Below are 270745 nucleotides of genomic sequence, written 5' to 3' on the forward strand. Positions count from 1 at the left end.
TCAGAATCTCCCCAGCATGAACTTGTACCCCTTAGACCTTGTCTTTTCCATGGGACTCCCTGTAAAAAGGAAGTCTCCATATTCCTGTGAGCCACCCTTCATGTCCTGGTACATGGTAAAAAGGTCTCTCCTAAGCTTTCTCTTCTCAAGGCTGAACTCTTCTCAAGACTCAGCTCTCTCAGCTATTCTTCATATGGCAGGGATGCCAGTTCTCTGATCATCCTTGTGGCCCTTCTCTGGACAAGAAGAGACTGTGTCAGCCACCTGTGTCATTATATCTATGTCATTATTTACATCAACCACCAACTCTTCCTGTGGCTGCACTCTCCAGGGAGATTTTCTGTGAGTTGTGCTTACAGGAAGTAGCTGAAATACATCTGCTCAGGTGGCATCCTGAGACCCTTCAAAGAGAGGATCTCGCTCTTCCCAGAGTAGTCACTTCTCTTCTTGCTCTTTACACCACCACTAATCTTTGAGCTGGATATGAACTCTCCCAGAGTTGGGCTTTTTTACCATTTTCTGGTTTGCTGATCCTGAATGGTTTAGCAGAAAACAAGAGGAGACCCCAGAAAGACAAGAGCCTTTGATCCTCCTCTACCCCAACTTTGCACTGCTTGCCGTGATCTGACAGGGAGTCAGATTTTGGGCCCTGTTCCTTGTTGACACCAGGACATGCACATCTCTAACATCACAATGTCAGGCAGTGCCCTTGGAGAAGCTCCAAACCTCTGCATAGAGCTGTTTATCCTATCAAAGGGGGAAGGGGGGGGGTGTCTAATCCCATCCCAGAGGGAAAGCAAAAGCTAAGTGATGTGACCTCTCTTCTGAGAAGCCATACAAACCACATTAGTCAGATTTGCAGCATGTCATCCTTAGCTGCCAGAGCTACCTGTGTATCTTCTCCCGGATTACTAATGTTAGGACAGGAGGAAATGGCCTCAAGTTGCATCAGGGGAGGTTTAAGTTGGCTATTGGGAGGAAGTTCTTTCCTGAGCAGGTGGTCAGGCACTGGAGCAGGCTGCCCAGGGAGGTGGTGGAGTCACCATCCCTGGAGGTGTTTTAAAGGAGAGTGGATGTGGTGCTTGAGGCTATGGTCTGGCAATGAAGGCTGCTGGGATGAAGGTTGGACTGGATGCTCCTGGTGGTCCTTTCCAACCATAGCGACTCACAGTGATTAGATGTTGTGCTGAGGGGTTTGGGTTAGTCAGGGACTTGTCAGTGTGAAACTCATGATTGGACTTGAGGAGCTTGAAGATGTTTTCCAATCTACAAAATTCTGTGACTCTTTTAACCAGGATGGCTTCTCCCTAGTAAAACACATTGGGGGAGCTGGGGGATGGGAGCTTTTTAGACCATTTCTGCATCTGTATCTGCAAGAGCATCCATAGAATTGAGTGATGTCCATGTGGCATCGACATCTCCAGCCTCAAGCTCAGGTTCCCAGCCATTGCTTTATACCTTGGAAAAGCAGCTGCTTCAGAGCCCTAAATATACCTCTGGGTGGTTGGCATTGCATTCTGTTTGCACAACGTAAATGTCAACAGGACCTGATCAGGGGTACCTAGGCAACAGCTAATTTTGAGGTCAGTGATTAACTCTTCTTTGTCAGAACGTGATTTAGCATCAAATTATCTCTAGCTGAATATAGCACTTTCTGGATTAAAAGAAAAGGAGGGGAAGAAAAAGCCTTCTTGCTATTTTTAGCCTCTGAAAGCCATTATCTCTGGTGGCAAGTGATGCTTCCTGCATTTTCTCCTGGTTGAAATGCTGATGCCCACGGGGGGAGCAGTCTCTTAGGCAGACTGCCCCCCGACTCCAGGATTCCCAAGGTCAGGAACTGAAGGCTCAGCTCAGCTGCCCTGCATCGTGCTGCTGTGTTTGTGGCCACAGCAGGAAGCAATTGATTTTCATTTTTTTATGGCACATATACACACTTCCTTGATTAGATAAAAAGTGGATGCTACCAATTAGCACATACATCAACACCTTGGCAAAGTATTGACACTCCACTTGCCTTTTATGCTTGCCTTCCCTCCCCAGACCACTTTGCTGCCTCTTCAAACTCCCTCACTTTTTCTCATCAGCTTCTGGCTAGTGACTCATCCCTTCAGCCTGAGTGTAATGCTCTCTGTATTCCAGCACTGGGTTTCAAGCCCATTCTGCTGTCTCACAGGGCTCTTTGGAACTAATAGTGAGAGCCTGACCGTGTGTATTAAAAGGCCACTCTGATACTCACCTCAGGAAACAGGCAGGGATGCAGAGATGAAGCAGTTGTCCATCTGCCTGGAAAACTACTCCTCTGTGATGTGATACACATCAGGATGAGCTTTTGTTTCCCAGGGAGCCCAGATGGATATATCCCAGGTGGATATTACACCTCTGGGCCATGTCCCTGCACTTGCTGCTGCTGAGCTGAGTGTGTGCTTCCCTGCAGGGTCAGGAAGAGGGATTATTTTTTCCCCCTCAGCTTTTCATGTTCTTTTGGGAGATGTAACAATCCCAGCCCCTACACTCTGCCCCATGATGCTAACACCTTCAACCTTGCCACCTTTGCCTTGGTGTGTTTTTGTATTAAAGCTGACACCAATATTCAACATAAAAAAATAAAATAAGTGAAAAGAAGCAGAGGAAAAACTTTTCTGAGCATTTACATTTCTGGTTTACTGCCACAGCTAAATAATCATCAATTTGCTTCTTGCTGGCAGGGACCCAGGCTGCTGAGCAATAACAGGCTTGTTTTGAAGACGCTTTAATTTGTTCTCTCAGAAGAAATGTCTTTGCTAAGTGTTGCCAAGCTGTCACACAAAGAAATACAAAACTATATTTGTATCTGCGAGGCTCAGATACAATGTGCAAGGTACTAACACAGAGGGCTGTGTCTGGACAGACATTCTCTCCTATATTTTAGGAAAATGAATGACTAAGCCTTGCTCAGTTCTCTAAAACCAAGGACATGGCTACCAGGTGTGGGGAAAGAGTTCCAGTGCAGATCCATCTTGGTCAGAGGTGCAGCTCTTCTTCCTCAGTGCGTGCCTCTGGCCAGGCCCACAGAGGTCAAGGCTGAGCTTATTCCCTTGGGATCCTATTCTGAGCTCTATCTGCTCAAGGTAAGACAAAGGTGGTTATTCTGTCCCTGTGCTCAGCACTGCTCAGGCCACACCTTGAGTGCTGTGTCCAGTTCTGGGCTCCTCAATTCAAGAGAGATGTTGAGGTACTAGAATGTGTCCAGAGGAGGGCAACAAAGCCGGGGAGGGTCCAGGAGCACAGCCCTGTGAGGAGAGGCTGAGGGAGCTGGGGGTGTGCAGCCTGCAGAAGAGGAGGCTCAGGGCAGAGCTCATTGCTGTCTACAGCTACCTGAAGGGAGGCTGTAGCCAGGTGGGGTTGGGCTCTTCTGCCAGGCAAGCAGCAACAGAAGAAGGGGACACAGCCTCAAGTTGTGCCAGGGGAGGTCTAGGCTGGATGTTAGGAGGAAGTTGTTGGCAGAGAGAGTGATTGGCATTGGAATGGGCTGCCCAGGGAGGTGGAGGAGTTGTCATTCCTGGAGGTGTTAAGGCAAAGCCTGGATGGGGCACTTAGTGCCATGGTCTGGTTGATTGGACAGGGCTGGGTGCTAGTTTGGACATGATGATCTGGCAGTTTTCTTTTAACCTGCTTGATTCTATATGATTCCATATATGATTCTCTATAAGATTCTAAGGGCTCCTCAGCATTGGCAGTCTTGGCTTAGAAATAGATTGGTTTGTTGCTTTATGGCAGGAGTGTACCTCATTGTGGCACTGCAAGTCCTTCACAGGGACTGGCCTGCAGAGCTAGTGCTGTGCTGTGGGCAGTGAAATTGCTTCTGGGTGATGATGGGGCTGTCTTCTTGCAATTTCTGAGTGAGCACTTTCAGTGAGGAAGATGGGCACAGTGCTTTTTCCACAGTGAAATTTATTTTTAGCTTGCATTCTAGTATCTGGGGGGAAAAGATTGTTCTCACAATTGCTATTAACTTCAGTGAAAAAAAAATAACATGTCCAGCCTCCTGTGTAGTAACTACTCAGCAACTCACAGGTCATGTGAAGCAGCAAAAACGTTGTTGTGAAAGAAATCTGAAGCTCTGCTAACAAAGTTGCAAAATAACCCCCCCTCCCCATGTTGGTTAGATGAAGTCAGGGCTTCCTCACGTAGCTGTGCAGACAAAAAGCCCTTGAACACTGTAAAGGCTTGTTTGCAGCCATTTAGAGGCTTGAGCAAAAAAGGGGCTTGGGCAAGTTTAAAAGAATGAAAACAATGAAAGAACTTGTACCTGATGACACATCTAACAGAGCACGACCTCTGCTGCTGCCTGTTGCTTTCCATCAACAGAACAAGCGCGGCAAGGAAGGCAGAGTGACAAAAAGGCATCTATTTAGCTTCACTGCAGTCATTGCTAATCTCTAGAAAGTAGACCAGAGGCTGTCTTTTTAAATAAAGGTATGAACTGAGTGTGCAAAATGCCCTAGCAAACTCTATCCAAGTCCACGTGCAGCTCTCTTAGCTTCCAAGCACTGCTGGCAAGCACTGTTCCTGCAGAAGCTGAGCCAGACCTTCTGGTGTAGCTGGGCTGGCTGCTGGCAGAGAGCTGACAGATGTGCAGACTGCTAAGCAGAGGGGAAAGTTCTTTACTGTGAGGGTGCTGAGACACTGGAACAGGTTGCCCACAGAAGTTGTGTATGCCTCATCCCTGGAAGGGCAGCAAAGCTGGTGAGAGGCCTGGAGCACAGCCCTGTGAGGAGAGGCTGAGGCAGCTGGGGGTGTGCAGCCTGCAGAAGAGGAGGCTCAGGGAGACCTCATTGCTCTCTACAACTACCTGAAGGGAGGCTGTAGCCAGGTGGGGTTGGTCTCTTCTGCCAGGCACCCAGCAACAGAACAAGGAGATGCAGTCTCAAGTTGCGTCAGGAGAGGTCTAGGCTGGATGTTAGGAGGAAGTTGTTGGCAGAGAGAGTGATTGGCATTGGAATGGGCTGCCCAGGGAGGTGGTGGAGTTGTCATTCCTGGAGGTGTTCAGGCAAAGCCTGGATGGGGCACTTAGTGCCATGGTCTGGTTGATTGGACAGGGCTGGGTGCTAGGTTGGACTGGATGAGCTTGGGGGTCTCTTCCAACCTGGTTGATTCTATGCTCAAGACGAAGCTGGATGAGGCTCTCAGCAACCTGGTCTAGCAGGAGGTGTTCCTGCCCAGGGCAGGGAGGTTGAGACTCGATCTTTAAGGTCCCTTCCAGCTCAATCTATTCTGTAATTTTCTGACCATTATGTCTAGATCTCTCTCATAGTCACTGAGTCCCTGCCAAAATATTTTCTGAAAGCTCAAACACCTGAAAAAACAAAAGACATTTCTGAGTGGTGAGCACTCAGCAGAGACATCTCCCATGGTAGTGTCCCTGCCTGACTAAGCTTAAGAGGTCAAAGATGCATCAAAAACTCACCCAATCTGAAGTAGGAGGAGAAGGACTCATAACCCTAAATGGATCACTAAGTGTTTAAAGCATCTCTTGATGCCAGCTGCATAGAAACCTCTGAAATGTCAGTGCTGGTTGTCTCACCATCTGTGTTAGCCCTCTCTCTCTTCCCCTCCTCCTGCCTTTCTTTAGGCTGCCAGAAGAAAAATGACTCTTCAATATTTTCAGCCTGTTACTGGAAAGATATATTTTGAAGTGCTTTTTCCTTTCTGTTCCAACTCATGGTATGTAAAGCACATTTAATAATGCTTCACATCTACTTAGCCTACTCATTGATCATTAAAGAGCACCCACCATCAAAATAATCCATACTTAACCAAAATTAACTAATCACATATTGAAATTACAACATGGTATTGCTCAGCTCTCGGAACAGATGGAGGAGCCAAGCAGAGAGCTTTTAGATCATTTATTTCAGCAACTTTTTAATTGTTTTTGTTGCTGCTAAAGTTTTGGAAGGGTGCTGAGCTAATTACTGAGTTGTCTCAGCATGCTTTGCTTAGGTATGCACTGCTGAAGCACAGCTTTTTGTTCTCCTGCGTGGCTTGTGGAACCAGGCACAGCTGGGGAGCCAAGGTGGAAACATCTCGATGGCAGTGCAGGAGGTCCAGATAGACTTCTCTCTCTGCTGCTCCTTCTGGTGTGGTGGTACATGAGTGGGGCTGCCAGATACCAGCTTTATCTGCTCTTTGAATTCTCTTTTCCCTACAACCAGTTAAAATGAAGAGAAATCTAGAGGGCTCTCCTTGTGTTGCAATGCCTGGTGCCAGGAGGTGTGCTGAGAAGATAAAAGGCTCTGGGAATACAAACAGTTCCCAAGGAGGTGTAGGCACTTCAGTAAAGGTGGAGTTGGTCACTGCCCCTGCCTTTTGACACTCAACAACAATGTGAGGGAGATGAGGGTGACACACAACACTGCTGCCAATTGGAATGGGCTGCCTGGGGGAGTGGTGGAGTAACTATCCCTGGAGATGTTTAAGAGGAGGCTGCATGAGGCACTTAGTGCCATGGGTTTCTTAATTAGAAGGGTTAGGTGATAGGTTGGACTTAATGATCATAGAATCAGTCAGAGTTGGAAGAGACCACAAGGATCATCTAGTTCCAAGCCCTCTGCCATGCCCAGGGACACCCTACCCTAGATCAGGCTGGCGACATCCTCATCCAGCCTGGCCTTAAACACCTCCAAAGATGAGGCCTAAACCACCTCCCTGGGCAACCCATTCCAGGCTCTCACCACTCTCATGCTCAACAACTTCCTCCTCACATCCAGTCTGACTCTCCCCACCTCCAGCTTTGCTCCATTTCCCCCAGTCCTGTCACTCCCTGAGAGCCTAAAAAGTCCCTCCCCAGTTTTTTTGTAGCCCACTTCAGATACTGGAAAGCCACAATAAGATCACTTGGGAGCCTCCTCTTCTGCAGACTGCACAGCCCCAACTCTTTCAGTCTGTCCTCACAGCAGAGCTGCTCCTAGATCCTAGAGGTCTTTTCTAACCTGGTTAACTCTGTGATTCTGTGACTGAGCTCAGTAAGAACCTGACATGGACTTTGAGAGAACCTACACGGGTGCCTCCAAACTGAACTATTCTGGCATTTGTGTTTCAGAAATCCTGGGAAGCAATGACTTCAGAGATACAAAGTGTCCTCTCCTTGTCCTGAGAGTAGGGTTTAACCTGCAGGAAGACAGGGATGGAGATGGATGTAATGAATAGGGATGGACACAATGAACGGGGATGGATGCAGTGGATGCTGACAGCTCTAATTCTGATGTGCCCACCTTTCCCCGTGGCACATCCTGCACGACCTCTTCATCTGGACTGTCCAAGGCGTTAAACACATTTTTCTCCCAATGAGATTTTCACCACAGTGCCTAAATGTGTTGCATGCTGTTCCCATCACCATCAGGACTTTCTTTTCCCACATTATCCTGATCAGCAGCAACAGAACAAACATGCTGTCTTAGGATGGGGGTGGGGGACTTGTCCCCTTAGTCCTAGGAAAGCCACGTTGCTGCAGATGGAAGCTACCTGCTGGCCCACGTTTATCTGGCAGTAGGTTTGGCAGGGACTGGTATGAAGCAGGCAGACATCATTTGCTTCATTGGGTCCTGTGCTTCAGAGGGGAAATCTGCTGCGGGTTCATTGCGAGGCGCCGAGGGTGAGACCAGGAGAGAGCTGGCAGTTTTTCTGCTCCTGCATTTGGGTCTTCTCTGGTTTGACTATCGTTTTGGGGGAACTCAGGACATGCATGGTGCGATGCTCTGAGGGGCAAACAGCTTGTTCAGCCAGCGCAAGTACTGCCTGGAGGGAGCGCGCACGGAGCAGGCTCTTCTCAGTGAGCGGTAGCGCCGCTCGGACGCGTTTACCTCGGGCGGTGCACAGAGCTGCCCGGCGGCTCTGAGCCGGCACCGCGAGTGCTGCACCGACACCAATCTTGCCCTTCCCTCCCCACGAACCCCTCGGAATGGGAAAACCTGCTCAGAGCGGCGGGAGAGGAGAGCGGGACGGAGCAGAGCTGCTCCAGCCACCGGCTGCTAGGAGCCTTCGCTCCCTCCTCTGATTCCGCCCCTGAGCATGCCTCCGGCCCCGGCGCCGTGCTGCGCCCCGGGCTGTCCTCGCCGCCGGGCAGGAGCCGGGCGGGGAGTGACGCCGGTAATGCCCCTGCTGCCTCGAAAGCCCTCGCTCGGGCCGCCACTGCCTGGCCTACACCCCGCACCGCAGCGGCCGCCATCCACCCCTCCTCTCCAGCCTCCCCGGTGTCCGCCGCTGACGCCAGCGCCGCGCAGCCCGGCCCGCCCCCGGGGGCGGCCCCGCCTGCTCCCGCCAAACGGCGCCGGCGGGGGGAGGCCGGGGCGGGGCGGAGCGGGGCGGGGCGCGGGGGGCGGCCTGGCCGGCGGGAAACTTCTCCGTGTTCAGCACCACAGACAGAGCGGGCGCGGCGCCGCCGCCCGGCATGCGCGCCCCCGCCGCCTCCGCTCGCCCAGCGCCTGTGCCCCCGCACCGCCGCGATGCAGGCAGCGACCGGCCTCAATCAGAGCGCGGCGGCCGCCCCCCGGCTACCGGACGCTGCTGCTGGCGGCGGCGGCAACGCCTCGCTGGAGCTGTCGTCTCGGCCCCCCGCGCCCGCTGCCCTCAACCCCTGGGATGTGATGCTCTGCGTCTCCGGCACAGCCATCGCCTGCGAGAACGCCCTGGTGGTGGCCATCATCTGCTACTCGCCCGCCCTGCGCACCCCCATGTTCGTGCTGGTGGGCAGCCTGGCCACGGCTGACCTCCTGGCCGGACTCGGCCTCATCCTCAACTTCGTTTTCCAGTACGTGATCCGCTCCGAGACGGTCAGCCTGCTGACGGTGGGCTTCCTCGTCGCCTCCTTCGCCGCCTCCGTGAGTAGCTTGCTAGCCATCACGGTGGATCGCTACCTCTCCCTCTACAACGCCCTCACCTACTACTCGGAGAGGACAGTGCTCTGCATCCACACCATGCTGGCGGGTGCCTGGGGGGTGTCCCTCTGCCTGGGGCTGCTGCCCGTCCTGGGCTGGAACTGCCTCCATGACCACGCCGCCTGTAGCGTCGTCAGACCCTTGACCAAGAGCAACGTGACGCTGCTGTCCGCCTCTTTTTTCCTCATTTTCCTCATCATGCTCCATCTCTACATTGAGATCTGCAAGATCGTTTGCAGGCATGCCCACCAGATAGCTCTCCAGCAGCACTTTCTGACTGCTTCACACTATGTGGCCACCAAAAAAGGAGTCTCTACCCTCGCTATAATCCTCGGGACTTTTGGAGCCAGCTGGCTGCCTTTTGCCATCTACTGTGTCGTGGGGGATCCTGACTACCCTTCCGTCTACACCTACGCCACGCTGCTCCCCGCCACCTACAACTCCATGATCAACCCCATCATTTACGCCTACAGAAACCAGGAGATCCAGAGGTCCATGTGGGTGCTCTTCTGCGGCTGCTTTCAGGCTAAAGTGTCCTTCCGCTCCCGGTCCCCCAGCGATGTCTGAGTGACTTTTCTCTCTGTTGTACCACACCGAGTGACAATCTTACCCAGTGTGAACTATTAACAGTGCCTGTCTTAAACTCCAAACCGCATCGTGAGGTCGTTGGAAACATGCTTAAGTATTAGCACTTTATACATGTTTGTATCTCTGAGTGGTCCGGGGCGCGGAGCTCTTGGGTGCCGTGACAAAGCCCGAGGTGTTTGTAGATACATTTGCACACATCACGTTTGCCAAGTGAAGACATTCCGACACCGCTTTGTTCTAGCACCTTATTTCTAGCTGCTGACCTGCCAAAACAGTGTTGCCTTCCTGAGGGGCAGAGAGAAAGGAAGCTGTGTTTGTCGTGGTCCTAGGCGTGTGCGTGTGTGTCGGGGGTCTGTGTGTGCGTGTGTGTGTGTGTCTAGACTTTGCTGCACAACGTTGATAAGTTATGACATTTTGTATACAAATAAAAAGAAGTCAACATCTCCTATCCCTTGGTGTCTTTTGAAGCTTGCAGAAATAAGAGGAGCTGGCAGGGTTTGCCAGTTGGGCAAAGTCCCTTTGTTTACTCCTGAAAGCTCTCCGTGTAACTCTGCCTAAAGAGCTCTTCATTCGCTATGGAGATGAAACACTGCACCAAGAAAGGCACCTTCCTGCTTGCTTGTTTGTTTCTTCTCTTCTTTATTATGGTAAAGTGAGAGCAACAAAGAGCACAAACTTTTTTCTCCTTCAGCAACCAAAGAAACAAAAAACCCAGTCAAATAGGCTGCTCACTGGAATTGTTCTCCAGGTTTCCAGTAGCTTTCCTTTCTGAGTTGTAAGTTAGCCCTCAATGATAAAAAAGTTATCATACTGAGGGGGAAAATCCAACTCGAAGCTGGGCTCTTTTATTCCACTGAAAGGGACAAAGGGGGAAAAAAGACAGAAAAAAGTCACATTCTTCTTTCCTAAAAGCCTGTGAAATGCCACAATAAATTGCCTTTCTTTATCATCCAGAGTTCTGAGAGCAACCTGAATTGTTTCTCCTCCTCATTTCCCCCCTCTTCTTTTTCCTTTTGACTGCATGCTGCAGAAAAATCATTCAAGTGCATCTTTGCTGTCTGCCTGTCTTGGAGCATGTGCAGTTTACCGATGGTCCCATGGCTTAGTGGCTTACAAAGAGCCCATCAGAGGTCAGTGTTGACCAGAGCTCAGAAACAATTCTTCACTCAGGTTCTAGCTCACCGGTGACTGATTTATTCAGGGCAATAACACAGGGAGCAGATTTCAGCAGCACTGCTGCTGCTTATTTATTTATAGTTAGGCTACATTTACATCCTGGCTGTGTTATGGCTTATCACTATCTTTTCAATTTGTGTATAAGGGCTGAAGCAGATAACTTCTATGTGCACAGTACCATATATAAAGTTTGAACTAAATGTGTTTTCCAGCTTCTGACAGGGCAGTGCATCAAGTGTTTTCTTGCTGGGGTCACCAGGATCTAGCAGCAAAGCTCAGCAAGGCTGTGAATCAGTGGTGCTGTGTTTAGGTGTGAGTGCAAAGACTCTGAAAAACAGTTATCATTTCATTGCTAATGCAAAAATCATTCATTTAAAACCTTCACTGAATTCCAGACTCCGCTGGCCCTAATGCTTTTATCAATTGAGTCACAAGCATGATGTTGTGATGAATGAACAGCACAGGCAGACAGCTGATAGGCTGCAGTCGGGTTGCAAATATGACTCCCAGGAGCCTGCTCAGGTCCTGCTCAGCACCTCACACCTTGGTGCAGGTTTGATCATAGAATCATAGAATAGACCAGGTTGGAAGAGACCTCCAAGCTCATCCAGTCTAACCTAGCACCCAGCCCTAGACAATCAACCAGACCATGGCACTAAGTGCCTCAGCCAGGCTTGGCTTGAACACCTCCAAGGACGGTGACTCCACCACCTCCCTGGGCAGCCCATTCCAATGCCAATCACTCTCTCTGCCAACAACTTCATCCTAACATCCAGCCTAGACCTCCCCTGGCACAACTTGAGACTGTGTTCCCTTGTTCCATTGCTGCTTGCCTGGCAGAAGAGCCCAACCCCACCTGGCTCCAGCCTCCCTTCAGGTAGTTGCAGACAGCAATGAGAACACCCCTGAGCCTCCTCTTCTCCTCTCCGTTGCATTCTTAAGCTATATGACTGCATTTGCAGTTTGGCACTTTCCCCAGTGATTCCCTCTCTATAAAAATAAAGCTGGATCCCTCCTGCTAAAAATGTGACACTTGGAAGGTATTTCCCTCAGCATTCTCTCCCTCTTCCAGGAAGGAAATTTGGGTTATGGTGATCTTCACCATTCATTTTGTTGGGACAACACAAATGGGGGTGTGTTTCTGCATATTGTGTTCAGAAAGTTTGGTTGACTCATGATTTCTGGGAAATGCTCAGGCAGTAGAGGAGAGAAAGTATTGATGGGCTTTGGTTAGCCCTGAGAGTGAGACTGGTGGCCACTTGCAGGAGAATAATGGCCTTACAATTTCCAAGCCAGTCCTGCTCTGCTGGGATACCTGAGCAGAGTCATCTCTTGTCTCCCCAAACAAAATCTCCCTTCAGAAAAAGAAGAGCTGCAATCCTGATGGAGGAAGTTCAGGAATTGTGTCCAGCCTGATGCCTGCAATTTCCTTGCTGAGGTTTGGGAGGGTTTTTTTATGGCAATAGCAGACATTTATTTGAGAAAATGGTGTTACACTTGTAGGATCTGGACACAAACTCCTCCTGCTCTCAGCACTTTTACCTTGGCTGTTAAATGATTTGTGGAAGGCAAAAATTCCTGGAGCTCCTGGGGTCTGTCCAGCAGATCCAGGGAGGTTCTCCTCCCCCTTTACTCTGCCCTGGGTAGACCCTATCTTGAGTACCATGTTCAGTTTTGGGCTCCCCAGTTTCAGAGGGACAGGGATCTGGAGATGTGGAGGGCTACAAGGATGATTAGGGGGCTGGAGCACTTCGTGATGAGGAGAGGCTGAGGGACCTGGGGCTGCTTAGTCTGGAGAAGAGAAGACTGAGAGGGGATTTAATCAATGTTTATAAACATCTGAGGGCTGGTGGCCAGGAGGGGAGGACAGGCTCTGCTCACTGCTCCCTGGGATAGGACAAGGAGAAATTGATGGAAGCTGCAGCACAGGAGTCCCAGTACAACAGGGAACTTCTTGACTGGAAGTGTCCCAGAGCACTGGCACAGGCTGCCCAGAGAGGCTGTGGAGTCTCCTTCTCTGGAGACTTTCAAGGCCTGTCTGGATGTGTTCCTGTGTGCCCTGAGCTAGATTGTATGGTCCTGCTCTGGTGGTGGTGGTTGGACTGGATGATCTCTTTGGGTCCCTTCCAACCCCTGCCATCCTGTGAGCCTGGAATCCTGTTGCTCGTCTCTGGGCAGTGCATTGCCCTGACCTCATTCCCCACAGCCAGCTGGAGGACAAGCAGGTACTCTGCCTGCTCCTGTGTTTCCAGAAGTCAATAGGCAACTTTGCCTGCACAGACCCCACAGCACTGCAGCAGAAACTGCTGTTAGCACTGCTGAGCATGCGTCTTCCCTGTCCCTTTGGGCACATGTGTTCAGTGCTTTCGATGTTCTTAGGGCAATGGTGTGATCTCTGAGGTGGGGAAGACACACACCGAGTTAGAGACAAGGCTCAGGCTCAGTGTTTGGTGCTGACATATGGTCTGTAGCCTTTACAGAGAGCAGAAAGGAGATTTCCTTCTTTACCACTCTTAAAAGTTCTTTGGCTTGTTCTGAAATAAGCCAAAGATGAAATCCTGTCAGCCTTGATCTGGGAGCTCCCAGCCTGCTCCCACTAAACCCGGGGATGCTCTATTGCACACCAACCAAGATAATGACAGTATCTCATTATAAACAATTACCATTTTCAGGCAGGAAGTCCTTGGCCTCAGCTCCAATTCTGATGAGAAACTAATGGTTTATTCCTAACCTCCAAAATCTTACAGGAGTTGCAGTGCCTGTTGGCAGTTTGGCTCACCTGAAGTGCCTCTTTCTGCGATGAGCTCCCTGATTTTGGTGGCAGCAATCACAAGAAGAGCACAGCTCTGGTGAAGAAGACCTGGGCTGAAAGCCCCCCAGGCACACATCGCTTGCTTGTCTGTGTGGCAGAAAGGCGAAAGCGAGACCGACCCTGCAGGCTGCTTTGCGTGAGTCACTGGGCATTAAGAAGCCAGCTGGATTCAAAATCACAGGTCAGATAAAACCTCTGTATTTAGCTAAGCAAACAAAAGCACAAAACACTTTCAAGCCTGGAAAGGGAGCCTGTAGATATTTTTATCAAGGTAATGATGGGCAGGTTCTAAGTAACACCCAGCCAAGCACTGGAAGTTCTCAGCTCCAGTCTGCTGCTCGCACTTTAAATTATTGTAATGAGGTTCAAATTCATTTTTGGCAGTTCAGCTGCTCCTAAGCTCTCCAGCTGGCTTCATTTACAAAGGGGGAAAATGAAAAAGGAGAATTAAAAAACCCCAACCCTCAGGTTTTCTCCTTCTTGGTGCTTCCTGATGGAGATGTGAGACTTGCAGGTCAAAGACTGAGCGTGCAGAGGTGATTCAGCCCTGCCTGGAGAGTGAGCACATCTGAAGTCCACAGCATCATGGAGAGTAGGGGGTTGGAAGTGACCTCTGGAGATCACTCTATTATGGGTCAGGAACTGGCTGCAGGGCTGGGCCCAGAGAGTGGTGGTGAGTGGTGCCACATCTAGCTAGCAGCTGTCACTAGTGGTGTGCCCCAGGATCAGTGCTGGGCCTGATTGTTCAGTATATTTATTCATGGTCTGGACCAGGAGATTGAGTCCAGCATCAGTAAGTTTGCAGATGACACCAAGCTAGGAGCAGGTGTGGAGCTGTTGGAGGGTAGGAGAGCCCTGCAGAGGGACCCTGACAGGCTGCATGGGTGGGCAGAGGCCAGTGGGATGAGATTGAACAAGGCCAAGTGCAGGGTTCTGCACTTTGGCCACAACAACCCCAAGCAGCACTACAGGCTGGGGACAGAGTGGTTGAGAGCAGCCAGACAGAGAGGGAGCTGGGGGTGCTGGTAGAGAGGAGCTGAAGATGAGCCAGCAGTGTGCTTAGGTGGGCAGCACAGCCAATGGCATCCTGGGCTGGCTCAGGAGCAGAGTGGCCAGCAGGACAAGGGAGGTTATTCTTCCTTTGTGCTCAGCACTGCTCAGGCCACACCTTGAGTGCTGTGTCCAGTTCTGGGCTCCTCAATTCAAGAGAGATGTTGCAGTACTGAACGTGTCCACAGGAGGGCGACAAAGCTGTGAGGGGCCTGGAGCAGAGCCCTGTGAGGAGAGGCTGAGGCAGCTGGGGGTGTGCAGCCTGCAGCAGAGGAGGCTCAGGGCAGAGCTCATTGCTGTCTACAACTACCTGAAGGGAGGTTGTAGCCAGGTGGGGTTGGACTCTTCTGCCAGGCAAGCAGCAACAGAAGAAGGGGACACAGCCTCAAGTTGTGCCAGGGGAGGTCTAGGCTGGATGTTAGAAGGAAGTTGTTGGCAGAGAGTGATTGGCATTGGAATGGGCTGCCCAGGGAGGTGGTGGAGTTGTCATTCCTGGAGGTGTTCAAGCCAAGCCTGGATGAGGCACTTAGTGCCATGGTCTGGTTGATTGGCCAGGGCTGCGTGCTAGGTTGGACTGGGTGATCTTGGAGGTCTCTTCCAACCTGCTTGATTCAATGATTCTATGAATTGAATCTGGGGGAAGGATAGAAATGGAGATCTGGGGAAATACTTTCATTGTTTTTTGTCCCTGTTACTCTCTGTGTAGATCCTGGCTGGTTTAAAAAAGTTGTTTCTCCAAGTGGCCTGCTCATGGTGTGGATGCATCAGTTTGGAGCTTAATTGAAAGACTCAGGTTTGGGTTTTTTTTAATTGTTTGTTTGGGGGTTTGGTTTGGGGATTTTTGGTGAGGGTTTGGAAAGGAGTTTTAACAATTGCCTTGAACCTCCTGACTTCCTTGCAATAAGACATACTTTGCACACATCAGTGTTCCTTTTCTCACTGACAAGCTGATGGTGTGCAGGTTAATAATGACATTTAAAACCAAGGCAGAAGGAAAGGCTCTGAAGACGTTCTTCAAGCCACAGATGGTTTAAATAAAGGTTGAGCCTCCTATAAAATGTAATCAGATCTTCTGACACACTTGGAGTGGCTGAATTATTGTTTTTGTCTAATCAGTGCATCACAGTGAGAGGATGTGATTGCATACCTGCAGGCAGATGCCATTTGTCACTTCCAGTTGTTGATGCTTTTTACAGGAAGAAGTGCACCTAGGTAATATTTGCTGTCCAAAGAGGCCTCTGCCATTGGAAATTGAGTGCATCACCAGTGAATATGGGGGAAGCTGTTGCTTCCCAATATCAGTCTCTGACTTTTGATGCTGTGCTGATTTTCCTTAATCAGCAGGAAGCTGGATTCTTTTTCCTGAAGCATTTATCATTGTTGTAAGCAGTGGTGTGCTCTGCTTGAAATGTCATTGTGCAATGGCAGACAAGAAAAACATGGGAGACAAATAAGTGAAGGGCTCCTCCTTCCTGCACTCTTGCTGTTCTATAAATGGCTCCAGGAAAATCATCAAGTTGATTAAATTATGCTGTCAAAATCAACCTGTCAGAAAGCCTTTCGCAGGGAGAGTTTGGGGATGAAGTGGGACCAGTGCAGCAAGTGTAAACTCAGGAATTAGCAGCTCCCCAGCTTGGCATGGCTGAAGATGGACTCCATTCTCCCAGGGATCTGAGCTGCTCCATGGCAGAGCAATTCATGGTGTGAGCCCTTGCTCCTAACAGACCCCTTGGTGGAGATAGAGGCTCCTTCTCTGCAGCAGTGTATGACATACAAGCCTGGCTGCCTGGCTGTGGGCAGAAGCAACAGGGGAGGGGACAAACTGAGCAAGGCAAGGAGGGCAACGCAGCTCAGGGCAGCTGCAGCAGCCAGCTCCACTACAAGCACCTCCTCAGCTCCTGTCTTGCTGCCTCTCAGAAGGGGTCCAGTTGTGCCCTGTGACTTGTTGGCTTTCTTAATCAGAAGCAGAGACAGAGAAATCCACATTTTATGTCCTTGAATGTATCACCCACGGGCAATAAAAAAGTCTTTCAAACTACTTAAGCCAGTTTTTACATCATCTTGCCTTTGCTCCATTCCCAAAAGCTTTAACATTGTGTTTACAACTTTGTCTGTCCTGGTCTCACCCCTCTTTGCTGCCACAAAGAAAAGAAGTTGCTGTTCCTGCTTCTTAAGATTACTCTCAGGTGACCTCTCTTCAAAATTTATAGCCCTGCATAAATCCATAGCCACAATTTCTCGGCTGTTCCAGCACTCTGGACCATTGATTCACTGCAGTCTGCTCAGGTTAACAGACCTGTTCCCCCACTTCACCCCTGGAAAAGCAGAGAAGAGAGAAGAAAGATTGCTTGGTGCAGTTTCCCAGCAAGCTGTGTGTCTCAAGAGCTGCTTACACACTTTGTATTGTAAACCATAGAATCAAGCAGGTTGGAAGAGACCTCCAAGCTCTTCCAGTCCAACCCAGCACCCAGTCCTATCCAATCAACCAGACCATGGCACTAAGTGTCTCATCCAGGCTTTGCCTGAACACCTCCAGGGACAGCAACTCCACCACCTCCCTGGGCAGCCCATTCCAATGCCAATCACTCTCTCTGACAACAACTTCCTCCTAACATCCAGCCTAGACCTCCCCTGGCACAGCTTGAGGCTGTGTCCCCTCGTTCTGTTGCTGCTTGCCTGGCAGCAGAGCCCAACCCCACCTGGCTGCAGCCTCCCTTCAGGTAGTTGTAGAGAGCACTGAGGTCTGCCCTGAGCCTCCTCTTCTGCAGGCTGCACACCCCCAGCTCCCTCAGCCTCTCCTCACAGGGCTGTGCTCCAGGCCCCTCACCAGCTTTGTCGCCCTCCTGTGGACACCTTCCAGTACCTCAACATCCCTCTTGAATTGAGGAGCCCAGAACTGGACACAGCACTCAAGAGCCACCTTCATTAATGACTTAGGTAAGGGGATGGGTTGATCTGAGCAGAAAAGAACCTAATGAAGTTCAATAGGGGGGCAAGGGCAGAGTCCTGCACCTGAAGAGGAGTGACCCCATGCCACCATCTGTGATGGCTCAAGGGAGCACCTTCATTGTGGGACATCTGCTGTGAAAACAGTGGAAAATGTTCTGCATTCTGGCCAGAATGATGGAAGAAGGAATGATGAGCTTAAATGGCAGCAAGGAAGAGTCAGGCTCACGCTGGAAAACTGCCCAAAGTAAAGGAGAACTAAGCCAGTCTGTGCAGGGAGACTGCGAGGACCTCCGTCCCTGGAAACCTCTCATAGCAAGTTGAAAACACCCACCAGGAACAACCCAGGGAGAACAAGTCTGTCTCCAGACTGAGCAACAGGCTGAACAAACTCGTGAGGTCTGCTCCACCACTATTTTGGTGCTGCTACAGTCACAAGGACCTTTTTAATTTGCTGTCTGCAAGTCCTTGAGGAGCAGGTAGTCAGATAACTTCAGCTGCTGCAGTTCTCTCCTCTCCTTTCTGTCCAGGCCAGCTTTGTGATGGCTTTGCTATGTATTGGCAGCCTCCTGGGGCCAGCAATTCTTCTCCAGTTCTTCTCCAATTCATACAGCATCTGGGCACCAGAGCAGAGTCCATACAGGCAGAGCTGTTTATGGATAAACACTGCAGTATTTCCCCCCCCAAAAAATATTCCCTGTAGAGCACCAGCATCTTCTTAATCAAGCACTGATCTCTGGGCTTGCCCGGGTGTGCATACAGACTTCTTCTTTAAATCAAACTTTCTTCTGCTGGGTTTCCTCGTGTGCAAGCCCACTGCTAGGAGAGAGCACTGCAAATCATCCCTCACCACAGGAGGTGCTCTGGGACATTTCCTGTAATGATTGTACCCAGATGACCTCCAAGTTGTTATAGAAAAGCCACTGAAGCTGTCTGAGGGCAGATATACCTGCAGGTACAAGCTGCTCTCTCCTTGAGATGCTGTGCACAAAGATAGAGTAGCTCATCTTTCCTCTTCAGCTAAAGCTCTGCTTGGAGAGTGGTGATGAACAAATAACAGTGCAGGAAAGATGTCCTAAGGGAAGTGATTTCCATGGAGAAGAGAGGCTCAGGGCAGACCTCATTGCTGTCTACAACTATCTGAAGGTGGGGTTGGTCTCTTCTCCCAGGCAACCAGCAACAGAACAAGGGGACACAGCCTCAAGTTGTGCCAGGGGAGGTCTAGGCTGGATGTTAGGAGAAAGTTGTTGCCAGAGAGAGTGATTGGCATTGGAATGGGCTGCCCAGGGAGGAGGTGGAGTTGCCATCCCTGAAGGTGTTGAAGCAAAGCCTGGATGGGGCACTTAGTGCCATGGTCTGGTTGATTGGCCAGGGCTGGGTGCTAGGTTGGACTGGATGATCTTGCAGGTCTCTTCCAATCTGGTTGATTCTATGATTCACTTTCTCCTTGAGATGCTGTGCACAAAGACAGAGTAACTCATGTTTCCTCTTCAGCTAAAGCTCTGCTTGGAAAGTGGTGACGAACAAATAACAGTCCAGGAAAGATGTCCTAAGGGAAGTGATTTCCATGGAGAAGTTCTTTATCTGCAACTGATGGAAGGGAAGGTTTATTGAATCACTGCAAGCTCCTCGTCTTAGAGGAGCCCTGTTCACCACCACTGATCCGAGCCTTTCCCATCAACGTGGTGTGTGTGAGCAGCTGCCAGGAGGTGCAGAGAGCTTCCTGCAAGCAGGGGCTGGCACTGCCCTGAATAACAGCAAGTGGAGGAAAACCTCCTTGAGATGCTTCGGTCTGTTGTCCATGCTCTGCAACAAATGGCCTGGCAGTAGAGAGACTTCAGATTAAATCACACAGATGTGGATGAAGAAACAGGGTCAGCTGTCACTAGGATGCAGCCATTAATTTTGATTAATGGCAATTATAATGTAGTGGTGTCTGACAGCAGCGTTAAGGTATGTGTGCACAAGCCATCGTCTGCAACCTCAGAGGACAGATCTTGTGGCTTTAACAGAGAGATCAAAGAGTGAGAGAGACCTTGAGGGATGTCCCAGTTCCTGTTCTGCTCAGAGGAGCCAGGGAACCTGTGGAAACTGGCAGACAAAATGCCACCCCTCTGGCCAACTTTGGCCAAGCTTTGCTGAGAAAACTAAAGCAAAGTGTCTTTGTGAGGGTTGGTCCCCAAAACTGCCAAACAGCTCCACCATCTTCTACAGCTGGTAAGTAGTGAGCAAATAAGGGAATCGATAGGCAATAAGGCAGCAGATAAGGAGGTGAGGAGTGAGGAGCTGCGTGTGTTCATGCAGGGTGGCTCACATCCGACCAAATCAATAGCTGCCTTTGTCAGAGCTATAGGCTTGGTGACAGCAGCAAGCATCTGTCTGAAATGCAGGAACTTCTGACAAAGAACCTTGTAGAAAAGCTGGGGGGAGGCAATCTGCTCATGCTGCTGAGCTGGAATTAGTCAACCTGGCTAAAGACAGACAATGATTCAGGTTTCTGGGCTCTCTGAGGGGTGCTGACAGGACATGCTTGGAATAAGGACCAGGGGCCAGATGCTGTCCAGCACTCCTGGAGCTGGATGGTGCACTGACCACCCCTGCAGAAACCCTGTCCATTCTCTACCCTAAATGTTGACTGAAAGCCTTCAGCTCACTCAGATCTGTTACAGGGCAAGTTTCACTATGGCTGGTGTCACTTGGATGTCTTCCCAAGGATGTCTGAGCCTCAGGACCATCCCATGGACACACTGTGCAAAATGACACAAGAACTGACTGAAGGAAGAAAAGACAGAAGGGTCCTTGAGCAGTGGAAATGGAGCAAAGGGGTCACAGAGGAGGCAGGGCAGAGCAGGGATGGCTGTTAGCTGAAGAGGACATTCATGCCTTGGGTGCAGCTGGATGCAAAGTTCACAGCACTAAGTTCACAGGATCACAGGATGTCAGGGGTTGGAAGGGACCCAAAGAGATGATCCAGTCCAACCTCCCTGACAGAACAGGACCATACAATCTAGCTCAGGTCACACAGGAACACATTCAGATGGGCCCTGAAAATCTCCAGACAAGGAGACTCCACAGCCTCTCTGTGCAGCCTGTGCCAGTGCTCTGGGACCCTTCCAGTCAAGAAGTTCCCTCTTGTGTTGAACTGGAACCTCCTGTGCTGCAGCTTTCATCCTTTGCTCCTTGTTCTATCCTAGGGAGTAGTGAGCAGAGCCTGTCTGCCTCTCCTGACCCCCAGCCCTCAGATGTTTATATACATTAAGTCCCCTTTCAGTCTTCTCTTCTCCAGACTCAGCAGCCCCAGGTCTCTCAGCCTCTCCTCATCAGGCAGTGCTCCAGTCCCTAATCATCCTTGTAGCCCTCTGCTGGACCCTCTCCAGCAGATCCCTGTCCCTCTGAAACTGGGGAGCCCAAAACTGAATGCAGTACTCCAGATGAGGTCTCCCCAGGGCAGAGTAGAGGGGGAGGAGAACCTCCTTGATCTGCTGCTTACACTCTTCTTAATGCACCCCAGGATGCCATTGGCTTTCTTGGCCACAAGGGCACATTGCTGTGCCAGGGATAACTTGTTACCCCCCAGCAATCCCAGGTCCCTTTCCACAGGGCTGCTCTCCAGCAGATCACCTCCCAGGTTTGCTGCAGGACTCCAGGTGCTGTGCCCTCTGCAATGAGCAGGCTGACCAGATCCCTTGTGCAAGCTCCATGGCCAGGGTTTGGGCTGGGGTTATGGACTCACCTCCTTGGGCTTCCACTTTTGGCAGCACACATCTGTGGCACAGTCTCTGTCCCGGCTCCACCGCACACCCCCAGTGCCACTGGTAGCCAGCTCCAGCGGGGTGGCAGTAAAGCACGCAGCAGCCCTGTGTGACCAAGTGCCAGCTGAAATCTCTTACCCTGTTGGCAGCTCCCCAGGGCATTTGCTGTGCTGTGAGCAGCGCCCTGGTGAAGATGCCCAGCCCAACCCCGGAACTGCAGTGAGTTTGTGCTGATAGTGTCCTGAGTCCTGTACCCCCCAAATCCCTCTCCCTGTGTGGTGTGAGAGGGGGAGGCCAAGGCACCAAGAGCCCTGTTCCCGCCGGCGCTGCAGGCGTGCGGGGGGCAGCGAGGGGCGCTGCCGGCGCGAGGGGAGCCCGCGCAGTGCCCGCGCAGTGCCCGCGCTGCGATCGGCTGTGCCCTGCGCGCCAGGCGCTGCCAGCTCTGCTCTCTGTCTGGGAAGGGTACCGATATCGGGGTGCTTCCCGCCTTGGGGTGCCCGCCTCAGAGTGCTGCCCCCCGCCTGGATAGAGTCCCCTGGCGCTGCGCAGGACAAGCTGCCGAGGGGCAGGGCCGCCGCTGCTGTGGCTGCCGCCGCTAGCGCCTCTGTGCAGCCGCCATAGGCCTTAAGGAGCCCTGAGGGGACAAGCGTCTGGAGCGCCCTTCCTCTGGCCAGCCTGGCTCACCGGTGAGTCAATCCTGACTGCCGAAACAGCTAAAATTACCTATGGCAGCCTTGTAGATCTCCTCAGTCAACTGGATCTGCTAATTAAACCTCGGTTACTCTCTGTGTGCAGTCCTGGGGCAGGCTTTCGGGGGAATGAAGTGACTCTGGTTCTGTGTACGGCCCTGCCTGGGCCGCGTTAGCTCCTGCCCCCACGACAGAGAGTTTTGCTTGAAGAGAAGGGGAAGGGATACTGAGAGCTACTAAAACCGTTCCAGGTGAGCAGGAGGCTGAGGGGAGCTCCAGCACAGCCCAGTGCTCACAGGCACCCAGCCCCTCGAGCAGGCAGCCCCCCCAGCTCTGCAGCAAGCAGCCCACGCATCACCTGGCGCCTCTCTCGCCCTCTCTGGGGCTGGGGTGACCAGCAATGCTGGGGTGAGACCCTGGAATGATGTTCCAGCTGGCATCCAACAGTTGGCTGCGTTTTCACTGCCTCTTTTAACTGTTTCTATCTCTGAAAAAAAAATAGGAAAAGGGGTAAAGAAAGAAAAGGAAAATAAGGAAGGGAATGAAAAGCAGAAAAAAGGGAAAGGGAAAAAAGAAGAATGAAAAGGAAAATAAGGAAGGGAAAGAAAAGGGAAAAAAAGGAAAAGGGAGGAAAAAAGAAAGAAAAGGAAAATAAGGAAGGGAAAGAAAAGCAGAAAAAAGGAAAAGGGGAAAAGAAGAAAGAAAAGGAAAATGAAGGGAAAGAAAAGCAGAAAAAAGGAAAAGGGAAAAAGAGGAAAGAAAAGGAAAATAAGGAAGGGAAAGAAAAGCAGAAAAAAAGAAAAGGGGAAAAAAGGAAAGAAAAGGGAAATAAGGAAGGGAAAGAAAAGCAGAAAAAAGGAAAGGGGGGAAAAAGGAAAGAAAAGGAAAATAAGGAAGGGAAAGAAAAGGAAAAAAAAAAAAGGAAAAGAAAAGCAAAACAAAAGGAAAAGCAAAAAGAGGAAAATAAAAAAGGCAAAGAAAAGCCAAAGGGGGAAGGAAAAGAAGGGAAGAGGTAAAATTAGAATCCAGTGGTAAGTGGGAAGCAAGAGCTGCCAAACGTGAGCCTTGAAAGCAGAAGCAGCCCAAAGGGCTTCTGGTCTCTTGCACAGAGCACTGCGCAAGGAGGGGAAATGCTGCCACCTCCTGATGTGCACCTCCAGCTCGCCGAAGGGACCCGGCTCTGTGCTTGTGGCAGCTGCTGCCTCCCAGCAAGACTTTGAGGGACTGCCTGAGGCTTTGAGGCTCCCCAGTGCCCAGAGCCAGCACGGCCTGGACTGGTTCTTAGTTAACCCCCAGGGCAGCCAACTCAGTGATAAAGCAAAACCACAGAAGCAGTCTGCAGGCAGCGAGGGCACAGAAATGACATCTCATCTGCATTCTGCTCGTTTGAGGTGGTTGATCAGATGTTACCTGGTGGTGGGCGTGAGGGAAAGAGGAAGGGAAGCCAAGGCAGAGGCAGCCTTGCCGCAGCAAGCAGCCAAATCAAAGCAGGCCTCTTTGATACTTATTTTGTTATGATTGCGTTTTTATTACTGTTCTTGAACTGAAGGAAGGCAGAGAAAGAAGGTGGTAAGTGTGGGGCTGGACAGCTTTCAGTGGTCAGTGTTCTTGTCCTTCTAAAGGCTTAGGACACACAGAGGCAGCAGGGAAAGCTCAGGAGCCCAGAAGGTGGCTGTCCTGCACAGGCAGGTAGAAGTTTCCTGGCAGATCCACCTGCCCTGTGCAGAACAGAAGGACTGAAGCATCCCCGTGGACATTCTGGCAGGGCTGAGACCACTCCTGAAGTTGCTGTCTCAGGGATGGGGCTAATCTTTGAGTGCTGGGGCACTCGGGAACAGCTCAAGGATCTCGTTTTGCACCCAGGGCAGGGATCTGTGCTAGCAAGGGTGATAGTGTGAACTGAAGGAACAGCATCATGCAAACAGCCCCAGTACAACCAAGCAGCAGCACAGGTGAGGGCTGCAGCCTTGGGGATGTGAGCTGGGTGCTGATGTAATCAATGAATTAGGTTCTGTAATTTACCTCCCAAACAAGAAGCTCCTGCACTCACTCCTTTCCTTTAATTTTATTGAGGGGTTTAGCAAGCAAACAGTGGGAGACCAAAGAATTAAAGCCATAAAGTAATCTGCACATAATTAGTAATTACCATGAATCAAACCCTCCTTCAGCTCAGCTGGTTGTTATTTCCTTGATAAGGCAATTCCCCGTGCTGACACAGCTAGGAAATACTCATTTTCACCAGAATGGCAAATCATTCCCTGCTGTGAATGTAATACTGCATCGAGCACTTCAGTGACCACATAAATCCAGCTAATGACGTGTGTGGGGAATACAGGGGCTGGTAAAACCAGAGAACTTGGGAATGATCACTCCTGTGCTGGGAGGGGAGGATATTTTCCCAGCAGAACTCTGTTAAGCACTTCCTTAGCAGTGTCACCGACCATAGCAGCACTGGGAGGTGAAGTGGATGAGGGTAGAATGTTCCAGCAGGACTTCTGTTTAGCTTTTGAGTGTAGGATGATGACTACGTGTGGCTGCAGCCAGGAGAGCCCCTTTGGTCACAGGATCACAGGATGTTAGGGGTTGGAAGGGACCCAAGGAGATCATCAAGTCCAAACCCCCTGCCAGAACAGGACAATACTATCTAACACAGATCACAGAGCAACGCATCCAGACAGGCCTTGAAAGGCTCCATAGAAGGAGACCCCACAATCTCTCTGGGGAGCCTGTGCCAGTGTTCTGTGACCCTTACAGTAAAGGAATTACCCCTTGGTGGTTGTGTTTCAGTGTCCATCTGAATGCTGAGGAGAGCATCCCTGTGCCTCACACACCAAGGGTGACTATCCACTAAAGGTTCTTTTAAAGTGCCTCCTTTCTTAATCCCAGTTGAATGGGAGATAATAGAATCCCTTGATGACATCTGCTATTTAGTGGTTGCTCTTCCCATCACTTAAGAAAAACACCTAAAAAGAACCAGAATTCTGTGATTTTTTGTTCCTTCAATACTTGTTTTCTTCCACTTACCTGTTTGGTTTGAGGCTGTCCACAGAGGCTGCTTCATTCTTTGCTAAAAACTCCAAGGGACCAATTTCTGCACCTCTCCAGTCTTCCACTCCAGTTCTGCCACCAAGTACCTTTCCCTCTCTTTGTGCAGCAGGAGAGTTAGATGATTTTTAATTGTCCCAGGTTTAATGGCATGAATCATAGAATGGTTTAGGTTGGAAGGGGCCTCAAAGCTCATCCAGTTCCAACCCCCCCACCATAGGCAGGGACACTTCCCACTGCAACAGGTTGCTCAAGGCCTCATCCAATCTGGCCTTGAACACCTCAAAGATCACATTGGGTGATTCTGTGCTCCACAACCTCCCTGGGCAACCTGTGCCAGTGTCTCACCACCGTCACTGTAAAGAACTTCTTCCTAATATCCAGTTTAAATCTCCCCTCTGCCAGTTTAAACCCTTTACCCCTCATCATGTCATTACAAGACCTTGTCAACGGTCCCTCCCCAGCCCTCCTCTAGCCCTCTTCAGATACTGGGAAGCTACTATAAGGTCTCCTCGAAGGATTCTCCAGGCTGAAGAGGAGATTCTCTTCACTCAAATTGAACACTACTGACACTTTATTTTCGTGGCAAACCTGGAGCTTTTGCTTTTAACCAGCTGCTGCAAACATACAGAAGTAAACAACAGGCTCCATAAACAGTTCGATACCCAAAACTTGATTTAGCAGCTTCCGAGACACAGCAATCAATAATCTATTAACCACCTAATCACAGGCATGAATAGCCCAGCAGCCCTCTGCACAGCCTTCCACCAAATGAAAAAGGTGGCTGGGGACCACGGTGAAGAGGGACACAAATCACTGGAACTGCAAATGCATGGCTTGGAGTGGATCTATAAAGGCAGATATTCAAATGCAGCCATCACTTCTCGCTGCTGGCGACTCCTGCTATGGCCATCAGGAGAGCAGTTGCTATGGCAGAGAGCCCTAGGAGTGGCAAAAGGCCAAGAATCTTCCCTCTGAAATGTTAACTGAATTTAACTCTTGACTTTTCCCAGACAAGGTTCATTACTTGGTGTGACAGTGCCGTATTAAATGAGTGCTTTGTCTGCCCTGCCTACCCCTTTGGAATGGATATTATTAATCACCAGGACAGCAAAGCAAGTCAATAGCAACCATTTGTCAATAAGGGCTTGTTTTATACCTTCAAATCCAGTATGTGATAGCTGCAATCACCTAAGGGTCTTCTTGCTTTATTTCCTCTCCTCTCTCCTCTTTCCTCTCCTCTCTCCTCTTTCCTCTCCTCTCCCTTCCCTTCCTACTAACTTGGCTCCTTGCTTTAGGTAATTATACCCAGTTCACAGTCCTTGGATGCACTCAGAGCACACCTACAGTGGTGCCAGGAGGAGATCCCCTACTTTGAACAGTTACAGCCTGGGCACAGCCCTGCTGCTGCTCAGTGTCAGTGACGCTGTAGGCTCCTGTCTGCAACACCTACCAGGAAAATAGGTTTAGAGTTCAGTAAGGAGCGGACATAAAGATCAGTTGAAATCTGATTTTGCAGTTGATAGAACTGGTGACATCTGGGCACAAGCTCTCCTTTCAGCTACATGAAGTGCAGGTCTGGCTCCCTGCTTAGAGGGTAGCTGCAGGTGTGTGGATTGCACTTGGGCTTGAAGAGCTCAGTCCTTCACAGCTGTGAGATTTAGTTACTGGGCAAGGCTTAGCAATTTAGGCTCACAGAGATCTAAGGAAACACCTTGACCATCAAATATTCATGCAGTGGTGTTTCTGACTCCTTTTCTTTAGCAGCATGATGAGCTGTGAGGAAGGCCATGCACTCTAAAAGCTAACTGAAGAGGGGCAGACTGAACCAGAGGCTGTTACTATCAAAGAGAATAGTGTAGAGAGAAGAGCTGCACCCACAGTTGTAACAGCGCAGACTCAACAGCCATGACCACAATTCTTCTCCCACAGTCACAACAAAAGCATTGCTCTTGCGGTGGGAAAAGCCTTGAATAATGTAGGCCATGCACAAAACCCCAGTGGAGGCTGAGCTGGTGTCAGTGAAGCTGGAAGGGTTGCTGTATGGGATCCCACCTCCAGGTGTACCTCTGCCCAAGGTTAATAACCACACGCCCTGGTAATTGGTTCTGCAGCCTGTGGAACATTTCATTTCCACCTCCAGAAAGCACATTTATATTTTCAACACTTGTTTCTCTCTGTTATACAATTCCATCTTCCAGGAACAAGCTCACGAGGTAAGAGAGCTCTTGCACTTTCTCACGTGTCCCTTCTCAAGAGGCTTTTGACTGTGTGCTCAGACATGAAGGAATGGCAGAGAAGGGGATCACAAAGGCCCTGTGCAACACACAGTAGTACAAAAGGCTCTGCAGCATCACCTCTGTTCTTTGTCCTCTTTCATTAGCCTCGCTCTAGCTCCTCTGCTCAGGATACACTGACAGGAAGGTCTCTTTGGAAAAACACCCTTCAAACATGCAAGCCACAAGCTCCTGCTTTTGTACTTCAATCTTTTCTTAACTAATGGATCACAGCAAGGTTTCAGCGTCAGGGATCAGTGGATGAGACATTCACTTCTTTTAAACATCAGCCCTTAGATCAAGTGCAGGCTATTGTAACTTTGTAGATCACAAATTAAATCACTGAAATGTCCAAAGATCACTCAGAGGAGGAGGCTGAAGTGAGACCTCATTACTCTCTACAACTGCTTGGAGTGAGGAAGGGGCACCCTCTTCTCGGTGTCAAGTACCAGGACTAGAGGAAATAGTTTCAAGTTGTACCAGGTTGAGGCTGGATATTAGGAAATATTTCTTCAGAGAGGGTTCTTAAACACTAGAATGGTCTGCACAGGGCAGTGGAGGAGTCACCATCCCTGGAGGTGTTCAGAAAGCCTGGATGAGGCACTTAGTGCCATGGTCTAGTTGATTGGACAGGGCTGGGTGCTAGGTTGGACTGGATGATCTTGGAGGTCTCTTCCAACCTGGTTGATTCTATGGTTGGCTTGAGGGTTGGACTGAGTGATCTTGGAGGTCTCTTCCAACCTGGTTGATTCTATGAGTCTATGGTTGGCTTGAGGGTTGGACTGAATCATCTTGGAGGTCTCTTCTACCCAGGTTGACTCTATGATTCTATGTTTGGCTGGAGGATCTTGGAGGTCTCCCAACCAAATGTATCAGGGAAAAAAGCAGGCTTCACTGAAAACAACAACTAGGAACATTTAAAATGAACCATTTATTAAACCAAACTGTTATTTTAACAGTTACATAAGTTACAACAGCATGTTTGAGTCAAAAGATTTCACAAAGGGAAAAAAAAAAATAAATCAACAAACAACCAAAAAAATTAAACTTTTATTATGCAGGCAAAAATAGTAACCACACAATATGTACCTGGGAGGGAAGGAGGGACGAGGAACTCTCTAAACATTCAAATAAGGCCATAATTATTTAAAACCAACAATAAAACAATAATAAACCCCACCCCACCCCCCCAAAAAAAAAAAAAGATCCATTTTCCTTTCAGTGTGTTCAGTGCTGCTATCTATATGTACTTCTAGTGTACAGATGTCATCGAGGCAGTGATATCTTGATCGCTAGGTTTTAGTGTTTTAAAACCCTCTCAGAAGTGAAATAAGGCTCATTAGTACATACAGCTGCCCTGGGAATGTCCATCTCGGTTGCCTTCATTATAACTTAAAAAGGTTCACAAAGTGCACAGTTAAAGATATGCCAAAGAATTGAAACTGCTACTCTACCAACAGCTGCCCATGCTTAATACTTAGTGGTCTAGTGGAACAAAGTATTTGTTCTTCCGTAAGAGATGTGTCAGAAAAGCCACTGTAAAACATTAAAGCTTCCAAGCTGCACTAGGAGTGTTCTGTAAACCCAAAAAGGAGACAAAAAAGGGAAAAGAAAAGGATAGGGGAAAAAAAAAAAGAAAATAAGCCATGGAGTGATTCATTATGGAAAGAAAAGAACCTACAGGAAACCACTAGAGATGACCAGCGAACTTCCAAAGAACAAGCACCACAAGGGACATCAGCACTGGCTGCAGCAGCGCCACAGCTTCGCTCCATCCAATCCACATTGGCTGCAGCAGCACCATGGCTTCACTCCAGCCAATATGCATTGGCTACAGCAGTGCCGTGGCTTCACTCCAGCCAATCTGCATTAGCTACCACAATGCTGCAGCTTCACTCCAGCCAATTCACATTAGCTGCAGCAGTGCCGTGGCTTCACTCCAGCCAATCTGCACTGGCTGCAGCAGCACTACAGCTGGCTGCAGCAGCGCTGCAGCTTCACTCCAGCCAATTCACATTGGCTGCTGCAGTGCTGCAGCTTCACTCCAGCCAATCTGCATTGGCTCCAGCAGCGCCGCAGCTTCACTCCAGCCAATCCACCTCGTCAAACTCGGAGTCGTCCTCCGAGTCGCTGTACTCCACTGCGATGCGCCGCGACAGGATGGTGGCAACATCGTTCTCGATGCGCTCGTGCTTGGCCTCCTGCTCGCGCTGCTCCTCCACCTTGCGCAGCTGGATGCCTGCGGGACACCAAAGCACAGCATGGCACTCTCTCCTTTCACCTTTGGGGTGGAGGGGGCCGTCAAGGTCAACCAGCTCCAACACCCCTGCCATGGACAGGGACACCTCCCACTGACCCAGGTTGGACTCATCCAGCCTGGCCTTTAACACCTTTGGGAAGGGGTTATCCATAACCTCCCTGGGCAACCTGTTGCAGCATCTTGCCACCCTCCCTGTAAAGAATTTCTTCCTGATCTCCAGTCTAAATCTGCCCTCCTCAAGTTTCAATCCATTCCTTCTCAACCTATCACTACAAGCCCTTGTAAAAATCCCTCCCAGTGTTTCTGTAGCCCACTTCAGGTACTGGAAAGCTGCTATCAGGTACCCCAGCACCTTCTCTTCTCCAGACTGAGCAACCCCCAACTCTCTCAGCCTGATTCCATAGGAGAGAAGTGCAATCACCAACTGAAAGAAAGTAACCTGTCAACTTGGCATTGCTTGTGCTGGAGAGAACTGAGAGCAGGAGCAGATTTAAGATGCATTCTGACTCCCTGCATGGGTGAAACACTCCATCTCTCAAAGCTAAGGTGCACTTATAGTGATATGTTTCTGAGGCTCCTTTCTGCCCCTCAAGAGCCAAACCTTACCTTTCCGTATGGCTTCCAGCAGGACACTTCTAGCATCACTGATGACAGGAAGAGTTGAAGGATGGCGTTTGGGCTCAGGAGCAGCAACCACTTGGGATGGCGGAGATGGAGGCATTAAGGGCGCGTGAGTGCCAGGGACAATGGTTGTGGGAGGAGGGTGCAGAACAGGAGGAGGGTGGGAAAGGGCTGCAACTGTGACAGGAGAGGATGGTCGGATGCCAGGAGGTGGCAGGGGAGGAGGTGGAGGTGGTGGAGGAAGTCCCTGTACTTCAGCTTGTGGAGGAACTGGGTGAACTGGTACAGTTTCACAGACCTGGGCAGCTCTAGTGACAGGGGGAGACGGCTGTGCTAGGGGAGGAGCAATTGGAGGTGGAGCTGGATGTAGGACTCCAGGAGCTATCTGGAGAGGAGCTGGTGGAGGTGGCACAGCAGGGGCCTGCAGAGCAGCTGTGGGAGGGGGTGGAGGAGGTGGGACTGGAGGTGGAGGGGTGGAAGTCATTGCAGCTCTCAATGATGAAGTTGACAAAGCAGATGGAAGAGGAGGTGGTGGTGGTGGTGGAGGAGTGGGGCTCACAAACACCGGTGTTCTGCCTGTTGCTGGGGACTGAGGACGGTTTTCTACCAATCCAGTAGTAGAGCTGAAACATCCAATAACAGGACAAAGTTATTAGAGCTGGAGAATGGTGGTGGTAAGTTAAAATAGCAATAGTTTAATTTCTGCAAGGTGAGAATATGGAACAAAACAGCACAAGCAATGAGGATGGCTGCCATCTGAAATACATATTTAAGGTTTGGTGACAAGATGGGTGAGGGTAATGTCAAAAGTCATCAACTCTATGTCCAGAGAGGTTTTTTTATGGGCCAGGTACTCATTATAGTGCACTAACAGGTGAGGTGAAGAACACAAAAGGGACCAGCAAAATCATTTTCCTGAAAGATCACTGGAGGGTTTATTTCAGCTGTTGTGGAAAATTAATCTGAAGAGTTATGCATTTCTATGGATAACCTTCTGGACTGTAGAAAGATGTTCAAGAGACTAACATCTTGCTGGTGCACCAACCATGACTGAATTAACTGTCCTCTATTCCAGGTTGTATGTACTTAACCAAAAGGTTAAGATTTTTGGGTATAAAACAACAGGGGAGTGACAAGCAGAGCCTCACTTCAGTAAATAATTGTGTACCCAGTTCTGGAAAGGCACAAAGAAACACAAAACAAAAACACTTCATAGAATGGTATGGGTTGGAAGGGACCTCCAGAGTCACAGGCTCACAGGATGTTAGGGGTTGGAAGGGACCCAAAGAGATCATGAAGTCCAACCCCCTTTCCAGAGCAGGACCATACAATCTAGCTCAGGTCACACAGGAACACATCCAGACAGGCCTTGAAAGTCTCCAGAGAAGGAGACTCCGCAACATCTCTGGGCAGCCTGTGCCAGTGCTCTGGGACCCTTACGGTCAAAAAGTTTGCCCTTGTGTTGAGGTGGAACTTCCTGTGCTGCAGATTCTATCCATTGCTCCTTGTCCTATCCCAGGGAGCAGTGAGCAGAGCCTGTCCCTGCCTGTCCTGACCCCCAGCCCTCAGATGTTTATAAACAGTGATTGAACCCCCTCTCAGTCTTCTCCAGACTAAGCAGCCCCAGGCCGCTCAGCCTCTCCTCATCAGGCAGTGCTCCAGCTCCCTAATCACATCCTCGTAGCCTTCTGCTGGACCCTCTCCAGCAGATCTCTGTCCCTCTTAATCTAGGGAGCCCAAAACTGAACTCCTTGCCAAAGCAGGATCACTTAGAGCTGGTCACACAGGAATGCATCCAGACTTGAGGGAAGAAAGAAAAAGACTGAGCCACAGTTTAGCAGCTGTGATGAAGACACAGCTGTGACAGTTTCCTACCTAACACAAGGAGGCACAGGTTTCACCTCTCCTGCTCCATGCATGGGAGGTGGCGGTGGCGGCGGTTCGTGCGGTCTGACCAGCACTCGCTCCTCAGCTCTGTTCAGAAGTTCAGACATCTGGCTGTAGGGCAGTGCAGAAAGCGAGTATGACCCATCCATATGGTCCACATACGCTTGGGATCTGTAGGCAAACAGTGAAAAATGAGCCAGTGGAAGCTTCAGCGAAAGCAGCAGCAGCCCTCAGCTGCTGTTCTGAACTGCAGTAAGACTTCTGGAGCACCCTCTCTGCAAGGACGTGTCACATTGGACTGGGTGGCTTTTAATCACTGATGCCATTTCCAGCAGCTCAGGGCACTAACGGTTTTGATAGATAGATCAGGTCACTTCCACAGTGTTTGTCAGTCACACCGAGTTAAGCTAAGCCAGCAGTGCAATCACCAGTACATGGCAACCAGAGGCTGTTAGGAAACACACTCAGAAACTGCTCCTGCTCCTCAATCCCTACAGGTCTGCAACCACAATAGCATTCATAAAACATCCCTCAGCATTAGAACGGTGGCATTTACACCTCAGCAACTGAGCTGAGCTTCTGTCAGAGGATTGATATTCCAAATACACAGGGAACTTACCACGTTAGACCTAACACTTTGCAGCTCTACAACACCTGTTTGCATTATCTTCCTTACATCAAATATTGAGTAGCAGCAGTAAATAAGTGGCACAATTATGCACTGTCATTATTGAGTTTGTTTGAAGGCCTTACAAAGATAAACACAAGCCCTGTGAGGAGAGGCTGAGGGAGATGGGGGTGTGCAGCTTGGAGAAGAGGAGGCTAAGGGCAGATCTCATTGCTGTCTACAACTCCTTGAAGGGAGGCTGTAGCCAGGTGGGGTTGGTCTCTTCTCACAGGCAACCAGCAACAGAACAAAGGGACACAGTCTCAAGCTCTGCCAGAGGGGGTCTAGGCTAGATAGGAAGGAAGGAGGAAGTTGTTGGCAGAGAGAGTGACTAGCAAGGGAATGGGCAGCCCAGGGAGGTGGTGGAGTCGCTGTCCCTGGATGTGTTCAGGCCAAGCCTGGATGGGGCACTTAGTGCCATGGTCTGGTTGATTGGCCAGGGCTGGGTGATAGGTTGGACTGGATGAACTGGGAAGTCTTTTCCAACCTGGTTGATTCTATGATTCTAAACAAATCACTCTCTTAGGGTGCAGTTTTAGCCAGTGAAGGATGAGGGAAAAAAATAATGAAGTATTTTGGCTTGGAGGACAATTAATTAATTAAAAAATCCAACTCCCAGAAAACATTCCCCAAAACCTTCTAATAATATTCCCTGCCAGCTCTCTTCTCTGAGAGGTGTTTCTTGGCTGGTAAAACAGACTTCGTTTTGCACCACCACCAGAAGCATAAACCCAGCAGGTGTTTGCCATGTGAAATGCTACTTTTAGGCAGCAGCAAATGCGTGCTGTGAAACGAGAATCCAGCAGGTTGGATTTTGTAAGAGGCTATAAGCAGAAATGTCAATCACATCTTGGATTTGCTCAAGAGTAAAGAGAAGCTCAGTGTTCTCACTGGAGTTCCAAGTGGATGTTTGTTCACATCACACCCATCATCTAATCTTGGCACTGCCTGCTTGAGGAAAAGCAAGAGACTGGAACAATGGGTATTTGGTAGGTCAGGGCTGGAATGCAGCGACAGGCTTGGGTGTAAGCTTGCAAGTGTGACACTACACCTTCTGCCAGCTGCACACAGCAACACATCCTCCAAGACACAATGAATGCCAAGGATGCATGCTACTTAACCACATGGTAATAGCTGCAGTTCCAAGGGTACATGCTACTGAACTACAAGGTAATAGCTGCACTTCCAAGGGTACATGCTACTGAACTACACCACCCAATCACAGAAACATGCAGGTTGGCAAAGCCCCTCAGGATCACCAACTCAAACCTATAACCCTACTCTACAAGAATCACCTACCTGGGCAGGTCATTCCAGTGCCTGACCACTCTCTCCAGGAAAAACTTTTCTAATGTCCAACCTAACCCTGCTCAGTCTCAACCTGAGGCCATTCCCCCTTGTTCTGTCTCCAACTACCTGTGAGAAGAGACCAGCAGCAGCTGATTTATTAAATCCCCTCTCAGTTTTCTCTTCTCCAGACTAAGCAGCCCCAGGTCTTTCAGCCTCTCCTCATCAGGCAGTGCTCCAGTCCCCTAATCATCTCCAGCAGATCCCTGCCCCTTTTCAACTGGGGAGCCCAAAACTGAACACTACTCAAGATAGGGTCTGACCGAGGCAGAGTAGAGGGGGAGGAGAACCTCCCTTGACCTGCTGGACACATTCTTCTTAATGCACTCTAGGATCCCATTATCCCATTGGCCCATTTGGCCACAAGGCCACATTGCTGTCCCATGGATGTTACCCACCAGCGCTCCCAGATCCCTCTCCACAGGGCTGCTCTCCAGCAGATCACCTCCCTGCCTGTACTGTTCACTGTGTAGCAGAAATATTTGCACTTAATAAAGGATAGGAAAAATAAAATCAAATAAACCTTGATTCAAAATGTGAAGCTGGGCCATTAGCAACTTCAATGTGCTTATGCAAGAGGTTAGCATCATCTTCTGCAAGCTCTGGACCTTGGGCCAGCTTCTGCCACTCTCTCCGTCTGTCATGAGGTGCCCTTGGCACTTTTTCTGGTTCATGAGGGCGATCCAGATTTTTCTGCTGCAGGAGAGTCGTGCAAAGAACATGGACAACTGAGACAGTGGTTTGTGACTATTGGGGTTGGGTTTTGTTTGGTTTGTTTTTAATTAATTGCATTTAAACATCAGCTCCAAAAGAATCAAAACCCAATCCCAGTACAAGCACGAGAAGATTTTCCTTTCAGTCTAAATATGATAAAGAAAGCAAAAAGACTTTTAGAAGGCAGTGACATCAGTCTAGAGGATAATTAGCTGAGTAATAGAGAGAAAAATACCTGTATAAGTAGCTTTTTATTCTGTGACTGACAGGATGGTTCTGACACTTGTATTTACTCTTATTTTTGTATTACCTTTGTTTACTTAAGAAAATGCAATCAAAGTGCCCTGTTCCTACTGTTTTCTTTCTAGTTTAGAGTAAACAGATCTATTAAAACATCACTCAAGCTCTTCTGACCTGTAAGATTGTCAGAACTTTGTATTATAAAGAAGTGTTCCAGTCACATTCTTTACTCTTGCTGTATTCTCCCTTTTTCATTGCTAGAGTTGCTGCCAGAATGCTCTCAAGCCTTGGCAAACCTGCTGCTAGTTACATGAAGCCAGCACCAAAGCTCTAACTCTATCTTGTTGCCAATTATTATTCAGTGTTATTTGTTGAATTGGATGGAGCTGAAGTAATTCCATTTTAGCTGAATTAGGATGACTGTAAGGTCTGGATTATTATTAGCTGTACATAAACTCATTACAGCAGAAAAAAATCCCAACCCACCAGAGGCTAAATGAAGCTACCACACATACCTTCTGCTTCCTCTTCTCTTTCCTTTTGTCCTCAGTGTCTTGCAGCATTTTCTCCTTCCACAGATCAAAAAAGTATGAAGGATTGGTATAAAACTTCAAACCTTCCTTTCCATCATCCCTGAAACACAATGGCACACAGAGGGCATACTGGTTATCTGACAGCACAGGCATCCAAACACCATGGCAAAGGAAAGACACATTAAGGAGTACTTCATGTCTCAGATCCTGAGATATTTCACTGAAGAACATGAAAAAGACAAACATTGACCTCTTGTGCCATCATTCTTTACTATCTTTCCTTGTATTCAAGGTCCTGATGTTAGAATAGCAACTTTAATGCAAGCTGTGGATAATAAAGAGTATTATAAATCACAGAACTCCCATTCCAACGACTCAAATCTTGCTCTTAGAACAGGGAGCAAATTTATGTGTCTGCTCATGTTCAACTACTGGCTCAGATCGATTTAGGACAGCAAACAACATTTGTTTCCATTAAAGACTTTTCTCTCTACATATTTAGCTGCTGCCTTACTTCACTTTCTATCTAGAAGCAGCTTAATAAATACAGACAATAAAAATGGCTCTTTCCTACCATCGTTACACTGGGGTAAAAGTTTAGGAAAGTTCTAATACTACTGTTTCTGCTGCCTGTATTCCCTAGCAGCTTCACAGCTTCCTACTGTGGATCCTTAAATCTTTTAAAGAGGGACTCAACGTGAGCAAGCTGCCAGGATATAGCATCATAGAATGGTTTAGGTTGGAAGGAATCTTGAAACTCATCCAGTTCCAACCCCCTGCCATCGGCAGGGACACCTCCCACTAGAACAGGTCACTCAAGGCCTCATCCAACCTGGCCTTGAACATATCCAGGGAGGGAACAGCCACAGCCTCCCTGGGCAACCTTTGCCAGTGTCTCACCACCCTCACTGCAAAGAACCCTTTCCTAACATCTACTTTGAATCTCCCCTCTGCCAGTTTAAACCCATTACCCCTTGTCCTGTCATTACAAGACCTTGTCAATAGTCCCTCCCCAGCCTTCCTGGGGCCCCCTTCAGATACTGGAAGGCCACTCCAAGGTCTCCTCAAAGCCTTCTCTTCTCCAGGTTGCAGAGCCCCAACTCTCTCAGCCTGTCCTCATAGCAGAGCTGCTGCAGCCCTCTGATCATCTTCGTGGCTCCTCTGGACTGGCTCCAACAGTTCCATGTCCTGCTTGTGTTGGGGGCTCCAGAACTGCACACAGGACTCCAGGTGGGGTCTGAGGAGAGCAGAGCTAAGGGGCAGAATCCCCTCCCTTGCCCTGCTGCCTACACTGCTCTTGCTGCAGCCCAGCACAGGATTGCTGTCTGGGCTGTACTCACATTGCAGGCTCATGTTGAGCTTTTCTTCAGCCCAGACCCCGGGGGCCTTTTCCTCAGGGCTGCTGTCAGCCATTCCCCACCCAGCCTGGAGCTGTGCTTGGGATTGTGCTGACCCAGATGCAGGACCTTACACTTGGCCTTGTTGAATGTCATGAGGTTGGCCTGGGCTCACCTCTGCAGCCTGTCCAGGTCCCTCTGGATGGATCCCTACCCTCTAGCAAGTTGACTGTGCCACACAGCTCAGTGTCAGCTGCACACTTGCTGAGGGTGCACTTGATTCCTCTGTCCACATCACTGACAAAGATGTTACGCAGCACTGGTGCCAGCACTGACCCCTGAGGGATGCCACTTGGCACTGCTCTCTGGACACCAAATAAGCTAGGGATTGGTTTTGATTCATTTTATTTTACTCACCTGTAAGGAGTGAGGATGTTAAGTGGAGGAGGCTGCTCACAAATGTCATAGGTTTCTTGCAGAGGAATGGGCAGAGTTTTACGGTCAAACAGCTGCTGGTCTTGAATGGTGGAGCTCCGGAAGGCTTTCCTCATCGTGATGTCCTGCAAGGACACTGGAAGGGGACATTGCCATCCTTAACAAGTGCCAGAGACACTTCACTTGGATTCACTTGCAGGTGCTCAATTTCTGCAGGCATTTTTGCACTCATAAATACCCATAAATAATTATAGAATGGTTTAGGTTGGAAGTGACCTCAAAAGCTCATCCAGTTCCACCTCCCATTAGAACAGGTTGCTCAAGGATTCATCCAACCTAGCCCTGAACACCTCCAGGGAGGTTGTGGAGCACAGAAGCACCAAATGTGATCAAAGATCACATTTGGTGATTCTGTGCTCCACAAACTCCCTGAGCAACCTGTGCCAGTGTCTCACCACCCTCCCTGTAAAGAACTTCTTCCTAACTGTCTGCCTTTCATGAAACAGAGCTTCTTGTTTGCTGGCAACAGCTCAAAGTTAAAAGAATTGGAGTTTGTCTCATCTGAAAACATACTCTTAAGTTCTTTTTTCCCCTTTGGGTTGTTGGCTTTACAAACCTCACCTCGTTCAGAGTGGTTTGGCAATCCTGCAAGTCTTTTAAATGTCTCTTACTGGAGACCAAGCCAACAAAGGAGGTTGTGGAGAGGTTGATGCTGGTCTCTTCTTACAGGTAGTTAGTGATAGAACAAAAAGTAAGGGCCTCAAGCTGCCACTGGGTAGGTTTAGACTGGACATTAGGGAAAATGTTTTCCCAGCAAGAGTGGTCAGGCATTGGAATGAGTTGTCCAGGGAGGTGGAGGAGTAATCAACCCTGGGTGTGTTTAGAAGTCATCTGGATGTGGTGCTTGGGGATATGGTTTAGGGTGAACCTTGTAGAGTAGGGATCTTGGTTGGACTAGATGATCCTGAGGGGCTTTTCCAACCTGAATGTTTCTGTGATATGAAAAGTGTGCTTCTCTTTGAACCTGTGTACTTTCTGAAGGCAATGAAGGAAATTATTGTGTGTCAATATGTGACAGTTCTTTGTTTTGATATTAGAATGCTCAGGGAGTATATGACACCATATTACTGAGGTATGCATTGGTCTGTAAACTCTTTATGAGCATTCCTTAATCTCCTCAGTGAGCAAACACAGCCTAATTCATAATCTCCATGTTCTTGTTTAAATCTCCACTCCTTTTAAACATGTACAAGGGGATAAGACACCTGAGGATAATCAATCCAATCCCCAGCAAGCAGCCTAGATTACTTTCTGGCTAAGCAAAGGTCTTCAGAGAAAACATCCACTGTGGAATTTCAAAGAGCTAACAGCACTTTCCATCCTGCTATCTGATGACCAGCACTGACTGCAAGGCACTGCTGCAAACCACCCACTGCATTAGGACAATAGGAGTAAGGCAGTGGCACACAAAACACTGAGAATCGTGGCACTGATTCCTTCGCTCTATAGACAGGGATCAGGTAAATCTCACGTTGCAAGCTCAGCATAATCCTGGGCTGTGCACACTTTGGCTAACAAAGCCATCTGCTGAGCTTGCCAGCTGGCTGAAGAGCAGAAGCCCAGTGTGGCTTGCCACCTCAGGGGGGGAGAGAGGAGGTGAAAACCTGGCTGGGCACCCAGCCACTTAAGTTTTGGCTGATGGACAAACTGGCACAGCAAGAGGACAGGTCAGACAAATTGGATGGATGAATTCAGGTGTGAGAAGTGATGGGGCACTGAATGGAATTGGAAATGCTGCAGGCATTTGTTTTGATGTTGATAAATTTCAGCTTCCAGTTGCTCAAATTCCTAAGCACTACCAGAACCTCCCTAAAGTTCCAAGATCTTAAACTTCTTATGCATGCATTTGCCTGAAGGTCCTTCACCTACACCACTTGCACTTGCTACAATTAACACAAAAAAATGGGGTCTTAATCTCCTTTAATGTTCAGAAGTTCCTCTCCTGAGGCGGGGGGGGAACACATAAAAAAGATAAATTCTGTTTAAAAAAAATGGATTACAACACAAAATTAACAATTCTGAGAAAGCAAGAACTGGAAAACAGTGCAATAATGAAAATCAAAGCCCATTCATAGCTGTTCTTAAAAGAGATGGTGCACCAGGAGTCAGGTCCTTCAGGATACAATCTTAACCTTAGTTTCTTGGTTTCATTCTGTCAGAGAGACATTGGAATGATTCAAAATAAGACAACACACAAGCTATTGTGGGCCACTGGGATGCTCAGAGGGCTGGAGCACCTCTGCTATGAGGACAGACCAAAAGAGCTTGGGCTGTGCATTCTGGAGAAGAGGAGGCTCCCAGGTGACCTTCTTGTGACCTTTTAGTGTCTCAAAGGGGCCTATAAAAAAGATGGGGAGGGACTTTTCAGGATATCAGGGAGTGACAGGACTGGGGGGAATGGAGCAAAGCTGTAGGTGGGGAGATTCAGCCTGGATGTGAGGAGGAAGTTGTTCAGCATGAGAGTGGTGAGAGCCTGGAATGGGTTGCCCAGGGAGGTGGTTGAGGCCTCATCCCTGGAAGTGTTTAAGGCCAGGCTGGATGAGGCTCTGGCCAGCCTGCTCTAGGGTAGGGTGCCCCTGCCCATGGCAGGGTTGTTGGAATTGGCTGATCCTTGTGGTCCCTTCCAACCCTGACTGATTCTATGAAAAAAATCCTGAGCTTTCTCTTACTTTGACTCCAACAGAAACATCTTGTCAAGTGTCTGCATCTCATTCAATGCATCTGACTTGGGCTGGTTTTGTTCATGCCACTTAGCTTTAAATGAATCTTAATTTCTTCCTCTTGTGTAATGGCATGGGCCCAGAGGAACACATTAAATCTTGTATTACTGCCTGCTGGCAAAGAACTAGCAAATGAGACTCATTTTACAAGTACAGCCCATTTTGCACATGCTGTTGGCTGAGCAGAAGTACTGAAATTGCCTTCCTTCTTGCACAGAGGGTTAAGAAAGGTAAATCTAAATGTTTACCCCACACCTTCATGCATTAACATCTCTCAGCTAGTTTAGCCCAGATCAGGAATAAATCATAGAATGGTTTATGTTGGAAGGCTCATCCAGTTCCAACTCTCTGCCACAGGCTGGACACACTAGAACTGGTTGCTCAAGGTCTCATCCAACCTGGCCTTGAACATCTCCAGGGAGGTTGTGGAGCACAGAAGCACCCAATGTGATCAGATCGCATTGGGTGCTTCTGTGCTCCACAACCTCCCTGGGCATCCTGTGCCAGTGTCTCACCACCCTCACTGCAAGGAACCCTTTCCTAACATCCAGTTCAAATCTCCCTTCTGCCAGTTTAAACTCATTACCTCTCATCCTGTCATTACAAGACCTTGCAAACAGTCTCTCCCCAGCCTTCCATCAAAGCTACTTGTGATGGGTTTCTAGATTTTAAGCCCCAAATGGGGATACTGAAGGAGAAGCAGTTTTGAGATGCCTATTTTTTTAAGGAAATCCAAGGTTGAATTCCCTCTCATCTCCTTTGTCCTCATCTGGTGATTCATTATGAGGAGCTAGTGAGGGAGGAGCAGCAGGCATGGGCTCGAGGACTGGATATTCTTAAGTTAATAAAATCAGTCATTTAATAGTTCCTGACACTGAGGGCTGCACCTGCTCCTCTGAAGTACCTGCAATCACTGCCACTGTGTGAGAGATAAATCCAGGGTATCAGATTCAAGTCACACTTAGCCACTCAAGACTTGATCGAGTAGACCTCTTCTCAGCCCTGTCTGCTTTAACTGTAGCATCTGTCCCTTGCTTTGGCTGCACAGTTAGCAAATGCTGCAGCACACACAGCAGTGTGGAAAAGTCTTGAACTGGGCCCACATGCTGGTAAAAAAAATACTTCAAGCAATCCTCTACCACCAAACAGTTTGGGAGGTTTAGCACTGAAACCTCCAGCCAAACTTGCTAAAGGCCACTGGCATAGCTTGCCCTGCTGAGGTGACCTTATTGTGGCTTTCCAGTATCTGAAGGGGCCTACAAAAAGGCTGAGGAGGGACTTTTTAGGCTCTCAGGACTAGGGGGAATGGAGCAAAGCTGGAGGTGGGTAGGCTCAGGCTGGATGCGAGGAGGAAGTTGTTCAGCATGAGAGTGGTGAGAGCCTGGAATGGGTTGCCCAGAGAGGTGGTTGAGGCCCCATCCCTGGAGGTGTTTAAGGCCAGGCTGGATGGGGCTCTGGCCAGCCTGCTCTAGGGTAGAGTGCCCCTGCCCATGGCAGAGTTGTTGGAACTGGCTGCTCCTTGTGGTCCCTTCCGACCCTGACTGATTCTACGATTCTATAACTTGCTAGAGAAAGTAAGATGTTTATAAGGTAAAAGGCACAAATGCTTATGACCCATGGGAATTAGAAGAAAGGTTACAAAAATAGAGTGAAGGCTTACTTCCAAGCACTCATATAATATTAATGTTATTAAGACTAATATTTAAGACTACTGAAGTGACACACAGGCCTGTAGCAGCTTTTATGCAGATTCATTGAGCACCTGTGAAGATGCTGAGCTCAGAAAGCTGCTCAAAGCTACGAACAGCAGCAGAAATGGAAACAGACCATTCCCTCTGTGCTCTTATAAATACAAGTGAAACCATTATTACTTCCATTTCATGGATCACTTGTTGGCTGAGTGACAAAGAAGGAACTCTTCAACGCTAGCAGGTTACTTACATTCCTCTTCCTTTGGATCGAGCTGTGTAACACTGACGGACAAGCGATCTACGCGCTCTTGCAAGGAGTTGACTCTGAATGAGAAGCTGTGTGCTTCATTGAAAAGTTCACCAAAGATATCTTCAGCATATTTACCTGAAAGAGAGGGGGGAAAAAAAGCAGATAATTCAAACATATCACACAACAGACAGATGAGCTTGCCTTGAAAAAAAAAAGATTTCCATTTAGCTTAAGAAAGTCAATCTAAGATGCGTGAGTAGAACTTGTACCTGCCTGTGCTCACTGAGCTCATTAAGAGTGCTTCAGAAAAGTAAACAAAAGCTAAATATTTGATTTGTGATTTATTTATCAGAAATTAAATCATTTAATGCATCACAGGACAGACATTCAGCTAGCAAAATTGATTTAGCCATGCTGAAAAGCAAGAAGTAGACTGTTTAGTTTCTTGGATACGTATAAAAGGATTTGACTGTCAGCCCAGGCAGTCCTTGTATGAGCAGTAAGTGATCTTTCCAAGTGAAAGTTGTCTCAACATTTCTCCAAAGGAAGAACAGTTTCCACTCCTACTGCTTGGAAGACCTTTGAAAACCAGAAGGTCAGATGTTTATATCTAAGTTACTGCTAACACAGAATTAACCAGGTTGGAAAAGACCTCTGAGATCATCGAGTCCATCCTATCACCTAACACCTTCTAATTAACTAAACCATGGCACTAAGTGCCTCACCCAGCCTCCCTTTAAACATTTACAGGGATGGTGACCATTCCAATGCCAATCACTCTCTCTGGCACAACTTGAGACTGTCCCACCTTGTTCTGTTGCTGCTTGCCCGGCAGAAGAGACCAACTCCCTTCAGGTAGCTGTAGAGAGCAATCAGCTCTGCCCTGAGCCTCCTCTTCTGCAGGCTGCATACCCCCAGCTCCCTCAGCCTCTCCTCACAGGGCTGTGCTCCAGGCCTCTCACCAGCCTTGCTGCCTTTCTCTCAACACATTCAGTACTTCAACATCTTTCTTAAATTGAAGGGCCCAGAACTGGACACAGCACTCAAAGTGTGGCCTGACCAGCGCTGAGTTCAGGGGCAGAAGGATTCCCCTGGTCCTGCTGGCCACACTGTTCCTGATCCAGGCCAGGATGCCACTGGCCTTCTTGGCCACCTGGGCACACTGCTGGCTCATCTTCAGTCAGCTGTCAACCAGCACCCCCAGGTCCCTCTCTCCCTGGCTGCTCTCCAGTGTAATTGTTCTTCATGAGACACTGCTGACCACTGCTCATCCCCTTGTTATTGTTTGAGTTGGACAAGAAACAGCTTCACATTGCCAACAGTGCCACTGCTGGGAGACGACAGACATGACAAGAAATCAGAGAGAAGTCTTTGAGAGGGAGGAGGATTCTGTGAAGCTGAGTAGGTCTTCAGCTTCCATGTCCACCAGCCCCCTGTCTCTCACGTTCACAAACACCCTTCCTCTAGTGTCCCCTGGCAGTCACAGTACTAATGAAGGAAGGGGGGTGACTAATGAAGACAATTCAGAGAACACTGACCATGTTCATGAGCACAGTGAGAAGGAGGATTCCCAGGGCAGGACCTGCCTCAGGGAAGTTGAAGCTCCAGCTGCAGACCTGCAGAGACCTTCCTCCTTGCAACATGCAGGGGCTTCACCATGTGCTGAGCAACTCCAGACAGGATGAAGAGGTCTGGTTCTAAAGATTAGCTGCAGTCCAGACACCTTGCTGCTATGTATTTCTGGAGAAACATTTCCCATGTTAACACCTCAAGACATGGCAAACAAGGTTTTGCCCAGGTGTGAAAATGTCTCTCACAAGAGAAGCAATGTTTAAAGGCCTCTTTGGGGATGGCATGGCAAGCCAAAAATACAGAAGGAAAGCTAAAAGCATTTGAGAGGGAAAAAAAAAAGAGGGAGAGAATGAATAAGCTTAAAAGACAGGTCTTCACCCCTGAAAACTCAACAAACAAGGGGGGTGAGAAGAAGTAGGAACTAACTTGGACAACATGGTAAAAATAGAAAAGAGTAGAAAGGAAAGACAGAGAGAGGGGAAAGGCTACTGAAGGTTCAATGTTAATTGAAAACTGTTTTCACTAACACAAAAGGCACTGGAGCTTAGCAAACAGAGTTAGGCAGCATTCTCTCTATATATACAGAGGTAGAAGGGGAAAAAAAAGGGAAATGACATCTTGCTGTGACTGAATAACAGTCCTGGTCTGAGTCCCTGCAATATAAATATTCATTAAAGGAACACATCTCACAGGAGAAACATTCTCCTCCCCAGATGGAGGTGTCAGACACTGGGGCCAAGAACAAACCCCATCAGTTCGGTTTCTTGTGTGCTACTGAGATTCTGTGCACAGTGAACAGCTGAGTGAAAGGCAAAACAAGATTGGTCAAGAGCTGTGAACAGAACAAGGAGGCTCCACGCACACAAGAGAACCATTTATCCATCTTCTAACAATAGCACAGCTGCACAGTGCTAGCAGTTGTGTTCCACTTATGCTGGAATGCTGTAGCCTGAAAGACAGCAATAGGAACCCAACTCAGGCAGTCCAGGAGCACTAATTTACCTGCAGTGCTGCTGGGGGAAAACACAGACATATATATATATATATGTAAGTACTTCTCCAAAGCAGAGAGAGTCAGAAGGCAAGAAATACAGGGAAGAATGGCCAGGAAACCAAAACAGCTGCTGCTGCTGTCCAGAGAGTTTCTGTTGCCACAGTGCTAAGAAAAGCTGTCAAAAGGCAGAGCCTTTTGTGATGTTAGGCAAGACTGGGAATAGACAGAAGGTGGAAAAAATTACTTGCAGTATTTTATGTTGCACCAAGACAGACTGATGTGTTTCCATGCTCCAGGGAGAAAGGCAAGGACTATCACTCAAAGCATAGGTAAGCAATTCACCCTTTCATCTCTGCTTCTTTTAAAGGTCAAAACATTTCTCCAATTGAACAATTAAAAGCAACACATGAAATAAAATATGAAAGGACTGAGAAAATGTGTGGAGACACACAGCTATTGCTGCCATACTGATGTAAAGCTCTTTTCATTTTCTAGTAAGACAGAACTTGTGTCATTTAGGAGGTATTGATTCTGCACACATGGGCTTGGAAAACACCTCTGCAGATCATCTAGTTCAGCCCCTCTGCTAAACCCTCTATTTCACAGAATCAGTCAGTGTTGGAAAGGACCACAAGGATCATCTTGTTTCAACCCCCTGCCATGGGCAGGGGCACCCTACCCCAGATCAGGCTGGCCAGAGTCTCATCCAGCCTGGCCCTAAACATCTCCAGGGATGGGGCCCTCAACCACCTCCCTGGGCAACCCATTCCAGGCTCTCACCACTCTTATGCTGAAAGACTTCCTCCTCACGTCCAGCCTGAGCCTACCCACCTCCAGCTTTGCGCCATTTCCCCTAGTCCCCTTGAAGGTCACCTCGCAGCCTCCTCTTCTCCAGACTGAACAGCCCCAACTCTTTCAGTCTGCCCTCATGCAGAGCTGCTGCAGCCCTCTGAGCATCCTTGTGGCCCTTCTCTGGACATGCTCCAGCATCTCCACATACTTCTTGCAATGGGGGCTCCAGAACTGGATGCAGTACTCCAGGTGGGGCCTCACCAGAGAGGAGTAGGGGGAGAAAATCACCTCCCTTGCCCTGCTGGCCACACTTCTCCTGATGCAGCCCAGGCTCTGGTTGGCCTTCCAGGCTGCAAGTTTGAGGGCTTGTAACTGAAAAATCTTAGAGGCAGAAGTGACCAAGTGCTAGCCAGGTCCAACACCATTCATTTAAATTTGCATCATTTTATGGTCAAAAGCCAGAGCAGCTTCAGGATAAAGGGAATGCAACCCTAGCAGAGCTCTCAGTTCCCACTCTGACTAAAGCCTCATTTCATCTACAGCTTAAAAGGCTGTTTCTCAATCAGAGACATTATCCACAGAAAACAAAAAAGGAAGGCCCACGGAGAAGCTGGTTGCCAGGGGACCAGTGTGAAACCCTGCCTGCTGGCTGTGACTCACAGGCAGGCAGCTCCCAAGATTTGTCTGCATGCCAGCAGACCTTGCTGTACTCCGGTAACAGTGGGAGGGCTGGTAACAAGCAAAGAGTGTTCCCTTGGCTTTGAGCACCTGAGAGGCAGGATTCACCAAGGGCAAATCCTGCCTGACAAACCTGGTGGTCTTCTATGAACATGGGTTTTTGAATGTCTCCCGAGAGGGAGACTCCTCAGCCTGCCTTGGACAGCCTGTTCCAGCGTTCTGTCACCCTCACAGTGAAAAAAAATTCTTCCTCATGTTTAAACAAAACTTCCTGTGCCTCAACTCCCACCACTGCCCCTTGTCCTGTCGTTGGGCATCACCAAGAAGAGCCTGGCTCCATCCCCTTGGGACTCATCCATTACATACCACACAGAGAAGCTCAGCCTAAGTAAGGAGGCCCAGCTAGCACCCGTGGGTAATGTTACAGTGACCATCAAGCTTCTGTCCTACCTAACTGGGGGGCCACCAGGCCCCCCAGCCTTTAGATCCCCTTCACCATTCACCCAGTGTACACCAAGGGGACTCACCAGTGATGATGGGAGGAGGGTCCCTCTGCCCAGCTGGGCAAGCTTAGGGCTTGCCTTTCCTAGGGCTGATTATAAAGGGGAGTGGAGAGGGAGGGTAAAGTGGTCACACCTGGGGTGGGAGGGTGTGCTGGATCCAGGTGGTCCTTTCCAACCATAGCGATTCATAGTGATTAGATGTTGTGCTGAGGGATTTGGTTTAGTCAAGGACTTGTCAGTGTGAGACTAATGATTGGACTTGATGATCCTGAGGGTCTTTTCCAATCTAGGAAATTCTGTGATTCCTATGGCAGAACTCCTAAATCTTGTCTGAGTTCGTATTGCTGCTAGCACAAACGGGCAGAGGAGCTGAAGTAATTCACAGGTGCTCCTATCTGTCACAGGATCTCAGTTTCCACACAGCAATCCCTAACGCTGCCCAGAAGTAAGGGTTATTCTGCAAGATATCTTCTGTTGGGAGGGGAAAAAGGGTGAGGAAAAAGCACCAAAACCTACTTCAGTTGGCACAGAGGCTGCCTGTAGAAAACTTATAAGACTGTGGTGCTACTTGGAGGGAAGAACAAGAGACTGAAGTAACAAGTCCTGCTCATCAGCCTTTCATTTACTTGTAAAAATCCTCAGTTACCTATTCTGGGCTTGTCGTGGCAGAGCAAGTGAGTGCATTTCTCCTCTTCTTTTACCTCCCCTGTCACTTCCAACACTGAACACCTTTTTCACCACTAGTGAGTGACAAGTTCATGACAGAAACTTCTCTCAAGTGAAAGCAGATAATTTAGGGCTCATCCCTTTCCTTGCACAAAAAGGACTTTATGTAATTAAGATTGCACTCCTTTGAAAGTACCTCTCTGACTGTGCTACATGTGGCAGAATGAAGGAAGACCATAGATGGTGCTCCTATATTGCACCCAAATCTGATATGTTCTTCATAGAATCAACCAGATTGGAAGAGACCTCCAAGCTCATCCAGTCCAACCTATCTCCCAGCCCTGGACAGTCAAACAGACCATGGCACTAAGTGCCTCATCTAGGCTTGGCTTGAACACCTCCAGGGACAGCAACTCCACCACCTCCCTGGGCAGCCCATTCCAATGCCAATCACTCTCTCTGCCAACAACTTCCTCCTAACATCCAGCCTAGACCTCCCCTGGCACAGCTTGAGACTGTGTCCCCTTGTTCTGTTGCTGGTTGCCTGTGAGAAGAGACCAACCCCACCTGGCTACAACCTCCCTTCAGGTAGTTGTAGACAGGAATGAGGTCACCTCTGAGCCTCTTGGTTCACTGAAAAGAATTTAAAATTTCCCTTGCTGTTGCAGCAGATACCCTTAATCATGTTCATGTACTATAAGCATTCCTGTCTCAACTGCATAGTTCAGTGTCCTCAATTACAGTTTTCTACCTAACAGCAGCCTAACAAAACAAGGTCACCACACAGTGTACCAGCAAACCAGTAGCTACATCAATCTAATTAACAAATTAGGTTATATCACCTATGATACTGACAGAGCTGTAAAGACTTTTCACCTTGTACCTGTGTATACATTTAATGTGTTGGTAGTCCTGCTAATGTCTTAGTAGTTAGAAGGCAACTGTACCATTGGAAATTCCAGATGCTGTCCTGCTGATTCATCTCACAGCTTCTGAAAGTTGCTGCAACTTAAAGCAAAAACCACCCAGCAGCCAGCATTTCAGAACACCACCTTCAGAACTGTCCTCATTTAAAAGGGCAGTGGGGGAAGGCAGAGCTCTAAAATTACTCTCAAAGTAATTAAAGAAAGACCCCACACAGAGGATTGGGTAGAAGTACAGAATATATTGGAAGAGTAAATGGAAGGGGCTATTAATAACTACTAACAAGGACTACAGAAGCATATCAAATACACAAAAATCCATAGTCTGGGTTTAATACAGAACTCCACCAAACCCAAACCTCCCTCCAACCAGACCAAACCCAAAACTCCAGTACTCCTTTTCTTCCCTGACCTGGGGTTTACCATACACCCCAGTGCCCTCTCTTCCCCTGCCATTCTTAGGCTAGTTTAGAGCTTCAGAAGCATCCACCCCTCTCAAATGCACCCAAAGGAAAAAAAATGTTGACAGAAGGAAGAAAAGTATTGAGCTGTTTGAAATACTATGCAGTCTGGGTTATTATTTATAAAGGCAACTACTTTTTTTAATTCTGAATGACCACAGCATGGCCAAAGGTTTGAGTTAGAATGAAGCAGCCACTGATATATTCCTCATTAAATCATATTCCCTAAAGAGCTGCCCTAAGTCAGCAATTACTGACTTCATTAACTACCAGATAGCCTTTTCTGCCATGTTCCACTGGTAAATATATGGCTGAACAGCTTTAAGATGTGCTGCTGGAACAAGCCCTGGCTTTCTCTCACAGAATCCATGCTAGCCACTAGCCACAGAAGGAGCAGATTCAAGGCTCAGCTGCAGTTTCCTGCTGAGGATGTGAAAAGGCGTTCCTGCTCCAGCCACAAAAGCTGTGACTGTGAACCACAGTCGTTCTAAACACAGCTATTAGGACAATGTACTCACTTAGGCTACTCAGTTGTCTGATTATATTTGCCAAGGAGATATTGGTGACACATTCCAGTTCATTCTTGATACCTCGGGGCAGAGCTGTGTGGCACAAGTGCCTGGGGTCGATGTTCCTTTTTACCAGTGGCATCCTGAAATGTCAGAGGCCCAGCAAACCTGTAAAGGAAGAAGACAAAAAAAATACTGTCAGAAATCTAATTATACTTTAAACTGGGATTATGTCTGAAGTGAAACTGATTATGTCTGAAGTGAAATTGACTAATCCTGAGGAGATAAAAATACCTGCCAGTACCGATGGAAATCATTGCTCTATAAGCACTTAAATCTTTTCATCTTTGCCCAGCAAAATACTATTTCATTCTCTCTTTATGCTTTTACCTGACTCAGATGCTGGTGAAATGGCAAAAAACTGTCTCACATTTCAAGCTTTGTTTTTTTTTCTTTTTTTTCCCCTCTAAAAAAGGACAGGAAAATCTTTGCAGGGCAAAATGACTACAGAGAATGACTCGCTGCTTGATGGACTACTTCCTTATTCAGGCTAGGCAAAGTCCAACAGCAAATTCCCTTCATTATGAGGTCAAAGTCAAACTAGTTGCCTATTCCACCTGAAAGGTAGATATGATATGTCATGTTGCTAGCAGGAGTCACACTTCTAGTCTAAATGTCACTTCTAAATCGCACCTAATCAAGGTAAGAGAAGAGGTTTCTCTTCCACCTACACCATTACTGGCAATAAGTTCAGCTAAGAAGACAACTTCCAAATGCAAAAGTCTCCTCAGCAAACTTCTGTTGCAAAGTCCTCCACGACTCAGAAATCCTAACCCTCTGCACCTTTCCAGCTCCACATTACATTACTCAGGAGCCTTTCCTAGTTCTACAGACAAAATAAGAATAATCTCAGGCTATGAATCTCAGGCTTGTAATGTTCTGCACACCCACAGCACCGACTGGAATGAGTTTCCCAGGGGGCAAGTAATGTCTCTCATCTTATTAGTGCTGCTTATTAAGATCTGCCTACTAAAACTCTTCTTCATGAAAAATGGGTTCCCTAATACTCTGTAATTTTCCTAGCATGCCATGTAAAACTCTGACTGACCAATGCCAAACTCCCTTTGACACACACCAAATCGATCCCTTTGGTACTGATATAACTTTGTCTCCTTATCCACTGCAGGAAGGACTACATCTCCTCCAGACAGCAGGGCAGACAAGTTTTACCCAAAACAATCTGCAGGCCTAACCCCTCAATCATAGAATCAAGCAGGTTGGAAGAGACCTCCAACATCATCCAGTCCAACCTAGCACCCAGCCCTAGCCAATCAACCTGACCATGGCACTAAGTGCCTCATCCAGGCTTGGCTTGAACACCTCCGGGGATGGTGACTCCACCACCTCCCTGGGCAGCCCATTCCAATGCCAATCACTCTCTCTGGCAACAACAACTTCCTCCTAATATCCCTCCTCTGGCACAACTTGAGACTGTGTCCCCTTGTTCTGTTGATGGTTGCCTGGGAGAAGAGACTGACCCCCAAAACCAGACAGGCTGCCACAGCTTTGTCTGCACTGTCCTTGGAAGTTCCATGCCCAAATGTTCCCAGGATGCAGCTAAGCCTTCACACTGCCCCACAGCATGCATCTCCCCTGCAGTATATATTCAGTCATTGTTTCCTTCCTTGCTTAAAACAGAGATGTCTTTTGGATAGGCTATGGCGGCAGAGCTGAAATGCAGCTGAGCTGGAATGGCACAGGTGACTAAGAGTGTCAAGATGATTGCAATGGGGCATTTTCCTCCCTCAGGCTGCTTAGATTTCCCCTTGCCATGTTTCCTGGGAGTATAATCTTTCACTGAAGCCAGGGCTCATTGCTGAGGCAGGATCCTGTGGACCACAGGATCTGATGAGACTTCACTCGCTGTGTTTTTAACCCTGTGCCTACTGCCCTTATTTTCTTGGTAATAATCCAAAGTGTATTTCAATTTTGATGGATAAAATTCAACTAAAATTATTCCTCCATTTGCTGGCTTAGGGAAAAAAAGAGATTATACACTTCTTAAAAATGTTGCCATTTAGTTTCTCAATACTAACTCCACAAATTATGGAGCTGTTCATGGGGCAGGGGTAAATCATAAGAACAGACTTTGATTTTCTAGGAACATCCCTAATCTTCCAAGCCAGACAGAAGCAATGACAAAGTGTTTATAATTGAAGCGAGGCTTGATACCTGCTGGTACAAGAAACAGGTGTAACAAGAAGCAAAGAACATCAAACAGGCCCCACCAGCAGAGCTTCTGCTGTCACAGGATTGCACAAACCCTCTCCCCACGGTGACAAGACCCTGAAGAAACCCTTAACTACAGGTTAATTATTGCAGCTCCCCAACAGAAAATAAAGGAACCATTCTGTCACTGTCAAAGAACCACAAGTGATACTTGAGCAATGCCCTACAGAAGCAATTAAATATTCATTCCAGAGTTAAGCCCTTTCTTGATTACTGCTTTAATGATACTATTGTAGAAACAGCACAGCAGGCAAGTCTTTTATAAAGGGGTCCAAACGAGCATGTAAGGATATGTTTTACATCTCATCTCTATTTCTACCTTTCAGATGTAGAGCTGAATTATACATATCAAAAACCCAATCTGCAAATAACAACCCTGAAAACTTGCTATGGCTACACCACTTCTGTTTTATTGCACATCATCAAGTGATGATATTGCTCTCCCTCTCTCATTCAATACCATTCATGGAAAACCAAGTCCAATTTAGAGCATGCAGAGATCATAAAGCTTCAGATGTTCAAGTATAGAATAGAATAGAATCAACCAGGTTGGAAGAGACCTCAAAGATCATCCAGTGACAGATTCTTGAGAAACCTGGAATAGCAAAATGTACAACTTTGAACTTGAATAAAAGCCTGTTTAAGACAATGGGAATTTTATGGCTTTGACCTCTCTAGAATTGGCAGAAAATCTACTCTTTGACTTGGTTTTGCCCCCAGACCCATCATTTTCTAGGATCTGAATACCACAGTTGTGACTGTCTTGCCCAAAGATACAGTGTCACACACAAAGGTAGCAGAGGGCACAGTAAGAATGGTAAAAAGCTATAGTTTTAAAATAAGACTAAACTTGGAAGGCAAACAAATTACAAGATGGAACTGACACCCTCTAATCTATCCATCATGTTTGACAACTCTGCAAAGCCTGCAGATTGCTTCCCCATGCCCCACAGAAACCAGAACAAGCAACGAAGGAAAACATCACTCAAACATGCTTAAGACAAAGAAGAGGCAATTCACACAAAGTTTGATTGTGGAACTCTTTGCCAGAGGATGCTCTATGCCACAACAGTACCTGCTGGTAATTTGTCCACTACAGACCACATTTTCACTGCAGCTTGTTGAAACCACGAGAAGGTCTTGATGGTTCCTCCCCAGTTGGATTTAGGGATCCCAACACGGGCAGCAGCAGGTGTGATCAGCAAACAGAACTTTGCTGTACCAAACAATTTCTTCACTCCTATGAAAGATGTCTTTCCTAATGCACTTATCAAGAAAGCTGAAAAAATAAGTTCTGCACTCACTACATTTACTGTGCAGCTCTGCAGCTGTGAAAGGGACAGGGGGAAGAAGGTATTGTTACAATCTACTACATCCTTTAAGCTAAAAGCCAAACCCCCCCCACAAAACCTCCAGCCCACTGCTCCCAACCTGTACATTACCCAAGGCACTCAGGCATCAAAGGGAAAATTTGTTCCTAGATGATAAGATCCTGGTGCTGTGTTGCTCCCAAGCAAGCCCTGGGAACTGTTCCTAACCCCAAGCGGGTGGAAGAGGGAGGCAGCTCAGCAGCGCATAAGAGGATCCCTAGGCTGAGGGGTTACATGACACCTCCTCAGAGCCTTCCAGTTCTCCTGTCTCACACTCTTAGAGCCCTCCCTGCTCTCAGCCACACTGCTGCCCAGCTCACAACTCAGGGAAGGGAAGGCAAGGCTCAAACACTAAGATTTTCTCTTCCCTACTACTGTCCCATACTCATCTTTGAGGCAATTGTTCGGAAGTGGCTCTAGTTCACACTTGAAGTACTTTATAGCAACCTTAAACCCAAACTCTAGAGCCACAACGAAAACTCTTCTCCCTCACTTCCTAGGCGTCCTTTGAAGTACTCTGAGTCCACTTGAGAAGCCAACTCTAATCTTCTTTACAAACCCCTCTGCTCCTTCAGTTGCAGCAAGGCTGGCACAACCTCATCCCACACACATCAGCTGTGAGTGCGAGCACAGCATACAAATACACTTACAGGAGGGCTGCTGATGCTGTTACCTACCTACCTGACTTTGATACAGGGTTTCTTAGGAACCAGGTGAGATGTTTCAGTTGCCTTTTCATCACCTGACTCCTATCACTTCAAAAACTGCAGGAGAAGAGCACTAATGAAAGTTAATCGCTATCTTTTCAGAAGACCTTTGCCAGCACCTCTTTTTCAACAGGCCACTTGCTCAGTGTGCTGCACAGCTCTCTGCAGCTGTCAGGGACCTTGCAGGTGTTTAACCTAGCCCATACTTCTCAAACACTGCTGGCAGCAGCTGAGAAGCCTGCTTCTGGTGCCAGCACCACAGCAGTCATGCTGCCCCACAGCTTTGACTGGCATGTCTTCAGAGAATCACAGAATATCAGGGGCTGCAAGGGACCTCAAAAGATGGATTCCAACCCCTTTGTCAGGAAGGCAGCCAGGTGAATGTCTCCAGAGGAGACTCTACAACATCTCTGGGCAGATTGTTCCAGTGTTCTGTCACAGTGGAAACGCTTTTCCTCAAGCTCATGTGGAACCCTCCTCTGCTCCAGCTTGCCTCTATTGCCCCTTGTCCCATCACTGGACATCACTGCCCAGAGCCTGGTTTCATCCTCCCCACATTGCCCTTCATGTTTTTATCAACCTGAATGAGGTCACCCCTCAGGCTCCGCTTCTCCAGGCTAAAAAGCTCCTCAGCCTTTCCTCAGCAGGGAGATGTTTCTCTGCCTTCATCATCTTTATGGCTCTGAGCTGAACTCTTTCAAGCAGCTCCCTGAGGTCTTTCTTGAACTGAGGGAACCCTGCTCCTGGTGCCACCAGAAGACCCTGGGGACCTGGTGTAGGAAGCAGCTATCATTTCCCTTTCAGCATGCTCCTGTAGATATAATACAGAGTTGCAAGATATGTGGAGACATTATTATAAGCTTGTGACATATCTGGGATGTCACTTGTCACAGTCATGACTCAGGTTTTCCAGCAAGTGCAGTAAGACAAGTGGGAATGGAAGCTCAACATAAAGGTGGAGAAAAGCAGCTAATTAAACAACCTGCCCAGCAGTTTAACTGGTAATTAAACTATACTTCAATTTTAGATTCAGAAGACTAATGAAATGTCATGATCACACTTTCTTTTCCATGCAAGTTTACTTCTGACCAGGCTGCCTTTCACCCTTACCAAACCTGACATCACTTTCTTAACATTAGTGAAAGACATTAATTTAGAACTTGTATCCAAGACACAAACACTGCAGCAGTGAATGTCCTTGCTTAAATGGAGTTAGATTTCACTCCAACCACAGCATATCTTTATGCCTTAATATTACCCTAGCCCTTGTAATTTTCCTTTAACACCATGCAACAGCCATGCCTTTCATATGCCTCGTTTAATTGATCATGTTCTAGCTGCTGGCAGAACAGACCAGAGTTTGAAAAAGCAACAATCAATTTAACACTTCCCCCATCCACCCTGAGAAACAGAAATAGAGCATACAATAGCTTTATATTTGCTTACATAATCATGGACCAACTGCACCTACACTAGATGGACGTTGGGATAGAATGAAATAAGCTAAGAGAAATCCTGGGACACATTGAAACTAGATGATCTTTAAGGTCCTTTCCAGCCCAAACCATTCTGTGATTCTGTGTTCATGCATCTGGTACAACCAGAATTGTACCAGGTAACAAAACAAGCTCGTTCTCTTGTCAGATTTTCTTCTCATCACACACCATGAGACATCATCATGATGCAGAAAACCCAAAGATGAGGATTTTCTAATCCATGTCTCTCCCACGTAAAGGCAAATGTGCAAAGACTTCACACTGCTCTCTTTGTTACTCTGCAGATCAAAGTGCAGGTAAAAGCTTGAGAAAAACCAGGCACCTGCAGCACCGTGTCCTTCAAGAAAGTAGGGCCACTGCCACCTCCTGCTGAGTCACCATAACTTTAAAACCCCAAAGGCAATTAACATCCCCTTGGAGTCGCCCAGGTGACAACTGACATCTTCAATTGCCAATCCAACACAAAATGTGTTAAAATTACAGCTCTGCAGTCCTGCCTGCTATGAACCATGTCACAAAAGGAAGAATATCCTTGGAATTCTTCCCTCAGTGCTCAAGTTTTCTGCAAGTCACTCTCAATTATTTCTTTTTTCTAGTTGCAACTGACCTTCTTGTAATTAGAAAGCAGTGCTAAAGAGAATAAAAGCAAAATGTGATACTACAAAGTGGTACTGACATCACTGCTGTTTACAAATGAGTGTAAAGCCCTGTGAGGAGAGGCTGAGGGAGCTGGGGGTGTGCAGCCTGCAGAAGAGGAGGCTCAGGGCAGACCTCATTGCTGTCCGCAACTGCCTGAAGGGAGGTTGTAGCCAGGTGGAGTTGGGCTCTTCTGCCAGGCAAGCAGCAACAGAACAAGGGGACACAGTCTCAAGTTGTGCCAGGGGAGGTCTAGGGTGGATGTTAGGAGGAAGTTGTTGGCAGAGAGAATGAGTGGCATTGGAATGGGCTGCCCAGGGAGGTGGTGGAGTCACCATCCCTGAAGGTGTTCAAGCAAAGTCTGGCTGAGGCACTTAGTGCCATGGTCTGGTTGATTGGCCAGGGCTGGGTGCTAGGTTGGTCTGGATGATCTTGGGGGTCTCTTCCAACCTGGTTGATTCCATGATAAAAGGAATTGTTTACATCTTAAGAGCTTCCATGCACCCAGTTAATGGATAGAGCAGTGCCAGCATAGGTCATATAAAGTAAGTTGGTAATTAATTTGTTTATTAAACTACAGAGTCACTAATAAACAAACTCAGTTGTAGTCACAGATGTAAAACAATACTTCTGAAGTAATACCAACACCACTGTCTCAAATGTTCTCTAGATATTCTCTTGCTGAAGATGATGCAGGGATGGATTTCTATGTCAGTGGGTCAGTGAAGCCTCTACCTTAGTAACACTGCACAGGAAGGTCTTTGATTTGCAAGATAATAATAAATGAACAGATTGTAAACCCCAATCTAACTCCCATCACTATAATATGCATTTAAAATGCATTTGTCATTTTCATCCTGCATTTAGTATTGACTGACTGCTGTATTAATTGCCTGTGACAATTATTATTTCCTTTCCATAGAACAATCTGCAACCATCTCAGCACATCTGTCACATCAGATAAGCTGAAAACAGACAACAGAGTCACAAAAATAGGTAGGACTTGAGTTCTAGTCTATCTCTATGGAATAATAATACAGACAGTGCTAAAAGAATTATTTTTCAGCTTCCTCCATCCAGTTGATTTCCCCCCAGATGCGTATCATAAGGTAACAATCTGTCCCCTCTGCATAGAATCACAGAATCAACCAGGTTGGAAGAGACCTCCAAGCTCAACCAGTCCAACCCAGCACCCACCCCTGGCCAATCAACCAGACCATGGCACTAAGTGCCTCAGCCAGGCTTGGCTTCGACACCTCCAGGCACAGTGACTCCACCATCTCCCTGGGCAGCCCATTCCAATGCCAATCACTCTCTCTGACAACAACTTCCTCCTAACATCCAGACTTGAACCTGCCCTGGCACAGCTTGAGACTGTGTCTCCTTGTTCTGTTGCTGCCTGCCTGGCAGAAGAGCCCAATCCCACCTGGCTACAACCTCCCTTCAGGTAGTTGCAGACAGCAATGAGCTCTGCCCTGAGCCTCCTCTTCTGCAGGCTGCACACCCCCAGCTCCCTCAGCCTCTCCTCACAGGGCTGTACTCCAGGCCCCTCACCAGCTTTGCTGCCCTCCTCTGGACATGTTCAGTACCTCAACATCTCTCTTGAATTGAGGAGCCCAGAACTGGACACAGCACTCAAGGTGTGTCCTGACCAGTGCTGAGCACAGGGGCAGAAGACCCTCCCCTGTCCTGCTGGCCGCATTGTTCCTGATCCAGTCCAGGATGCCATTGGCTCTGCTGCCCACCTGGGCACACTGCTGCCTCATCTTCAGCCACTTTCTTCCAGCAACCCCAGCTCCCTTTGTGTCTGGCTGCTCTCTGCCACTCTGTCCCCAGCCTGTAGTGCTGCTTGGGGTCGTTGTGTCCAAAGTAGCATGCACACAGAGGCACACTCATCCTTAACACATGGTAAGCAACCCATGTGAAAGTTATGAGTCTGATTATGGACACAGACTGCCAAAATTTCTGAGTTTCACCTTTATTCAGCTAACCAGATGAAAAAAAGGGGCAGCAACTTCTTACACTGGGGAAAAATATTTGTATTTTCAGCCTTATACTGGTTGTGACTGTCATGAAATTATATAGTAAAAATGAAGATGATTTGGGGAAGTTACGAGTGGGAAGAAATGGAAAGGTTAATTATTCATAGGCTGACTTTTTAAAAGAGCTTTATCTGTGATAAATTAGCTTTTCCAGAGGTCTAAAATAGCTGCTGTCACAGAGAGAACTCCAGAATTCTCAGTATGGGTAATGCTGCAAAATAAGGCCTCTTGGCATCGATGCAGCAAGCAGAACTTCATGAATAGAACCAGCAGCAGCACATCAGGGGAGAAAGCTGACTTACCAGCTCCCAAGTACAGGTCTACCTCAAGTTTTGGAGTTGGCAACAGCCTATTTTCAGTGAGTGAAACACTGCGACCTGGGAAGAGTCAATGAGCCACATGGAACAAAGTACAGCACAGCAGCGCACACTTAGTATTGAGTTCTGTGCTTGGGGCTTCCACACCACTTCCACTTCTCTTGGGGAATAGCTTTTAAAGTTTGACTGCAGCTACAACCCACTGCGTATCTCAAGGTCCTTACACACTTGTCTGAATTTCCTCCCAGCTTCAAACCATTCCCTCTTGTCCTTTTGCTAGACATCCTTATGGAAAGGCCCTCTCCAGTCTTCTTGTAGGTTCCCTTCAGGTACTGGAAGGTGGCTCTAAGGTTGCCCCCAAGAGTCTTCTCTTATCTTCTCTAGGCTATTGTGCTGGTTTGAGGTTGACTGGAATATTTTAATGAGAAAATTAGATTATAGGCTGTGAAAAAAAAACAGTGTTGATGTCTACTTCACTCATAGGCTTGCTGAGATGTATAAAAGCAAAGACACAAAGACAGATAAGATAGTGTGTGCCTCTGTCTCTCAGAGTCTGTGTTTCATCCTGGGCTTCTTCTGGGCAACTAATCCTTCTGCTTCTAACCCCCCTTGCCCATCCTCCAAAGTCACCTTGAATGTAAGGCAAACTCTGGGATAAGGTAGAGGAGTGGAAAGAAAGTGGAAGGGTGGTTGGGAGCCCCTCCTGGGGACTCTGGTTTCTGGAAGGGCTGCTGTGTTTCTGTGTTACTTTTACCTTCTATATTTCTGTATATAGCTGTAGATACTGTAAATATCTGTTTGTATATTGTGCTAAGCTGTAAGTACAAAGCTTCATTCCTTAACTTTCAGCCAGCTGAGTCTAGGCTGGGTGATTTCTTAGGAGCAGGGGGATGGGTAACTCCCAAACTATCACAGCTATCCTCATAGCAGCGGTGCTCCAACCCTTGGTTCATCTTTGTGACTCCACTCTGGACTGGCTACAACAGCTCTGTGTCCTTCTTATGACAGACACACCACAACTTTTGAAGCTACAGTCTTACACTACAGTGAAGACTTACCCAAACCAGCCTTGTGACTACTTCACAGAAAAGGTGAGATTTGCTGCCCCAAATCAAGCACAAGCTCTAATGATATCTTACAGCAGCAACAAAACAATGAATGAAATTCATCCTATGTGTTCATGTAGCAACAGAGAAAGCTTTAAGTCATGTTGGATCACAGGACCACAGCAACAAAACAATGAATGAGATTCATCCTACGTGTCCATGTAGCAATAGAGAAAGCTTTAAGTCATGTTGGATCACAGGACCACAGGATGGAAGGGACCCAAGGAAATCACTGAGTCCTACCCCCCCTGCCAGAGCAAGACAATACTATCTAACACAGATCACAGGTGAACACATCCAGACAGGCCTTGGAAGTCTCCAAAAAAGGAGACTGCACAACCTCTCTGGGGAGCCTGTTCCAGGACCCTTACATAAAGAAGTTCCTCCTTGTGTTGAGGCAGAACCTCCTGTGCTGCAGCTTACCCCCACTGCTCCTTGTCCTATCCCAGGGAGCAGTGAGCAGAGCCTGTCCCCCCACTCCTGGCCAGCCCTCAGATACTTATAAACATTTATTGAATTCCCTCTAAGTCTTCTTTCCTCCAGACTAAAAAGCCCCATTGGCTTTCTTGGCCACAAGGGCACATTGCTGTGCCATGGTTAACTTGTTTTCCACCAGGACCCCCAGGTCCCTCTCCACAGGACTGCTGTCCAGCAGTCACCTCCCAGCCTGTACTGGTGCAGTTCATTATTCCTCCCCAGATGCAGGACTCTGCACTTGTCCTTGTGGAACCCTGCTGCACTTCATTAGGATATTAATCAACTTAAAGGGGCTGCTTGGACTTGATTTTCTATTAAGCTTTCTGAGGAAGTCAATTTAAAACCCATAAAACATATGCACAACGTGTTTGCATCATATACATACACACACACACATCCTGCTGCCTCAAAACAGAAATCATTACAGGTAAAGCTTCAAAAAGAAAGCTGCAGTATTTCTGCTCATCACCACTAAATATTATTCAGATTACCCTGTGCTCATTAGTTTTCTCCTAGCGAGCTTCTGTCAGGTCACTTGATTAAAAACAATTTTGGAAGTATCCTGGGTTCTAATTTAGGTACAGCCAAGAATGCTCAAATTAATTTTTGATTACAAGTTTTCCTCTGTTCCCCAACGGCTAAAAACGTATTAATGCACAACACACTAGTGTGATTTGGAATTGCTTTTTGAGACCTCTGCTTTATCTGATGGCATTTTTTTCTTCTCCCAGCATTAATCTAGTCTGCCTGTGAACAGTTTCTATGTACAGTGTGGAACACAAAAGCCCTGTGATGGATTGCAACAAAAGCTCTCTATTATAGTCTTGACAGAGACAGATAACTAATCCAGTGCTAATTTAAAACCCAAACCCTAGTACCAGAACTAAGAGTGCATCTTCTGATGTTTCAGCTATCTTAACTCACTGCCTTTGGAAGCCTTCTACATTTCTTCTTGTGTATTCTCACCATGAAGGTACCTTTGTTACACAGTCCTTTACCGGTTCCAGATAAGACCTATTAAGTGCACATCAATTTAATAACTGAATTCTCCCAGATTGACCACATGTGTGTGCAGTGATGCCAAGACACTCCTACTGCATGGGTACAGCCTGCCTCTGAATGGACACTATTTCCTGGCAGTGAATGGTAAACACTGTAAGAAAAGGCACTTGGACCTCTCAGCTGCTAAGAAAAGTAACCTGGTAGGTAGTGAGAAGTGGTGATGTTCCAGCCTGGCTAAGGCACTGAACTGCCACATTCCCCATCAGCAGTGGGTAGGTGCCAACTTCCAGGAGCCTCCACGCTGAGGAAGCTCAGGGCTGCGGCACTATCACCTCCCAGCCTGGCCCTGGCACAGAGGCATTAGAATTCAACACACAGTGCCCGGCCTTAACAACAGAGCTGTCCTTACAAAGGCAACACACAAGTGCTCCCCCCCGCTGACCAAAGCCTGCTCTTTTTCTCCCACCACAAGTGGAGAACCCCCTGAAGACAGAGCGATCAAGGAAGAATTACTCCTTTGGTACCAAGCCACAACTGGTAAATACTAAATCCTGATGTGCCAGAAAGGAAAGAAATGAGTGGTGCTGCAGGGGTGAGGAAAGGAAGGAAAGGGAATAGGACAGGCTAAGCCTCTCCTTGGGTTGGCCTTACTCCTGAATTCGAGAAGGACTCTGGATGCTACTGACATTAGAAATACAGGAACCTACAGCAGTAAAGAGACCAAGGCACAGAGGGGCTGTGACTAAGAGACCTCGCACAGTGCAGGAGCTACTTGTGCAGTTCCCATGCATCAATCCACCTGTGACACACACCATACTATCTAGCACTCGGTAAACCAACGGGTGTCAACCACGACAGCTACCAGAAGCTTTCTGTAGCTCTCAAAACATTGCTAGGCACTTGAAGAAGTGGTATCAGCACTGGGAGAGCCAGAGTTAAGCCTAGGCACTTGAAGAAGTGGTATCAGCACTGGGAGAGCCAGAGTTAAGCCACACAGTTTAAAATGAAATTCTCACTGTGCTTTTATGCTGTGATTCCAAATGCCTGAAAGCATTTTATGCCAGGATTTTATGCTAGCATTCTTGGGGGTTGATTTTCTTTTTCACAGTGTTCAAAGAAGAATTAAGATAGACCAACTATCAAGTGGCATGTACAGATGTGTAACAATCACCTTATTGTCACTTAGTTGAGCTTCTGCGTAGAAGAAGCTTTGCCTGTTGTGAACAATAAAATTCCTCAGAAGATTTGTTGCAAAGCACCACTCCCCCCTTCCAAAAACGCGGATCAACAACATTCTGCCCTGCCATTTATGCTACTTACCATGTTTGAACAGATGTGCTGTGGGGAAAAAGGTATTAGCATTCACAGAAAAGTTGTTTGCTTTGGGACAGAGATGTTATTAAACATTCAGCACTCCAGAACCACTGATGATTTATATTGTTGAAGGCTAGAAACTGATCATTTCATTCCTCATTCAGTACATCAAAAACTCCATGCTGAAGTGAATGAAATTTTGCTAAGTAAAGAGTGGAGGAATCATCTGTGCCTGGTTCCTACCCAGCGCTGTGCTGTTTAGGGAGATAATTTTTTCCCAGCCAATTTTCATCATTGTATTTTAGGTAGAGGCTTTACAGTCATTTCCTGGGCAGAATCTTCAACTACATAAGTTCATAGAATGGGTTGGGTTGAAAGGAACTTTAGAGATCATCTAGTTCCAACCCACCTGCCGTGGGCATGGACACATTAGAATCATAGAATCATAGAATCAACCAGGTTGGAAGAGACCTTGAAGATCATCCAGTCCAACCTAGCACCCAGCCCTATCCAGTCAACTAGACCATGGCACTAAGTGCCTCATCCAGTCTTTTCTTGAAGACCTTCCACTAGCCCGTGCTGCTCAAAGCATCATCCAGCCTGGCCTTGAACACCTCCAGGGATGGGGCATCCACGACCTCCCTGGACAACCTGTGCCAGTGTCTCACCACCACCACTGTCAAGAATATCCTTCTAATCTCCAGTTTAAATCTCCTCTCTCCTCAAGCTTCAATCCATTCCTTTTTGTCCTATCACTACAAGCCCCTGTAACCAGTCCCTCCCCAGATTGCTTGTAGCCTCCTTCAGGTACTGGAAGTCTGTTACTAAGTGTCCCCATAGCCTTCTCTTCTCCAGGTTGAACAACCACAACTGCCTCAGCCTCACAGAGGAGGTTACATAGAATCAACCAGGTTGGAAGAGACCTCCAACATCATCCAGTCCAACCTAGCACCCAGCTCTGCCCAATCAACCAGACCATGGCACTAAGTATCCCATCCAGGCTTGGCTTCAACACCTCCAGGGACAGCAACTCCACCACCTCCCTGGGCAGCCCATTCCAATGCCAGTCACTCTCTCTGGCAACAACTCCCTCCTAACATCCAGCCTAGACCTCCCCTGGCACCTACTCTAAATTTGGACCTGCGCAAATTCAATTTTGCAGGTCAGGCTTGGTTTGGAGTTTTTCTTCTGATTAAGTTCCTAGTTTGGATGTCCTTTGAAGGTTGAGGTCTGAGGTCCAGACTCTGAAACTCTTGGTCCTGTAAGCAGGTGTTCTGAAATTAGATTCTTTTCAAGACCACATTAAGAACTAGCAATAGGAATTCTTTTCTATGAGACTAATTTCTAAGAATTCCAAAGGATAAACAAACTTTCACATAGAAGAAACTAACTCATGCCAACATTTTGTAAAGAATCACCCTCCTGTCATTACACTCTGAGGAAAGCTAAATAAAGCTTCATCCTTTGGCTTGTGAAAAGGATCAGTATTCATCTAGCAAACTTATGCAGCAAGTGGGGAATTACTTGCAAGCAAGTTTCAAAACTTATTGTTATTTCAATGAATGAATTCCAGTATTTCACCACTTCTGCTAGCCATAATTGAGGCACCTTAAAATAAAGCTGTAATGAAAAACTTATTCCTCATCATTCCTTGTCATTTCGTAAGCAGCATCTGAAGACCTCATATTTACATATGACACTAAACACTGCAATTAATTCTAGCCAGAATTTACTTTCGCTGTCCATGGCTGAGTTTGAGACATATTCTAGCCAGAGAAGGCATAAGTATTGCAGAGAAAACTAAGTTTGGAGGTTTGGTGGGGTTTTTTTGAGTGAACATTGGAACTAATTAAAGCTCCTCCTCTCAAAGCTTTTGTGCCAGGCTTGACTGTGAGCTTTAACTAAAGTTGCTCCCATATAATTGGGGTATCTGTAGGATGCCTTTCCTCTCTGGTTTCCTGTATCTGTTTACATGGAAACTAACACCTCTCACCTTTCCCTTGCCCATAACATTTGCACAGACATACATTTTCATACGGGCAGCACTGCAAAGCACATTGCAAATACCTGCTCGCTTAGGGAAATGCTTCCAAATCAGACAGCAGCTTAGAAACCACTGGGATGAAACAAGAATCACAGACAAAGAATGGCTCTGTTCACCTTCCTGAGCCTGGGCTTGGAAGCTTGACTTTAATATAGCCTGGGCTCATGCTGTCCTGGAGACCTGTACCCCCCAAATCCCTCTCCCTGTGTGGTGTGAGAGGGGGAGGCCAAGGCACCAAGAGCCCTGTTCCCGCCGGCGCTGCAGGCGTGCGGGGGGCAGCGAGGGGCGCTGCCGGCGCGAGGGGAGCCCGCGCAGTGCCCGCGCAGTGCCCGCGCTGCGATCGGCTGTGCCCTGCGCGCCAGGCGCTGCCAGCTCTGCTCTCTGTCTGGGAAGGGTACCGATATCGGGGTGCTTCCCGCCTTGGGGTGCCCGCCTCAGAGTGCTGCCCCCCGCCTGGATAGAGTCCCCTGGCGCTGCGCAGGACAAGCTGCCGAGGGGCAGGGCCGCCGCTGCTGTGGCTGCCGCCGCTAGCGCCTCTGTGCAGCCGCCATAGGCCTTAAGGAGCCCTGAGGGGACAAGCGTCTGGAGCGCCCTTCCTCTGGCCAGCCTGGCTCACCGGTGAGTCAATCCTGACTGCCGAAACAGCTAAAATTACCTATGGCAGCCTTGTAGATCTCCTCAGTCAACTGGATCTGCTAATTAAACCTCGGTTACTCTCTGTGTGCAGTTCTGGGGCAGGCTTTCGGGGGAATGAAGTGACTCTGGTTCTGTGTACGGCCCTGCCTGGGCCGCGTTAGCTCCTGCCCCCACGACACATGCCGTGCCCCACACAGCGATCATGTAAAGTCACCAGCCTGGGCTAGACTGAGCCTAGCTGGGATATTCTGGAGAGAAGAATTAGATTATACGCTGTGAAAAAGCAAACAGTGGTGATACCTGCTTCACTCACAGGCTTGCTGAGATGGCTAAGAACACAGACGTAGATAATGGAGTTGCTCTCTGGCTTTGGGGCTGCACTTTTTCTCTCTAACCTGCTGTCTGTGTGACTAATCCTTCTGCTTCCTAACCCCCCTGGTCAACCCTCCAAACTCACCTTGAACATAAGGCAAAGTCTGGGGTAAGGTAGAGGGGTGGGAAGAAAGTGGAAGGGTGTCTGAGAGCCCCTCCTGGGGACGCTGGTTTCTAGGGGGGCTGTTGTGTTTCTGTGTTACTTTTTGACTTGTGTATTTCTGTATCTAGCTGCATAGATTGTAAATACCTGCTTGTATATTGTGCTAAACTGTAATTGTAAACCTTCATTCTTCAATTTCCAGTGGCTGAATCTAGTCTGGGTGGTTTTCTTAAGTGTGTGGGGGGGGGGCAGATAACACCCAAACCATCACACAGCTTAAAAAAGTGGAGGCACAAATATGAAGTAAGAACAGGCTGAAATTCACACACTCTTCAAGCTTGTGATATGGGCTAGGAAAAGACAGAATCCACGGCAATGAGAACTCCAGACGCTAAACTGCAGGTGCCAGTTTCAAGGAGTTTCATTTCAGTTCGTTTCAGTTTCAAGAAGAGATAAGCCAGACTTATTTGGAAGCTCTATGGGGGAACTCATCTTCATGGGACCAGAAAGCTCTTTTCAGGACTGTGTTCCTCTTAACATCAGACTTCTTAATAAAAGGGACAGTAAATGTTTATTTACATTATTAAACCTCTATTACCAACAAAACCCTGCATGTGGATATTTATAAGTGAAAAAAAAAGGTCTTCTCAGCCTGCAGGGAAAACACCCATAGCCTTCAGGGCCATGACATGTGGCAACCATAGCATCTTCTGTGACAAGGGAAGCCCTGAGTCATAGAATCATAGAATAGAATTAACCAGGTTGGAAGAGACCTTCAAGATTATCCAGTCCAACCTAGCACCCAGCCCTATCCAGTCAACTAGACCATGGCACTAAGTGCCTCATCCAGGCTTTTTTCTGAATGCCTCCAGGGGTAGTGACTCCACCACCTCCCTGGGCAGCCCATTCCAATGCCAATCACTCTCTCTGTCAAGGACTTCCTCCTGACATCCAGCCTAGACCTCCCCTGGCACAACTTGAGACTGTGTCCCATCGTTCTATTGCTGGTTGTCTGGGAGAAGAGACCTGGCTACAGTCAATGCAGATCTCTGCTGACTCCTTTGAAGGAGTCAAAGGACTACAGACATGACAAATAAAATTAAAGTGAATCTGTTTATTCATTATGATAAAGCGAAAAAATCAGCTCAGTCAGCCAAGAGGAAGGGCAGACCTAGTAAAAGAGTTAATAAACTTGGCTCCTTCTCTCTAAACAGCTATTTAGCAAAGGGCTGATAGCAATTGAATTGGGATGGAGAAATGAGATTATCTTTAGCTGGCTCTGCAGGGCGCTCTGAAAAGATAGCTTAGAATTGTTAGACTTTGAACTAGTCCATACAATTACCGAGTAATAAAGATACTTGTTTGCCTCTGAGGTATGTAACCTAAGAACCAAGGAACTCAGTAATGCCTTCTGCATTTAAGATTTGTCAGCTGTAGATAATCAGAGAACTTAGGGCACACTACTGGAATAAAACTGCAGGAACCTCATTATTAAATACTGGTTTCAAGCACAGAAGAGGGAGGAAGTAGGATGTGGCTGGGAAGACAGCAACAGTCTTTTGAGCAGTCTTTGAGGATGGGCAGTGGCAAATCACCATCCCTGGCTCCACTACAGGTGCCTGTCAAGAGCAACCCACTCGATTTCCTGCTTGTGTTTTTCTGCTAAGGATGCATGGAAACAAAAGGAAATCTTAAAGGCCTCCACGTTATTTCAGATAAAGTCTTTCATAGAATCAACCAGGTTGGAAGAGTCCTCCAAGCTCATCCAGTCCAACCTATCCCCCAGCCCTATCCAATCAACGAAGTAAACCATGGCACTCAGTGCCTCATCCAGTCTTTTCACAGGATCACAGGATGTTAGGGGTTGGAAGGCACCTCCACAGATCCTCGAGTCCAACCCCCCCACCAGAGCAGGACCACACAATCTAGCATAGGTCACACAGAAACACATCCAGACAGGGCTTGAAAGTCTCCGGATAAGGAGACTCCACAGCCTCTCTGGGGAACCTGTTGCAGTGCTCTGTGGTGGGTTCCTTTTCTTGAACACCTCCAGGAACGGTGACTCCACCACCTCCTTGGGCAGCCCCTTCCACTTTCTACCCTATTTGAAGCATAAGGGCCAAAGGAAGGATGGTTCTTGCCTCCAGAACAGCAGCCTGCTGTTTGGAGAACCTGCTTGAGAAATGGAAGGATTGATCAAAGCACTGAAGCCAGATTAAGAGGAATGAATTCATGCCTCCCTTACTGCAGCAGTCAGAATGTTCTCTGGTTGAATCTTTCATGTGAAAGCCCTTGAAACTGAGCAAGCAAATAAGGAAGCCAAACCTTATCCAGAAATTGGGATATTAGCTGCCAGTGGCATAAGTAAGTTTCCAGCTCTAAATCTAAGAAAATTATGCATTAATAATAATAATAAAAGTCTTTAGATAAAATTACCTCTAGAAGTACTGATTAGGAAATTTGATATGCATCCTTCCAGTTTAATGTGCTGATTACTTAAAAAGCATTTCCCCTCTTTTGCCTAGCCCTTTTTCTCCTAGAAATTGGAAGACACAGGTTTACATCACCCAGCTTGAGTGCTGCACTCATATTTCTCAGTGCTGCAATATGGCATAACAAACTGAATGCTCCATCACTCAGGAACAGCAATGACCACTCTGACATGAGATAAAAATCGGTCATAGATCCAATGCTCAGCTCATCTGCTCAAGTTTCTCCTGGGAAGGATAGAGAATGAGGAGGCTGTCCAGATACCTAGATAAATTAAACACCTCTAATCATGTGTGGGTGGCTCAAGTTAGATGCCCCAGCTAGGCAGGGAGGAGTTTAATGTATTTATACACATGGTGTTCAGCAGCCTTGGAAGATGAATGTATTTGTACACGCAGTCTTTAGCAGCGTTGGATAATAAATAGATTTGACTGTATGAGATGTATGCATTTTGAGAAGCTAAATTGCAATTTGGGTAGGATATGTCATCCTTAAACCACAACTCTAATCCTATGCAATGCAGAAGGCAACACTGTAAAACCCTATTCATGAACCAAACTAATCAAGCTCCATCTCAAACCTAGTTAAATCCTTGCCTCAATACTAAATTTAAGCACAATTCACTCCTTAGACAACAGGAGACAACAAAGCCAATCCCACTCTGCGTTTCCAATTAGTATTACCTTTTCTCATTACAAAAAGATGTTCTTCACTGCCCATATTTCTTAGGAAATTCTCTTTCCAACTATGCTTCTTTCACATAATCACAGCAACATGCAGGTTGGCAAAGCCCCTCAGGATCGCAAAGTCCAACCTAGAACCCTACTCTGCAAGATTCACCTTAAACCGTATCACCAAGCACCATATCCAGACGACCCTTAAACACATCCAGGGTGGGTGACTCCACCACCTCCCTGGGCACCTCATTCCTGTCTCTGACGACTCTTGCTGTGAAAAACATCTTCCTAATGTCCAATCTAAACCTCCCCAGCCTCAGCTTGAGGCCATTCTCCCTTGTTCTGTCTCCAGTTACCTGTGAGAAGAGACCAGAAGCAGCCTCTCCACAATGTCCGTTCAGGTAGCTGTAGACAGCAATGAGGTCTTCCCTCAGCCTCCTCTTCCTCAAAAAAAAACATCTCTCTACTCTGCCCTGGTGATAGGACAAGGAGCAATGGATGGAAGCTGCAGCACTGGAGGTTCCACCTCAGCACAATGGGGAACTTTGTTGTAAGGGTCCCAGAGCAATGGCAGGGAAGTTGGAAGGGCTGATATCTTTGGGTCCCTTCAAACCCCTAACATCTTGACCCCTCCCTCAGTCACTCCTCTTAAGATATATTCTCTAGGCCTTTCACCAGCTCCACTATCTTCCCAATTTTACATAACTAAAACATATTAAAGATAAGATCATTGAAGTGATTGCCAATCATTACAGCAGGCTGCCCATGGAAGTACTTGAGTGGCCATTGTTGGAGGTATTTAGAAGATGCACAGATGTGCTGCTTAGTGACATGGATCAGTGGTGGACATGGATTGTGCTGTCCTGTTTAACACATCCATATGCAACATGGCACGGGAGAAGGAGAAAGAAATGGCAGCACAACAGTGGGGTGAGACAATCTATTGGTGGTGTGTGCTTATTAAAGGTAGTAAGGAGCAAAACCACCTTGTAATTCTGAGTGATCAGGTAATAAAATGGCTAGTGAAAGTCAATTTAGATTCAAGTAAAGTGATACACCTATGGAAAACTAATCCTAGCTTCATCTATAATACAGGAGGCTCGGAGCAGATCAGCAACACTCCATAAAAGCAGCAGCTTGGTGCTTGGCCGTAAAAAGGCAAATCAGGAAATTCAAGAAGCATTATGAAAAGAAGAAAATGCTGGGAAAGGAAAAGAGTGCAAACCAGAAAGAAGTCATTCTAGATATTCCTATCAACTTATCACAGGATGTCAGGAGCTGGAAGGGACCCAGAGAGCTCATTGAGTCCAATCCTCCTGCCAGAGCAGGATCACCCAGGGCAGGTGATGGATAATCTAGCTCAGGTAACACAGCAACACATCCAGACAGGCCTTGAAAGTCTTCAGAGAAGACTCCACAACCTCTCTGGGGAGCCTGTGACAGTGCTCTGGGACCCTTACAGTAAAGAAGTTCCCCCTTGTGTGGAGGGAACCTCCTGTGCTGCAGTTTCCATCCATTGCTCCCTTGTCCTATCACAGGGCGCAAGTGAGCAGAGCCTGTCCCCCCACTCCTGACAACCAGCCCTCAGAGACTGATAAACCTATGTTTGTTCCATACTTTAAACATTGCAGAAAGCTTTCTGCCTGTTGCTCTCAATAGAATACATGGAAGTGGAAAGGGTTCTGAGAGGGCAAGAGTAACCTACAGTGTGAACTGCTGCCACACAAGGAGGCTCAAATAGATTGGGACTCTTCTGTTTGCAAAAAATTATAAGTTTGGGAGCTGCTACGACAGAGATCTGCAAAATCTTTGGTGGCAGCACCTTGGAGATTAAGTATTCATGGTTTCTTCCAACAGAGCAAACAAAAAGGTATCATATAAAAGTAGGAAACGTGGTAGGACTTCAAAGAATGACTCCACAATCTCTCTGGAGAGCCTGTTCCACTGCTCCATGACCCTTACCTGTTGCAGTGAGAATACTCAGCAGCACAGTTTGGCGCAGATTTCATTATTTAGCTGTTTGGATGAAACATTTTCTGCAAAGTATCAACAAAACCATGCACTTCACGAAGGCTGTGACAAGGTGGGTGTACAATTCTATCCCATAACCCTACATCAAGTTAAATATTTAAAAGCTAAGCACTCAAACTGCATTCCACTGTCCTTGAACTCACGTTCATGCAGATGTTCCTCTTGTAGCTTAGCTACTAAACCTAAGTAGTTAGGCAAGGTCAGTAAATAGTTTATCTGCAGTCATTTATTTCCAATGTTCTTTCTTCTAGATTTTAGTTTGTTGTTGGTTTTGGTTTTCTTACTTCCTTTTTTTTTGAACAGAATGGACATTTATTCTCCTTGTTTTTTTTTACTCAATAGAACTATAATTTCTAAATATCTTCTGCATGTTACCATAGGATATTCATTTGTCATGTCAGGGCTGTAGTTGTCTCCTCTTTGTTTCTTTCACTGCACTGCACAATTAAGCAGATGGAATTCCTCTTATCTGCTCTGAAAGCCCAGTCCACTGGAGACAGCTGCCTTGAATGTTTGTATTTTCCAAGTTAATATCCAGTGGTCAAAGGAAAAAAGGTTGCTTGGGTTTGGGTTGGTGTATAGGGTTAACACTCCTGGGGGAGTGACCCTGAACCTGACCCTAGGGGTCTCGGCCCCTCCTCAGGGGTGGGCCACACTCCAGGTGATGGTTAGCCCACTCCCCCCACTTCCTGTGGTATAAAAGACAGGAGCTTTCCTGCTTCTGGGTCTTTTTCTCTCTCTCTCTCTCACTTCGCTCCCCTGGTCGGGATTCGAACCTGAGTCTCCTGCATGGCAGGTGAGAATTCTACCACTGAGGCAAAGTTCCTGTCTTTTATACCACAGGAAGTGGGGGGAGTGGGCTAACCATCACCTGGAGTGTGGCCCACCCCTGAGGAGGGGCCGAGACCCCTAGGGTCAGGTTCAGGGTCACTCCCCCAGGAGTGTTAACCCTATACAGTTGGTTTGTTTTTTAAAGCATGACACTGGTACTGCAAACCTTGACATACCGTTCTGCAGAAAAGAACATTTTAACCAGGGCTTGAACTTCCTTCAGGTTATACACAAAGTCAGCTTAGAGTAAACCTCTCAGATGGAAGAATTTATAGAATATGGATGATGTGCATCATTCCTTCTGCTACTGCAGGGCTTTGGAGCCACAGCTGTAAACTAAGGCTCTATAGTGCTGCTCTGTGTTGCTCAAACAGCAGCATACAGCCAGATTTAGGTAAGGAACCCCAATACAACTAATCCTGTCAGATTCAACCAAGTTCCAGTTCATATCTTCAGAAGGGCTATAAAGGAGAAAACTTTAAAGCTATTTCAGAGCACACAACTCTGAATGATGAAACACTCCTCCTAATTTCCAACTTCAATGTAATTCTTGCCTGACCTTCTTTTGCCAGAACCATCCTTAGTACCTCTAGTAACATGTCTTCCTCTAGTATTTCCCTCTGATGGACTTACACAGAAGATGGTGGTTTGTCACAACTCCTTTAAACTCTGTACATAACTAAATAACTCTCTGAATCCTCAGCTGCATGTATTACAATCATTCTGTATCATGGCTGAATACATTTTCCAGTAGATCTTCCCAGCACTATTTCACTTCTAGCTACTTCAGAAATATTTAGAATCATAGAATCAACCAGGTTGGAAGAGACCTCCAAGATCACCCAGTCCAACCTGCACCCAGCCCTAGCCAGACCATGGCACTAAGTGCATCGCCCAGGCTTTGCTTGAACACCTCCAGGGACAGCAACTCCACCACCTCCCTGGGTAGCCCATTCCAATGCCAATCACAACTTGAGACTATCCCCTTGTTCTGTTGCTGCCTGCCTGGCAGAAGAGACCAACCCCACCTGGCTACAGCCTCCCTTCAGGTAGTTGTAGACAGCAATGAGCTCTGCCCTGAGCCTCTTCTGCAGGCTGCACACCCCCAGCTCCCTCAGCCTCTCCTCACAGGGCTGTGCTCCAGGCCCCTCACCAGCTTTGTCACCCTTCTCTGGACATGTTCCAGTACCTCAACATCTCTCTTGAATTGAAGAGCCCAGAGCTGGACACACTTCATCTAATGCAGGCCAATACTGAATGCGCCTTTTACAGAGTTCAGATCCATTTTTGCTTGGCAGTCACCATCTGGGGCAGCCAGCACTTCACAGGTTTTCTCATGCACTCTTCTACCCATGAACATTTGCACTTCCTACTACTCTTCATCCTTGTCTGTTCAGTCTTCAGAGCTGTTCAATCTTTCCTCTATAATATCATGATCTTTCACTATCTAATGAGACTTTTCCCTGCTTCACCAGCATCTCCCCACTTCCTCTGTACTGACTGATCTTGGTATCTCTGAGAGACTTGCAATGGGAGACAAGAAAACAAGCAACAGAAGAACACAGCCAAACACTGGCATTAGTATCGCCCACGCCTGTTTCAGTACGTAGTTGACAACAAATTATAAAGAGGGTTTTGATGGGCTGTAATTAATTATTTTACATATATTAAATAATGAATACCATGAGTATGACAAGCAGGAGCTTTGTACAACTGTGCATGCAAACAGCACCTGCAAAGTTTTCTTTACATGTTCAAGCAAAGCCTGGATGAAGCACTTAGTGCCATGGTCTGGTTGACTGGCATGGGCTGGGTGCTAGGTTGCACTGGATGATCTTGGAGCTCTCTTCCAACCTGCTTGATTCTGTGATTCTGTACTGTGCACTAAAACCCTGTGTTTCTTCTCCATTAAAGATACACTCATCAGCAATCAAAGACAAGGCTGCTTAAAATGAATATTTTATAGACCTGAGAAAAGGAATCTTTTATTCTCTGTGTACAGAACTATCACAAAGTAACAAATGTGCTTTAAGTGGTCTCACTGAATTAACTGTACTAGTTTTAACTGCCCTTCTTAAAGTCTATCTAAGGGTTGTATTCTGCTATAAGTGATTCTGCTCTGGCTGGAGCAGGATCTGCACCATGCCTTAATACTCTTCTAACATATGATGAACATACACACACCTGTGCTAAAACACATCCTGCTCTGGCTGGAGAGAGCCCAGTGGAGAGCAACGAGGATGATTAGGGGACTGGAGGGCATGGCTTATGAGGGGAGGCTGAGAGACTTGGGACTTTTTAGTCTGGAAAAGGGAAGACTTAGAGGGGATTTGATAAATGTTTATAAATATCTGAGGGCTGGCCAGGAGGGGGAGGACAGGCTCTGCTCACTGCTCTCTGGGATAGGACAAGGAGCAATGGGTGTAAATTGCAGCAAAAGAGGTTCTGCCTCAACACAAGGGGGAACTTCTTTACTGTAAGGGTCCCAGAGCACTGGAACAGGCTCCCCAGAGATTGTGGGGTCTCCTTCTCTGGAGCCTGTCAAGGCCTGTCTGGATGTACTCCTCTGTGATCTCTGTTAGATTGTATGGTCCTGCTCTGGCAGGGGGGTTGGGCTCGATGATTTCTTTGGGTCTCTTCCAGCCCCTAACATCCTGTGATCCTGTGGTTGATCTAGATGATCTTTCAAGGTCCCTTCCAGCCCCTGGCATTCTATGATTCTATGCAAAGACTCAGCCCTAGGGGCTAGAGCGTAAGAAAAGAGGTGGCTGGCTGTAGGGATGGAATTCACAGGCTCCATTAAACACTTTCATTGTCTATACACTGTAAGTACAGCCTTAGGTATAGAAAAATAGCATTCACAATACCCACTGTGCGGAAGAAATATCACTACCAAAATGAAATGTGCAAAAGGAAAGGGGTTTCTGTAATTTTACCTCTTCTGTGAGTTGAGATACCTGAGTTACCTTTGAATTAAGTACCTCAAATGATGTTAAACGGTCCCCACATTTAGTTTTCTCAATCATATTATCTGTATCCAGACAACTGAAGTAATTGACATTACTGCCTGTTCCTCACATAACAGCCCAGGCATTAAAGCTCTAAAGGCAAACCCTGATTAACTGAGCACAAACTCCCCATCTCTTCAGACTCATGCTGCTGGCTTTCTGGCAGAATGCCTTCAGCACCAGGACACAGGCATTGGTACCCTCTATGCTTCCAAAATCTGGCAAAGAAAGAGCTATGATTTGGGCTTAACTCCCTGCCAGCTGAGTGCATCAAATGTGCTCAGATCATTCCCCCTGGTTTGCATTCCTGGGAGAGGGCAGTAGGATGAACATTTGTCCACTCCTGGCTTCTCAGCAGCCTTTCCTGGAAGTCAGACACCTAAGCATGCTGAGGGCTGCACCTCCAGGCCTGGGCTCAGCACTGTCTTCAAAGTCTATGAAAACTTTTACCTGAAACTTTCTACACTGGTCATGGTTCATCACATTTGTCAGGTTTTCAGTTATTCAGATCACCCTTTTGTGACCCTGGAAATCTGAATCCCACAGACTGAAAGCTGGGAAGGTATTTTAGAGGAGAAAAGTTCTCTATATGCCTGCCCTGTTCTGGGGCAATGGGTGGAAGCTGAGGCATAGGAAGTTTCAATTAAACATGAGGAGGATTTTTTTCCCTGTGAGGATGACAGAACACTGGAACAGGCTGCTCGGGGGCTTGTGGGGTCTCCTTCTCTGGATATATTCAAAACCCACCTGGGCATGTTCCTGTGTGACCTGGTATAGGTGATCCTGCTTTGGCAGGGGTGGAGGTGGACTGGATGAGCTTTGGAGGTCCCTTCCAGCTCCTGACATTCTGTGATGATTATTTGCCAGTGCCATAGATGGAGTAAGAGATTCGTTTCTCCCATTTTGCCTTTGGCTCTGCACTGCTCTTCAGCAGCACTTCACACATCTGTGTATTTCTGGAAATCCACTCATTAGTTCTGTGAATTTAATGAGCTTGGATATTTTATGGGTATTTTTCCCTAACATTAGTGATTTTTTTTCCTCCCCCCAACATTACTGTTACTCTAAATTAACAACCTCAAATTGATGCTTTGCCTACAAAGATGGTATTCTCTAGTTCAGCAAACATTTTGAGGAGAAAAGACAAACCTATTTATCACCTCAAAAACCTGCTGTCATTTGCCATGATAATGAAGTACACTTGGAATGCAGTGATAGGAAATGTTTGGAATCATTTATTCTCTTCTAACATATGATGACCATACACACACCTCTGCTAAAACATATTCTCTAACATTTTAAAGCGCCACTTATTTTTTATATACTTATTCCTCAGTCCCCCTGCCATAGTGGATTAGCTCCCTGTAAGGCGTATCCCCACAAAACTGTGCTTTCACAGGGCTTCTGAGAACTTCTGTGGCTCCTTCTGTCTTAAGTTAGGGTTGTGGATGCAGTGGATATACAGCTGCATATAAAACGATTGCTTCCATCCTTCTTCCTCCTCATGAAGAGAAATATATAGAGTTTACCACCAACAGGTAAAAGCAAGTTTATATCATAAAGGACATTTTAAAGCTTATGAAATGCAATTCCTGCAGCATAATAAAAGCTGCTCCATTACAACTGTAAGGAATTCTCCAGTTCTCACATTAAAAGCATTATATATATACACATAATACACATTATATATATTATATATACATTATATATATATATTATATATACACATAAAAGCATACAGGTGCAAGTCTACACACACAACACAAGCAAAGACAGCTGAATCATATCAAAATTAGGGTTGGAAAAGACTTCTAAGATCAAATTCAACCTTCCACCCTCCACTTGACTATGCCCCAGAGTGCCACATCTACTTGTTTCTTTTTTTAACACCTCCAGTTTTTTTTCCTTTGAGGTCCCTTCCAACCTAAAGCATTCATCTTTTCTTTTCTTTTGCAGCAGATGAACTCTCCTCAGAAACCCTAAACCTTGCCAGTACAGGGGCACTATAAAAAAAATCTGAGTTTCTCTAGTTGTGCCCATTTAAAAATTGATTAAACCCCATATCTGCATTTGGTTGTGCTGAACTATGTAAGTCCTGCTCTTCCTCTGCTTTTCAGTTCTAACACTGCACATAAACGCAACTGCAGTGCTTTGTGCGACTCGCAACAACAGCTTCCTTGTGCACGCAATTTTGCATGCTTCAGGTCTTCAACTATGCAATTATTTGCTGATTTTCACAGTGTAGTTTGGGTTGGAAGGGACATTAAAGGTCATCTAGTTCCAAATCCTCTGCCATGGGCATCATCCAACCTGGCCTTGAACACCTCCAGGGAAGAGACATCAACAAACCTCCCTGGGCAACCTGTTGCAGTATCTCACTACCACCGTCAAGAATTTCTTAACATACAATCTAAATCTCTCCATTCCCTCTCATCCCATTTAGCTTTATCCCAGGTTCTTTTCCATCAGGCAGCTTTTGGTACAGGTGTGGATATTTTCAAAACAACCCTGATTTTAAGAGGCAGTTTCCTGACTTCTCTGTTACTAAACTTAATGAAGAAAGTGAAGCCACATTTATTACATCATAAACTATGCTTTCAAGCACACCTGTAAGTTTCCTTTCTTTATGGTCTCAGATGATACCAAACCACTATCTGAGTATTTTCTATCATCAAAAGGAGAGAAGGTATTCACAATCCTTTAAACAACAGTTTAGGATGTTTGCTTTAAACAGTTACATAAACTATGGATAGAATGAGAAGCATCAGAGACCTTTCATGAGGACAAACATGAAGAGCAAAAAGGGTGTTATTTGGGGTGGTTTGTTTGAATCCAGCATTGTGTGTTCATTTGTCTTGAGAATGATGAACCTGATTTGAGATCCATTTATTTAGTTTTTCCTCTGAAGCTGATCTGAGATCCATTTATTTACTTTTCCTTTATCCATACTCTTATACTAAATTCATCTTTGAATCTTACCTTCTCATGTATTACCATTAATTTTTTTAGGTAAATAACTGTCTCTCCTTTGCATTCCAATTCTTTTTTGGCAGCTTGGATCTCCAACTGTTCTTTCTTCCAGTCACCAAAAAGCTACACGTTGCTGGGTGAAGAGAATGCATTACCTCACCCAGAGTGCCAGAGGAACAGAGACGAGGCTTAGGTCTGAGATCTGTTGCCAGAGCTTCCGCAGTCAACTTTAGGACCAATACAAAAAGCAGAGAGAAAAAACAGGATCATGTTTTAAAAGACACCTGTTGCTTTCTCACTGGCCACTCTTCTCTGTCTATTCACAAAGATCTCAACTTTCTAGACCATTCAGTATTTTTCCCCATGCCCTGTATCTGTTTAAACTACTCTGATAATCTCAAGACTAACAAAGGTTGTGCACATTGTAAAGTGCCTAAAGTCACATCTACTAAAGTACTTTTCATATTTAAATGCTCATCTTTACTATGCTGAACATTTAAATGTTCATCTTTGCTGTACTTTGCATATTTAAATGCTCATCTTTCCTCAACATATTTTGATACTTTTTCTGTTTCTGGAAATAAAAAGATGAGCAACTGCTGAATTCTTCACAAAGAAATTAAGGGGGGGAGGGATTAAGTTTTGAATTTACATAATTTGATAGAATGCTACTACTGATATTTCAGATGCATTTTAACAATTGTTAGCTGCCACTGCATAAAAGGGTGAAAATGGGCAGACAGAATTGTTGATTGTATCTAGAGAAATACCTACTAACACAGACAAACTTTGCTCTCCAAGTGACCACTGAGAATACATGTCGGGAACTGAAGTGCACTCAGCTATTTGGCTGTAAATGTGAACAAAAACACCTTATACATTTTACTTCCAAATCATATATATACTGCCATGATACACTTATTACAGCATAATAAGTAAATTTAAACCTCTGTGCAAGTCTGCACATACCTACACAAGTAGATGGCCTTAGCAATTCTAGGATACAGGCAATTGCCTGAACACCCAGTCTAAGGATATGTTAAAACTTCTCATTTATGTAGCTAATTCAAGTGCTTATCTAGTGAGATTCCAAAAAGCAGAGCTGTTTTCCTTTTTAGATTGTTTTTATCCCCCTTCCCCTTTTCTCCTGATAGCCTTCCAGATTTAATCAACATGGTTTGGGCTGAGAGCATCAGTACCTGGGAACAGACACCTCCCTCCCCTAAACTCTGTACTTTGGTGTAATAGTAAGTAACAACAAAACCAGACAAGTTGATCTGAAATCCCTTTACTACAGCAGCATCTACCACAGATTTCCATAATTTGCTTTGGCTGCTAAGCAACAAATTAAATACAATTGTGTGTATTGCAATGCATTATTCCTCCTACTGCTTTTCTGACTGAAAAAATACAGTTTATAATAACAATAATAACCATAGAATCAACCAGGTTGGAAGAGACCTCCAAGCTCATCCAGTCCAACCTAGCACCCAGCCCTAGACAATCAACCAGCTCATGGCACTAAGTGCCCCATGCAGGCTTTGCTTGAACACCTCCAGGGATGGTGACTCCACCACCTCCATGGGCAGCCCATTCCAATGCCAATCACTCTCTCTGCCAACAACAACTTCCTCCTAACATCCACCCTAGACCTCCCCTGGCAGAGCTTGAGACTGTGTCCCCTTCTTCTGTTGCTGCTTGCCTGGCAGAAGAGGCCAACCCCACCTGGCTAGAGCCTCCCTTCAGGGAGCTGTAGAGAGCAATCAGCTCTGCCCTGAGCCTCCTCTTCTGCAGGCTGCACACCCCCAGCTCCCTCAGCCTCTCCTCACAGGGCTCTGCTCCAGGCCCCTCACCAGCCTTGCTGCCCTTCTCTGGACACATTCAGCATCGCAACATCTCTCTTGAATTTAACTTGAGCAGCCCAGAGCTGGACACAGCACTCAAGGTGTGGCCTGAGCAGTGCTGAGTAGAGAGGCAGAATAACCTCCCTTGTCCTGCTGCCCACACTGCTCCTGAGCCAGCCCAGGATGCCATTGGCTCTGCTGCCCACCTGGGCACACTGCTGGGTCATGTTCAGCTACGCTCTACCAGCACCCTCAGGTCCCTCTCTGCCTGGCTGCTCTCAGCAACTCTTTCCCCAGCCTGTGGTGCTGCTTGGGGTTGCTGTGGCCAAAGTGTAGAACCCTGCACTTGGCCTTGTTCAGTCTCATCCCACTGGCGTCTGCCCACCCATCCAGCCTGTCCAGGTCCCTCTCCTGGGGGGCTCTCCCACCCTCTAACAGATTGGCACCTCCTCCTAGCTTGGTGTCACCTGCAAACTTACTGATATGGACTTGATCTCCTGATCCAGATCATCAATAAAGATATTGAGCATACCAATAAAGACATTGAACCTCAAGAAGGGAAGGAACACACGGCTTCTTTTCACATCTTTAAAGCACCGGTGTTAAATACGAATTGAAAGCAAGGAATAGCATTTGGTGTGGGGGCAGGAGGCTTGCATTGCTACTACCACTGTTTGCCATGTGTCTAGTGAATATGTAAGCACTTGAGGTCTTCATCTTTCAGTCTTAATTGGTAAACAGTAACAAAACCATCAGAATCACAAGTAAAGTTCTACTTATGTACCTCTGAGAATCTGTTTTCCAGAAAGAAAACATTCCTGAATCTTCATCTCAGGCACATTAACTTTCTGTGCAGTCATTATTCAAATTATTTGCTATTAACTGTGTTATTACTGGGTGAACATTAGCCTGTAGTAGCAGCTCTCTGAGGAATATTTATCCATACCACTACGGATGCTTTTCTTCTCCTTTTTTTCCATATTGCATCTGAAATTAAAACCACCAGATTAGGTTGTGTGAAAAACTTTGAAGTTTGGGGTTTTCCCTATCAACATGTTAATGAAGAGATTAACAAGAATTAATTTCTTCACACACAAATGTATCAGACCTCATTCCTCCATGTCATGCTCAAATTACACCTTCAAAAGAAACCTCTAAATATAAAAATAGGAAGAGGCTTCCTTTGACTTCATTGACGTAGAAAGAATCCCAATGTTAGCTGTATTAACAAAAAAATAATCCCAATATTAACTGTATTAATAAAAATAAGCCAAATATTAACTGTATTAATAAAAAAATAAACCAAATATTAACTGTATTGATCCAAAAGAAGCCAAATATTAACTGTATTAATCCAAAAGAAGGAAAATATTAACTGTCCACCATTGACAATACTTTATTTAGGGTTTTAAATTGAAACTCTGTCTATAATTGTAGGTGAATATGATAGTTTGGGAGTTACCTGCCCCCCCTCCCCCCCCCCCATGAAATCACCCAGACTAGACTCAGCCTGCTGGCAGTTAAGGAATGAAGCTTTATATTCACAGCTCAGCACAATATACAAGCAGATATTGACAATATATACAGAAATATACAAGATAAATGTAATATAGCAACACAAAACCCCTGTCAGAAATCAGAGTCCCCAGGAGGGGGTCTCAACCACCCTTCCACCTTCTTTCCACTCCTCTACCTTACCCCAGAGCATACCTTAAGGTCAAGGTGAGCTGTGAGGATCGGCAAGGGGGGGGTTAGAAAGCAGAATTAGTTGGGCTTGTTACACAGAACAAGCCCAGGGCACCAACTGTGACAAGGACACACACACAGAGACACTGTCTTATCTGTGTTTTGTATTCTTGTTTTTCTGTATCTCAGCAAGCCTATGAGTGAAGCAGACATCACCACTGTTTTCTGTCCACAGCCTATAATCTCATTTCTCTCATTAAAAGATTCCAATCTGCCTCAAAGTAGCACAGTGATTGATGTGAGCAAAACCCAGTCTTTACTGCAGATCCAATGCCACTGTAGCACTGTTGTTGGTTGGTTTTTATTAGCCACACATGTTCATGTTCACTTGCCTCTTGGTTTGGTTTGTTGTTCTTTAGCAGCCATCCAGCTTCTTCCCAAAGACAGCACAGGCTTGGGAAAAGAACTCTGGAATCTCCCCCACCTCCATCCTCATCCCACCTACACTAGAAAGCTAAGTGGTGGTGATTGCAGTAGCAGCTCTTAAAACTCCATTTTCCATCCCCCCCAAATTGTGACAAAACCTCTGTACCTTGGAACTGGAAAGAAAAGGAGGATGACAAGATTTAAAGCCTCACTTTGAGATTTTTCTAACAGCTGCCGGGGGGGGGAAAAACCCAAACCAAAACCACACACAAAAAAACCCGACCCTGGCGAGCAAGAAAGTGTTAAGCTGTGTTTCATTAGGAAACTGCTTTATTCTTTGTAAAACACAGAGGTGTGCTGAAAGGACAAACAAGACTGCATGTGAACGTGGCACCTGACACACACAAGGGTAGAACAAATCATGAGTAAAGAGCTTATTTTGTACACTGTCTTAGTGGATTTTCAAGAGCATGTTTTACTTTGCTAAATCTGGCTCCTTCCAAAAAGCTGCAGTGCTTTAAAAACTGTTTCCCCGAGATGCCCACATAAATTATGTGTTAGGATGGTGATTTGGCAATTTCCAGCAATAAGACTGTTACTGCAGACAAAGAATACTCAAGGTTTCCTTTAATCTGCTGGCAGAATTTTTAAGACTCAGTAGGGAGGCTGAGTAGATCTCTCTTAGAACATAACTGCCACACCTGCTGCTGGAACCGCTCGCTGTTGATGCCTTTTTCACCTGTTAGACCTCATTTCTAGTTATTGGTTTCTTCAAGCTTTGAGGCAATGATAGGATGAAGCCAAATAGTTTTCCTCCTTGGCAACGCTGCTGCCCAGGCTCTGCAGACAGCAAAGAAGCTCTAAAAATACTATTTGGATTTCATTATAAGAACTCTGAATGCTGTGGGCTACTACATGGAGTTTATTCTTAGCATAGCTGTCAGTGGTCACACACAAATCCTTCAGGATTTCACACACACATCACTTATCACCAAAGATTACTGTTTTCTCTCAACTTGGGCATGTTTCTTTTTGTTTTAAATAAAATGTTACAATAAACCCTCAAACCACTCATGATTATAGGCTTATATTGTTCTCAGCACAGTTCTGCCTTGAATTACAATATAGGCACAAGTGAAAACTGTTAGCAGTGACTACAAAGTTCTGTTTAGAAAGGTGTTAGCTGAACTCCCAGCTATACACAGATGCAGTTAAATTCTCTCCTGAGGAAGTTTTAATTATCATAGAATCAGTCAAGGTTGGAAGGGCCTTAAACACCTCCAGGGATGAGGCTTCCACCACATCCCTGGGCAACTCATTCCAGGGTCAGCACCCTCATGCTGAAGAACTTCTTCCTAAGATCTAGTTTGAATCTATCCCTTTCTAGCTCTGTTCCATTCCTCCCTGTCCTATCACTACCTGATATCCTAAGAAGTCCCTCCCCAGCTTTCTTGTAGCCCCCTTAATATACTGAGAGGCCACAATAAGGTCACTGTGGAGTCTTCCCTTCTCCAGACTGAACAGCCCCAACTTCCTCAGTCTCTCCTCACAGCAGAGCAGCTCCAGCCCTCTGAGCATCCTCGTGGCCTGTCCCTGGACACCTTCCAGCACATCCATATCCCTATTCTAACAGTGGCTCCAGAACTGGATGCAGTACTCCAACTGGGGTCTCATAAATGTGGAACAGAGGGGGAAGATGACTTCCCTCACCCTGCTGGCCACACTTCTCCTGCTGCAGCCCAGGCTCTGGTTGGCTTTCTGGGCTGCAAGTGCACACTGCTGGCTCATGCTGAGCTTCTCATCCACCAGCATCCCCAGGTCCCTCTCCTCATTGCTGCTCTCAAGCCAATCATTGCCCAGCCTGTATTTGTGCTTGAGATTGCCTTGACCCAGCTGCAGGACCTTGCACTGGAGATACCAAGCTTTGGCTTGTACTGGCCTGGGACCAGAATCAAACTGGATACCATTCGCTCGTCTGCCCAATTCATACACTGGCTAATTACTTTCAACAGACAAATTCCTCTCCCTAGAGGATCTTCTAATTGCAGCATACACTATTAAAATCACAACAGCTGCATAATAACAGCATTAGAAATCCTTGTGCTCTGTAAACACAGGACAACTGCAATATTTCATTTTTACTAGAAACTTTCACCAACTTTGGCTATCAAGTGAATTTGAAGCACTCCATTGTAATTACATCTCTCTAACAAGCCCCACAGCATCTGTTACAAAAGAAAAATTATTACATGTCAGTAATTAGCATTGTTTTGTCCAATTAAATCTACAAATGAAGCTATGATTTTATAGTTCTTAAATATATCTGCACTGTCACTTATTCAGTCTTATCTCCAAAGCTTTGAATAATTCTAACCTCAAATTAATACAGACTACAGCGAGAACACCAAGTACCAGTTACAAATCTTCATTAAGGAAAAAAAATAACCAAAACAACCACAAAACCAAAGAACCTCAAACCACCAACCTGAACAACAACATGATTATTATCATTATATACTCAAATGTTTCATTGTCTGTTGTAGGCATCCTAAAACGTCTGCGCTTTCCAAGGGCTCTAACTCTGCACTGACCATGCATTTTCTTTAAGGCTCCAGATAATTGAACACTCCAACAGTCTTGCAGAAATAATGCCCTTGACACAACACTTTTTTTCCCCTGAAGTATGCCTTTTGAATCAAAGTATTGTTCTCAAGTACAGATGGATCAGGCTTCTCCAGAATCCTTTCAACAACAACATCCAAAGGGTTACTCATGTTCCGACACAAAATCAAACCCATCTTTCATTTTGTCTGCAACTCAAGCTTAGAGATGGCCAGGTACTGTAAAAATAAGGCTAACAGATGTGGCTTGGGATCTAAATGAACAAAAACACCTTGAAAATTAACACAAACTGCTAACCTGCAAAAAGATAAGTTGCAAGTCAGAACATATGGACGACACAGGAAAACCCTTACACTGCAAGTCAGGCTTTGGAGGAAGGTAGGAAACCAAGGTTAAAAAAAACACCTCTCACAGTGCATGTCTCAAAGTGTTGCAACATGAGCTTGTGAATTCCTGGAAAAAAAAAAAAAACAGAGGCATAAAACAGGTAGAAAGGAATTTGTCCTTCAAAGGCATTCTCGACCTTCTAGAAGCTTACCATCAAGCTGCATCACAGGATGTTAGGGCTTGGAAGGGACTCAGGGAGATCATCCAGTCCAACCTCCCCTGCCAGAGCAGGAACATACAATGTGGTTCAGGTCACAGGAACACATCCAGACAGGCCTTGAAAGGCTCTAGAGAAGGAGACTCCACAACCTCTCTGGGCAGCCTGTGCCACTGCTCTGTGACCTTTACAGTAAAGAAGTCCCCCCTTGTCTTGAGCTGGAACCTCCTGTGCTGCAGCTTCCATCCATTACTCCTTGTGCTATCCCAGGGAGCAGTGAGCAGAGCCTGTCCCCCTGCTTCTGATCCCCAGCCTTCAGATATTTAGAAACATTTATTAAATCTCCTCTCAGTCTTCTCCAATCTAAGCAGCCTCAGGTCCCTCAGCCTCTCCTCATCAGGCAGTGCTACAGTCCCCTCATCATCCTCATAGCCCTCCACTGGACCCTCTCCAGCAGATCCCTGTCCCTGTTAAACTGGGGAGCCCAAAACTGAAGGCAGGACTCAAAATGAGGTCTCACCAGGGTGGAGTAGAGGCAGAGGAGAACCTCCCTTGATCTGCTGGACACACTCTTCTGAATACACCCCAGGATCCCACTGGCCTTGGCCACAAGGGCACATTGCTGTGCCATGGATAACTTGTTATCTATCAGGACTCCAGCATCCCTAGCTCTCTAGTTTACATGCTTCAGAACAAAAATCATCCAAAAACCAGACCAGTAAATCAACATCCACCACATTTTATGACTGCATCACACAGCTTTTATGGTTCTTTTCCATCTGTCTCCATTTATTAAGTCAAGAGATAAGGATGTGATTTTAAAAGTTATTTTTCCCCCCTGAAAAGATCCTTTCTCTTATAATACAGAAGGTTTCAAAGGAAAAAATACCTAACTGTGAGTAAAGAAGCTCACTATAATCAAGAATGGAATAAGGTATCTACTACAAACATATGGTTTGGAACTCTGGAAAACTGAGGCATTTGCTTCTCACCACATCAAAAGGGCTGGATGCTACATTCATGCTCAAAAATCAGCTTTGGTAGCCAGTGCCCCACATGCAGGCACTGAGCTAGGGGAAAGTGCTTACATTTCTGAAAAGACACAGAAGCTGACCCATTTAGACTGTTCCTACACACATATGGCTTTGCTTTTTAATGTATTCCCAGCAACAATGAAAGACTTTCATGTGACAGGGCAAGTGTCTGACAGTACTCAAAGCAACGAGGATTTTCCTCTACCAATAAGTTGCTCTCCGTGCAACCTTCTACCAGTTCTTGCCTTAGGACACACTGATCATTAAGTGGTTGTTTCCCAAGGGAAATCTCTTAATGTCTAGGCAGAGAGCACATGTTCAGTTGCTGTCAGCAGTTCAGAATTAAGAAAAAGCTATGCAGTCATCAAGGTGTCCCATGCCTGGGCCACACACACGAGATCCACCACAAGAAAGTCATTCCCAGTATAATGTGCTCTGCTGCACTAACCAAACCAACAGACACACAAAGGGATGGTCCACAGGTTTCAAGAGAATAATCTTTAGGCAACACTGAACAGATCTCTAATGAATAAGCACACATCAAACCTCGAGTTTAACCAAAAGACAGCCTGTAAATGTATTACTGCTTCAATAATCTATCAAATATGGTAGATGCTAAGAATGGATCCCTTCTACCTCTCCTGCAACAGAGTTTGGCATACAAAGCACCAGGGAAGGACTCAGAAGCCCCAAGAGTTTTTTCTTCTTTGACTTCATATCAGTACTGTAGTGATGTCTCTTCATGAATACTGCCAGTACCTTTAAAGATTGGAGTAATAAAGGTCTGCATGAACTTTCCTGAGGATCAGAGAGATGACTGTATACAAGGACTACAAACCTCTCCAGAGCTTGAACACGTGCACATCAGGTATGGAACAGAGGTCCTGTTCTCCTCCAAACAGAAAAAACCCACAAACAAAAAAACCCCAAATCTTTCTCCTTGTTAATAAAACCTTTTCTCCTTTCCTTGACAACGTAGTAAAATCTTTTTTATAGTTAGAATTAGAATGGGTAAGTCTCACTACATAGCCACAGATAATCCCTGATACCCAACTTCCTCTACTGGAAACATCATAGCTTGCAGGTGTTGTTTTTAGACTGAACTGTACAGAACCTCTCCCTCATGGAGCTTGCTGAAGGTAGATTTGGTTGAAGGTCTTTCCCTTGGGAAACAAAAACTGTTAACTCATTTGCAACTCAAATCTTTTTCATTTTTAACGGGCCACTCATGCTAGCCAGAGCCACAGGAAGCATTCTGTGGTCTTGCCTGGGGATGCAGACAGCCTTGTTTCAAGTGGGCAGCCACATCTGAAGTTTCCAGAGTACACCAGTCTTGAATCTTTATGCAACCACATCAGTTCATCTGGTCTGTGAATGCTATGCATGCGCATTCTGCCGTGTAAAGTCAAGCGTAGACCCCTGCAACCCAGAGTACTTCTTGTATCATTTTGGATGTATCTGCACAAGAGCAAATTCAGATCAGACTGCAAAGCCAGAAACTTTCACTATCACCTCTCCAGCAGTCTAGGTCACCTATCACTTCTCCCAAATCGTTTGTAAGATATTTTTTCCTCCTGCTCTGAAAGACTATATAATCACAGAACATTTGAGGTTGCCTAGAGCAGGTTGCTGAGTATTAAGATGCAATAAATATCACTGTCTTGTATTACCAGCAGAGCCTGACGTTTGCCAGACCAGGCAGGCTGGGAGGAATAAAAGTGAGAGTTTCCTCCTCACAAATTACATCATTTTTGTGAAGCCCTCATTCCTGAGAGCTGCATTTTTGGTTTTGTTCTTACGTGGAATTACAGTTGGAGAAGTTTTGTCAATCACAGCCTTCTCCTTTAATATCAACAGAAAAGGCAGAACCAGCTGAGCGTAAAAGACCTCTCTAAGCATTTCTGCACAGGCTGGTGGCTAGTGGCTGAGCAAGATTTAACAAGTTAAGCATTTCCTTTTTTTGCTGAAAAGCTGACTCTGCATGCCATTTTTACAAGAGCTGGCTCAACCACTTAAGTTCACACATACACAATCAAACTAGAAATGACATTAAATTCCAATTTTTAATTATTTTTTTACTAAATAGTTGAAGGTCTGTGCCAAAAATCACTATGGAGGGTGTCCTTTTGCCTTAGGATAACAAGAATGTTTTGTGGAAAACTGCTGCCAGCCACCACCACCAACAGCTCTTGAGTACTGACCCTGCTTATCTGGTACAGTTGATCTGGCAGACAACCTATCTGAATCCATATCACCACCCTGAACATCCCGAAGGTAAAAGATTCTGAGTCCTCAAACCATGAACAGTATCATATTGTAGAGACACAGTTGTTAACTTTGATTTCAGCCACTCCAAAGGCATTATTTCAGAGATGGCAATTGGGTAGTGCTGGACAAACAGCTGTAATAGAGCATTTAGCCAAAGTGCTACCAATGAAGCACCTCAGTGTCAGTCACTCTTCCCATTTTCCATGATCTGTTATGCAGTGCTGATACTAAAAGGGTTAATCTGAAAGATGACTCCACAACAAGGATGCTTATGCTCCTCTGCCATACACCCTCACTATATATATGTGTGAGGGATTGGCCTAAGACAGCTTCTCTTCAAACAATCTTCATCCACCTTACAAGCCATATCCATACTCAACATACTGATGCAGGAGCTCCTGCCATTCTCCTCCTGCTGTGGATGTTTCATTTTGTGTAAGAGTTCATTACATCAAACAGCCAGAAGATGACTCCAAAGCCCAGAAATTACAACGTTCATTCCAACGACAGAAGACTGAGAACACCTCACTCCAAAGAATATTCATTTATTTGAGCAGTCTCCTCTGGTGAGAAAAAGCAAAGTTCAATCTATTGGTTCAAAGCAAATAGCACACAGAGTTTAAGCTGGCTCTGTGTATTCAAGAGAAAGAGTTTAACACTGACAGACAGACAGTTACATCTATACATATATGGAGAGAAACACAAATATATTGAGTGGAAGCAGGGAAAATGTCTCAGTTCCCCTCTGCCTGGGGAAAAAAAACCCCACAGCTTCAATACACTTCCATGGGTACATCATTCTCTTGAAAAACACAGCCATAGCCTTAATATCAAATCCTCTACAATACTGTGATGGATCTCTTTTTTTAACTGATAGTTAATAAATTCTTGGAACAGAAGGATTGAGGAAGTTGTGGAGATTGACACTTCCTGATGCTTTTTGCCCCAGTTCTGACTGGAGCTGTGAATTGGGTAATGACACTTCAGCAATCTGCAGCGATGCCCAGTTTTTCTTGTTATATTAATGCTGTTAATTTAGAAACTCCTGAGACATATAAATGGTATCTTATTTTCTGCCTCCAAATCACACTGTTTTGCATATACCAACAATGAAGTCTCCTCTCACCCTGCTGTTCTCTCGCACAGCTTGTTTCTCTCATGACCTCTCTGGTATTTCTGTCATTGGCTACACAGTTCTGAATCCTCAGTAAATACTCCCACTTTAGAAATCAAATTCAGCAGATTAATAGAAAATATCAAACAGCTCCTGATGTAAGACAAAACATTAATCCTCCCATAACTTCACATTTATTTCTGTTGTCTCCTCTCAGAGATTTTTGTGAGCCGTAACAGTATTTTGCCTCTCAAATCATGGCTTCTTTATTTAATAGCCTGCTGAGAGGAACCTTCAATTACACCTTCCACAAGTGTATGTAAATTAGAACCTTATTAAAATTTAATCTGCTGTGCTATTACTGCAATCAAACCCCTAGCAGATTAGTGAGGCACAACTGTCTTTGCAGAAGCAGCACTAACTACATGACTAGTACTAGTTAGCACTACTCAAGTCTAGCATCAGGCGTTGTTGTCCTCGTATACTTCTACCTCCAAGCAGTTGCAGCTCTAAGGGTTAAGAATTATGCCTGTAGCTTTTTTCTTTAAGAGTGCCCAACAATGCTCAATTTTGTTTCCTACAAATACTCCTAAACTTTGTGTAGGAAGTGCTCCTTTGGCAACTTAAAATCTACTGACCAATTTCTACCAAATTGGACTCAAGTCCATTGAGGTTCTCCAAAGCTGCAAAACTGTGAGCCAGATAGAGAACAGAGACTCTATTAATGCTCCCAGCAAATGAACGCAGAGGGGGAGAAGAAGGGGGGGGAAAGATAGTACAAATGCCCTAGCTATAAGAAATGCTTCAAGAGATTTTAATGCCTTTTATTAGATGCCAAAAAAAAAGTCCACCTAGCTTTAGAATATATTCATTTTCTAACAAGCTTTAAGTGTCAGACACTTAGGGCATTCACAATGATCTTCTGTCCAGAGTCTGCTGTTGGAAGATTAAATTCTTGTCTCAACCATTGTATCTAACTAGAAAGTCAGTCAACAGCAAGGTATAAATTCATTCCATTGTTTCTGCTCTTCATTAAGTGCTGTTTTGTTAAGATGTAACTGCCTTGGTTGTTCTGTAGCTCTTTGTGTGCATACCTGTAATTTGCTGCACCAACACAGTGGCACAAGTAAGCTAGCATTCAATGTGGCTTCCCATCGGTGATGGTTTGGGTATTACCTGCCCCCCCTACACTTAAGAAAATCATCCAGACTAGACTCAGCTGAGCTAGAAATTGAACAAAGCTTTATATATACAGCTTAGCACAATATACAAGCAGATACTTAAAATATTTACAGCTACATACAGAAATATACAAGTCAAAAAGTAATACAGAAACACAGCAGCCCTCCCAGAAACCAGAATCCCCAGGAGGGGCTCCCAACCACTCTGCCACCTTCTTCCCACCCCTCTACCTTCCCCCAGACTTTGCCTTACGTTCAAGGTGAGTTTGGAGGGTCGACCATGGGAGTTAGGAAGCAGAAGGGTTAGGCAGGCAGCAAATTAGAAAGAGAGAAGTGCAGCCCAAAGCCCAGAGAGAGACCCTGTGTTATCTATGCTTATGTTCTTGATTCTATACATCTCAGCAAGCCTATGAGTGAAGCAGACATCACCATTGCTTCCTTTTCACAGCCTATCATCTAATTCTTCTCACCAAAATATTCTAGCTAGGCTCAAACTAGCACACCAATCCCTCAAAAACATAGCCATGTAAATTAATACATTTCTTTGAATGCCTACAATTCTGATGATATTTCCTGCCCTTTAACTGATTCAAATACAAATCTCACAGGATTAATAATTCCAATATCAAGGGGATGAGAATCATAGACTCAGTCAGGGTTGGAAGGGGCCACAAGGATCATCTAGTTCCAACCCCCCTGCCATGGGCAGGGACACCCTACCCTAGATGAGGCTAATTAATCTTCCTGAAAGTCTATATAATCTTTTGCCATCCTTTTCCAACACATCCTTTGTTCTCTACTTGTGTCAGAAGCTGCAGGTCACAGCACTGCATAAGCACCTGGGTCGTTTGAAAAACTCCACAGAAAGGAGTTGGCTCTGCAGGAAAAAAACTGTTTTGTTTGCAAAGTCGAGTGAAGTATGACAGTAACTTCTTCAAGACTTATCTCTTCTTTTCTTCTGCTTAGAAACCACTTCTTGTAAACATGAAATATATAGCCTGTAATCTGTGTCAGATGACCTCAAGATCCCTCCAAAAAAAAAAAAATGACTTTAAAGAGACTGATTCACAGATGTACTGGAACACAGCACTCCTATTCAATCTGGCGCCTTGGTATCTTTCAGAATCCGGGACACAGTCCAAAAAAGCAAGAACTGGAAAAGAGGTATTATCACCCTTGCAGCAGTCAGAGGCTCCAAGGTAAAAGGAAAAGCAAGGCAAGAGTTATAAAAGGTGCTTTACTCACCGAGCAGTTAAATTAAATAGAGTACAATAAGATGCATCAGACGCACAAGCAGAGGGTTATAAAAAGGTCTAACCCGAATGAAGTAACAGTAACCTGAAAAGACTCCCATCATGATACCTCTTCTTAACCACTAAAAGCATAAGAACCAAGGGGGAAAGAATAGTTTTCTTTCAAATCCTGTATTTCCCACAGGCAATAGAGGCTCATATTTTAGCTCAATCCTCTGGTATGTAGCATTTTTTGCTCCCTCCCCCTTTATTTTTTCCTTTTTTCTTCCAAGCTGCATACTTACAGATCTTGGCGGATGAAAAGCGAGTGGGCTAGTAGCAGTTTAAGTGTTAAAAAAAAATACATATACAAACACACACATATATTAATAAACTAGAACATCTGAGACTACCTGCATCATCTTCTATAGGAAATACAAATCAACAGAAAACAGAGGACATGAGGTAAAGCACATCCATCATGGAAAACAAGAAAAAAAAAGAGAACTAAGAGTGAGTACAGGGAAAAGAAGATGAGAGAAAATACATTAAAAACATGAGGAAATAGATTTCATGGTCTACTACAGGGAAGAAAAGACTGTTATAAGAGAAAAAATGTGAAATGTTGAGTTAAAGCTTGACAGATTTTACCCCAGCTTTTAAAGGATATCAATGTCATGCAGGAAGCATTGGCACAGGGGCTTCCCCCCACTTAGAAACTGGCTGGCTGAATTCAATCAAATTTGACAGAAGGGTAATAGATCTAGAAGTTAATTGCCTAAGAATCAAGATGAAATCAAGATGGTCTGAGTGTCTTCAGCAAGGAAAAGGCTTGCATTAAGACCTTATTAGATGTCAGATGATCCACAAAAGGATGAGGCTATGTTTCAAACAGGAAAAACCAAAACCAAAAAGGTCCAGTACATTAAAGCTGAGAATCGTCCAAATTACAACCATCTCACATTACAAATATGATATTTAACACAAAAAAACCCCAAACAACTAAAAACCCCACCCACCTCAAAAAAAAAAAAATTAAAGGTTAGAACCCAGGCTTCTACTGCTCAAGGAACTACTCCTTTAAAATATTTATTCCTCTTTTACCTGGGAAATTAAAAAAATACGTGGCAATACTTGGTATTGTATTCATCAATACTTGGTATTGTATTCATCATCAGGAGTAGTAACAAGCAGGTGCCAAAAGACCCTTTTTATATGCAAAAGTACCCTACAAAGTGGGACGTTGTTATCTTCCTTTGGAGAAATCAAAGCAAGAGAGGCAAAGCAACTGCAAAGGAAATCAGCAATGGAAGCTGGATGGAAATAAAAACCAAGTAACCCAAATCACCTCCCATCCATTACTCCAGTCTGCCTTCAGAACCAGCAGCATCCAACACACACTACAGCTGCTGGAACCAGACTAAAACAGAAGGTACTTAGAGCACACAGGCATCAATGACAAGACATTTTTAAAAGCTCTATCACTATCTTGGTTTCTATAAGACAAACCAAATCCTTCCTGAATTCTCAAATATGCAGTTTAGTCACTATATATTCACTATAGTGACTATATTATACAGTCACTGCATATTAACATATCTCAACACAAACGAAGAACTATTCCTCATCCTTTCCAATGCAGCCAGATTTCAGATGTATGTTATCCATCTACACTTTTAAAGCAGTCGTCAGTATTTCATATTAAAAAATGGCATCTGCACACTTGCTAAAAATTAACCTTTGCTATGGTTTAAGCACAGAAACTTCAGATGGTGTTCCACTGAAAGCCTTCTTGCTGCTTGCTTAGATACTAAGCTCATAGTACCACAAAGGCAGCTAATTTTAACCTGTGACTTTCACAGGTTCTACAAAGAAAGCATCTAGAATCCCAGAGGATTGGTGGCAAGCCACCTAGGATGCTTGGACACAACATAGCTGAACATAACTTAAGCAAACTACCAAATCTTTGTCAATTGTCTACTCAAAGATAATAGAGCAGAATTAATTTAACTGTTTTAAACACATTTTATTCCCAACAAAATATCAGACAGGTTGCACAAATCGATCTTGAAATATTTTACTTCTTAGGAAGCACCCTTTCAGCTTCAGAAAGCACCCAGCATCTGCATGCCAAGAGCAAAGGGAATGCAGTCATATGGAATCAGTTAACAATTACGGCCAATAAACAAATCGACTGCAGTGGAAGATCCACTTTTGATATTAACCAGCAGTGACTCACAAGAAGCATCATACAGCTTTCTTTACTTACAGATTCATCATCCATGTATTTAAAACTCAGCTCATTACCATATGAAATGCTAGTTAAAGGCAGTACGTTTCAGCTGCCGGGAGACGCAAACAAAAGAAAGATCTGTGCTGAAAACCTAAGACTTTTACCTGATCCTAGCATACAAAGAGATATGTGTTGAATAAAACAGATCCAAACGCAGCCCCGTGTTCCACTGCATGCTACAAACACTTTCTATCTGCCCTTAGGTCTATTCTACCTTTTTTGTTGTCCAAAAAGAATTCAAGTTACCTGCTCAAGCTAAGGTGTTTGTTTGAAGTTGAGACCGCTGCAAAAGATGGAAAAATCAAACTAGAGCATTTAATCTGATTAAATGCCTCTGTGTCACAATTAGATGTCAGTGTATGCTCACTTGAATTCTGAAAGCACATGCAAGCATGAAAGGAAGTCACGGCAATGATCTGCTCCAGGTGCAAGCGCATGCAGCGTGTGTACCTGGCGTTAAAGCGAGCCTCCAGCGCCCTGCACTTTCTATTCATTCTGCCTGCCGGGGAAGCGGGCGCACGGGGAGGCGTTCTGCCGGCTGCAGAAGTTGGACCCTACGTGCTCCTCCTGCTCGCAGCCCGCCGCGACCCCCCAGCCTGCCTAACAATGGTAGCAGTGTTCCAGTGGGCATTATCTGCCGCCAACGGAATCAAATCCTCTCGCCTCCGAAGGGCAATCTCGTCGCCCGCCCGTCCCCACCTCCGCCCTGCCTAGTCCCAGTCACTCTGAGCGGCGGCCGGGGGAGCAGGAGCAGCCCCGCACCTCAGCCCCGACCTGCCGGTAGCTGACGTCACCCCCGCCGCCCCTCGCCCGATGACCCCAGCCCCGCACGGTCCCACCTTCCCCGCCGGCTGATCCCGCCGCCGCCGCCTCGCCAGGTACGGGGCACACGGGACGAGCGGTCTGGGAGGCGAGGAGACAGAAAGGAAAGGGAAGCGCCTGCCGCGCTCCGGCACAAGTGCGGCCCCCTCCTCTCCTCCGCCCTACAACACGCCCCCTCCTGTCCCCGCTAGCGGGGGCGGCGGAGAGACTGGGCAAAGAGGCTCCGCCGCCGCGACGCTCTTCCCTCCTTTCCTTGCTCCCGCCGCCACCGCCCCCTTCTCAGGCACGGACAAAGCGGAGGGGGCCCACACCTGGCGGGGGCTGGTCCCTTTGTGGAGCGGGCAGGCACGTCTCGCAGCGCCGAGGAAGGGGAGTGGGGGTGCGGCGGCGGATCCTGCCCGCCTTACGGTCCGCGAAGAAAGGGTTCAGGGCACTTACTCGCCGGTCCGGTTCCCGGGTGCTTCGTCCCCTCGCCTCACACCTTCACGCCGCTCGCCTCAGCCCCTCCCTCCGCCTTCGCCTCCGCGCTGCCCCCGCCGCCGTTGTGGCGCTGGAACTTCAAACGACGCTAGCCATTCCGTGCGCGTCGCGGCCGGCTGAGTGGCTCCGAGGCGGGGGAGGGAGGCGACGGCGGCCGCGTGTGGCCCCGGTGGCGGCGCGGAGCTCCCGCGAAGGCTTCACAATAGACACAGGACAGCGTGTGTGTGTGTGTGTGTGTGTGTGTGTGCGCGGGAGGAGGGGCCTCTCCCGGCGCGGCGAGGTGGGAGGCAGGCAGCGCTGTTTACCCGGCGGCCAGCTCCGATCCCCCCGCCCGATGGTCGGGCTGGTCCATGCCCTGCCGCCGCCCCCAGCCCAGCGGTGTGAGGCAGACAAGCTCACCCGGCCCCACTCCGCCGGCAGCAGGTGGTACAGTCCGGCCCGCTCGCCCCCTGTCCCTAGTACGGGCGGGGAGGGGCCCCCCCATTGTCACATGACCAAAGCCGGCTCGGTGGGGGCCAATCGGCTGGCGGGGGCGGGGCTCAGCGGGGCACAGCCCACCCCGCCCCCGGGCTGCCCGGGCCCCAGCGCTGGGAGATCGGATCGAGCGGCAGCTCCGCGCTGCTGAGCTCTCCGGTTGCCATCTCTCTGACGAACAGATGGAGAAAACCTTTTGTATTTCGGAGGAGGCGGGAGCGCGGGAGCTGTCGCGCCCCCCCTCTGTTAAATGCTTTCCTTTGCCGATGTGCAAGGTGCAGGCGGCTGCAAGGCGAAACCCTAAGCGCCCGGGGCCGGGTGTGGCTGGCCGCCAGCCAGCGCGGCTTCTTCGGAATCTTCCCCACACACTCGTTTCCCCGGCAAGAGTGCCTGCATATAATTCCCTTGCCGGGGCACGGGACAGCAGCCACCGCCCCATGGCGCCCCCAGCGCCGCGCAGTCCCCGCGCGGATGGGATCCGCCGTGCCCGGACCGGCTGCGGCCGCGCTGCGCGACGGGGATTGTAGTGCAGCGCCGCAGTCCTGGAAGGTTAAACGCCTGCTAGCGCAAAGGGAGACGATCCCCCCTCAAACTCCTGTGTGTCTTATGAAAAACCATCATTTATCCTTTATAGCGTATTTACCATTTTAATGAGCTACGTTTTAAAGTGTAGCCCTAGCCTGCTCGTACTGTGTGGGACGAGACATCGTTAAGTTCCACGGAGCTGCCAGGACCTTCCCATCCCGTCGTCCACCGCGCCAAGATGTCGGCGGCTATCGCCGCGCTCGCCTCCTACGGCGACTCCGACTCGGAGCCCGACTCGGAGCCCGAGGCCGAGAGCGGCTCCCAGAGCGCTGTTGTGCTCGCCAGTCGCGACGCTGTGCTGCACCTCCGGGCACCGCCTGCCGCCCCCCCGACGCTGGCCGTTGACGCGGCCCCGGAAGTAGCCGTGAAGGTAGGAGTCCTTTCGCCGCCCAGGGGCTGGGGCTGGGGCTGGGGCTGGGGTCGGCAGCGCCTGCCCGCCGCTTGTGTCCACACCGTCGGTCTCTAACGCTGGGGTCATCGCTGGGGCAGCGGAACCGGCGCGGAAGGCGGAGGGGTGGCGGGGCAGGTGGATGCGAGCTCGGCGCGGGGACGTTGTTGCTGCTTGGCCTTGCCCTGCCCCGCGGTGTGGGGGCCGGGGTGGGGGGGGGGAGGGCGGCTGCGGGGGGCCCAGGCCGGTGGATCCCGCAGTAGCAGCTAAGCTGGTAAAAGCGTATTATCGGTATCTCAAAGCTGTGCGTCGCTTGGAGTTCTGAGATACTCCTTTCTCCGCTTCCCCCGAGTTTAGGATGTTTTTCTGTGTGACTGGCCTGGTTGGTGGGTTGAAATCGGTGCTTTGTAGGCTGAGTGCCCGACTCCGGTTCTAAGGAGCAACCTGAAAGTCGATCGGTGTTTCTGTCTTCCTTCGAAGTGTTGCTTGGGAAACCTTAAGCTTCCGAGCTCTGTATCATAGTGGTTTACTTTTGGAACTTCAGAGGGGGGAAGGGGAGAGTGTTGGTTGGATTTGGGCATTTTAGTCTAGAGATCTGATTTCAAATCAAAAGCTGGCGTTTCACCACTCTGGTGCTGTGTTGCTTCCAAACCAGACAAAAAAATCCTACTTTGTGACCAAGAGGTGTGCGGAATCTTTCGTTTTGTAGTCCCGTGTTGTTCATGTGCTGTCACATCTGAGCACATGGGCATGTGCATGCCGGTTCATGTGCTGACTAGGTGTGCATTTTCTTCTGCCTCAGAGTCTTAGAAATAACTTTGTGAATTGCATCCTCTGGCAGACTGTCTTATGCAGGCTTTGAAAGCAGTGCTGTTCAATATCTGTAATATCCTTTGAGTGTGAATGATGGTTAAGTGACAAGTAGCATCAGCTATGCTCTTCACCACTCTTCAGGCTGTAGCAGTAGGTTTCCCCTTTGCCAAGTCACACAAAGGTTTATGCAGTTGATTGGTGGCTGGCATAGAGTCATAGAATCAACCAGGTTGGAACTGCTCTGAATTTAGAAACAGTAATAAAATTCTTGGATCCATCTCTTAATCTGGTTTGCAGTTACACTGCAAACCAGAACAAGAGGACACAGCCTCAAGCTACGCCAGGGGAAATTTAGGCTGGAGGTGAGGAGAAAGTTCTTCACTGAGAGAGTCATTGGACACTGGAATGGGCTGCCCGGGGAGGTGGTGGAGTCGCCGTCCCTGGAGCTGTTCAAGGCAGGATTGGACGTGGCACTTGGTGCCATGGTCTGGCCTTGAGCTCTGTGGTAAAGGGTTGGACTTGATGATCTATGAGGTCTCTTCCAACCCTGGTGATGCTGTGATACTGTGAAATGCTATGCCAGCACAGTTAAATGCCCAGAACCAGGGTGAAAGCAGGCAGCTGGGGGAGTTAGGTGTCAGCACCACATTTCTTTCAAAGCTGTTCACTAGGCTGTGCCCTGGAAGAACTTTCCACCAGTACAACTCGGACTGGCTCTGCCACAGGTGTTCTGCTAACCAAGATGAAAGTGATGCTTCTGAGTATCAAAATGTTTCATTGTCTGATATTTTCAGTTGAGAATGTAGATGATCTGCATACAAGTGAAAAGATGATGATTTCAAGCTGAGATTTTTCTAAATACACAGCATGTTGAGGCTGCTTTTAGCATCACAACTTTCTTTGAGGAGTAACAGATCATTTCCTTGTAGAGTGATATCAGTCTGTCTCTTCAGACTAATACAATTCAAGAAAGAAATGCAGATCTCATAGCCAGCATGCTCTGCACACCTTCCATGTCTGAAAATGATAGCATCCCAGATGCTATCAGATCAGCAGAGAAAGGCTGCCAGTCACCCTCAGGAATTCACCCTAGTTCTTCACAATTAAAAGGCCTGCACTGAATAAACACAAAAGGCATACATAGTGTTTGAGTGTAAGCCACAACAATTCTTTAAGCACAAGGTTGGATAACCAGCCAGAAGACTGAGGTAGAAAGCAGAATTTCAGTTAATTAGTATCACTTGTTCAAATGTTCTGACATGTTTAAGGATCAAATACTCTTAAGTTCATGGATATGCATTATTCAAGGAGCCGGGGATGGATATGACAGGATGGTTGTAAGAAGGTAGGCTAGAAAGGTTAGTCATGCAGTAAGTGTAAATGACAGCTGCACACATTTTTGACAGTTGAGAATGTAAATCTTAAGTGGTTGGTGTTCTGCATCCTAGTTCTAATCACTGTCCCTGTTTCTGGCTCAGAATTTTACCTGTTGACTTGCACAGTTGTTAGATTTACATGTACTTCAAAGAGGAGTGGCTTCTTCACCTTCTTGATTAGCAAACCTAATTGGTAGCACACTCATCTACACCATTTGCTCTTTTTGTTATTGCTCAAGTGTGCTTATCAAATGTAGCACCAAGATGTATTTCTTTATTCTACAGAAATCAGCTGAGTTCTTGCCTCAAAACACATCATAGATATATAAAATTATATTTGTGGGAAAATGGGTTTTCCATAATTGAAAAATGTACTGATCTGTAACTATGGTTTACAAGCCTGAGGGCATGGTGTTTGTTACACCTTGCAGTCTGCCTGTTAAAATAAGCCTATCATGATGTTAATTACTCATAATAAATAACATTGAGTTATAATTATTGGTTACTTCAATCCAGTTATGCTACTTTAAGTTTAAATTGGAAAGCTGACTAGATGAAAGTGCATGTTTCTATTACTATTTTTAGCACCACTGAAGTGCTGAAAATGTTACAGTATCTGAGGGAAGATAGCAGAGGAGAAACTGCACTTCTAGATCCTTCATTCAGAAAAGGATATGTTATACTGTGTGATGTTTAGAGAAGGGCAGCAGGGCTGAAGACTCCTACTTCTGTATGAGGAATTAGTGGAGACCAAAACTGAAAAGGAAATCATTAAACAATATGGAAAGGGGTTGAATGCTCCCTGCCTTTTCCAGCACAGCAGCTGTAAGCTAACTTGTAGAAGCTGGGTTCAAAGCAAACAAGCAAAAGGATGCATTTCTTTGTGCAGCATACAGTAGGGCTATTCCCATGCCAAGAAATGTTGTGTATGCAACAAGTTTACACTCCAGACATGTTCTTGAAAGAGATGCACTGAAGGAAGAAGTGTCAGTAAACAGAGAGATTTCTTCAAGCTCACAAAATCTTGCTTGGCTGTTGGGAGAATGCAGAAGTAGCACCTTGTACACTTGTCTTATTGGTAACCTCCTCTAGACACCAGGTTGTTGTAAGGCTGATGTCTTCTTTTGTGAGGAGACCGGTTATGTTAAGATATTTTCTCCCTCCAAATACATCACCAGGTAGCAGGTAAACATGACAGAGCTGTTTCACAATGGGAAAGGAGCTTGACAACAGCCAGGGCTAGGAAATAACTTCCCACCAGCAGTGGTCATCATGAGAAGCAGAACAGGTTAAATAGTTCTGTGGTGTCTTCAGCACCTGCACCATGAGATTGAAGGTTCAGTACCTCTACCTTTCGTTTTTATCATAAGTGGACTTCCCTTCAGAGGAAATTCAGGTCCTGTGACTTCTGCAAGGATTTGTGTCAGTTCTTTGGCTCACTGACATGGACAAGGCCCTTGTCACCTTCCTGCTGGTAGCTGTGTTTTTTGTATGGGAAAAATAAAGTCTGTCTTCATTTTGTCTCTAATATACAGTAAGTTACTCTGTGCATTGCAGAAGCAGCTCTTGAAGCGTGGCTCATCCATCCCTTTGTGACTGTAGTAACTGCACTGGCTAAGCACATAATATCCTGGTGCTTTGGTACTGGTTTTCCATGGATGCTTTTTGCAGTACAGGAGCTGGGGCTGTGTGTTGTCTTTAATGTGGAAAAGGGTTGAGGACTCTTAAGTTTATTTCTCTATTGAATCTATTTACTTCTGACACTATGCAGATGTCCAGAATAATACTGTTTATGGGAAAGAAATAGACTTCAGTCACCTTTCTGTGTTCTTTAAAATCTAATCCCTGCCCAGATACAGAGAGAGGAAAGGTACAAAGTCAGTATGTGACAGTTCTGTAGCAGTGTTGAGCATTTAGTGACTTGGGAGGTGTTCCTGGTTAGAAATGGTTTGGTTTCTTTTAATACAGGGGTTTTCCTGCTCTCTGACACACACTACCTTGTTGAGAATAGATGTTTACAACTTACCATCCTGGAAGATACTGGACTTCTAGCCTAGTTTAACAGAACTACATCATATCAGCATTTAACCTATATCCTTTTCTTGCTGGTTTATTTTTATTCTATTGAATTTAGTGGGATGGGCATTTACTACTAGGAGTGTATGAATGGGTAGAATGACTAACAGCTGATAGCAGCCAAATCTTAATGTTGGGACTTCAATGTAAATGTCATTCATCCCTTGGTAATAAATCTGGAAATCTTCAGAATGAGATAACACTGTGTGTTTGTCAGCCCAGGTGGTTGATGCAGGAGTTGGTGACAAATTGCTTAAGTCTCTATGGCTCATGGGATGGGGTCTTAATTTACCTCATTTTAATTTAATGGATGATTAAAGCCAATTAAATCTTATGCAGAGCAGCTTGCCCTTTTTTACTTTTTGGCTAATTAGTAATAAATTTACTTTGGAAACTTTGTAGGTTTATTATCTAAAATGTCCAGGAAAAAAAATCACAACAAAACAAAAAAATAAACAAAACCCACCCAAACCCATAGAATCACAGAATGTCAGGGGCTGGAAGAGACCTCAAAAGCTCATCCAGTCCAACCCCCCTGCCAAAGCAGGATCACCCAGAGCAGATCACACAGGAATGCATCCAGGTGTGTTTTGAATATCTCCAGAGAGGGAGACTCCACAACCCCCCTGGGCAGCCTGTTCCAGTGCAGTGTCACCCTCACAGTGAAAAAATTCCTCCTCCTGTTTGAATGAAACTTCCTATGCCTCAGCTTCCACCCATTGCCCCTTGTGCTGTCACTGAGCATCACCCAGCAGAGCCTGGCTCCAGCTCCTGGCACTCACCTTTACATATTTATAAACATTAATGAGGTCACCTCTGAGTCTTCTCTTCTCCAAGCAGCACAGCCCCAGCTCCCTCAATATCTCCTCATTACAGAGATGTTCCATTCCCTTAATCATCTTTGTGGCTCTGCACTGGACTCTCTCAAGCAGTTCTATGTCCCTCTTGAACTGGGGGGCCCTGAACTGGACACTCCACTCCAGATATGGCCTCACCAGTGCAGAGTCGTCCCTGGGGCAGTTCAAGGCAAGGTTGGATGTGGCACTTGGTGCCATGGTCTAGCCTTGGGCACTGTGGTAAAGGGTTGGACTTGATGATCTGTGAGGTCTCTTCCAGCCTTGGTGATGCTGCTGTGTGTGTGTGTGAGTAGAGGAATGAGAGATGCTCTCCCAACCTACTATCCACAGCCCTATTAATACACCCCAGAATACCAGTGGCCCTCCTAGCCATGAGATCACATTGCTGGCTCATGGTCAACCTCCCATCAACTAGGACCCCCAGATCCTTTTTACCTTTGCTGCCTTCTGACAGGTCAGTCTCCAAGGTATACTGATCCCTAGGGTTGTTCTTTCCCAGGTGCAAGAAGATGTCACAGCTCTTTACTTTTTGTCATATGAAGCTGGAAAGCTGTGGTCTTTGTTTTGCTTTGACAAACTTTGTGTTCAGAAATCTCAGTGTTTGTAAGTGTCAGATTGTTCTTCTCAATGCATAAATGGTTCTTGTTAAACTTAGAGGTAGCCACTTATTAGCACAGCAGGGACTTCAAAATATGGCTGGTGTTTAACAATATTGTGGATGAAAAGGACTGTGAACTGCCTTAGCACAACCAACATGATATTCTTCCTTAGGAACAGAATTAGCATCCAGCATTGCAGTCCATGCTGCAGCTCATTTCATTTATTTAAGGTTTGGCTTTGATGCCTATTGCAGGGATTTGGCCTGGGTTTAATTTAAGAATGTTTTTGTCTGGCATCCATAGAAAAGAAAACTTCTGACAACCTTTTTTGGGTTTATTCCAGATTTTTTTATGCTTATTGGACTATTTTCCATGCTATAAATTAAGTACTTCTCTTAGGAGGTAATGGTTTTGGTTTATGTTGTTCAAGTAAAATTTTTGTGAAGAAAAAAAGAGGCCTGTGGTACATTTGAGGACTCCATAAGAAAGACAGCTACTCTGATTTACTATATTTATAGTCTAAAATCCCTTCTGTTTCCTGTGTTCTTTCCTATGCTGACTTTTTAACTGGCCAGAGGGCCTTTATGGTAAGACTAAAGAAGCATACCTTAGAGGCAGCTAGACACTCTGTGATCTGTAGAGAGTTATAATGAAGCACCTGCTTGTCTATACTTAGCATCAAAAGCTTCTTTCTGTCTCAAGGTAGATTCCTTAGGAAATGCTAATACTCCAGATGCAGCCCTGAGTGCCATTCCCCAACGAGAGTGTGATGCTGTGTTGTAGGATGAAAGAGGCAAAAGGAGACCATTTAATTATCAAAGAAGTCTTTTTACTTACGTCTGATCTGAACTGTAAACCTGATACTGCAAATAAGTAGACATCACATCCACATCTGTATACAAAACCAACCAGCCAACACACCAAGTTGATGTGATGATAAGGCATTGTCTGCTTCTGTTTTGCCCTGCACGAAGAGAGATACCTGCATATGTCTGGGAAAAGTCATTTAACCTGTCTACCAAACTTCAGTGGATCTATAGACTGAGCAATTTCAGCTCTTAAGTTGTATAATCTTAGTATTTTTTAAGGCTGAATTAAGTCATTCAGTTCTTCCATATAGGTCGTATCTTCTTAGACCTCTGAACATTCTTTATTTTCTCTTTTGGACTCTTTTCAGTAGCATGTTTCATTCCTGATAGGAGGCTCCCAGTGTCATCACTGTATTTCAGCATCTCAATGTCCTTCTGGTAGTGAGAGGACCAAAGCAGAACCCAGTATTCAAGGTACAACCTCACCAGTGCTGAGTACAAGGGCACAATCCCTGCCCTAGTCCTGCTGGCCTCACTACTTCTAATAATGCTATTTCCTAATAATAATAGTGATAATAATGCCATAGAATCATAGAATCAACCAGGTTGGAAGAGACCTCCAAGCTCATCCAGTCCAACCTAGCACCCAGCCCTGTTCAGTCAACCAGACCATGGCACTAAGTGCCTCATCCAGGCTTTTTTGAACACCTCCATGGATGGTGACTCCACCACCTCCCTGGCAGCCTATTCCAATGGCAGATCACTCTCTCTGTGGAGAACCTCCTCCTAATATCCACCATATAAAGGCCATAGTCAAGCAATTTCTAAGTTGCAGCAACTTAGCACAGGCTGCTTCTCTGCCAGTCGTATAGCTGAGCTTTTAGCTTTCTCTGGAGGAGCACAGTTATCTGTTTAAATTCACAACCTCTTGAACCTCTTTTTATGATTCCTGTGCCTTTGTGAGTGGGAACTGACCTAGGGTAATACTTAGCCCATCACAGAATTCACAGATGCCTTCTCCTTTCAACCTAGCTACTGAAAGTCTTCCATCCTGCAGAGCTACTTGTGTCACACTTAGGACGTAAAGCTACATGATGGATTGCTCACCTCAGACTTCCAGATAAATCAAGAACATGTTATTCCTGACCAAAGGAAAAACTGCAGTCCAGCAGAGGGATGTGATCCCTTAGATTACCTTATCTCAGTCACAGCTCTGCCAGACTGCTTCTCTCTGATCCCTTTCCTGTTTGCTGTAGCTATGGCAAATGCATCTACAATGCGCTCAGTTAAGTTCTGTTGGCTGTTGCTTACAACAACCAGCATAAAGGGACAGGGTTGTAAGACCTCTTTGTTTCCTTTTTTATGCTTTCTGGGTCTTAGAAAGATGAGTTCTGCTGAAATGTTCTTTTGACAATGCATGCAGTTGTACTCAGTGATCTCCACCACCTGCAGAGGTTAGGGATGAGTATAAAACAAACAAACAAGCAAAAAACCCAAACCAGAAACCACCTCAAACCAACCAAACAAACAAACTCAAGCAAACCCCCAAACCTAAACGTTTTGCTTGCCAGCTTGTGAAATGATTGATGGCCTGGGTTGATACTTTTAATGTTTCCTCTACCTATCAGAATCTCTTAATGCAATACAAAATGGCATTTATTAGACTCAAGAATAACTTGTCTGCTGCAGTCTGAACTCCTGCTCTATGCAGCCTAACATTTCAGAATACAGTGTGTCAATTCTTTATTTTCCTATCAAGGTTTCAAGTCTTTAATATACTAAAAATGTACAATGGGAAATTGAGTCATGTTCAAATTATTCTATAGATTAAAGCAGAGTGACACAGAGAAAAAGATAACCATTCTGTGCTTCAGCAGCACATTAACAGATCATCCTTTGATGCCCAAATACATGAAAGCATGAATAAGGCTGGAGGTCTTGGGGACTGCAGCTCTGATAAGTGTAACATGTGCTTCAATTTCAAGGCCGGGTGGTTTTCACACAGAAAGACGATGCCTGTGGTGGTCTAGGAGTGAGCATATTGTGTGGCTTCCAGTGACTCAGCACTGTTCCACCAGCAGCGAAGGAGAACCAGAATCGCTATAATCATCTGGCAGAGGATCAGCTTTCATGGCACAATCTGTTTCTTTTCTCAGTTGCTGAGTGGCATGTCATAGGACTTAACAGGGAGGAAAGGGGAGGACAAATAGCAGAACTGAAAAATTCTTGCCATTTTTGCAAACCCAGATATTTTCACTTTTCCAGTGTCTTAATTTCAAGTCAAGTGATAGCTGTCTAAGTATCTCTGGCAGGTGATCAGATAAATGTTACCATGTTAGCAATTCATAGAATCATAGAATGGGTTGGGTTGGAAGAGTCCTTAAAGATCAGCTAGTTCCAACCCCACTGGCATGGGCAGGGACACCTTCTACTAGCCCAGGTTGCTCAAGGCCTCATCCAACCTGGCCTTGAACACCTGGGAGGGGGCACCCACGACTTCCCCTAGGCAACCTGTGCCAGCATCTCACCACCCTTTGTATAAAGAATATCTTTCTAATACATGGTCTAAATCTCCTCTTTTCCAGCTCAAAGGCATCCCCCCTTGTCCTATCCCAACAAGCCCTTGTAAAAGTCCCTCCCCAGCTTTCTTGTAGCCCCCTTCAGGTCATGGAAGACCACTATAATGTCTCCCCACAGCCTTCTTTTCTCCAGTATCAAATATCCAATGATACTAAGGTCTCTCAAATTGTAAGGTGTGGAGTCTGTCTGGCAGAGCAAACTGCATGATGTGACTCAAAAAAGTTGTGGAAAATGTCCTCAGGTTATGGAGCTGTGAGAGAAAATATAAATGTGTAAGTAATGGAGTGTCTGGTTTTGTTGCTGTATGACTGGATCAGGCTTGCTGTGCTGTTCCCAGGCGAGTCTGTAGCGTAGAGAAGTTAGAGCTGTGAATGTACTGGTCGCTGTTGTCATCCCACACCAGCAAATTGGAGAGGTCTTGTGATGAGAGAAATGAGGTCAGGGCAAACATCCTCAGGAAAAACACCAAAGCTTGCCTCCAGTCTTGCTACATGTTTTAAAATGTGTGCATGGAGTCTTAGAAAAAAATATCATAATAGACCTGCAAAATGTCACCTGTATCTTAGACAGATGTCTCAGTGGGGGCTGGACATGGGCTTTGCAATCAGTATGTTTGCAAAAGAAGAGCTTTGGCCAAGCTGCTCTTCTACTTTCATAGTACTGAGAGCGTCAGTTTGACCTACAGCCTTAATCTGGTCTGCAGTGGGCTAATGCCATGCATTTAAAAGTCTGTATGTTCAAAATGGTTTATTAATGTGCCTGTTTTATTTCAGGAAGATGTGGAAACAGGAGTCCACCTTGATCCTGCTATCAAGGAAGTTCAGTACAATCCCACTTATGAAACCATGTTTGCACCTGAGGTAAGAAACATGATCCCTCTTTAGAACAGAAATGCCTTTGGCTTAAAGCTCAGAGATTCTATCCTCATACAAAATTCCTGTGAGATGTGCCTGCTTTGGATGCTTGCTGTGTTTTGGAACCTAGTTTGGGCAAACTGGAAAAAAAACCACTGCAGAGCTGTGTTAGTATTTTTAATGCTTAAATTATTATATTCTTCATACAGCTGTTCTAAGGAGAATTTTAAAGTGTGTACCAGGATTATACCTTTGGAAAATAAAAATCAAGCTAGGAAAAGAGCATTATGAAGACACTGGGTAAAACATGAACTGTATTAGTCTCTTACTAGTCTAACAGTTTTGCTATTTACTCATCAGGCCACTTAGAGCAAAGTGAATGGTTTTCAGGCTCGTGGGTTTATGGCTTTTAAGAGGAGGATCTAACATTAAAATCCAAATACCTTCAGTATAACTATTCACCTCAAATTAAAGTATTTTAGTAACTCAAGCTACACCAAAAGTGTATAGTGAAAAACCATTTTAGGCTGAATTTGGACTGCCTGGTGAACCACTTTCTATTTTATTATAACTGACAGGCTATCTGAAAGATAAAAGAGCTGCTCTAGCATTTAGCTTGTTTTGGTATTTAACTGCTTTGTACAGTTTGTCTTCTGTTAGACCAAGGATTACTATTCTAGGTGGACAAAGGCTCCATCAGTCTGAAACTTCTGCATTAGTTATGCTTTATGTTTAGTTTTTTTTTTTTTGAGGAACCACATAAATTGTCCTTTTCATAGCAAGTCTGCATTTTGCAACATACCAAAGGCATGAACTGTGTGAGTAAAAATACTGATTTAAACCTACTGCAGCATTACCTTGTGTGCTTTGGTTTGTGAAGCCTAATGTTGAGAAAGTCTTCAGCTGTTTGCATAGGGTTTACAATCAAATTTAATTTTACAATCAAATTTAATTTGAAATCAGTCTCAGTATTGCATCTGTTTGTACTGATTCTCCCCTAACCATAGTATGGTCAGGAAGACTGACATTTATTATCTTGCAAGAAGAAAAGGAAGACAGGGTTCCATAAATGGCTTTTCTTGGATAATATAGCAAGTCCCCAGTTGCTTTTCACATGCTCCAGTGTATTGTTGGCAGTGTAATTTCTGCACTAAGGACATGAGTTTAGTAGTACCTGATATCTATTTCTTGATGTCTGCCCCTTACAAGAGACAAAACGGTGTGGTTTTGCCATCTGAGTGCTCATACTGCTAACGTACTGAACGGCAGTGTTTTGTGTCAAGTGGTTGATAATGATTTGTCCTCTATACCAGTAACACAGGCTAGAAAGCTCAGTTGTGAAATGAGCTATTCAGAGCAACTATGTAAGAGATTACTGTGTGAAATAACAGACTAAGAAGCTCATTCAGGAGTCAGAAAGAAATACCTAATGATTGAAATGATTCTGCTTTGTGAGTTTTGAATGGCAAGACTTTTTTTTCCCCTGAAAAAGTACACACACATAGATAAGAAATTACTAATTCTGACACACTTTCTTTTAACACTGTTGATGTAGTTTGGACCAGAAAACCCATTTAGGACTCAACAAATGGCTGCACCTAGGAATATGCTTTCTGGATATGCAGAACCAGCTCACATCAATGACTTCATGTTTGAACAACAAAGAAGAACATTTGCAACTTATGGTAAGTTCTTAACAGTGGAGTTCACCTCCACCTTTCTTATCTACAAATTGGACAAATAAGTTATGTTGTATGGAACAGTTAATAGGACTGCAAGCTATATAAATGGCTTTTTAGTAGACTTACTAAAAGGGAGAAAGGTCTTTGAATGAGAACCCATACAGCTGGAGATCATAGAACTTACTTGGGAAATCTCCCTTTGAAATTGTAATCAAGTGTATGACCTCCTACCAAACCCCTCTCAATTAATCCTTTCATTAGTTGCATCAATGTAGAAAACACAAATCAAAATTTCACACTTTTAACATGACAAATAACTGTAGATCTGTAATGCAAAGAGGTTCTTTCATGTGATTCTAACTAAAGGCAGCTCTCTCCTCACCAAGAGGAAGCCTTACTGAGTTGTCACATTCTTCAACTTGGTTGCCTTGAGATACAAGCTGAATGAACAGGAATTGTAACAAGTGGGAATACATCACTGAAATGCTCTTAGCAAAGACAGAGCCAAAGAACTCTTCTCTTGGTGGTCATTATCGAGGCTGCTTTCTTATCTTGAAGAGCCTTTTCACTTGAAAATAGTTGCATTTGAAAAATGAAACATTGGAGTTTTGGGAAGGCTTGAGTTTCAAATAAGCTTTTTATGGATTGTAAGGTAAATGGATTCTTAATAGGAAAGACATGGGAAAACTACAGATTCTAAACATTCTTTTTGACATGTTTGAAAGAATGAAATTGTTACATGTGATTGCATATAACAGTAATACATATTACATATAACAGTAATGTGTAATTGATATAACAGTGGTTAATGGTAAACTTTCATTTCTGGTTTAAACTTAGCTGCCAATGCTTGTCTTGCAAATACACATCTTTGTGTTCAGTTGAAGTATCACTTTATATGCTTCTAATTCAGTCTATTAGGAACAGGTTGCCCAGGGACATTGTGGATGCCCCCTCCCTGGTGGTCTTCAAGGTTAGATGAGGCCATGAGCAATCTGGTCTAGTGGAAGGTGTCCCTGCCAGTGCCAGGGAGGTGAGAACTAGATGATCTTCAAAGTCCCTTCCAGCCCACAGCATTCTATGAATCTATGAGGCTCTGATTAACTTCCTGTGTAAACTTAGTGTCTCATCACTCAAAGTTTAGCACAACAATCTTGTGTGTTTCTTTCCTCATATTTACTTCCAAAATCCTACTCCCTGCAAGCTGTCATGCCTCAAAGTCACCTCCCTGTGCACCACTCTCTTTTAAATTCATTAGGGCTTTAGTTATGCATCAATTCACTTATTGCCTTCTGTGATGGATGAGATTGGAACTTCAACAGTCTGAGGAGCTGTGTGTTACAGCAAAACCTGAGAGAAAAAATTACCTGGAATTAGAGACTGTAACATCCTCAGTTTCTTTTAGTATTTGAGGTTTATTAGAGGTTTTCTTTTGCATATATACACACATACATATATTTTTTTAATGTAGTTATATATCTCTAAAATACTTATATAGTACATATATATAACATACATATAATATTTTTATGTACATTTTATATATACAGGTGGGGTGTTTTCAGCATAGTTTTTTAGCTAACAGGTACTTTTCTTGGAGTTGTAAAGATGTAGAATCCAAGCAAAACGCCACAGCTAAGAAATGGATGTCTCATTCCATACCATAACTTTAACTTATTTGACTGCTGCAGGGTTTTTGTTAGAACTTGACAGCCAATGTGGGTAGGAGCCTATTCAGGATCTGAATAGATGAGATTTTCTTCTGTGAAATGAAATGTTGCATTGTGTGGGCTGTGTAAAATAGATCTTGGAACAAAGGGTCTGTGGGCATACAGTCTTTGGTCTTGGGTTGTTGCTTGTGATGTTTAGTTTGAGAAGATGTAGAATTAGAAAGTCTACTCAAAGCTTGTTATTGTTCTATGTCATCAGTCTACAGCAGCTGCCTTGAAAGCTGTATTACAAGAGAGTAAAAATATATTTTTAAGACTGATAACATTGACAACTGTGCAGCTATCATATTCAGCTTTCTAGAACTGTTCCATGGATAAAGATCTGGGTACAGTGAAAATGGAACTATGAAAAGGCTGAAATAGGCAATTTAAACTGCAAGAATGAGCACTGAGAAGCTGTAGTTCAAGCTAGAAGTTGCAGTAAATGAGCATGGTATCCTGGCTGTCTAGCAGGTCTGCTAAAAGCAGCACTCCTGTAAGTTGTCAGAAAGTTGTCTGTTAAAAAAAATCAGTATTCTCTTTTCCATTAGGAAGGAGATAATAAATATCTTCTCAGAAAGGACCAAGTGTAAAACCCCGAGTCTAATAGCTTGGCATAAATCTAAGTCATACATGTCCTTAAATTATAAAGTATTTGAAGAAGGGAAAGTAAACCTCTTAATTAAAAGCTGTAGCTCTTGAGACCTCTGGCCTGTGCTGGGCAGTTGAGCACCATCGTGCCAAGGCAGGAGGTCTCAAATCTGCAATGCTTAGCATGTAGACAAACAGTGACTATAAATGAAGCATGAGTGTGGTACAAGTCAGAGATGGTGGTGAATGGGATCCTGGATCTAAACCAGTTCAACTGCTGCAGAGTTCATTCATTCAAATGAAAAAAGAGCTTTGTATATCATCTTGACAGTTAATATGTATGCAGTGAGAAACTTACATCTTAATCACAAACAAAACCCAAGTAGGTTTTAGCAAACTGTCTTTCTCACCTACTTCTGCAGGAAATATTTACCACCCAAAATACTTTCTCCTTGTGGTGCTTGAATAGCTCAGAACATTCTCCTTGTCATTGACTAAGAGTCCTTCCAGTCTTGCTTTGCATCCTCAAGTATTGATACGTACAGCATTATGGTGGTTGTTAAAATGTCTATCCTCAGAATAAAGTCTTAAAATCAAGTTTCCTGCACTGCTCAATTAGCTTTTTTTTTTTTGCCATGTGAATCTCTAAGGCAGCTGCTTCACAGTACAAGTGTAAAATTGCTGCTTTCTTAACATAGTGGTGTGAGAATTGCACACTCTGCTACAAGGAGGTGACTAAAAATCCATCATTGATACTCTTTCTTAGAGAAGATATTTAAATTGGACGTTAGGAGCAGGTTCTTTACCATGAAGGTGGTGAAACACTGGCAGAGAGGTACTACTTGGAGTGGCTGGAGAGCAGCCAAACAGAGAGGGATCTGGGGGTGCTGATTGATACCCGCCTGAACATGAGCCAGCAGTGTGCCCAGGTGGCCAAGAGAGCCAGTGGCATCCTGACCTGCATCAGGAATGGTGTGGCCAGCAGGAGCAGGGAGGTCATTCTGCCCCTGTACTCTGCACTGGTTAGACCTCACCTTGAGTCCTGTGTTCAGTTCTGGGCTCCCCAGTTTAGGAGGGACATTGAGATGCTTGAGCGTGTCCAGAGAAGGGCAACGAGGCTGGGGAGAGGCCTTGAGCACAGCCCTACGAGGAGAGGCTGAGGGAGCTGGGATTGGTTAGCCTGGAGAAGAGGAGGCTCAGGGGTGACCTTATTGCTGTCTACAGCTACCTGAGGGGTGGTTGTGGCCAGGAGGAGGTTGCTCTCTTCTCTCAGGTGGCCAGCACCAGAACGAGAGGACACAGCCTCAGGCTGTGCCAGGGGAGATTTAGGCTGGAGGTGAGGAGAAAGTTCTTCACTGAGAGAGTCATTGGCCACTGGAATGGGCTGCCCGGGGAGGTGGTGGAGTCGCCGTCCCTGGAGCTGTTCAAGGCAGGACTGGACGTGGCACTTGGTGCCATGGTCTGGCCTTGAGCTCTGTGGTAAAGGGTTGGACTTGATGATCTGTGAGGTCTCTTCCAACCCTGATGATACTGGGATACTGTGATACTCAGGAGGTAGTCAAGACCCCATCCCTGGAGATAGTGAAGGTCAGGCTCAAAAAGGCTTCTGAGCATTGCGACAGGTGAATTGGGATCGGTTAATAAATTACTGTACCAAACCCGAGAGTTAGATCCTATGGCAAAACCAGACCTGCCTCTCGAGGCCACCTGTGAAGCGGTGTCCCGGTTCGAGAGGGCTGGCGGGAGGGTTAGCAGGGCGGAGCGGGCCGTGCTGTTGTTGCTGGAAGGTTCTTCGCTGCTGCTGTTGCTGCGGTTGAACGTTCGCTTGGCTCGTGGCCGGGGCAGCTGCTCCGGGGTCTGCCTGGCAACGGCCCCGGGCTGCCTTGGGACAGGTGCGGGAGGCGCCGGCAGTGCCTGCCTCGCGGCCCTGCCGTCTGTCAGGGGGTGCAAAGCGCAGCCATGTTGCGAGCCGCTGGTGGGCAGGAGCCTCCCCGGCCGCCCAGCGCTGCTCTTGCTGATTTTATCCACAGCAAGTTGATTTTCTCGTGCTCAAAGTGTGCGAGGACGATTTTTAACAGATTTGGTGCCGTGACTCGGATCCTCGTTGCTCTGAGCTGGTACTAAGGCTACGGAAAAGGCGCCTCCGTCTCAGACGGTTCCGGAGCTGCTAGCTCTGGGCTCAGACCGCTTGGGTAGCCGAACCCAGGTAGAGTAGGCAAAAAGAAAAAAAAACAAACGTAATCTTTGTGCACGAAGAGCCAAGCAAAGACTCCTCCTGGCCCTAAGGAGTACGTGAGTATAGCGGTTTTTCGCGGGTTCTGCTTGGTTGGGGAATTGGGGTTCCTGAAGTGCAGAAGGCACTCCAGCAGACATGGGATCCAAAGCTGCAAACTCAACAGGAAAGGATTAGGGTACCTGACATCCCGCCCGAGGTCTGGGGAGGCAGGGAAATTAGGAGGGGAATATTATACGGGATTCCTGCCAGGGCTTGCCTCGGCGAGCTGCCCCTGATCCCCGCCCGGTGCCAGGGCTAGCCCCGGAGCGCCGACAGCAGAGGGGCCGGCTGCGGTGGGATCCCGGGGCGCGGCGAGCGAGAGGCCCCGGGCGCACCACCGGCCCGGCGCGGCCGGGGAGCTGGAGCCTGAGCGCCCGTGCTAGGACCCGAAAAACAGGAGCCTGATTTAACTGAGGCTCCAGCGTTCCGGAGCGGCGCAGACGGGCGCCGCAACCGACCCTGGAGAAGCCGGCGGGAGCCCCGGGGAGAGTTCTCTTTCCTTTGCGAAGGGCCGGGGGCCCTGCAGTGGGTTCTCCCCCGGAGAGAGGCCGCGCCTTGGCCTCTGAGAGAGGCCTCGCCTCCGTACCTCTAAATTCAAGTGATGGTAGAGAATTTAAGAAAGAAATGGGGAATCTTTTAGAAGATCCCCTGGGGGTTGCTGAGAAATTTGATCAAATTTTGAGGACCTTTCATTATTAAGTGGCACGAATTGAAATCAGTTCAAAGGATTTTATTTGCAGTAGAGGAGCAGGGAATGATTAGAGGAGCTGGAGTGAGAAATTGGGAACACAGGCATCAGCAGGGTCCTGCTGGAGAGGTTAAGTGGCCCTTACAAAGGCCAAGCTGAGATCACCAGAATCCAGCACCAGGAATTCACTTTTTTAGTGGATTCTGGAGCAGGAAGATCTACTATACGAACTGCCTTCAGGATGTAGGGAATCTTTAGAGAGAATGCAGGTGCTTGGAGCAAAAGGAGAACCTTTCAAAGTGCCTCTCGTTAAAGAGGTGGAGATTGAATCATCTACTAAGTTTAGAACTGGCAGTTTTTTATTAGTCCCAGAGGCAGAATACAATCTACTAGGCTGGGACTTGATGGTAGAGTTAGGAGTCAGTTTAGAGATGAGTAGGCAGGAAATAAAAGTAAGGTTATGTGTCCTCACTGCGGAAGATGAAGGTAAACCCTGAGGTTTGGTGCGCTCCAGGTGGAAAGTGCCTGCTTCGTAGTCGTTGCGTCTGTAAAGGGGTTGGAAAGCTCAGACATGTTGCGAGCCGTTGGTGGGCAGGAGGCTCCCTGGCTGCCCAGTGCTGCTTTTGCTTACTGTGCCCGGATCAAGTTGATTTTCTCCTACTCAATCTCCAAGTGTGCGAGAACGATTTTTAACAAGCGTGGGTTTGCTGAAGTGGAACATTTCATACTTGTTTGTTTGTTTGTTTGAGCTGCAGGTTTTGCAGCTGTGTGGTCTTTGCTGCTGACACAATACATAAAGATATTTACCAGAATAGACCATTTTGTAATCTTACTTATGGTCCTCTCCCAGTTTAAATGGAAAGCCATTAATAATTGCTGGCTAAGAGTCTGACCCTTTTCTTTTAAGTTGGTACCTAGTTTTACACCTGCAGTCATAGGTAACCTATCCTGTTTTGGATCCAGTGATGCCAGGCAATATTCTTACATCATTTCAGCTATTAAAGAGAAAGCTTTGTCTCTAGCAAACCACATTTCTCTTTGCAAGTCATTACGAGGTAAATGGCCAAATCTTAACTGGCATTACTTTTCTACTGTTGTAGTCCTTGGAACATGGCTAAAGACTTAAGAAGTCCTAAAGCACAAGCACTAATTTATTCTTCTGTGTCTGCACCTTCAGCAGAAGCAATCTCTTTTCTTGACAATGGTTTAAAAAAACAGAAAAAGGCAAGACAGTGTCCTTAATTCTGTGGGCATATGTAAATCTTCAAGGTGAAGCAGAACTCCTGATTATTTTTTTTACATGCTGCACACAAACTGTTCATGAATATGGTAGAAAAATAATTTCATAGCTATTTCTGCATCAGTGCTCATCCTAGAAGTGAACTGCTTTATTCATGCAGCATTTACATTTTAAGAGCTGCCCTTCACAAGCTATTAATGTCCTTTATAATAAGAAACAATTTTCTGTCCGTGCATCTCAAAGCTCTTTGTGAGTATTCAGTAACTTGGTTATAACAGGATTACTTCAGCAGTAAGAGTGATATTGTAAGAGCTTAAATGCAGTAACACTCCTCATCTTCATGTCATCTGCTCATGTTACATGCAGCACCTCCAGTTAGCTATTACAACTGCAGGCGCTTCATTCTCTGACCACTTAGATTCTGCAGAGCACAGTGCCTTCAGAAGAGGTTAGTCCAGCTGTATTTCTCCAGATACCTGAGCTGCCTTTGGTCTCTGGATGCTGCATTGCACAGTGTGCTGTAAACAGACTTTAATTAGCTGTCTTTCTGGAATGCACATCAAAGTCTGATTATTTAACCAACTGTTTTCAGATCTACTGAAATCATGGAAGTAGGTGGAATTGTGCCTTTCCTTGCTAAAATGTAGCATGAAATGTCTGCCTCCTAAATAAAACTGAAGGAGACACAGAAGTCAGGGCACATTAGATGGCAGACCAGCTGAGAAGGATAAAAGCAAGCTGTCTTTTGCAGCTGTGCTGGGGAGTCCCAGCCAGAAAGAAAAGACTCTCTTTTGCATATCCACTAGAAAGTAGAAATTGTTCAGAGCTTTTCTGTGAGGATGATGCTGAACAAAATGAGAATGATGCTGGACCAAATTCAACCCAGTTATAAGAAGTCTCCACTTCCATGGGAAGCTGTGCTTGGCCCAGGGGCCCTATTCATTGAAATACTGTCCCTCTTTTACAAGTATCAAATAGAGTCCCAGAGACTGTGTCAATACAGTTGGAGGACAAGTAAAGCACTGTATTGATTTTGACTTCAATCCAAACTAATATTTCTCTGCTGTTAACAGAAACCCTTCAGTTTGGAAGAGAACTAATTGTAATAGTGGCTTAATAAAAGTAGGCAGTCAGCAAAGTCCAATTGCAGTGCTGCTCAGTTTGGTTATCTGTGGAAGTAAATCCTAATAATAGTCCAGAAGATGATTTTTATTGTTTGGTTTAGTTGTGATGGGAATTTGTACTTTGGAGGAAGACATAGGTATAGATCTCTCCTTGTATCTTATTCCTGGAGCATCTGGACATATGTTGTTCCACAGCTGGGTGTTGCCAGATTTGAAGCTGCTCTGTGGGTGGATTTTATTTGGGTCACTTTTGCTTGGGTACACTTCCTCTGTTCTTGGAATGTCTTCTCTACCAATTACAGTTATTTTGTATCATTGCCTCCTCCCCCAGCATCTAAAAAGAAATTAACTAGCCCATGTTCTTTCTGAGAAACCTGTAGGGGAATGATCTCCTTTGGTTACTGGGAGAGACTGCTAGATTTGATTATCCATAGGTTCTCATCTTGTATGCACCCAAGTGCTCTGATGGGGCGTTGATGTCTGGGGTGGACTGAGTGATCTCCCACAAAAATGTAAGAGTGAGATTTTATGCCGTGGGCTTTCTTTGTTTGTGTTTGTATGACTACTTTAACCTGTTCATTTTTCCATCCTGACACAGAGACATTCTCATTGGGTCCTCAAGGGACACTTTATGACTTGAGTAATAGTTAATAAACATCAGTGCTGTGTCCAGCAGGGTGCAGTCTTCCCCAAAAGAAAGCTTGGTGGTCAGTAAGCGTTCAGTGCACCTGTGCCTTGGAAAGTGGATGAGCTTGTCTGTCTTGCTCTTGTAAGATCATGCTCTAGTCACTTCAGGAGGAACAGAATAAAACTGCAAGGTTTGCTTATTGAAATGAGAACCTCCCTACCAAAAACTGTAAATGTCCTGAATGTCTATGGAATGGTGATACATTTTTGTACTTGATTTATAAGACTAAGTTTAGCAGGTTTTGGGGTTGTGTGTGGTGGGTTTGGTTGGTTTTTTTTTCAGCAAGTCTCAGTAGCTGTAATCAAGAAATGAACATGTGAATAGTTAGTTATTTTTAAAATTCAAGGCTATTGTTGCTGCTTCTGACACCATCCATGTTAGTCAAATGGCTTTCAAGTTGAAAGAAAAAGCTTTCCCAACTGGCAGGAGTGGGATGAAAAAATATCTGCTGGAGGACACAGAGCATGCACAAAGTCCTAGAAAACTTGATTTGCAGTTCATTTTTTCCCTCCACCTCTGTCCTCTTCCTTCCAGCTACCACCATCCCCAGGACTGCCAAGAGATGGTAACACTCTTTTTGATCCCGCAGAAGCAGGGTGCTGCAGGGCCAGAGCTTGCTGCTGAAGCTGGAGGGCTTTGTGTGCATCAGCTATGGGCTGCTTTCAGCATGACTTACTGGCTCCAAAAACCCAGGAGCAGTGCCCTAAACTAAAGCAGCATCTATTTAAAATCACATTACCAAAATAAGATTTTCAGCTTCCTCATTCCATGTTACAAGAAGAAGAAGCTGCTACAGCATTTCAAAATCTAATTTTGGCATTGAACTCACTTGGAGCAGGGTACTGGGCCAGGAGCCTTCTGAGGTTCCTTCCCACCAGAAAGATTGTGTGACTTTGCTTCCTGTGCCTGCTCTCCCTTTATGTCTTATGTTAATTATTGCCCAATATATTTATATGCTTCTCTATCTTGTGCAAATTTAAGCATTCTGGCAGCAATGCTTAGTCAAGGACATCATGGTAATACTTTGTAGTAAACTTAATACTCAGGTCAAGTACTCAGGTCCTCACCTCTAGCTCTGAGAGAGACAAAAGTAAAAATAATTATGGAGAAGGGGGAGCAGAGTAATAAAGGTTTTACAAAACTAAGCAGCTTGAAATAACAGCATTTTATTTCCTCCCTTGTTCTAGGTTATGCATTAGATCCTTCTATAGATAACCCTGAAGTTGCCACCAAATACATTGGTTCTGTAGAAGAAGCTGAAAAAAATCAAGGTAATGAATCCAGGATCTCATATAAATTACTTGCAACTGATGACGTAGTAAAGAAGAAATGGAGTAGGTATTGGCAAAAGGAGGAGTTATGAGAGACCTGCCCATGTCCAATGACATAATAAAGAAAGGTGAATTACAATTGCAATGTGAAGAGGGAAGAGAGGTATTGGAGTGCTTTGTTTTCTTGAAGTAGCAAATATTTCAGGCTCCAGAGGAGGGCCACAAAGATGCTCAGAGGGCTGCAGCAGCTCTGCTATGAGGACAGGCTGCAAGAGTTGGGGCTTTTCAGCCTGGAGAAGAGAAGGCGTTGAGGAGACCTTAGAGTGGCCTTCCAGTATCTGAAAGGGGCTACAGGAAGGCTGGGGAGGGACTACTGACAAGGTCTTGTAATGACAGGACAAGGAGTAATAGGTTTATTGAATCTCCTCTGGCAGAGGGGAGATTCAAACTGGATGTTAGGAAAGGGTTCTTTGCAGCGAGGGTGGTGAGACACTGGCCCAGGTTGCCCAGGGAGGCAGACTGATCTCTGTATACAAGCTCTAGCACTCCTAGTGGGTATTGCACCTTATCTCTGCTTAGCACAGTTAAGTTGTTTGGGTTATTTGGAAAAGAAACAGCATTGGAAGACTGCCAAATGGTAGAGGCACAGCCTACTACTGAGAGGATTGACTACCAGAGGCATGAGGTTTAGTAATTAATACTTTGATACCAGACATTTAACGCTCAAAGTGGCTTGTTTGCAGTGGTAAATAGTACTTGTGTAAACTTTATGGTTATGCTTTCCCTTACATGTCTGTTTTTAACACCCTATTCACACATCTGTGCAAAGGCTTCTTATTTCTGTGTCCTCTTCCATGAAATGTATCCAAGGCTTTTTGCTCTTGTCTTCCAAAGTGAGATAAGGAAAATAAACTAAAAGAGAGTAGAATAAGAGTAGATAGAAGGAAGAAATTTTTTTTGCAGTGAGCGTGGAGAAATGTAGTCGTAGCTTGCCCAAAGAGGTGGCAGATACCACATCCCTGGAAACATTCAAAGTCAGGTTGGATGGGACTCTGAGCAACCTGATCTAGTTGAAGATGCCTCTGCTCTTTGCAGGGAAGTTCATCCATTGGACTGAATGACCTTTAAAGGTCCCTTCCAAGCCCCAAACCATTCTGTGCCTTTTCAGTGAGTTAAAATACACAGCTTGGTTTGGGCTGTGGGAGACTTATTTTGCTTTGGGGGTTTGTCGTGGGGGGGAGGTTTTGGGGTTTTGGTGGGGTTTTTTTGAAACTGAGGTAGGTGAAAAGGATCAGCAGCCAGTGGTTCGGACTCCACTTTCAAATGCTGCATTACTTAAAGTATTAAAATTGATGTAGTCATAGAGTCTGCAGACTTGTTGTTAAAAATGCATGGCTACATGCATGGTTAAATACTCTAACAAAGCATGGCACACAGTTTAAGTGGTTCCTCTGCTACCACGCAAGGCTAGCAGTGATTTGAGCTAGAAAAGAACAATGCTTTGGTCAGTTTTGTTCAAATGCTTTTGCCATTTCATTGTGTGTATTTGGAGGACTGGCCAGGATGATTGGGTTTTTCTGTTTGGTTTTTTGTCTTCTCTTTTGAGCTGACTGTGTGGGACCTGTGATGTTGAATACTGTGATAGCAGCTAGGCAGTGTCTTGTTTCCCTCCTTAGGTTTAACAGTGTTTGAAACAGGACAAAAGAAAATTGAAAAGAGGAAGAAGTTTAAAGAGAATGATGCATCCAATATTGATGGGTTTTTGGGACCATGGGCAAAGTATGTTGATGAGAAAGAAGTAGCCAAACCATCAGAAGTGAGTACTACCTTTAACACAAATGATTGCTTTGCAGTGGTTTCAACAGAGATCCAGCTGCACTAGCAGTTTGACCAAGCAGAAGATCCCTGCTATGCTTTAGAGTGATCAGTCGTTTCAGGTTCCAAATTTGCTGTGTTCAATTATCTCCCAAACTATGTGGAAATACAATTCCTTGTATCTGTGGGAAGTGCATAGAGTCTGATTAAAAGATGTTTATAAACAGAAGGAGTTTGAAAAGAACTGAAAGTAAAACTTGCTTTAAAAAGAGGGAGGTGGGGAAAAGCCAAATGAAATAACCCCACAAGAACACAACCTCCCCAGCCCTGCAGACAGCAAACATTCAGGCAGTGATGCACAGCTCTGCTCTATGAATAAAAAAGATAATATTCTTTTCAGTGTACTTAGCTTTTCAAACTCTTCTGCTTTCGATAAAGGTATTCTCTTTACTGATGCTTAGAAATATTTCTACTCTCTTCCATCAAATAAATGTGTCCTTAATAGTAGTTAAATGTAGAGCAGATCCAGTAGAGTTCTGGATTTGGTTACTTGATTCGGAACACTGAAGTTTTAAAAGATGCTGATTTATTTTTCTAGGAAGAACAGAAAGAGCTGGATGAAATAACAGCTAAGAGGCAGAAGAGAGGAAAAGTAGAAGATGATAAACCTGGAGAGGAAAAGACCATATTACATGGTAATAGCATCATCCTGCCTGCTCTCATTTTCTGGCTTGCTGTGTTTTCTTGCCTGCTGTGTTAATTAGTAAGGATGGCAGAGAGCCTCAGCACTTTTGCAGAGGCACCTTGATGTTCCTGTATGGAGGTAATAACACTCATAGGCATAAGCATAAAGGACAGGGAACGAGAGAAACTTGATCTGATTCCACTTCATACTGTGCAGAGCAGTGTGGAAATGTCATCGTACAGGCTACTGGACTTACTTATTTTCTAGGTCAGCAGATGCAGGTGTCCCTTTCCTGTTTTACAGAGCAAACCTTTTACAGTTATGAGTTTGGCTTAGATTCAGCTTCAGAACTGCTGCAGTTCTGTGTATCACTGCTTTCAGGAGCAGGTAGTGCTCTGAGTGATGACTTGCATGCAATTTAGAAAATCACTTGGACTTTGTGCTTCCTCAGTTCTTAATGTAAATGTTCTTGCTGTCATACTGTGAATAATTGTGTAGCAAATAATGCAAGTCTAGACCATGTGGAATCTTTAAAGACAATGATTTGGTAAGTGAAATTAAGAGTTTTGGAAACTTAGTTCAACTCTCTACATGCAGAAGAGTCCTGCCTTGTGCCACCTGGCATATAGAATCATAGAATCAGCCAGGTTGGAAGAGATCATCCAGTCCAACCTATCACCCAGCCCTAACCAGTCAACTAGACCATGGCACTAAGTGCCTCATCCAGTCTTTTCTTGAACACATACAGTTAGTTAAACCAAGTCTCACTTTCTGCAGCCAGCCTCTCTCACACAATCTGGAGCATCCTTTCTTAAATGCATGAAAGTAGCTTAACTGATGCCAAATAAAACTCCACATCTCTATCCTATGAAATGGGGTTTTCTTTTCTGTTCCACTCCCACTTCACAGCAGAGCAGCTGTGCTGAGAAAAGCTTTATAATTTTATGTGGCAGTGAGCCCTTCAAAGACACTCAAGAGTTCTGTGTTTCTCTTTTCAGTTAAGGAGATGTACGACTATCAAGGCAGGTCCTATCTTCATGTCCCTCAAGATGTTGGAGTTAATCTCCGTTCAACAGTGCCACCTGAGAAGTGCTATCTGCCAAAGAAACAGATCCATGTGTGGTCTGGACATACGAAGGTAGGGAGTCATGTTTGTGAGTGTGCATCTTAAGAACCCACTTAAACCCACCTAAAAAGGCTTCTTACACACAAACATTTGCCCAGACCCACAGTTTGTGTTGCTTTGGCGTGTTTGCCACAGCAATGGTGTGAGTGTTGCAGGATGGAACACACACCGCTGGTGAAGTGAGGCCACTTGTTGCCAGTAACAGTTGTGCTAAACCCAGCACTGTGTCTAAAATGGGATGTGGGTGGAATATTGCTTTTCAAGATACAGGATCTGTATGTTTTATGAGGATAGGTTTTAGTTTTATCGTTAGAAAAGGGGGGAATGAGTTGAGGGAAATGCCTAGATGCTCCACTCACTGTTTAATTATGTCCTCATACAGGGTGTCAGTGCAGTTAGATTGTTTCCCCTCTCTGGACACATACTGTTGTCTTGCTCTATGGATTGCAAAATTAAGGTGAGTTGTTTTGCTGGTTTCATGTAGATATTTTATACCATCATTGAATGTAGACAATGCATTTTAGAATACTTAAACATTTGGGTACTTCTGCCTTTTGTCTGTGTGACTTTTATTTTCCTCCCTTGATTTTAAAATTACAAGTTCATTGGAACAGAGCTAGAAATCATGCACAAGACTGTGGGTGGGAGGACAGTGTTAATCGTTCAGTAATAGCATTTAGAAGGCTGCAAGTTCCTCAGGTTATTGACTTCATGACAGTAATTCATTTTCTGTGAAGCCTACTTTGACAGCTAGCAATAGGTTTCTGCTGGAGTGTTTTGCTGAAGCATTTGTGGTCTTAAACTAATCTCATTTTAGCCCAGTATATATCATACTAGAAAGCTGATTTAAAAGGGAGTTTAGCTAACAAGAAGGTGGGAGCTTTCTCCTGAATTTCTGGGTAGGTAGTTGTATCACAGTATCACAGTATCACAGTATCACCAAGGTTGGAAGAGACCTCACAGATCAGTTGTGATTAATCAGTAGGTGAAATGTGTTTGCAATTAATTTCTTAAAAGAAATTATGTTTTAAGATAATTTCTCATTTTAAGACGCTGCTGGATATGTTTGCACTTAATTTCAGTATTTTTATTGTTTAATAACTGATTTATTTCTTTATTTTTTTCCCCAAGCTGTGGGAAGTTTATGGTGACCGAAGATGTCTACGAACATTTATTGGTAATAGTACTCTTTTAATTGATACTGGTTTGAAACATTCATGGAAGAATGAGTTGGGACAGAATGGCTGGAGAGCAGCCAGGAAAAAAAGGGATCTGGAGGTGCTGGTTGATAGTAGACTGAACATGAGCGAGCAGGGTGCCCAGGTGCCCAGGAGAGCCAATGGCATCCTGGGCTGGCTCAGGAGCAGTGTGGGCAGCAGGACAAGGGAGGTTCTTCTGCCCCTGTACTCAGCACTGCTCAGGCCACACCTTAAGTGCTGTGTCCAGTTCTGGGCTCCTCAATTTAACAAAGATGTTGAAGTACTGAACATGTCCAGAGAAGGGCAGCAAGGCTGGGGAGAGGCCTGGAGCACAGCCCTGTGAAGAGAGGCTGAGGCAGCTGGGGGTGTGCAGCCTGCAGCAGAGGAGGCTCAGGGCAGACCTCATTGCTCTCTACAACTACCTGAAGGGAGGCTGTAGCCAGCTGGGGTTGGGCTCTGCTGCCAGGCACCCAGCAACAGAACAAGGAGATGCAGTCTCAAGGTGTGCCAGGGGAGGTCTAGACTGGATGTTAGGAGGAAGTTGTTGCCAGAGAGAGTGGTTGGCATTGGAATAGGCTGCCCAGGGAGGTGGTGGAGTTGCTGTCCCTGGAAGTGTTCCAGAAAAAGCCTGGCTGAGGCACTTAGTGCCATGGTCAGTTGATTGGCCAGGGCTGGGTGATAGATTGGCCTGGATGATCTTGGGGGTCTCTTCCAACCTGGTTGATTCTATGATTTAGCTTAGCTTATTAATTTATCATAGAATGAGAGTTGGAGGCATCCAAAGGAAATGGTATTCACTATGTGCTTAGCAATAAGAATGAATAAAGGTGCAGATCTTTAGTGAACCTTTGTCATTGTTCCAGACAATTTAATGTTGATGTAGAACATCTCATGACCCTTAAAGCAGAGCATTAATGTACTGCAGTCATCAATTCTTTACACAAGACTCCTTTGCAAAAGCAGAATGATGAAATTAAATCTTCATGCTGAGAACAGCAACCCTCTGAATTTATTCAGTAAGGGAATGTCATGGTTTGATGATTCCATCTTAAATAGGTGGCCCCTTCTAGTGCAAAAGCCTGGGAAATTTTTGTTAGGTTCAGCTGCTCTTTGTCAGTGTAACAAGTGCTTTTTAAAGCAGGTACCTGAGACAGAGAGAGAGAGAGAGAGAGAGAGAGAAATACATACATCAGAGCAGCCTTGAGTGCTGAACAAAAGCATCTGATTCCCCTTTTGAAACAGGAACATTTCCAGAACACTCAGTGAATGTATGTTGAGTAACAGGAAAGAAGGTTTTTTTTCACCTAATACTTCTGATGACAGCAGTGTTGCCAAGATGATGGCTCAGAAAAGGTTGCCTCTCAACAGACTGTTCTTCCTGAACAGTTTGACTGTTCTTCTCAAAGGGTCTTTATTATCAACCAGCTTCACCTGCTGCTTTGCTATATTTAAGTTACTGTGTGCCAGTATTTTAACTAAATGATCTCCTACAAGTCTGATGACAGTGGTCAGATGAAAGTATCAGGGTTGGGGAATAGTAAAGTTAACATCAGATGAAAGCATTCTTAATTTTCTGAAATTCTTTCCCATATTTTGTACCTGATTTCTAGTAACAAATGTTTTTACTTTCAGTGCATCTCCTGTAGTGTTTGGCTCTCCTCTTCTTCATTAGATATGCACAGTACAGTGTTTTAAACTTCTGCTTCTCTTACCTGTGACCAAAACAGTCTTTGAAGCCAACAGTACTTAAAGTTCTGCTTCTATATCAATTTCTGAGTGATGCACAGTGGTTGGTTGTGTGCAGTGCTATTGTTTCTCTTCCCAGTGCTTGGGTGGGGTGAAGAGGTTGTGCTTATTACTCTTCAGGAGCTGATTTTTCTTTCTCACTTGAATCATTCTTTACTCACAAAGAACTTCCATAAGCAGCTTCCTTGATCACTTTGAGTCGTTACAGACAGGGGAATTTTAACTTGATTAATGTCGTGGGTTTTTTTAATTAACTCTAAGCATGAATGGGTGGAAGTTTATCATCACAATTTGTCTGTTTTGCAGGACATAGCAAAGCTGTTCGGGACATCTGTTTTAATAATGCTGGCACTCAGTTCCTTAGTGCTGCATATGATCGCTACCTGAAACTCTGGGACACTGAAACAGGTAGGCTTGTACTTGGGGGCACTCTTAATTGGCACCATCTTTAATTAACAGTAAATATCAAGATATGTTATCAGTCAGATTCTTGTCTCATGGTTCAGTGTTTAGGCTTTCTGTTACACAATGATTCATTTTCTTATTCCCCCCTGAATGATAGAATTGCTTTGGTTAGAAAGGACCTCTAAGATCACTGAGTCTAACCATCGACCTAGCACCACCATGGCCATTAAAACATGTCCCCAAGTGCCATGTCCACACACTTCTTGAACGTCTCCAGGGATGGTGACTCTTCCATCTCCCTGAGCAGCCTGTTCCAATGCCTGACCACTCCTTCAGTAAAGACATTTTTCCTAACCCAACCCAAACCTCCCCTGGCACAACTTGAAGCCAGTTTTCTTTGTCCTATTGCTAGTTCCTTGGGAGAAGAGGCCGACACCCACCTCACCACAACCTAAACCTCCCCTGGCACTAACAGCCCGTAGAACTTCTAGCCTGATGCACTAGGACTGACTTTTCTGTTGCAGGGCAGTGCATTTCAAGATTCACAAACAGGAAGGTTCCTTACTGTGTCAAGTTCAATCCTGATGAAGATAAACAGAATCTCTTTGTTGCAGGAATGTCAGACAAAAAAATTGTCCAGGTATGTCTGCTTACTATGACCTCCTTTAAAAGTTCTGATCTTTAGTAAATGGAAGGTCTTAGTCTGAGTCTTCTCTTTGCAGTGGGATATTCGAAGTGGTGAGATCGTGCAGGAATACGATAGGCACTTGGGAGCTGTCAACACCATTGTGTTTGTGGATGAAAATAGGAGGTTTGTGAGTACTTCTGATGACAAGAGCTTAAGAGTCTGGGAATGGTAAGTTTAAACTTTCATATCTTAAAATACATTGTGAGCAAATTGAGAAGTGAGTTTATTTTTGAATATGTCACAGAATGTCAGGAGCTGGAAGAGACCTCAAAAGCTCATCCAGTCCAACCCCCCTGCAAGAGCAGTATCACCTAGACCAGATCACACAGGAATGCATCCAGGCAGGTCTTGAGTATCTCCAGAGAGGGAGATTCCACAACCTCCCTGGGCAGCCTCTTCCAGTGTTCTGTCACCCTCACAGTGAAAAAATTCTTTCTTATGTTTCCATGGAACTTCTATGCTTCAGCTTCCATCCATTGCCCCTTGTCCTGTCATTGGGCATCACTCAGCAGAGTCTGGCTCCAGCCTCTTGGTACTTACCCCTTACATCTTTATAGACATGAGTGAGGTCACCTCTCAGTCTCCTCCTCTCCAAGCTGCAGAGCCCCAGCTCCCGCAGTCTCTCCTTGTAAGCATGATGTTCCACGTACGTGTTATGTATACATAACACTTAGGATTCTGGGCTGTACTGAAGCCTAGCTAGCTGGGGAAGAGCTGGCTTTAAAACCCTGCTCTGGTTTAATGCTGGAGACACTTCATGGATTTTCCCTTCTCTCAGAGAAAGACATAAGACAGCCCTGTCAGCCTGATGCATGCTGCATTCCATTAGTGATCTCTGTTCTCTCTCCTTTCCCTAAGGGTGTATTAGCCCTAAAATGAATGTTTTGAAGAAATGCCTGCTCTGTTCCATTAGTGTGTGTTGGGTTTGAATGCGTTGAGCTTGGATGTGCAGAGTGTTATGTAATATATAGTAGTTTAGTGCAGCCTTGTTTCTGGTTTTCTGGTAGTCTGGCAATCATTGTTACCCACAGTGTGAATACAACAACTGACAGAAAAGTGAAGATCTATCCAAGAAAAGCTCACATTTTAAATGGCTTCCAATTCTTAAACAAATCTCCCCTATCTGAAATGTTTTCCAGAAGGGTCTGGGTCCTAAGATTTTCATCTTAGGACTTAAGATTTCTCTAGGATTTCCAATCTCTTCTTGAAATATTCACTCCCATATCTTTAGGTATCCATTTCCTTTTGCTGTTCACACTGCAAAGCTGCTGCACTACACAGCCACTAACTCTGACTAATCAGTTCCTTCCTAGCTTGGCTTTTTTTTTTTTTGTTTCTTCAAACCTAGACAAGAGACTCCAATCTGTGGTGCTCAGATGTTTGCCAGGCAGCCAGCAAAGCCCTCAGCATGTCTGTGATGGACCGATCTTGTTGCCAGTAGCAGCAGTGGTAATGACCAAAGTCTGGGAGCCCAGGCTTAGGCTAGACATGTAATGCTGTCACCATATGTCACTGCAAGAGAGCCTCTCTACAATACCTCCTAATCAGGCACATGCATTTCCCCAGCCCCTTACAGAAAGTTCTTTACAATATCATGTCTGCTAAGGAATGTCTCCTCTCTGACAAGTGGGAGGATGATCTTGCTTGCACAAATCTGTTACTTCCTTGAGACTGGATTGCCCTTGTTCTGTGAGCTTCATCTTGCTGACTGAAATAAATAGCAAAGTGGGTGGATTTAGTCACTGTGGGGAAGAGCTGGAAGAAGGGTTCTGGCATGGGAACGCTGCAACCTGATTGTTCCAGTAGCAGAATTTGTTTCTCTCTGAAGAGAAAACCCTATCTGCTGAGCTTGCTGTACACTAAAGGAAGAGCTCTCTTGTTCAGACAATAGAGAACCCAACTGGAGGCAATACTCTCTAGTACACTCACCAGGGAATTACTTTGGCTTTAGGAAACACAAATGTGATGTGTCATCCTAGGCACAACTTGAAAACCTTTCTCCACAACCTGCCATGATCCATGTTAATCAGTCTCTAGGCATATTCCTGCAATTTCATGATCCCGGTTTTTACAGTGCATTAAAAAGAAGTTACACAGAAGCTTTTGGAGTGTGAAATCCTCCATGGCAAATTATTTCATGTTGCACCTCAAATCCTTTTTTTCCTGAGTTCATAAGGAAAATTATTTGCAGCCTATGAAGAAGGCTGCCCAGATCCCCCTATGTTCTTCAGCACAGTGTTCCTGCAGTATCCAACAAATCAAGCAGAGTTAATTGTGACCGGAGTATGGCCTTCAAAGGCAGTAATTAAAGCTGGTCTAATTGCTTAGATTCAATTGTTTAGAGGAATTCTGTAGTATGTTTTGTAAACACTTTGCCTTGGCCAGAGCTGGTCATGGCTTCAGCACAGCCCAGGAGTTCATCCTGTGCATAAATCTGACCATGCTGTGCAGTGAATTGCTGGAAGTTCAGGCTGCAAGTACAGCACAGGCTCTAAATAGGAATCTTCCTGGGAATACTTCAACATTTCTGTGCTTTCAGGTGTCATGGGATCGTGTTGTCACCAAGTTGGCATGAGTGTCATGATCTGTGTTTTTCCTTCTAGCAATGTAAAATGTTGTTTTGTCTTTGCTTCTTATGGCTCTGACTCTACCTGGATAAACACCAAAATGATTTGGGCAGTTAACTTTGGGAGCTTTTTATTTCCTTTTACCTTCAAATCCTCAAAACAGGAACTGTACAGTGGTAGCTCAACTATCGTCCTGACAGGCTTAGGAACCTTTTCTCTCCTCTTCTCTCCATCACTTCTGGTAGAGATACTGTAGTGCCCTGAGAGAGCTCTTCATGATGTGTGCATCCCCAGACTGGTTTGGATTGAGTTGGATTATTTGTGTGGGGATTTTTAATGTCTTTCTTTGAAAGTGATTTTGTCCCTCCTGCTTGGAAAGAAGTTGTATTAGAACAGTTCTAAACCTGGGCTAACTCAGCCCTTTTGATATTTAGAACTTCTCAGCCTTTGAAATGCTGTGAAGTGGGGAAAGGACTTGAAGATCTTTACATTTGAAAATGCCAGCAGGCAGTGTATCACAGGAGTTTTGAGGTCAGGCAGCCATGACAGCATCTTGCTTGGGAATTCTTTCCAAGGGTTTTTTGAAGGGGGCTGGCTGATGTCATTTAAGCAACTTGACTGGAAGCAAATGGGAAACTTGAATGCACCTTCTTATCCTGCCTAATAGTTTAATGCAGCAGATGCTGCAGCTGCCCCAGGCATGCCTGCTGGGCTTCGGCCTAACGCAGAGCTGACTTGAGTACATGCCAGTAGTGAGCCCCACTTCACCTGTAAAGGGCAAGAAGGCAGCACAGCCTGCACTGCAGTTCACATTCTCCCTCCAGTACTCCAGCAGTGGACTTGCACCTTCTGAGATGAGACTGCCTTTTAATGGGGCATCCAGTGGGATTGCTTTTAACTGGCATTGACAGCTCCAGTCTTGGATGGTGGGAGCTGAGCAAGATCTGACCTTACTGCAGCCTTGTGTCCCGTTGCACATGGGGGCCTTATAAATATCTGAGGGGTGAGTGCCAAGATGAAGGTGCCAGGCTCCTTTTGGTGGTGACAGGACAAGGAACAATGGGTACAAGCTAGAGCACAGGAGGTCCCCCCTCAACAAAAGGAGACACTTCTTTACAGTGAGGCTGCCCAGAATGCTTGTGGAGTCTCCTCTGGAGACTTCAAAAACCTCTTCTGGATATGTTTCTGTGTGACCTGCCCTGAGTGATCCTGCTCTGGCAGGGGGAGTTGGTCTCCATCTCTGGAGGTCTCTTCCCAACCCCAACATCCTGTGATTCTGTGGGGTTTGGAGCTGCAAAAGGATGGGATGGGGCACAGGGAGCTTCTCTGTCCTCTTGGTCAGCCTCAGAGATAATGTAAACTTCCTGTAGTTCCTTTACAGACTTTACTGTCCCACAGTGGTCTGCCCACTGGAGAGCCAGGCCTGTTCTTACCCAAGGCAGTTAGCCCTGCTCTTAGCCACAGAGCACGCTAAAGACATTGCCCTTCTTATTCTGAGGGGTGAATGACTTTATCATTTCACTCACAGGAGTGTTTGTGTTGCTCCCGGACAGCAGAGCAGCTCCTCGCCCTGCTGCCCATGTGCACTTTGTTTAACAGAAGCTGCCAGGAAATAACTTACTCCATGCTAAAGCAGAATTCTAATTACCTTGCTAATGTTGCCTGCCTTGCCATGCAGCAAGGCTCAGCCAGCCAGTACCAGGCAGCCACCCACGCTCTCTGCTCCAGCAGCAGCCCAGCAGCCCTTCCACCCTGTGCATTAGACAATGAAATCATAACCGCCCCCTTTGTATTAATTAATGTTGCTACAGAACAGTTTGCATGTGTTCTCTGCTGAATGCATTCATCAAATCTGTTTTCTGCTGGAGATTTCTTTTGCTTAATGAGAAAGCCATGTGCATGCCCTTCCCTTCGTTCCAGGCTTCTGGGGGTGGAATGAGGAATACTGTGAATATGCACAGACCATTAGTAATTCAGTTGGTGTGGTCAGACCCAAATGGCAGCGGTGCAGAGTAAGGAGCAGGCTCTGCTTGTTCTGTTCCCCAAGCCTTGGTACAGGGCAGTCTGTTCTTAGCATCCACTGACACAGTCCTGCACGCAGTCAAGACTCTGGAGCTCATAGTTCACTTCAGCTGGGAACATTTGGAATTGATTGGCTTTCCATTTGGGGAGGTGAGGAGGAAAAGAGCATTGTCAGAGAGACAAGACAAAGAGACTCCTGGTTTCTGGGTTTGAGTTTGGTTTGTTTATATAACAACAACCCTGAAAAGGCAGCAATATTCCAGTGAAAACAAAATTCCCACCAGCAAGGCATCCCAGGAAGATCCCTGCATTTATCACTCTCTTCTTGCTGCCTATAGAAGAATTTTTAAGGGCTGCAGTTAAACTGGAGGCAACAGTAGCTTTGTGTTACAGCTCTTAACAGATGAAATTCTGATGCTGCTTTAGGCTTTGGGGTAAATTCACTCTGTCAGAGGTTATGGCCCCACAGCTGGAGCTCTCTAGGTGGACATTCAGAACAGCTTTGAGCTTTTCGCATGTCTTGTGTCCTGTAGCCACCTCCATACACACAATCTCCATAGTTCAGTGGCTGAGTAAATCAACTGACTAGAGACAGCCCTTTGGAATAGCTCCATGTCTTCATAACACACATACTTCTTCCTTTTGCAGGGACATTCCTGTAGACTTCAAGTACATAGCTGAGCCAAGTATGCATTCGATGCCAGCCGTGACTTTGTCTCCTAATGGTAGGTTAACACTTCTCTGCTTTCTCAGGCCTAGGTTACATAATCATGTTTTACTGATTATAGCTCTGACGTTACTGTGTTGCCTCTTGTCTCCCCACACTCCCCACCCCCTCAAATCAGTGTGCATTTTTTTCCAAGGCTGGACTAGATCTGGCTTTGATTTAGATGTCTTAGAAAGAACAACTATGTCAAAATGAGGGGTGACATCAGGATAAATGCATCACTTCAAATGTAGACCTTCATCCAGTCCAGGCCAAAGGGCTCTTTTTTCACAGAGTTATGGCATGCTCTTAGCTGTGTTTAAACTATTAAGAGAAACAGTGGTGGGAACTGATGATGGCTGCAAGGTTCTAAGCAAGCTCAGAAGCAACTGTTGTTGTGTGTGACCCTGTTGTTGCTGTCCCTTTCTGTTCTGAGTACAGCGCTTCTCTGTTAATGTTTCTTTTCTTCAATTAGAATCCAAGTGAAGGAGGATAAAAGTTTAGTGACGCCAGCAATCAAGGAAAAGCCTTCTAACAGGACAAAATCTCTGCTATCTGTTTTGGCCAAAATGAAATAGGTTTAGTGTCAACATTATTAAAGTGTTGCCAGCTTTGCAGTTAACAATCCCATTACAGTGAGCAGTGGCTGATCAACTTGTTGCACAGCTGCTGTTTTCAGCCAGCTCTTAGCATCAAGGTAGTGTTTGCTTTGCAGATATTTTATTCTCAGCTACAGAAGTGGGTTTCCAATATTAAAAAAGAAGATTCTGCAGAAAATGGTAGCTGCATCTAAAAATGTTAGCTTCCCAGACTGGCCCTTTTCAGTCCTTGTTTCTGATCATAGAATGGTTTAGATTGGAAGGGACCTCAAGGGCCATCCAGTTCCAACCCCCTGCCACAGGCAGGGACACCTCCCACTAGAACAGGTTGCTCAAGGCCTCATCCAACCTGGCCTTGAACACCTCCAAGGAGGGAGCAGCCACAACCTCCCTGGGCAACCTGTGCCAGTGTCCCACCACCCTCACAGCAAAGAACCCTTTCCCAAGATCTAGTTTGAGTCTCCCCTCTGCCAGTTTGAACCCATTACCCTTTGTCCTGTCATTACAAGACCTTGTCAATAGTCCCTCCCCAGCTTTTTTGTAGGCCCCCTTCAGACGCTGGAAGGCCACTATAAGGTCTCCTCAAAGCCTTCTCTTGTCCAGGCTGAAGAGCCCCAACTCTCATAGCTTGTCCTCACAGCAGAGCTGCTGCAGCCCTCTGAGCATCTTTGTGGCCTCCTTTGGACTTGCTCTAACAGTTCCACATCCTTCTTCTTTTGGGGGCTCCAGAACTGTGATATTGCACAACTTGCTGTAGTCTCATCCAGTTTTTCAATTCATCTCATTCTTCCAGATTGATAGACTGGATTTCTCCCTTCTATTTTCCCCCAGTTCTGGCTGGAGTATTTGATTTCTGAGCTGTATTTGAATATTTGATTGCTGAGCTGTATTTGAGTGTTGATCTCTGAGCTGATGCAGTAATTGATGTTAGGAATGAAGTAGTCATCTTTCCATCTGGGGACATCACCTATCACATTAACTCACATTATCTTTGCCTACAGAAGTCCACTTTCACACCAAAATAAAATGATTTTCAGAATATTTGTGCTAGAGATTGTGCCAGAACACAGCATGCATCATTTTGGAGTTAAATGAGTCCTTTAAAGAACAGTAAATTGAAAACTTTACAGGTGTGGAACAGAGATTTATGGATCTCATCAATTAATTTTTTCTTCCTGAGCAATGCAGGAGACCTTTTCTAGAATAGAGACATGCTTGAGGCTGGGAAAAAATCCTTGCATTCCAAGCTGGTAGCTGGAAGTGTGATGAGATTTACAGTCAAATCAGCACATTTTATGTTATCACTGCTTGCCTAAAACACTGTCAAGGCAGTGATGATAAGCAGTGTTCAAGACAGACGTCTCTGATCTGTGGTGTTCTGTAGCACATCATCTTTGGGTTCTCAGGCAGGAGTTAATGCACTGCCAAGATGCCAAATGAGATAGAGTTAAGATTAGAAAAACATGAGGGTGTTTTTCCTTCACTAAAGTGCCTTTACTAAATTGCATTCCACTGGGGCAGAGAAAACTAAATAGTTGCACAAAAAGAAGGTTTTTCAAACTCCTGAGTCTACCTTAGACCTGTTTGTCCCATAAAGAAAATGAGAGCTGGTAATCTTACTCACAGAACAGGTAAGCAGATGGATTGCAGCTAGAGAAGGCTTTTTTTGCCCTTACCTGAACTACCTGAATATGTGCACCAGCAAAGCTTGCTCAGTGGCTTTAGAACTTTCCAGCACATTGTTGTAACAGCCAGAGCACATCCCATAGGAATAGGTATCCCAAATCCTGTCAAATGTAAGGGTTTGCCTCCTGGCAGTTGTAGCAGGCAGGAACAGTATCAGCTGCTACCCAGAGCTCTGATACACAATGAAAATCAGGATTAAGGCAGTGCAAGAAAAGGTAAGAAAAACCTCTTGAAGCATTCCAGGTAAGTTTGTTTCTTTGGGTGCAGCACTCTGCTCATGCCTTTGCTTGTTGCTTTTGTAGGGAAATGGTTGGCTTGCCAGTCGATGGATAACCAAATTCTGATCTTTGGAGCTCAGAACAGGTTCAGATTGAACAAGAAGAAAATTTTCAAAGGCCACATGGTAGCTGGCTACGCTTGCCAAGTGGATTTTTCACCTGACATGAGGTAAGTTTGTGTGTGAATGACTTTCACCTTAGAACAGGCTGGCACAGACACCAGCTCTCCTTCTGAATCCTCTGCAGTCTCCAGTCCAGCCACCCTGGTAACTGAGCAGGGCTGGGCTGGAAGGGACCTCCAAGGGTCATTCAGTCCAAACCCCCTCTGCAGTCAGCAGTCATATCAGGTTGCCCAGAGCCCTGTCGAGCCTTACCTTGAACATCTCCAGGCCTCAACTACCTCCCTGGGCACCCTGGTCCAGTGTTCCACTACCCTCACGGTGCAGAACTTGTTCCTCATAACCAATCTAAATCTGCTCTTCTGTTTTGAAGGCATTACACCCATCCTGTCACTGCAGGCCTTTTGCAGCAGTCCCTCTGCATCCTTCTTGTAGCCCTTTTCAGGTACTGGAAGGATGCTTTTAGGTCTCCCTGGAGCCCTCTCTTCTCTACCCAAAGGCAGTAAGCTTACTCTTGTCATTTGACAGGACTAAGCTATACTCAGTGGTTGCTCTGAGCAACATGTATCAAACAGCCCGGGTAGTGCAGGTTCCCCAGTCTGCAAAGATGATTTCTGCTGCTCTTAAAGCATCCAGAGGCTCCCCTCCTTTTGCTTGGCCAGAATACAGCACAGGGAGGCTTCTGCTTCTGGCTTGTGTCTGGATCTTTTTGTGCAGACCTGCAGCACTGGGTTTGTTCCTGCAGTATGCACTTGCCTGCAGTGACTGGGATTTGGCCATGCCCAGTTTCCCCCCTGTGCTGCTCTAGTCTGGGTATCCTCATTTACTGTCCAGAGAACCATCTTTTTGCTCCTGCTTGCTTAGTAATGTGCCCATACATTTCCTGCTGTGCCTACACAGGGCATTGGTTACTACAGAACTGGAGAATAACCTCAGCAAAGCTGGAGGGAAAAGCAAAGAGTCTAAAGATTTCAGAGCTTCTGTCACTGTCTCTTGCTACTGTGTTCTTTACAGTTGCAGAACAGAGTGCATGGTGAAATGGCATCACTTAGCACATTTACCTTGCAGCTGGTGAATCAGCTTCTGCGGGACTTGTGTGCCTTAGAGCACAGCGTGGCTGCTGATGCTGCTAGGTGTGTTTGCAGGCTGTCAGGCACAAAGCTCAGGGGGTGAAGCTCTTTGCTTAGTGTAAAAGTATTGCAATACAAACAATCTTCAGCCATGATACAGCTGTTCTTTTAATCCTGTGTACCATAGCTATGTGATATCTGGGGATGCAGACGGAAAACTGAACATCTGGGACTGGAAGACAACAAAACTCTACAGCAGATTAAAAGCACATGACAAAGTCTGTATTGGGGCAGTGTGGCATCCACATGAAACATCTAAAGTCATCACGTGTGGCTGGGATGGTCTGATTAAATTATGGGACTAAATAGGGTGCTACAGAGATCTAACACTGCCAGTCCTGCATACATCTGGTACCCAAGTGAGGCCTGCTGTGAGCAGACGTTTCTCAGTCCACAGCTCTGTACATACACATTAAAAGTGGGAAATCTTCTCAAGTCACAACCAAAAGGATACAGCTCTAAATAGGACACTCTGAGAAGGAGAAGCTGAGGTCACCTGAAGCATGCAGCATCCAGTGTTTGTCCTGTCACCCTTTGTGCTCTTGTAAAATAAAACAGTTTTCAGAATAAACTGCTTTTTTTTGTGATTCTGGCTGTAAAGGGAGGGAACTGGCAATTGTCTAACGCTCTTCCTAAGGAGGAGTCTTTGCTGTATGCTGCACTAGAGCCGGGCATGATTTCTGTCCCTGGCTTTGGGGTGGTATTTTATCATCCCCATGAGAGCTCTGTCTTTATAGAACACAACTCTGCTTGCTAAGATCTGTTAACTTGCAGTAGAAGTGAAGAACTAATCCAGCTAGAAGTCATCAGGTAAAACTGGCTCTTCATAAATCTTTCTGCATCATGCTGATCACTGAGTTTCAGCTTTACAGGTACCCTTCCATCTCAAGCTTTTGCTTGCAGTGGTTGTGTTAAGTCTTGTTTTTCCTCTTCCCATGTCCTGCTCTCTTCCAATAAGCATGACACAACACCACCAACCAAGTGAATGTCTCTTGTTGAGTTTGCAATCTGCTGTATTACAAGCCCCAGGAAGTTTTGGAGAGGTTAATGTATATACATGGGATGCTTTTTCCTCTTTACAGAACTTATTTTTAATAAACCCTTTTCTAATAACTCTGCTTCTCTTCATTCAGTTTGTCTAGCAGTGTCCTTGGAAAATACTCCCTACCTTTTCATCTTTGCAATTTGCAGTTGTACCAGCAGTCAGATAAACTCATTTTCTTGCACTGTTCATGTAAAACTATACAAACTGGAAGTAAGAGGGGGTTAAAAAAAAGCCTTTTAACTCCCTACCCACTCTCTTCTTGAGCACAGAAGGGAAATGCCTAACAAATTTATCCCAGTGATTAGTTTTTAATTACAGGCTTGGATTACACTGTATTGTTTACCATAAATCCAATCACTGCTCATCAGTTCTAACCAGGAGCAAAGGAGCAGCTGCCTGAATTTGACAGCAGGATAAATGGTAAGGTGCTTCTGTAGAGGAGCCCAGAACTGGACACAGCACTCAAGGTGTGGCCTGAGCAGTGCTGAGTACAGGGGCAGAATAACCTCCCTTGTCCTGCTGCCCACACTGCTCCTGAGCCAGCCCAGGATGCCATTGGCTCTCTTGCCCACCTGGGCACACTGCTGGCTTATGTTCAGCTACTCTCTACCAGCTCCCCCTGGTCCCTCTCTGCCTGGCTGCTCTCAGCCACTCTGTCCCCAGCCTGTAGCACTGCTTGGGGTTGCTGTGGCCAAAGTGTAGAACCCTGCACTTGGCCTTCTTAAATCCCATCCCATTGGCCTCTGCCCATCCATGGAGCCTGTCAAGGTTTCCCTGCAGGGCTCTCCTACCCTCCAGCCGATCCACCTGCTCCTAGCTTGGACTGTACCCTCCACAGGCAGAGAGGGACCAGGGGGAGCTGGTAGAGAGTAGCTGAACATGAGCCAGCTGTTCCTGTTTCTTGTCTCTTCGGGGGCGAGGGAGAGTGAGCTGCTGCTGTGGCTCAGAGGGTGAATTTCTTACCTTCTTTCACAAGGAAGCCTTGAGAGTCCTGAGCTGGGAGTTGAGTTTTGGTGTGTGCTGTGCCCTGAGTGCTGCTTCAGGAGAAAATGGGCTGAAATCATTTAGAAATTTTCTTCCTCCAACCCTCATTTCCTAAATGGAGATATGGCAGAGTGCCCTGCCCATTAACAGCTTCCAAGTAGAGGGGCTTGGGCAGGAGGAACAGAGCAACCACAAAAACTTCTCACAGAAATAAATACAGCCATTAGCTCCCACTGCAGCAGCCTTTAAATCATCATGCCCCAAATTTAAAGGCCTTAACAGCCTTTAAATCATCATGCCCCAAATGTTTTGAGCCTGTGGTTTCCCATGTGTCACCCACCAGGCAGCAAGATCTATGCACACGAGTGTGTATCCCACATACAAGAGCATAATACACTGGACAGTGCCTGCAGGGAACAGAACCAAAGCAACTTTGACTCCAGCACTTCTGCTGGGAGTCGAGATTCAGTGCTTGCAACAAGCCCAGAATCAAAATTTCTCCCCCCTCCCCTAGAGTCTTTCAGATCCAATCCTTTGTCCCTCATAGCTGGCCACCCTCGTAATCTTTTCTGGAATTTCTCACATCTGCACTCAAGCCTGCAGGGGGAATTTTTCCTGAGGATAATTCCCCCCCACCTTTGTCAGCCTGAGAGTTGTGAACCCCACAGCTCACTTTGTCTGCTGCGCAGGATAGCCCCTGCCTGTCTCGCTGGGCTGAGTCTGGACTTGTCTTCCCTGCAGCCACCTGGAAAAGGTTTCTTGCTGGGCTAACCAACCCCAATCCTATCACACAATCATGGAATGGTAGAGGTTGGAAGAGACCTCCCAACTCCCTTGCCTTTCTCTTTCCTTCAGTTTCACGTTTGGTTTGCTGCAAATGTCGGTCAGACCAAGTCCAAACAGAGACCCCCGAGGCTGAGCCTTGTGTGTGAGCAGAGCCAGGGAAAAGGCAGCGCTGGGAAGATGTTTGGAGTTCCCCCAATTTATTCTCCTCTTCAGGAAAGGAATGGGACAAAGTGACTGAAGCTGAAAGGAGCTTCCTGGGCGGGCTGGAGCCAAGCCTGTCAAGCTGCTGGGAAGGGAGCTGCAAGCTGGAGCTCAGGCTGATGTCACAGCAGCAAGATTTAGTTCCCCTGGATCATGCATCTGCAACGCTCAGCCATGATGTGCCAAGCTGTTGCCACTTAAGATTAATACCAATTACTTTTACAGTGGCAGCTTTACACATTGAGCTATCTCCATCCTTCTTGGAGTTCTGCCTGGGAAACTTGATAGTTCCTTTGGCCTTGTGCCACTTTTTCTCGGGGTTTGGGTGGTTGTTTTTTTTCCTAAGCAAGAGGGAAACATCCCACAGCTCCTCGTGCAACTTGCTGGTGAGGAGGCTCTGTTTGGAAGCAGATGGCCTTGGCATCTGTCTTGCTCAGAGTTTATAATTGTCCCCAGTAAGCTGGGGCTGCTCAGTCTTTGCCCTCATTAGGAGGAACAAATCTCTGCATGGCTGCATAGCCAGAGAAGCCCCAAGATTCTCTTGTAAAAAGCCAATTTTTAGCCATGGGGCAGATGTTCAACATCCCATTTAGCACCGTGGGCTTTGAAGGCTGAGTTGAACAGGGAGCCTTGGAGCTCTGGCAGCCCGGAAGCGCAGCGTGCTTGCCTCCTGGAGCAGCTGGGCACTGCGACAGCCTGCTCCATGTGACAAGCAGCCTGCATGAGAGGGAACACGCTCCAGGGAGCAGGGGAGGGAGGGGAATTTTCCTTGGAAGACTTCAAACAGTTGAACCTCTACACCAGTTGCCAGGGAGGTTGTTCCTCTGGAGAGTACTTACCATAGAATCATTGAATGTCAGGGGCTGGAAGGGACCTCCAAAGCTCATCTGGTCCACCCCCACTGCCAGAGCAGGATCACCCAGAGCAGATCACACAGGAACACATCCAGATGGTTCTTCAATATCTCCAGAGAGGGAGACTCCACAACATCCCTGGGCAGCCTGTTCCAGTGCTCTGTCACCCTCACAGGGAAAACATTCTTCCTCAGGTTCAGTGGAACCTCCTATGCCTCAGCTTCCACCCACTGCCCCTTGTCCTGTCACTGGGCATCACTGAGCAGAGCCTGGCTCCAGCCTCCTGGCACTCACCCTGCACATATTCATAAACATTAATGAGGTCACCCCCAAGTCTTCTCCTCTCCAAGCTAAAATGTTAATTTCATTAGCAGACACTCAACACTTCAGTCTTATCCCTGGCAGTAAAAGATGTCTTTTCTGTCAGGCTTGCTGATGAAACCCCAGATGCCCCCATGGCTGTCTTGCAGCACTCAGAGAAAACTGCTGGTGCTGTGGTGGCAATGCCCCAGAATGAGCAGGGACACTGCACTGGTCCTCATGCTAGAGCTGGCATTTCCACTCAGCACACAGCAGGTTCCTGCTCTCACCTTGTGTAAGGTCATAGAATGGTAGGGGTTGGAAGGGACCTCGAAAGCTCGCCCAGTCCCCCCCTGCTAGAGCAAGCTCACCTAGCGCAGGTCACACAGAGACATATCCAGGTTGGCTTTGAAAGGCTCCAGAAAAGGAGACTCCACAACCTCTGGGCAGCCTGTGCCAGTGCTGCAGCACCCTCACCCTCGCAGGAAAGAAGTTTCTCCTCCTGATGAAGTGGAACTTCCTCTGTTGTAGCTTATATCCATTATTCCTTGTCCTGCCATCAGGATAAGGGACACAGCATGGGCTGTCCCTGCAAAAGGCTTTCTGAACCAGCTGAAGCTCTTTTCAACAGGCAGGTCAAACTGTGCTTGTGTTTGAGGGACGAGAGCCATTGGTTACCACAGATGATTCCCTTCAAGTGCTGGGCTCGCTCTGAAAGGCAGTGGAGGGAGGCAAGGATAAATCTGTCTCTGAATGTAGGTCAGCTCTGAACTTCCACCGGCACTAAACCAGGTCTCTGCTGGCTGCAATTAAATGTCACATTGTGTTAACAAGCAGGAAGAAATCAAGAGTGATTTCCTACTGACTAACCCTGAGGATCCTCTCAAGGGCAAGGGAGCGGCTAATGAAGCTCATGGAATCAAAGTTTTTGAACCAACCAGATGGTCTCAGCTGCTAAATAAGCCACCAGAGAGCAGGAGTGCTATCTCTTCAGGTGTGCTACTGGCTGATCTGTCCTCCTGGCATCTGCCAGGGAAGGCCTGACATATGGTCCCTTTACACTTTGATCTCCCACAGTTGAGAGGCGCTGAAGAACAGCCCTGCACAGCTCACCCATGGGATCAGAGCCCGGGGCCAGAAGTGCAGGTGATAAATGTCAGCTTTGGGAGTGCAGCAGGAGGTCAGACCTTTCTTTGGTCAAATTTTAGAACCTTTCAGGAATTCAGGCAGGGACCAGTTTCACTGGAGAGGTGTGCTGGTGTCCTAACATCCCCCCCACGCTGCTGTGGGCTCTCTAGGCAGAGGCAGTGCTGCAGTGCCAGCTGTGATGTTTGGGGGATGTACATCTGTTGCTGCTCTTCATCTTAGAATCACAGAATCAACCAGGTTGGAAGAGACCTCCAAGCTCACCCAGTCCAACCTAGCACCCAGCCCTGGCCAGTCAACCAGACCATGGCACTAAGTGCCTCAGCCAGGCTTTACTTGAACACCTCCAGGGACAGCGACTCCACCACCTCCCTGGGCAGCCCATTCCAATGCCAATCACTCTCTCTGCCAACAACTTCTTCCTAACATCCAGCCTAGACCTGCCCTGGAACAGCTTGAGACTGTGTCCCCCTGTTCTGTTGCTGCTTGCCTGGCAGAAGAGACCAACCCCACCTGGCTACAGCCTCCCTTCAGGTAGCTGTAGAGAGCAATGAGGTCTGCCCTGAGCCTCCTCTTCTGCAGGCTGCACACCCCCAGCTCCCTCAGCCTCTCCTCACAGGGCTCTGCTCCAGGCCCCTCACCAGCTCTGTTGCCCTCCTCTGGACACATTCCAGCATCTCAACATCTCTCTTGACCAGGTCACAGGCAGTACCTGCAATTCTAAGCCACAGCCATGTGAAAATCATTGGGGAAATGGCCTCAGACCCACAAAGGGGTCTGTGCAAATAAACCTGCCACCACACACAGCCACCTCTGCAAAGATCTGGTTTAGACCTAGCTGAAACATCTGGTGTACCCAGAAGCTCAGTCTTCAGGAGATGGGAGCTGAATTCATTTAAGCATCTCTGCCTTAGGTAACAAAAATCAGTAGAAAAGAAGGGGTAAGGGCACAAAAGCAAGACCTGAGGAGGGGAGGCTGCAACTCTGCTTGAAGAGATATGCAGGGGAGAGGCACAGATAGTGCATGAAATAAGAGCTGTTCATTTTCTCCCATAATATCACATCGCTGCCTGAGAATGATAAATGGCTTTTATCTATCATGTATCACAGATAAGGTTTCCTTTACAATTACCATAGTTAGTGGAAGCTTTTCTTGCAGAAGATGTATTCACTGCAGCCTGAGTTGCTCCTGACACTGCCTGGCAATCCTGAGCAGGAGATAAGCTGAGAAAAGAAGCAGGATGGGCCCCTACTGCTGTTCTAGAACTTACATATACATCACCACTTCTCATTCAGGACAATCAGCAGTGGGAGATGTGCAGCTTTACCATCTGTGAGAGGCCATGGAACTTGGGTTTTAACCCTTACTTACTGCTTTCTGCAGTGACAATAAGCTACTAGGCTCATTACACTATGACTGAGCAGGAGGAACAACCTGTGTGGGGCTGGAGCCCCACAAAAAGCCAAGATTGGAGCAAGTCCATTCTGTGGAAAATGGGAGCTGAGCCATTCTGTGGCACAGCAGAAGTGACCATTCCAACAAGTTAAGCACTGGGTTAGGAAATCCTGGCACCCTCTCACGTTGTAATGAAGCTGCCTTGTTAAAACAACCCCAGCACTCCATGTACCAGGGGTGCAGCAAGCCTGACCTGACACAGAGGCATTTCCTACTCATTTCCAGAAGTCAGGTTGGGTTGTGTAATACCTGGCTCAGAGATGGCAAGATGTAGCTTGGCCCTGAGCAAAGTGCTTTGCCCAGCATTTGAAGCAGAAGTGTGCCCAGGTAGCCAAGAAGGCAAATGACATCCTGGCCTGGATCAGGAACAGTGTGGCCAACAGGACAAGGGAGGTTATTCTGCCCCTGTACTCAGCACTGCTCAGGGCACACCTTAAGTGCTGTGTCCAGTTCTGGGCCCCTCAATTCAAGAGAGATGTTGAGGTACTGGAATGTGTCCAGAGAAGGGCAGCAAGGCTGGGAGGGTCCTGGAGCACAGCCCTGTAAGGAGAGGCTGAGGGAGCTGGGGGTGTGCAGCCTGCAGAAGAGAAGGCTCAGGGTAGACCTCATTGCTGTCTGCAGCTCCCTGAAGGGAGGCTGTAGCCAGGTGGGGTTGGGCTCTTCTGCCAGGCAAGCAGCAACAGAACGAGGGGACACAGTCTCAAGCTGTGCCAGGGGAGGTCTAGGCTGGATGTCAGGAAGAAATTCTCCAGAGAGAGAGTGATTGGCATTGGAATGGGCTGCCCAGGGAGATGGTGGAGTTACCATCCCTGGAGGTGTTTAAGAGGAGGCTGGATGGGACACTCAGTGCTATGGGTCAGTTAATTAGAAGGGTTAGGTGCTAGGTTGGACTGGATGATCCTAGAGGTCTTTTCCAACCTGGCTGATTCTGTGATCTTGGGCACAGGGGACCAACACACCTGCAATAGATCACGGTGACTCTGAGGACTGCAGGGCAGAGGATGTGATGGTCCCTCTGCCTCCCTCTGGGAACTGAGGCAGTGGAAAGGGTGAAAAGGGAAAGGAGGGTATCAGAGGAGAGAAGGAAACGCCAGGATAACAAGAGAATGAACAGTACAGGGACAGAGAAAGAGACTTGTTAGAAACACCAGGCTGAGGCAGAGCAAGGGCAGAGCACTGAGCTCTGCAGAAGGCAGTTACAAAGGCTGTGTATCAAAGACACAGCTTGGAGTCACCTTGTGCTCTAATGCCAAGTGTGAGGTCAAAGTTCTTGTAAAGAGAAGAAAAAAACAACCTACCATCTGTTTTTAGCTCGCTCCATTCCTTACCTCCTGAGGCAATGGCCAAGGCTGGCTCCTGGGAGTGCACTGCAGACTACCCACATGCCAGCATGAAGAGCCTCAGCACGGCCATAGACCTGGGCACCTGCCTGTGCCACCACCTCTGCCAGCATCTCTGTGTTACAAAGAGGTGGCCAGGCCAGGGAGACACCTGGTGAGGAGGCAGCCCAGGTGCAGAGCTGGAGAAGGCAGACAGCCAAGCCTTCAGCTGCCCCCCAGGCAAAGGAAGACGATCAGCTTTCACTTGCAGCTCCTTCAGACAAGCATCTCACAAGATGCTTCTCGTTTGCTACAGAGGAATTGGACACAAGCTATTCTTCGAGCAGATGACCTAGGGAAGCCTCCAGAGGGTGAGGAGGTGGTGGCAGCTTTCCTGACAGCTGGGTCTGTGTCCCACCATCTCCTGTCTCAGAAGCACTGAAGCTGCTCCCTGCAGCCAGACTGCCTTACAGAGCTCAAGTCAGAGCACTCAGAAGCTGCTCAATGTCAGAGGTGTGAATCGAGCTTGCCGGTGATTCCTGCCTCTGCCAAATCCAGCTGGAATTTGCCAGGGGGTTCAAGAACAGCCTGTTCTTGCCTGAAACGTGTGCTGGAGGAAACAAGACTAAAGTAAAGAAGGTGCAAAACAAAGATGACCACTTTATAGAGAAGCAACACGTGACCCTTGCTGGGACAGGCACTGCCTGGTGATTGCTTTCCTGTCCCAAGGGCTGGTGCAGCTGAGGGAGCAAAGCCTCCCAGGGGGGTGGCCTCTACCTCAGCATGCCTAATAAAGCCCTGCTGTTAGCCCCAGCCCAGCCAACCTTCCCCAGAACCCCCTGTTCTAGGAGACAGTGACTCACTGGCAAGCGTATTGCTGCACAGGCTCGCACCAGGGCAACTCCAGTGGCAGCTCTTTGGGCAGCACTGGCAGCAAGCTCCAGCCCACCTCGCTGGCAGCCTCTGTGTGCAGACTGAGCAGCTCCAGCCAGTGATGCCAAAGTCCTCTTGAGCAGCGCTGCGGGGCCAGATGGCTCACAGTCACACACCATAAATTCCTCTCTGCTACTTCCATCTTGTATTTACCCAGCTCAGTGTGTAACAGCTACTAGCGTTGAAGGCTTCCTTCTTCAGGAACATCTGTGGCTTTGACAAGTCCTTGTAGGTATGGAAGAGCCTGAAGTCCTTCAGCTCCAGCTCGCGGAGCAGGCTGTACCAGTAGCGCACCACGGAGCTGTCGTTGCCGCTGACCTCAAAGCCAGGCCAGTGGACGTGCACCTCGAACACCAGCTGCCCTATCTGCTCCACCACATCTTCCAGCACCAGGTTCTCCAAAATCTTCCACTCAGCACTCTCCACGTCTGCCTTCAGGACATCGATCTGCAACACAAACACCATCAGTGAGTGACAGTGTGGGGGACAGCGAAGGGCTCTGCAATTACAGCTGAGGCCAGGCTGGTCAGTTTGATAACAAACTCAGCTGTTCTTACCTGTATTCAAAAACAGCAGATGGAAAATCCCACAGCATCCTAACACAGCACATCAGCTTTCACCCTTGCCTCCTCATAGCCCTTTCTCCTGCCTCCAAGCCCTGGTCAGAAAGGTTTTGTACCCTGGGTGGCCAAAGCAGCTCATCCTGCAACCAAAGCACGTTACTGTCCCTTCACAAATCTCGTGGTGGCATCAAAGCTATGGAAAAAGGGAACCCACCTACATAAACAAAGACACTAAGGCATCACTGCTCCTTCCTTCTCCATCATAAAACCCCATGCCACAAGGTAACACACTAGCAGTGATCTCTTGTGCCGCTGTAGAGCAGTGTCCTCATAGAATCATAGAATCAACCAGGTTGGAAGAGACCTCCAAGATCATCCAGGCCAACCTAGCACCCAGCCCTAGACAATCAACCAGACCATGGCACTAAGTGCCTCAGACAGGCTTTTATTGAACACCTCCAGGGATGGCAACTCCACCACCTCCCTGGGCAGCCCATTCCAATGCCAATCACTCTCTCTCTGCCAACAACTGCCTCCTAGACCTGCCCTGGCACAACTTGAGGCTGTGTCCCCTTCTTCTGTTGCTGCCTGCCTGGCAGAAGAACCCAACCCCACCTGGCTACAGCCTCCCTGCAGGTAGCTGTAGAGAGCAATGAGCTCTGCCCTGAGCCTCCTCTGCTGCAGGCTGCACACCCCCAGCTCCCTCAGCCTCTCCTCACAGGGCTGTGCTCCAGGCCCCTCACAGCTTTGTCGCCCTCCTGTGGACACCTTCAGTACTGCAACATCTCTCTTGAATTGAGGGGCCCAGAACTGGACACAGCACTCAAGGTGTGGCCTGAGCAGTGCTGAGCACAGGGGCAGAATAACCTCCCTTGTCCTGCTGGCCACACTGCTCCTGAGCCAGGTCAGGATGCCACTGACTCTCCTGGCCACACTGCTGGCTCATGTTCAGCTACTATCAACCAGCAACCCCAGGTCCCTTCCTGCCTGGCTGCTCTCTGCTCCTGGTCTCCACCTGCAAAGGGAAGGTATCGACTATTGAACACTGGAGGGTGCAAGGGATGTACTCACCAAGGGCTGGAAGGCTGTCGTGGGGCAAGCTGTGAAAGAGCTGAAAACAGCACTGGATTTTCAGAGCAGGGCTTGGAAAGTGAGGCTTGACCGAGGTCCATGGCCACAGAGTGAGCAAGGACAAGCCAAGCCCCTGCCCGTCTGCTCCAGCACGACCAAAGGGTTACAGAATCAAAGGCTACATTGTGGCATATCCATGTGCGGAGTGGGAGGGCTGCAAGGACAACCTTCGCTCCTAGCTCGAGTCTGTCAGTCTGTCCAGCCATGGGTCCCTGGAGCAGCTTCACAAGGAGCCACTCTGTGGCCAAGGGGAGGCCGAATGTAAAATGATGCCGCTCCTGCCCTTTCAGCCGAGCAGCACCGCACAGCTGGGCTGGTTTGTTCCCCTTTATACATTGAAATAGGTTACTTATTCTGCAGACACCACCTCGCAGCTCCACCTGTAAGGCAGTTGTGTAGGCACTTGATTCCACACGGATACAGCTGATTCCACACGGGTGCAGTTGCTATAGGAGCATGCTTCAGAAACCACAGATTTTTATCACGGGGAGACTTCTGGAACTTTGAAAGGAGACCAATTATTCAAACCCACTTTTGTTTTGAGTAGGAGGAGGTGGGGCAGGCAGCAGAAATGTTTCTAAGTGTTTGCTTTTGTTTTGCCAGGACCTGGCTTTATGGCAGCAGCAGGACATCTTTTTCCCATGGCAATGCTCCCAGCCCTCATCCAGGTTTGTTTGTTTTTCCCTTGTGACACTAAGTGCCGCTCTGGCTGCTCAGCAGGCACAGCAGCTCTGCCTCTCTTTGCAAAACTGACCCGAAGAGTGGCTGCTAACTAATGTCTCGGTAGGATAAAGAGACTTACTGCAATAGCTGCCTAAACACGCACTGAAATGACCGAGGAAGAAACCGACAGCCAGTGGGGATGTGCTGCACACACAAACCAGGGGCTCCTTGCTGCCTTTAGTGCCCTGCACTGCTCAGAGGCCCGGAGGGAGGAAAAAGTAACTGTCCCTACCCACCAACTTCTCCGATTACTTCCAGGCAGGGCTCCCAGAGTCTCCATTTTATGCCATGGACAGGGTTAAACAAACGGCAGAACAGCTTCGTGTCAGACTGAGTGAACAACGAGCGTCCTGCTAACACCCAATCTAACTTTTGTGATGATTAGACAGCTCAGGAGGTATTTGCCACCAGTGATAAGCAGTGCACTGCCGATAAGAAATGCACTACCACCTCCCAGTGCCTTGATTCTAACTGCTGGTGAAAGGATTAGTGGCCAAATCTATAAATTCAGAGCTCTAATTCACCCCGGAGCACAGCTGGAGTCTGCTGCCAGGCATAAATCCTGGAGAGCAAAGATCTACAGTGCCTGAAGGTGAAGGATGGCAGTTGATTACCCACCAGTTTCAAGCCTTCAGACTAAGGTTGGTTCCTCTTATCTCCCATAAATCCTCTTATCTTCTGCAAACTAACTTGGTAGTCACAGAAAAGCAAGGTGGGGTTGTTTTTGTTTCCTCAGGTTAGCTGCCTCTGCAGCATTGTACCAGCTACACTCAGACAGAAAAAGCCTTTCCTCATGCACAACCAGGCACATAAGAGAGCTGAAAAGAACTTGCTTTCCTTAGTGAAGGTTAACACGTTCTGCGTGAGGCTCATTTCTTCTGTTTTAGGGTAATGACTTGTTACAACCGTGCATCATTTCCTAACGCAGAGATCAGCGCTGTGTTTGCCTTGATGGTTTTTGAATGGCCAGGGTTAAGGGGGTTTTCAGGCTCTGTGCTGCCCCATGGGCACCGTTTAAAGCTCCCTGTAAAGAGGAGTCAATTGAGAGTGAGTAGCTGGAGGAAGCAATTTAGCTGCATTACTTCCAGCAGGAACTCAGCATGTGGAAGCTGCAGCCAGGAAAGGCAAAACCAGCAAATGTGGTACGGGGTCAAGGAAGAATCATCCTTCCCTCTCTGTGGGAGCAGCTCTGTGGTGTAAACCGGGAGCAGGAAGCTGGTTAGAGCTTTGGAGCAGAGGAGTGCAGCCCTGAACTACCCCAAATCCTCTTGAGCCAGAGTGCTGCACTCGGGCTTTGAGGCTGTGAGAAATGAGCCTCTGCTCTGGCTCCCTGATACTGGGGTCTGACATCAGCTCTACAGCAAGGCAAGCCGCTTGCTTGTGCAGCAGGTTTTCCCCTCTCCACCCCAGCACGATTCCTTGTTTTCAGCAGACAACACTCCAGAAAAAGCTGCTTGGTTCATATTTTGCTAGCACACAGCTTTACAGGTAACAAACACGTTCTGGAGTGTGGGCTTCTTAAATGTATCTCCCCTCTTCCCCCAGCTGCAGCCTTTCAGCACCATACTCCCCTCCCCTTCCTTTCAAAACGCACCCACAGCCCGTCCTCTCCAGCAGGCAATGCCTTGGATGTTAAGTCCCTTTCACACAGAATCACTTAACTCTTTTGATTGGAAAAGATCTTTAAGATCATGGAGTCCAGCCATTCTCTAACTCTACCAAGTCTGGTGCTTGGTGCATCACAGATGTTAGGGGTTGAAAGGGACATCCACAGACCATCAATTCCAACCCCCCCTGCCAGAGCAGGACTATAGAATCTAGCTCAGGTAGCACAGGAATGCATCCAGAGGGGTCTTGAAAGTCCCTCAGCATCACATCTCTGCCTCTGAAAGGCCTCCAGGGATGGGGATTTACTCCCTTTTATTCCCAGCCCATGCTGTAATTAATGGCAGACAGGACTCGGGTGAGCCTAGCAGCCAACAATGCTCCCAGCAGCTTGCAACTGCTTCTCCCCATGCGCCCTGCAGTCGGTGGAACCATCCCAGCTCTCTCTGAGCCATCTATGAGGGGACTGGGACTGCTGTGGGCATGTTGTGAGCAACACAGATACTAAAATCGGGAGGAAAGTCAATCACTGCTGTCAGTGATGTAGAGCTCCAGACAGCAGCACTTTTTTAAACTCCTTCACTTCCTTCCTGCTCAGTTTTCCACTCCCCTCTGCCATGGTCTATGTGGCCAGCTCCAAAATGACACCAGGACAACTCTGTCCTGTGAGATTATTTGCTCCCAACATGACAGGCTGACTACATCTTAAATATCTGCTTAAGGCATCAAAGCTGCAGAGCCAGTCTGTGCAGCTGGGTGCTTACATGGTCTCTGGTCTTCTTTGCAGCAAAGGGCAACTGTCCAGTTGAAGTCACTCATGCAGCAGACAGGGCACTGGAACAGAAAGGCAGCAGCAAGGGCAGATGAGCTCCGTTCCTCTGCTCTCACTGCTGATCCTCCACGGTCCTCTGAGTGACAGAGAAGTCTCTTTTTGCTCCCAGTCTCAGAGATGTGCTTCCATGAAAGCCTGACACAGCAGGAGCAGGATATGAAGTCATTCTGTGTGTGCCACTTAAGCTGGAGAAAATGCTTCCAAATCACATTAAGAGAACTTAGTTAACTCACTCCGACAGCCAGCCTCCGGCAGACGAGCAGCTTGCCAGGAGTCACGGCCAGCACTACCCACCCAGAGAGCCAACCCAGTGCATGCAGGAAGCTTCAACCTCAGCTAAGTGCTCAGGGGCACTAGGAGCACCTGGCCCATGGTGTCTGCTCCCAGAAAGGACCCACAGCAGCTCGCCAAATGACTCCCACTCACAGCTGCAGAGCCTAGGCATGAGGGTGACCTGACACTTCTCTTGCCCACTTCTTCCCCTCATCTCTGGTGCCAGGATGCTTCCCACTCTCTCCATATGGAATTAATTTCTCTTTGAAGATTCATTATAGAAAAAGAGACATCACCACCACCAGCAGCCCTCCAGTCCAGCCCAGTTTAAGCAATGTCACTTACTGCAGCAGACAGACAGAAGACAAGACCTTGTATATGGCAGGAGACTTGGTTCAATGCCACTCTATCAGAGGACCAACATGGCCTGAAATCCTCTCTCCCTAGCTGCACTTGGTCAGGAGGCTTCAGGGTTTCACCTGTGGCTTTCCTGTCATCACAAACATCTTTCTTTGCCATAGGATTAATTCTCAGCATCTTCCCATTTAACTCATACTGGGCACTGGACCAGCCAGAGATGGCAGCTTGCTCATTACTCATCTTCTGGTCATAAAATACAACATGTCCCCAAGCCCAAACTGATTTTTGGCCAGGTTTGGTGGGTTTAGTTAGCATTACTCCCAATGACCTTAGGGGTAAGGGTATTGTGCTTAAGATCATATCTAGACTGCCTCCCAGCAAAACCAAGGTTCCTGTACCCAGAGAACAGGATCTAGGAGCCCTCAGTGTGGGGTAACTTGGCACTACAAGTAAACAATGCTGAGGGAGAGGACCTTCCCCTCACAAAAAAAACTAAGCATGAAAAACATCTTGGTACCCCATTTCTTTAAACCACGACCAGTCCCCAGTGCAGGCAACAGGAACCTCACCACTGGCTGAGGACTCAAAGTGTAGCTTCCCCAGAGGAAACGAGGTAAGAAGCCACCACAAAGACATAGCCCCCCAAACAGTGACCTCCTTGCCTGCTCAGACTGGCAGCAGCTCACCAGCACACACTCCTGTGTTCCCTTTCTCAGCTTGCAAGCTGTGGGCTGCACAGGAGCAGATGCAAACAACATCCTCTCGGCAGGTCCCTCAATCCCACAGCTAGATTGCCCAAGTGGGAAAAATCCCACAGGGGAGCTGCAGAAGCCCTGATCTTAAATAATTGATGAGCCTGAGGAAGCCCATGGTGCAGAGACATGTGAAATATGCATTTTGCCAGCAGCAGCCAACAGCCCAGCCTGGAATCACACAGTGTGATTCTGGAAGGGACTGGAAGAGACCTTGAAAGCTCATCCAGTCCAAACCCCCCCTGCCAGAGCAGCATCACCTATGCCAGAGCACACAGGAACACATCCAGGTGGGTTTTTTATACCTCCAGAGAGGGAGACTCCACACCCACCCTGGGCAGCCTGTTCCAGTGTTCTGTCATCCACACAGGGTAAAAATTCCTCCTCATGTTTACATGAAACTTCCTACGGCTCAGCTTCCACCCAGTGCCCCTTGTGCTGTCACTGAGCATCACTAAGAGGCTGGCTCCATCCTCCTGGCACTCACCCTGCACGTCTTTGTAACCACTGCTGAGGTCACCCCTCAGGCTCCCCTTCTGCAAGCAGCAGAGCCGCAGCTCCCCAGGCTGCCCTCCTAAGAGAGAAGCGCAGCTGCCCGGTGCACAGCCCTGCCCCAGAGCGCAGAGCGGCTTTGCAAAGGCGCTCGTTCAGCCATCTCCTCCCGCAGGAGCTGTCCTGCTGCCTGCTCCCCCTGCCAAGGGGGGAAAATCCTTTCATTTCTGTCCTTTTGATCTTCCCGTCGGGCGCCGCCGGCTGGCTTGGGAACGGATGCTCCCTCCAGAGGATAAATACTGCACGCTGGACCCTCAAGTTTCTGTCACGGAAGAGCAACAAAGGTCTGCAGCCCAGCATCGCGCAGTGACAGCAGCCCCAGCTCCATGCTTACATAAAGCCAAGCTGTCCTCGTCTTGCTGCGGGTGAAAGTCAGCAGCAACGTGACAAGCACATCACCAGGGGCCAAGCTGACGCAGGAGGTTTGCACTAGAAAGCAAACAGCTGTGGAATCACAGGAGCACCACGGTTGGAGAAGACCTCTAAGATTACCAAGTCCAACCATTAGCTAATTCTGCCAGGGCCACTACTACACCATCTCCTTGAGCACCCTATCTAGAGAGCTCATAAGTACAGTCAGGGATGGTGATCCAAGCCCTTCCCTGGGCAGCCTGTTCCAGTCTTGGAGAACTCTTTCAGTACGATGCTTTTTTCCTAATGTCCAACCTAAACCTCCCCTGGCACCAACTAATCCCAAATTCCTGAGGAGCAAGATGTGTGACTGTGCATGCCTGCAAGGGATGGAGAGCTTGGCCCACCAAAGAATGGCTGGACACAAAAAACAGCTTTCTGGCTGCAAGACCTACTGCTCTTCATCAATGCAGTGCCCACAGGGGACTTCAAAATACAAGGAAATGAAGCATTCAAGCCCCATCAAATGAAGGATTCAAGTCCCATCTTCCAGAAACATTCACCACACCTTAGAGAACATCTACAGGACGACACAACGCAGCTCCAGTATAACAGAACAGCATTGCTATTCTGCCACAAGAACATTCTGGTGACTCCAGCACCTCCAAGATGCAGCTCCAGTATAACAAAACAGCATTGCTATTCTGCCACAAGAACATTCTGGTGACTCCAGCACCTCCAAGATGCAGCTCCAGTATAACAGAACAGCATTGCTATTCTGCCACAGGAACACTCTGGTGACTCCAGCACCTCCCTGACTAGCCTGCTCCAAAGCCTGACCACTCTTTCAGTGATTTTTCCTGATATCCAATGTCCACAACTTTTCAATGTCAATCACTTCCTGCAAAACGTGAGATGGATGAGTTGCAGAGGAAGCCCAGGGTGCTCATGGAAAGGGGCTTGCTCTCAGCTCTCATTAAACCAGTGGCCTGCCGTAGTATCAGCATCAGCAGACACTCAGCCAAACTAAACCCACGCAGATTCAGGTCACTGTGTTGAAGCAGCTGTTAATGGGTGAAGCAGGAGCTGGGGAGCAAGAATGCAGGTCTGAGACCAGCAGTACCACCTCGTGAAGCAAAGCAGGGTCCCCAGGCTCCTGCTGGAGTCTGGTTTTGGTGGGAGGAGGGACTCGGGAGTACCTGGCTGCTCCCAGCAGCAGCACCTCCACGATGATTCCACGGTGCCTGCTGCAACTGCTGCGCTCTTTGGAATGCAGCTGCCTGACACTGACACAGTGGAATGCTGCTGCTGCTGTCGAGAAGGTGGAACACAGCATGGGAGTGCAGCAAGCTGTGCTGGGAAATGAACACAGCTTGTGCAGCCCTCTGGGAGAGCAGGTTTTTAATACCTGGCTTTTTTCCCTGAAGGGTCTGAGCAACCCAGGCAAAAGTAGCAACGCAAAAAAGAAAACACCCCCCAAAAAAAGAATCCTCCTTTCCTCCTCAGTATTGGCTTTTTCAGAGCATAGTACTGTCTGCCTTCTTTTTTTGTTTGATTTGGTAAGTAGGACCTGCACAGGCTCTGCTTCAGCAGTGAAATGCTTGCATTACGATTCAGGCCTGGCACCAGCCCCTTTCCCGGGGACAGAGAAGGCTCCGCGCCGCTCCGCAGCCACCAGCGCTATCGCTCAAAGCATCTGCGCAGCCTGCTGACAATCGCATACTAAACAGCGCCTCCAGGTCGCTCCCCAGAAACAGCACAGCTAACAACAGCTTGAGAGATGCTGCTGCTGCTGCTGCTGCAGAGAATTCAAATGAGAAGGAAGGGGAGAACCAGGAGCAAAGCCTGTGAAGGAATGTGCCAAGGAGGCCAGTGGGATCCTGGGATGCATTAAGAAGAGTGTGTCCAGCAGATCAAGGGAGGTTCTTCTCCACCTCTACTCTGCCCTGGTGAGACCTCAACTTGAGTACTGCCTTCAGTTTTGGGCTCTCCAGTCTATGAGGGACAGGGATCTGCTGAAGAAGGTCCAGCAGAGGGCTACAAGGATGATGAGGGGACTGGAGCACTGCCTGATGAGGAGAGGCTGAGGGACCTGGGGCTGCTTAGTCTGGACAAGAGAAGACTGAGAAGAGATTTAATCAATGTTTATAACTATCTGAAGGCTGAGGGTCAGGAGTGGGGGACAGGCTCTGCTCACTGCTCCTTGGGACAAGGAGCAACGGATGTAAGCTGCAGCACAGGAGGTTCCAGCTCAACACAAGGGGGAACTTCTTGACTGTAAGGGTCCCAGAGCCCTGGCACAGGATGCCCAGAGAGGTTATGGAGTCTCCTTCTCTGGAGACTTTCAAGGCCTGTCTGGATGTGTTCCTATGTGACCTGAGCTAGATTGTGTGGTCTGCTCTGGCAGGGAGGCTGGGCTGGATGATCTCCTTGGGTCCCTTCCACCCCCTGGCATCCTGTGAGCCTGTGAATGGGCATGGATCCCTGTGCATGGCACAGGGTGGGAGAGGTGGTGAGCAGTAAATCACTGTCCAAAGACCTTTGCTTCCAGAAACATGAGGTCACTAAGTTCATTTCTCCTTGCAGCCAAACTCTTTAAGCTAGTTACAATTAAAGCACTTCACACAGGAGCAGCTTCAGCTGGCTCAGCATGTACAAAGCAATTACCACTCTGATCTCATTATCACTAACATTAAAATATATATACATCCAAGAAAGAAACATCATGTGGCAGCAGCCTGGAGATTACTGAGGGGCAACCAACACAAGGTTAAAAGGAGGTAACATTTCCAACTGCAGATGGGAGCATCTGCAGTTAAACACTGGCACAGGTTGCCCAGGGAGGTTGTGGATGCTCTCTCCCTGGAGGTGCTCAAGACAAGGTTGGATGAGGCCTTGAGCAACCTGTTCTAGTGGGAGGTGTCCCTGCCTATGGCAGTGGGGTGGGACTGGAGGAGCTTCAAGGTCCCCTCCAAGCATTCCTCCATTCTATGATTCTGGGGTTGGTGACTCCACCACCTCTCTGGGCAGCCTGCTCCAATGCCTGACCACTCTTTCAGTACAGAAATTCTTCCTAATATCCAACCTAAGATATTGTGTCACAACACAATAAGATGTTTGTGAATTGAAGCCCTTACTCTGAGTCTTATTAGTCCCTGCCTATGGCAGAGGGTTGGAACTAGATGATCTTTGAAGTCCCTTCCAACCTAAACCATTCTGTTATTCATTCTAACCTCTGCACCAGTTCTGATTGCTCCTTTTGACCAAGTGGAGTAACATTCACCAACTCACTGCCCCACTCCCAAACACAAGGTTCACACACAGCAGTGCTCAGGGCTCCAGCTGCAGCTCTGCTCCAACTCCAAGGGCTTTGGTCATGTTACACAGAGAACGAATTTGATCCAGCAAGTGGTTTTCAAGACAAGAGTGGATAAAGCCTTGGGTGACCTGGTCTGACCTCACAGTGTGCTGGTTTGAGGCTAACTGGAATATTTTAATGAGAAAAAAAATTAGATGATAGGCTGTGAAAAGGAAACAATGCTGATGTCTACTGCACTCATAGGCTGGCTGAGATGTATAAACACAAGGACACAAACATAGATAAGAGAGTGTGTGTGTGTGTCTCTGTCTCTAGGAGTCTGTGTTTCTCCCTGGGCTTCTGTGTAACTAATCCTTTTGCTTCTAACCCCCCTTGCCCATCCTCCAAACTCACCTTGCATATAAAGCAAAGTCTGGGATAAGGCAGAGGGGTGGAAAGAAGGTGGAAGGGTGGTTGGGAGCCCCTCCTGGGGACTCTGGCTTCTGGGAGGGCTGTTGTGTTTCTGTATTGCTTTTAACTTGTATATTGCTGTATATAGCTGAAAAAAATGCAAATACCTGCTTGGATATTGTGCTAAGCTGTGAATATAAAGCTTCATCCCTTAACTTCCAGCAGGCTGGGTCTAGTCTGGGTGATTTCATAAGAGTGGGGGGTGGGTAACTCCCAAACCATCACACACACCATGCCTTGCTCTGAGCAGGGGACTGGATCATGGCCTCTCAAAATCCCTTCTGACTTCTGTATGAAGGCAATTCCATATGAAGCTATGCCTAATCCACAGGGAACACCAGCACTGTAGCATCCTCACCCCAGCAGGTGCTTAAGAGCATGTGAAAGCTTCCATAAAGCTGAACTCCACTGCAGTGAGTGCATTCAGTGTGCACTCAGTGGCTTTCTGTTCACCCACAGCATGCTGCAGAGTGTGCATGTTTAGCAAAACACACGGTGTGTGTGCAGGGAGAGAAGTGAGCAAGATCGATTTGTACATCTTTAGCCTCTCCTGCAGGCTGATTAAACACTGCTCTTCCCAGAAGATAAACCAGTACATTTTCAGTTGAGATTTGTGTACCAGGAAACAGGCCTCTCACGACATCCTCTGGAGATTATTCCAGAGCTTAAAAGATTTCACACTCCAGCAGTTCCCAAAAATACCCTGACTATGTTTCCTTTGTCAGCCTCATCCTAACACAGCACTGGGTAAGTCCTCTACCTCTGGGCTATTCACACTCCCCAGACAACTGAGGACTGCTGCACCGCGCAGCCAAAGCAGAAAGACCAGGTTCTTCTAATCTTCCCTCTAATCCACTCTAACTCCAAAACCTTCTTTGTGTTTCTTGCCATGCCATCAGGACGGGTTTCCTTTTCTGTAGATGATGTCCCAGTACTGACTGCAGAATAGCAGCTGTGCTCTTACACGAGCCAGAGTGTAAACCAGCCCATCCGAAAGCTCTTTGACTCCCTTGCACATCAAACCCCCAAATCACACATTTTCATTTCATAGAATCAACCAAGTTGGAACAAACCTCCAAGCTCATCCAGTCCAATCTAGCACCCAGCCCTAGCCAATCAACCAGACCAGTGCCTCATTCAGGCTTTTCTTGAACACCTTTGGCCAGCCTGATCTAGGGTAGGATGTCCTTGCCCAGGGCAGTAGTTCTGGAACTAGATGATCCTTGTGGTCCCTTCCAACCCTGACTGATACTATCATTCTATGACCTCCAGGGACAGCAACTCCACCACCCCTCTGGCAAGAACTTCCTCCTAATATCCAGCCTAGACCTCCCCTGGCATAATTTGAGGCTGTCCCCCCTTATTCTGTTGCTGGTTCCCTGGCAGAAGAGACCCACCCAGGCTACAATATCAGGAACTCCAACAGGCCTTGTCCATCCTCTCTTCAGCAGCCAAATCCAACCTCTCTGCAATCAGTGGAAAGAGTCTTAATCACTTGGAGGGTCTTGGATCAAGTCCCAGGTCTTAAAGAACAAAAGCAAGGAGAAAACAAAGCATTAGCTTCCCAGGCAGCTGTGTGGAATTCCTGCCTGGAAGTGGGAACTGCGAGGGTAGGGTTTTTAAAAGCAAAAGGAATGGGATGAACAGCATGTTTTAAGCTTTGGAAATGCTCTCTGAAACTGTTCTGAATTAACTTATTTATTCAGTCAAGGGAACATTCCCCTCCCATTCACCGGAAGAATGAACACTCAAATGTCCCAGTATTTACTTGGATGTTCTCCTCCTAAAGCAGAGCTGATCTGCACCCTTGTGCAACCTACACCTTCTCAGTCTGACTTCAAAAATTAAAGGAAAAGTGGAGAGAACAACGTGAGGAGAGGCAGCCCAGCCAGGCACTCCCCAGATAGGAAGCAGCAGAAGATGGCAGAGTGTGCAGCAGCGTTGCCCTGACCGAGAGGAAGTCAGCCCCTGACTTCACTAATGCAATGGTTTGGCACAGGAAGCTACTCGAAGGCTGGTGGAGAAAGAGGCTGTGCACACTCTTCAGAACTCACCAACACGCTTAACCAGATCCATGCCATGTCTACACAGCTACAGGAGAGTCTGATTGCATGTGTTATGTGTGCATTATGCTCCTTAGCTACCTCTCCAGCCAGCTGCTTTCTTCCCAGGTAATCACACAGTTAAGCCACAGAGAATCACAGCTACGCCCTCCTCAGACACAGAAGGGCTTACAAGCACTCGGTATCACTGGGACAGCCTGAGACCCGACTGTTCTGAGCAGGTCTGGTGTATCACAAGACTCATGCTCTTTCTGAATCAGGCCATTAATCATTGCTCTGTGATTAATTATCCTAAACCAGAACAATCAATGCAAGGCCAACGTCAAAGGAAAGCCATCTCTCCCCCTCCAGATGTTCCCTAAGGCACAGCCTGGTGTGCTTACAGCATGCCTAAGAGATAGGAAAAAGCTGCCTTTTTTTTGACCCTGCTCTTATCTCCAAAAGCAAAATCAGCAGAGCTAAACTGAAAGAAAACACTAAAGAAAAGCGAGAAGCGAAGTAGCAAGAGAAAATACTAAAGAAAAGCAAGAAGAGAAGCATCAAAAGAAGATACTAAAGAAAAGGGAGAAGCAGCAAAGGAAAATACTAAAGAAAAGGGAGAAGCAGCAAAGGAAAATACTAAAGAAAAGGGAGAAGCAGCAAAGGAAAATACTAAAGAAAAGGAAGAAGCAGCAAAGGAAAATACTAAAGAAAAGGGAGAAGCAGCAAAGGAAAATACTAAAGAAAAGGGAGAAGTAGAGGAGGAAAAGAAAATACTGAAGAAAAGCAAAAAGAGAAGTAGCAAAAGAAGATACTAAAGAAAAAAGAGGAGTAGCAAAGGAAAATACTGAAGAAAAGGGAGAAGTGGAATAGCAAAAGAAAATACTAAAGAAAAGGGAGAAGTGAAGTAGCAAAAGAAGACATTAAAGAAAAGCTAGAAGTAGCAAAAGAAAATACTGAAGAAAAGCAAGAAGAGAAGTAGCAGAAGAAGATACTAAAGAAAAGGGGGAAGTAGCAAAAGAAAACACTGAAGAAAAGGGAGAAGTGGAGTAGCAAAAGAAAATACTGAAGAAAAGCAAGAAGAGAAGTAGCAAAAGAAAATACCAAAGCAAAGGGAGAAGCGAAGTAGCTAAATAAAAGCAAGAAGTGAAGTGCAAAGGACATCTTGCATTTCATAATAGCAAAGCAAACAAACACTGCACTGCTTGCTCTGTGAATCTCAGAGCGAAGCTCCTCCTGAGCTGGGGCTGCCCGTGTCTTACAAAACAAAGACAAGCAGAAGTAGCTGCAGGCAATGAAGTCTATTAGCATTTGAATTCAGACTTCTCAGTCCTCCGAACGGGAAAAAAAAAACCTCCTCTTAAAAGCAACTTAATGAACTTCCTCAGACGTATTCTGGCAACAGTTACTTGAGACTTGAAGATTTCTGATGTCTTTTCAGTTCCTTAAAGCACAAGCTGGGGAATGTTAAAAGATCCCACAGATTGCTGCCAATTTTCCCGAACAGGATGTTTTTGTTGTCGAAGGCTGTAATTAGGACCAGTGACCTTGAAAATGTAAACAAGCCATCCATTACCTCTTCTAATTATTGTTGCAAATATGTGGGATTTTTTTCTCCTTATGAACTTGGCTGTAGGAGTAGTTCAGGGCTCAGGCTGAGGCACAGACCAGAACTTTCGCAGGACCCAGAATAACAGCACCCAATGTCACCAGCTAGGTGAAGGGGAAAGCAAGGGGGGAGGAGGAGGAAAGTATTTAATACAGGGCTAGTGATTTAAAACTCGAGGTGGCTGTTATCAGCACACAGAAAAGGCAAGGCAGAAAGGACACCCCTACAAGGAATGCATTACAAGTACTGCTGCAGAATGACCTCTGCTCAGAAGTGCCCCAGCTCCTGAGACAGCAAGAAGGAACTTCCACAGAATCACAAAATTAACCAGGTTGGAAAAGTCCTCTAGGATCACCAATTCCAACCCATCACCTAACCCTTCTAATTAACTAAACCGTGGCTCTAAGTGCCTCATGCAGCCTCCTCTGAAATACTTACAGGGGTGGTGACTCCACCACCACCCTGGGCAGCCCATTCCAATGCCAATCACTCTCTCTGCCAACAACTTCTTCCTAACATCCAGCCTAGACCTGCCCCAGCATAGCTTGAGGCTGTGCCCTCTTGTTCTGTCGCTGGGTGACTGGCAGAAGAGACCAACCCCACCTGGCTACAACCTCCCCTCAGGTAGTTGTAGACAGCAGTGAGGTCTGCTCTGAGCCTTCTCTTCCCCATGCTGAACACCCCCAGCTGCCTCAGCCTCTCTTTACAGGGTTGTGCTCCAGCCCCCTCCTTCCCAGCCTTGCTGCCCTTCTCTGGACATGTTCAAGCACCACAACATCTTTCTTAAATTGAGGGGCTCAGAACCAGACACAGGACTCAAGGTGTGGCCTAAGCAGTGCTGAGTACAAGGGCAGAAGGACTTTCTTTCCCAATGCCTAATCTGACACTCAGGAACCTGATACCTGAGTCCTTACCTTCTGATGACCAAATTCATTCAATATCGTTCCCAGCTTCTTCGTGTTGCTGTGAAGCTTGTGAGCAGCAATGGCTGGATTGGGATCCCTCCAGTCAATGGACAGGCGATGGTACCAGAGGTGCTGACCCTCCTGAATGTGTGCTGCCTTGATGCTGGGGTCAAATCGGTGCACCTCACACCCACTGTTGGCCATGCTGAGCTCAAACTGGTGGTCCTCGTTGCCAAGCCTGTGGAACAAAACTGATGTATTAATGCTGCCAAAAGAACCATTAGCCAGGAGGACATCCTGAGGATGCACAGCTAAAGAAGGTAAAATCCAACCTACTTGTTTCTAGAGCAAAGTGGAGGAGCTGTTTGTGATCCCTTCACAGAATCACAGAAGTTTAGAGGTTGGAAGGGACCTCTAGAGATCATCCAGCCCAATCCCCTTGTGAAGCAGGATCCCTTAGAGTAGTTTGCACAGGAATGCATCCAGGCAGATTCTGAAAGTCTGCAGAGAAGGACCTCTCTGGGCAGCCTGTTCCAGGGCTTCATCTAGCTCATGAGATGCTATTTGGAGGAGCATATCTTTGGAAGTTAAAGCACAGTGTAAGGATGCCCTTTTGGAAGGTCTTCTCCTCAGCCATCTTCCCTTTCAGGCATCCTGGAAAAGTAGGAGGGGACACAAGCTGCAACAGCAGCCCAGTGTGCTTTTAAGAACAACTCCATTCCAGAGGACTCCAGCCCATAGAGCTGTGTAGGAGGAAAAGAGAGGAGTTTTCTTCTGTTACACACAGCACACACGAGGAATAAAGTTCAGAAGTTAAGCAAGTGAATCGAGGGGTTTGTCTGCGGGTGGCTTTCCACAGAGGGCACACTGATGAACAAGGACCAGTGTCATCCCTTAGGAATGAGAAGCTGGCTAAAATGAACGACATGTGAGTTGTTGGGGACAGTTCCAGCACCAGAGTGGTGAGCTCCCAGTGACCAAGCACACACATGCCCCTGACACACTTCCAACTGTGCCAGCTGGTACAACCCAGGGAGCCAGATGCTTTTGGTGCAGACGTACCTCGGGCTGCCTCCAAACAGATTGCTTCTCGTTGTGATGGTCTGGATGTCACCTGCCCCACCTCCACTTAAGAAAATCACCCAGACTAGACTGGAGCTGGAAACTGAATGAAGCTTTATAGTCACAGCTTAGCACAATGCACAAGCAGGTAATTATAATATTTACAGCTATATGCAAGTTAAAAAGTAATACAGAAACACAGCAGCCCTCCCAGAAACCAGGGTCCCCAAAGGGGCTCCCACCCACTCTGCCACCTTCTTCCCACCCCTCTACCTTACCCCAGACCTTGCCTTACGTTCAAGGTGAGTTTGGAGGGTCGGCCTGGGGGGGTTAGGAAGCAGACAGATTAGTCAGACAGCAAGTTAGGTTAGAGAGAGAAGAGCAGCCCAAAAAAGCAGAGAGCAAACTCTCTTATCTGTTTATGTTCTTATACATCTCAGCAAGCCTATGAGTGCAGCAGACATCACCATTGCTTCCTTTTCACAGCTATAAACTAATTCTTATCATCAAAACATTCTAGCTAGCTTCAAACTGGCACACTCATGTGGACTGCAAAGGGAGGCTCAGAGCAGTGCAGAACAGGATAAATAATAGAGGGGAGGCTGAAGAAAGTGGTGCTGTGTCTGCTGGCACTGTAGCTAACAGCTCAGACTCATGCCTGAAGCGAGAGCAAACCAACAAACAGGCAGGAGGGAAAATAAGGTCATCTCCAAAAGCACTGGTTTGCAAAACTCCTGGCTCATGTGTGACCGTGCTGCATGAAAAATGGAAACAAGTGAGGTCTCCCAAGAAGGATTTTGTGTTTCTTAAGGTGTAGAAGAGGTCAGAGAAGACCGGAGAGGCCCTCCCCCACCATGAGGAGAGAGCAGCTGCTGCCTGCCGCAGCAGCCCAACAAACGAAGCCCAAGACACTGGGCTATTATCGCCGCACAGAAGCGAGCTGCGCCGGGGCAGCTGCGCACAGCCCTCTCAGAGGGAGCAGAGGTAGGCTTTCAAAGCACCAACTGTGGGACCAGCGCTCCCAGCCTGCACGCAAATGGGAAGGAAGAGCTCATTGGCACTGGTCCCTGCTGGCACCAGGGCAGGGACACTGACCCAAGACAGAGGGCAGCACAGCAGGGAGCGGTGTCCCTTGGCTGTCCCCTGCTCCCAGGGTTCGCAGAGGGTCAGGGGACACAGAGCCCTGCAGAGGATAAACACTGGGCTGCAGCTTGCTCTGCACGGAGCATAGCATCAGCCTCCACCTCAGCAAGCACGAAAGTGGCACAAAAGCTGCTCTGTCTCCTTCAGCACAGTCCCAGGAGACACCTGCAGCTCCTCCAGCCTGGTAACTGCAGGTACTCCTGGCACTGCAGCTCCCACAGGCGCTGCGGGACAGAGCCCACAAATGTGGGTGTTAAGGTCCAGTTTTCCCTTCCTTGTTCCCTCCTCCCTGCTCCTCTTCTTTCTCAAAGGCAGACACCTTCCTGTGTTCCCCCCTCCCTGCTCCTCTTCTTTCTCAAAGGCAGACACCTTTCTGTGTTCCCCCCTCCCTGCTCCTTTCTCAAAGGAAGATAAACAAGCTCTACAGCTTGGGAGAGGGGGTTAAAAGCATACCCTGCCTGGACCTTAAACCCCCCACACTTCTAAGACCCACCTCAGAGAGGGTCTATACAGTCTTGCAGCCAGCCTCTGTAAACCACAGACTGGTAAGTTTCTGCAATCCTATTCCCCTGTATTATCCCAGCTTGAGTGCCTGCCTGTGGTGTTAGTAACAGACTTAGCTTAATCTAAGCAGATTTATCACTAATAACTAGAGCTCACTAATGCATATTGCAATTATGCATCACACTGGGAAATCCTGTTCCCCAAGGAAGAACACTGCTACCTCCCAGCAGTGGAAGCAGCTAGCAGTCATCTCCAAGATCTCCAAAGGTTTCAGATGCTGCTCCCTCATTCACAGACAGACTCATCTACAGCATTCAGGATGGCAAAGCCTAAGCAGAATGTTTTGTTCCATTTTTAATGATAGATGGATTTAATTCAGGATTCCCAGCAACGCTCACACTGAACTTTCACATTTGTCCTCCATCCATCCTCTCCACAGAGAATGCTCTTCATTGGAAGCAGCTGCTCCCTCTTTGCTCTTTATGGAGTGTATGAGATAACAAAAATGTTTTCAAGGGGATTTTTGTCCTACTCAGAAGAAAATTGGTTTCCTGCCTGTCATAAACTAAAGGAAGTGAGTTTGAGGGAAGAACTAGCAAGTAACGAGATCTGAAGGCTGCAGTAGCAAACTGGAGGGCTGAAGCCTCCTTAACCTCAAATGCTTCCTCTTTATTTTTCAGCTGTTACATTTGATGCTTTGTGGTTGGGCATTTATTGCACGTGTGCACCTGATGATTGATGGGAGAGCCAGCATCAGTTTCAATCTCTGCTGAGCCTCCCTGGTCCATCAGCACAGAAAATCTGTCATTCAGGCTGCCTGTACCATACCCAAAACATCGCATACATAGCACTGGTTTACATCCACTGGCTCAGGTTGTTTCAAAACCATCAGCAAGTTATCTCTGTGCCAGATTTGTGGCACAGATGAAGTCAGCTCTGCAGTTCTGCCTTACTGGCCAACTGAACAAAAATACCACTCTCAACTCAAAGGGAAGAGAGTCATTAATACAGCAGCTCAATGACCATGTAACTTGAAGGGCAAAGTGCACTGAACTTTGCCAAGACATCTCAAGGTAGCCTCCCCGTTAACACAGATTTCTGTTGTGCTAGTTTGAGCCTAGCTGGGATATTTTAGTGGGAGAAATAGTATAGGCTGTGAAAAGGAAACAATGGTGATGTCTGCTTCATTCATAGGCTTGATGAGATGTATAAAAACAAGAACACAAACACAGATAACAGTTGCTCCCTAAGTGCAGCACTTTTCTCCCTAACCTGCTGTCTGTGTAATTAATCCTTCTACTTCCTAACCCCCCTGGCCAATCCTCCAAACTCACCTTGCACATAAGGCAAAGTCTGGGATAAGGCAGAGGGGTGGAAAGGAAGTGGAAGGGTGGTTGGGAGCCCCTCCTGGAGACTCTGGTTTCTGGGAGAGGAGTAGTGTTTCTGTGTTACCTTTACCTTGTCTATTACTGTATATATTTGTGTATTTCTGCTTGTATATTATTGTGCTTAAGCTGTAAATATAAAGCTTCATTTCTTAATTTCCAGCTGCTGAGTCTAGTCTGGGTGATTTCATAAGATCTATAATCAAAGGAAAGCTACACCAAACTACTTCCAGAATGTTACTTAGCTTAGCTGATTTTCCACCTGAATCATAGAATCACAGAATCAACCAGGTTGGAAGAGACCTCCAAGCTCAACCAGTCCAACCTAGCACCCAGCCCTAGACAATCAACCAGACCATGGCACTAAGTGCCCCATCCAGGCTTTGCTTGAACATCTCCAGGGATGGTGACTCCACCACCTCCCTGGGCAGCCCATTCCAATGCCAATCACTCTCTCTGACAACAACTTCCTAACAACATTCAGCCTAGACCTCCCCTGGCACAGCTTGAGACTGTGTCCCCTTGCTGCTTGCCAGTGAGAAGAGACCAACCCCACCTGGCTACAGCCTCCCTTCAGGTAGCTGTAGGCAGCAATGAGGTCTGCCCTGAGCCTCCTCTGCTGCAGGCTGCACACCCCCAGCTCCCACAGCCTCTCCTCACCGGGCTGTGCTCCAGGCCCCTCACCAGCTTCATTGCACTTCTCTGGACATGTTCCAGCACCTCAACAACTCTCCTGAATTGAGGAGCCCAGAACTGGACACAGCACTCAGGGTGTGTCCTGAGCAGTGCTGAGCACAAAGGAAGAATAACCTCCCTTGTCCTACTGGCCACACTGCTCCTGATCCAGGCCAGGATGCCCTTGGCTCTCTTGCCCACCTGGGCACACTGCTGGCTCATGTTCAGCTACTGTCTATCAGCACCCCCAGTTCCCTCTCTGCCTGGCTGCTCTGCAGCCACTCTGTCCCCAGCCTGTAGCAGTGCTTGGGGTTGTTGTGTCCAAAGAATGCATCTGCTTCTCCCTACTGACTGCTAGGAGGCAGCTCAGGCAGTGAGCCAGTACAACCATCATGCAGGTAAAGTCTGGACCTGAGCATGGGACAACTCAGCATCTTTCTTAACTATCACAGCACCTTAAAAACAAAGAACAACCCCCCTCCAAAAAACCCAAAACATGCAAACCTGTATTTTGCATTAAAACTAAGTAACTATACACTGACATCGATTGCAAACAACATTCAGAAAGTAAGAAGCAGCAGCCGAGAGGAGTCTGCTCTCTCTATACTTGGTCTGTCTCTAAGGGGCATGTTAACTATTCTTCTGCCAAGGAGCAAAGCAGCTGAACAATACCTGACAGTCCCTCACTCTCTGAGGGGCTTGGTCTTTACAGCCAAGCTTGATCCAAATATAAGGCCACCCAAATTAGCAGAGAACACTCCCTTTGAGTCCATTGCACTCTGCATCCACTTTACATTAGTTGCTGGTGTTAACTGCCATGTGCTAATCACTCAGAAATGCCACCCAGACAGACCCTTGCTACCCACCACAGCTCAAACCACAGGAGCACAATCACAGAAGCAAACTGTGCTGGTTGAAGAGAGATGAAGCCTTTCAATACCTAAGCTAAAGCTGTCTGCCAGGACAGCAAAGGCAGTTGTGTGTGCAGCAGCCATGTAGTGGTGTGTGTGAAACCAGCTGCAGATCCCAGCCAGCCCTCTCCTGGGGCAGCTGTGCTCTGATGGCTAATGCAAAAGGCCAGTGGCCTGACAAACTCTGAAGAGTGACCTCCCTCACCCTCCTGGGAAGCAAAGTGTTTTATTAGCAGGGAAGCAGGCTTGCATTTGTGATTTTACTGCCTGTGAAAGCACTTGGGCTGTGAAGAGTGAAAGCTTCAATCTCAAGTGTCTGGAAGTGTTGTAAACACTATCAAAAAAATTAAAGCCACAACTGCCTTTATTATTGTCACTTCATGCAGGCCACCCCTGAAGTGCTTGGCAAACACACTCTCATATGGAAATGTGCTGGGTTTGTCCCAGGGGTAGCTAATGAAGTTTTACAACACTGCTGCTGAAGTACCTGCCAATTATACAACTTATTTCTGCTCAGGGAAGATGCTGTAAGCTTCTCAGTTGCTCTCATTCATTTCCAGCTTCCTCTGTGTGAACTACCACTCACTACCTCACCATTACCTTGGCACAGCAATGTGCCCTTGTGGCCAAGAAGGCCAATGGGATCCTGGGGTGCATTAAGAAGAGTGTGTCCAGCAGATCAAGGGAGGTTCTCCTCCCCCTCTACTCTGCCCTGGTGAGACCTCAACTTGAGTACTGCCTTCAGTTTTGGGCTCTCCAGTCTATGAGGGACAGGGATCTGCTGAAGAAGGTCCAGCAGAGGGCTACAAGGATGATGGGGGGGACTGGAGCACTGCCTGATGAGGAGAGGCTGAGGGACCTGGGGCTGCTTAGTCTAGACAAGAGAAGACTGAGAAGAGATTTAATCAATGTTTATAAACACCTGAGGGCTGAGGGTCAGGAGGGGGGGGACAGGCTCTGCTCAACTGCTCCCTGGGATAGGACAAGGAGCAATGGATGGAAGCTGCAGCACAGGAGGTTCCAGCTCAACACAAAGGAGAACTTCTTTCCTGAAAGGGTCCCAGAGCACTGGCACAGGCTGTCCAGAGAGATTGTGGAGTCTCCTCTGTAGACTTTCAAGGTCTGTCTGGATGTGTTCCTGTGTGCCCTGAGCTAGATTGTATGCTCCTGCTCTGGCAGGGGGGTTGGACTGGATGATCTCCTTGGGTCCCTTCCAACCCCTGCCATCCGGTGAGCCTGGCATTACCAATTTGTTTGTGTGCTGGTATAAAGGAACAAAAAGTGCAAGCAAGCAAAGCCTGCCACGCAGACAGCTTTTTCCTAAAAGCAGAGTTTAGAGAGGCACAACAACACTGCTGCAGGCACACCTGAACACAGGCTGCACTTTGAAAGACAACCTGGCTGCAGCCTGTGTGGCGTCTCCAGGGCTTTTTGAAGCTGGGTGTCAGGAAACGATTTGCTGCCTTTGAAGAGAGCACTTACCCCAGGGAATAGAGACGACACTGCTTGCTTCTGAGCCGATGAACCAGGCTGAACCTCTCGTCAAGACAGATCGACCAGGGCCTCTTTGTGGTCTCCGAGTACCCTCCCAGGCTGCTCAGGTTCATGTGTTCACATGAAATCTGTTGAAATCAAAGGAGATTTCATTCCAAGACATGACTTTTAATTTGTTTTTAATTTGCCTTCTGGGGGAAAGGAGTGGAAGGAATAAAAATGTTAATTGGCTTCGTTTAGATCTGATTGTCAATCTGATACACGGCTATGGAGATCTGATGATCTCCCCTTCCCCCCCCCCTTGTTCAGCTGCTCTGCCTGGTGAAATGCAAGGCTTATATAACCCCCCAGAGAGCAATGCAGTTTGAAAAGCAAATAATTAAGCATTAGTACTATACCCAAAATTCAATTTTCCTGAGCACAAGTTACTTGGGCAGTAAAACCACAATCAAAACATTTTTCCTCCCTTCCCTTCCCTTCTCTCTCTACCTTTCCCTCCCTTTCTTTCCTCCCTTTCCTTCTCTCCTTTCCTTTCCTCCCTTCCCTCCCTTCCTTTCCTCCTTTCCCTTCCCTCCCCATCTTCCCTCCCTTCCAAGCCTGGAGTGGGTTCTGTATCCTGGATAACACTAGCACCACGTTGTGATTCAGGATTGTGACCACAAGCTGCAGAGTCACAGCAATGTAGCCTCTACACCTTACCTGGAGTGGCCTGGCTCTCAGTTCCAGAAGAGATTTAACCATTACCCAAACACATCCCCTCTCCAACAGCAGAGGGATTTAAGCAAGTGCTTAACTAAACAAAGGAATCAGGAACATGTGTGCTTATGCTGTGCTGGCTCAGACATGCAGAGTCCAAAGCCAGGGTGAAAACACGGCAAAAGCAGAAGAGGCAAAAGACCCTGCAGGGAAGATGCTGTAAGTCAAAGCCCTTGTAAAGACTAAGAAAGCAAGGACTGAAATGTGCTGGATTCACCAGAGACCTACCAGCAAGTGTCACAAATCACTTCACCGAGAGGTGAAGCCAGCTGTGGCGGCAGCTGAGCAGCAGCCAGAGCAGAGCAGTGATTCAGCCAATAAAGCTGTGTCCCTGGGAGGGACACGCTACGGAGGAGCCTCTGCATGCAGGACCAGCTCTGCCCAGCCACCCAGCAGCTCGGGCCAGCACTTCACCCCGAGGCTCTGCCTCACCATTCTGCACCATGCCCTTCCTCCAGACCCACTCGAGAGAAGGCAGACACGGGGGTGCTGCAGCCTTTGCTGCAATGAAGAGCCAGGACACAGCAGGTGATGGAGAGGCAGTGGCACCATGGTGTGCGGTAAGGTGGGAACAGGAAGCAGAAGCAGGCACCACAGCTGTGACTGCTGCTGGCCAAGAGAGTCTCTGCTGCTCTGCACCACCATCAGCTTACATGTGGTTGAAGGATTTCTCAGATCACATGCAGCTGGGACATCCAGCTCAGGGGTTGCAGGGCACAGGCTGCTAACACAGTTAGGAGAGCAAAGTGAGAAGAGTTGCAGGAACTCAGCAGAAGCACTGTGTCAAAAAGTCATTCTTTGGGCCCAGTACCAACCCTGGCTGCAGGCATGGGAGCTGGCACTGACAGAAAACCAACCATAAAAACATGGAAAGAACAACAGTAGAGGCAAGCCCAGGTTAAACATCAGTCCTGAACTGACTGCTCTCATAGAATCAACCAGGTTGGAAGAGACCTCCAAGATCATCCAGGCCAATCTGTCACCCAGCCCTGGCCAATCAACCAGACCATGGCACTAAGTACCTCAGCCAGGCTTTGCTTCAACACCTCCAGGGATGGCGACTCCACCACCTCCCTGGGCAGCCCATTCCAATGCCAATCACTCTCTCTGCCAACAACTTCCTCCTAACATCCAGCCTAGACCTCCCCTGGCACAACTTGAGGCTGTGTCCCCTCATTCTGTTGCTGGTTGCCTGGCAGAAGAGCCCGACCCTACCTGGCTACAGCCTCCCTTCAGGCAGTTGTAGACAGCAATGAGGTTTCTTCCTACAACAGACTTTCCAAGCTCAGCTCTCAGTTTTAGCCAAACTAAAAAGTCCAGGTTGGCCTCACCTAGGACCACAGAAGTGTAACAACTGTACACAGGAGTGAGAGTGAAAACTGCAGCCCAGCCTTCACTGTGGTAGGCACTCTCCACTATGTGCCTTGTATAAGTAAATAAACCTCTCATTCTTTAAGGAGCTTAAGCTCTGAAAGATCATTATCTGGAGCATTACATCCAGAAGGTTTACACACTGCCTCACCACCTCCTTGCCCCTGCCCAGCTCATAACTCCCACGGAAAAATTCCTAAGGAGTTAATATACTACCTCTTCATGCTGCTCTCAGGATTCACTAAGCTTTAAGCTGACTTACACTGCACCCCACCTCCCCCCCACCCCGTTTCCCTTCAGTCACAAGGAACAAATAGCGTTGCAATAACAAGTGCTCATCTATGTGCTGTCTCCAGAAAAGCACAGCTCTGCAGGGCTGCCACTTACTTGACTCACAGTATTATGAGCAATTACAACACTAAGAGCTGGGAGAAGTTCTAGCAGCTCTTGCTATCAAAAACTGAACCCCCAGCCCCAGCCTGTTGTGCTACCTGCCAGCCCCCAGTGCACTCTGCCCATCTCCCGTTCTGGGCTTCTGCTCGCTGCTATCACACAAACAGCAGCACATGCAAGAAGTGACCATGAGACAGGAGCACTGCAAAAGGCTTTTCTGGACACCCCTCAGCCCTGCTAATGTGACATCCTCTGCCTGCAGCAGCTGGAGCCCTTCTCCACTAAGGGCAGGGAGCACAGCAGTTAGCAGACACTTGGTCAGCAAACAAGGAAAAGGAGAGCCCACGCTCACTTGCCTAAGCATGAGCCCACCTCCAGAAGTGCTTGCCCCAGTCCTGGTGTTACCCTGTCAGTTAGCAACCCTGTAACATCTGCCAGGTCAGGCACAAGGATTCCTCTCAGCTTTTTGTTTTCACTTATGCTTGTCCCCCCAACACCCCAGGGTCAGTCACTCTGGGAACGAAACTTCTCGATTAGCGTGTCAGAAGCAATAAACTCTCAGCTAATTGATGTCCTTGCAGGCTTTGACCCAACTAGCGGAGTTTAGCAGCATCTGCCACTGTTTATTAAGTCACCATGCTGAAGGATGTTTTCAGCTTAATATGCCTGCTGCAGTCTAAACTCCTGTGCAACAAAACTAGCAGCTCTGCCCACATCCCTTGCTGCCTCATCTCTCCTCCTGCCTTCTCAGTGCTGTCCATGAGTAGAGGCAGAGTTGTCATTTTCTCCAGCACTTAGCCAGGGGCACCCCACAAGCTGGAGGAGAAGTGACCACTCTGCTAAGCTCCCAGTTACCACACCAGAGGATTTATACACGTGTTCCAAACAAATCTTCTTGGCTCAGCCTTGAAAGGATTGCACTAACCAAGAACTGTATCCGTGAATGACATTTCACATGTTGGGAATGTGAATGGCATTTTGTATGTGAGTGACATTAGCACCTGAGGCCTTTTGATGCTCTCCAGAGCCAGCAGTGAGGCAGTACCATCTATAGTCAGGTGCGTTCCAGGCTCAGCTGCTGACAGACCTGGGCACCAAAAGCAGCTGTCCTGCTGGAACTGGAGGCATGCAGCACCCTTCCCATTTTTCATTACAGGCAGTGAATGCATGGGTGAATGGCAGAAGTGTATGCATGGGGAATCATAGAATCAACCAGGTTGGAAGAGACCTCCAAGGTCATCTAGTCCAATCTATCACCCAGCCCTGGCCAACCAGACCATGGCCCTAAGTGCCTTATCCAGGATTTTCTTGAACACCTCCAGCAATGGTGACTCCACCACCTCCCTGGGCAGCCCATTCCAATGCCAATCACTCTCTTTGTGAAGAACTTCCACCTAACATCCAGCATATACTTCCTCTGGCACAACTTCAGATTGTGTCCCCTTGTTCTATTGCTGGTTGCCTGGGAGAAGAGCCCAACCCCCACCTGGCTACAGCCTCCCTTCAGGTAGCGATGCCTCCATTGAGACATGATGGCCCCATTCCATAGATGCTAGCCCCTGGAAGAATCTGTCAGAGCAAGCTGGATTTGAAAGGCACATGGAAACACTCATTTTCCATGCCACCATTTTTGTCCTCAAAATAACCACTGGTTATTAACCAGTGGTTATTATTATATTATAATAACAACAAGTTATCATTATTATTATATAACCGCCAGGACTCTACAGGTACCACTGGGATCACTTATTTGAGTTGATTCTTGTCCAAGGGTGATTCTCCCCCTCTGAGATGGAGCACTGCACCCTGGTCTGGTGCCCCCAGCATAAGAGGCACATGGAGCTGCTGCAGCTCCTCTATTGGGTCAGGCTGCAAGAATTGAGCCTGCTCAGTCTGGAGAAAAGGTGGCACTGAGGAGGCCTTATAGCAGCCCTCCAGCACCTGAAGGGGGCTACAAGAATGCTGGGGAGGGATTATTTACAATGCCTTGTTGGGATAGGATGAGAGGGAACAGATTGGAGGAAGGCAGAATTAGAAGGAAGGCAGATTGAGATTGGAGATCAAAAAGAAATTCTTTACAGTGAGGGTGGTGAGACACTGGAACAGGCTGCCCAGGGAGGTCACAGATGCTCCCTTCCTGGAGATGTTTAAGTCCAGGCTGAATGAGAGACCTGGTGTAGCAAAGGGGTCCCTGCCCATGGCAGAGTGGTCTGAATTAGATGATCTTTAAGGTCCCTTCCAACTCAAACCGTTCCATGAAGTTAGGGACTTTCTCTTTTTACTGGGATCATCAAATGCATCCTTTTGAGCTGAAATAAGCCTGGTGATGGCATTGTTACTGACAAGTGGGGTGACCAAGTACACAGCTCTCTCACTACAGAGTTGGTTTGAGTTGGGAAGAACCTTAAATATCATTAGTTTCAACCTCCCTGCCATGGGCAGGGACCCCTTCGCTAAACCAGGTCTCACATCCAGCCTGGCCTTAAACATCTCCAGGAAGGGAGCATCTGTGACCCTCCTGGGCAGCCACTCTATGCAATCTATGAAGTTAGGGACTTTCTCTTTTTACTTGCATCATCAAATGCATCCTTTTGAGCCAAAATCAGCCTGGTTATGGCATTGTTATTGAGAAGTACACAGCTCTCTCACTACAGAGAGAGAGAAAGAGAGTGGGAAAGGGACATCATCTGGCATTTCAGTTTTACCCTGCTCCTGTCAGGACATGAGCCCATCTGGACATAAAAAGCAAGGAAATGATGCATTCTTTACACCCTGTGGTGTGACTTTTCCATTCACAGCAACCATCACTGCTAGGTTAAAGCAACCTTAGAAACAAATCACTTTGAAAACCAGGCTGGGGTGAGGTTAATCCCTTACCTGAAAGGGAACAGCCTGTGCCAGCCAAACTGTTTTGCAAAAGGAGACTGAAATGAAGAAAAACCTACCTGGGAAGTGCTGATGTACTTCAGGAACCTCAAGGCCTCGTAGTTGAGGGAAGGAGTTGGACTTGCCCACGGTTGCAGGTCAATGTGCCACCTCGCAGTCTGCAAAGCAAAACAAACAACACCTTGAAGGAGCAGGATTCACTCCTTGGTCCGTGCCTAAAATGCAAGCATTGATAATTTAAGGAGATGTCAACCCCAAACAAAAAAGTTTCCTAGGGGCTTGTCTACACATGAAAGCTATTTCAAACTAAAGCAGGGTTTGAACTACAGTGAAAGAGGATCTAAGTGATTTATCATGATGAGTTTTGAAAGCAGATACGAGTCAGTCAGAAAGGGCTCCTCTTCCAGGATACCCGTGTCAATGCAGTTACTCCAGGACACCCAAAGCAAGCCTGGGCTTGTAGAAACACACAAAGAAAACCAAGATCTGTATAACCAAATTCTCAGGCATCTGTCCATCACCTGTCCATTTGTTGGAGGGTAGGAGAGCCCTGCAGAGGGACCTGGACAGGCTGGATGGGTGGGCAGAGGCCAATGGGATGAGATTTAAGCAGGGCAAGTGCAGGCTTCTACACTTTGGCCACAGCAACCCCAAACAGTGCTACAGGCTGGGGACAGAGTGGCTGAGAACAGCCAGTCAGAGAGGGACCTGGGGGTGCTGGTGGACAGTAGCTGAACATGAGCCAGCAGTGTGCCCAGGTGGGCAAGAGAGCCAATGGCATCCTGGGCTGGCTCAGGAGCAGTGTGGGCAGCAGGACAAGGGAGGTTATTCTGCCCCTGTGCTCAGCACTGCTCAGATCACACCTTTTGTCTTCTGTTCAGTTCTGGGCTCCTCAATTCAAGAGAGATCTTAAGATGCTGAACACGTCCAGAGAAAGGCAATACAGCTGGGGAGGGGCCTGGAGCAGAGCCCTGTGAGGAGAGGCTGAGGGAGCTAGGGGTGTGCAGTCTGCAGCAGAGGAGGCTCAGCCAGGCTTTGCTTCAACACCTCCAGGGATGGAAACTCCACCACCTCCCTGGGCAGCCCATTCCAATGCCAATCACTCTCTCTGACAACAACTTCCTAACAACATCAGCCTAGACCTCCCCTGGCACAACTTCAGACTGTGTCCCCTTGTTCTGTTGCTGTTTGCCTGGCAGAAGAGCCCAACCCCACCTGGCCACAGCCTCCCTTCAGGGAGCTGCAGGCAGCAATGAGGTCTGCCCTGAGCCTCCTCTTCTGCAGGCTGCACAGCCCCAGCTCCCTCAGCCTCTCCTCAATCATCCTCAATTAACCAAGTGTCCATAATGAACAGCAAGGAGGGTTATTCTTTCTTCTCCACAGGTTCATGCTGACACTGAACAAAGAAAAGAAACTCATTCATGACTCCCACAGGAACTCATTTCAAAGGAAGCCCTGGAGAGGATGCAGGCAAGGTGCTGAGCCCCAGCGGGCTGGTCTGCGGTGCCAGCAGAAGAGCCAGCTCAGTGACAGCAGGGATCTGCTGATGCCAGAGAGGAAATCTGGAAAGGGAAAAAGCAGGAGGTGATGCTAGGAAAGAAAGGTGAATAAAGGGGAGAGCCAGAGCAGATGGTGTTTGCCTCGAGCTGATACCACAAACTGATATTTTCACAGCCTAAGTAAACAGAGTCTGGAGTGAACCTGAGCCAGGAGGTCTCTGTGAGGTTTCTTGCTTCTTTGGGGCTTGCTATTTGTGTTTTTTAGTGAAAAAATATGCTGAAAAGGACATGTAACAATTCCCTCCCCACACCCAAGAAGCAGACAAAGGTAGCATAGATGATGAAGGGAATGGAACACGTCTCTTAAGAGGAGAGGCTGAGGGCTGGAGCTCTGCAGCTTGGAGTGGAGACTGAGAGATGACCTCATCAATGTTCATAAAGATGTATGGGGTGAGTGCCAGGAGGCTGGAGCCAGGCTCTGCTCAGAGATGCCCAGTGACAGGGCAAGGGCTGGAAGCTGAGGCATAGGAAGTTCCATGGAAACATGAGGAGGAATTTTTTCCCTGTGAGGGTGACAGAACCCTGGAACAGGCTGCCCAGGGAGGTTGAGGAGTCTCTCTCTCTCGAGATGTTCAAAACCCACCTGGATGCATTCCTGTGTGATCTGCTCTAGGTAATGCTGCTCTGGCAGGGGGGGTTGGACTGGATGAGCTTTCCAAGTTCCTTCCAGCCCCTGACATTGTGTGATCCTGTCTGATTTCCCAGCGCAGGCAGGCAGAGGCTGCTCTGCCCCACACAGCAGCAAGCTGGAAGCAAGTCAGCAAGCAAGCTCTGCGCCAGCAGGTGCCCCTGACCCGCTGACTGCAGAAGGCAGCCTGCAAACAGCTAACAGCAGGAGGAAAGGTGCACACCGGGGAGGGCAATGCCTGTAATCTTTCAGAACGAGTCACAGTTCACATGGCTGAATAACGTTTGCAATGACAGGAATGCTGCCATTTCAACAGGCTTGAAAGCTGAAATGAAAATGAAGACTGACAATCATTTCCCAAGCAGAAAAAACCCAACCCCAACCCCAGACACCTCAACATCTGCGCACAGTTACTCTGAAATCTACTTGTGTGAGAAGTAGCTCATTAAGGAGGGGAATTAGAGGGTGGCCATTATGGCAGCATTCAGTAAGAATTCCCTCTGCACAGAGTTGACAAGGAGGGGAAAAAAAGAACTTAAAAAGAGAAAATAGAAACCTCCCCCTAATGAACCACCGGAACGAGGTTTCCTCAGCAGAGTGCAGCAGCAAAGAGCTGCTGTGCCTCTCCCTCTACTTCTTTGCAATCACAAAGAGCACAGATTGCCTTCCCACTGGTAGAAGAAAGACCAAGGAGTGCTGGTAAAGAGCCTTATGGAGCAGATGCACATTTTGAGGGTGCCTGTGACAAACTATAAAACACCAGACTTTGTAGAAATGTTTGTCTGTAGTAATCCGTTGGTAATACACAAACCTAAACAACAAGCACTGCACAAGTGTCTGCAGTTACTTGGTGGAGATCTGCCATCTGTAATCTTGTAAAGGGCCAGGCCTGCAGTGGCTAAAGAAAGCAGGAAGGAGAAGCAGAGGTACCCTGACATCAGCAATAAAGAGGGGTCTGCTGACCAGAGATGAAAAGACCCTGTGAAGAAGACTGTGTGGGGTGTTCATCACAGATAACCATTCCAGTTGGGTTGGAATTGGGGTGGAGAATGGAAAAATACCTCTGTTAATGAACTCCAAGAAATCATTGTAATAACCCTTCCTCTTACTATGAATATGCCTGCTCCTGTAACATAAACTGTGGCTTCTGCCAGCATGGGGTGGGCAGGATTGATGGAGCCATCCTGCCTGCAGCCAGCGCTGTAATAAAATAGACCTACTGCAGAACTCTGCGTGAGTTTTGGGGTTCATTTTGCAGGTCACCACTGTCTCCCAAAGTGCACCAATAAACACACAACTGTAAAGAGTAAAAAAGAACTTAATAATGCAGTTTCACTTTAAAATAAAAGGAGATTGACCTTTTATAGAGTTGTTTAAATTAAGGAGCACTACACAGATGATCCTTCTGTGACAGAGCAGAGAGTGGACCTGAGCTGAGAGTGGACAGCAAATGCTTTTTTAACAGCTTCTCAAACTTCACACTTGGTCTCTGGCTCTTCAGCAAGCACATTCCCACTCCCTAACAAATACACTGGAGAGGTCTGCTCCTAACACCTACTAAACACTCAGTGGGGCACCTCAACAGCTGCATTACATCAGAGAGTGAAGGAAGATGAAAATCCAGAACCTCTCCTGGACCAGAAACACCTTCCCACCCAGGAAGGTAACTCACTGGGGTGGGTGATGCAAGTATAAGCACTTTCAGGGCTCACAAAATACCCTCCTGAAGGATTCAGGCTATTTCTCTACATAGCCACTCTCTACATACATTGGAAGCCTTTGTTTGTAGCTTTTGATGTTAATTTTGATCATGTTCCATAGTGTTTCCATGTAAACCTTCTGCAATAAGCTCTGCAGATTAAATGTACCCAGTGCAGTTCTGGCTGTGGACCACCACACTGTGGGCCACCACACTGACCCCTCTCAGAAGGGTGCAGCAGAACTGAGTTTGCTAGTGGATGAAATGCTGCAGGGACTTTTCAGCTTAAAATACAGTGTGTGGGATTCACATTGCAACATATAGGTCTAGGCTGGATGTTAGGAGGAAGTTGTTGGCAGAGAGAGTGACTGGCATTGGAATGGGCTGCCCAGGGAGGTGGTGGAGTCACCATCCCTGGAGGTGTTGAAGCAAAGCCTGGATGTGGCACTTAGTGCCATGGTCTGGTTGATTGGCCAGGGCTGGGTGCTAAGCAGCAAAGCAGCAGCAGCCAAAACAGCAGGCAGGGAAGATAGCAGCAGGCGCAGCTCAAGCAGCAGAAGCCAGTAAGGGGAAGGTCCAAGCTGTGCTTCTAGGCATAATGCTCCTGATGCTCCAGTGACATTAGAGTATCTCATCCATTGCTGCCATTATATGGCCTATCCCTGCAGTGTTCACCTCTCCCGTGTCTGAGCTAGAAAATCAGCTCAAATGGCCACAGTACCTTAAACAGTGGAAGCTGTGTTGCAGCACACCTGAGCGCTGGCTTTGCCTCACGAGGGACACACAATGAGCCTGCTGAGATGAGTGGAGCACTGCTGAGGGTGGATGCAGCCAAACCTGGCACGCTGCTCCTCTTGCTGATGCCATGGAGTGGCTCTGGCAGCAAAGAATCCCTTGCAAACACCCACGTTTAGTTTCAGAGGCAATTAACTGGTAGGCTCCAAGGGAAAGCTGGGAGTGAACACTCCTGAAGAGAACAACCAGGGACCAAGCTCCCACAGTGGGCTGAGGAGCTAAGTTATTTGACAGGACAGATGAGGCAGTCAGGCTCTTGAAAGGAATGATTCATCTCAGCACAGAGAAGAGGTCTAAAATAAGTAAGATGAGTCATGCACTGGAAGCATCCACTTCTCTCCATGACCTGCAAAGGAAGCCTGGAGGACAGGCTCAGAAGCACTTACACCATAGACATTCCAAGCCACCGAAGAGGAGCCCCCAGAGCAGACCTTCAAACGTGCCATGCTGCAGAAAAGGTTGTGTTTTAGAGGGCTGAGCCTCTTCTCCAGTTGGGAGGCTTCGTTCTTCAGCAGGGCTGAGCAACTCCAAACACTTCACATTTGCAGCAGCAATACATGGCACAAGTCAAACTCCACCTCGAAGCAGAGGTGCCCATAGGAAAGAACAAGTATGCCTCAGGCTTGGCAAAGACCTCCTTGAGAGAGGCTTGTTGGCACTGTGTCATCAGCATCACACAGAGGCCTCACAGGAGGGACACTCACAAAAAACATGCCACACTACGTCATTCCTTTGGAAGCAGAGGGCCATGCTCAGTGAGCTCTAATTCAAAACACAGGCTCACAACGTGGCTGTGGCTCATATTTGAAGCTCCCAGTGAATTAATGTCTAACCTGGCTGGCCAGCTTTATGGGTATGCCATCCCTACATGTCTGAACTGCTTCCTTCTCCTTTTGTTCTTTTGCTATTACTATTATTTTCTATTTCAATGTGCACTTTGGCTTTCTTAAACAGAAAAGGGTTTTTCTGAAGAAAACACACTGAAGAAATTGATCCACAGAGTCCTGCTCTGCCTCTGTGTGTGTCTGCTGGCATTGAGAGAAGCAGTAGGCTCTTTGGAAACACTGAGAGTATCCCAGGGAAACCTAGCTGAAGATCCAGCCCTGCAGGCATTGAAAGTGAGGATTTCCACCTCAGCAGGGAAATTGTCATGCACCCTACAAAGTCCATAACGATCTGGGTGAAAAATAATCCTATTTGCCCATTTTCTTTATTTATCCAAGTTAATTTAAGCAAAGGCAGCTCTGACAATGCTGCACACGAGCACACAACCTTCCTCAAGCCCAACCATCACATGATCTTAAAGGTCTCTTCCAACCAAAGCACTTCTAAGGTCTGTGATTGCTCTGTTACTCCATGTGAACAGCACTGATTCAGAGGGACAAGCAGACCACACAGGCAGCACCTCTCCCCCTCACCAAACGCCAGTGCTGCATAACCATAGTGTGTTTGTTAGAGAACCACAGGGTGGTTTGAGTTGGAAGGGATCTTTAAAGATCACCTAGCCCAACCTTGTGCCATAAAGGGGCATCCTCCAGTGGATCAGGTTGCTCAAAATAAATAGTATTGGTTCTAGTATGGACCCATGAAGAGCATCATTTGTTCACACAGGCTCACAGGATGTCAGGGGTTGGAAGGGACCCAAAGAGATCATCCAGACCAACCTCCCTGCCAGAGCAGAATCGTACAGTCTAGCTCAGGTCACACAGGAACACACCCAGACAGGCCTTGAAAGGCTGCAGAGGAGACTCCACAGCCTCTCTGGGCAGCCTGTGCCAGTGCTCTGGGACTCTTACAGGAAAGAATTTCCCCTTTGTGTTGAGGTGGAACCTTCTGTGCTGCAGCTTCCATCCATTGCTCCTTGTCCTATCCCAGGGAGCAGTGAGCAGAGCCTGTCTGCCTTTCCTGACCTCCAGCCCTCAGATGTTTATAAACATTGATTAAATCCCCTCTCAGTCTTCTTTTCTGCAGACTAAGCAGCCCCAGGCCCCTCAGCCTCTCCTCATCAGGCAGTGCTCCAGTCCTCCTCATGGCTCTCTGCTGGACTCTCTCCAGCAGATCCCCATCCCTCATAGACTGGGGAGCCCAAAATTGAACACAGTTACTGGTTTCCACTCAAGCTTTGCATCATTGCCTACAACTCTCTGGATGCAGCCATTCAGCCAGTTCCTTATCCATCTGACAGTCCATCCATCAAACTCACATTTCCCCAATTTAAAGGTAAGAATGTTGTGAGGGACTCTCAAAGACCATCCAGAAATCCAGGTAGATGACATCCATAGCTCTTCCCTTGTCCACCAACACAGTCACTCCCCCACAGAAGGCTGCCAGCCTAGTCTGGCAGAACTCAGCCTTGGTGAAGCCACGCTGGCTGTCTCTCATCACCTCCCTGTCTTCAGTATGCTTTGATACATCTTTCAGGAGGATCTCCACAACCTTATCCAAATCTTTGAAGGTGAAACACTAGGTTGGGAAACAAAAGCCTTGTGCCAAGACAAGCAAGCAACATAATACATTCAGTCAGGCTCTCCTGAGCAGCAAGGCTATCACAGCAAACCCTGGAAGCCAGACCTGTGATAAGAGCATTTGCTGCATTAAGTAGGTCTCTTCAATTTAAATGAGCTTTTGACACGACTTGTGTATGAAGAAATTTAACAACTAGAGGTGTTTCTGTGTCTGGACACACTTTAGCTGCTCACTCTCTGTGCATCACCTCCTCCAAGCCTCTGCAGTGCAGCACACATCTGTCTGCCTGGGAGTGGGACGTGACTGCTCTGAGAGTCAGCGTAGGCAGCTCCAAGCATCATCCAGTGGGCTTCACTCGAGAGCAGTTTATCAGCACCTGCCTCCCAGGGCTGCAGCCTGCACTGTAAGTAAAACTCTTCGGGCTTCATCAGGGGAAAGGCAAAAATCAGCACTTCTTGAATACAAAGTTTTACACTGAAATGAAGAAAGCAATTTTCTGACTTCGGTTCTCATTAGAAACCAAGAGAGTCTTTACCCTTGTAGAGCAAATCAGTCTGAACATGCATACATAACGACCCTGGAAAGGCAGCAATCACCAAACCGTTTCACCTCTGCTCTCCTTTTGTTAATATTCATGTTTATTTTCTGCTCCTTTTGCCGCTGATTTCCCATGTGAAATATCAAACAGAGCCACACACACAAATTACAGCTCTTGGCTCAAACTGCTGCCCTAAGCTGCCGGCAAGGCACACCATGTGCAAGCTCTCTCCAACCCTCCTTAGAGCTTTGTGTCTTTTCCCCCAGACAAGTGTCTCATAAGAAAAGCAGGGGCTGGAGGGGTGGGGGGAGCAGCAAAGGGTGCTTGGCACCAACTTGACACCAAGCTAGGAGCAGCTGTGGAGCTCTTGCAGGGTAGCAGAGCCCTGCAGAGGGACCTGGACAGGCTGGATGGGTGGGCAGAGGCCAATGGGATGAGACTGAACAAGGCTAAGTGCAGGGTTCTACACTTCGGCCTCAACAACCCCAAGCAGCACTACAGGCTGGGGACAGAGTGGCTGAGAGCAGCCAGGCAGAGAGGGACCTGGGGGTGCTGGTAGAGAGCAGCTGAGCATGAGCCAGCAGTGTGCCCAGGTGGGCAGCAGAGCCAATGGCATCCTGGGCTACCTCAGGAGCAGTGTGGCCAGCAGGACAAGGGAGGTTCTTCTTCCATTATACTCAAACTGGTCAGGGCACACCCTGAGTGCTGTATCCAGTTCTGGGCTCAATTCAAGAGAGATGTTGAGGTGCTGAACATGTCCAGAGAAGGGCAGCAAGGCTGGTGAGGGGCCTGGAGCACAGCCCTGTGAGGAGAGGCTGAGGGAGCTGGGGGTGTGCAGCCTGCAGAAGAGGAGGCTCAGGGCAGAGCTCATTGCTATCTACAACTGCCTGAAGGGAGGCTGTAGCCAGGTGGGGTTGGGCTCTTCTGTCAGGCAACCAGCAACAGAAGAAGGGGACACAGTCTCAAGTTGTGCCAGGAGAGGTCTAGGCTGGATGTTGTTAGGAAGTTGCTGGCAGAGAGAGTGATTGGCATTGGAATAGGCTTTCCAGGGAGGTGGTGGAGTCGCTGTCCCTGGAGGTGTTCAATAAGAGCCTGGAAGGGGCACTTAGTGCCATGGTCTGGTTGAGTGGCTAGGGCTGGGTGCTAGGTTGGACTGGTTGAGCTTGGAGGTCTCTTCCAACCTGGTTGATTCTATGATCTTTAAGTGACAGGATTTATGCCACTTCTAAGAATAAAAGGCTTTGGAAAAATAAAGAGAGCCAGACACAGCCAGAGCTGCAGAGGAATTCGGGTGAGCAATGCTCCACTGAATTCAAATCCAATCCTTGACTTCCAGAGGAAATGAGTGTTGAGCACCACCTTTCTAGGTTGAAATTAGTAGCTGTGGACAATCCTCTGCCCATCCCCCATACCCTCACCAGCAGACCTGCACTTCAGTGACTCATGTACATCACCTGGGTGCAGGTTTGTGTCTTAGAAGCAGCAGAACTCCTGCCAAAATCGGCATTGGTAGGTGCTTACAAATTCAGAAAGCATTGCACCTAGCTTATTATTATTTCTCTGAGAGAAATCCATGGCAGCCAGAGGAGGAGGAGGAGGCAGGAAAGGGCAGCGTTGCACTGGAGAACCCCTCCTCAGCCCTCTGAAGGCCACCCCAGACTGACAGCTCTGGCATCGGAAATCCCAGCGACAGCAGGGCAAATTGATTGAGAGATTGATTTCCCAGTGCTGAGAGACCACACAGCTTTAAAAAGAGGCAAGGAAGATTTCTTTGCTCTGGCAACAAAATCAAAGAAATAAATGGGACAGCAGCATTCCAGTGCTATCCAGAGGCTGACAGCGTGATCAGTTATAGCTGATGGAGATAAAAGCAGGAGCCAGAACAGACTGAAATTTATGGAAGCAAATTCTCCAAGCTGGTTAAGCAGTGCAAGACTCCAGCAGCTGAATTCCTTCCACTGCCTGCACGCCTTTGCTAGCACTGAAGGATGACAGCAAGAAACAGCTACAGCAACTACTGGTCACTGCTTGTCAAAGCCAGGCTTTAGCTAAGCAGGGGCAAGACCACAGCTCAGCCTGTGTTCAGAAGTGCTTTAAGAGAAGTGCTTTGGTTGAGAAAATACGGCAGATATCATAATCCATGTAATGAGGGGCAGGGGGAAGGGAGGGGGAAAAGCTGTTTTCCTCTAGGTTGACTTCACAGCACACACCAAACAGAATTATCAGTAAAGACTCAGCCTGATAAGCAGAGTGTGTCTCCTGCAAGTTCCAGCGCTGGGATTTACAGATAGAGATGCCTCTGGCAGCCTCTCCACTGACTGCAGCAGGCTCTGCCTGAGGCTAAGAAGTGGAGTAAAAGAAGGTGTTTTAAAGCAAAACTTGATCCTTTCTCATAAATAGGAGCATTTCACACTTGTGCAGCACTCTGTCATTATGCGGAGTACAAATGGTCTAGACTTTAGAATCACAGAATGGTTTGGGTGGGAAGGAACCTCCAAAGTCATCTTGTCCAAGCCTCTTGCAAGTGAGCAGGGACATCCTCCATTAGATCAAGTTGCTCTGAGATCTGCAGCATTAGAAAAGTCCTTCCCCTTCATATTATGAGGAGAGGCTGAAGGGCCTGGGGCTGCTTAGTCTGGGGCAGAGAAGACTGAGAGGGGATTTAATCAATGTCTATAAACATCTGAGGGCTGGGGGTCAGGAGGTGGGGACAGGCTCTGCTCACTGCTCCCTGGGATAGGACAAGGAGCAATGGATGGAAGCTGCAGTACAGGAGGTTCCAGCTCAACACAGGGGGAAATTCTTTCCTGTAAGAGTCCCAGAGCAGTGGCACAGGCTGCCCAGAGAGGCTGTGGAGTCTCCTCTGGAGCCTTTCAAGGCCTGTCTGGATGTGTTCCTGTGTGACCTGAGCTAGATTGTGTGGTCCTGTTCTGGCAGGTGGGGTTGGACTGGATGATCTCTTTGGGTCCCTTCCAACCCCTGACATCCTGTGAGCCTGTCATCTTCCCCTCCCGGGCAAGGACCAGAAGGACCTTCTGTGCCCAGGGAGCAGGAGAGGGACAGTATGTGTCACCAAGCACCTACACTGTTATCAAGCAAGTAAATGTTAATTCTTATCCATGGCCAAAAGGCTGAGTGACTTCTACAGGTATTTGGATTTCATAGCATAAAACCTAAAGCAAGCCAGAAAATATTCATAATAGGTACTTAGGGGCTTCCATCCCTCCAAGCCACCACCAGCTCACTTGATCATACCAAGGTTTACTGGTTCACAGACAGTGATTGGCATTGGAATGGGCTGCCCGGGGAGGTGGTGGAGTCACCATCCCTGGAGGTGTTCAGGAAAAGTCTGGATGAGGCACTTAGTGCCATGGTCTGGTTGATTGTCTAGGGCTGGGTGCTAGGTTGGACTGGATGAGCTTGGAGGTCTCTTACCTGGTTGATTCTGTGATTCTATGACTTAAAAAGCCAAACTTCACCTTTCTTTTCATCTTATTTCACGCAAGCATTAATTAAGCAAAGTACTGGAGCTCCCTGGACTGCAATGCATTCCAGCTTTACATGCCTATAAACATCCTCCTTTGCTTCTATTTTTCATATAATGATGGATTATTGCCCTTAGCCTCAAGCTATGCAAAAACCTTCCAAGCAAAACAAAAGTCTGCTGGGCAATTAGTTCCCCATGTCTAGAAAGGGAACAAGATGTGGCTTACAAGCTGTTAGGATTTTAAGCACAAGATTATCTTGCAGTTTCTAAAGAAGAAAAATCCACTTTGTCTCAAAGCACACCATTTTGAACTCTTTCTTTTTAAGACAGGTATAGGTCAAAGTATCACAAGCCCAGGGAGGATGGGCAGGAGAAAATCTGCACCTTTCTCTTTAGTTAAGGTCATAGTAATGGTGTATTAATAGATCTGAGCACTACACACACTATGGCACTGAAAAGCTACATGGGTTGACCCTGGAACTCCTGATCATAGAATCAAGCAGGTTGGAAGAGACCTCCAAGCTCAACCACTCCAACCTAGCACCCAGCCCTGGCCACTCAACCAGACCATGGCACTAAGTGCCTCAGCCAGGCTTTGCTTGAACAGGTGCCTGAACTCCACCACCTCCCTGGGCAGCCCATTCCAGTGCCAATCACTCTCTCTGCCAACAACTCCCTTCCTAACATCAGCCTAGACCTCCCCTGGCACAACTGGAGACTGTGTCCCCTTCTTCTGTTGCTGCTTGCCTGGCAGAAGAGACCAACCCCACCTGGCTACAGCCTCCCTCAGGCAGTTGTAGACAGCAATGAGCTCTGCCCTGAGCCTCCTCTGCTGCAGGCTGCACAGCCCCAGCTCCCTCAGCCTCTCCTCACAGGGCTGTGCTCCAGGACCCTCCCCAGCCTTGCTGCCCTTCTCTGGACACCTTCCAGCACCTCAACATCTCTCTTGAATTGAGGAGCCCAGAACTGGACACAGCACTCAAGCTGTGGCCTGAGCAGTGCTGAGTACAGAGGCAGAATAACCTCTCTTGTCCTGCTGGCCACACTGCTCCTGAGCCAGCCCAGGATGCCATTGGCTCTGCTGCCCACCTGGGCACACTGCTGGCTCATGTTCAGCTATTGTCTCCCAGCACCCCCAGGTGCCTCTCTGCCTGGCTGCTTTCAGCCACTCTGTCTCCAGCCTGTAGCACTGTTTGGGGTTGCTGTGGCCAAAGTGTAGAACCCTGCACTTGGCCTTGTTATATCTCATCCCATTGGACTCAGAACTCCCACAGATTTAGTAATGAAAAATAACTGCAAGATCAATGCATTAATCAAGACATCTAAAAAGAAGTACATCAGTCAGGAGCAGCCAATTGACACATAATTGCTTCCTGCTTAAAAAGAGCAAGGGAAAAGGAACAAGCTGCTGCTGCCTTGCTTTATTCAAGATGAAACAAAGTTCACTTCTTTGAGATTTTCAGAGCTGCAGAACCACCACGAGGAAAGCCCCCAGAAAGGAGGCAAGAGCTTAGCATTAACAAATGTCATTGTTCCTTTAGGGTTCCTTCAGGCTGTTCCTACCTTGCAGCATCCATCTCTGGGATGTATCTCAATCCCTCACTGGTGTTGTCAACTCTGTAGGGAGCAGGAAAGATTTTGAACTGACTCTTGTCAATTTTAGGTTCCTCAGTGGCAAGCATTATTTAACATGATATGCCACAGTATCAATAGACATCACCATCTCTTGCCTCTAGTGTTTCAAACACTGTCTCTTTGTACAATATGAAAGAGGATGCTAAATAAAGCCTACTGACTTTGAAGCTCCCAGTTAATTACTGCTAGGAGAGGAATGAGCAAGAGAGCTGGGAATGGATGTAGCAAAGCAGAGGAGGTTAAAGCACTGAAGGCAATGTTCACTGACTACCAGTCACTTGCACATGTGCCCCAGCCACATCCATCCCTGGCACATCACCATAGCACCACCTTGGACAGACAATGCTTCATCAGACAGAGAAGTATCTTGGTGTGTTATCTGCTAGCTACAAAACCACACTGATTCCATGGCTGACATCCACTGCAGACACCTCTGGAGTCCTGCATAGCTGACCATGACAAACACCACCCAAATTCAAGAGAGATGTTGAGATACTGAACATGTCCAGAGAAGGGCAGCAAGGCTGGTGAGGGGCCTGGAGCACAGCCCTGTGAGGAGAGGCTGAGGGAGCTGGGGCTGTGCAGCCTGCAGAAGAGGAGGCTCAGAGCAGAGCTCATTGCTGTCTGCAGCTACCTGAAGGGAGGCTGTAGCCAAGTGGGGTTGATCTCTTCTGCCAGGCAAGCAGCAACAGAACAAGGGGACACAGTCTCAAGCTGTGCCAGGGGAGGTCTAGGCTGGATGTTAGGAGGAAGTTGTTGGCATTGGAATGGGCTGCCCAGGGAGGTGGTGGAGTTCAAGCATCTGTTCAAGCAAAGCCTGGATGAGGCACTTAGTGCCATGGGCTGGTTGACTGGCTAGGGTTGGGTGCTAGGTTGGAGTAGCTGAGCTTGGAGGTCTCTTCCAACCTGGTTGATTCTATGATAGGAGGATATTGCTGGGGATGGCATCAAAGACTAGTGGTGGATCACAGGGACTTCCTCACCTATGTGTAAAGTCTTTTACCTAAGCTATGCCTTGAGTGGCAGCCATCACTGCCAGGCTGCAGGAGGAGGACAGTATGGCCCAACACAGCCAAATCAAACAGCACTGTGTGAAGACTAAAAGGTCCCTCACTAACATTACCTCGGCCTCTAAATTCTACATCTGTGTTGCAGGAGAGAGGATGCACTCATCCCATTGTCTATACAGGCAGCTCTTAGAGGGTTTTGTTCTTCACCACTGGATTTCCATACTGCAGCCCTCGTCGTGGGCCACTGGAGTTTTGCTCTGGGTTCACACCAAAGATCCACCAGCTGCACCTCAGTCTGAACTGTGCCCACAGTGTTCAGTACAAGTGGCATGAAAGAGATGTCTGACATGCCAGCAGCTACTGTGCAGCCTTGACACAGATGCACATCTCTGTTAACTGCCTGACTGGATGGCTAAATGTTGATGGGAATTGACTGAACAAGCTGGGATGAGAACTTTACTAGCAATGAAGTTAAATATTTGTCTCATAAGAAGATGGCATTCAATAGCTCCAAGTGCAGGGTGCTGCACTTTGGCCACAGCAACCCCATGCAGAGATACAGGCTAGGGTCGGAGTGGCTGGAGAGCAGCCAAACAGAGAGGGATCTGGGGGTGCTGACACCTGCCTGAACATGAGCCAGCAGTGTGCCCAGGTGGCCAAGAGAGCCAGTGGCATCCTGGCCTGCATCAGGAATGGTGTGGTCAGCAGGAGCAGGGAGGTCATTCTGCCCCTGTACTCTGCACTGCTTAGACCTCACCTTGAGTACTGTGTTCAGTTCTGGGCCCTCCAGTTTAGGAGGGACATTGAGATGCTTGAGCGTGTCCAGAGAAGGGCGACGAGGCTGGGGAGAGGCCTTGAGCACAGCCCTACGAGGAGAGGCTGAGGGAGCTGGGATTGGTTAGCCTGGAGAAGAGGAGGCTCAGGGGTGACCTTATTGCTGTCTACAACTACCTGAGGGGAGGCTGTGGCCAGGAGGAGGTTGCTCTCTTCTCTCAGGTGGCCAGCACCAGAACGAGAGGACACAGCCTCAGGCTGTGCCAGGGGAGATTTAGGCTGGAGGTGAGGAGAAAGTTCTTCCCTGAGAGCGTCATTGGGCACTGGAATGGGCTGCCCGGGGAGGTGGTGGAGTCGCCGTCCCTGGAGCTGTTCAAGGCAGGATTGGACGTGGCACTTGGTGCCATGGTCTGGCCTTGAGCTCTGTGGTAAAGGGTTGGACTTGATGATCTGTGAGGTCTCTTCCAACCCTGATGATACTGTGACAGCTAAAGGTCAGACATAAAGAGGGAAAGTCCTAAGGCTTTCTGGAAGAATTTCACTTGTCTCAGATCTCTCTCTCTGGCTTCTCCCTCCAAAGAAGAAAGCGTTAGAAAACAAAGAAGCAAGCTCTGCCACCTTGAGAACTGCTTGATGAAGGAAAGCTGCATGTTCCAAACTGTCCTCACTTCTATTTTTAGCACAGAATGTGAAATGTGGGGTTTGGTACTGACTGCGCCCCTTGTCTTCCAGGCTGTGAAAACCTCTGGCTTCCAGAGACTCCTGCTTCTTTACAAGGACAAGACTACAACCTACTGTACAACTGCCTTTCATACTAGGGCTCACCTCCTCCCATCTCCTGCTCAACAGCTGCTTTTGGGCATCCTTCTTCCTTCAAGCATGTACACAGCATGGGAAATGGAGTCTGACAACCAGCACCCCAAACACACTGAACTGCGGAGGGGGGAAGAAAGAGGTCAGAGCAGGGAATGTGTTTACTGAATTGCTGCCTTTAGTGGGACAGAGGCCATGACCAGAGTTGTTCAGCCACTCTCCAGCATCAGTGCAGGGGCAGGAGGGCAGTCTGGGTTGCTTCCCCACACCTCACTCCCATTCAACAGTTTGAAGACAAGCAAACAGAACTGCATCAGTTTCTGCACCTGCTACCACAGCCATAAAGGATTCAGCTTTTGTACACAGCCTGTGGAACACTCATCCTGGCTCAAAAAAAAGATGCTACAACTGCCACAGATAACACAGAGCAAGAAGAAATTACCATCTTGATGCCTGGGTTATGTCCTTAAATAGGAAAGTTCATGTACCCTGACAAACATTTGCTCTGTGCCACAGCTATCTAGGAAAAGAAATTCCCTGTCTTTACCTGCTGAAAGAAAGCCTTGAATAGGTATTTGAAGGAAATCTGTATTATTGGATATAATTAAGTCTCATAAAGCTGTAATGACTTTATGAAGGATGATATTCCCCAGCTACTTCTCAAACACACATGAATACCTATCTTAGGCAATAAAATGTGTGCAAGAATCGAGGCTATTCCGAGTAATCCCTTACTTCACGAGCTCAGAAGTGACATCACTGTCAGAAAAAAACATTACCATCTCCTCTTTACAGTCTACCATAACCACATTTTATCTGCAGTTAAACACAGTGAAAGCCCAATATTGCCCTTGCTTGGCTGCCTGGAGAAGGATTCCTGCGCTTGGGTACCTCACAGTGCCACAGCTGCCCCCACCCTTTACAAGCAGAGCCTCACATTTGGTTGTCTGCTGTTGAAAACTGCTATCAGTAAGTTTATATTCTCTTCTTCCAAACACAATAACCTCTCTCAGCCCATGCTGAATATTTGAACAAAACCCAACCAAGGCTCTCAACAGCTGTTCCCCAAGGTACTAATGGCCTGAAGCCATAAGCTCCTACCTTCTGCTGATCTTACAGTTTGGGCCAGTTTATATTTGGTAAGAGACCTTCAAGTGCTGGAGGGAAAAAAAGTTGTCAAGCAATGTTCCTTCCTCTGGGGTCCACCAAGCTATCATAAGACAATTATGGTGACGTGGGGTCTGGTCTCTCCAGGGAGGCATTAAGGTAGAGCAAGGATCATGTAGAGTCTTTAAAGACTACATTACCTCCTTTTATTACCCTGACATTAGATGACTGTTCAGGCTCAATTTCAGTTTGGCTAATCACATCACACCTGCCAGACTACTCCTCCAGTAGCAGGGAGGGTAAATGTAGGCAGAGGGACCTCAGGAGGTAGACAGACAAGGAGAGACCTTCCCTGAGGGGATACTCAGAGGTCACATTTTTTTTAGGGAGTCTTTACACTGCTTGCATAACTTAAAAGATTTTGCTAACATCTTGCTTGAAAAAGATGCCAGTTACTTCTTGTCCTACTTGCAGTGGACCTGGAGAACAACTGGTCATTATGTCCTTCCAAAAACATGTATTCTTTTTAGCTTGAGGAATCTTGACACATTCCTCTCAAAGCCTGCTTTTCCCTATCCAAAACAATACCAGTCCTGCCTGCACCTCTTGATGCCTTTATCCTCCCAATGAGACTCTCTCCACTCTGTCTACCTGTTATTAAAGGAGGTGCCCAGAAACAGGCACACTCAAAAGAACAATCAATACCCAGCTCCTCAGCTCTGCACCCCCCTGTATCACAACCACAGCTGCACCAAACCCATCCGCTACTCAGTGTGACCCTTGGAGAATGGTGCTGCACACTCCAAAGCCTGTCACATCTGGGACACAGGAATCATCTCTGGGATTAAATTCACAAGGAGATCCAGAAGGCTGCCATCAACCCATGCTGCTGCCCCAGCAGATCACTTGTTCTGGCTCAGCATGGCCAAATCCAGGCTGGGCAGTGAGTGGCTGGACAGCAGCCCTGAGGAGAGCGACTTGGGGGTGCTGGTGGATGAGAAGCTCAACATGAGCCAGCAGCGTGCATTTGCAGCCCAGAAAGCCAACCAGAGCCCGGGCTGCATCAGGAGAAGTGTGGCCAGCAGGGCCAGGGAGGTGATTCTCCCCGTCTGCTACGCTCTGCTGAGAGCCGACCTGGAGTACTGCATCCAGTTCTGGAGCCACTATTCCAAGAGGGATGTGGAGATGCTGGAGTGTGTCCAGAGAAGGGCCACGAGGATGCTCAGGGGGCTGGAGCAGCTCTGCTGTCAGGAAAGAGTTGGGGCTGTTCAGTCTGCAGAAGAGAAGGCTCCAAGGTAACCTTCTTGTGGCCTTCCAGTATCTGAAGGGGGCTACAAAAGGGCTGGGGAGGGACATTTTAGGCTATGAGGCAGTGACAGGACTGGGGGGAATGGAGCAAAGCTGGAGGTGGGGAGAGTCAGACTGGACATGAGGAAGAAGTTTTTGAGCATGAGAGTGGTGAGAGCCTGGAATGGGTTGCCCAGGGAGGTGGTTGAGGCCCCAAGCCTGGAGGTGTTTAAGGCCAGGCTGGATGAGGCTGTGGGCAGCCTGACCTAGGGTAGGGTGTCCCTGCCCATGACAGGGAGGTCGGAACTGGCGGATTCTTGTGGTCCCTTCCAACCCAGACTGATTCTATGAAATCATAGAATCAACCAGGTTGGAAGAGACCTCCAAGATCATCCAGTCCAACCTACCACTCATCCCTAGCCAATCAACCAGACCATGACACTAAGTGCCTCATCCAAGCTTTTCTTGAACACCTCCAGGGATGGTGACTGCACCACTTCCCCGGGCAGCCCATTCCAATGGCAAATATGTGCTGCTTTAAACACAGCCTGATGCAACTTGCTGCACAGGCTCCCAAGCCCTGTCCTGTTAAACCTTGCTGTAATGTTACAACACTGCTCCAGGCATACATAATGAATCAACTGGTATAAAAGTGAAGCTCCAATCCAACTATTACACCATGGGATTTAAAACTCACCAGATTTTTAAAGGTGTGAAATGAGTTTGGAAATGCTACCCATGCAAACAGGCAAGGAAAACATCTGATGCTTTTAGTATTTTTAGAACCAGATTTGTGGAAGAATTAAAAAGGAGTCTTTGCATAAGCAGTGGCAGGAACATAATCAAAAATGAAATGCAAAAGGTCAGTCTTAGCAATAATGCAATGCCAACTTGCAGGAGGTTGTTTTTGAGCCTGCCATACCATGAACTGCCCAACAACTAGTCCCTATAATTTCAATGACATTGATCCAAAATGGCCTGCAGACTGCAACTGTATTGAAGATCTGTTCACAGTCATTACTGCAGAGAAGCAGCAGTGGAAGTAGTTCCTCTTTAAAGAAAAACCAAACCTGCAATCCAGCAAGCAAGAGCAAAAGGCAGTTAGTGTGTATGTATAAAGAGTGAAAACACAAATGTATACAGATGTAACTTACTCCTACAAAAACAAAACCTCATGAGATTCTGCTGGCAATGATACTTCATGCTTCAAAATATAACAGCAGACAAAATACAAACAGGCCCAGCAGCAAAATCTGACTCTTAGCATTTAAATGCTGAAGGCAAACACTTGTATATCCCTAAACAGGAGAGCCAAGAGCACCTGAAACAACATAGAATCATAGAATCAACCAGGTTAGAAGAGACCTCCAAGCTCAACCAGGCCAACCTAGCACCCAGCCCTAGCCACTCAACCAGACCATGGCACTAAGTGCCTCAGCCAGGCTTGGCTTGAACAGGTGCTTGAACTCCACCACCTCCCTGGGCAGCCCATTCCAATGCCAATCACTCTCTCTGGTAACAACTTCCTCCTAACATCCAGCCTAGACCTCCCCTGGCACAGCTTCAGACTGTGTCCCCTTGTTCTGTTGCTGGTTGCCTGGCAGAAGAGCCCAACCCCACCTGGTTCCAACCTCCCTTCAGGTAGTTGTAGACAGCAATGACATCAGGGCAATTGCAGCACTGTGCCACCTCTCCACCTGAGAGGAGAGCACCTGACATCGTGCTTTTCAAATGAACTTCAGTAATTAACTGTCTTCCAGCAGGCCTGTGTTCATAAGACACACCTGTGGCTGCAGCCTCAGCAGCCTTCAGCAGCTGCCCAATCCTCCCGTGCAGATCTCCACAGCACAGCAACAGCCACGCAAGAAAGCAAGACTGCAAACCCCAGTTTTCAGGACAGTCATTCACAGCATACCCTGCAGCAGCAAGCACAACTGCAGGAACTTAAACCACTTGTCCAGACTAACACTGCCCTCATTTTCCTTCATGCATAACCTTTCATCCCTCCTCCTCCATAGTAATAAATCTGCCCAGAAGGCAAAGAGCTCCAGCTCTGCCTAACCAGACTCTCCAAGAGGGTTCCTCCCTGGTTCAGAGCACGAGAGCCAACACAGCCTTGTTGCAGCTTTTTTATGCCCCCCTCCTCGAACTCTGCAATAACATTTCCAAGCTCACCTCCTGTGCCTGCAGCACCGTGTGGGTGCATACCTAGCTGCAAGAGCAGGCACAGCTGCCAGAACTGTTGTGCTTCCACCTAGCTAGAGTTTGCACCTGCTGCACAGACCACTGCTTAGCACAAGCAAAGCTTGGAAGCACAGTTCATAAACTGCTGGGCATTTTGCTAGCAACCACAAAGCACTCCCACCAAAAGACAAATATTTGGGATTACAAACTTCCTTTTGCTTCACAACACGGAGCTCTTGCCCTTCTTCAGATGACCATCGTATGCTCTCAAAGCCCAACTTTGTTTACTATTTGTCAGCAAGAGCAGCAGCAGCTGCTCTTTGGTAGGCTCCACAAGGGGCAAAACAGCTGGGAACAACACAGCTCCCAAAGGCACCAGAGCAGGCAGCTCCAGCAGCTCCCAGAGCTGTTAGACACTAAATTACTTTATTCCCTGCTGCCTTCAGTTAGCATTTTCTACTCGTGCATCTAAAGGCACAGACACTTGTAACCCTGGTGGTCAAACCCTCCCAGCTGCTGCACAGTCACTCTTTCCACCGACAAGAGCTCTGCTAGGGATCAGCAAACACACAGAACTGCACGGGCAGTGCCCTGCAGACCCAAAGGCCACTGATGGAGGAGTCTCCGTCTTCTCCATCCCGCCTGGGTCTTTTGCTGACCCTTTTGGTGCTGTTAGTTGTTTGGCCGCAGCTGAGCTGGGGAAAGAAACTGCCCAACTCTACAGCAAGGAACTTTTAGAATGATTCAAAGCAGGCATTCAGGAATTTCCTTGTGTGTTCACAAAGTAGGGCATTCAGCTTGACCTATGGAAACACTCTGTTCATCAGGCTTCTGCACTAATTCAGTGACATAAGTGTGAGCAGAGTTATAGCCACGCAGCGCTAAAAGACCAAAGCTTGGCCTGGCTGATCTTTCATCCCTGCCACCCCGCCGCTCAGCCACCGCAACACACTTGCACACCACCTCCTCCGGCAGGGAGCAGCTCGCACGGTGCTGGCCTCCCGGCTGAACTCTAGACGCTAATGATGCTCCTCACCTCTCCAAGGGCTTTACAATCATTACCGCATCTGAACGTAATTACAGGTCCATTTACCAACTCATTAACTCATTAATCCTCATGCAGGCCACGTCTCGGAAACACTTCTCGATGTCCTTCAGCAAATGAAATGTCATTTCCTCGCCATGAACGCCATGGCCCAGGGGCTCTCTGGAGGCATTCCAAACCCGCCTGCGCGGACCTGGGTGATTTGCTCTGGGTCGCCCTGATCTAGCAGGGCTGTTGGGCTGTAGGATCGTCAAAGGTCCCTTCTAGCCCCCACCATGCCCTGTGATCCTTTCCCAAGCATGCAGTGTGACCTTTCCCGAGCCCGCTCCCACCGGGGGTGTCTCAGCCTGCCAAAGGAGCTTGGTGACTGTCAGGAGCCACACTCCCCTCTCCAGACCGAGAGCTGACCTAACCCAGCCCCTCACGACCACACTCCACCTGACCTGCACTGCTCCCAAACTCCCTGCGCCACAGGACACCTTGCTCGGAGGGCTCCGCCACGACACCTTGCTCGGAAGGCTCCGCCACGGCACCTCAGCGGCGAGCTCCGGCCGCCCCTCCTCGAGCGCCAGCAGCCCCTCAGCACCGGGACGAGACCCCTCCGCGAGGCACGGCCCCCGCGCCGCCCGCGCCCGCCGCCCGCGCCCACCGCCCGCGCCCACCGCCCGCGCCCGCCGGGGGCCCCAGGGACCGCCGGGCACCCCGCCTCTGGGGGCCGCGCCTGTCGCGACACAACGGGCCGTTCCCCCCCGAGCCTGCCTTACCTTCTTGCGGCGGTCGCCCGGGAGCTGCGGGGGGCAGCAGCGGGGCGCGGCGCTGCCTCGCCGCCCGTTGCGCACGTAGGTGACTCGCCGCCTGCCCGCCGCCGGCTGCCGCTCCGTGCCGCGGGACAGCGGGGCCGCTCGCCCCGCCGCCGCCTCTGCCACCGGCCGCTTCTCCTCCGGACACCAGGATCGCCTGGCGAGCAGCTGCAGGCAGAGGAGGAGCGCGGCCGAGAGCAGGCAGAGGCGGAAGGCCAAGCGCCGCCAGCGCGGCCGCTCCTGGGCCATGGCGTGCGGGGCGCGCTCTGCCCCGCGCGAGGCTCATGCCGCTCGCGGGCCGGGCCGCGGCCGCCGCCGAAACTTGGGCAGACCCCGCCCCGGGCCGGGGAGGAGCCGGCACAGCGCCCCGGGCTCCCTGCCCCGGGATGCTGCGCCCCGGGCGCTCCCTTCTACTAGGTGCTGCGCCCCGGGCGCTCCCTGCCCCGGGATGCTGCGCCCCGGGCGCTCCCTTCTACTAGGTGCTGCGCCCCGGGCGCTCCCTGCCCCGGGATGCTGCGCCCCGGGCGCTCCCTTTCCCGGGCAGCCCCACGGACGTGGGTCGGTGCCCAGGTAGCAGCGTGGGGCCGGCCGTGGTCACTGTCACACCCAGACCCACGCTGGCCGGGGAAGAAGTCCAGACGGCTTCTATTGAAACAACTGCCCCTCGCCGCCACCTGCTCTCTCAGCCCGTCTGTGTGGTCTGAACGTGCCTTACCTGGGTAATACAGAGACAGGTGCACGTCGGTGATAGGGCTTGGGATACAGTGAGAGGAGAGCAACAACAGAACCTGTGATGCTAAAACCAAGGAAGACCTTGTGGTTGTTGCTCTGCTCAGACAGGGCTCTTTTATTTGAATATACATTGTTCAAGCTTGTAGGAAAGCTTTGGTTTCTCAAGAATTAAACTTCAAGAGAGAGTTAAAAGATGCATTTGAATGCATTTGGGCACTTCATACTTTTGGAGTCTTGACCTTTCCTCTCTTGCCTTTTTCTCTGCAACCATACAAACACAATCTTTTATTTGAATAGGATTTCACACCCTGTCATTTATTGACCAGATGCTGACAGTTAAAAGCAGCCTTGGTGCTAAAGATGTTGTGGTATGATTTTGGCCAGCAATATTGGAGTGTATTGTGTGTTTTGTGTAAAAACTTTATGAGGTCATTTTGAAAATCATACAAAGAGAAGCAGAGTGTCCCCCTCCCCACAGCAGATGTGTGTGCCTCTGCTCCTCTGTCTACAGGAGTGAGAAATTTGCTCTGGGTCTCTTTCATTGCCTTGTACATTTACATTCCAAAGTTCTGCCATGCCCCCGAGGAACAAGGAGTGAAATGTTTATAGCTCCTCTGGTGACTTCTCAGTGACAGCTACAGTGCAAGCCCAGTCCCACTCCTGTTCCTTAAAACTGCAGCTCCCAGATCACCAAGTCCAGCTGTTGATCCAGTAGCGCCAAGTCATCATAGAATGGCTGAAGTTGGAAGGACCTTAGAGATCATCTACTCCAACTTTCCCAAGTCCACCATATCCAAATCCTGGGAAGTAGTTTTCTATGCACCAATTGACAGACTTCCCTGTTGCCAGTATCTCTGCAGGAGAGGTACAGTCCCTTCTCCTTCCCATGCCTTAAACCCCAATGAAAACTCAGGAAAAGAGTCTCTCTCTCTCTCTGTTAGCAGCTCAGAAGTAAATTGGCCACATTGGTCTATTACCCACTTAACCACTGCTGAGAAATACCTGCCTGAGCAGCTGTTAAGGCTAAAGCTCAGCTGCCTGGGTCATTAAAACCACTTCTCAGCTCGCCGCTGGTAGGCTTGAAGATAACAGCTGATAAAGAAATATGTTCATGCAGTCTCCAATTAGCTCTCCTTGAACTCGTGGGCTATTTAGGCAGCTTAACACAAGATTGATCTCACTCTTCTCAGCGAGGCACAGGCAGAGGCACTCCAGCACCACAGCCTCCTGTGCTCTGTGATGAAAGAGGTGGCTGACAATTAATGGCCTGGAGCGAGGATTACAGATCGAGATTTACCTCTGAGTCATGCTCCTGTGCACTTGTACACAGACATACCTGTACCTGTGCACATACATTCACTGCAGGAGACAGGAGAGGAATGACACAGCCCCTCAGTAGAAGATGCTCTGCAGCTCTGCTATCCCTGGGCCTTACCTTTATTTGTTTTGCCCTAATCTTTGTGGTACCCACAAACGGGACTGCATTGCCTCCAGCAGCTGTATTTCACTCCTGGAGAAGAGCAGCAGTGAATTTCATGCTCTGCCTTTTACTGAATTGCCTGATCATTCCTAACAAGCAGAACTCTGCCTGCTTTTTCACTGTGGGCTGGGACTTTTACTGACCAGGCACTAGCATAAAAATAAACAGGTGTCACCAATCAGAAGATTCCCAGTCTGGAGCAATTAAGGAGTGGTAGCTCAGGTGCAGCTCATGTGCTACTGCACAAAGATTTTTGTGATACTGCTCTGCTGTCTGCATTTCCCCTGCATCAATGCTGTAATCCCAGACAGATGTCCAGCTTGGCTTAAAAATTGCCCTGAGTTTCTACTACACACTGCTGGTAATTTGTTGTTACTTTGGACTCAGCTTTCTCATTTTTCTTCTTTTGCTTGTTAATGTACTCAATTTTACTGACACTTTAACACCTCTGAGCTCGAGGATGAATATCTTTCATTAAAAAAAAAAAGAGTGATCTGGCAGAGGGCTTAATCTATAATGCTCAGGATTCTACACAACAGCACAGCTGGAGTAATAATTATGGCTTTCAGAAGTTACATAAGCCTTTTTATTAGAGGTTTTTAATGGCTTCACATAGCACAGTACAAATGCCAAATATTGATACAGGGGATGGCAATGGCACTGGAGTAATCAAGCAGGTGCCATAATTTGATGGTGGAGAATGACTTTCACCTGCAAGCACTTGCTGAAAAGGGCTCTCCAAGGGGAGGAGGGATGCAAGCCAGAGCACTGGAGCTACTAAGGACAACAGCAGCAACCTCTCCAGGCAGCAATTTCACAAACAAACTAAGACCATAATTAATGCCCTGTGCACCCTTCCTACAGCCTGTGTTGTTTGATACACTGGCATGTGTCTGTAGACTTTATGCCTCATTAAAGGCTACAGGATCAAACGAAGGCTGAGAGTGGCTGGCAGCAGGCCTGGTGGACCTGATGGGTGAAAAGCAGCTTTTATAGGACAGGAGGTGTTCAAAAATGTCCTGGGCTAGTAGGCAGGCCAACTTAACAATATGGATCCACTTTTGATAGAGAGATCTCACCCACGTGTCTGAAAATTGTCCCAGTGGTGCAGGACACTAAATTCAGTATCATTGTTGCTGTCTACAGCTACCTGAAGGGACATTGTGGAGAGGCTGGAGCTGATCTCTTCTCACAGGTAGTTGGAAACAGAATGAGGGGGAATGGCCTCAAGCTGAGACTAGGGGGGTTTAGACTGAACATTAGGAAGAAGTTTTTCACAGAGAGAGTGGTCAGGCACTGGAGTGAGCTGCCCAGGGAGGTGGTAGAGTCACCAAGCCTGGATGTGTTTAAGGGTCGTTTGGATGTGGTGCTTAGGGCTGTGGTTTAAGATGAATCTTGTAGAGTAGGGTTCTAGGTTGGACTTGGTGATCCTGAGGGGCTTTGCCAACTTGCATGTTTCTGTGATTGCCTTTACCTGTAAGAAAAAAGGTTGCTTTTCTTACAGGTTGCTTTTCTGAACTATTACCAGGTCAGCCAGTCCTCCCCCCCAGCTGGTTACATTTGAAATGTCTTTAAAACAATCCCAGCTGGGAGGAGAAAAACGGCCTTGCCCTCAGCAGAAAAGATGCCACAGCTCCCCTGCAGCCAAGCAACCTGGCCAGGAGCAGACGGTGAGGACAGAACTCTGTGCTCTTCCCGCAGGCTCCTTCGGAGGCAGTTTGGCCTCAGTGGCACAGAGATGCTGGTACTGATTCAAAGCAGAATAGTCTCCACAGCTGAGTTTGGATAGAGATTAGCTGTTACTGCAGGGGGCTTCCTTGCAGCACAGATCTCACAGTGTGTCTGTCCCCCATCCTCAGCAATGGTCATGGAGAGCAGAGGCCAGTCAGATGCTTCAGAGATGCACTAGCAAGGACAAAGTGGGATTGTGAAGATGCAGCCACCTCTACAGGCAAGAAAGTTCAAGAAAAGACTGGATGAGGCACTTAGTGCCATGGTCTAATTGATTGGACAGGGCTGGGTGCTAGGTTGGACTGGATGAGCATGGAGGTCTCTTCCAACCTGGTTGATTCTATGATTAAAAGCTCAACCAAGCTAATGCTTAAGGTTGTGCCCCAGCTCCTACCTCACTTGTGGGCTGTTAGGAGGACAACCCTTTGCCAGAGTGCATTGAATTTCTTCAGGATCAAGGTTGTTTCTCTGTACTCTGTCAGGTGATAAAGTGCAATCTCCTGAAAGCAGAAAGGTTCTTTGCAGAGCCTGTGTGGTGCCTGCTGCTGTCCTGGTGGCAAGGCTGGAGGCAAAGCCAGAGGCTAGAGAGGGAAGCCTGCCCTGCCATCTCCTCGCAGTCCAGTCAGCATTGCAGAGGTGGCACAAACAACTATCTCAGGGGACTCTTACCTCCCCCACGAGGCAAAGGAAACGCAACTACTCTGAGCTGTATCAATGCCTGGAGCCAGGTGTGTGCTGGCTGGAGCCCAGGGCACCGTGGCAGGCAGGGAGAGACCCCAGCACTGAGACCTGCAGAGCACCAGCTGGAAGAGGTAAATTTTTCCCACTAACTTCCCACTCCTCACTTAAGCTTAACACAACATTGATCTAACACCACTGATGTACAGCCATGGGATGCCTCTAGGAACGGAAGGCTTTTCCCTCAGTCTTTGTGCTGAAGTCTTCAGCCTTGCACTGCAGAGACAAACCACAGCAAGATTGCTCTCAGCAACCCAGACAAGAACATTTTAGTGCATAATTATGGGTAAGATGCAAAAAGATGGCAAGAAAGAGGGAAAACATCTGCATGCATAGAGCTTATTGCCTTTGGCTTAAGAGGCCCATTAAATGCCCCGAAGAAAAGCTATTTATCCTTCTGTTTGAGTCAATTATCCTGCTGCAGATCTTTGTGGCAGCTTCCCCCATCAGTATTTCTGGAGTACTGACACCATGCACCCTCTGTGATCTGTGTTAGACAGTATTGTCCTGCTCTGGCAGGGGGGTTGGACTCGATGATCTCCTTGGGTCCCTTCAACCTCTAACATCCTGTGATCTGCTCAGGGACAAAAGGCACAGACCTTGCCCACCAAGGGATTCCCAGAAGCACGGCAGCCAGTGCTTCCAAAGGTCTGTAACTTACACTCTACCTCTGTGGAGAAGTGGGCTATTCCTTGGAGTCTTTGCCAGGACTTCAGATGCCTGAGCTCCTTTCTTTCCAGAAAAAAGGATCTTTTACTTTTGGAGCACACCTACCAGTGTGATTGCTCCTCTTGTAGCCCCTGTCTCAGCAACATGGGGTGGAGAAGCCCAAATCCAGTTCCCTGACTGCTCAAAGGAGATGGGCTGTCCCACCAGCCAGAGGAGTGCTTGGCTCACCAAGCTCCAAGGCACGCAGGGAGGAGAGGCTTCATCTGCTTGAAGCTCAACCCTGCACCCATTTGGCAAGGAGAAAAGCAAAAGTGAGGCTCCCTCCATGGCTCCAGCACATTCCTTGATGAAAAGGGTTTTTTCCAGGCCTTCACTTTTGCCAAAATACTGACTGGAGATGCATGTGCAGGTGCTTCAAAAACTACAGCAGGCTTCCTTGTTGTCTCTGGTGACACAGAAAATAAGCAAGCATCCTCTACCCTGTTTGGCTCATAAATGTAAGTAAAAGCTAATGGAGGGCTTGAACATCAGCTGGTGAATTGAAATGAGACCTTGAAGAGCAGAACTGGCTGTGACAGGAGCACAGCATATGATACACATGGTGCATGCCTCTTGCAATGCAAGGAAGACATTGTCCTATGGCAGGTAATGGACAAGAACAGCAACAAAGCAATGTGGGACAGGGATCTCCCAGTCCTGGCAGCCATCAGTGCTGTGAGACAGTCTTAAAGGAGGTAAAACAAAGCACAAGAACAAGCTTCTCTTGGGACTATGTGGAAATGTCATTTTAATGAAACTTTTCACTTTCAGAAAAGTCTCTTTCTGCTTTCTTTTCTCCCCAGCTGCTCCCATTCCTCATTAAGCCTTAGTTTGCCTCATGCATAATTTTCCTTCCCCACAATACCTAACCTTGACTTCTTCACTGAGAAAAAGAGACATGCAGGGGGAAAACTGCCAGGAGGACAATTCAGTGATGGTTTCCATTACCTGAGCATCCAGAGTGGTGTGTGGGCTTGCCAGGAGCCAGGCCAAGCAGTGGGCTTATGGTCCAGGGGGTGCCCTGTGGGATATCTATCCCAGGACCCCAAGTCATAGAATCATAGAATCAGCCAGGTTGGAAGAGACCTCCAAGATCATCCAGTCCAACCTAGCACCCAGCCCTATCCAGTCAACCAGACCATGGCACTAAGTGCCTCATCCAGGCTTTTTGAACACCTCCAGGGACGGTGACTCCACCACCTCCCTGGGCAGCCCATTCCAATGCCAATCACTCTCTCTGTGAATAACTTCCTCCTAACATCCAGCCTAGACCTGCCCTGGCACAACTCGAGACTGTGTCCCCTTGTCCTTGCACCTTGAGGATTTAAGGACACTTGGCTACCCCCAGACAGTAGTTTCCTCTCCAGCCTTTTGTCGGGAGGGAAGCTCGGGGACACACTGCTATAGCAACAACTTTGCCTAGGATTATCTATTAACAACAGAAAGGTGAAGGTAGCAGCACAGCAGAAACTATTTCCTCAACGTCCTTTTAGAAATTAGAAAGCATTCCCTCATGGCATTTTGCAGCTCTCTTACTGATTGGCGATTGTTTCAAGCCCTGCAGCAGCCGCCAAGTCCTGCAAGCCTGACAAGCCTGTGGGAGTTGACTGAGTGAGCATCACTGCAGTTGCTCTTGGAGACGCAGTGTGCGGGTTTCCCGCAGTAACTGCTCGGTCCAACATCGCCCTCTCGTGGAAACCCGCGAGTAAAGCAGGACAAAGTGAAGCCTCATGCAACGTAGATAAGACAGTTGTGAAAACAATACTGATGTGGGAAAAGGCATAGAGAACATAGAGTGTGGAAACCTAGTGAAATCACTTACTATGTGAGCACTGATAGCGTCATCAATCAGATAAGCACAAAGGAGGTGGGTTAAGCTTGGAGAAGAAGAATACTGGATTCAAAGATGAGAACTCCAGCCAAGAATGTGACCCACAACTGATGCCAGGTGGATGTAAGGTAGAAAGGTCAGACTGAGGAAGATATCGACCTTCCTCCCAAAGACCCTCTGGCCAGCCTGATCTAGGGTAAGGTGTCCCTGCCCATGGCAGGGGGGTTGGAACTAGACGATCCCTGTGGTGCCTTCCAACCCTGACTGATTCTATGAGTCCATGTGTAAAAGATGGGGCATTATGGAAATGAGCTCCAGGAACTGACTGTAATAACTCCACCTATTCCCAGGACTAATTATACTAAGCCTACCCCTGGACTAAAGATGTATGATTTTGTAGCATAAACATTTTACCTGAACAAGGTGAAGATGTGCAAGAGCTTTGGAGGATGACCTCCCTTTGTTACCCAGCACTGATTAAACATGCCTTACCTAATAACACTCGGTGTGTTGTGAGGTCTCATTTTCTATAAGTCAATACAAATGCCAGCCCAGGCTATGACTTTCTCTCTAATGACTACATTTATCCTAAATGAACTCAAATATATCTTGATGAAGTTTTAGCTGATACAGAATTCAACTGGAAATCAGCAACAGCCTACAGGATAGAAGGATAGATCAGCTGTTTGGCACAGTGGAGACAAGTCACCAGTGACATGCCATAGGCATCTGTAGTAAAATCACTGCTAATCCATATACTCATCTGTCAGGCAGTAAGTGGTGAGGTGGCTTGGCTTGCTGCTAGTGCAGCTTAGTCAAGGTAGTAAAAAAGCAAACTATCTGCAAGCAGCTGCAAGAACCACATCATGAGCCTGGGCAAAAACTGAACTCAGTTTGGCTGAGTTGGAATATTCCCTCACTACCCAACCCCAGCAGTGGCCTCTGAACCAGCTGGTACCATTCAGGACAGATCTCTTGCTATTAGGTAGGTCTATTCAAATGTCAGCTAAAAGCTTGTTCCTGATTATAAAGCAATTTAAGATGATGAAATAAGGGAGGGAGAAGAGGTGTCATCACTTAAATACAAGGTTTATCCCTCGTCATGAGTACCATGTGCAGTTCTGGTCCCTCCAGCATGCCTTTCAAAGGTGGCAGCTGGAAGCCAGCTGAAATACCACTGAGCATCTGCAATGGCAGAAGCTGTCAGGCTCCTTCCACCCAATAATTCAATAAAAGGCCAAAGCTGCTACTTGGAGCTCTCACACTAACCTTAAATGGGAAAGGAGTCTCTGGGATTCAAAGCTTGGCCCTTGATGAGGAGCCTCGCAGGGCAGCAATGCACTCACCCACCAGGCAAGCAGCCTCTTTGGCCGTGCCCCTGTGTACTGAAAAGCCACCTGCCCCATGACCATAGTTGTGGACCACCAGGAGCTTAACTCCTCCCTGGCTCAAGACCTCTCTGTTTAGTCTCACACTCTGCCTGGATGGCCTCAGGCCCACCTTCACCTTGACATCCTGAGCTCCCTGCAGCGAGGGCTCAAGGGAGCAGCATCTGTTGAAGATGTCTTTAGTAGTGCCAGGGTCAGGGGAGAGACTCCAGTTCTCCTTCTCCCTGGTTCCCCCTAGGGTTACCCTGTGTATCCCTGGGTAGATATAGGTGGAGCCATCCCCATCCCGGATGAAGTTCTTCACCCAAGGTGCATGAACCTCCAAAACTTGACCCCTGACAGGGAAGAGCTTCTCATCTCCCACCAGATGGTGAGCTCCAATGCCCACACAGTTGACAACGATATTGTACTGGCTGTGCAGCTCCCACAGGTCTGAAACCTTTCTGGTGTACATCTGGACTCCAGCTGCTTTTAGCCTGCAAAAAAGACTGCAGAAGTGAGGCAGAAAAGAAACCTCTAAACCCTCAGGCAATTATTATGCACATTAAGTAAACGTGCTTTGATTGTATTTAACACACTGGTCACGACTCAACAGCAGCAGAGAAAATGCCATGGGGTTTCTGTCTGTGATTTGTCTGATTCAGTCTCAGGAAAGCTGTTTTTAGCTTGTTTGGGCTGGAAAAGATAGAGCAAGTTGATCTGTATTACAGGAAGGTCTGGCATAAGACCCTAGGCAGGCAGGTCCTCACAGAATTGTTTGGGTTGGAAAGGACCTCCAAGGTCTCACTCATTGATTTCTATGACATTCCATAGCCACAGAATGAGCTGCAACAGCTCATGCAAGCTGAAAAATCACAGATTTGTTCCCCAACTCAGTGATAGTGCTGTTGTACCACCCCCTTTTTCAGGTACTACACCTTCACATTCATCTCCAACTCACCCTCCACTACCAGGAGCCACTTTGTAATCTAGTGGCATGTACGAAGCCCTGAGGTACCCAAGATGTCCCTCCAGGCTGGGCAGATGTGGCATGGGACCCCCAGGAGACCCATACCTCTCAAGAGCAGCAGTCTTGAGTCAACCAGGACAGCTCAGAGCACCATGCATCCATGCCTGCTCTTCAGCAAAATTCACCCTTTCTTGAAGTTTGCCTTTGAGCTAAATTCCAAGCTAAATTCCAACCTGAACTTGCCTAAAGCTTGAAGCTTCTCCCCATGGAAAAAAAAAAACAGGGGCATGAGATGGAGTCACTGCATGTTGCCAGCTGGATCCAGGAGCTGGGAGTCTTCAGTGAAGGTTTTAGCACGAGTGAATAAGGGGACAGGCCTGTGAGGATGATGCACTGTGGGAAATCCTGCCCTTTGCAATGTGCTGGCAGCTGGCAAAGTGATCCCCACTGCTACAAAGGCAGTGGTTTCCCATAAAGCAGGGGGTGAGCTGAGGGTCTAGGGCACAGCTGGTGCTCTGGGGACTGGAGTTTGGGTGCAGCAAGACACTGAGGCTGGCCAGGGAGACAGAGGACAGGGGGAGTGTCTGATGTAGCAGCTTTAGCTGGGCAGAGAGCTGGGAGAGCTCATAAGCATTGCAATGGAGACTCTGCCATCACACCAGAAAAATATACACCAATTAAAAACCTCCTGAATTCAGAAAACTCCTGAATTTGGGTAAGCAGGAAGAAAAAATTATCCTAAAAGCCATTTTGGATCAGCAAGGTGGGCACAAAACCCAATTTACCTTGTGGCCTGCTGAGAGAATGGTCTATAAATACAGCTCAGGTCACTGGGGGGTTGAGCATTAGTTACATGTTTAATGTGCTCTCATTTCTCATCACCAGAGAGAAGAGAAAGTAAAAAAGAGCTTTATCATCTTATTGAACTACATCCTTTGAGAAACAAGGAGGTTAGATCAGGAGAAAAGGGGAGAGCAGAAATGGCATGGCAGACACTAAATGGGTTGTACAACTTAATTGTGCTTCAGCAGCAATTTCCCATCCAGGTAGGCAATGCAACACAATAGAGCATGTGCACCGAGGAGACAGCACAGACCTCACAGGGCACTGGTGCCACAGAGCACTCCCAGCCTGGCTGGCTGCTCTCCTGCAAGCTCTGCAGCAAGAGGAGAGGCATCCAAGCAGGCAGCTGACAATTTGCCCCATGCTGTCAGTGCACCTCTCTTTACTTCACCTCAAATCAGCTTGTGGCTATTGCTCTCGCCCAAGTGGAGGCAGCTGACTTCCCACTCAAATGGACTCAATGTATGGCCCAGCTGTCAGAACCTGTTCAGCTCTGCACCCTGACTCTCCTATGGTTCTCCAAAATCCACATATTTTGGGGACAACTGGAAGCTGGCAAATTTCCTAACGTTCAAGCTAAGCCAGGCATGAACTCGGAAGCCACAACTCCTCAAAGGAAGTGCAGCCCCCATCTCATGCAGGCAAACATTCCCAAAAGGCCTGTACCAAGATGATGCCATTTGCCCTTTTCTCTCCTGACTGGATTAAGAAATTACTCCAATTTCCAACTGTTGACCAGGTCTTAAGTGTAAAGTCTTCACAGATACGACATGCCAGCAGTGTGCACTTGCAGCCCAGAAAGCCTGGGCTGCACCAGGAGAAGTGTGACCAGCAGGGCCAGGGAGGTGAGATCTGGTGAGATCCCACCTGGAGTACTGCATCCAGTTCTGGAGCCCCCATTACAAGAGGGATGTGGAGATGCTGGAGAGTGTCCAGAGAAAGGCCATGAGGATGCTCACAGGGCTGGAGCAGCTCTGCTGTGAGGACAGACTGAAAGAGTTGGGGCTGTTCAGCCTGCAGAAGAGGAGGCTCCCAGGTGACCTTCTTGTGGCCTTCCAGTATCTGAAGTGGGCTACAAAAAAGCTGGGGAGGGACTTTTTAGGCTATCAGGCAGTGACAGTACTGGGGAGAATGGAGCAAAGCTGGAGGTGGGGAGATTCAGAGTGGACATGAGGAGGAAGTTGTTGAGCATGAGAGTGGTGAGAGGCTGGCAGGGGTTGCCCAGGGAGGTGGTTGAGGCCCCAAGCCTGAAGGTGTTTAAGGCCAGGCTGGATGAGGCTGTGGGCAGCCTGACCTAGGGTAGGGTGTCCCTGCCCATGGCAGGGGGGTTGGAACTAGATGGTCCTTGTGGTCCCTTCCAACCCTGCCTGATTTTATGATTCTATGTTCCCAGACATGCTGTTCTCCCAGGGCTTGGATGTATCACCAAGAACAGAGGGATATTACTTGGGAAGTTTGGCAAATGAGGATCACCCATACATTATCTTAGGATGTGGCAAGTTCCCAATGCACCTTCAATGTCTGCCTGGCCAAGTGTGGCCTCTATGGCTATGCCAATCTTATGTCTAGAGGTGTTCCTACTCTAAGCCCCACTGCAGAGCCACAGTGGAAGAAGTGGACATTGCTTAAGTGATGCCTTTCATGTGTTGGAAAAATTGGGTATTTATTTCTTCTGCCCCTCTCCAAGGATTTTCCCTAGGGAAAATCAACCCTTTCCAGGTTTTGTTCAAACCTAAGCTTCTCCAGGAGTCACCTCCAGTCCCTCTGAACAGCTTTCTGAGTGCCCAGCCTGTACCAAAACCTACCTTTTCTCCAGCCACAGCAGGTAGGGTGGGCAGTCACATTTCAGTGTTGTAAAGGCCTGACCAAACTGGTGCTGTGGAAACTTCTGGAGTTCTGCTTTGGACATTGGTCGAAATCCCAGGACAACATCTGACCAGAAAGGTGACTCTTCCTTGGGAGTGTTTTTAAAGATCTGCCACCTAGAAAGACAGAGAAAAAGATGTAAAGCATAGCCACTATTGCTCTGCCATGTTATGTACCATAATCTTAGCACAATCCAGGAATCCAGGAGCCTATTCCCACTCATCAGTGTGGCTCTGCAATGAGGTTAACAGCAACAGGGGAACTCTGCTGCAAGCTACTGCAATGCCTGCCTTGACAAACTGGCAGAGGGCTGCCAAAGCCAAATGAGGGTGGCACAGTGGGGTAAAGAAACTGGAGCTGTACTACAATATACTACTGTAGCTGCATGTATCTCCAGCTGCAGAACTACAAAGCCCCCTCACACACTGTCCCCACCACGGCTGCAGCCACCCTGGCTGAACCTTCATATAGGGCCATTTGCACCCCTGGTCACAATGTTCTGGGTATCCCATGAAGCTACAGAGTGTGTGGCCTCAACAGACCCAAAAGGCAAATTTCTCTGGACACCACAGGCAGCATAAAACACCCCTAACACTCTCCCCTCCACAAACTGTGTCCCTGTACCTGCAGAAAGTCCCATCCCTAAGGAGAACAGCATTGCTGACAGCAACTGGCGGATGACAGTAGGAAAACATCAGTTATTAAAAGACAGCTGGTGCTGGCCAGTCTTGGATGGTTTCTCTGTGCACAGCTCTGTGGGAGTTTTGCTTGAAAATGCATCCTACCTGAGCAGCTGCAATGCACTGTCCTGGGAATATGGTAATAAGTGCTCCTCCCATGAAGGGAATAGCCTTGAACTCCAGCAAGGAAAACCTCTCTGCCTGCTCCATCACACAGAACAAACATACCAACAGCTGCCCCAGAGGCCTTACTTACCCAGAGACCAGGTGAATGCCAGCCTCCGATGCCTCTGCTGAGTTGCTGATGGCAAAAAGGTAAGAGAAGGTCTCTTTGAACCACTGCTTCTGCACATGGATTGCTGTGCCTGCAAGGGAACAAAATCAGACATGCAGAGAGCAGCAGTGCAAGGAACAGAAGCATACAAGCTAGTGTGGAGGAGACAGGACAGGTGGGGAGCACAGGTCACGGCACTTTTCCTCCTGTACCTCTGTGCTCTGCTGCATAGAGGCATGCAGCTGCATGAGGTGCCATGGGCAATGCCACGCTGGGTTGCACGCACCTGGGTAGGTGTGAGGGATCAGCATCCCAGCTGCAACATCACTGGTTGTGTTGGGGCTGAACTGGTCTGAGAGGACAGCCACAGAGCAGCTGGGGCAAGTCTCCACTATGCACAGTGCTGTGGACAGGCCGATAACTCCTGCGCCAACCACTGCCACCTTGGGCGCTGCCATCTCTGGGCTGCAGAGTCAGAGGAGAGAGGTAGCTCCTGCACTTGGAAAGAACACATCCCATGTCACCAGCAGCCCTGCTGGGCACCCATCCTTGGTCCCTGTACCTGCCCACATGACACACTGCCTCGGCCAGATTCATGGGCATCCAAGCTTGCCACACTCTCCTGGCAGCACACAGTGTCCCCCAGGAGCCCCAAGAGTCTGCCCATTAGCCTCTCTCTGCCTTGCTTTACAACCTGCTTTATGTCCTGGAGCAGCTCCGCTCCGCTCCTCAGCATCTCCAGCTGCTGACTGCTGCTCCAGGAGGTGCAGTGTCTTTGTCCTTGTCCTGGACAAGTTTTGGAGCTTGGCACCTGCCCTGGTGAGTGGCACACAGCTCCTGGTTGACAGTCACCTGTCCCAGTGAGGTGCCAGCTCTTAGACTGACAGAGCCATGAAGCACAATTTAACCCTGCAACTCCCCAAAGCCAGGAACTAAAAGGACCCAGAAGAAACTGGGCCACTTCAGAGGTGATAAATCCTTCAGCAGCTTTGAAGCAGATGAGCTGGGGTGCACCTGCTGGCTCAGGCACTCCTTCAAGAGGTTACTACCAAAAGCTGAGCAGGGATGTAGGGGAATAATCTCCCTTGGCTATAGCCTTTATGTTCTCCTGGCGTATCTACCAATATTCACTTTGGGAGAGGATGCTGAGCGATAGAGACCTTTGGTCTTACTTCCTTGCGGTCTTGCTGTCTCCTGCAGGACTCACTCTTCCTTGGCTGTATAAATCCAGCCTCACTGTTTGCTTTCTGAGAACCTTTCCTGGACAGCAGTGCTTGCAGTTACAAGGATAGGCTGATTTCCCTCCCTCCTGTGGCTTTTGGCATCTTTCATACGCGTTTAGGCAAGACAGACTCTGTGGGACTATGATAGCTCAGGGTTTATTTATGAGGTCCTTGCTCGTAACTCTTCACACAGCTTCTCACTTACCCCTGAGCTTTTACTCTTTAAAATTTGATGTCCCTACTATGTAGGAAGAGAGAGGAGCAGGCACTGTTTCCTGTCATTGCATTCCTTCTGCATTGCAGCCAAGGGTTGTCCCAACCTCTCTTCTTCTTCTCGAGGAGACATTTAGCTTTCTTCACATTAATTATTTTATCTTCTTTCACAAACCAAGCCTAAAAGCACCCACACAGCAAGAAAAGAAGACACTCTGCAGGGGTAAGGATGGGCTCTGAACCAGTATTGTCCTGGTAATTGTTAGTAACACCAAAAAACAAAAGCACAAAAGAAAGACAGACAGAAGACTACCAAGAAATTAGGGGAGTTTCAATAAGGCTGAAATGACTTTTCTTAGGAAAACTGGTTCTGAGAAAGGTCTCTAGAAGACATTTTTATTGACAAACCTCCTTGCCCAGCACTGGCAGCTGTGGAATCTGCGTGTGGCTGTCAGCATGCCCAGTGAGCCTCCCAGCAGGCCACGGATGACCACAGCTCTGCTGGGTACGGCATGTGTCTGCCGGAGATGTCCCCTGGGCTGTCTCTCACCACTCTCCTTTGCCGAAGCCCTTAGGACTGTAATGGAGATTGAATTTCCAGACTGAATTTCTCCTCACCGCTGAGGAAGAAGAGGGGGAGCTGGGGCTCAGGTTTCAGACATCTTCCCAGATGGGATTTCTGCAGAGGGGCTGGTTTGGTATCAACTGATCCCAGCGTTGCAAAAGCCAGCGAGGGTGGGAAGGGGCTGCTGGCAGGGCTGCAGCCCAGGGGAATGGCTCAATAGTTCATGACAGGCACCCATCAAGCACACCATTTTCATACCACTTACTGCTGCAGCACATCAAGCCTGACTGTGCCAATGTGCCAAAGACTAACTGGGCGCAAAGCAGAAGCTACACACAGCTTGTACCCACCAGCACAGCTCGGGCTTTGCAGAGCCACTGACCCCACTGCAAGGGCGAGGCTCACCAGTGGCCCTGCCCTGGCAGCCCAGCTACTAGCACTAGCAACCTCCACCTACAGCAGCTACACCTTGAGTGATGCTCCCACTTTCTTCCTAAACTGGAGAGCACTGTGGCCCTTGCTCCCCACCAGGCGAGGGCTGTCGAGCCCACTGCCTGCGTGTGTGCGGCGGGGAGCAGGGAGAAGGTGAGGATTTGAAGGGGCAAGGTGAGCTCTAAGCGGGAGCATCTCACAGCCAAACCCCGCGGCTCGGTGCTAGCAGCAGCGGTGCCAGCCGCCCGCATGCACTGCGAACACTGCTCGGTGTGCGGCCTCAGCCGCTCCCTGCCGGAGCCTCAAGCGCTGGTTTGTACCCCATGGAAAGTCCCCAGGGCAGCGCTCCGTTCCCAGCGGTCGCCTTCCCCCGCCCTCGGCAGCAGGGAAAAGGCTCTGGCACCCAACAGCTCTCACTCCCTCTTCGACCGCAAGTGCAGCCCAAAGCAAATAAACACGCAGGGAGAGAAGGCAATACCTGGTGCGGAAGAGCAGGAGGCCCTCGGTGCCGCCTGGGAGCGCCGCCGCCCCGGGAGCCGGCGGGGGTGCGTGGGCGGGCCGGGGCTCGGGCCCCTGCCGGCTGCTCGCTTTCCCCGGGGCCGCTTCCCGAGCGGGCAGCCCCGGTGCCTCCGCTAATGAAGGGGCCGCTTGTCCCGGGCAAAGGCCGGCGCTGGCAGCGGTCCCGGGAGAGAGAGTTCTCGCTGCCCGTGTGCGCTGCCGCGGCCGGACCCTGAGCCGCTGCCTCCGACTGCCCTCTTCGACCGCCTCGGCGCGCTCCACCGGAGGAGCCAAGGCTCCGCTGCCCTCTAAAGAATATACTGGGGCTGTGTGGTTTTTTCCCCCTATCTTACAAGCAATTAATTCTGTTTTGAGAAGTTTCTGCAGCTGCCCTAAGACTGCATTGCCACAGCGCCCAGCAGCTGGGCTAGCAGCCAGCATGGCAGGAACGCGATGTGTCCATGGCCATTCCAAGGGGGAGGGGAAAACTTGTTGCTTTGCCAATAACTGGCACACAGACAGCCAGCAGGATCGGCTGGATTAACGTTTTTCAGCTGCAAAACACAAGCTTGCCAAAACAAACCTGCTGCAGGATCTCTAGAGTGAGACTGTAGCTGGGTTTCTTGACTCTAGGGCGTTTGCCACTTGCAGGATACTTTGGCTACGAAAGTCCAAGCACTTGTCCCTTGACCAGTGTTTGCAGACCAATGCTTCCAGCTCTGTGGAACAGTATTTGCCATGGGTCTTCCAAGCAGGTGCCTTTTATTCATAGACATCTGAGGTACAGACCTGAAGGGCATCTGTGCTTAAGAGCAGGAGCATGCAGAACACACAAGCAGCAGTTCTTGCCTCCCAGTCCAGCTGTGTTCTTCCGTGGTGAAAGGATGCATCACCCATATGTAACCACTGACCTTTTTAGATGCATATTTTTTAGATTCTCTTCTCGTTTAACAGTGAAAGGAGCAAGGAATAATAGCCTGGGTTTGGTTTTTTTTTCCTGAGAGTTCTAAAAATAGGAGATTGAATAAGACTTGGAAAGGAGGTAGAGGAACAGAGCAGCTTTGCTTGCTTAGAAATGAAATGGTTGGTGGAGTTGGTGTATTGGTTGTGAAATGTGCACTATTCCAAGTCAGTGGAGGGTGTCTACAACAGCTTTGGAGAGGATCCTTTCACATAGGGAAAGATCCTTCAAATGTAAGCAGAGGTCATAGTGCCAGCTAAGATTAAAATTGCCCACTGTTTTCTCTTCCCAAGATTCTGCTGCTTCTTGTTTAAAACTCTTTTGTCTTGGATGTTTGTTCAAGGCTGAAGGTTTCAGGCAATTCCCAGAATGAGACTTAGGGAATGCAGGCTGGTTTGGGATACCATCTCTTACAGTCATTTCATTCAGCAACTCTTCCTCTTCCATGGGTTAAAGTATTTTGGAGTGCTGAACACTGTTTTCCTGCAGGGCCCATAACTGAGGTACACCATCTTTTAGGGTGAAGAAAAAGCTTTGTTGGCCCTTTCTATGTAGTGCAGATTTACAACTTCCCACCACAAATGTTTGTTTATCCATGCAGGTGTCCATAAAAAGAAACAGTTTCACTTCACCAGGAGGCTGGAGCCAGGCTCTTCTCAGTGATGCCCCATGACAGCACAAGGGGCAATGGGTGGAAGCTGAGGCATAGGAAGTTTCATTTAAACATGAGGAGGATTTTTTTTCCCTGTGAGGGTGACAGAACACTGGAACAGGCTGCCCAGGAGGGTTGTGGAGTCTTCCTCTCTTGAGATGTTCAAAACCCACCTGGATGCATTCCTGTGTGATCTGGTCTAGGTGATCCTGCTCTGGCAGGGAGGGTTGGACTGGAGGAGCTTTGCATGTCCCTTCCAGCCCCTGACATTCTGTGATTCTTTAATGCTGCCACTGTTCTTCTTACCTCTACTCTTCCCTGCAGGGCCCACACTAATGAAGCTCGGTATTGAGGCCTTCAAGACATGAGAAGTTTTTTGCTACAGACATTGATGCTCTTTCATGCAAGATGGGGAAAAGCAGAAGGACAGACCAGAAGCTCTGCATGGCAGCCCCACTGCTGAAGCCCCCTGTGGACGTTTGTGTAGCTGTTATTCCATGTGTTGTGCAAAATGTGTCATTTGGAACTAACAAATCATTGGCAAAATCCTATTCCAAATGCAACACACCACCTATTTTATTTCAAGAGCAGTGCTGACAGACCCTGTCGTAGTTGTGTGTGGCTATTGTAAGCTCTGAGTCACTCAGGAAGAGTGTGCCAGCCTTCTGGCACAGAACAAACACAGCCCTGATGGTGTTTGGAGCTGTTTCTGAACAATGACTGGCAGTGGCATCCCAGCTCACCACTAACCCAGCCGGAACATTGCTTAAGAAGTGCTTCCTTCTCTCTCAGCATTCCCTCTGCTTTGTGTGCAGAGCAGTAAGAATAAGCAGAAAGGACCTCTGTAAACACAGCAGTCCTGGCCTGTTTATGATCTTAGGAAGGACATGAAATCAAACACCAGTGGCCTTGGCAAGTTAACCACTGCAGCAAAAAGAGGTTTAGCTGCTGCTTGCTTTGCTGTTTCCCTGTGTTATTTACTTACTTCCAGGGGAATTCTCTCAGGATCAGAAGGGTTCCAGAAACACTGACATTCCTACTGAAAAACATTTACTGAGGGATTGCCAGTTTATCCCTGGTTCTTTTGCTTTGTTCATGATCACCTCTATCCAAACTGCTTTTCATTCTCATCACTGGCAGTGAGACTGTGGAATCTTCATAGAATCAGTCAGGGTTGGAAGGGACCACAAGGATCATCTAGTTCCAACTCCCCTGCCAGGGGCAGGGACACCCTACCCTAGGTCAGGCTGCCCACAGCCTGATCCAGCCTGGCCTTAAACACCTCCAGGCTTGGGGCCTCAACCACCTCCCTGGGCAACCCCTGCCAGCCTCTCACCACTCTCATGCTCAACAACTTCCTCCTCACATCCATTCTGAATCTCCCCACCTCCAGCTTTGCTCCATTCCCCCCAGTCCTGTCACTGCCTCATAGCCTAAAAAGTCCCTCCTCAGCCTTTTTGTAGACCCCCTTCAGATACTGGAAGGCCCCAAGAAGGTCACCTTGGAGACTCCTCTTCTGCAGACTGCACAGCCCCAACTCTTTCAGTCTGTCCTTGCAGCAGACCTGCTCCAGTCCTCTGAGCATCCTCATGGCCCTTCTCTGAACATGCTCCAGCATCTCCACATCCCTCTTGTAATAGAGGCTCCAGAACTGGATGCAGTACTCCAGGTGAGGCCTCACCAGAGCAGAGTAGTGGAGGAGAATCACCTCCCTTGCCCTGCTGGCCACACTTCTCCTGATGCAGCCCAGGCTCTGATTGGCTTTCTGGGCTGCAAGTGCACACTGCTGGCTCATGTTGAGCTTCTCATCCAGCAGCACCCCCAAGTCCCTCTCCTCAGGGCTGCTCTCCAGCCACTCACTGCCCAGCCTGGATTTGTGCTTGAGATTGCCTCAACCCAAATGCAGGATGTTGCACTTGGTCTTGTGAAACCTCATGAGGTTGGCTTGTGCCCACCCCTCCAGCCTGTCTGCTGCACCACACAGCTTGGTGTTGTCAGCAAACTTGCTGAGGGTGCAGTCAATGCCTCTGTCCATGGCCCTGACAAAGTGGAATCTTCCCAGGGACCACCTCCAAGTGTTTCTCCTCATATTCCCATGCAAGTCAGCTCCTCTTCATGCAGAACTTTATGAGGCAACATTAATAACTTAGATGCCTGTGAGCACTCTGTGGCTGGATCTTAATCATCGACAATAAACACCTGAGCAGCATGCAAATGTCTGTTAGACAGGAATGCAGAGAGAAGAGCTGGGTTGTCACTGAATGAGACATTGCTCATTACTTCTGGTTATTCAGAAACCTAGGTCAGTATTTCTTTGAAAGAGCTGCTTTTGTCTCCAAACCTCTCTTGTAATCATTTATATATAGCAGTCATATTAAAACCAGGGTACTTAGAATCATCCAGTCCAATCTAGCACCCAGACCATGGCACTAAGTGCCTCATCCAGGCTTTGCTGCTTGAACACCTCCAGGGACCACAACTCCACCACCTCCCTGGGCAGCCCATTCCAATGCCAATCACTCTCTCTGCCAAGAACCTCCTCCTAACATCCAGCCCAGACCTCCCCTGGCACAACTTGAGACTGTGTCCCCTTCTTCTGTTGCTACTTGCCTGGGAGAAGAGACCAACCTCACCTGGCTGCAGCCTCCCTTCAGGTAGTTGTAGACAGCAATGATGCCCTCAGCATCTTCTTCTCCAGGCTAAACACCCCCAGCTCCCTCAGCCTCTCCTCACAGGGCTGTGCTCCAGGCCTCTCCCCAGCCTTGCTGCCCTTCTCTGGACACCTTCCAGTACCTCAACATCTCTCTTGAATTGAGGAGCCCAGAACTGGACACAGCACTCAGGGTGTGGCCTGAGCAGTGCTGAGTACAAGGGAAGAATAACCTCTCTTGTCCTGCTGGCCACACTGTTCCTGAGCCAGGCCAGGATGCCATTGGCTCTGCTGCCCACCTGGGCACACTGCTGCCTCATGTTCAGCTACTATTTACCCTTTCAGATCCCTTTGTTCCTGGCTGCTCTCCAGCCACTCTTTCCTCAGCCTGTAGCACTGCTTGGGGTTGTTGTGGCCCAAGTGCAGAACCCTGCACTTGATTTTGTTTACTTCCTCTTATGAACTATATAATTTGGGGGGGTCTTGACTTTTCTCAGCTTGATTGAGCTCAGTGCTTTTGATATCACTACATCAGGGGTGATTCACATTTTTCAGCTTTAGCAAACAACCATTTGAGCCATTCACTCTGGTTACCATCAGGGAGGAACCGAAGTCATCTGGCAAGCACATACAAAGCCATTAAAATGAAGCCAAGTGATGGGTGTAACCTGGTCAGAAAACATCAGATTAATAAAATATGCATGGAAAATGGAGAGGTTTTGCACTAATTAGAGATTTAAAGGAAAGGGAAAACAAAAAGATTCCTAAGAATGGCCAAGAGAACAAATCACAAAGAATAAGGGCTATAAATTGCTGCCATTCTCATTTTTCTTGCACTGTCTGCTCATTCCAGCTCCTGCATAAGGAAGTTCCAGTTTGCAAGCTGAAAGGCTCTTTAATAAACTTCCATACCAAATTTAGGACAGAAACATTTTTCTTGTGGTGCAAGTGACCAGCAATTAAGACAGGTAAGAATTCTAAGCCAGTATCTCCTAAACCCATTATGTAAGTCTAGAGACATTGATGGGTGCAATAAATCTGCACTGAGAAGATGACAAATGCCAAGATAAAAGAGCCTAAGGATTGGGCTAAGAAACTGTGAAAAAAAGAATGATTTTTTTTTAATGAGCAATGAGAGGAAATGCACCCCCCAGGAACAGAAGCATTTGTTCTCAAACCCAGTGTGTTCTGGCAAAAGGGTTTAGATAATGTCTGTCTGTCTTAAGGGCATGAACTCAGCTCACCCTGTCTGTGCCACGTTTATAACATATGCCTTGTGTTAAACATAGTTTTGTCCATATGGAAAAAACAAGCAAACAGAGATGCCAGAGACATATAGACATATTCCCCTGCCTTTCTTACAGGTTCCAGGTTGAAGAATAGGATACCCCAAGGCATTCTCTAAGCTATTCATATATAAAAGCACAAAAGCTGTACCTGTAGACCAATACACTTTTTATTTCCAGAGGAATAAAAAAAAAAACAACCAGTAACATCATTAGCTGAGGGAAATTCAGGTCTCATGTGAATCAAAGGCTGAATGCCAGCTGACTCTAGTGACAGGAAGAATTGGCTTTTGAGCTTAAAAGCCAGTGAGCCACGTTGCCCTTTAGACTCGTCATTCAATGTCAGCTTCTAAGACTTCTTCAGTATCATTGTGCATTTCAAGTTCTCTTTCTTTCCTTTTTTCCCTTTATTTTATATATACTGATTACAGATGACCAGGTCCTGAATCTCTTCAGTCAAAGGGACACAGAACTTGCATTGTTTGTACTTAGAAGGGTAACCCCCAAATAGTTACTTGGCAAGTACGGAAGTGGAAACAGTAGTTTAATTATTTAGTATCTTGTTAGAAACAGACTGTATTTAGGGTCTTGTTAGCAATAGACTATATTTATTATCTATCTTGCTGGAAATAGACTGCATTTACTAACTTTCTTTTTAGAAATAGACTGCATTTACTATCTGGTTAGAAATAGACAGCACTTACTAACTATCTTGTTGGAAATAGACTGCATTTACTATCTAGTTAGAAATAGTCTGTGTTTAGTAACTATCTGGTTAGAAATAGACTGTATTTAGTATCTGGATAGAAATAGACTGTATTTTACCATCTTGTTAGACACAGACTGTATTTAGTGACTATCTGGTTAGAAACAGACTGTATTTAGTAATTGTCTTGTCAGAAATAGACTGTATTTTACAATCTTGTTAGACTATACTGAGTAAATATCTTGTTAGAAATAGACTGTACTGTGGCAGTCAAGACTAAGGAGCTTTACACAGGACCTTGTGCTAATAAAGGAGGGAGTATCAGTGTGAAAGAATGCAAGTACTTGGAGCTCTGTGTGTGGGGAGGGTGGTTGTAGTGCCAGACACTACCAGTGTAATTCCTTGTTAGGTGTACTGCATGATGTTTTCTTTTTCAGGACGGTTAAACCCGTGTTTAAGGCAGGGCATGCAGGGCTTGGCAACAGATCTTGCAGATAAGGAGAGTTATTCTGCTCTGGGAAGTGGAGAGGGATCTGAGAGCAGTGGAAGAATACTGGGCCTGCTCTTCAGCACAACAGAAAACCACAGCATGTGAGTAATCTTATCTTTACTCATCAAAGTCTGCTTTCAGACTTTCATTCTGAATAATGACGTGATTACTCAGGCAGGGAAGGCTGAGCATGTGTTCCTGCTGAACTCATCTCTGGACAGAAGCCACACTCTTCTATGCACTTCTCTTTGCAGGTTGTCTCTGCAAATCCTGGAACACCAGAACTGAAGGGAGCACAGAGACTTTTTTGCTTTCTCTATAATCATAACACAAACACCTCACACTAGATCAGGCTGTTCAGAGCTTCATCCAACCTGGCCTTAAACATCTCCAGGGATGGGGCCTCAACCACCTCCCTGGGCAACCCATCCAGGGTCTCATCATGCTCATGGTGAAAAACTTCTTCCTAACATCCAGTCTGAATCTACCCATTTCTAGCTTTGTTCCATTCCCCCCAGTCCTATCACTACCTGACATCCTAAAAAGTCCCTCCCCAGCTTTCTTGTAGGCCCCCTTCAGATACTGAAAGGTCACAATAAGGTCACCTCAGAGCCTTCTCCTCTCCAGACTGAACAGCCCCAACTGCCTCAGTCTCTCCTCATAAGAGGTGCTCCAGGCCTCTGATCATGCTCGTGGCCCTTCTCTGGACACCATATGATACAATATGATTTTGCCCTAATAACAAGATGAAAATGCTACTTGGCACTTTAGGACAGTGCCCTTTGGTAAGGGGACGTCAACCATTATTCTGGCCACTGAAACTAATATGACTCTGCAGATACAACTGAAAGACGTCTCTACAGCATATAGAATGCTTATCTACAGGTGTTTGTAGATGTCTTGTTTTGGGACACATGGAAAAGAAGCAGGCAAGGAAGAGTTGTTTTTATGAGCTCATACTAGCTAACAACAGTATGTACCCAAGGTGACAAAAACTCTTGAATTCAGAACAGGTTCAGGTAAGAGACGATTGGCTGAACATGCCAAAGCTTCCTGTGCTGGCCAAGTGAAGATGATACAGATCTGGCAAGGAAGACACCCTCAGGTCTGGCAGGGGACTGGAAAAGGGGAGGTGGGACAGAAAGCCACAAAAATAGCACCCAGAAGGATGCATTCTTATCTAGCAGTGTCCTGTGGTCCACAGTCATGAGGCAGAATCACTGCACCAGCACCTAAGTGTTGACGCACGCATAAGGTGCAGAAAGAGAAAGCCATTTACAGACACTGATTATAACTAGTAGCATGAACTGGCACCTTTCCTACTGATCACTGTTCTCCAGCTATCATTTTGTAAATTATTGTTTTCTGACTTTATGTATCAGGGAAAAAGATGAGCTATAGGCAGCTGATCTGAGAAAAAGTGGTTATAGACACCACGTCTACTAAACGTTCCTCAACTACATCCATCTCTGTGCAAAGAGCCTGAGTAAGACTCATGTCATTTAGTCTATTCCACTGAGGAATGAGAGGGTCTTGATCACAGAAACATTCCATTTGGAAAATGCCCTCAGAATCATCAAGTCCAGCTTCTGTCCCTACTCTACAAAGTTCATCCCTAAACCATATTCCCAAGTATCACATCCAAACGACTTTTAAACAGATCCAGGGTTGGTGACTCCCTGGGAAGCGCATTCCAGTGCCTGAGCACTCTTGCTGTGAAAAAAGGTTTCCTAACGTTCAGTCTAAACCTACCCAGTTGCAGCTTGAGGCCATTCCCTCTTGTTCTATCACTGTTTACCTGCAAGAAGAGCTCAGCAGCAGCCTCTCCACAACCTCCTTTCAGGTAGCTGATGAAGGCATTTAGCAAAGTCACTGGATTAGCATCAGAGTCTTCATCATTTTTAAGAGCTAGGTCTGTGCTGAAGTGAGTGAGAAGGGGAGCACTAAAATAATGGTCTGACATGAGTACAACTTTCAAAGGCATCAGGCTTTTTCATTTTAGCTAAACTAACAAGAACTAAGACAGCAGTAGATCCAGTGAATGTTTTGTTGGTTTGTTTTTCCCTCCTAAACTACAAGAAAAGTACATTTACCATTCAACAGAATGAATATACAAACTATTTGCACATGTTGCAAACTTAGTTGTTATTTTTTTTCAGTCAGAAGCTGTTCCATAGAAGGCTTGGTTAGAAATGGCACTTTTTCTGGTAGAGAACTTAGAGGAGTGGGGAAGAGAATAAATTAGTTAAACTTCACAGTTATTGATATGCCCTGATGCAGTGTTAAGGCTTCTCTCCTGATTTAGAACTGTCTTTGAGTTTACCAGGTCTCAACTCTGTAACTGTCAGCTGCAGCAGGAACTGACAGAGGAGCTGATAGGGCACTTAGTGCTGGGTTTGCAAACCTAACTGCAAAAAATGTGAAGCAAATAATTGGTTGGTTGGTTGGTTGTTTTTCTTTACCTATATGTAACCAGTAGGCTGCATCGTTTAATCATTCCAACTGGTCACAGCAAGACAGATAGGTTTTCTGAAGTCTAGGTAAAGTTTATCAAGGGAGTTAGAAATCCCAGCAAAGTTTCTGCAGTACTTCAGTCAGGGAGAGTTTATCAAGGGATTTAGAAACCCTAGCAAAGTTTCTGCAGTACTTTAGTCAGGTAGAAAAGGTTTTATTACTTTGCTCTGTTTAAAAAGGCAAGAAGAGTCACATTGCTTGAGTAAAAATGCCTTATAAATTAGGGTAATGATTAAAACTGGGAACAGCCCCTTTGCTCTTGCTTTATTTCTCAGTGCTGACTGTTTCTTGACCAAACATCTCTATCTTTTCTAATGTGGCACCACTGTGTGCTGGAGGAATCTTTTCTGAAGAGCTCCTCTTGTTTCTTCCCATTTCTGTAGCTTCCACCAAAGTATTAGTCAATGGTTTCCCCAGTGTTTCTGGAAGCATTATTGTTAATATTCCACTCAGAAGAGCCATGATTCCAACAAGCAGCTAGAAGAAATAAAAGCAAGAGCTGTAAAGGCAGAAATGGCTTTCAAGTTACACCTATCTTTGATCTTGCTTGAGACTGCATTCAAAATAAAGCAGATGGAGCTGTAATGTAAAGCAGAGATACAGTAAAAAACGTTTGCCTTTTTTTGTTACATAAATGAAAGCTTATGCAGCAGAATTGATGAAGAGCAGGTGAAGTGGTTTGTTCACAAGGGATCAGTTCAGTGCAAGTAGGAATAGTTCTGAGAAAATAGTAGATAGGTCTTTGTTTGGCATTGCTACTGTCAGGTGTGCATCCAAGACCTGGTTCTAGGACTCCATACATTTCCATGTACATGGATGTTCATAGAGCTACGATATCCCTGTCACCTGTAATCACGGGATCCCAGGATGTTAGGGACCTCCAGAGATCATTGAACCCAACTCCCTTGCCAGAGCAGGACCATAATCTGTAATCTCAACTCACACTCCAGATCCTGAACCTATTCCACCTGCACCTGTGTGCCTGTTCCTCCTGCACACAGCCAGAACAGAATTTCTCAGTGTGGCTTGTTGACCTGAGGCCACAGAAGTGCACATCCCTGCCCTGGATAGCTCTTCAGCAGATAGTGAGCAAGCTCTTCAGAGGAATACTCCGCCCAAGTCAGATTCAAAGACCTGTTAGGGGTGCAGGAAGATACTGACATTTGTAGTGGGATCACAATCTGGGTTTGTCCATGGTGTGAACAGGTCTGTAGCAACAGCTTATTTCACACAGAATCACAGAATCATTCACGTTGGCAAAGCCCCTCAGGATCACCAAGTCCAGCCTATAACCCTACTCTACAAGATTCACCTTAAACCATTCCCTAAGCACCACATCCAAACGACCCTCAAACACATCCAGGATGGGTGTCTCCACCACCTCCCTAGGCTATTTCAGCACAGGTAGCAGAAGGATCAGGATCATGTAGGACAGTCACAGAAGCATACATACGCTCCAGGAATATCCTTCCTTTCCCTTCATTTCTGTGTCTTGTGCAATGAGAGCAGTTCAGACTTTCCTCCTTTGAAGTACACAACAGCATGAAAATGCTGACATTTTTCCAACATCAGGTTATAAATGACCCAAATCTCTCTTGATAGGAATGCTTCCACCCAGCACATCCTGCCTGGCCCCAGTGTTTTTCCATTGTATGACTGTACTCTTTGATACTCTATTATCCTTATCTTGCCTGTGCTGATTCTCTGCTCTGTCCTGTTTGTTTAGTACTTTCTTTCTGAGTGTGAGAGAGAACATTTGGAATTACTATGCCTATGCCTCTTGCAGGGAGCTTGAGACAAGAAGTGGTCAGCTACCATCTGCATCTAAGACAGACTTCCTCTCTAAGACAGAAAAGTGCTTTAATATTGGAATTCTCCACCATTATTAAGACAGAAAAGATCTTTTGAGGGACTTGAGTCTGTTTGCAGTCTCCTTCATCCTTGTAAAACAACTGAAAGTAGTTAACTTAAATAATGAAGTGTGTTCCCAGGAATTTTCTGAAACCAGGCTCTAGCATCTACAAATTGAATATTTTGGAGATGCAAAATCAAAAGGACCCAAGGCCACTTTTTCTTTTCAGGGAATTCCAATGTAGCAAACAGAACTGCAGCAAGAATCCAGGCTGAAGACACATCTCATTACACTTTCATCTGCTGCTACCTGTGTTCTACATCTAACATTGGTGTGCTAGTCACAGTGAACTGAGTGGGGTGGTGGGGAAAGAACTCAAACTATTTAAAGATAATTAATAAACTTTTCTCTACTTCAACCTTTAGTATATTTATACATAGATTTAATAATCTCTACTTCAAGCATTAGTATATTAATACATATATTGAATAAATTCTTTTTTACTTCTCTTCTTCTCAAGCTTTAGTTATAAATAGAATACATAGAATCATCGAATCAACCAGGTCTCAAGTTGTGCCAGGGGAGGTCTAGGCTGGATGTTAGGAGGAAGTTGTTGGCAGAGAGAGTGATTGGCATTGGAATGGGCTGCCCAGGGAGGTGGTGGAGTCACCAACCCTGGAGGTGTTCAAGCAAAGCCTGGATGGAGCACTTAGTGCCATGGTCTGGTTGATTGGCTAGGGCTGGGTGCTAGGTTGGACTGGATGAGCTTGGAGGTCTCTTCCAACCTGCTTGATTCTATGAAGCTGCTAATCTTTGAGACTTAGAATTTAGGACAAGAGTGGTTCCTTCACTTTCCTATTAGAAACTTTTGGCTCCTGAGAAAACAAGGGACACAGATGCCTCTTCAAAGCCCAGAAACATTCACCACTGAGAGAAGTACTTACCAGTGGCATGAAAATCCAAACGCTTCTCAGGTACACACAGAAAGGAGCCACCACACTTCCTACCCGGCACATCATGCTTCCGCTTCCGACAGCAAGGGTCCTACACATGAAACAAGGACTGGGATAAGAATTCTGCCAGGTAAAGGAGGCAGTTAGAATTGCACACTTAAACATCACTAGGATCACAGAGTCATAGAAAGTTTTAGGTTGGAAGGGACCTCAAAGATCATCTAGTTCCAACCCCCCACCCTTGGCAGGGACACCTCCAACTAGGTTGCTCAAGACCACATCCAACTTGGCCTTCAACACCTCCAGGGAGGTTGTGGAGCACAGAATCACAGAATGTGATCACATTTTGTAATTCTGTGATTCACAACCTCCCTGGGCAACTTGTGCCAGTATTTCACCACCCTCACTGTGAAGAACTTCTTCTTAACATCTAGTTTAAATCTCCCTTCTGCCAGTTTAAACCCATTACTCCTCAACCCGTCATTACAAGACCTGAAGTAACTTATGGCTCAGCCAAACATTAGACAACCCTGAAACAGCTGAGGAACTCATCTCATCCCAAGCCTTTCAGACCACCAAAGCTGACGCCAAAAGCTGCTGGGTCTGGCACATGTCGTGGAACGCAGTTTCGCGGCAGAATTATGGGGGAAATACGCGAGGCGTTGACTATTTTATCAGTGATTTTTATTCGATGCTTCTGCTTGAATGTGAGGCACTAGAAACTACACAATATAGCAAAAGCTTAGAGAGCCTTTGCTACTCTCCATGACAGCACAGGAGCATAACAAAGAAACAGAAGCCCTGTGAGGAGAGGCTGAGGGAGCTGGGGCTGTGCAGCCTGCAGAAGAGGAGGCTCAGGGCAGACCTCATGGCTCTCTACAACTACCTGAAGGGAGCCTGTAGCCAGGTGGGGTTGGTCTCTGCTGCCAGGCACCTAGGGACAGAACAAGGGGACACAGTCTCAAGTTGTGCCAGGGGAGGTCTAGGCTGGATGTTAGGAGGAAGTTGTTGGCAGAGAGAGTAACTGGCACTGGAATGGGCTGCCCAGGGAGGTGGTGGAGTCGCCATCCCTGGAGGTGTTCAAGCAAAGCCTGGATGGAGCACTTAGTGCTGTGGTCTGGTTGATTGGCTAGGGCTGGGTGCTAGGTTGGACTGGATGAGCTTGGAGGTCTCTTCCAACCTGATTGATTTTATGAAATGAAATAACAGCAAAGCAACAATAAGAAAAAAACCCCAGCACCACTGGTGTAAGCTCTTACCTTACAATTGTTGGGTACAGTTCTGCTGTGTAGAGATAGATAAGGCCAAATGCCACACCTATGGAGAATTTTCCAGCCATATTTGCTAAGATAATTAGTATATTGAAATCCTATTGAAAGAGAGCATCAATAAATCAATCAGCAGAAAACAACCACCCTTTCAAAAGTCATTTACATCTTCCAAAGTAATGCTGCTTTTTAACAGTCAGTCTCCAGTATGTAACCAGTTTCCATAGCACTTTTTCCCAGCCCTGCTTCACTAAAGCCCTGGGAACATTTTTACATCTGATTCCAGCAATGACAGTGAAACCTGGCCTGAAAACACAGAAATCTCTCTGAGACTGACAGCTGCAAATTTTAAAGCAGCCTCTAATCAGCTGCATGATTTAGACAGAGAAGCTACCTCTAATGGCTGAAGAGCCTTTAAAATAGAGTTTTACTATAGGAACACTTTCAACAATATGTGACTAACCTGAGGTATGAACATAATTAAAACACAGATCAGTGCACTTAAAATAAGGAACGGAATGAGTGTGTTTCTCCTTCCCAGTTTGTCCATTGCAATGCAAGCAATGATGTAGCAAGGCAACTCCACAGCACCTGTCAGAATGAAATTGTTTAAGTCATGATGGCACATAGATTCGTGGGATGGTTTAGGTTGGAAGGGACCTTAAAGATCATCTAGTTCCAACCCCCCAACCATAGGCATACTCATGTAACAACTTCCTCTTTATGAGGTTTGATTTAATTTAGGAAGTAACAACTAAGTGCAAAGTAGAGATAATCAATGTGTTGGGCAAGCTCCCTTGGTAAGAGAAGTGATAACAGAAGGCAGAAGACGTGGGGATGGAGGATGTAAAAGGCCAAGGGTTTCACAGCACAGAGCAGCTGCACTTCTCTTTGGGGTGGAAAATTACAGGAAGCTGCAAGGCCAGGGCGGTTCTGCTTTTATGACACTGGCACTCATGAGGGAGAGCTCCCCTTTGCTGCTCCTCTGCTTCAAGCCTTTCTACATCTACAGCTTAAGTGTGCCCACAGGGAATACTGCCAGTGTTGCACTGACATGCCTCTCAGGATTTGCCAGTTGCCACCTGGACACAGAACTGAAGCCACAGGCACCTCCCCAGCTGCAGCCCAAAATCACCCCCACGTGAAAGGCAAGCAGGGTCTCTCCAGGTCCAGTTTTCTGAGTCAGCTCCACAAATACAGAGAATGAGGTGCCAGTTTTCTCTCCTCTCCATTAAAAAAAGGACAGATGTTCACAATATCCCACTCCCAGATCATCTCTTCCTAACATCTCTTTCCAGAGGGAAACTTCTGCAGCTCTGAAAGGAACTGGCATTTGGCTAGGAATAGTTCCCAAACCTTGCATAAACATGATCTGCCCTTAGACAAATTACACTGAGCTGGAGCCAGTTCAGACATGTTTTAAACCAGCTTGCTTATGAGGAATACTACTCTGTCCAACGTGAAATAACATAACATACAGCCCTGAACAAACATGCTGCATTCCTTCACTAAGCATCTGTAGTCCATCCCTACATCTACATCAGCAGGAAACAATCTTTTGGGCTCGTGGCATTAAAATTAGCAGGTTGCAATGACTGCATTTGTTAATCTGCTAGGATATTTTGTGTGTGGATTCATGCACTCTGCTCCATTCTAACAGTTATCTGTGCAGTGCTAGCACCCACTCTTCAGCACCACTATGCTATAGGTGATGACACAAACAATTCATGAGTGTCCTGGTTCTGCCTTGTGCTTATGTACGTGAGCAGTCACATTCACTTCACCGAGAGCTGAGAGAAAGCGAAGAGCATGACTTAGTTCTTTGCTGGCTCTCAGCTGCATGCCTGATCTAGAGCCTTCTGAAGGCAATGGATTATTCCCACTGATCTTAATAAACTTTGGATCAAGCCTTGAATGCACTGAGCTGCCCTTGCAAACATCTTACATGCCAGAGAGTGATTACAGGCAGATCAACAACATTAAAGGAATGCTACAACTCAATTAAAGCTTTATTTTTGAGAAATCTAAAATTACTCCTGCTTCTGAGAATCACAAATCTATTTCCTACACAGACTCAACATACCATGGCTCTAAGTGATTAAAGGAATACTTTTTCCCTCTCATTTTCCTCTACCAGAGTTGTGTGAATTTTGTGTCTGCTTCCTTTGGTGTTTGTGTGGCTCTGCTGTACGCTTGCAAGGCAAAGAGGAGAGAAGCAGGGTATAGTTTTACAGCCACAAAGACAGAGACAACTTTTACACACCCATGGATCTTAAATTACTGTTATTTTTCTTCAGACACTGAGATTTGGAGTGAATAATACTCCTGTGAGTCAGCATCATGAAGAATTAGCAAGAAACTTTTGAGCAAGGTTCCTAAGTGAATGGACAAAGTTTAAAGCTTGGCTGTCAAACCTATAGCCATTTCTAGATGTTATGTTCTAGTTCTGTCATCAACAGAGTAAGGTACTGAGATATTTACCTATGAGAAAGAGATTTAAATATTCATTGCCTCCTAGACTGACAGAACTGAGGGAGAAGACGTAGTACCCCAAGCTCCCAGTGAACCAGATCAGCCAGACTGTGATGGTCCTTCTTGCAATGTGCCAGTTACAGAACAGGTCTAAGATGTTGTGCTTCTTTGCTGAGGCTGTGTCATTGTCACCCTCTCCGCCACTGACTAGATCATCTTGTTGGACCGAGCAGAGTTCAGATACTTTGCAGGGAGCGCTTACTCTATTCCATCTTGCCATTGTATTAATTACTTTCTGTGCATCTTCATATTTTTCCTCTGACAGGAGCCAAAAAGGTGTTTCTGGGAGCATCCAGCAGCACAAGACAAAGGGAAGAGTCGCTAGAGAGAGAAATATCTGATAGACCCACCAGGTCCGAGCCAAAAATCCCACGAGTGCCACAACCATAATTCCCATAGCAAAAAAAGCATGGACATGCATAGAAGCCCAGGTTCGTGCTTTAATGCCAACAAACTCAGTCACATAAACAAAAGCCACAACCAGATAGCCACTGGAAACCTGGGGGGTTGGGAGAGAGAAAAAGAAAAACAAAGAGTTAGGTTTGTATCAGCTCTCCTGGTGCAACAGCAAGTAAAAACAAACACCTTTGTGTATGCTTAATTGCCACAGCACTGGCATGTCCCACACTGACAGAAACAAATGAAAGGCAACCCTGAACACAAAGCAGCTGGAAAAAAAGTTCCCTCAAAGCTTCAGACTGTCTGGACACTGTATATAAAAATGAGAAGTGATTTTGGATGCTTCTCTGTAGTGGGAGCAATGTAGCAAGAGGCACCTGACAAAGAGCCGAATTTGCTGATGTTTGCTTCATCTTCAAAAATCAGGTCCCTTAATGACATCACCAAGTGGACACCCATTAAAATTAGGTTCTCTGAAGACCTTAAGCTTGGTCTTTAAGTAGACTATTAATAACCTTTATATCAGGGAACTGCAGATTCAGCTTCTAAACTATCTCATTAAATCAGAGTCTTACACTGTTGGCAGAGAATTGCAAATATGTGGTTGTAGATTCCCACACATTATCTAGCAGATGTAATTGCTGGCATGTTCTGCATTGCAGCATTTCTTCACTGAAGACAGATATTCAGTCACACATACACTGCAATTTCTCTAGCAGCAGCTGAACTCTTGGAATCTCAAAACATTTCAAAACGCAGATAAAGAAAATACTCTAGAGCAGAAAATATTCCAGTGTGTTGCTTCAATTAAGAGATCTTCTGATTGAAATATTCCAGTTAACAGACTCAGTTTTGGAAGCCACTGATCTCAGTGGCACAGGGCTAGAGCTAGATGGAGGATGAGTTGGAAGCCACTGATCTCAGTGGCACGGGGCTAGAGCTAGATAGAGGAGTTTTCATCTCAACAAATGAGTTCTAGTGGGCAATTAAAACCTGCAGAATTGGTCTGGTCAGAGCTCTCTGCTTTTCTACCACGAGCCAAGAGAGTAAGCAGAGGGGCTCCCTGTTTGATCTCACTGTCCAAGGCTGAAATGCCCAAGCAGTGTTTCCTGCTAGGCAGTCCTGCTGAGCTCTGATGGGGCAAAATGATTTCTAACCTAACACTTTGTATGCTAGCATTCTAATTTCTTGATGTCTTATTCTATAGTGAAATACTACAAATATTGTACTTCTGAATGTAAAAGAGTACTTTAAAATTGGTTTCTACATTGAATGTATGTCAGATACTGGACACATACCATACATCTACATAAACAAATGTGTAGAGAGATGCATAAACACATATACTGGAATACACTTAAGTACAGTATAAACATCCAGGTGTTTAGCAGGTCTACTTATGTATTCCAGATATAATTTGAAAGACCAAAAGAGATGCATGGAAGAGAAAACATGCAGCTCTCCTCCATCACTCCAAATGGTAGAGAGAGAACAAATCATACATGTTATAGGTTTGTTATTTGAAGAAAAATGTGCTCCATTTCTAACAGTAAGGAGAAATGCAGTGGTGGCTGCAGTGCAGGATCCAGTTTGCTGTTCACACTTGGTATTTAATTACCAGTCCAGCAGAGGTTGGGATGGAGGAAGTACCAAACATTGCTTCATACAGGTGGCTTGCTATTAATTCAAAGAGGAAAAGTGCTGTGGTCCAAGAACATTCAGACTCTCCCTGCTCTGCTGAAATAAGTGCAACAGAGGGGGGCTTTAGAATAATGAATTAGGGGAGGAAATAATAACAAAAGGGAGATTTTTTTTTCCTGAGGAGGGGTAGGAAATGACATGTAGAAGTGCCAAGGTGAAGATCCTTTCTTACCATAGCGAGGAGGAAGCGCACAATCACAAAGCTGTAGTAGTCAAACGTGAAGGCCACTGCGATGCCAAACGCAAACTGCCCGGTGCTGGTGAACCATATAACACGCTGCCTCCCCAGCCTGCAAATCACAGCAGTGAGAAGCTGATCAATAACCACAAACATGCTGCCTCTGGCTCCAGAGAACCTAACTACAAATACTCTGCTAGACACCCTAATGGTTTAGTTACCTGTAATTAATGTCTCAGCAATTTCCACTTCCAAAGTAAAAGGGAGCTCCTATGGATGAAACATTCATTTCCCAGCTGTTGGCTGGGAACAACCTGTAGCATCACCTAAGCTCATCTCCAGTTTTGAGCTTATCATCTACATAAATCACCTGCAAAGTTGACTCTGTCATATTTATGAGGACAGTAGGTAAGGCTCTCTTTTTCAGGTGTGTTATATGAAGTAGTGTCTAGTGGATTTCTAACAAATTGGCCATCTCTTGCCAAGGTACCAAACAATTTGAATAGCAATGAAAGGCTTCTGTAACATATCTTTTTAGTCTGGAGAAGACTGAGAGGGGATTTAATCAATGTTTATAAATATCTGAGGGCTGGGGGTTGGGGGACAGGCTCTGCCCACTTGCTCCCTCGGATAGGACAAGGAGCAATGGATGGAAGCTGCAGCACAGGAGGTTCCAGCTCAACACAAGAACAAACTTCTTGACTGGAAGGGTCCCAGAGCACTGGCACAGGCTCCCCAGAGAGGTTGTGGAGTCCCCTTCTCTGGAGGCTTTCAAGGCATGTCTGGATGTGTTCCTCTGTGATCTGTGTTAGTATTGTCCTGCTCTGGCAGGGGGGTTGGACTGGATGATCTCTTTGGGTCTCTTCCAACCCCTGACATCCTATCCAGTTGTTTAGGGCTGAATTCCCTAACAGATAACAGTTACATAGCCCCCCTGAATTTTTGGATGAGATGGCAGCACAGGTGTGTGCATATACAAACTCAGAAACCCAGGAAGCCTGTACACTAACAACAAAACAAATCATGCCAAATACTACCTTCCCATCAACAACAAAGGGATTTCCAGTGCAAAAGAAGGGCATTTGGTGTAAAAGGAACTTCTACTTGAGAAGAAAATCCACTCCCAATTTTCTCTAGCTATTACTACTAACTGCTATTGCTCCTGTAAAAGAAAAGCATTTTAAAAGGTAAGGGCAAACTCTAGTTGTACAGAGCACTCTGAGTGAGAAAAATGGCTGATCTAAACCAGGAAAGAAATACTTTAAGAGAAAATTATTTGGCAATACATTTTAACATGAGTACTGGAGCTGTGAATCAAACAATATCCAAAGCTCCTGAATTGTGAATATAGACTTATGAACACATAATGAATGAAAACAAGAAGACAGGCAGATCCACGTGGAATTACTGCAGTCTGAAGCTACAGTTTTCAGAGGATGGCACTTTACCTGTCAGCAATGTCACCGAAAATCACTGCTCCAATCAAGACTCCAAGCATGAAGGTAGGCTGGATTAATTTGGCAAGCCATTCTCGGTCACAGACCAGATCCCACTGCGTAACCACAGTGCTCTTCCACTTTGTATCATCGTAGAGAAATCCATCAGAACAAGGAAATATGGACCTGTTGCCTTTGTACTCATAGGCCAGATCCACACTGACTTCTCGTTTGGACCTGCTGCACTGATTAAGTTCCCAGACTTCTCCGTTTTCCAGCTGGACCACGATGTAATTTTCTGTGGATGTCCATAGTGTCCAGATGTCCTCTATGCTTGATTCAGAGGAGTTGTAGAAAAGAGCACTGCTCACATTTCCAGGGATACCACACACAAAGTTAGGAGTAACAGCCATGAACACGGATGCTAAGTAATGGATACCACAAGACATAGCTTGAAACACAGATGCAAAATAAACACATGCTTGAAATCTGTGAAGGGAAAGAAGAAAAGCTCAGTGGAGAAAAACCTACACACAAGCAAAACCCAACATCATTATCATGCCAGGATCAGCAAATGGAGACACCACTAACATGTCTCATGGTGTTACACAGGACTGCTTCAAAATTAGCTAAGCCCTGTGAGACACCAAAATGAGAAAAGATCCACAGTGGAAGTGCTCTGTGCTCAGGAAATAAATGCTGTGGTCTTAGCCATGTGTTTAGCCATCCACAGAGGAGACCACTTGGAAAGAAACAGTTCTGAACATCAGCTCTTAGTGTGAAGCGACCTTCCATCCTTCCCTTCTGTGTAGTGCATCCCCACGAGATAAGGCATAAAATCACTGGAATGGGGAGAAAAATAATACCTGAAGGGATCCCACAGGAAGGCTGCAGAGGGAGTTTTTGTAAGAGACAGGACAAGGGGGAATGTTTGGAAGCTGAAGGAGAGCAGGGTTAGATTGGAGCTGAGAAAGAAGCACAAGGGTGGTGAGACTCTGGAATAGGCTGCCCAGGGAGGTTGTGGTGCTTCCTCTCTGGAGGTGTTCAAGGCTATGTTGGATGAAGCCTTGAGCAGCTGAGTCTAGCTAGGAGCTGTCCTTGCCCATGGCAGGGAGGTTGAAGTAGATGACCTCTGAGGTCCCTTCCAACCTAAACCATTCCACAATTCTGTGAAAAAACTAAATGCTGCCACCTCAGGTTCCCAGGTATAAATATACACTCCAAATAAAACAAACCAAACACACTGGGCCCTTCATTTGACCTAACTGTACCTATAAAATTGAATTCCATCTATCTTCCATTTTCTGTTTATTACCTCCAGAAGACAAACAGAACACATGTGGACACTTGTAGAGGAAGATAGAATCTGAACACCATGAAATGCTTAGTACCAAAAAATAGCTGTAAACAGGGTTGGGTTTTGGCTTAGGGTGTGCAGTTAGCCATTAAAGATTGTATCACAAAATAAACATATTACAAGAATGTTTTGTGCATAGTCTGGATTTTGGCATTTTAAAAGCTTCTTAAACCATGCCTGAGATGCAAGTAAAGCTTAGTGCATAAACTGCAGACCCAGTCTGACTTCCTAAAGACTTGCAATGAACTCTGCTATCACTGACTGCAAATTCTAGGCAGTTTCTGATCATCTGAGCATAAGAAGTTCTTTTTTCTCAACTAAATGTTAAAATTATGCATGTAATTAGTGCATCCATTCAGGAGAAAAATAAAACAGCATAGGGTTGGTTTCTTCTCTACTTTTTATTTCCTGAAGGAAAATCAATGGTGCTAATTTGGAGAAGGCTCAGGGATGACCTCATTGCTGTCTACAACTACCTGACAGGAGGCTGCAGCCAAGTGGGAGTTGGTCTCTCCTCCCAGGCAACCAGCAACGGAACAAGGGGACACAGTCTCAAGTTGGGCCAGTGATTTGCCATTGGAATGGGCTGCCCAGGGAGGTGGTGAAGTCATCATCGCTGGAGGTGTTCAAGACAAGACTTAGTGCCATGGTCTGGTTGACTGGATAGGGCTGGGTGCTAGGTTGGACTGGATGATCTCGGAGATCTCTTCCAGCCTGGTTGATTTTATGATTTTATGAATTATCTCCTATATACACATCCTTACTGCAGTGTGAAGCAGGCCTTGATAGCATGAAACAAAAAGTAGCATTTTTTCAACAGAGCAGAAACTATCTCTGCTGAAGCTGCAGGGAGTGATGCTTAAAAAACAACTGCCTTGAAGCATCTCGTGGGAAAAGACAGAACAGTTCCAATCCCTGTAACAAGTGCAACCTCTAGATCACTCCTCTCCAAATTGTATCTGATCTAGCCTGGAATTCCTGTAGTACAGACTGCAACAGTACCTAGCCTAAGACTTCTAAATCATCTATCATGACAACTTCTAATTGATTTCTGAACTATCTATAACCAAACCACACTGCAGACTTTGCCTTAACAGTTAACCTTTCCAACTGAACAATTCTCTTGTACAACTACCTCCATCCACCATCCTCAACCTCCTCTACCTTTTATCTTGTGATTCTTACTTCTTTCCTTGCTAAATGTAAGCCCAGTTGCCCATCCTGTCTCTCCAGTGACATTGTTGCTGCTCAGAAGCAGCACTTTTTATCCCCCTTTCTCTTGACAACAGCTCCATTGACTTTTCCATAGCAGTCTCAGGAGAGTGCTGAACCCACTCTGGCAGCTCAAAAGTTGGCTCCACCTCCCTCGTAAAGATGCTTCAAAGCAACCTTTACATCGGTGCTGTGCAGCTCCTTCCCAATAAACCTTATGGTTAAGTGAAACTGAACACAACCACAGCATCCCTTAATTCCATCAATTCCCTCTGAAGACCGCAGTTTCCTGAGGAATAAATAGCTAGCCATAAAGGTAAGCAAGGCTGAGCTGGCTTTGAAAGGCTTTTAGGCTATCTTGGAGCCCAAACCACCCAAAACAAACCAAAGATTATTATGAAATGTAACCTTTGGCCTCCCATTATTGCTGACAAATAAGGGCAACAATATTTTCCAGTTCCTGTTCTCTAGTTTCATTTTAACTCTTCCCCTCACAAGACACAACTCATTTTTAAAACAGCAGGGCAAGACTAAATTCAACAACCTAGGCTACACAGAATGACTGAGATCAGCTCCAGAAGACCTCTAGCAAGTTAAGAAATTGAATCCCTAGAAGCTGTGCAGTTGCATCTTCTAACAGCTAATAAAAGGTGGGATACCTGGAAGCAGGAGCCCCTGTATTTGCAGTATTCCTGTTGTTGTGCAGGAAACTGCAGTGTCAGATATCCCAGTTGGTATTTCCCAGACAAAGGAAGAACAAAATAATTTCAGACTCCCAGAGACTGAGTTTCCTAATTAGCTCTCAGAGTAACAAAAAGATCCTGTTCATCTTTTATCTTTTACACAGTAGAGAGGGACAGGGGAAATGTATTTATACCCTTAATTGTTGGAGAGGCTTGAAAGAAGAGAACAGCTTGTAAGAGCACAGACTCAGAAAATGGCATGAACCAATGCACTACATTGCTTTCTAAAATCCCAAGTCCCAAGAGCATCACCAGGGCTATGATTTAGCTCAGATGGAGATAATCTCTCCACTAACTGCTCCCTTGAGAGTTTTATCTTCTCTCTTCCTGAACACTTTTTGTGCTCATACTTCAATAACCATTTTGACAGACTGCTCTCCTGTCAAATCTTTCTGTTGGAAAGTTTCTCATTAAATCTAATCTCCTCGTCCCCTTTGCCAGTGCAAGACTATTAGCAGCTTATAAAACATCCTTCTGCAACTTTGAATAAATCTTCCTTGTCTATTATCACTTTGCTGGGCAGAATTATCAGTCATGCTCCCCCAGTTACTTCCTAAAACTATATAGATTGCAGTTCCTTCCCCTTTCCTCATTTTCCCTGTGTCCTACAGGACAGATTCCACCCCTATTAAAACCAATAAAGGATTAATTTTAAATAAATACCTATGTCAGGCCATATTTCACCTCTCTTTCAAGAGTTTAACTTAGGACTAGCTATAACCAACTTTTGTTAAAGTGTTCTCCCCTTGTCACTAGCCTGAAAATCTTAGTTCCTGCAAAGAAATCCCCTCTGTAACATCATTCTTTTTCTTGCCTAATTCAAAGCACCTATGCTAAGAAAGCACAAAAAGTCAAACCAGATTGCCAGGCATGTGTTGACAGCCATAATTTATGCTGTTTATAACTGCACTTAAGCACAGGAAAATGTGTTTTTGCACCAAAATGGCCATGCTGCTGCAGGATAGATTGCACTGCAGCTTTTAACCTCCAACTGCTCAATAAAAGGCCAAGGAGAAGGCAGGGATTAAGGCTTGATGTGGATGGAGGTGGAGAAGTTTTTAGCAGCACCAGTTGCTGAAGGCAAATCATTCCACACTGATGGGCTGGGAAAAAAATATCTGCTGCTCTATCCAGTAAAATTCCACAATGGGCTAGCTAAGCTTCTCTCTCCACATATATATAATTGGATATTAAATAGATATATATACTATTTATATATTTAATTAATAATTACATTTAAGATACACATATTAAAGCCCTTTTTTGACCCTCTCTCTCTATATATATATACACACACACAAATACCCTGAAAGTCTTCTGTTGCTGTGAAGGCAAAATTTATTGCCAACTGCAGCAGTGCTGTAACAGCATCCCCACTAATGGTAGATTGAGAAGCCCAACCTTAGGAGATGCTGAGAATCTCCTGCAAGTGAGAAGAGCTGTTCTTCCATAAAGGCCAGTGGCAGAGAGGTCAGGAAATGTGTTAACTTACAAGGTTACCAAAAAGGAATTTGTTAGGCCAGTAGTGACAACATATAGAAAGCATGAGAAGTATGTAGGGTGGATGACATGGATGGGAGAATAACTATAGATGCATTGAACTTTGCTTTCCAGAACAGCTGAAGATTGAAAAGGGACAAAGACATCAGCCTAGGCTCATGGCAGACACAGATTTGCTGGAAGAGAGGTTGGGGCAGCCAGCAGTTCTGTGCAAGGAGGAACATACAGCCCTTGGCTGCTGTTACTGGCCTGGCATCCCTGTCCTTGGCACCTCTGGGTGCATGAGTTTGATCTCGGCACTCTTGCTGCAGTCATGGCAATGCTTTTCCCCCGTCTTAGAAAGCCATTCTCACACACAGCTGAGCAGCTTCTCTCTGCAGGAGGCCTTGGTGCTGGGGAAGCACAACAGCTCCTGCCTGGGGAGCCTGGAGCTGCCCCTGGGGCAGGCAGTGACAGCAGAACAAATGCAGCTCCTACTTCCACCGACCCTGAGACACAGGTTAAAGTCTGTGCTGTCCTTGTTACCTGCTGTTAATGATCAACTTTCTTTCCCCAAATTCTTAAATTTATGAACACAGTAGTGATAAGAAACTCCTTCATTACTCAGCTTTAATCTCTCTATTGCAGGCAAGCATGTAATACAATCACATCAGGAATCTCCCCAAACCCCATTCTGGAAATTACATTTCACTGCATGAAGAAGCACTGCTGCTCATGCACAGAAGTGGTAAGAAAATAGCACCGTAGTAGCAATAAATCCTCTTGAAGTTCACCAAAAGCAAGCAAAGCCTGTGATCCATTTTCCTGAACTGATCTTGAAAACGGCAGGTTTTGGCAAGGGCATTTTCTGTGCCAGTTGCCTGCACATTTCCACATCAGATTACATAACCTATGACTGCAAACAGCACTTTTCAATAACCTACTTCACAGACTGTGCTTTCTCTTTTTAAAACCCACTCTTCCTGCATTTTTAAAGACATGTGAACATGCTGACTGCCCTAAAAGGTAAGATAATCTCTCTCAGTGTTTTTCCACCTCTTCAGCCACAGAAGATAATTATTTGGCAAGCACTTTTTGTCACTCTTGCCAGGAGTGTCAAATATAGAAGTCAAGAAGACTTTGTAGGTTACTGCTCCAGTGTGGAGACATTTCATGAATGCCAGAAGTCAAATGAGCATAAAACTCTCCTCACAAAGGCTTGAGCAAGACACAACATGAAAACTGTTCCAGTCTGTCTTAAAATATTTCTGTGAAATTTCTCCCCAGTTAATTTTTGGTTTTCAGTTTGCAGCTTGTAGTAAGAAAAGCCTGTAAAAAATTCCACCTCTTCTGCAGAGGTTTAAAGATCTCATCAGTAAGAGCAGCAGTTGGCACCATCGTAGTGTCAGTAGCTAAACTGAAGCAATCCTCTTCCATAAAGATAATGAACTAGATCTCAGATCACTACTGGTCTGGCTGCAGCCTCATGTGACACATCTCTGTGGCACTGTCACCCTCTCTTTCCCACTGTTCTTTTGCCTCCTGAGACACAGTGCACTCTGCTGTCATACTTTTTTTTATGGACCAGCTCTGAATTTTAACTGAAAAATTGACCTAACTTGAAAAAAAAAATCAAACCAGGATGATGACAAATAATAAACCATGCTGGATTCACTGCTTGATCCTGCATCTAGTTCTGGAGCCTCTATTACAAGAGGGATGTGGAGATGCTGGAGGATGTCCAGAGAAGGGCCACGAGGATGCTCAGAGGGCTGCAGCAGCTCTGCTGTGAGGACAGACTGAAAGAGTTGGGGCTGTGCAGTCTGCAGAAGAGGAGGCTCCCAGGTGGCCTTCTGGTGGCCTTCCAGGATCTGAAGGGGGCCTACAAAAAAATCTGGGAAGGGATTTTTTAGGAGATCAGGGAGTGACAGGACTGGGGGGAATGGAGCAAAGCTGGAGGTGGGGAGAGTCAGACGGGACATGAGGAGGAAGTTGTTGAGCATGAGAGTGGTGAGAGGCTGGAATGGGTTGCCCAGGGAGGTGGTTGAGGCCCCATCCCTGGAGGTGCTTAAGGCCAGGCTGGATGAGGCTGTGGCCAGCCTGATCTAGGGTAGGGTGTCCCTGGGCAGGAGTGTTGGAACTAGATGATCCTTGTGGTCCCTTCCAACCCTGACTGATTCTATCCCATTTATATTGCATTCACACATATAATCTGCACCACCCTGTTTGAAAGTGCTACATCTAGCACACAAAAACACATGAAGTAGATATGCCAGGGAGTGATAGGACTGGGGGAATGGAGCAAGGCTTGTAGTGGGTAAATTCAGATTGGCTGTCAGGAAGCAGTAAGACATGGAACAATGCCTACAAACTGGAACATAGGAGGTTTCGCCTCAACATGAGGAGAAACTTCTTCACAGTGAGGATGACAGAACACTGCAGCAGGCTGCCCAGAGAGGTTGTGGAGTCTCTGGAGATTGTCAAAACCTGCCTGGATGCATTCCTGTGCAAACTATCCTAGGGGATCCTGCTTTGGCAGGGAGATTGCACTTGATCTTTGGAGGTCCCTCCCAACCTAAAGTTCCATGATTCTGTGAAGAAGTTATTCACCATGAGGGTAAGGAGACATTACCACAGGATGCCCAGGAAGGTGGTGGAAGCTTCATCCCTGGAGGTCTTTAAGGCCAGGCTGGATGTGGCTCTGAGCAACCTGATCTAGAATGAGGTGACCCTGCCCATGGCAGGGGGGTTGCAGCTGAATGATCCTTGAGGTCCCTGCCAGCCCTGACAAATCTATGATTGTATAGCCACATATATGTTAGAGAATAAATCCCTTTGATGGTTTGGGTGTTCCCTGCTCCCCACACACACTTAAGAAATCACCCAGACTAGACTCAGCCAAGCTGGAAATGAAAGAATGAAGATTTATAGTTACAGCTTAGCACAATATACAAGCAGATATTTACAACCTATATCTTTATACAGAAATATACAAGACAAAAAGTAATACAGAAACACAACAGCCCTCCCAGAAACCAGAGTCCCCAGGAGGGGCTCCCAACCACCAGTCCACCTTCTTTCCACCCCTCTACCTTATCCCAGACTTTGCCTTACATTCAAGGTGAGTTTGGAGGAGTTAGGCCAGGGGGGGTTAGGAAGCAGAAGGATTAGTTACACAGACAGCAGGTTAGAGAAAGAAAGGAGGCAGCCAGAGCCAGAGAGCAATTCTGTTATCTATATTTGTGTTTTTGTTCTTATACATCTCAGCAAGCCTATGAGTGCAGTAGACATCACCACTGTTTCCTTTTCACAGCCTATCACCTAATTCTTCTCACCAAAACATTCCAGATAGCTTCAAACTAGCACAACCCCCAAGCTCAGAATACTTCCACTGTTGCCCATTGTTGCAGTGTGTAGCAGGCACAAGATCTGCCCTTAGACACTAAATTTATCTCAAAGAAAACGTTTCTCCTTGCCTGTCTGTCGAAGAGCAGAGACAGACAATGGGTGAGAGACTCACCAAAAGCCTATATAAAAACATTAAAATCCTTTCAGAAGGCTGCTTTGGCACTAGCAAAAGATTTGTACTCTTCCACAGCTTTTAGAAGAACCCTTCCTAGTGTTTGTCTTTTCAATCAGCCTGTTAGCACACTGCTCAGTCAGCAAACACAGCCTGTTGGCTACACTCAAGGGCTGCCTCCAGTGGAAAGAAATTTCCACTTAATTACTATTTCTGAAAGAATTTGAGGCAGTGACCACTTTCACCCTGCATGTAAGAAAAGCTATTCAGCATTTCTTTCCTTACTCCAAACCAAAAAGCTGTGTGTAGCTTACACACTTGTTTTTTGAGAGGAAAGGAGCTGAATGAGACTTGGGAGCAGTTATTTTTGCTGTGGTGCAGAGGCACAGATTTAGAAGCAGCAGATATAGCTTTGAGTAAACTTCCTTCTGTCCTAAGGGCAGTTTAAGCCATGCTAAGACTTGGTCTCAGCCAATGCATCCAGCTAGGTCTTGAATGTCTCCAGAGAAGGAGACTCCACAACTTCTCTGGGCAGCCTGTTCCAGGTCTCCATCACCCTCAGACTAAAGAAGTTTCTCTTTATGTTGAGGTGGAACCTCCTGAGTTCCAGTTTGTGCCCATTGCCCCTTGTCCTGTCACCAGTGAAACACCATTGAAAAGTGCTTGTCCCCTTCTTCCTGACCCCTACCCTTCGGATATTTATGAACCTTAATAACATCTCCTCTCAGCCTTCTCTACTCCAGGCTAAACAGCCCCAGGCCTCTCAGCCTTTCCTCCTCAGACACCTGTCCCAGTCCTTTCATCATCCTCACAGGCTCCATTGGACACTCCCTGTCTCTCTTGAACTGGGGAGCCCAGAGCTGGACAGCTGTGCCCTCACCAGAGCAGAGCAGAGGAGCAGGAGAACCTCCCTTGCAGCAAGAAGTTTATTTCCAGACTTTGCTTCCAGAGGCAGAAGCTGCTGGGCTGGATATCCACTTTAAATCTACCAACAGCACAGATGCAACAGAAACAAATAAACAAACAAACAAAGTCTCTCAGGCTCTGGAAAGCCTCTGGAATTATACATCATCACTGGTGACAATGTGTCTGCATCAGCATGCAGGCACCAGACAGCAGACACTTACCAAGTCATTCTTGTAATTGGTTAAAACTGACTCTAAAGAATTCATAGAATGTTAGGGGCTGGAAGGGACCTCCAGAGATCATTGGGTCCAACCCTCTTGCCAAAGCAAGACCATCTAGGGCAGGTCACACAGGAACATGTCCAAGTTGGCTTTGAAAGTCTCCAGAGAAGGAGACTCCACAGCCTCTGCTTTACTCTGCTCAGAGTAAAGAAGTTTCTCCTCATGTTGAAGTGGAACTTCTTGTGTCCTAGCTTATATCCATCATTCCATGTCCTGTTATCAGGTGCCACTGCAAAGAGCCTGACTCCTTCCTCTTCACACCCACCCTTCAGATATTTATAGACATTGATAAGATCCCCTCTCAGCCTTCACTTCTTAAGACTACAAAGTCCCAATTCTCACAGTCTTTCTTCATATGAGAGGTGTTCAAATCCCTTAATCATTCTCATAGCTCTTCATTGGACCCTCTCCAGTAGCCTCTTGTCTGCCTTGAATCGTTTGTTCAGCAATCAAGAAGGAAATACATCAGCTGCTCACTACTGCACATTTGGAACAAGAGCTTAGAGAAGGCCACATGGCCAATGGGACGAGATTGAACAAGGCCAAGTGCAGGGTCCTACACTTTGGCCACAACAACCCCGAGCAGCACTACAGGCTGGGGACAGAGTGGCTGAGAGCAGCCAGGCAGAGAGGGACCTGGGGTGCTGGTATAGAGTAGCTGAACATGAGCCAGCAGTGTGGCCAGGAGAGCCAATGGCATCCTGGCCTGCATCAGGAGCAGTGAGGCCAGCAGGACAGGGGAGGCTCTTCTGCCCCTGTGCTCAGCACTGGTCAGGCCACACCTTGAGTACTGTGTCCAGTTCTGGGCTCCTCAATTCAAGAGAGATGTTGAGGTACTGGAAGGTGTCCAGAGAAGGGCACCAAGGCTGGGAAAGAGGGGGCTGGAGCACAGCTGAGGGAGCTGGGGGTGTGCAGTCTGCAGAAAAGGCGGCTCAGGGCAGACCTCATTGCCCTCTACAGCTACCCAAAAGGAGGCTGAAGCCAGGTGGGGTTGGGCTCTGCTGCCAGGCACCCAGCGACAGAACAAGGGGACACAGTCTGGAGTTGTGTCAGGGCAGGTCTAGGCTGGATGTTAGGAGGAAGTTGTTGGCAGAGAGAATGAGTGGCATTGGAATGGGCTGCCCAGGGAGGTGGTGGAGTTGCTGTGCCTGGAGGTATTGAAGCCAAGCCTGGATGAGGCACTTAGTGCCATGGTCTGGTTGATTGTCTAGGGCTGGGTGCTAGGTTGGCCTGGATGATCTTGGAGGTCTCTTCCAACCTGGTTGATTCTATGACATCAGTGAAGGTCACATCAGAAGCCAAACATTAGTGCTACAGAATTAAAGACCATACTTCTACATTTCATTTTATACAGGTACCAGTAGAGCCTCTAACTTGAGGTCACAGCTCCAAATGGGGCAGCAATCATCATGGGAACAAAGCTGGCAAGCAAGAATGGACTGTGATGGCAACAGCAACTCCAACACCTCCAGCGGCAAAGCTGGGGTCAGGCTATTTCGTTCCAGCCATCCTCTTGTCCTGTCTGCTCTCTGCATGTCAGTGGTATGTATCAGCTGATTTAATTTAACAAGAACACAGCCCTGCAGTTCTGGAGTTATTTAGGCTTGTTTTGGAATTATGTGGGGCAGTGTTAAACATGGCAGAGTGGTTACACTTGAACAGTAGTAACACTTCAGGCTCTATACTTGGATGTTTCCATTCCAGAAATGGCATTTTAATAAACACCTGGTGATTGGAAGACGAGCCTGTTCCTCTGTCTGCATCAGAGCTTACTAACAGTGCTCCTCACGGGGAAAATTCACTTCCAGTAGCTTTAGTAACACTGTTTGCTTGTAGTCAGCCTCTTTTTTTTTGGGGGGTGGGGTGGTGGATGGGTCCCAAATTAGCTACTTCAATTTCTTCCATGTCATAGCTTATATAAACAAATCACATCATAATTTGTAAGGTCCCTAAGAGAATTTAAACAGGGTTTATGGAAATTCCATCTAGTTATAGACACAGAAAGAACTTCAGGTACAAACTGTTCTATTTCAATCCTTTTTTCCACCCCTCACTACAGAAATGAGATGTTTTCTGCTTACCTCGATGCTACATTGCTCTAACTTTGTCCAAATGATGGGAGCTTACATTTTCTCTGATTCCCCTCCCCCCAACAATCATCCTGAAGTAAAAGTAATCACTTTTCGTATCAATTATGCTCTTATTTGTTATTCTCTTCACAGATTTTCGTTGAAAACTCTGAACCTAGCCCAGCTGAAGGTGCAAATCCATGGATATCTACTTAACAGAGGTGGAAACAGGGATCTGCTGGACTGTGTCCAGCAGAGGGCTATAAGGATGATTGGGGGACTGGAGCACTGCCTGATGAGAAGAGGCTGAGGGACCTGGGACATTTTAAGCCTGTTTATAAACATCTGAGGGCTGGGGGTCCGGGTAGGGAGACAGGCTCTGCTCACTGCTCCCTCGGATAGGACAGGGAGCAATGGGTGTAAGCTGCAGCACAGGAGGTTCCAGCTCAACACAAGGGGGAATTTCTTGGCTGTAAGATTCCCAGAGCACTGGAACAGGCTCCCCAGGGAAGTTGTGGAGTCTCCTTCTCTGGAGGCTTTCAAGGCCTGTCTGGATGTGTTCCTGTGTGACCAGAGCTAGATTGTGTGGCTCTGCTCTGGCAGGGGGGTTGGACTGGATGATATCTTTGGGTCCCTTCCATTCCCTAACATCCTGGGAGCCTGTAAAACCATCCATCCTGGAGCAAGCAGCTATTTATTCTTCAAAGGCTTAACATGTTAGAATAAGGGAATGCAGTATCAGATGAAGCTGTCTTCTAAAAGCTGAGACAAAACCAAGACGTAAAACAAAAGGGTTGCTTTAGAAGAGGCAGCTCAGTTTCAGCCAGAGGCTGTTTTCTGCAAGTTGCAATTGCACCTGCATGGAATCCTACATTTGCAATTCTGCAGTTCTGCAACCTGCAGAAAGGGATTTGATTTAATGCCCAGTCAGGTGTGGTCAGGTTAGTATGCCCAACAGGCTGTCCTCTCCAAGGTAAGAAAGGTTATCTCTAAAGCCACAGAAAGGAGAGCTACTGAACACAATAGGATTTCCAGTTTGTTTCTCATGTTCATAGCTCACCTCCCCTCCAAACTGTTCCTCTTCACTGCAAATGTGTAACCCTTTGCCTGGAAGTCTTCAAACCCCCCCTCCCCAATGGTCATGGGAATCTGCTCCATAATAAGATCTTATTAAGTGATTCTTTCCCACTGGCAAGCTTCTCTGTTTTGTTTTGAGCAGCAGCCTGGTCATGAACTTCTGTCCAATTTGTGTTTATTTATATCCCTTTCCAATTTCAGCCCTAGATATTGGTTTGGCCAGCCCCTAACTTCACAGGACAGGAAAAAGAAATATCTCTGTAAATACCTGAGAGATTTACACATTGTGAAGTACTTAAAATAGCACAAAATGCCAACATAGATTTAACAGATCCTGGATTTTTGACATACTGCCTTTGATTTCAACCAGACAAAAAGCTTTCCTGCAACCTCTCTAATGGGGGCAAGTCAAAACCTGAACAGCAGTATTGACCTTTCCAAAGAAATGATATTTTTCATTTGTTTTATTGGTCATTTATCTCTTCCACAACTAACACACAGAGTTATTCCATGCTCATCTTGATTTCTTAATGGAAAGCAACCTTCTGGACTGCCTAGGGAGGCAGCTGAGCCCCCATCCCTGGAGGTGTTTAAGGCCAGGCTGGATGAAGCTCTGGCCAGCCTGATCTAGAGTAGGGAGTCCCTGCCTATGGCAGGGAGGTTGGAACTGGCTGATCTTGTGGTCCCTTCCAACCTTGACTGATTCTGTGATTCTCATCTCCTGCCACTGAAGGAAGGAGACCCTGCTTACAATTTTAACAACTTGAACAGAAAGGCAATTCCATTTAAAACCAAAGAAATGTGAGTTACAGATTTGATTGTTCCCAAGGCTAGAATGCACTTGGACCCCTTATTAAATATATCCTCTAATGCTCTATTACCTGCTCATATTTCCATAGTACTCTCAGGTTTTTTCCTTCAGCCTTTCTCTTACAGTAGCTGATACAAGGGAATGATCTGGAATAATGCTATTTTCTAGCCATACATCAATATTTATAAGCAACATGCCACTCATTCTCCACAAGAATCCAATAAAGAAGTTGGATTCTGCTCAGACCTACCAAGATTCTTCTACATTATTCTTTAGATGTACCAACCACCTCCTCTACTCTCAAAGGAAAAGTGAGCCAGAACTGAGCTCAGCTGCACTGATCTACAAAGGCTGACAGTTCTCCAAAGAGCCTAAAATACAAGTGTAAATGAGATGAGCTCTGAGTTGCTCTGACCGTGGGACTAACACAAATTGTCTTTCAAGGGTGGGGATGTAACAATTTATGATATTTCTCAGCTCTGCTGACCTACATCTAGAATAGAATAGAATCAAGCAGGTTGGAAGAGACCTCCAAGCTCATCCAGTCCAACCTAGCACCCAGCCCTAGACAATCAACCAGACCATGGCACTAAGTGCCTCATCCAGGCTTGGCTTCAATACCTCCGGGGACAGCAACTCCACCACCTCCCTGGGCAGCCCATTCCAATGCCAATCACTCTCTCTGACAACAACTTCCTCCTAACATCCAGCCTAGACCTGCCCTGACACAACTTGAGACTGTGTCCCCTTGTTCTGTTGCTGGTTGCCTGGCAGCAGAGCCCAACCCCACCTGACTACAGCCTCCCTTCAGATAGTTGTAGAGAGCAATGAGCTCTGCCCTGAGCCTCTTCTCCAGTCTGTATTCAAGCTGCTGGAGTCAGCTCTGTGAAGGGTTCATCTTGCTTCTCCAAGGGTTATTATCCAACCTCTCCCTAGAGAGGTTGTGGAGTCACCTTCTCTGGAGACTTTGAAGGCCTGCCTGGATACGCCCCTCTGTGATCTGTGCTAGATTGTGTGGTCCTGCTCTGGCAGGGGGGTTGGACTCGATGATCTCCTTGGGTCCCTTCCAACCCCTAACATACAGTGATCCTGTGATTCTGATGCCATGCAAACACCTGGAGCAAACAGTCTTTCCAAAATATCCAAACAGGTCCCTCCCCCCAAAAAAAGGAGGGGAAAACCCCCTGAAATCCATCCAAGTCCACTTATTTTATCCCATGAACATCTGAAAAGGGCACAGGCAGATTCAAGTGCTCTAAAGTAGCATAAATATAAAGCTGTAAGAACACATATCAGGCATTTCTGTCAAACACCACCCCTAAACTAGGGGCCCAGGGAGGACTCAGATTTGAGATTCTCCTGTCTGGCATATTCTGGTACACACAAACAGCTGTTCACTGGCACACTTTGAAAACTGAGTGACAGAGAAGTTGTGAGAAACTTTCCCACAGTATAAAGTAGCCAGTGTGTGACTAGGATTGCCTCTCTCTGCACACTACCTTGGAAGAGGAAAACCAATTTCTTTGCCTGTCCAGCAAATAAAACCCAACTTATCTGTTGGAGGAAAAACCTTTCAAGACAGCTGTAAAGTATTTGAGTTTGGAAAAGTGTCACTTGTAAGCAGTCTTTTCTTTTTGCACACACACAAAAAAAAAAAAGAAAAGAAAAAGAAATGGTGAGGATGATCTTTCAGATTCTTTGGGACTCTCTGTTACCTGATACAAACCCAGGAATCCCTGGCAGCAACATGGACACACACAACAATCTGCAGAAGATGTAATCTGATCACAAGAGCTATGAAACAAGAGAGAGGATAAGGGTGTAAGAATGAAAACAGGAGCCTGGGTGGGGAATGTGTGAAAAAGAACATAGACTATTTGGTGTAGGACTTCAGAAGTGAACCAAGAGCTCTACAAAGTAGGGAGAAGATCTGTTGGAGGGTAGGAGAGCCCTGCAGAGGGACCTTGACAGGCTGCATGAGTGGGCAGAGGCCAATGGGATAAGATTGAACAAGGCCAAGTGCAGGGTTCTGCACTTTGGCCACAACAACCCCAAGCAGCACTACAGGCTGGGGACAGAGTGGCTGAGAGCAGTCAGACAGAGAGGGACCTGGGGGTGCTGGTATAGAGTAGCTGAACATGAGCCAGCAGTGTGGCCAGGAGAGCCAATGGCATCCTGGCCTGCATCAGGAACAGTGTGGCCAGCAGGACAAGGGAGGTTATTCTTCCTCTGTGCTCAGCACTGCTCAGGCCACACCTTGAGTGCTGTATCCAGTTCTGGGCTCCTCAATTCAAGAGAGATGTTGAGGTACTGAACGTGTCCAGAGAAGAGCAACAAAGCTGGTGAGGGGCCTGGAGCACAGCCCTGTGAGGAGAGGCTGAGGGAGCTGGGGGTGTGCAGCCTGCAGCAGAGGAGGCTCAGGGCAGAGCTCACTGCTGTCTACAGCTACCTGAAGGGAGGCTGTCACCAACAGCAACAGAACAAGGGGACACAGTTTCAAGTTGTGCCAGGCTGGCTGTTAGGAGGAAGTTGTTGGCAGAGAGAGTGATTGGCATTGGAATGGGCTGCCCAGGGAGGTGGTGGAATTGCCATCCCTGGAGGTGTTCAAGACAAGACTGGATGGGGCACTTAGTGCCATGGTCTGGTTGATTGTCTAGGGCTGGGTGCTTGGTTGGACTGGGTGATTTTGGAGGTCTCTTCCAACCTGGTTGATTCTACGATATGATGTTAGCATTGAGTGTTCCTATGGCACAGCCCAGCAGGGTCTGTGCTGTACAAGCCCACTGTGAGGATCTCTACAGAATTCAGGCCTTTGTTTTTGAGAGCTAAGCAAAGTTTCTGGGCTATTTATAAACAGCAGAACAGCCCCAGGTAAATTAACAGGAAATGCTGAAAATGCTCCTATGTGTTAGCTTCTACTAAATGTTTGACTGCAACAGGTGAGCATCCCCTGTCCTGCTTCTCTCCTCCCCTCAGCAGCCATCACTGAGCCTTGTTTTTATTGCTTATAAAGTACAGACAAGGAGTTCATGCAAGACAGCAAAGCAAAGACATTAAAAAACTGTATCAAACACAAATCCACTTCATTAAAGAGCAAGCACTGTTAATTTATTAGCTGTTCTGACTGCTAACAAAACATGTGTGAAATCACTACTTGAAGATCTGGGTGACTTATTCGACCTTGCAGAAGACAGAATATTTGAAAGGCAAATGCTACATTGTAAAAGGCACTGGAAATGCTTCATTATAACACTTGGAAACAGGATCAGTGATACCCAGTCTTCCCTGCTCTCCCTGACAATGGTCAACCACCTGCTTTTTAGCTAAACTAGAAAAGCCAAGGCTTGAAAACTGTAAATCACAGAGAAAACTGCATCCCATGTAAGCTGCATCTCATAGCTACCAGACGTGCCAGATGGGAAATCAGACTCTTATTCTCATCCACACCTACTGTAGTAAGTACCTTGCCAGATTTCTCCCTAGACAGTTGTTCCTGATTAGACTACGCCTCTGCTCAGCACTCTGCCATGCCATGGATCAGAGCTGAAAAGGATGCAGCCTGTTCTCAGCAGCCACCAGGTAAGCAGGTTCTGTGTCCTGCTGGCCGGTTAAAGTTACTGAAGGTATTAGAAGTCCTTCGGTTTACCTGGGAAGTAGCTGCCAGCCACATCCTCAGGTACACCCCCACATGCTGTGCTACCAGCCCTGCACCCATTAGTTGTGTCTCCTCTCCCCCAGTGACTGACTACAGCTCCTGTATCTCATGAGCCCCTGAGTGGGGTTTGGCAGTTGGAGTGGGTGGGCAGAAAAGGGCTGAGGAAGAGGCAGGGGGCAAAGAGTAAAAGCCCACAGACAGTCTGTCAGGAACTGCTGCATGGGAGAAGGGTGCAGCTCAGCACAGGCAAATCAGGAGGTTTAAGACCTGGTAGGTCACTGGAGATGAAGTAAACAGGACTATTCTTTCTCATTTGTCAGTGATCTGATGTTCTAGAATCAGTCTCAAGAACAATGTTTATGAGAACCTTCTTGAATTTACAAGCCACAGATGCTACCCATGCCCAAATCCAGACAGCCATGAAGCCTTCCTTTAGTAGCAAAGCAGACAGAAGCTGTTACATTATTATGGTTGGTCATGTTTGTCTCAAGACCCCAGCAGAACTACAGCATCAATGAAACCTAGGAAGGAGGCTCCAAATGGAAAGCAAAATCTTGTCAGCATCCATGTGAATGTCAATTCTTCAAATCCATGATCTTAACCAAAGTGAATGTTTAATGTATTATCTGTATAACTGCTATATAGCTCTCTCTATATACTAAATGTTACAACTCATGCTCCATGTATATATTTTTGTACACATAAACAGCTGCTCATTCTTTACTGCATCTGGCAGATTTCAATAAAATCAAAGGACTCTCACAATACTAACAGTCATGCTTGGACTGCTCAGAATCTGACCATGGCAAACCTACTGAATCTGTATCTAGTGCACAGGCTACATGGGCTTCTCAAGCAGGAATTGCTTGCACTGAAGAAATGAGTTACTCTCTCTCAGTGCCACCATAATCCTGCATTTGGGTCGAGGCAATCCCAAGCACAAATACAGGCTGGGCAGTGACTTGCTGGAGAGCAGCCCTGAGGATAGGGACTTGTGAGTACTGGTAAACGAGAAGCTCAACATGAGCCAGCAGTGTGCACTTGCAGCCCAGAAAGCCAACCAGAGCCTGGGCTGCAGCAGGAGAAGTGTGGCCAGCAGGTCCAGGAAGGCGATTCTCCCTCTCTACCCTGCTTTGGTGAGACCCCACCTGCATCCAGTTCTGGAGCCCCTATTACAAGAGGGATGTGGACATGCTGGAGTGTGTCCAGAGAATTATGGAGCAAAGCGGGAGGTGGGTAGGTTCAGGCTGGACGTGAGGAGGAACTTCTTCACCATGAGAGCAGTAAGAGCCTGGAATGGGATGCTCAGGGAGGTGGTTGAAGCCCCATCCCTGGAGGTCTTTAAGGCCAGGCTGGATGAGGCTCTGGCTAGCCTGATCTAGGGTAGGGTATTGCTGCTCATGGCAGGGGTGCTGGAACTAGATGATCCTTGTGGTCCCTTCCAACCCTGACTGATTCTATGATGCATAAATTAAAACTAATCAGAATTAACAGTTACAGTTAAGATTTTTTTTTTTAATGCAAAGTGGGATCATTTTTCTTAGAATACCAAGGGATTAAAAAGGTTTTTACAACAGTTTTTAAACAGATGCACTGACCACAGGCTACAATTGCATTTACTTTCAGCATGTGGTCTTGGGAACCAAGAGTCTTCTCTTGGAACCGTGACTGTGCAAATCTGGGTAGTCTGCAGTTTATGGCAAAGGTCCTAAACCTGATGTAACCCGTATTGAACTGCATCTCAAATAATCTGCCCCCCTGGACAGTGAGCTTATCACTGTAGAATTGTTCTCCTCTTAACTAAAAGGAGTAACTGTGAAAACTTTAAAGTATAGGAAAACGTTTTCAAGTAGGAAAACTGCAGTAGTTCACAATAACAGCTTTGGGGTTGTTTTGGTATTCTGGTGTTTGCTTTCCAAAGAGCATGCAAGACAGCAGAGCAATAGCAAAAGAAACTGCTGTTTGTCCAGAAGGTGGTACTTATGTTACTGACCCAGAACTGAAAATGAACGAGATACTGTTCAGATATGCCTATAAGTCACAACTCAGCCAAACTTGTAATTTAAGCACAGGTCCTAGTTAAGCAAAGAAAAGGTCTTTCCATCCCAGCCACCTGCAGAGGCTATTGATACCACTACTTGCACATTATATTCAAAGCCTGTTCTGCTAAGTGTGCACTTCTACCATGAAAAGAAGCTCTCAGGCTCTGTTCAAAACACCACTCCTGATAGAGAGGCGGGTTAGGCTAGCCCACTGGTGACCAAGCTATAAAGCACAACAGCTTGAATTTGTAACCGAACTGACACGAGTCTACTGCAGACATCTGCCCTGAGCAGTAACATGCCTGCAAAACCCACACTGATCAGCACATTGAGAAAGCACTGGGCAGAGCCTGGCTGCGAGGCTGTGCACCTCTCAGTCACATCCTCTCAACTTTCATTTCACCGCCAAACGTTTCTTCTCCATCACCTGCTATAAGCGGCCTCACTTACCAGCCCTGCATCCACAGCTACACACACACCACATCTGTGTAACCCACAGAACAAGCCCAAGCCTGCACACACACCTCATAGCCGCAAACCACACCAAAGACAGCTTGCCATGGCACGTCACCCCATTTACCTGATAACCCCTTGCCAGTAAATATATACGTATATACAACTCCATATCACATATATACACCTCCGTATCTACCCATCACACACAACAAGCCCAACCTCCATAAAAACACATTATCTACCACACGCAAGCCTGTGCTCCTGTGCAAACAGCCCCGTGGATGTGTGTCACCCGAATGCTCCTCTGTGTGCTGCCTGTACCCACTCACCACCCCTCAAGTGGGCAGACTGTTCGGAAGGCTGGGGCTCAGCATGTGTGGGGTGCATGTATGTGTATGTGTGTTTTCGGGGGGGTACATCCAGAGGTACAGGAAATGTGTGAATGTCAAGTGTCTGCACATCAGTGTGACTGCAAGCAGAGCGTGTACAAGCAGACACTGTGCTTGCAGGGGTGCAAATGGGTAGCGTGAAGGTGCATGCATGAGGGCGGCGCATTACAGATGTCCGAGCACATGGGCCATGGCGTGGGTATCAAAGGGGGGTGCAGAGCCTCTGTAAAGTGTGAGTTTATAGACTGGGGTGCAGAGTGTGTGTAAGCGCACCTGTGTGGGCCCATGTGCCGGTGTCTGTGTGCCTGTCCCCACCCCCACAAGCAAAGCGATGCGCGGCGATGTGACCCAGGGCCACCGCCGGGTGAGTCCCCGCGGGCGCAGCTGTGCCACCCGGCCCGCGCGGCTGTCCGCCAGTCCCTTCGCGGGGACTTGCGAGTGTGACGGTGCCCGCTCCCGCTCGGGACGGGGCTGTCCCGGTACCTGCCGAAGTGTCCCAGGGAGTCGAAGAGCCGCTCGGAGTTGGGAGCCATGGCGGGGCGGCAGCAAGCCGTCAGCCTCGGTGTCGCGGTGCCGGCGTGCGAGGAAGAGGCACCGTCCCGTCCAGTCCCATCCCGTACCCCCTCCGCCCCTCAGCGGGCGGGCCAGAGGCGGGGCACAGCCTAACGGTCGCCGCCCCAAGGGCCGCGCCGCTGCCCCGTGCGGAGCCGGCAGAGGGGGGCACGGTCCCCGAGGGCCTGTTGCACTGCCGCGGCTCCGAGGGACGGTCCAGCCTTCCACGCCTGCAGCTCCCCTCTGACAGATGTCCCTCTGCCGGCCCCGCCGGGCAGCATCTGCAGCGCGATCTTTCTTTCCCCATTACAATTAAATTAAACCAGGCAATTACGTGCTAAACCCTCCGGTGGCAATCATTAATACTCTGATAGTTCAGGCTCTGGTGTATTTCATATGGGCGTTTTCAATTAAGGGAGGGCATAAACAACTCTTTTTTTCCCCCAGGACATTATCTGAATGCTAATGAAAGTCTTTTTCAGCCTCCTTACAATCTCTCTGACGTTTGGATGTATTGCTTGGCAGTTACGTGGGGGTTTCTTCCCCCAAAATGTTTTAGCATACGGTGTAAGGTAGTAGCATCATTTTGGAGAGCTAGGCACAGAGGAGCCAAATGAGGACAGAACAAGGACAACTGCAGAGTCCTGCACCTGGGAAGGAATAATAAACTGCACTGGTACAGGTTGGGAAGTACAGGCTAGGAGATGATCTGCTGGAGAGCAGTCCTGTGGAAAGGGACCTGGGAGTCCTGGTGGATAACAAGTTAATCATGGCACAGCAATGTGCCCTTGTGACCAAGAAGGCCAATGGGATCCTGGGGTGTATTAGGAGGAGTGTGTCCAGCAGATCAAGGGAGGTTTTCCTTCTCCTCTACCCTGCTTGGTGAGACCCCCATCTTGAGCACTGCATTCGGTTTTGGACTCCTCAGTTTAAGAGGGACAGGGATCTGCTGGAGAAGGTTCAACGGAGGGATATGAGGATGATTAGGGGACTGGAGGGCATAGCTTATGAGGAGAGGCTGAGGGACCTGGGGCTTTTTAGCCTGGAGAAAAGAAGACTGAAAGGGGATTTTAAAAATGTTTATAAACACCTGAGGGCTGGTCGGGGTGTGGGACGGAAAGACAACAGGCACTTCTCACTTGCTCCTATCCCTATAGGACAAGGAGCAATGGGTGTAAGTGGAGGCACAGGAGGTTCCACCTCCACACAAGGGGGAACTTCTTGACTGTAAGGGTCCCAGAGCGCTGGCACAGGCTCCCCAGAGAGGTTGTGGAGTCTCCGTCTCTGGAGACTTTCAAGGCCTGTCTGGATGTGTTCCTCTGTGATCTGTGCGAGGTTGTATGGTCCTGCTCTGGCAGGGGGGGTCCCCTCTAACCCCTGACATCCTGTGATCATTTAAAGGCAAAATAGGCAGTGTTTCCCCTGTGGATGTGAAAGCCATTAGTACTCCAATTTATATTGAATCTGCAATTATTTGACTTGTTTTTCTGTCTTACCCACAACGGGTCAAGATAATCACTTTGCTAATCCTCAATTTCGAAGTGATTTACAACAGGAGACCTTTGTCATTAACTTAAGAGTAGATTTTGTTAGAACAGATAGGCTCTGGCATCCCAGCTCTGAGAATTACAGATGATAAAATCTCATATAGAAGGTTTTCCTCCATACCACACTCAATTTCCCTTCCTGGACAGATCCAGGTTCAAAGCTGCCCCTTCTCTGAGTGAGAAGATGGACCAGATGCCCTCCAAAGTCTCCTTCCAACCTAAGTTATATTAGTATGTGATGAAAGACACATTTTCAGCAGATTGCATGAGCCCCTTCTGGGCTGCTGTGCTGAACAATACAAGGGAGGAAAAAGAAAGGGAAAAAAAGTCAATTAAATCTTATTCTATGCACAAGTGTTTAGGAAGAAGCTAAGAAGTAAAGCTCTGAAATCACTGGAAGTTAACCTTCCCTTTCCAAAAGCAGACCCAACGAGCCTGCTACAGCAGAGGCTGCCAGGCTCTGCTGCTTTGCGGGAAGTGTGCCTTTAAGAGGTTCTGGCACCAAGCAGGCACCACAACTGTTCCTCTGTGCAGAACAGATGTTGGGGCTTTGGGGTGACAATCTGTTCCAGCATAGACCTGGAAATAGCAGATGTTTGTCAGGCTCCTTGGCTCTGAATAACTCCTGGTCAGACCAGCAAAGTGAGCAAATATCAGGTTACACAACTGGAAATGGGAATACTAAATACAGCAGAGGATTGCTCCTCATGGCTAGTGTGCTGCTAAGGCCCTTCACCTCACCCAACAGCTCTGAAGGCACTGCTGCATTTCACAAAGCATCTGCAAAGGACCTTTTTGACACCGAGTTTAGGGCTTGCTGCAGTTACTTTCATAGGGTAGGTCAGCTAGTAAGTCTTGTTTGCTTTCAGTAAGCATTTTTGAGCTGCCTGCATTTTACCTTATAACCATCAGCACAAAGTTTAATCCTCCTGGGTGTCTTCTGGAGGATGTTTTTCAGGTTTGAAGTGGTATGTGCCTAAATGCAGCGCTGGTGCTTTAACAAAGCATTTCTTTTCCCCAAAGAGCCAATGCTAGTTAAATAGCTGTTTGCAAAAACAAACACCAGTGAAGAGTAAACACTCCAGCTAAATATGACCTCGCTGCTCAAGTGCCTCTTTTTCAGTGCCTTGCCTCCTACAACACATAAATTCACATTATCAACAGCATTAGAGTACAGAGAGTATCTAGTTTCGGTGGAAAAGTCAAGCAGAAAAGAAGCAGAGTCTCTTTCAGCACTCTTTTTAGGACCTAAAAATATCCACAAATCATTTTCCTCTTTGTGGAATGTCTCACAGGCATTCTTGCACATACTCCTCTCTATACCTGCCTCTCTGATAAGCAGGACTTTATGGCAACTTTATGGTCCACATCAAAGTGAAGCAAGGAAATTTGCACTCATTCTGGTTAATGAACTCCTATATCTTCATTTCCAAGGTTCATTAATTCAATGCTTGCAATGGCTGCTCTCTTAAACACATGGGGGCCACACGTTTGCCTTGTTTCTTCCAAGCCAGGGAAGATGCACAGCATGCTTTAAGTTTGCCTTCCTCCTATCCCATTACAGCAATGCTGCTGTGCTGGAGAGCAGCCCTGAGGAGAAGGACTTGGGGGTGCTGGTGCATGAGAAGCTCAACATGAGCCAGCAGTGTGCTCCTGCAGCCCAGAAAGCCAACCAGAGCCTGAGCCGCAACAGGAGAAGTGTGGCCAGGAAGGTGAGGAAGGTGATTCTCGTGCTCTACTCTGCTCTGGTGAGGCCTCACCTGGAGTACTGCACCCAGTTCTGGAGTCCCTGGAACAAGAGGGATGTGGAGATGCTGGAGTGTGTCCACAGAAGGGCCATGAGGATGCTCAGAGGACTGGAGCAGGTCTGTGAGGACAGACTGAAAGAGTTGGGGCTGTGCAGTCTGCAGAAGAGGAGGCTCCCAGGTGACCTTCTTGTGGCCTTCCAGTATCTGAAGGGGGTTGACAAAAAAGCTGGGGAGGGACTTTTTAGGAGATCAGGGAGTGACAGGACTAGGGGGAATGGAGCAAAGCTGGAGATGGGTAGGTTCAGAGTGGACATGAGGAGGAAGTTGTTGAGCATGAGAGTGGTGAGAGCCTGGAATGGGTTGCCCAGGGAAGTAGTCGAGGCCCCATGCCCGGAGGTGTTTAAGGCCAGGCTGGATGAGGCTCTGTCCAGCCTGATCTAGGGTAGGGTGTCCTTGCCCATGGCAAGGGGGTTGGAACTGGATGATCCTTGTGGCCCCTTCCAACCCTGACTGATTCTATGATTTTATACAGAGGACACTTCAAGAAGCAATGAAAGACATCTGCAAAAGTGTCAGGATGACAATGTCCACATCTGAGCTCCACATATGTTAGAATTTTAGGGACTTTAGTCACAGAAGAAACTGAAGAGGGATTGTAATCCCTTTCCTAAAGTGTCCTTGGAAAGCTCTGGAGTGGGAAGAATGAAGACATTCACAACAAACAACAGGTTTGAGGTTTAAAATGTTGGAGAATACACAACAGCTCATTACAAAAAGCTTCAGTTACAGGTTTAACTTCACCTCTGGCACTCATGAGCAGGCTGTTGTTCAGAGACATTCAATATTGCACAGTCCTTGAGGAAGAAGTGATCTTAGTGACTTGTAATGGGAGAAGACAAGGTGTGCAAAATAATCTCTTTCAGTCTGTCATTCCCACTAGGAAAAGATTTGGTTTCTACTGGCAAGAGCTGTTTCTGCTGTCTCCTTTTGTAGGACAAATGAGAGCGTCACCAAAATGTGAGAGGTGTATGAGGAACATGTATGTGATGAGTGTTCTCATCATTTATGCAGCCACACTGAGCTTCAAATTACAGCTGAACCCTAAATGCCAAAGTGGTGAGGACAGCAGATAACCAGCAGTAGTGCCAACACCTTTGCATGGACACAGGTGGTGACTTCTTAAATTTCTCACCCATGTGTTTTCCCACCCCTTTTGACAAGGCTTGCAACCCACGGGTGAGGAGCAGTGTTACAGCCAGTGCAGGAGCTGCAGCTGTGTCAAGGCAGAAACAGCTCCAGCTACTGCCACCAGCACTCAAGTCAAGCATGTGGTTAGAGTCCATCTCTGAATGGTTCCTGGTTTTAGCACAGGAATCCTCACTGAAATCAGCCAGCACACTGCTTCAGCATAACCTCCTGTCCCCTCCTGTTTTGAAGGGGACAGTTTCTGTTCCACTTCAGACAAAGCCTGCAGGGCCATTCTCAATGCCTTTATCAATGAAAACACAATGGGTCTTATTTGCATAAATGTCTGCTAGCCATAACTACTGCATTGTTAGACGTTTGACAGGTTTCAAAACATAGTCAGTTGTGTAGCAAGGAGGTTGGTAAAGTGGATCAGCACACACACAGAGCTATGCAAAAGCTTCTGGCATTCTTCTGAACTACTAGAAAGGAACTTTGCAATTCCCTGAGTTTATGGGTTTTGGTTTGCCTTTTCTTTTTCCATGACAGTCCAAGCATTTTCTCATCATCCTTAAAGAACTAAAGCCATAGCAAGGATGATGGAAAAGTGATTTATCAGCAGCTGCCACAGAATATATGTGCTTAATTTAGCTTTCCACCACCACTGCTTCTCAAACAGCAGAGCAGGCAGGCACGAGGCAGTTGTAACAGCCTGAAGTCATTAACTATGGCTTTGGTTAGGAAAGGGTTCTTCACAGTGAGGGTGGTGAGACACTGGCACAGCTCGCCCAGGGAGGTTGTGACTGCTCCCTCCCTAGAAGTGTTCAAGGCCAGGTTGGATGAGGCCTTGAGCGACCTGTTCTAGTGGGAGGTGTCCCTGCCTATGGCAGGGGGTTGGAACTGGATGATCCTTGAGGTCCCTTCCAACCTAAACCATTCTATGATCCTAGAGGTCTTTTCCAAACTGGTTAATTCTGTGATTCTTAACAGTGCAGGAAAAAAAACTGCAGGATATCATATTAGCTTCAGCTATTTAGCATGAATAACCAAGGACACAGTCAAGAGACATCTGTCAGACTTTGATGAAGTGACTGAAGATGATACCAATACCAGCTGTCTGCTCCATGGCTCTCTGCTTGATGCCTCAGCAAATATATGATCTGTGAAAGAGGCTGGCTGAGGTACAGATTTCATATGCTGGCAGAAAGATGGGCTGGACCCAAGTGCCAGCAGCATCTTAAACCACTGTGTTTTGGACTCCTGCATCCTGCCTGTTGGTGGTCTCAGCAGCGAGGAAGTGGCAGCAGAGATTTCAGAGCAGGAAGGACGCCAAGCACAAGCGCCTCGGGGATCTGGCAGACACACTGCGTGTTCTGTGCACCGCAGAACAGCACTCTGGCTCACCAAGCAGGGCAGCAGAAACCATGTTCCATGCAGCATTAGGAGCTGCTTGTTTCCTGTTGTGCAATGGCTTTAGCTTAGGGTGAAGAGCAGTAAAGAGTAACTGAAATTCTGTATGTGCTTGGTAAATGTCAGACAGAGACTACACACTGAGAGGCAGCTAGGTAGGGTCAGATATTCTCATCAAAAAGTCTCATTTGAAGGCAAAGACTTCAGACAGCTTTTGAATCTGTTGGCAAAGCCATTACTACACACAGCTGTAGAATCATTCCTGTTCTCCATACAGCTAGGGATGCAAAACACCACAGCTGAGTTTGCACTCACTGAACCAATTGTGTTTAGGCTGTGAAGAGTCAAGGAGAAGAATGAGACTGCATTATCTGAACCTCTGAAGAAACATGCAAGTGTCCCTGACTCAAAGACCCATCTCAGGTTAATATTTGCTACATAAACACTATAATTTTTAAAGCATTACTGCAAACATGGACCCGGTGAAATCCACAAATGTCTAGAAAACAAATTCAAACTTGAATTCTACAACCTTGTCCAAGCACAAGCCCGCTGAAAATCTTAATTAAATCCTTGTTGCCATGTCTATCATTTCTTAAAAGATGAAACATTCATTCTCATCAAGCAATACCCCCATTGGGTCTTTCCACACAGAATTAGTGCAAGGGAAACAGGAATAAACAAAGATAATGCCAAAATCCAGGAAACAATGAACACTAAAGCCAGAACCTTCCAGATGTCTTACCAAGCAACTCTCTTTGCAGGCTGCTTGTGTTTAGCCTGTATCTGGGGCTAAACTCTAACAGTTTCTCTATCCCCCCACGACCCCTCCCCAGCAGAGAAGGTGAATCAGCAGAAGACCCACGGAATGAAATGAAAATGGGTTTAATAAAATGGCCAAATTAACCCCCATATCAATACCAGATATATAAAGTCATACTCAGCCCAGCAGCAGTGCAGCAGTCACACTAACGAGGGAGGCACCAAGAGCAGGAAGAAGAGTGTGGAAAAGCCCAAAGAGGAAGCCAACTCAAGCTTCCTCCTTTATACGGTGTGATGCTCATGGCCTGGGATACACACCTGTAGCCAACAGAAGTCGTCTGTCCTGGCTGACTCAGAACTGCAGTTCACCTGCAGCACATGGCTAGTCTGGGATCCTGTCCCAGCAAAACCAGAGTGTGGTTTTTCTGGGCAAAAACCTGGTGGCGTGCAAGAAAAATGATGCATTTTGGTAATAATTGCTGGCAATTTGGGGTACCAGGCACAGATCTGCAGCTCTTTGGTTTCCTGTACAGGGCAATTCCTGTCTGTGTAGAGTCCCACACCAGATGGCATTTCACGCTCTACAGTACACCCTGCACCAAAAAAATTTGTGCCTTTCCAGTGTCTCACTCAACTCCAGAGAGCTATCAACACCAGCACCAGCTCAACACAGTGCCAGACGAACCTTTCTCTGCTTTTCACCTCTGAAATCAGTCCCTGTGGTTCTTCAAGACTGGTGGAGTCCTGTTGTTCTTTGGATAGAAGTTGCTGTGAAGATACAAGGTGAACTCGGGTGACATACTAGCAAAGCAAATATGCTCACAGCATGTCTGCTGCTTCGCTTTTGCCTTTGACACACTTGGCTCCCAGACCTTGCTGTGAAAATGGCCTGGATTACACTGATACCTACTTCAGTTGCTTTCCTCCCAGTTGACCCAGTTTATCTTTCGCTGGATGTGCTGAAGCCTGCTGTATGCTAGAAGATGAGAGTAAGGCAGGTATTCTCAGAGAGTTCTTGCCAAGGGTTAGGGATTAGCAGTTTATTTAGTATTCCCCCTGCAGCCTGTCACACTGTCCCATGTCAGATCTCCAGCAGAAAGCAGAGAATGCTGCTCCTGTTACTTTTGAATTTGCTTGGCTGACTCCAGGTGGACTGAACTAAATCTGCAAACGCTGAAGGACTTCCAGTCCTCTCTAGGCCATTATTTTAAGGTACTAAATATTGTTCCTGTTCAGAACAAATAACACATGATACACAGCTGTATTTTCCAAAGGCCACCATTAAAGCATGCATGGTTTAACACAAGCACTCAATTGCAAAACCAAACCAATCAGCATTTTGACATCAGCAGCTCAGGAAACCGAATGAGTGGGTTTGTGCACTTTAGCACTCCTGCTTCTCCAAGATTCCCCAGCATAAAAATACAAATCATCCCAGAACACAAACACAAATCATCCCCAAACACAAACCATCCCAGAGCACAAACACAAATCATCCCAGGATAGATACTCCTGACATAAACTTGGTGGCAGGGGATAACTGTGTCCCTTGTCTGCTGTCGCTGATTCAGTTCAGATGGAGAGAATGAGCAAAGTGTTGTGAAATGGAAAGAGCAAAGTAAGGAGGAGCTGGATTTTCTTCCTTCCATTTGAGACACATAAACTCTGATTGATTTCAAGCACACAGGCAAAAGACAGCAAGGACAAAAAGAGCCAACTTGTGGCTTTGGATGTGTTACCAAAGTGGTCATTCCAACAAGCTGTGTCCCTTCCCTGGCCAAGTGCCTTCTCCCTTTTTGTATGTCCACATAATTCTCTGATGATGCAAATACACAGCAAAGCCAGTCCAACTCAAAATGAAAATGAAGACAAGACTCAACTGGTGCTTGAGGGGTTTGTGTAATCCTTCTTTCCTTCCACAAGAGAGAGTTTGTTGTTCTGAGTTAAGGAGGCCAATGTTTGAATCATAGAACCATAGAATCATCTAGTTCCAACCTCCCTGCCCTGGGCAGGGACACCCTACCCTAGATCAGGTTGACCAGAGCCTCATTCAGCCTGGCTTTAAACACCTCCAGGGATGGGGCCTCAACCACCTCCCTGGGCAATCCATTCCAGACTCTCACCACTGCATGAGAGTGAGTAAAGAGTATCAGAGTGAGCAAAAGCTTGGGCAGCGGAAGAAGATGAAATTCAGGCTTTCTCCTGCACCCTTTTCCAGCCTGTACAGATGAAGTTTCCATGGGATTCACCATGAGTTTCCCAAGTTATACCAGAGGTTTGTTATTATCAAATTCTGGCTTAAGCTATAAACCATGTCAGATTATTTTTGGGTTTTCTTTAGAAAGAGGTAGACTACTCATAAATCCTTGGGAAAGATGGCAAGTGGCTGGCTAAGGGAAAGCTTCCAGATGGCAGCACCACTGTCAGAGAGGTGCTCCTCCTTGCCCATATGCTTCTGTGTGGCATCCTCCACGCAGAGCTGCACTGAGCCAAAGTATCCCATCAGAAACTTTGTGATTCATCTGGAATGAACCAAATAAAAACTCTTCCTATTCCTGTGCCAATCCATGAGGCAAGTCTGTTCTGCACATGCATAGTTTTTGCCCTCCTGTCCCAAAATAGACATGCTAGAACTAGACGGAAAGTGAAAACCAAGAGGCAGAAAGTAATTTCCATACAATGGGAAACTACATAAACTAATACTTGGATGGATCCCCAGCTGAGGGATAGGTTATGACAGAGACTCATAAAATCAGGAATGGCACAGAGAAGATGGACAGGAAGCAATTATTTAGTTTCTCATCACAAAAGAGCAGGGATACAAACTAAAACTATCCATGTGGAAAATACATTCCTGGAAATATTTACTCCTAGAATTAAATTGCAGCTTTAAAATAAGAATGAAGTCCTTTCATCAAACACTGAAATTATAGATGGGAATAAAAAAAATTGAATAGGTTATCAAAAACATTGTCCTGAGTGGCTTATGTATTTTATTTTCATGTCAAGAGATTAAGCACCTAAATCCAAATATTAAACTCAACCTTAAGCACCTAAACCAAATCTTCAGCACCTAAACCAATCTTCAGCATCGAAACAGAATCATAAGCAGCAAAACCAAACCTTCAGCACCTAAAACCAACCTTAAGCACATAAACCAAATCTTAAGCACCTAAATCCAAATTTAAAGCCTCTAAACCAAACATTAACCACCCAAATCAAATTTTAAGCAGCTAAACCAAATCTTAAGCACCTAAACTGAATCCTAAGCAGCAAAACCAAATCTTCAGCACCTAAAACCAACCTTAAGCAGCCAAACCAAATCTTAAGCACCTAAATGCAAATTTGAAACTCCTAAACCAAACATTAAGCACCTAAAGCAAATCTTAAGCACACAAATCTTAAGCAGCTAAACCAAATCTTCAGCACCCAAATCCAAATATTAAGCACCTAAATCAAATCTTCAGCACCTAAACCGAATCTTAAGCAGCTAAACCAAATCTTCTTAGAACCATAAAATCAACCAGATTGGAAGAGATCTCCAAGATCATCCAGTGATCTCAGCACTTAAATCTTAAACACCTAAATCCAATCTTAAGCACCTAAACCACATCTTCAGTGCTTAAAATGAACCTTGAACAGCTAAAGCCTATCTTAAAAACCTACAACAAATTTAAAGGACATCCCTTCCCCAGCTCCCACCACTATGTGATTCTTGAGCAAAGCTCTGTAAATCATGCGAAAAGAAAACTGCTTCCACCCAGTCTTGAGAAGGGTGAAAGGGGATCTTGTTAATGCCTGTAAATATCTGAGGGGTGGGTGCAAGAAGAAAGCGACAATCTCTTTTTTGGCAGTGCACAGTGACAGGACATGGAACAATGGGTGTAAGATGGAAAAATGAGTCTAAGATGGCATACTGGAACACAGGAAGTTCCACCTCCACATGAGTTAAAAAACTCCTTTATTGTGAGGATGATGGAGCACCAGATCAGGCTGCCTAGAGAGACTGTGGGGTCTCCTTCTCTGAAAAGTTTCAAGACTGTGATGGTTTGGTGTTCCACTCCCCCCCACACTTTAGAAATCACCCAGACTAGACTCAGATGGCTCTGGAAATGTGAATGAAGCTTATATTTACAGCTGGCACAATATACAAGCAGATATTTACAGTGTATACAGTTATAGTCAGAAATATACAAGGTAAAAAGTAATACAGAAACACAACTTCCCTCCCAGAAACCTGAGTCCCCAGGAGGGGCTCTCAACCACTCCTTCACCTTCCCCCTACCCCTCTCAACCTTACCCCAGTCCCAAGGAAGAATAGAGGTTCAGCCAGAGGTTAAGAAGCAAAGTGGGTTAGCCCAAAATGGAGGGTGAGGTTAGAGAGATGCAGTTCAGCCAGCAGCCCCAGTGAGAGTGAACCTGGTTATCTAATGTTTTTGTTTCTTGTCCCTATACATCTCAGCAAGACTGTGAGCGAAGTAGACATCACCACTGTTTTCTTTTTACGGCCTGTAATCTAGTTCTTCTCACCAAAACATTCTAGCCTGCTTCAAACTAGCACTAAGACCCATCTGGATGCATTCCTGTGTGGCCTGCCCATAGGTGATCCTGCTCAAGAGGTCTCTTCCAACCCCTACCATTCTGTCATTCTCATTTTCCATCCACCAAACCCAAATGTGAAATCTGCAAGGTAATGCTGTATAAGACACTGCAAATCTTCTTACTCCTCTGAGTTACACTGTGTGATTCTACCTCCCACTTCAGAAACCAAGTACATAATTACAACCTAGACTGCTGGAGACCTATTTTTAATCCTAACTGCTTGATATAATTATATCAATGCTACTTACAGGCATCTTGCTAGCCCAATGACATGGAACAAGCGCACTGCCAGCAGAAAAATGGTTTGGATTTATTAACAGTGCAGCTGAGAACAAATTGGAGGCTCATATTTATTGAGATTAATAATATTTAGTGTAGCCTTTGCCACCAGGCTAGCCAGGACCCCTGGTGCTGCTGCTAACAGAAGGAGCAAGCTTTCACATCTACTTCTGTTTGTGATATTACAGCTGTTTCAGCGCTCCTGTTTCGAGCAGGTAAACGTTTATGTAAGGATTACTGTAGCAGGATTACAGCATGTCCAAAGACCTTCTTGCAATTCTAAATTTATTTAAGTATCAGGTGAAATCCTGAAACACTTCTGCCAGAGTGTGATTTGTAGTTTGAATCTTGATTTAACCACTGACTTGGCAGGAAAGTACTGGAGGGCAGCTTGTCCAAAGAGCTCTTCAGTGCTTGGAGAAACAATGCTACACCACTGTCTAATGGAACTTCAGTGTCCTGGGGTCTGGGGTTTTACCTCACCAAAGAGCTGCCCAAAGCCAGGCTTCCCCTGGGCTCTCTTCCATACACTGGGTGAGGTGACTCCAGGTCTCCAAAACACCCCAGACAAAACTACAGCATCAAAAATGTGAGGGGAGCCCCAGGGCTGCTGGCACCCTGGCTTCAGCAAGCAGCTCTCTGAAAACAGTGCCCTATACAAGCAGAGTTGCCTGGATGGCAGTGACAATGCACTAACCAAACATCTGGGGTTTGCTCGTGACTGGAGCCTGTGAGAGCTCTTTTTTTCCTGTTGTGTCTCGTGTTTTCCTCTTGCAAAGAAGCAGAAGTAAGTTTTATCAGGAAGGTGTCTTGAACCTCGATCTGCTCAGCATCAGCCAATGGGTGACCAAATCCAAACCAGACACTGCGAGATATATTTTGGAACATATTTTTCCTCTGATCCAACAGCAGCAGCTGCCAACAGAGCAGTGAAAAGATGGCTGAGGCACAACTTTTTGTATTAAAACCACATTTTTTATTTGATTTGATTTTAATTCAGTTGCAGGGTATTTTCCCCATGCCCTTTTTAGAAGTGTACTGATTTTGTAGGACTCCTAAGAGAAGCACAGGTTAACCAGGGTGGACAAAATGGTGTCTGATATGCTTTAAAGATTCCTTTTCTTTTGTTGGTTGGTTTGGGTTTAGCTTTTTGTTTTGTTGTTTTTCTTTAGAGAAATAACCAGAATAAACTGTAAAACCACGAGTAATGGGAGGAAAAAACCCAAACCCAAAAGCAAATGATCCATAGACTTATCTCCAAAGCCACATAAGTATTCCCTGTGCAGTCACTGGCATTTTGAAGATGTTTACATCAGATAAGGACCACAAAGCTGAACCCAATTCTCTCTTCCATCTCATGGTGGTACAGGGAAAAAAAATAGTAGAGACATTTAGCTCAAGCCTTGAGATCAGACATTAGTCATTTGCAGTTCTCAGTGTCTTCATTTGGCTCCAACGAAATTAAGTCAAAGCAAAACAATCTGTGGATAACCAAAATCTTAATGGTTATAGCAGCAGTGACCTAGGAAAATGAGCCTCTGTCCTTCTCTCCTTCCTGGCAGAGGCAGACAGCTACTGCAGCTGCATTTGCCATGGGGTAAAAAAAATAGTTTTTGCTGTGCTTTCCAGCCTGGGGGACAAGTCTCTTGCCTGAGAGTTTCTTCCCTGCTGTTCCAGAAAGAGGATTGCTTCTTCTGCTGGACTGTTGTTCTCTTGCACTGGCTCCAAGTCACACTGCTTTGGTGTTATTACATACACTGGCATGAAAAGCCATGGGAGATTTTCTTCTTGAAAAAGGGAGAGTCAGAAAACTAAGAAACTGAATTTACAGCAACCTCTGCATCCTCAATCCTACCCTCTGCGAGTTTGAGCCTAGCTAGAATATTTTGGTGAGAAGAACTAGATTATACACTCTGAAAAGGAAACAATGGTGATGTCTGCTTCACTCACAGGCTTGCTGAGATGCATAAAAACAAGAACACAAACACAGATAACAGAGTTGCTCTCTCTCTGGCTGCCTGCACTTCTCTCTCTAACCTACTGCCTGTCAAACTAACAGGCTAACCCCCCTGGCCAACTCTCCAAACTCACCTCGGAACATAAGGCAAAGTCTGGGATAAGGTAGAGGGGTGGAGAGGAGGTGGAAGGGTGGTTGAGAGCCCCTCCTGGGGACTCTAGTTTCTGGGAGGGCTGTTGTGTTTCTGTATTACTCTTTTTAACTTGTGTATTTCTGTATGTAGCTGCACATATTGTAAATATCTGCTTGTATATTGTGCTAAGCTGCAAACATAAAGCTTCATTCTTTAATTTCCACCTTGGCTGAGTCTAGTCTGGGTGATTTTCACAAGTGTGTGGGGGGCAGATAACACCCAAACTATCACATACCCCTTCATATGTTTGCCTTGCACACAACTGAATACTGCATCACAGCACAGAGCATGTGCTTGCAAGGGTTGCCTTCTTAAAATGAAAAATACGTTTCCCTTTGAATTTTACTACCCTCTCCTCTTTGTTTCATGGGTTGACCCTGTTGTGGAGGCAGGGAATGAACGTGGCCGAGTCAGGAACATATATAAAAATAGAATTATTTCATTTTCATGGCACCCCACCCCCAAAATCATATACAGAAATTAATTTAGTTTAATTAGCAGACTCAGCTTCATTGTGCCTGGAACACAGACCCTATGAGGAGAGGCTGAGGGAGCTGGGGGTGTGCAGCCTGCAGCAGAGGAGGCTCAGGGCAGAGCTCATTGCTCTCTACAGCTATCTGAAGGGAGGCTGCAGCCAGGTGGGACTGGGCTCTTCTGCCAGGCAACCAGCAACAGAACAAGAGGACACAGTCACTCAGTCTCAAGTTGTGCCAGGGGAGGTCTGGGCTAGATGTTAGGAGGAAGTTGTTGGCAGAAGAGTGATAAGCATTGGAATGGGCTGCCCAGGGAGGTGGTGGAGTTGCTGTCCCTGGAGGTACTGAAGCCAAGCCTGGATGGGGCACTTAGTGCCATGGTCTGGTTGATTGGCCAGGGCTGGGTGCTAGGTTGGCCTGGGTGATTTTGGAGGTCTCTTCCAACCTGGTTGATTCTGTGATTATCTTACAAAGGATACCACAGATAAATTTTGCTATTTTAGAAGTCAGAAAATGAAAAAGCTAAACTATAAAAACAGCTTTTCCCAGTATCAATCAGGCAGAGCAGAGTTATGCTACTCACAGGTGAAAGGGAGGTCCAGACGCTTGTCAGTTCTCTCTCAAAAGACATCCGAGGCCTTTAGCCTCTTGACCTCGCACAAAAGAGTGCATGGTGGGCAGCAGTCCAAAGCAAGGCAGGTCCGGTCACGTCCTGTCCCTCAGGAGCTTCTTCCTCCGCAGCGCCAGGGGCCTCTGCAGGCGCCGCGCAGCAGGCGCAGCGCTCGGGGCGGGCAGCAGCGCAGCGGCGCAGCGCTCGGGGCGGGCAGCGGCGCAGCCACTATCCGCTGCCACACGCAGGGCCGCGCTGCCTCCCTGGGCGCGAAGAGCGCAGCCAATCCCCAGCCGCCTCCCAGCGCGGGCCGCCCCGCGTGCCGCAGGCCGCCGCGCTCGGCCCCTTCAGGCCTGCCGGGCGGGGGCGGCGCAGGCTGCGGGCGCCGCTCCGCTGCCGTTGGAACCGCGCAGCGAGGGGAGCTGCGGGCTGCCCGGGGCTGCGGGACAGACCCCTAGCAAAACGCCAGACAAAACCCAACTGAAATACTCCTTTCGTTAGGATTTGCCAGCTCGGTGATGTTGAAAGGTTTCGTGGAGAGGTTGTGAGCGGCGAAGCTGCCGCAGAGCCCACGCACGCCCCACGCAGTCCCTCAGCGCTGTTCCCTGGTTGCTTGGCTAGGAGTCATGCACCCAGACACGCAGATTTACACTGCTCAGGAGCCCACAGCTCCTTCATTTCCGTGGTCTGAGACTTGCTGCAGCTGCTTCCATACATAGTCTGACCTACTGGAGTCTTGCAGCTGGGTGGGACAAGCCCAAACCATGAAACAGCAGGGATGGGTGGGCAGAGAGGCTCACCTTGGACAGTATCTTCTTGACATCCAGAAGTGTTTCTCTTTGATTTCTGACAGTCTTTTGCAAACAGGAGGGAGGTGATGCTTGTTAGAGAGAAGCCATAATGTCACAGAATCCCAGAATTAACCAGGTTGGAAAAGACCTCTGAGATCACCAGCTCCAGCCTATCACCTAACCCTTCCAATTAACTAACCCATGGCACTAAGTGCCTCATCCAGCCTCCTCTCTAAACACTTCCACCACCCGTTAGGGGTAGAATTTCTTCCTAACATCCAGCCTAAACCTGCCCTGGTGCAGTCTGGGACTGTGTCCTCTTGTTCTGTCACTGGTAGCCTGGGAGAAGAGACCAGGAGTCCTCAGAGTAGGGAACAGCATAAACCACTTCAAGGTGGGGGTGACTCAGACCCTCTCTCTGTGGTTGCCTTGTAACTTTGCTTGCCAAGATTCAACAGAACCTGGTGATAGTTCCAACCTAGAAGGCCACACAACCCATCTGCTGGGTGCTGGCCTTTGGAGTGCCCTCCCTGACACCAGGAGATGAATCCATCTCCTCTCTGTCCTCCAGGTGACCACAGCTTGTCATGTCCCTGTCTGATCTCAGCAATCCATCAACACGTGGGGTTCAGAGCAGCAAACAACATCTCCCTACCTCCACAGCCCTCTGCTCTGGGCTCACTGGCCACTTCACTGCAAAGGGCAGAGCAGAAACAGAATCTTTTCTGTGCTTGGCAACTGTCAGTTCCAGCCAGGAAGCTGCCCAGCTGGCCAGAGACCTGAGCCCAGCTCCTGCAAAGCAGGGCTGGTTGCCTCCTGGGATGGGGTGGTTCATGGGCACAGCCTTCACTTCTCATGTCCAGCCACAAGTCCTCCAGCCCTTCAGAGCACTACCCAGTCTGTCACGCAGAGCCTGGGCAGTGCCAGGAGTGCCACCCTTCCCTGCACCACCAGGCCAAAGTGCAGGTGCAGCCCAGGGAGGCTGGATCAGAAATACCCTACCCGGCTTCAGCTGCTCCAGAGCAGCCAAGGAGGTTCTGGGGAAGGGACCTGCAGGATGAGGCAGTGCAAGGTGTCACTGTGAACCACTTTGCCCTTCTTTGGAGCAGGGCACTCTGCAGCATCTCGCACGACTCCCTGGCAAAAGCACAGCCAATGCTTTTGTTTCATTACCTTCTCAAATCCTCTGCCGTTATCCTTTCAGTCGCCAGTAGATGGTGATGCTTTATCTCCATCCAGGCTGCGTGTGCACACTGGGGAAGCCAGGCAGCACCACAGGCTGTTGGACAAGAGGCTGAAAAACAGAGCACGTTTGTAACCCCGAAAGTCAGGCTCCAGATAACCTCCTGCCCGGGGGGACACTGATTTGGGAACTCTAGTTGGTATCTGCAACCTCGCTTCAGAGGCCGGGTTGGATGCTCAGAGCTGAAAACTACAACTTTGGCTCTGTCATTTGCTTCCTGCTGTGAGCCTTTGTGAGTGTTTGAATGAGTGCAAAGGAGGAGGCCTGAAGGATCAGCTTTGCATGGAAGCTGTACAGGCTGTGCACCAGAGGGATGAAGACATTTCGTTCCTTGCTGAGAATACAGATAAGGTCCTCACCATCTCCAGTGAAGCCAAACCATGCAGGTGTGTCTGGACATCACATTCTCTTGAAAAGCTCTCTTGCTGTTACAGACTTCTCTTCCTGCAGCAAGTGAAATGTGTAAAACTGGAGATCTGCACAGTCCACTGTGGAAAGTGGTCTCACAGTTCCACCTCTGGAGAGCCTGAGAGCTTTTAGAGCTGCACTCATGTAAGGACTAACCCAGTCATAAGGAAAAACCAGAGCAGATCTAAATCCTGCCTGAGATGGCAACAGCAACATTTCTGCCATTCCTGATTTACTGCTGTATCATTTACTCTGGGGCAAGGCTGGTGCGGTCGTGAATGATGTGGTACTAAGCAGAGGGAGAGGGCGGCAGGAAAGAAAGCCCTGCCTAACCCTAAGCTGCCTGGCCAGCTGTGTTGAAGCCATGCTGGAAGGGACTGAAAAACCATGGACAAGAGCAGATCTTTCCCCTGTGATTGCTCCAATTACAGCCCTGATCTTCCTCTCCCAGAAGCTCTGTGGGTTACTTGTGCAATCATTTCGTGTGTCCCCAAACCATTGCTGGAACACTCACACCCACTCAGCTGGGAGCCAGTTTGGGGCAGGTGCATTTCTTAGCTGTTCCTTGGACAAATTACAGCTTAACCAACTCATCCTTGTTTTCCCTGCCTCTACAGGTGATCCAGGTTGTGGCTTTGATGTCACCAGCCTGTATGGGCATTCACAGCTTGGTGTTTGTCCAGCTCGTGGCCAACAGCAGGTTGCAAACCTGTGGACATTTGGTAGTAGCGAGGGCAAGGTGCAACTCAAAACACACGAAGCTGAGCTCAATTCAATAGCTTGCAGAGGGCATTAAGGTACTACCAGTAGAGTCTGTAACATAATTATGAAAACAAGGTTTTTAACTCAGTTCACCCTCTTACAAGACAGCCAAGTGGGCACTTGAGAGGACCAGTCAAACCTCCCCCAGCAAGAGGACACAGCTATTGCTAGGGTATAGCCTTACCTACAGCACAGTCAGCAGTGGTTAGCAGTATGGGTTTGCCTCCAGAGTACAATTTCCAGACAACTAATTTGGGCTCAAAATACCTCTTTGGTCAGAAGAAGACACAAACCTTAATTAGAGAGGACCCAGTGGACTTCAGCAAGAGGCTGTAACCATTTCACTCAATTTTAGAATCCCAGAGAAGAGGCAAAAGCCACCCAGACAGAGCTCAGAGGAAACATGCAGAAATAGGGGATCAGCAATGAAGTGCAACCAGTCCTCAGAAGCTCCTGCCTAGGGTGGTAAGGCTGAGATTATCCTGGCCTAAGACAGAGAGAAAATGTAGTCAGGGCTCTGAAAACAGCCTGGTGAGGGAGTGGTGCCAGGCAGCAGCCTCAGCCTGGGAGTTTCTCACCTTCTGTGAAATGAAATCCTGCTCCGAACCTCTCCCGCATGTGCAGGGAATAGCTGATGGCAGCAGCTGGCAAATGGCTCTGGTGAGAGCAGTAAAAGGCATCATTAAAATGTGAAAAAAGAAAAGAAAGAAGAGTGAGAGCAACAGATACATCTGACAGCAAAATGGCATCAGAGGCAGGTTATGGGGAAATGCCTGTGGTGAAATTGCAGCTTGGGGCTAAAGAGGAACCTGCTGTGCCCACTGTTAATTAATTGCTGCAGCATCAGATGCTGCCAAAAATGCCTCACCATGGCTATGTGACATGCAGTGAGGGTGCAAGAGGTGCCGTGTCTGGGAAAAAACTTGCATTTGATGCACCCCTCCAGGCAATGCTGGGGAATGAACTCCCTCAAGCTGTCTGGCAGGATAAACATTCCCAGTTAGCCTAGATCCCACAGTCTGGGATGGGATTTGGGCAGGTGGAGGTTCACTAGATTATGCCAGGAAGGCTTCAGATCTTCATCATCTCAAATTGGTGGTCTCAACTTGGGCACAAGAGGAGCTGCTTGTGGGAGAGGTTCCCCATGCAAACTGCACCTCATGGTTTTGATGCCTTCTGCACCCCTTCTTTACAGGAAGCCATAACAGGAGGCAGAGAGGGGCCAGCTGGCACATGCAGCAGCATCTTCTCCCAGCTCTGTGCAAGACTGTGCAAGAGAAATGTGAGGCCTCAGACCAGGCGCACCAGACCCACACCAGCAGCCTCCACTTCCCTGCAAGCACATGGGGATCTCTCCTACCAACTGACAGCTCCTGCCTCTGCTTAATGCTGCCACCCTAACCTGCCATCAGCATGGGCTCAACCTGTCCTGCTGGAAGAAGCCTCAAAGCTGTTCCCTGGGTCAGGCTCTATTCCCTCTACCTTCCCCCGTGTCACTGACTCACTCACCACCTGTGAGCTGCCAGGACCCCGACGCCCCCTGCCTCCACCCTTGCTCATCCTGCTCCCCATGCCACATTTCTACACTCTCTGCCCAGAGGGAGCTGCTGTTTGCAAGGGGTGGAAAACCTGGGCCAGTGCTGCTGAAGGATACTTGGCCCCAGCACAGCATCAGGAGCAGCATCAGGTCTGCGGTGCCACCATCCCCACTCCTCTCAGCACCAAAGTTGTTTTGTGACTTCCACACCACTCAGCTCCCCTAGCAGCCACCCTTCTCATCTCTTAAGTTTCAGCCACGAGTCTCCTGCCCCTGCTTATTAAATGCTTTCAAGGCGGTGTCTGCCAAGACAGCAGCCCTCACCCCAAGCGCCCCCCTCACACCAGGGATGCAGGCAGCCCTGACTGCCTGGCATCTCAGCCTCAGATTCATTATTAATTATCAGTGTCATTACTGCAAAGCACCCCTGAGCCCTGACTGCCTAGCAAAGCCCCGTGCAGAATATTAAAATGCTAATTTCCCTCTGAGCTGAGAACTTGCTGCTGCCTCTCTGCTCATTTGTTTGCAAATGCTGTTTTGCTGTCGAGGCTGTATTCCCAGCAGGCAGGGCAAGGAAATGCTTGCATAAACAGCCCCTCTTTAAGAAGCTTCTGTGTCTTCCCGACTGGTGCATCACAGCCCTAACTGGGGTGACTGGGACAGCACAACAAAATGGTTTCGTTTTGTCTGATGCATTTTTAAGGTCTTATTCTGCCTTCAGAACCCCTGGATGCATCAACAGCTCTCGGATACTCAGTGGAGGATGCAATGTTCTCCTGCAAAGCATGGCTTAGCTGGCTGCCATAAGTTATATTAAGGCACAGCTCATTTTTGTGCCCCTGTGTAGGTCTCCAAATGGCATGCTGGGGTGTGACTGCTGCAGCTGTCCTGGGTTTTGCCCTGGTATCAGGTTCTCGCTTGCAGAGCGGGCAGCAGCCCAGCTCTTGGAGCAATGCCTGGCCTGGGCCAGGAGCCAGTAGCCACCAGAGACAATGGCAGCCCTCACATCACTGCCAAAGGGCTCAGGAGTTGTGCTCTTGGGCAGAGACACCCTCTCTGTTGGCACAGGACAGAAAGCCCTCTATTTTTAATGGCAGGGATGAATAGGGTTTTTAATGCTGGCTAGGTAAAGAGATGGCTCAGGGAAAGGAGGGTAAAAGGCTGCAGCTCTGCAAGCGAAGCAAAGCAGTGCTGTTATTCCTTTCCTCTTCTCCTTGCAGGGCTGCAGGTGAGGTGCCAGCCCCCTGAGCATCACCTTCACTTTGCACTGCCAAAGTATCTCCTGAAAACACCGGAATTCAGGCATTCAAATGGGCTGCCCAGGGAGGTGGTGGAGTCACCAACCTTGGATGTGTTTAAAAGCTGTTTGGATATGGTGCTTGAGTACATGGTTGAGGGTGCACCTTGTAGAGTAGGGGTACTGGTTGGACCTGGTGATCCTGAGGGTTTTTTCCAACCTGAATGTTTCTGGGATTGATTCTGTGAATTGTCTCCTCAGCTGTGTGACTTACAGCAGTGGGTGAAGCATGGGGATTATTGCAGGCTGCATTTTAAGGTAATTGAACCAGGGCAGAAGGAGCAAAATAATTTGGCACCAGTGAATGCAAATAGAGCAATTCAGTTCAAAACAAACAAGCAGAGGAGAGCAGGATCTCTCCTTGCAGGTATTTATTTTTTCTAAGAGCCTGTCAGTATTCTCTCTGCCGTTGGCCAAGCCTGGCAGCGTTATCTCAAGTTTTGCAACACCCCTATTGCTTAGAGCTATTTCAACAGCTCCGAACTGGAAGGGGTCGGGAGGGAGTACAGCAACACAGCCAGCAAGCTGTGGCTTGGAGGGGATGACAAACAGTTTCTCCAGCTTTGCAGCAAGTGTTGCACACATACATAGCACAAACCACCTCGCTCAACAGGGTCTTCTTTCTGCTTTGCAGTCCCAGTGCCCACCCCACTCACAAATACCTGCTTTACGTTAAGCCTCAGTGTCTGCCTCCAAGTGCTGCTGTGAAGCCACTGCAGAGGAGCTGGCTGCTCCGGTGGGA

At 47.2% G+C, this 270745-nt stretch overlaps 6 protein-coding genes and 1 long non-coding RNA gene across 18 annotated transcripts; 2 read left to right on the top strand and 5 right to left on the bottom strand.

Annotated features, from left to right (window-relative positions):
• Positions 1–8366: 8366 nt before the first annotated feature.
• GPR6 (G protein-coupled receptor 6) lies at positions 8367–9951 on the top strand. The gene has a single exon (XM_064170103.1). The coding sequence runs from the start codon at positions 8484–8486 to the stop codon at positions 9480–9482; it is 999 nt and encodes a 332-aa protein (XP_064026173.1). The 5' UTR covers positions 8367–8483; the 3' UTR covers positions 9483–9951.
• Positions 9952–28161: 18210 nt separating this feature from the next.
• Positions 28162–94618, bottom strand: WASF1 (WASP family member 1). Of its 7 annotated transcripts, none has more exons than XM_064170349.1 (9): positions 94532–94618; positions 49119–49277; positions 42012–42146; positions 37273–37426; positions 35501–35618; positions 34555–34724; positions 32006–32188; positions 30116–30753; positions 28162–29488 (listed from the first exon to the last, which is right to left on the bottom strand). In XM_064170349.1, exons 2-9 carry the CDS (start codon positions 49249–49251, stop codon positions 29331–29333), a joined length of 1689 nt encoding a protein of 562 aa, XP_064026419.1. In that variant the 5' UTR covers positions 49252–49277; positions 94532–94618; the 3' UTR covers positions 28162–29330. The 7 variants fall into 7 exon arrangements, with proteins under 7 accessions (XP_064026419.1, XP_064026413.1, XP_064026415.1 ...); XM_064170343.1 differs by having other exon boundaries at positions 34555–34727; XM_064170345.1 differs by lacking the exon at positions 94532–94618 and adding an exon at positions 94405–94496 and having other exon boundaries at positions 34555–34727.
• Positions 94619–95209: 591 nt separating this feature from the next.
• CDC40 (cell division cycle 40) lies at positions 95210–135136 on the top strand. Of its 2 annotated transcripts, none has more exons than XM_064170340.1 (15): positions 95210–96002; positions 105904–105990; positions 107540–107669; positions 117169–117252; positions 118929–119068; positions 119666–119762; positions 120751–120890; positions 121261–121335; positions 122010–122055; positions 124130–124231; positions 124753–124868; positions 124951–125084; positions 130154–130230; positions 132799–132943; positions 134151–135136. In XM_064170340.1, exons 1-15 carry the CDS (start codon positions 95811–95813, stop codon positions 134326–134328), a joined length of 1743 nt encoding a protein of 580 aa, XP_064026410.1. In that variant the 5' UTR covers positions 95210–95810; the 3' UTR covers positions 134329–135136. The 2 variants fall into 2 exon arrangements, with proteins under 2 accessions (XP_064026410.1, XP_064026411.1); XM_064170341.1 differs by lacking the exon at positions 95210–96002 and adding an exon at positions 96097–96158.
• On the bottom strand, positions 122925–139626 carry LOC135189704 (uncharacterized). The gene is made up of 2 exons (XR_010308235.1): positions 137879–139626; positions 122925–123222 (listed from the first exon to the last, which is right to left on the bottom strand). It is a non-coding gene; the product is annotated as an uncharacterized LOC135189704 (long non-coding RNA).
• A 3128-nt stretch (positions 139627–142754) lies between these two features.
• METTL24 (methyltransferase like 24) lies at positions 142755–193247 on the bottom strand. The gene is made up of 5 exons (XM_064170355.1): positions 192886–193247; positions 171154–171252; positions 165677–165816; positions 158524–158752; positions 142755–143494 (listed from the first exon to the last, which is right to left on the bottom strand). Exons 1-5 carry the CDS (start codon positions 193168–193170, stop codon positions 143180–143182), a joined length of 1068 nt encoding a protein of 355 aa, XP_064026425.1. The 5' UTR covers positions 193171–193247; the 3' UTR covers positions 142755–143179.
• Positions 193248–193741: 494 nt separating this feature from the next.
• DDO (D-aspartate oxidase) lies at positions 193742–209542 on the bottom strand. Of its 4 annotated transcripts, none has more exons than XM_064170353.1 (5): positions 209053–209542; positions 206428–206634; positions 206124–206232; positions 205127–205303; positions 193742–197038 (listed from the first exon to the last, which is right to left on the bottom strand). In XM_064170353.1, the coding sequence occupies exons 2-5, from the start codon at positions 206597–206599 to the stop codon at positions 196999–197001; spliced, it is 498 nt and encodes a 165-aa protein (XP_064026423.1). In that variant the 5' UTR covers positions 206600–206634; positions 209053–209542; the 3' UTR covers positions 193742–196998. The 4 variants fall into 4 exon arrangements, with proteins under 4 accessions (XP_064026423.1, XP_064026420.1, XP_064026422.1 ...); XM_064170350.1 differs by having other exon boundaries at positions 193742–202005; XM_064170352.1 differs by having other exon boundaries at positions 193742–202005; positions 206428–206639; positions 209053–209125.
• Positions 209543–218464: 8922 nt separating this feature from the next.
• SLC22A16 (solute carrier family 22 member 16) lies at positions 218465–264052 on the bottom strand. Of its 2 annotated transcripts, none has more exons than XM_064170357.1 (8): positions 263939–264052; positions 228663–229139; positions 227209–227326; positions 224886–225435; positions 222868–222995; positions 222396–222505; positions 221128–221227; positions 218465–218808 (listed from the first exon to the last, which is right to left on the bottom strand). In XM_064170357.1, the coding sequence occupies exons 2-8, from the start codon at positions 229097–229099 to the stop codon at positions 218596–218598; spliced, it is 1656 nt and encodes a 551-aa protein (XP_064026427.1). In that variant the 5' UTR covers positions 229100–229139; positions 263939–264052; the 3' UTR covers positions 218465–218595. The 2 variants fall into 2 exon arrangements, with proteins under 2 accessions (XP_064026427.1, XP_064026426.1); XM_064170356.1 differs by lacking the exon at positions 263939–264052 and adding an exon at positions 249131–249265.
• Positions 264053–270745: the final 6693 nt, after the last annotated feature.

The sequence above is a fragment of the Pogoniulus pusillus genome, chromosome 33 (genome assembly GCF_015220805.1).
Source record: "Pogoniulus pusillus isolate bPogPus1 chromosome 33, bPogPus1.pri, whole genome shotgun sequence".
Lineage (NCBI taxonomy): Eukaryota > Metazoa > Chordata > Aves > Piciformes > Lybiidae > Pogoniulus > Pogoniulus pusillus.

Bases quoted from the DNA above. Each gene is read 5' to 3' on its own strand.
- CDC40 (XM_064170340.1), top strand. From the start codon at position 95,811: ATGTCGGCGGCTATCGCCGCGCTCGCCTCCTACGGCGACTCCGACTCG. The intron at 105,991-107,539 runs GTAAGAAACATG...CTGTTGATGTAG, and splicing joins AAACCATGTTTGCACCTGAG to TTTGGACCAGAAAACCCATT. The intron at 124,869-124,950 runs GTATGTCTGCTT...TTCTCTTTGCAG, and splicing joins CAGACAAAAAAATTGTCCAG to TGGGATATTCGAAGTGGTGA.
- GPR6 (XM_064170103.1), top strand. From the start codon at position 8,484: ATGCAGGCAGCGACCGGCCTCAATCAGAGCGCGGCGGCCGCCCCCCGG.
- WASF1 (XM_064170343.1), bottom strand. From the start codon at position 49,251: ATGCCACTGGTAAAAAGGAACATCGACCCCAGGCACTTGTGCCACACA. The intron at 42,147-49,118 runs GTGAGTACATTG...CCTCTCTTTCAG, and splicing joins CAGACAACTGAGTAGCCTAA to GTAAATATGCTGAAGATATC. The intron at 29,489-30,115 runs GTAAGGTTTGGC...GGTGTCCCGCAG, and splicing joins GCTGGAAGCCATACGGAAAG to GCATCCAGCTGCGCAAGGTG.
- METTL24 (XM_064170355.1), bottom strand. From the start codon at position 193,170: ATGGCCCAGGAGCGGCCGCGCTGGCGGCGCTTGGCCTTCCGCCTCTGC. The intron at 171,253-192,885 runs GTAAGGCAGGCT...TTTGCTTTGCAG, and splicing joins CGGGCGACCGCCGCAAGAAG to ACTGCGAGGTGGCACATTGA. The intron at 165,817-171,153 runs GTAGGTTTTTCT...TGATTTCAACAG, and splicing joins AGTACATCAGCACTTCCCAG to ATTTCATGTGAACACATGAA.
- DDO (XM_064170350.1), bottom strand. From the start codon at position 206,599: ATGGCAGCGCCCAAGGTGGCAGTGGTTGGCGCAGGAGTTATCGGCCTG. The intron at 206,233-206,427 runs GTGCGTGCAACC...GTTCCCTTGCAG, and splicing joins GATCCCTCACACCTACCCAG to GCACAGCAATCCATGTGCAG. The intron at 205,304-206,123 runs GTAAGTAAGGCC...CTGTCTTTCTAG, and splicing joins GGCATTCACCTGGTCTCTGG to GTGGCAGATCTTTAAAAACA.
- SLC22A16 (XM_064170356.1), bottom strand. From the start codon at position 249,180: ATGGCTCCCAACTCCGAGCGGCTCTTCGACTCCCTGGGACACTTCGGC. The intron at 222,506-222,867 runs GTTAGTCACATA...CTCTTTCAATAG, and splicing joins TAATTATGTTCATACCTCAG to GATTTCAATATACTAATTAT. The intron at 221,228-222,395 runs GTAAGAGCTTAC...TTTCATGTGTAG, and splicing joins CTGTACCCAACAATTGTAAG to GACCCTTGCTGTCGGAAGCG.